Genomic DNA, 288,358 nt, shown 5'->3' with positions numbered 1-288,358 from the left:
TTTACCTGTCTCTCCACAATTCTTCCTTTTCTCTGAACCATAACAAAGAAAATACCCTCGGATATCCCATCTTACAACTCAGAAAGATCACATTTCATTCACATTTGACCCTCATTTTTTTTAAATAAAAAGAAAACCCTTTCATGGCCAAGACCAAACCTGGGAAAAAGGACCTTGATTCCTACACTATCAAAGGCACCAACAAAGTTGTTCGACGTATGTTTCTCCCAGAACTCATCTCAAAATTTCTCTTTTTTCATTGGAAGAAAGGCCCAAAATCCTTTTTTTTTTTTTTCTAATCCAAAATTTGAATTCTCTGTTTATTTGGCTTTGGGTCTTAAAATCTAAAACCCAGAAACATTTTTGGCTGGGAAAGTTTTGACTTTTTTTTCTCTTGTTTGTTTTGCAGCTGGTGATTGTGTGTTGATGAGACCATCAGACTCAGATAAGCCACCATACGTGGCACGCGTGGAGAAGATCGAGGCCGATCATCGGAACAATGTGAAGGTTCGAGTTAGATGGTACTATCGGCCGGAAGAGTCTATTGGAGGGAGGAGACAATTTCATGGAGCTAAGGAGCTCTTTTTATCAGACCATTATGATGTGCAAAGTGCCCACACCATTGAAGGAAAGTGTATAGTTCACACTTTCAAAAACTATACTAAGCTTGAAAATGTTGGTGCTGAAGATTACTTTTGTAGGTTCGAATATAAGGCTGCCACTGGTGGCTTCACCCCGGACCGTGTGGCAGTGTGAGTTTTTGATTTCTCTTGTGTTTTTCGATTGAGTTTCGGTAGTTTTTCATGTGTTTTATGTGTAATTGGTTATTGATTAATGTGTTTTTTTTATTCTCGTTGGGTTCTGTTTTGAAGGTATTGTAAGTGTGAGATGCCATACAACCCGGATGACCTCATGGTGCAATGTGAGGGATGCAAGGATTGGTAAACTTGTTATACATTTTTTGTTTTCCTTATGTAATTAAAGTGGACTGTAAAATTTCCTTTTCTGTATGTATGTAGAACTGTAGATTGAATTCATTTATCTAGTGTCTTGTAAAGATTTGTGGTCTGAAAGAGTTTCAAATTAATGTTGTATTTAACTTTGCTCCAGGTTAATGGTTACGTATTTTCAATTATGATGTTTTTCATATTTAATTTTTAAGTGTTTCTATGTTGTTTAACTTGACTGCTTGTGCATCTTGTATATAATACATTAATCCTATTAGGTTGTTATCATTAAAAAGTTTCTTGTTTCTTTAGTATTATTTTTTTAATAATTCAGAGCTCTTGAAGGAAAAGGATAATGTATATTTTGTTTTGTTCCGTAGCTAATGCTTTTAATTCTGTGTTAGTATTCATGAAACATTCTATGATGGATGCATTGCTATTTAATTTTATTTTTTCCTTAATTGAACACTGGGTAGTGTACATTTGTTTAATGATTGTTGTCTTAATTGTTTCTAGTATTCCTTAACTTACTTTCCAATAATGACTTACTTGGATCCTATTTTATTTGGTATTTTATCTATGAAAATCTGCTTCCTACAAAGCTGTGCTTTTATAAAGACTGAAGGTAATTAATTTAAGGCGTTGCAAAGAGCTTCCATTGTAGATTTATTAAGACATGGATCAATATGAGCTAGAGCAGCTTCAGTTCTGATCCAAAAAAGAGAAAATTCTTTATTTTCCCTATTAGGAAACCTTAAGTAGTTCTGCTAATGCCATCTGATCTACCTTTTCTGCTTCGTTTTCTTCTAACATGGTTAATTTCCTTCCTAAGTCACTCTGTATTATGGTAGAACCCAATCTATGCGTTATTGTGTCTTACATATGCTCACTTGTCTAAGATACTTAACATGTTGGTAATATTCCAGCAGAGGCCAGTCTTTTGACGGATTTTCTTTTCTGGGGGCAGGGGTAACTTTGAGGCCGCTTTAATGTTTCCTATTTGGCTTTTTTTACTAGGATAGGTTTGGGAAAATTTAGCAATTTTATGGTTTAGAGATAGATAAAAAGTTTATGGCTAACGAATGAAATATTGGTTTTATTGATTGAAATTTATGGCAAAAGAGTGGCTGGAAGTTGCTGTTAATGTCTGTCAGCGGCAGAGTGTAGAAATTTTCTGGTGATTTGAAGGAAGGGTGGTGGGATGGCACTAAGTTGTTTTAGGGACTTATTGATCGGTGGAATAATATTCATTGTTTTTAGAAGTGGAAAGGTCAAATTTGCTGCAAATCTAAAAGAAAAGGATTGAGGGAGAAAATAGAGTGGAAAAGAACACTGGCAGAGAATTGTGAATAGTTTGACTCTTAACTATTGGAAGGGGGCCTAATGAACACATAAAAAACTACTTGAATCAGAGTAGTACACAGTTGGACTTCTAGATCTCCTTGAAACTTTAGACTTCACTAAGATTATTGAAATACTAAGTTATCTTTGACTGTTAAAAGTTTAATTCAATTAAGTTTATATATGTAACTAGACACATAGCATACTGTGCCTTAGTTGTGCCCATTAATGAAGGCAGAGCTGAAATATTTTGGTTGCACCTTTAGGACTGTTCTATATAACCTTTTAAACTTATACTGTGTAGCTTCAATTTTACATTTTGTGTTTGTGTTTTGTAGAAATAGGCCCTTCAGTGTTTCTCAGCATTGAGTTGTATTTCTAGCTACTTTTGGACGTACGTTGACATGGGCATGAAGTACTATTGGCTAATTGTTAAAGAGATTGTTTTGTCAAACAATCTATTTATCAATGTCTGACTTGAGGGGACTTTGCATGAATTAGTTGTCTCTTCTAGGACTTTACCTCAACTAATTTTGGAGCATACTCTTGCTAGAAATGAAAAACATTTGTTATTTGGAGGCATTTTACTTAGGTCTACTTGTATGTTTAGTATTGTTTCCTCTGTTCCTTGCAATGATCTCCATTGTCGTGTATATGGATATAATGAAATATAAGCAATTTGAAATTCGATGAATTAATAAGAATACCAATCATCATGATTTCCTGATTGCACATTAGTATGTTTCAGGTTTCATCCTTCCTGCATGGGTATGACCATTGAAGAAGCGAAAAAACTGGATCAGTTTTTATGTTCTGATTGTTCGTCAGAGGATGATGCCAAAAGATCTTTGAATGCATTCGCAGTGTCGCCGTCCCTTGAGGCAAAGGTTAGAGCATTTATGTTCACAGTTTGAATTTGTGCAAGAACTATATGTCTTGTTTCTTGTGCTTTGGTTACTCCATTTGCTTATTGGTGGATTTAGTTATACTTTGTGTTAGACCAGCTTTCATGATCTTTTGATGATGATCTTCCAATGCAGCTTTTAGTTCCAAGCTTTGCCTCATCAAGCTGTAACCAAGCATTTCCTGTTTGCGGTTTCCCCTTGGGGATAGTTGCCTGTCCTTTCCTTTTCTCTTTTCCCCTCTTACATAAGAATCTCAGTTTTTCCATTTTTAATTATGCTTCCTTCTTATGTTTCTACTAAAGATAGCATCTCTTTCCCTAAACTCTGTTCCTCCTTTCTAGCACCCCTCCCCCTGGTTTTTTTTTCCCTCTCCACTGGATTGGAATAAGCTTGCTCAACTGATCAAAGACAGTTTTCTTCAGCTAAGAAGCTTGGATAAGGATTCATGATGCAGACCCCAGGGATACATTCATTTTCAAAATATCGGGATGGATATACCTAACAATGAAATTTATATTTATATATATATTTGCAAATATTAATCACCAATGAAACATACATATTAGCAGTATTAATCACTGTAAACTACTTTAATATATTTGATAAAAGGTCTATTTCCACAATGTGCCTATTCTATTTATAATAGAATAGAGAATATGGAAGAGACTAAAACAGCCCTAAATCTACAATATATATCAGTCTTTAACACTGCCCCTCAAGCTGGAGCGTAGATATTGATCATGCCCATCTTGTTACAAATATAATCAATTCTAACTGGAGAAAGATTCTTAGTAAACAAATTTGCTAACTGCTCTCCCATTCTCACATAGGAAGTAGATATCAATTTCTATGAATCTTTTCTCGTACAAAATGACGGTCAACCTCAATGTGTTTTGTCCTTTCATGAAACATTGGATTAGAAGAAATATGCATAGCTGCCTGAACTAGAATTTTACCCAAAATAATTTGTCCAAGGACTGTCATTTTCAACCTAAACTACTTTTCCATATTAGAATGGGACTTGTGGTGCAAGGGCAAGGTATGTGATCTCTGGTATTTTACTTTCAATTGGAAAGTAGATACCGAACAGAGTGCATGTTGCTTGCTGAGAGAACTGTAGTTACTTTTAGCTGGTGACTCCCTAGCTTCCCAGCTGCTGCTCTCTTTTGTGAATATGGGTGTGGCAGTAGAGAAAGATGTACTAGGAGAAGAATTCATTTTCAAGTATAATAAAATATTAAAAAGGAATTATACAATTGCTTAGGGATATGGGTTAACATGCCGGCTGCAAAAACTTTGAAATACTTTAAACGTTGGCAAACTTGTGTTTTAGTATGTGTACATGCAGTCATGCTTTCACTTGTTGGTAGCGAAATTTTGAAGCTTTTTAAATGTTACTTTCAGATCATACTATTATTTGCAAGTGTAAAGTGCACACATCTTATGGAATATTGTTTTTCCTCTTTGTCAGTTATTTTCGTGCTCATAGTTTCATGTTTAGTGGAGAAGGTTTTGAGCACTATTCCCGTTGTCACAGTCTATGGCAGACTTATCTTTTTTGGGATCCTGGTTTCTTTATCTGTTGCTTATTCTTTTACATCAAACACTGCCAAAGTGTAATGTTAGATAAAGATCCAATTTCATTGATGTATATATGTATATAAGTTTCTCTTAGAACTGTGTACCAGGTCAACCTCATCAGTTATAAGGAGACAAATATAATATAATTGAAGAGATGCTGATGCTGGTTTGGCAGTTGTTCTAAGATAAAATTACTTGAACTGGACAAGGCTTAGGTGCTAATTTGACATCTATTTATAAGAAGAGCTTCCTTTTTGGACTTTAAAATAGATGTCTGCCAACCATCCAAAACTAGCATAATTGTGAGTTGGTTGCTTTTTACCTGTCCTTGTAGATATAGATCTAGTAGTTGCTCCTTCAATGTGAACAGATCCCATGCTACTTTTGTGATGCCTGTACAGGGCATTCATGTAAATTGACTATATCAATATGGTTTTACATATAAAATGATGATGAAAAATAGTAGGTTTATTTTTTAACCTCATTATTTTTTGTACAGATTAACCTCATTTTTAGGAAATAAAACTTTTTAGTACTTTCTTCTTTTCTTGAAGGCATGAAGTATAACGAAATACAATTTTTTAATATATTTAATTATTACAAGAGATTGAATTACCTTGATACTTTGTTATCTGGAAGGGAAGTGGGATTTCATGATAATAAATTAATTACAACTTTTTCTTTATTGATAAATAGAAGTTCCATACTTTTCGAAGAAAAGTTTTAAGTGTTTTTTATTGCTGCATCTAATGTTTTATTCAACAACAAACTATTCTTCTTTTTCCTTCATCCTCTTAGCACTGTAATATGGCCATGTATTTGATCTTATATTTTTTTCTTTTGGCTTAGGTGGAACCCAAGCGTAGGAAGAGATAACCGTTTTCACAACGCAGAATGAGGAGGTACTGATTTTCTTGCACATTAGCTCAAGTATTGTCGTTCTTGCTTGTGTTGTGGAATTGTACAGTGCAGAGAAGATACTAAGTTTGCACAAACCAGAGAGGCTTCTTTCATGATTTACCATGTTCTCATGTTTGTATGTGTGGTCGGACTTGGGAGATGATGTGCCTGTGCGTGCGCAATCTCTGCAAAATGTCATCTTAATATAAGCTGTGAACCATAACAATGGCACAAACTTAAAAATTGGGAAACTTTTGGTTTTTTTGTTAGGCCACAGTTTCTCTAGTCGCATATGATTGTGCCATTTTCTTCCATCACCTTTTGGGGCTTGAGAATGCTAACCTGTTGCTTGAGATTTATGGCCATCTGCTTCCAGAATATCATGGCACGCACTGATGAGAGCTGACATTTAACTAGAGAAAATGATCCAGAGACACAGGATCACTTTCTACTTCCTTGTTTTTGCCTCATGTTTGTTGAATTCAGAAGGTTAAGATTATCATGCTTCCCTTCAACCCTCTTCTGATACCTGTGCAAAAAGGCCCATTTTAGTTTTCCCGCATGAAGTCAGTGCAAAACTGGGTTTCTCATATTAAAAGTTCCATGAGGTTATTGAAGTCCCGAGGCAGTATCCGATTCCATTGCGGGGATGCCTCATCCCCCATGGACCTGAATCTGATAACTGAAATATCAGATGGCAAATTGTGCTTTCAGAGAGCTGTATTTTCAACAGATGATATTGGTAATTGATGCCATGCATCAGGACAGGGCTAGCCCAAGAGAAATAGCCCGTTCTTTCCATGTCTCACTCTAATGGTATTTTGGGGTTTTGTCCTTTTCTAAGGCTAATGCCAGCTCCTTATTATACATTTGATTAGGACCATTGCAAACGGACCTTCCAACGTTCTAATTTTGTGACTTTCTGAAAGAACAAATTTTCTCAAATGGGGGGAGTGGAGGAAGTGTTACTCGTATATGAAGAGTTTTTATTTCTCAGAATTGGCTACTTCTTTGCCATGTAGGTATGTAACCACAACATCAACCCTTCACTTTCTTATCCAAGCCGCCTACTTGCCCAGCAGCCACCCGGATGCCGCTAGATTGCTTTTATAGATATTGGCCCATAAAGGAGAGACATGAATATATTTATTCTATGAGACGAGCGTACGAGCTATATAGCATAATTTTTATAAATTAATATTTTAGAAATTATTAATTTTAATTAAATAATATTTTAAATCAATCTTGACATGAGATTAATGAGATAAATTAATAAGTTAGTAAATTTATAAATTGTTATATTTTAAAAAAAATACATAATTACATTTGATATATAAATTAATAATTTTTTATATATTAAAATTATATATATATATATATGCATGACTCAATTAAATTTTTTTTAAATATGATTTCAATGTTATTTGTTTTTACTTGAAATTGTTATCTCTTTGGATTTCATTTTTAATTTTTTTTAATACATTAATAAATTCTGGTGTAATGCTCCCGTATTGTAAAAGAAAATTATGCATAATTCATGAATATTAAGTTTAATGTTATAAAAAATATATATTTTGATAAATTAATAAATTATTAATTTATAGTTTAAATAATATTTCGATTATTTGTGATTTTTGAAGTCAAATCATGTGAAGAAATCAGGAAACTGAATTCTCAGTCACAAGTGAAGAACTGGGAAAAGAATAAAACTTTGAAAATGATTGTGCATATGGTATGGTGGGTGCTTCAGCTTATGTAGCGTCATGGCGATTTCTTTTATTACTGTTTCAGTTAGCTTCAGCTTGAGTTGGAATATGCTGCCCCTTTCATTGGTGACTCTGGCGAACAATGAGAGTAGGGAGAGAACAACAGGACCAAAGAAGAATGAAGGAAAGATGTCACGTGGCAAGTTTCCGTCACATGAATCATGACACGACACTGATGTGTTGGAAAGTACCTAGTTTTAAGAAATAAAGACTAAAATTGGGTCTGTTTGAAGGAAAAAACTCCATATCTGATATCCCTCCAGCATTAAATTTGAGTTGTAAGCTCCGCTTGGTTGACTGAACCGTAGGTTCGTTGTTTGTGTGCATTTTGTAAAGTTCGAAATAGATAGAAATGAAATGAAATAATTATTTTAAGCTTCGCTTGGTTGATTGAATCGTAAGTTCGTTGTTTTAATGTGCATTTTGTAAAGATCATGAATTAAATAGAAATAAAATAAAATAATTATTTTATAAAAATTAAATAGATAAAAATAAAATAAAATAATTATTATATAAATTGATATGATAAATAAAGTAAAGTAAGAATAGTTGTTATAATTTATTACAGTGTTTGGTTAATAAAAATAATTTTAAAATAAGAAAATAATAGAAGATAAAAAAATAAAAATATCCATTCAGATATATATTATTTTATTTATTTTTAAATATTAATATTTTATTTATAAATTAATCATTAACATTATAAAATATTAATATTTTATTTATAATTTAAATGTTATTATGATTATTTATTTTTATTTTATTTTTTAAATATTAATAATTTATAATTTATCTAAAATATTAATAATTGGTAATTTAATTATTAATATTTTATTTATAATTAAATCATTAACATTATAAAATAATAATATGTTATTTATAATTTAAATGTTATTATGATTATTTATTTTTAATTGTAAATATTGATATTTTATAATTTATTTATTATATTAATAATTATTATTTAAATAATAATATTTTATTTATAATTTAAATATTATTATGCTTATTTATTTTTATTTTATTTATTTTTTAGATATTAATATTTTATTTATAATTTAAATGTTATTATGATTATTTATTTTTATTTTATTTTGTTGTTTAAATATGAATAATTTAGTTAAAATATTAATAATATATAATTTAAATATTTAATATTTTATTAATAATTTAATCATTTTATAAAATATTAATATTTTATTTATAATTTAAATGTTGTTATAATTATTTATTTATATTTTATTTTTAAATAGTAATAATTTATAATTTATTTAAATATTAATAAGTAATAATTTAAACATTAATATTTAATTTAATTTAATCATTAATATTTTATTTATAATTTAAATATTATTATGATTATTTATTTTTATTTTATTTTAAGTATTAACAATTTATAATTTAATTATTAATATTTTTAAATATTAATATTTTATTTACAAATATTCATATGGGTAAGATTGTAAATTTCTAAACTTATGAGGGGTAATTTAATCTTAACAATTTTTGAAGTTATTCCATCAAATATGAAATGGCTAATACCAAACAAAGAAAAAGAGCCTTGGTGCTTAAAGTAGATTTGGAGAAAGCCTATGATCGAGTTAAGTGAAGTTTTATTGGTGAAGCAATGACAGAAATAGGAATTCCTTCTAATTGGATTTCTTTAATTATGAACATTGTGCGATCCCCTACTTTCGCCATTATTTGGAATGAGAATTCATCAACATTTTTCTCTCCATCAAGAGATATTAGACAGGGAGATCCTCTATCACCCTATCTCTTTGTATTATGCTTAGAAAAGCTATCTCACTTAATTGATCAAGAAGTTAAACAAGGAAATTGGAAGCCACTTTCTTTCACAAGAAGTGGACCCAATATATCACATGTTTGTTTTGCAGATGACCTCATGTTGTTTGGAGTGGCAACTTCACAACAAGTTAAAGTGATGTTAAAGACTCTTGATAAATTTTGCCAAGCATCTAGTCAAAATGTGAGCTTAAAAATATCCTCCATGTTATTTTCTGCTAATATTGACTCCACAAAGGCAAAAGTTTTGAGCCAGTTAGCTAAAGCTCCTTTAGTTAAGGATATTGGGAAGTACTTAGGGACTCCGATGATTCATGGAAGAGTGACAAAAGGCACTTATCAGGAGCTATGTAGTAGAATTAAAAAAAGATTAGAGAGCTGAAGCAATAAACATTTGTCGATGGCGAGAAGGATTTCTTTAGTTCAATCTGTCACTAGTTCAATGGCATCATACATAATACAAAGAGGAAATTGTGAGAAATACGCCTTGACATAAAGTGATTTAAAAAATAACCACCCATATAAAATTATATATTTCTAGCCAAAAAGAAGCATAAGTAGACGAAAATGCCCTTAAAAAATATCATGGCAAATTAAGCACTCGAAATCTCCCTCCCGCCATAGAGAAAATACAAATAAGAGAAAATTATGAGAAATAAATGCTCAACTGTTTGAGCTCGCTCATATTTCTCTCTCAGCTATCTGAACTGTATCAACTTTGTCAACTCTTTGTTAAGCAAATCATCAGTTCTCTCAGCTCTCTATACCGTATGAGCTCTGTGAACTCTTTGTTGAGCACCATCGTGATCGTACTGTGGTTTATCTCTCGGCATCTGGCCATATTGTCATCGATAAACAGACGCTATAGCGGAAATGACATCAAGATATGTTATTGGGTTTATTGCTGCAACACATAAATTTGTGAAACTTTTTGTGTAAATTAAAACACGGATTAGAAACATTACACAAAGCCTTTAAAAAAAAAAACATTGAACAGAGTTGTTACATGCCATGCATTTATAAAGCAGATGGCATGTAACAAATATACTGAAATAACATGTGTTAGCACATGGCATGTAACATTTTTATTTAATATAGTGTGTAACATGTTGTGAACATGGCGTGTAACAAATTTTGAACTTGCATGTAATATGTTGTGAACATGGTGTGTAACAAATTTTGAACTTGCGTGTAACATGTTGTGAAAATGGCGTGTAACAACATGACTGATAAATTTTTGAACACGACATGTATTGTGTAAAATGATTAACAAATTTTTTTTATTTTCAAAATTTCAGTGGGGTTCCAATTGTGCGACTTGTGATAAAACATGGTGGTCAGTGGGTGGATGGCATTAACAAGGGTGGTGAGTCACGAATGCCGGGGGTTAGGAGTGATTTGTCGTTTGCGAGCTTGATGAAGTTGGTTGAAGATGTTGTTGGGGTAAACTCAGAAATTGACGAGATTGAGTTACATGCATTAATCAATACATTTGGAGAGCTATCACGGCCAATTATCAAGGATGATGAGGATGTTGCATTAATTCTGCTAGAACAGAGGAATGTTCTGGTTGTGTATGTCAGCATTAAGGAATGCTAAACAAATGTTATGTCACATGAAGAAGTTGAACAACATGGTAATCAGGTCAATCAAAATGAGATTTACAATGCTTCACATATACCACAACATTTGGTCCGTAACCCACAACAATGGCAATTGAGGTATGCACAAGAGTTTGTGCAGCTCGGTAGACATACGACATTCACAGAACAGTTGGCTGCACAATTTCGATCAGGATGTGCATCAAACCAATTACTTGCTTTTGTCCAATAAATGCAACGATTGGGTGAAACTGTAGAGTGTGTAATGCCATTGTCAAATGAGAATATGACACTTGAGGACAACACTATGAGGTTGGAGGGTGACACTGCGACGCTGGAGGATAATACTACATTTGATGAGGGAAATGAGGATTTGTTCGCTATCGGTAAAGATAGATTTGATGACAATTCAGATGATGGGCTTGAACAATGGCATGATGACAGTTCAGACTATGACTGGCTTTATGATAGTGACATTCTAATTTGCAATACTGTTGAAGGCGAAACGGAACCTGTTAAAGGTATTAATGTAGGAGATGTTCAGTGTGATGACCCCATATACAATAACCCCATTGCTGGTGAGAAAGGGATTCGTTCCCTTGATACATTGCTTGATGACAGTTATCAGGAAAGGGGAAATATAGAGATATCTCGTACGTGGCTAATTGCAAGTGCAGAAAGGTTTTCCTTCCAAACAATTACCATTGAGGAATCAACATGTGCCAATGATCGCTTATACAAAGGAAGAATGTTTTCCTCGAAGGTCGAGTTAAAATGAGCTTTGAACATGTTGGTTCTGAAAGAGTAGTTTGGGATAAGAGTAAAAAGGTCATGTAAAGCTCGTTATGAGGTTGGTTGTAAGGACAAGGCATGCAAGTTCAGTGTGCGTGCAACGAAGTTACCTGACAGAGGAGAATATTGGCAAGTTTGGATGTTCCACAAAGTACACACCTATATTATTGATGGTTTGCAAGGGCGATTTCCAACTGCGAGTGTGAAGATAATTGGTGAACTTATGTCACACAAGCTTTAGGCTAATGGAGTAGCATTAAGACCTAAGGACATAATTTGTGAGATGAGGGTTCAGTGGGGATTGGAATGCTTGTATGGTAAGGCTTGGCAAGCGAAGGAGTATGCAGAGAGGCTTGTTTTCGGTCCCTTGGAGGAGTTATTTCAACTACTACCCTTGTATTTTTATATGTTGGAACAAGAAAATCTTGGCACAGTGACTGCAGTGGCTACTGATGAGGCAGAAAGATTCAAATATTGTTTCTAGTCATACAAGGCTTGTATTCGGGGGTTTAGGGATGTAATGCGTCTTACAGTTGTAATTGATGTGACACATATGAAAGGCAGGTTCAAGGGTGTTCTGTTTGTCGCTGTATGCAAAGATGCGAATGAGTGCGTATATCTAGTTACGTTTGGCATCAGCCATGTTGAGGATGAAGACTCGTGGACGTGATTTCTTAACAACCTGCGTGATGCGGTTGGTTGTCCTGAAAATACTATGTTCATTTTTTATCAGCATCTTGACATTAAGAAAGCAATCTAAAATGCATACCCAGAAGCGCACCACGATTTATACTGTTACCACTTGAAAAAAAACTTTAAAAACAAGTTCAAGTGGGATGACGTTTCTATGATTTTCACCCTTGCTTGAGATTGCTATAAGGTTTTCGATTTCAACAGACATATGAACCAGCTCAAGCAGATTCACGCGGGAACCCACTTTGATCTTATGAGAATAGGGCACGTGCATGTTCACCGGCAAGGCGATACCAAATGATGACATCTAACATTGTGAAATGTGTTAACTCATGCTTGAAGCATGCAAGACAAATGCCAATCACTGTTTTGATTGAGTTCATCAAAGACATGTTTCGATGTTGGTTCCATGACCAGTATGAGGAGGCCGTCAAGGTGACCACACCCCTCAGCCCTTAGGTTGCCAGGCAGTTGAGCAAATGGTTCAATGATGCACATCGTTTTGTAGTTAAGCCTATCAATCGAGTGGAGTTCAAAATTAAAGACGAGAAGATGGACGGACTTGTAAACAGATTTACTACCATGCAACCATGCCATTGCAACAATAAGGTCAGAATATCTTTATTTCTTATTTGAACCCTACTTGAAAAAACATTTACATTGTGCTTGAAGATTGAGTTCATTGTATTTTTCAGTAAATGCAAACGTGAAGCCATTGAATTCTGCGCTGACTACTGCAAGACAACCATTTTGGTGGAGGGTTATTCGGGGTCAATTCATCCTATAGGGCATCTTAGTGAGTGGGACATCCCCCTTCATGTGAAACAAATTGTCGTTTTGCCACAATCTTGGCGAGGCCAAGCGAAAAGACCTAAGACGATAAGGATTCCATCAGCTGGTGAAGGCAGTCGAGCATGGAGATGTTCACAATGCAAGAGGTACGAGCATAACAAATAGAATTACCCATCCCCATTTGCAGTTCCATCCACAAATCCAACACCATCTCCAAGTTAAGCGGCACCTCCACGAGTGCGCCAATCGAAAGCATGTTTAAGTTGCAGATAAATTGGTCACACACGTAACAACTGTCCAATACGAAGGACAATGTCTGAAAACGTAGGGTGTGTTATGGATGAAGACAACTTGTCGACCTAACTAAATGTGTATCCCATGTGCAATACCTTTCTCACAATTTCCTCTTGCAGTATCTTACATTCATTCATATTTTTTAATATTTGTTAGTTTCCTCTTGTAGATGAGTCTTTATTTTGTAAATATATTGTTTGAGTATTCTTTTCATTTTGTCCATAGTTTTGAACACTGAATAGACTTGCGAAGTCCTTATACTGTTACCCATTTTCTCACATTTTATTACCACTTGTATTAAATAATTAATAATTTGATTTAATTCCTTTCTATTTCATTTGATTTAACTTTTTATGTTCTTACAATCAAATCTCCTAAGAGATATAAAATTAAATTAATTCATCTAAATTTAGTAGCTTTTTAAATCCCAATATTCAATTTCTTTTTACAATTTTTTAATTACAACGTTTATTTTATTCTTTATCTTATTAATACTGCCATATAAAACTTTAAGCCAATCACTTAACAAATTTAAATTAAAATATATTATGCTAAGCTAATAAAAAAATGCCACGTGGTAGTTTTGATAATCTAGTGTGGGGGTTGAGATTAGGCTATAATTGGTAGATGTCAATGACATCTTGTGGTGACACGCTGAGTGGAAACAGATGCTTGTGGTGACACGATGAGTCCATGCAGACTTTTGGCGTGACACGCTGACTTGTTGCAGTATTGTGGGGTGACAGGCCACGCCCCAATTATGGTGACACGCTGAGTGCATGCAGACTTCTGGCGTGACATGTTGACTTGTTGCAGTCTTGTGGGTGACACTGCATGGGCCGATTGTGGTGACACGCCGAGTGCATGCAGACTTCTAGCGTGACACGCTGACTTGTTGCAGTCTTGTGGGGTGACACGGCATGGGCCAATTGTGTTGACACGCTGAGTGTGTGCAGACTTCTGGTGTGACACGCTGCCTTGTTGCAATCTTGTTGGGTGACACGCCACGCCCTAATTGTGGAGACACGCTGAGTGCATGCAGACTTCTGGCATGACATGCTGACTTGTTGCAATCTTGTGGGGTGACACGTCACGCCCTAATTGTGGTGACATGATGAGTGCATGCAGACTTCTAGCGTGACACGCTAACTTGTTGTAGTCTTGTGAGGTGACACGCCATGCCCCAATTGTGGTGACAAGCTGAGTGCATGCAGATTTCTAGCGTGACACGTTGACTTATTGTAGTATTATGGGGTGACACGCCATGCCCCAATGGGCTGACACGCCACGTGGTTGCAGTATTAATTTAAAAATTTACCTCAGCTTTTAATATTTATAAGCACCGTGTTTGAATTGATAAAGAAAAAGTAATGGGAAAGTAATGTATAAAATGTACGAATATTAAAATTAATTATATATACAAAAAAAATGATGTACATACAACGATCGATATGTTCAGGGTTCGTTCTCACAACGGTTGGAAAAAATTTCTAGAGCGTATTGGCGACGCATATTTGCAATCATATTCTGTTTAACTCTGATATTTTTCGATTGCAAAATATCGTCATGTACCCTATCATAAACATATCGCAACTGACACTATTGTTCTGCCGATGCACTTTAGCTTTTGGCAAATGGATTTTCAATGGCATTAGCATTAAATCACGTGTCTTTCGGTGTGTTTTGTTGAAATAACTAGCTTGGTCGCAGATGATTGGCATAATTGTCGTAAGTAGTGTCATCTGAGCCGCACACACTCCGTTATTCTTAGCATTCAAAGTTATTGCGGAGTCCACCACCTTGATCGTCCACCTCACCAAGTCGATCTTCGCTACCACCCAATGCCCGCCCACATTGCAAGGTGCGAGGATGAAATCGACATGTTCGTATTTTTTACCGTATGTCAGCCTCTCACCCTTCAGGTACCCCTATAACTCATTTGAAATTTCTATTGTGGACCGGGCATCTTCAGTTGGAAATGCGGTGTGTAGCAGATGGATGATGTCCTGTGAAGCATGTATACATTAGCTTACACTTAATGCAATAAAAAACTTAGTATTTTCAAAATTGAAAAATTTTCAAGTAAACTTACAAAGAATATCGTGTCAACCACGCACGTACAGGTAATGTACAGCTTCGACTTCGGCCCTATCATTCGCTTACAGAGTACGTTAAGGCATACGTCTATATGTTCACTACTCATTCCTTCTTTAGGATCTTCTAATGTTGTGAAAAATTCAGCACCTTGATCCCCTAAGATCCCGACGTTACACTTGCATATGTAACAGAATGGATTTCAAAGCCTTGTGGATTAATGTTTCATAAAAAAAAAAATATTTGTAATGTTATTTTTAAGCTTACCTTGCACACTTGTCTTTCTAGAAAGCTTTGTATGCTTCCACCATTGCGTCTTTCATATCTTGACGGCTCACTGAGGGGTTGACGTACGGGCTTGACATGTATTTGCTCACCATTTTGACCCGTACTTGCTTAGTTAGGTCTGAAATTTATGCGACATTATCATGGACATCAAGCTCTGCTGACAATAACCGTGTCCCGTTGGCTTCAAGAGTGCTCTTAGAAAGATGGTCCCCTTCAGCCTGAAGTGATGCAAGGTTCCCATCCCCTCCTGCTGCTGCCTTGACTACTGCATAGGCCTCAAGAAGATGCTCTCTTTTAACCACGAGCGAGTGAAGGTCCTTTTCCCATCCCATAGATGCATCGATAATTGAATTAGCCTAGGAACATGGAATCCTTCAGCCACAAGGGAGTGAAGGTCCCCCTCATCTCCCGTAGATGCATCGATAATCGAATCAGCCTTAGGAACATGGACTCCTTCAACCACGAGCGAGCGAAGATCCCCCTCTCCTCTCACAGATGCATTGATAACAGAATCAACCTGATGAACATGGACTCCTTTAGCATCATCTGATTGAAGGGTCACATCCCCTACCACAACATCATCTCCGTCACGACCAACAACATCATCGTGAATTTGAACAACAACTTCATCATGCTGCCCATCATCTACATCATCATCGTCCTCACCAGCATTATGAGATGAAGGACCGCCCTATAGAACAAGACAAATGGGAAAATCTGTTAGCTCATAAAATACCACAAACCATAAATCGAGAACAGAAAATAGAACTACACCTACTAAACATAAATGACCAATATATGAGCCAAGATAGAATATTGTACTTGTGATTTCAGGCCCTCTAGAATACTAGCAACGACAAGGTCCTTAAACATCTGCATGGCCCGAGTCAATGACTGAATTGAAACCTTCAACTCTGACATGTCTTTTTTATGCTTGGTGCATGATCCATCGCAGTTGACGCTTCGTGTTTACTCCGTCATTGACTCTTGTCGAATGGGTCAACTACAATAACATATATTATTGTGTTATTTAATAATCATATATGAAATTGTTGAACATTAATCGTTAGTACTTTAAAATCCATACCGACGACTCGTTATCACTGTGCGATTGAGCAGGACCGATCTGTGGTTGAGGAGCTGCTGTCGCCTCTTTCAATTGTAATGACAGAAATTACTGTGTTACTCAAAAAACATATGCAGAAATGTTGAACACAAACCGTTACAACCGATCTTACTGATGGCTTGTTAGCAATATGCGTCTGAAGAGGACCTATCGGTGGTTGAGAAGCTGTAGTTGCATAGTCCAACTACAAACACAAGTATGTTATTCAATAATCACATATGAAATTGTTGAATACAAACCGTTAGAATCGTCCTTACTGGCTGTTCACTGCCATTGCCATGTCGTCCCCTTCCTCTATCAACTCAGGGCCCGACAGCTCATCCACTAAAGCAGCGACAGTGTGCCTCCGCTTCATGCCACCAATGGCTCTTTTCTCTTTTATTTTTCTCCTCTTTTCTCGAGCACCTAAGCCTCAGTTTGTCCGATCCTCGATATGCCCTATTGGCACGTATTGGTGGCCCTTAGATAACGGGACATCAATGTCCACAAAATACTTCCAGCTAGCTTCATATGAGGTGGGCTCCAAGGTCTCGACTGCCCACAACTGCAAAATAAGGATTGTGATTAAATTTTAGAGAAAATTATTATACAAATGCATAGCAGAAATTAGTTGTTGTTCACTCACCTACTCAGATGACTTCAACTTCTCAACTGTTTTGTATAAGTCTTTTGGCTTCTGATTACATTGTCATCTGCACATACGTGGGTAGATGTCTTTCGGAGCAGAGGGGGCAACTATTTTTTAGAAGGCCAAAATTGCCTCAATTGCCCATAACTGCAAGTTAAATGTAACATTATCAGACCGTATATGATAAACGAGTGCAACCATAAATTTTTATGTCAAAAGGAAACAGATAAATGTTTAGTGACAGTACATGTGTCACCCACGCGAATCTGTAAATGTTGTACCGTAAACGAGTAGCTTTCTGCGAGTTTAAGGCAAACACTTCAAACCCTTTCAAAACGTAGTCCTTCATCAGCCTCCAAACATAGTGACCCCATGGGAAGGCATTCCAGGTGTTGATGTCCTCCACCAATGACAATAACCAAGGTGTCACCCGTCTACAGTAGTCTTGACCAAATAAAATGTTATTTGTGATCAAGACAAGTGCCATCTTGGTCGCGTTGCCTGGTCGCTGAAAGTTGCCTCTGTCGAAAGTATCTGTCATGCATTCCATCCGCAACAACCTAGTATGGTCATTTGAACACACCGGGCATTAGACCAAACTTCAGTCCGATGATAAGGCAGAACTCCTTACTTTGATATCCGCCCCTTGCTCTTACCAATGGCAAACCATAGCTCGAGCTTCATTGCCTCTGTCTCATTAATTCGACGAATCATGATGTTATGCAGGAGACCAACACAGAAGTAGCCTTACGGATATACGTCCAGCAGCATTTCGAAACATGTATGCTTCACTGCATCGTACTCCCTTTTCTTTTGGAGAGTCTTGTTGATGTAATGCAGTTGCGACCACTTATAGTGGGTGTTGATAGAGATATTGAACGCCCACTTCTCCCTGGGCATAAAAATCAAACTATCAAGATCCTCATACTGACTGGACTGCACCTGCAAAACATGGCACACATGCACGATTGAGTTAACCCATAATGTGGAAACAAGGTATACTAAAGAAAGAAATAAATGTTGTTACACGCCATCCATATCAAGTAAAATGTTGTAACATGCCATGCATATCAAGTCAAATGTAGTGACACGCCATGTATATCAAGTTAAATGTCGTGACACGCCATGCATATCAGTGTCGTGACATGTCAATACTGTAATTACTGACTCGTTACACCAACAACCTTGACACGCTAAAAACTCAAAAAATCAATTAACCCACAACACGTCAAGAACAACCGTGACACGTTAAAAACCTAAAAAATCAATCAACCTACAACACGCCAAGAACAGTCGTGACACGCTAAAAACCCAAAAATCAGTTAACCCACAACAAGTGAGGAACAACTGTGACACGTTAAAAACTCCAAAAAAACAGTTAACCCACAACAGGCCATGAACAGCCGTGACACGTTAAAAAAACAAAAAACAATTAACCCACAACATGCCAGGAATAGCCGTGACACGTTAAAAACACAAAAAACAATTAACCCACAACACGCCAGGAACAGTTATGACATGCTAAAAAAAAAAAACCAATTAACCAACAACACGCTAAGAACAGTCGTGACACGCTAAAAACTCAAAAAACCAGTTAACCCATAACACGCCATATGCAGATGCGAACCCCATTCAACACTTTGGTACGACCATAAAATCAGGAAAAAAAACAATTTAAGCAAAGCATAACAATTGCAAAAAACACCAACATATCAAACCAACCTCGCAAAAAATTAATGAACAGAAGAAAGTTTTAATTTTAGACTGACTCACCTCTTCACTGATAACCGACATTGTTGTTGTGATGTAGTAAAGAATGAAGTCGAACTCTCTGCTATCTTTCGAAATGAAGAATGAATGCAACTCTCTTACTTCCTTTACACAGACGTTTACGATTTCAGAAAAATATTTAATTAAAATGAAATGGCCTTTTATATTTATTTCATTCATTCAGTAGAAGTCTAAACGCATTCCTCGTTATTTGCTTGCCTTCTTTCACACCATGGCGTGTCACATATTCAACCCATGGCATGTCACACTTTCAAGCCATGCCGTGTCACACGTCTGATTATGGCGTGTCACACACTCTAAACCCTACCGTGTCACACCCGTCTCACATATTCTCACCGTGTCGTCTCACACATTATCACACTAGCGTGTCACAAATTCCCTCCATGGTGTGTCACACACTCTAAACCCTGCCTGTCACACCCGTGTCACACATTATCATTGTGTTGTTTCACACATTATGACCCTGTCGTGTCACACACTCTAAATGCTACCGTGTCACACCCGTTTCACATATTCTCACTGTGTTGTCTCACACATTATCACCCTACCGTGTCACACACACTAAACTCTGTCGTGTCACACATTATCACAGTGTCGTTTCACACATTATAACCCTGTCGTGTCACACGTCTGACCATGACGTGTCACACACTATAACCCTGTCGTGTCACATGTCTGACCATGGCGTGTCACACACTTTAAACCCTATCGTGTCACACCCTTGTCACATTCTCACCATGTCGTCACACACATTATCACCATGACGTGTCACATATTCCCTTCATGGTGTGTCACACACTCTAAATCCTGTTGTGTCACATATTCTCATTATAACGTGTCACACATTCTCACCATGCTGTGTCACAAACTCTATACCCTGCCGTGTCATATTCTCACCATGACGTGTCACACATTCCTACCATGCCGTGTCACACATTCCCACCTTGCCGTTTCACAAACTCTAAACCCTGCCGTCACACAAACGTGTCACATATGGCCTGCTGTAGCACGACCATTTCCTGCTTCGGATTCACATCTTTCTCCTTTCGATACACCATCGTATCAGGGATTTTTGATTTCACATCATTGTCGAAGCTTTTGATTCATCATGACCAGTTCCTCGTTCAGTTTAATATCACCCTTCTCGTATTATCTGAATGACATGTCCGAAATATCTGAAAAAACATCTCATGCAACATTATTTTGTTTTACACAAGCTTTTGGGGAAAAAATTGGATGTTTTTCACAAAAATAGATGTTTGGAAATTTTTCGCATATTTATTTTCCTATTTTTCACCTGTTTGAGAGTATGCGTCACCGAAGATGTCTCATTAAGGGTATTTTTGTCCCAAAATCTCTTCTGGTGGCTAAAAACAGTTAAATTTATTTGGAAGGTTATTTTCAAAAACACTTTATTTTCAAGGGCCAAAAAAAATTTCCCCCTAATGCAAACTATTCTCATCCCAAATAATGTAGCATTGGAAATTGATAAACTTAATAGGGATTTTATTTGGAGTCACTTGGGTGGGGTGCAGAAGCTCTATGCATTCAGTTGGAAAACAATTTGCCTTGCAAAGGAACTAGGTGAGCTATAGATTGGGGAGACTAAGAAGTTTAATTTGGCTTTACTAGTTAAGTTAGGGTGGCAGTTATGGATAAATAAAGACTCCCTTTGGGTTGATATACTGAAAAACAAATATTTAAAAAATCAAGACTTTTTATCAGTTAAAGCTAAGACTACAGACTCCTATACTTGGTGAACCATATTGAAGAGTAGAGAAATTTTGCTTAAAGGCCTAGGTATGATCCCAAATAATGGACACTCGACTTTATTTTGGATGGACTCTTGGCTAGCTTGTGGACCTCTATTGAAATTTGCCAATAGAGAAATTTCTGTAATGGAAGTTGCTTTACCTGTGGCAAGCTATTGTGATGAATATGGAAATTGGTACTTTCATTCATTACAACACTTACTTCCTGCTCAGATAATAAGGATGATAGCAGTTATAGTTGTATATCCCAACAGTAGTGTAACTGATAAAGGGTATTGGACCTTGACAAATAATGGAGTCTTTTCTACGAAGTCAAGATATGACTATCAAAGTGATGCTTCATTATTAACACCTATACATTAAGAGCAGATTTGGAAGATTATAAGTCCTAGGAAAGTTAAAGTTTTTCTTTGGAGAGCTTTACATGAATCCTTACCAACAACGGATTAGTTGTTTAAAAGGAATGTGGTTTCTTCGAGTTTATGTTTTAGATGCAGTAATACTACTAAAAATTTAATACATGCTTTAAGAGACTACAACTGCTCGAGAAATATGTGGCTTAATAGACGACCTGATTTGAGCTCAAATACTTTCTTTATTATGGACTTACAACAATGGATTCAGGAGAATATATCTGTATCAAAGCTTTGTGATGGAGTTCCACAGGGAGTCATCTTCTCTCATGCAATATGGATGTTGTGGCATTGGGGAAATAAAAATATGTTTGATTGCTCTTTTCATTGGCCAGATAATGTGGCACAGTATATATGGTGTAAGGTGAAAGAAGCTTGGGATAATATGGGGAAAACAGAGCATCAATCTAAAATAGCAACTCCAATATCCTGGATAAGAGCAAATCACTCACATGTAAAGCTTAATGTGGGTGGCAGCTCAAAAGGTATTTATGGGAAATTTACTGCAAGGGGTTGTAAGAGATGATGAAGGGAATTAGCTTTTTGGTTTTGTTCATAAGGTGGGTGTAACATATCCACTTGTCGCAAAACTTTGGGCCATTCTTCAAGGCCTTAAATTATGTTGGGAGAGAAGTTTCAACAAGGTGCAAGTAAAAGCAGATTCAATGGTGGCTATTCAGAAGATCTCAAGCTTGAACTCTTCACTGGATCCATGTGCAAATTTACTGAGGCAGATTAAGGAGCTGTTACAATAGGATTGAGACTACACTATTACTCACATATATCGTGAGGCCAATCGAGGAGCCGATTAGATGGCTACAGACTATGAAGACTTAGAGATAGGTTTACACATCTTTAATGTTCCACCTCCAAATATTTCCTCTATTTTATTAGCAGATAAACTAGGCATATCATGGATTAGAATAATGTAAGTTAATGCTTTAATTAATTAAATTTTCCTTTTACAAAAAAAAAAGAGAGTATGGGTTTAGTTAAACTTTACTTTTAACTTATTTTAAAAAATAACTATTTCTTAATACAATTATCAACCAAACACGAAAAACAATATTATATGGAGATAGAGAGGGAATAACTTATCTATTATCCTACCAAACATGCAGGTACTGTGTAAATGGGTTTCAGACAAGAAACAAAAAGTTAATAGTACAATCTCTTTACTGCACGTTTGGTTCGCGAAATAGACAATAATGGAATAAAATTGTTATTTTGTGGAAATAGAATAAAGTGAGAATAGAATAGAATAGTTATTACTTTTTTTGGTATTATGAATGGAATAGAGCAAGAATTGCTATTATGATTTATTGTAGTGTTTGGTTGGTAGAAATAAGAGTGGAATAAGAAAGGAATAGGTGATAAAAAGACAAAAATACCCTTGACCATATTAACATTTATTTTCATAAAAAAATAAAATTATCCTTATTATCATTTAAATACACATTTATTCCAACAGACAATTATCCATCATAATTATATTTTATCCCAATTACTAAAAATAATTATAATTTACTCACATATTTTTATAAATGGATAATTATTTTAAAATATAATTTAATTATATTATATTTTGTCCATCATAATCAATTAAATTTGTGTATAGATGTTTATTTTTAGCCAATTCTTCACGTATTATGAATCATTTACACTTGTGTTTAGAAAAAATATTGGAGAAGAAATATTTGGGAAAAAAATGAAAAAACCTGTAGAAATAGAAAATCATGTTTTTTGATATATTAAATGGATGCTTGTCTTTGAAATTAAAAAGATAGTCTTCCATTTTTTTTCTAAAAAAAAAAGGTAAGTTATGTCTTTTGATATATTAAATAGAAAATCATATCTTTGAAAATAGAAAGGTGGCCTTCAATTTTTTCCTAAAAAAAATGTAAATTAGGTCTTTTGATAGATTAAATACAAATTCATATTACCTTTTAAAAAAAGAAGAAAATCATTTCTTTGAACCCAACATGTGGTGCTGAGGAAACATAAATGGCAAAGAGAGAAATAACGTGTCTTTCAATTTAAATAACCATTCCATCTCTAGGAAGAAAATGACAATTTACAAGCATAATTAGTGCATATTAGCATGGAAAGCAATAAATAATAAAAGAGCCTTATAATACTATAAATATCTTTTAGATGAAAATATTATTACATATAATCAAAAGATAAGGTCTAGTTTACAAAAATACACTGACCTTGAAAGTAATGGATGAATATTCATCCTATTACACTTCACAACACCACTAATACAATCAGCATTACAGATTCATTAACAAAATAGACAAAGAAAGCAAAGTCACAACTTAAATTGGGCTATTACTCGCCTAAGGGGCACCAACTTTTGCTTAAACTGAGTTTGGATGAAACTGCACAACGTATTCACAACACAATTAAATTAAGGATGCACAGTTAAAAACAATGTCAAGGCTTGACAATGTTGTGCTTAATTTTACAGTGACAAACATCATTGCCAGAATCAGTAGCTTGATGATAATTCTAGATTATTATTTTCATAACAAAAATCTTCGAATAAGCCAGAGCATTGACTTAAAAATTTAGTATTAACACTATTTCTAGATTTTGTCTCTATTTTTTTAGATATGAATCTATATTTATTCAAATCAAGCACAAGACCAACTTAAGGCGGTAATTAACCCAATAATAAACAAATTTTACCAAAATCGACCAAAATTTCCAATTATTTTCTACCACTAAAATCCCCAATCAACAAAAATAAAATAAAATTCAAACCACAATTTTTTTTTCCATAAATTTCAACAACTAATAATCAAAATTCATAAAATTCACACCCCAAATTCACAAGTAAATCAGATTTACTAAATCCCATGATCAACAATAACAATAAAAACCCTTAAATTAAAATTTGGTTGTCGGAAGGATTTGAAGCAAGTACCTGGACTATGGATGGTTGAGAAAGAGGGGAAGACGAGTGAGAGAGAGGGGAAGACGGACGAGTGAGAGAGCGACTGGGAGAGAGGAAGGGTAGATGGGGGAAGACGGGCTGAGAGAGGAGAAAGAGAGAAAAAATTAGAACTTTTTATATAGAATAGAGTTGTGATTTTGTAAATCTATTGAGAGTATTTTAGTTATTAAACATTTCAAACTTATCCCATGGGTCACGGAATAGATAAAATCAAGAGGCACGAGTATTATCCATTTCAAACTTAAACTCATAGTTGACAAAATTATTATTCCTGAAGAATTTCTATTTCTCATTTTATTTGATAATTAAATAAAAAAAATAGAATCTGCATGAGAATAAAAGAGGAATAGCATACCAAATGCGCCATTAGATTCTTTTATTTATTTTTAGAAGGGGGAATGGGATGGTGCGTGGGGTTGAGAGGTGGCGCGCCAGTGCTTAAGTAGGAGTATGGCATGGAACGAAATGGACCATAAATTTGAGTGGAGCGTGGAGAGTGGCATTGTGGCTGTGGTTCTTTACCCGTGACTTGTGTCTCACACTCGCTCGCAGTCACAGGAAAACGAACCTCTGTGGAGGACTGAAAGTCTGCATTCTGCAACGTATCTGCGTGCACGTGTACCGCCTCTTAATTTCCTGACTGTGATGTGACTGACATCATCACTACCCTTTTGCCCTCTGCTGGCTGCCGCTGCTGCTGCCGCTGCTTTCCAACCTTACGCTACGTTGCCACAACTTTTGACAGGTCAGAATGTGAGAGTTTCATTGTGTGGTCTTGAAATCTTTTCTCATAGTTCAAATCTATTTCAGATTTTTTGGGTTAATTTCCTTCCCTCCGTATGTCTGCTCGTTTCCATCCGCTGCATTGGTGGTCCAACCCTTTCTGTACGGCATGCCGTGCATGATTTTTTCATGTGAATGAGTGTTGGCCGAACTTGATCGGACCGACTGATGAATCAGAATCGGTGGTCTGTCTGATCTAATAAGAGGGTTAAATTGTTGGGAATTCCGACTGGTCCATTTTCGTAATACTACATGCTGTCGGATAAGGGGAATTTTTGTTGGTTTCCTTGTCGTATGCAATTTGATGTGATGCTTATTGCTTTCTTTTTCGTTTTTGTCAGTAGGTATACTAAGTAATTACATAGGCAAGAGATATTGTGAAAATAATCATCGAATATATATATATCACCACAATCATTTCTATGTACAAATGAATTGTTGGCTATTGGTGTAATTAGAGGTATGAGGTATCATAGTTGGGCCAGGGTTTAATACATTAATTAAATTAAATGACAAAATGTTGAAGAGGGATTCAACCTTAATTTTGATGAATCATGAATTGATTCTCCTATTTTACCAACTCCATTTATTAAAGCAATGTGCTCCAACAATTACCCCAACATGGTAAAAGAACAGATACATGCTGGGGTAATAGCCAACGTATAGCCAACGTGCTTGACCCGACTGGATTCGGGCTTAGATAGTAACATATTATATTGATAATGTCTTTAGTGTTGAAAATGACAAAAAAAAGAAAAGCACCACGTGTCAAACATTGGTTGAGCTAATTGTTAGCTAAACCATGTCAAATATTATAGTTTCATATAGATGTTATTATAGTTATAAACTAGCATAATATATAGAAAAGTTTCTAAACTATTTAAGAAAATTTAAATAAGATTTAATATTTTTATTGGGTTCAATCAAGTCTTTGTATTTTTATTTTGAGTCAGTCTTTGTATTTTTTAGTTTAAGTCAAATAAGTCGGTAAAATACCCTTATCTTTTAAATTTTGATTGAAATTACACGAAAGTTTATTAATTTTTAAAATAGACACTTCACTCCAAAAAAAAATTTTTCATTAGATATTTAAGTTTAACTGTTAGTCAATTGTTAATATTTCTGTCAATTTGATGACGTGACAAGAGTAAAAATATAATTTTACTCTTAATTAATTTTTAAAATTACTATTGTATAATTTTATTAATTAAAAAAAAACTCTCCCCATATGGGGGGCTCGATCAGGACTCCCTAAGGGAGCATCAGGCTCCCCAAGGGGAGCACCGGTGCTCCCCTCCCTTGGGAGCATCGATCTAGTGCTTTTTTCCCTTAGTAGCATTGGTCGATGCTCCCCTTTCTTAGAGAGTTGGAGAGCACCGATCAGTGTTTTTTTTTCTTTAAATATAATAATAATTTTTTAAATTAATAAAAAAAATGGTATTTTAGTTTTTTTCTAATCTCTGTTAACGATGTTTGTATTTTTATGATGAAGTGTCCATTTCGAAAACTAATGGATCTGCTTGAAATTTCAACTAAAATTTAGAGGGTGAGGGTATATTTACCTTATGACTAATGATTAATTTAGTCAAAATGCTATTTATTATTTTATATCGCATGACGTTGATGTGGCATGTTAAAATATTATAATTGATTATGATATGACATATTAACATATCATAATTAATGATGACACGACATGCTAATTTGATATTATAACATGATCATTTAGCATTTTTCACTCTCCATATTAATATCATGTGAGTGTCATGTGGATATAAAATGATAAGTGACAATTTTACTGATGGTAATTAATCAATCATTAGTTATAAGAGCTTATTTGAGTCCAAATAAAAATACGAAAACTTCATTAAACACAATAAAAGAATAAAAACTTATTTAAATATTTTTAAATAGTTTAGAAGTTTATTTGAACATTATACCTTATAAATTCTCTCATTGATCTCTCTTCCCTCTTCCTATCTCCTACATCTTCTTCTTTACCCTATTCTAATTAGGTGCCAAAAGACATTTGAAAAAAAATTGAAAGTGTCCTTAATGTTGAAAAAATGAATAGAAAAGATAAAAAAAAAAAAAAACCAAAGATATCAAGTGTCAATATATTAGTTAGTGTTAGTGTTAAGTAAACACGTCTTATGTTATAGTCTCGTGTAGTCATAATTTTTTGTTGTTCACAAAAATAAATTGCTCGAAAAGAAGATAAGATATATCATATTTTATACAAGTTATATACGTTGGATATTAATGTCAATAAAGAGTAATTGATAAGATTCAAATTTATTATCATTATTATAAAAATGAAATCCACGTACCACAATGACAACCGATTTTGATTTCCGCCGGCCAGCTAGAAGTGAACCCTTCAAACAATGTTGAAACAATTATTAGCTGTATGAGATCAATGACGTAGTCAAACTTTTTTTTTTTTTTTACAATTTGTCGAGTTATATAAATTATATTTTCCATAAATAATAATAATAATAATTACTGTGCAAAAATTTGGATAAATCTCTGGTACATTGTACATGATACATTGTTAAAGTGGTATATAAATGTTCAACTTGACTTGATGGTGATAATAAGGATCAAGTGATGTTGCGTGGAAAATATTTTCCTAATTCAATACGAATTTTGTCTTTTACCAAATAATTAAGGCATCTTATCCTTTATCTTAGATTTTTTAATTTGTATATTCTTAAAAAAAATTCAAAATTTATTATTTAAACAAGAAATTATATACGATTATTAAATTTAATATTCCAATATTTTTTCTTCCAAAAAAAATCTGTTTCCTAAATATTTATTTTTGAATTATTTTAGCTGGTGCTTATACTTATGAGCAAAAGGTAAGAAGTTATTTTGAGATTTTTTATTTAATATATTATTTTAATCACCTTTAAAATAAATTATTCTACTTTTTTTTTAAAAAATAAGTTAATATGTTGGTTACAAAATTGATATTTTTTTTTTACTTGGTTGGGATGTAAAATGGATTCATCCCATGATCGCACATGCATTAATAAGCAGTTATATGGATAAATATATAAGCAATTTAATCGATAAATAAAAAGCAAAAACATTGGGTGTGTTAAACGGAAGGAAAAAATATCCCCGAAAATAAAATTGGAAAAAAATTCTTCAAACGAAAATATCTGATAAAGGGGCAGGAGGAAATGAGGCATCAAAGTCAAAACCCAATCCACAAGACATTAGATAAATGGGACCAATCCCCACCTCCCAAATATGTGATGCTATTGGGTCCATTTGCATCATAATCACTGGTCAAGCATAAATCAAATTCAGGGTCGTTATTGTAAATTCACATTTATTTTTTTCTTTTATTGATGCCTCAGTTTTGAGGTTTTTTGCCCCTCCATTTCCCCTTGACTTTTAATGCTTTTATTTTCCCTTCATCCAAACAGACAACTAAATTCCAGAGAGAGAGAGAGGGAAGAATCTTAATTCTTTACTATTTTTGTTTTGTATCCCTGGACGTTTTCTACTTTCTCTTTTTTTTTTTGTATCTATTTTTGCCGTGTAGTTTTTAATTCCTCTTTCTCTCTCCCTCTCCCTTGAATCGAACTGATTTTTAGGGTTTATCTGATCGGAGATCGATTTTGGGGCTTTTGTTTTCTCGTGTTTTACTTTTTTTTTTTCTCTCTCGTTTTTACGTGCTTTTTTTTTTTTTTTTATGGATCTCTTCAATCATTTCATCAATGTTAGTTAAAAAAAAACTTATATCTTTTTCGATTCCTTCGTCTCAGTAACCTGTTAATTTTATTAATGAAAATAAGAAATCGTAATTTTGAATTAGAGGGCATTAGATTCTGAATCGAGTTTTCTTTTTGTTCTTCTTTCTTTTTAGGTTTAAATTTGTTTCTTTTTTTATGTACAAATCTTCGCTTTCCATTGCTTGAACCGTAAATTATATAATAAAATGTCTATTATCTTTTTTTTTGGAATTTTTATTATTGTGGATTAGGGTTAGGGTTAGGGTTTTTGTAGATATGATCAAGCAGATATTAGGAAAGCTACCTCGAAAACCATCGAAATCATCCCAAAATGATTCAAATGGTGATGGAGGAGTCAATGGTAATTCCTCTTTGAACTCTTCTCTAGGACCCAATTCTTTAAACAACTCAAAACCGGGTTTCGCTTCTTCAAAATCTTCGAATTCAGGTTCACGTTTGAACAATGGGACTCTTATTTCATATTCATCGAGTTCGAATAAATCGAATCAAGGGAAGAACACATCCCCACTTGCAAGCCAAGCGGGTCATACGTTAGCTTCAGGGGCTTATGAAGCTTTGCCTAGTTTCCGGGATGTTCCAAGCTCGGAAAAGCAGAGTCTTTTTCTTAGGAAGTTGAGTATGTGTTGTGTGGTTTTTGATTTTAGTGATCCATCAAAGAACCTTAAGGAAAAGGACATAAAGAGGCAGACTTTGCTGGAGCTTGTTGATTATATTTCTTCTGTTACATCGAAGTTCAATGAGGTCACAATGCAAGAGATTACTAGGATGGTGGCTGCTAATCTGTTTCGAACGTTTCCATCTCCGAGTCATGATAGCAAGCTTCTAGAAATGTATGATTTGGAAGAAGAGGAACCGGCCATGGATCCTGCTTGGCCTCATCTTCAGATTGTATATGAGTTTTTACTTAGATTCGTGGCCTCACCAGAGACTGACGCCAAGCTTGCTAAAAGATATATTGACCATTCATTCGTGTTGAAATTGTTGGATTTGTTTGATTCAGATGACCAAAGGGAAAGGGATTATCTAAAGACAATTCTCCATCGGATTTATGGAAAGTTCATGGTGCATCGGCCATTTATTAGGAAAGCCATCAATAATATCTTCTATAGGTTTATTTTTGAGACAGAGAAACACAATGGTATTGCTGAGTTGCTTGAAATATTGGGGAGCATAATAAATGGGTTTGCTTTGCCTTTGAAGGAAGAGCACAAGCTCTTCTTGGTCCGAGCTTTGATTCCTCTTCACAAGCCCAAGTGTGTGTCAACGTACCATCAACAACTTTCTTATTGCATTACTCAGTTTGTTGAGAAAGACTTCAAGCTGGCTGATACAGTCATTCGAGGCCTTCTAAAGTATTGGCCTGTAACTAATAGTTCAAAGGAGGTGATGTTCCTTGGCGAGTTGGAAGAAGTTCTAGAAGCTACTCAGGCAGCAGAATTCCAACGCTGCATGGTTCCACTTTTCCGTCAGATTGGTCGCTGCCTCAACAGCTCACACTTTCAGGTACTTTTAGATTTTCCTTGTCGTTCCTTTTACTGACTTCTTTATCACGTACTTCATAACTGTAGCAATTTTCTTCATTTCTGGCATCTCTTTTTGTTTTGTTTTTTTCCCTTCCCCAAACGTTGCTGTTTGTTGGAGATTTTTCCACACCTCAACGGAATGATACTTCCCCCCCAACCCCCAAAGAGTTATTACACATATTTCCTTCATTGCTATGGTAGGATTTCTACACTGTTTTTTACTGATGATATTTTGGCATTGGACAGACTGAGAAATCTGCCCATTTGACCTGTGGTCGGCTGAGGCTTAAGAAAATAATGATTTATGGTGTTTGCATTAGATGACAAAAAGGTTTGGGGCTTTAAGACTTGAATAGGGGAAGAAAATGTGCTGTTTGGGTTGCTGGCATTGATGAAACACTAGAGGGTTTGGGCTGCAGCCAAGTTAATAAGATTGGGGCCTAATATTTGAAGGTTTAAAATAATCTTCAAGTTTACTGAGGGTGGGAATGAAATAAAATTAGATCAGTTATAGACTGTTACACTTATTCTGATACAAGCATCTCAGACAACTATTTGTCTAGAATACTCTCGATGCTTAACTTGCCTCTTGAAATGTTCTACCTGCAAAGTTGAAACAAAAAAAAAGCATGTTTTATACTAATGTCACGAAGAGTGTACATCTTGTGATCAATTGACCAAGCAGTCAAATTTTGAAGGAACCATGGTAGTAGGGCCTGAATATGGCCAACATTTAAACTTGTTTGTGGATACATGCCTACGTCACTTAAAGCAATTTTATACCTACTTAATGAGATGCATCCTTACTTTATCTTTTTTTTTTTTAGTATTATTTTTCCTCTTCTGAAAACCTACCTCTGACCTCAATCATGACATTCTCATCTCTTGCATCTCACCCATTTTGTTCTCCCTCTCACTCCCCATGATTGTCCTTAATCACCTACCTTATACTTTATCTAATCTACTTTAGCTTTTTTTGAATCAATATTTTTTGAAATCTATTGTTTGAATCATTTTGAGTATGAAGAAGCAGAGTCCAATTTCAATGTGGTGTTAGATGTGCATTCTGCACCCACGTTTGTTTCTTCTTCTCTTTTTGTAACTTTACCTAAATATTTTTATTTTTAAATGTTGAACAAGCTCCTGAGGCAGTTTATGTGTGGTCATGAATGATCAAGCCTTGTTTTAGTTTTATCTTGCACCCACAGAGAGGGAGAGGGAGAGGGAGAGAGAGAGAGAGAGAGAGAGAGAGAGAGAGAGAGAGAGAGAGAGAGAGAGAGAGAGAGCCTCTGTTTCATTTAAGGTTGCCCAATTTGTTTTGCTTAGGTATAAGGAGCTTGAAATATTAGACCACGTGACCATCACTTGGGCGTTGTTTCATATTTATTTGGATTGCATATATTAGTGTGATTGTTATACATGTGAATAGTGGTCTCTGACCCATTCTTTGTACACAAATGATCATTCAGTCAATTTTTAATGCAATATTTCTCCAAAATGTTTTTCTATCGATCAGCATACTTTCTTTGGACTTTGATCATGATGAGGCATCCACTCATAGAAAACTGGTCTCATTCATCTATTGCAAAGCATGGGAACCTGTTCAATTTATTTAGGCACTTTGGTTGGAATTGAGGATGTCAAGAAATTGATGATTTGAACATCTTGTATGTGAAGTGTATAAAACATGGTTTTGGGAATTGAGCAGTTATGGAGGATAAGTCATACACATAACAACTTCATGTTTAAAGTTTAGTGTCTATGTGCTCCTGGAAAGCTTTCTACACAAACAATTGCTTTTTGTCAATGTCCACCCTTCCATATGTATAATTGTTAAACTTAAGCTCCCATAGTAAGTGCAACTGTTGCAAGAATTTGGGCCTTTTTTTTTTTATTTTGGGGGGGGGGGGGGGGGGGGGGGGGGGGTGTGGTGTGCTGTTGCTGTGTTTGATGAACAAAAAGTTGGCTGTAATGTAGAACAAGCCACAAGAGATTTCTGGCATAAATAATAGAACTTAGGATCTTTTGGTGAGGGAAGGATGTTGGATTGTTGTAAATTGATCTGTGGTGATCTGAGATTCTTGGTTAAGGAAAGGATTGAATTCGATGTGGTTGTGATTGGGAATTTTATAGATATAAGAAGAATATGGAATTGTCAAGAGAAATGAAAAGCACATGAGCCAATAAATTAAAGTAAGCACAAGGTATGCAGTAGGCATTCATGCCTCAATGGCCCAGATAAACTGGTAATTTTCCATAAATAGTCTGTAAGCAACTGCTTTTTTTTTTTGGTCCCTGCTCAATGCTTAACCAGTAGTTGATTATATTTTGAGTCAAAGAGGATGGTAGTGATTTTGCAGGTTCTTTATTCCAAAAGGTTGATCTTGTTCTAATAGCTTTAAATTAATTGAACACATTTAAAAGGCTATGTATGTCACTGCAATGAGAGCTTTTTTGAACTCTCATAGATTAAGGCATCTCACTTGAAAATGGACGTTCTATGTTGGTGGATTTGGGTCCGTAGCACTGGTTTTATTTTTGCAAAACATAGAAATGGATCACTAATTCAATATGATTAAATAAGCAAGAAACTTTAATGGCCCACACATGTAGTGTTAAGTAGTTCCTTTTATGTTGGGTTTGAAGTGAAAACTAAAGGAGAAGAGTAATGCTCTGTGTGAAAATTACATGCTTTAGTCATTTTAGCCGCCTGGTATCTGATTTGATCCCAAGCAGAGTTTTGTACTCTCAATTTTTCACTGTTGTATAACTTGGTATTTTGGCAGGTAGCTGAACGTGCTTTGTTTTTGTGGAACAATGATCACATAAGAAATCTGATCACCCAGAACCGCAAAGTAATACTCCCTATAATCTTCCCAGCATTGGAGAGAAACACACGTGGTCATTGGAACCAGGCAGTTCAGAGTCTTACACTGAATGTCAGGAAGATATTCTCAGATGCTGATCAATCACTTTTTGATGAGTGCTTGGCCAGATTCCAAGAAGATGAAGCGAAGGAAAAAGAGATGCTGAAGAAGCGGGAACTAACGTGGAAGAGGTTGGAAGATGTGGCTGCATCTACTGCAGTAAGCAATGAGGCTGTACTGGTTTCAAGATTTGTCTCTTCCATTGCCATTGCCACCAGCACAAGTCCGAAGGCAACGGCGGGTAGTTGAGAGATGCAATGAATGCAATTTGTAAGAAATCATTCACATCCATCGTAGTGGAATGATCCAGGGTGTAACTGGACTGGCACAGCATGGGAATTGGTTGATCTCACTTGGGTTTTTATCAGCGAGTCTCTACCCCCTGCCTGACAAGTGAAGGTGGGGTTCTGTGGATATTAAGGTTGCTTCTTTTTTGGTTCTGGGCTCATTCATTTTTTTATCTTCCTTCTTTGCGTTTATTACTTTCGCCCCTTTCCTTCCTCTAACATGATGGAAGTGCAAGTGTGTATCATAAGGGATTTAGTTTATAAAGGCAGTTCGTTGGATTTACTATCAGATACTATTTATCATTGTCATTATTTTTTGTAATGATGCAAGGAGATAATTTTTCCCCGGTTCCCTGCTAAGCTGTGCACACCCCAGCCCTCGTATTTATTTCTGGGACGAATTGGTTGCACCGTTCTGCTGCTTGGGTTTCCAATGATGTTTTTCTTAATACATGCCAAGTAAATCCATTATGAACATGGTCTGATTTCAACGGATGGAGTCCTCTCAACCACATTTGTGTTTTGCGCTTCATAATTCCTCCATTAGGATGATTGTGGCTTAATGTCTCCACTCAGATGTAACAATATGGGAGCTCTAGCAGGAAGGGTAGAAATGAAAAGAAACCAAGAAACCAACCACTGAAACAGTGAAACCTGCCAATGCCTTACAACCATCTTCCTCCCAACCTAAGAAATCATCGTTCTAGCATTATCGGTGTCAATGGTCTATCTCCCAACTTACTCATCCTAATATTCGACCCAGTAGTCATTTACATTCACTCCTGGTCCCCTTATTGCTTCTTTGATTGTGCCCACATCTTCCCACCTCCCCGGCACCGCCAGGGATTCCCATTTCTGCACTCCTTAGTTGCAACAGATCTTACAGTCCACCAAGGGGCACCCACAATCACTAACACAATCCTCCAGTAACCTCATTGCCAAAGTCACCTTCATATTATACATTATTTGTGCTAATAATAAGTATCTAGTCTAGGAACATTCACTTTCTACTGATCTTCATCGGGTTAGGCAGTGACTGCTAACAAGGACAAATGCTGTCCAATGTGAATGGTCGGTCCATTATCAATGCAAAAATAAAAAAAAAAAAGAAAAAGAAAAAAAAAGTAATAAATGAACAACGTAATTAAATTTCTTAATCAGCACAATGAGATTAAATGAAAGCAGATGGTTGTAGCAATTTCAACTACTGATATTTCAGCTTCTAAATACTTTATAGATTTAGTGAACAAATGCAAAACAAAAAAAGCCAAAGTATGCAACATGAAAAGCTATTACTAGTCATCCCCATATGCTCGGAAACTATAACGCTCTTGGTATGGACCATTGAAGAAAAGATCTGCCTCGAACCACTTAGGGTAACGAACAAGGTCCCCAGCAACAAATCGCATAAAGCGTTCACTGCCTTCAGGCACAACCCTCACTTCACCTTCCTCAATGTAAACCAGCTGGTCAACTTGCCAGTCCCAGGGTAATTTGCACTTGCCAGTCTTCCATACTGACCATCTTGAGACCCCAAGCTGTGTTAGTCGCTCCGGTGACACTTTCCTTTCCACCCTCACGTTGTACAATTCCTCTAAAGGTTTCTCCACCCGCATTGCCTTCACACCACAACATGAAGATGCCCCAACACTGTTGTTAGACCCGCTGCTTCTCTTGAAAGAGAAGTAGCCAAGAGTTGGAGTAGATATCATGCTTGCCATTTTCTCAATTTCCTACCCTAACCTTACTGTTGCCTACCTGCAAATTTGAAGCATAGTCAATGCGCAGTCATAGAGAAATTACCAACAATAACAATTGACAATAAATCCCAACTTGTTATTGTACATCAAGACTCTGTAAGCTGATTCTTGTCCGAAATGTGAAAATGCTAACAAAAGTCCGAAATTTTAACAGAGGAAATTATTTCAAACATGCTTGAAATGATTATATCACTTTCGCCAGCATTTTATAAATATATGAGCGACTTCCAAATTCTCAAAGCCCAACTTCTTTCAAAGAAGAAAAAGAAATGATTTCAAAGTACATTTGTGGGTTTTAAGTTTCATAATCTATAAACAATATTGATGAAAGCCAAAAGGTCTTTTGCCTACCCACTCTCCCCAGATTTCCTTAGCCACCAAAAAGAGGAATACACAGGCGCAGATAAGAGAGAAAAAAAGAAAGAACAGAAGAACCACAAAATCAAAAGAGAACAATAAATTGAAAAAATAAAAGCAGAGCCAGATTCTCTTACCTGTTGATATATCCAAAACTTGTATAGTTCAAGACAAAGGCCGAGATGAAGACTAAGAAGCACAATGAATTCGTTCCTAAAACCCCTTTTGGTCTTCAGCTGGGGTTTATCTGATTATCCACGAAGACACAACTTATTTCTTGTCAACTGGCCTGCGTGTGACCCTTTAGTTGTCACCCACAACTCTCGCTTTCTTATTTACCTGGTACCGGTTCTCTCGGTTATTTCTTTGTTTGCTTTTTCCCTTTCGATGTTTTTTCAATTCAACCGGACAAAGACAATTGTAAACGTGTCCAGTTCTCTTTCACACAGCTTTTCCGTTTGAAAGATTTGATGATATAAAATGGAGAGGCTTAGAATTTAGTGTGGTTTCAGCATGTTTTCTGGAACCACGATGATCGTACCGCTGAGACCCTGTAATGGGGTCTCTCAGTATTTATCAAAAAGCCCAATGGTTCACACAAAGAGGCAGACAACTGTAGGGAATATTTACATGAAAGCACAAACACAAGCAGTTCCCTCCCGAACCCAGGTTAGTACACTCTTCTCTATTTCCTGTTGTTTCGGGAGAAAATCACACTCCCTCCTCAACAAAGGAATTTCCGGTTGAAAAAGTATATTATAAAAGCTATGGTTGTCTATGTTTGTATAGCATATGGTTCGTTAGTCTCTTCGGCCCAGCATTTTTTTATAATGGTTTAATTGTTTGTATAGAGAAAGTTTGATATGTTGATTCAATGGAATAATGTGTCTCATGAATGTGCAGTTAAATAATAAGGAAAAATACCAGGATCCCTTAAGTTTTGTTCAAAACTGTATAAAAGTTTATTAATTTTCTAAGTAGATGCTTCGTTTTAAAAAAATATTTTTTATTAGAAATGTACATCCAGCTGTTAATCAAACGTTAGCATTCTTGTCAACTTGCTAATGTAACGAAAGTGAAAAGATAATTTTATTTTTGATTAATTTTTATAATTATAATTATATAATTTAATTATTTTTTATTAATTGAAGAAAAAAGGGCTCCCCTTTGGAGCCTTCCCTCGAGAGAATCGGTCGATGCTTTCCTTTCTTGGGAAAGATCGGTGCTTTTTATTTTTTTTTAAATATAATAATAATTTTTTAAATTAAAAAAAAAATATTTTAGTTTTGTCATTGTTTCTGTTAATGTATTTGTAGTCTTGGATGGAGTGTTTATTTCAAAAATTAATAAATTTTCATGTAATTTCAATCAAAACTTAAAAGGTTAGGGTATTTTATCCTAAATAATACTATTACTTCTTTGTCCAGCTTTATTATTTTCAATATTTTGTTAAATTAAATTTTAATAAATATATTTGAAAACCACTTGATTGGAAGTGAGTATTCTTTCAATTTTAAATCAATTACTAAATAAAAACAAAATTTTCAATATTGTAAAATTGAGTAAAAGAGTGAAATTAAAAGGTATTTATGGAACACGGGAGTGTTACATTTGTATGCCAATCGATTCTGAACCATTAGTGTTTCAATCTTGCAGAGGATAATGGAGAGCATTTCAGTCGGTGGTGAGGTTGGCGGTGCTGGTGGAGCATACTCCTACAGTGCCTTGAAGAGGTTGGACAAAATTTGGTCGAGCATCTGCTCTGCTGAGACTGGTACAGTTTATGTCACTTGTTATGCTGCCTGGTTAAAAGTGTCATGCTGTGTTTTCAAAATGGTACCTAACTTTCATTTCTCTTTGCAGTTCAGCAAGAACCTCAGCAGGTAGTTTCAGACTTTCCTGGTGTGTTTAGCCATTCTGCTCTTGCTGAAAAAGCAGTCCATAAATTCGACGTGGTAGTTTGTGGGGGTACTTTGGGAATCTTCATTGCCACTGCCTTGAGTGTCAAAGGTCTTAAAGTCAGTGTTGTGGAAAGAAATTTACTAAAAGGGGTATATTTCCCCATAGAGTTCATTCTAGAGATTCTTTATAGCATGAGGATTTTGCTTCAAAATGCTTAATTTTAACAATTTTAATGATATTTTGATCTTAGAGGGAACAAGAATGGAACATCTCAAGGAAAGAGCTAATGGAACTTGTAGAAGCTGGCATTTTGAATGAAAATGACATTGAAGAAGCTACTGCTGTATCATTCAATCCTGTAAGTTTCTGAACATCATGAATTGATTAGTGTTTTTTAGGTTATCCAGATTTATGTTGGCTCCATCTTTTGGTTCTGTAGCCATTCAATTCCCACATGTTCATTGACAAAGTTGAAGTGCATCAAAGGACTTATCCAATTCCCATTTTGCCGCTGCAATTAACCATCCAAGGACCTCACAAAGATTCACAGTGATTTCTACTTATGATTGAGAGCATTTAAGAGTTAGGTAGTCCACATGATATGCTGTAAACTTCAGGCATTTACGAAAAAGGACTTCTGATTTTATTTTGATATTATATAAGAATGTGATGCTGTGCCTTCTTTGTTTAAACACACTTACAATATTGTGATATGATTCACCATCATACCAATTTGAACATATATGAATGTTAATTCTTTGATTACAAACCCAGATAAAAGCACATATATAGAGACATCCTGCCAAGAGTTGATGTGCCTATCAAATCTCCAAGCTGGACTGCATGTATTCATTTTAATTTGTCACAGTAACCTAGTGCGCTTATGACTGAATGAAAGGAATGATTGTTCGAGGCTGTGTTATAGAAGTTAAAGTTTCATTTACAGGAATATGAACGTTTAGGCTTTGCTCAAACATGCTCTCAAATAACTTACTGAACCACTGCGGTGAAGCTTGATTTTTCGCTACCAAGCACTTTCCTTTTTTGAACAGTTATACTTGAAAGTTCCTTCAGCACCCCGCAGCCTACATCTCTTACAACCCTTTAGTCTCAATGCTATTATACTTATGTTTATCTTTTCTTTTTCATATCATAAACTGCTCAGAACAGATGTGGATTTGAGAATAAGGGCGAGATCTGGGTAGAAGACATTCTTAACCTGGGTGTCTCGTGAGTAATTTTACTTTTTGAATCTACATTATATATGAATAATCAAAAAGGAGATATTTTCATTGAATTTTACCTATTTATGGATTAAAGATTTTTACCATGTTGTAAATGAAGTTCATTGTGACATTAAATAAAAATGTTACAACTAAATTCTGCTAACAGCTTCTCTCTGCACCAAAATTTGTGTTCAATAAATAAAGAAATAACTCTTTATTAATTATGTTGCCACTAGCTACAGATACATCAAGTGCACTGGTCATGTTATTTATGTTTCGTTTCTAGCATTGCACGAATTTATGTAGAAGTTTGTACCATTACTTGTGATTGAAAACTTACTTTCTACTTCTAATCAAAAGCTTGACTTATATTATTATTATTATTACTACTGTTGTATCTTGCCTTTTTTATTTTCATATGAGTTGGGCAGAAACTTCTGTTATTCATTTATGTTGCTTTTTCAATAAGTAAATGAATTTCTTTCATAAAAAAAAAATACATCTAATGTTTTTAGAAGTTGTAATTTAGTGGAAAACAAACAGCTATTGAAAATGGGAAATCTGGAACATTATGTAGGTTGGATATAAAAACCTCCTAGGTGCAACATAATATTTGGGAAATCTTTATGAGAAGTGTAATAAACAGAGGCAGAAGTTAATGCATGCTTCAGTTTTACTTTCAATTTTCGTCCATATTTGAGTGTTAGGAGGCTTCTTTTTCTGCAGACAAAAGCATGCTCCATTCTTGTGATAATAGTTAATCTGCAGTTTGGTTTTTGTGAAAACCAAGGTCACTAGAGTTATTCTTCAGCAATTTGATATTATATATATATATGTGTGTGTGTGTGTGTGTGTGTGTATATATTTGGATAATTAATATGCCATTATATGATAAAGGTTCGATTCATGAAATTTCAGAAGCTTATTTTCCATTTTTTCCAAAAAGCTTGGGTCAAAGTTGTTAATATATATTTTGCTCATTGTATTTAGAAACTTCATTACGGCATTCATCAACTGATATTTTTCTCCATTATTCCAGGCCTGTAAAGCTTATAGAGATTGTGAAAAAACGTTTTATTGCCCTTGGTGGAGTTATCTTTGAGGGTTGCAGCGTGTCTGGCATAAGCATTTATGATGATGCAGCTGTGAGTTTACTGATATGTACGAAGTTGTACAGTTGATATTCCATATGGTTGATACTTGATATTGTCATCTGTCAACGAGGTTGATGAATAACTTAATCCTGCTATCTTTCTTAAGTTTGATGGTACACATCAGTGATATTCCTCATAATAAAGACTCAAAACTCATAACACTCCAGTGAGAAAATAGGGTACCATGCTTTATATCATGCTCCAATTAGACCAAAGGGATAATATTGTGAAAGAATTCTCAGACCAACTTTGGTTAAGCAGCAACACGGTTGCACACTTGACAGGACAGACCAATAGTAAGATAGAAGACTGGAAGAGAGGAAATGATTAATCAGGATTTGGGATTTTATCAAAAAGTTATGGCGTTTATGTAGATAAAGAATGAAATATTACTGGTTAAGGATTTTTTTTGTCATTCAGTTTTGAGTAAGAGTGTGATGGAGAAATGTTTGGATGAGATTTTTATTTCTCTCCCTTTTCTTTATGGGAAAATGTCTTTCAACTAGATAAAACATTTAAATTTCATAACTTGCAAATGGGATTAGATTTCTCTGTTAATAAACTACTTGATGATTACATCTTGCCACCTATTCTATATAGGTCTTGCAACTTGCTGAAGGAAACATTCTTTCATCTCGTCTCATCATTGATGCCATGGGAAATTTTTCTCCTGTGGTAAAACAGGTTAGGTTCTATTTCTTATATATAGATGTATATTGCATATAGTGGTTGAATATGCTTCTACTATTTGGACCAGGAGGATTAATTTATACATAACATCAACTAAATTTTACATTATACATTCGTTTATAAATTTATGTGCATGTTTGTGCTTTTATATGAATAGTTGAACTTTTGAGTTGTAAAGAATTGGTGCATATGAATTTGTCCTACAAACTTTTTCCATTGCTAACTTACCAGTGAATGAAAGAAAATCAAGTCCCTTTATGTAGAATATGCTCAAGCTGGCTTATGGCATCTGTTTTAACAGATAAGAGGTGGGAGGAAACCAGATGGTGTTTGCCTTGTTGTTGGGTCCTGTGCTCACGGATTTAAGGATAACTCTACTAGTGATGTCATATATAGTAGTTCATCAGTGAAGAAAGTTGGCAATGCAGAAGTACAATACTTTTGGGAGGTAAATTGGCTCTTTGCGGTATTATCTACATTAAATGGAAATAGTATGCCTTTGATAATTGTATATTTTCCATATTTTTAGGCATTTCCGGCTGGGTCTGGTCCCTTAGATCGCACAACTTATATGTTCACTTATGTTAATCCTCAACCAGATTCCCCAAAACTGGAAGAATTATTGGAAGACTATTGGGATTTGATGCCTAAATATCAGGTTGGTTTTCTTATCTGCAGCCCAGTCTATTGGATTGTTAATTCATTTCTTAAGGGCTGCATCTTGGTGGTGTTGGATCTTTTATTTAGTCTTGCTGTGATATGCTTTTCTCCTATCCAGCAACACCATACTAGTAGGCATGTTAAATTTGTGATGTTCGCAATAACAGGTTCCTGTCATCAAGCCAGTTGATTCATTATGGAATCTTTTTATCTTACATCTTCAAACTGCATAATTAAGCAGGTTGAAGGCAGTTTAGCTGGTGCCTCTATAACTCAGTAATTATATGCTCTTCTGGCCATATTAACAAATTATTTACCTTCACTCACCCAGCCAATTGATCCGCTGCCAAGTTGTCAGGCTTGCAGTTCTAGTAGTCAACTTGCTACATTTCTAAATATAACATAATATGTATTCTGGAATAATTATTCTTTGACAAATGTTAATGAGTGCATATAGGGGCTATTAAAAGCAATGACTCCCCTTCAATTGAATGAAAACGAAAAAATCTCTAAATGGTTCCCCTTCTTAGCAAAGTTTTTTGCAAATGCATGTGATGATTCAGGCTACAACAATAAAAGAAAAAAGAGAAACAAGAGAGAAAGAAAAAGTAAATGCTGTATGCTGGTTGCCATAAAAGGTGGTTCTTGATTCGATGAGTTTATCCTTCATTTATAACCAGTTCCCTAAAATTTATGTTCACCTTCAGAATATGCTTTCTACTGTCTCTTGCACCAATCTATATTGCAATATGATGCTGCTAATAACCTTGCTTTCAATATACTAGTGTGTTTATATCTTGCACCAATCTATATTGCAATATGATGCTGTTAACAATCTTGCTTTCAATATACTAGTGTGTTTATATCTCCTCCTCCGGTTTCTGCAAAGGATTCATAGGGATCACCAATCTGCGACTTATAATTTTTGTAGGGAGTTTCTATTGATAATCTGGAGATACTGAGAGTTATATATGGCATTTTCCCCACATATTGTGAAAGGTAATGATTCCATGAATTGCTAAATCTACTTTAATGAGGTTAAAAATGTTTTGTGTTATTTATTCAAAGCAATATCATTCATACGTTCATGATGAGATTGAGAAACCGCTCTTGAGAATTTTCAACTTAAGCTATAGGTGTTCTTGAAAGAAAATGATTGGCTATGTTATGTTTGATCAAACTTGAAGTTTGTTAAGAGTGTGACTTGATAATAGATTTTTTCTCCTGTTGTATTTTGAAATAAAAAATCAGTTAGTACTTAAGTCAGTCACCCATACTGTTATCATGTATTCTTGGTGTGAGGCATTTATCTTATTCACTTTCCAGTTGAATAAATGTTCTCTTAGTAAATCTTAACAGTTCTATTTTTACACATCAAGCTTGTTAGTTGTTCTGTACTTTTAATTTACTGTTCTCATGGTTTTCACTTGAGTTGAATATGCTGAGTATTTATGTTCTTCCAATTCTTAATCGGGGAGGATCGACTTGACAGTCCATTGCCAGCAGCATTTAATCGTGTTTTACAGGTTCTTTTTTCTGTCAACTTTGAAATCTTCCAATGGATTATTGGTCATCTGAAATAGAATGCACGTGTCATGAATTTATCTTTTGCAGTTTGGTGATGCTAGCGGCATACAGTCACCTGTCTCTTTCGGTGGTTTTGGGAGCTTGACTAGGCACATTGGAAGATTGTCAAATGGTACATTCTTGGTGCCATCCTTTGCTAATTTGCACAGCCAATGATTTTTTGAGAGTTTCCACTGATAAACTAAACTGTTCCAGAAAGTGATATACTTTTAAGATGGGTGTAAACTATATCACATTGCATAAGCTTCTATTAATGGATATTAAACAGCATCTTATTTTTAACTCTTTCCCATTAGTTTCTTTTTTTCTCACCATTTTTTCCTTTGTCCTCCTGGGTGCACCCTGGTAGGGGTGGTTGGGGGGGAGAACCAGAAACGTGTATTCATAATAATTTTAAAAAGGAAGGTGTACATGGTAACCAGCAACTTGGGGAAAGAAAAAGATGAATTATATTCTTCAACATGGTGAAACATATGAATTTGTAGACATGATACAGCTTAAAAATTTGTGCCTTCTTCAAGAGCAGGGATTTATGAAGCAATCAATGGAGATTTTCTTGACTCATACAGCTTGTCCCTGCTGAATCCTTACATGGTCAGTAACCTGTGTTCTGCTACTATAAGGTTAAGCAGCTTGCCCTTATGATTTTCTGAATCTAGATCTGTTTGCTGCAGCCGAACTTGAGTGCTTCATGGCTATTTCAAAGGGCGATGTCTGCAAAGAAAAAGACCAATGTTTCATCAGAGTTTATTAATGAGCTTCTTGACATAAACTTCAAGAGCATGCAGGTAAGACTGGTTTTGTATGCCGAGACTTTTCTACCCTGCTTCATGCACATATTTGGTTTGTCATTTCCTAATGAACGTCTGTTCCTCTTCTCTAGAGGCTAGGGGACCCAGTGCTAAGACCATTTCTTCAGGTTAGTGCCTACTTTTTCATTTTTCCAATTTTCACCTCTTGGGTGGTGCTCATATATCAAGAATTTCAGCCCATAGCAATGCCGTTAATTTTTCTGGTGATCTTTATGTTGTGACAGGATGTCATACAGTTTGGGCCCCTTGCCAAGACATTGGGCCTTGTAATGCTAACTAAACCCCAAATTCTTCCATCAATATTCAAGCAGGTAATTACTAACACAGAAGGGTCCTCTAGCCCTTTTCTTCACGCAAGTGGTACATACCTTTTAACTGTGTAAGTTGAAGATTTTAAAAAAAGAGTTCATATAGCTTTGATAGAACTTGGCCCTTTTAGCCTCTACGATATTTTTCAATTTTAATGGCAACAGCAATTTCTAAGACAGTTTGTACTTTTTTTTTGTTTCCATAATCTGAGTAAATTTAAGAAAACCACTGCTGGAAAAATGCAACTAACAAGTCTTATGCTGTGGCATCTCAAATCTATGTATTTCATAAGGATATTTAACAAAGATCAGCAAGTGATTTTGCTTGGAACTGAAACTGTAACAATTGCTTTCGAAATTGAATCTTGTTTAGTTTTGTAGATGAATGTGCAGATTGCCAGAAACTAAGTTGATATCTTGATATTGTTTGTAATCCATATAAAACATTGAGAAACTCAAGTACATTAGTGAATCAATTTGCGTGTCTGTCTTAACTATATTTGGCTTCTCATGGTGAAATCCATTTGTTCATCTGCAGGTTGATATACCTGTTCTTTTTGACTGGTCTGGACATTTTTTCATGCTGGGTTATTATACATTTCTCTCATCCTTCATGGACCCCGTCATAAGGTAATATTTTGGTCTTGTTTTCACTGAGTTATGTTGAAGCCCGACAAATTCAATGACACTTGGAAGATTTAGGACAAGCAGTTTCTTTGACTTGTGCTTTTCACTTGTACCATCTGGATATAGCTCAATTTGTTTTGCCTTTTGCAAGGTCATGGTTAAATGCTTTTCCATCCAAGATGAAGTATGAATGGAAGCGGCGCCTTGAGGCTTGGAAATATGGATCTGGTTTAGATTACAGGCTATGAATAGTTAGTCAAAGAGGGCTGACACATAATAGACTAGTAGAGGAAATGGAAGCTTAACTAGTTGCTCTTGCTACTATCAGCTTTCCCCCAAGATTATGAGTGGTTTGTAAGGAAAATTCATTGAACAATTTGTAGTTCTTGCACAGATTGTTGGGACTATTTTATCTTCTTTCCTTTAGAGCATGGTAATGCTCATTCATCATTATCTTTCTGTACATACAATTTATTAAATTGATTTTATAAAATAAAATCGTACATATATTTGAGGCATATTTGGCACCGACGACATATATTGTCCAACACTGTTGTAAGCTATATCAGTGTGTCTACTAAGGCACAATATTAGACAACAAATGTAGGACAAATTAACATTTTTCTATTAAATTTGTAAGAATGATATTGTTTGACATGATAAAAAGATCTAAAATAACAAATTCCATGTGGATAGAGTGATGGTCTTTAAGAAACAAAGGTACAGAGCTGTTGTTGGGCTGCCCATTCCAACACAAGCCACTTTGAGTGCAGCAAGACCTAGATCATGGAATATTCCCTCTTTCTACCCCTTCTACTTAGGGATCATAAGGTGTTTCTCTGGTGAAATACCTGCTTAGCTAAATAACCCCCAAGGTATAGCCCATCCTTTTGCATGTTTTAAAACAGAAAGTCCTCTAAAACAAGGTCCAAGTGGCTTAACAAAACTCATCAATGTTCTTGCATCTAGCCATCTAATAATTTACTAGACATTAAGATTTCATTTGGTTCAGTTAGTTCTCATAATTAAATGCTGCAAATGAACAAAAGTTCATGATGTCACCGAAATTTTGTTTTAAGTGCAAAGTTGAAACAACGGAATGACCTAATAATTTACCAAAGAAAGATTGTGTAATTTACATGGAGTGATGCTGTACATATTATAGACAAGAAGACAAAAATTATTTCAAATATAACTTCATAGAGGAAAACTTACAAGGAAACTTTTCTGGCCTTTTGATTTATTGAGATGCGGTCTGATTTGTATTGATTCCAAATTTACATACACACACAAGTCAATTAGATGTTTTTGCCCCTAAAATTTTAGAAAGCTCCTTTATGATAGGTTTTTCTTTAATCGCTTCCTCCCTTTCTAGGTTCCATTTCTTTGACATGTTTTCAGCCTGAAATTAGAATCTCTGAGTTAGTGCCATCACAGTTAGACTAGTTAAAACTACTATTAGAAACAAAAGAAAGTATTGAACTTCTGATTCACATACCCAAGTTCTTATGGGGGAAAGTTGTTCTCTGATCATCTCCAATTTAGGCTGAACCAGGTCTTTCCCTTTTGTTCTGATGTCATCACTCTGTCAAAAGCAGAAGAAAACAAAATAACAAAAAGAGAAGGATATAAGGAAAGTATTTCACCATTATCAGTGCATTACCTAACTTATGACACATGAGAAAAGACTAGCAAACAAGAACAGAACATGCCATGGAGCAGAAAAATCACTTACCCCTAAATGCAGGGCAGTTTCAGTGCATTTCCTAACTTGGAACACATGAGAAAAGACTAGCAAACAAGAACAGAACATGTCATGGAGCAGAAAAATCACTTACCCCTAAATGCAAGGCAGCTTCAGAGCATTTCCTAACTTATAACACAGCAGAAAAGGCTAGCAAACAAGAACCGGAACATGATATGTCATGGAGCAGAAAAATCACCTACCCCTAAAGGCAAGGCAGTTAAATGAAATTGCCTCTTGCTAGGGCAGGAAGACAGAATAACATGAATGAGTAAAAGTTAACCTCTCATTTGGTTTGGAAGCAAGTGTTTGTATTGGTATATTAATTTGATAAGCATGCCATCATCATCAGAATAACACATAACAGCATCATGTGTGATGGGATCAAATGTGCTGTCCTTATGTTTCTGAACAAGTGTGATAGACAACAAGTCAATTACCATGCAGAATTCGATGATGAGTAAGTTCAATCCACAACAAAACCATTGCAGAATTTGTTATACATTATTAGGACCAAGTTCTGAACTACTGTACATTTTATACTTCAACTGATTCATACCGTCAGAAATCCTAAATATGTTAGAAAACTAGATATCCAAATGAAACATATGGAAGAGAATTGCTCAATTGATGATCTATCTGATAGATAACAAAACTCTATTCTCCTAGAATACGACCAGAAAGGCATTAAAAAACTATGGGAAAGTGGTGATAAACATTCTATCTGATAGATATGCAGTATTTTTAGCATTTTTATCTTTTCAAAGCTTGCACAGTGCACGTTGGGGGACATCAATCCCCTATTATTACAGGCAATTACAGGATTATCTGGTGCGCGCAATACTCACATTGTGCAGCTCCAATTTGGAGGCTGCCATCCCAAACAACAAGGTCGCCCCGCCAAATACAATTGCAGTTGCAACCGCAAAAGCTTTTCCAACTACATAAATAAACACAAATGCCAAGTATTAGAAGTATTATGCAAAAATCTTACAGGTAAAAAAGCAACCAAAAGACCGAATTAAAAAGTTCTCTAATTCGAACTAGATAAGATTAAAAATTATCATACCAAATTAGATAAGCTACAAAAACATCAAGAAGAAAAACGAATTAACATACTTTGTTGAAGTCCTTCAGCAGCCACCTTCAACTTCTCCGGATTGATAGGGATAAATTTGTCCTTCCGCATTTCATTAGCCGTCGATGCCATAACCGAATGCTCCGTACTTGGCAACGCCCACCTGCAAATCCCCCATTTAGACACAGTGAAAAACTAAAACACAAGAGAAAAAAAAAACAAAAACAAAAACAAAATCGAATTTGGTTAGAAAGATGAGGCGCAGAACTGACCTTTTGGGGCCAAAGGTTACCTGGGGCAGAGAAAGGTAAGCCCTGAGAGGGTTCATGGCATCGGGGGAGGAAATGGAGGCATTGTTTGGATCAGAATGGAGGGCCCACTTGGAGCCCTTCGAGAGAGATGAAGGATCAGACCGTTGGCCCAAGATCCTGGAAGGCAAAGAATGTTTCAGGACCTCTGGAAGGACGTCAGCTTGAGCTTCTTGCTCGAGTGATGGTGGGGTGGATGGGAGGCTCTTGGGGTTTTTCTCGGCCAGACGGTTAACGGCGTGTTTGGATTCTTGGAAAAAGAAGGCTGCTTCTTTTCCTGCTAATCTGCCCGCAAGAAAACTCATTCCTTTTGCAGAATTGTACAAAAATGAGGATTTGCGCTTAAGGTTTTTTATTGGGTTTTGGAACTGTATCTTGCTCGACTTCCAAGTTGTCGGAGTATTTATAGCTTCAGCTTCTTGTCTGAATTTCAAGGTCGTCTTTTCTAATTCCAAGTATCCAAAACAAAACGGTTTTTTTTTTTTATTTGTTTGGTCAAAATGAATGTATTATATCTTAAGGTAAATTTGTAAATATGAAAAAAAAAATTCCATTTCATTTTCGCATGTATAGTGTGTGTGTATATATCGTATATTAAAAGTAATTACACTCTTAAGTTATAATTATTCAACTCCTCTCATAATTAGTTTTCGAATTTAATTTTTTACAGTTAAATTTATTCACATTTGATTCTTTATTATTAACTAAAATCTTTGAAAAAAATTAGAACAAAGTAATTTTTAAATACATAGTTTCAAAATTTAAATAAATAAAATATTAAAATAATTAAGATCAAAATTTTTAGAAGCTAACCCAAAGAGGTGAAACTAAAATAATATATATAAATTTGGTTTCATTAAAAGAAAACATGATTCAAATTTATCAATGTAATCTAGAACAGTAAGGGAGTCAAGCATAACGGCTGTTGTTTTCATTATTTAATTAATGGTAAAAGGACTAATTCGTTGGAGTTGGGAGCAATCTATATATTTCTTGAGGAACAAGTACCTCAAACACGTCCAATTCTCTTTTCCTTGGGAAACAAGATCTTAACAAACATTGAGAGCTAGCTCTCCACACAGTTAATTTGCATGGTGAGGGAGATACACTTTTGTCTTCATATAGTGTTTGTATCACATGTGTACCATCTTCAAAATAGTTGATTTGACACTATGACTAAATAGAAATAATTCCATAATTTTTACTATACTCATACATTGTATCAGATAATATTGTCTTTTATTTTCACATTTTCCTTATATATATATATATATAGATAATAATATCTTTTATTTTCACATTTTCCTTATATATATATATATATAAAACTTGATTATCTCAATTTGTAGTATGAAGTTTTCTTATCGGATTATACCATTTTCTAATCCATGACGTTAACTTATTCTTTGAAATATATGTGAGTAAATTAATTAAGACATAATATTTAAAAAAATTTATAAATTATTTAGTAAAAATCAAATAAATATTTAGACTTTTATTATGTTCAATCAATTCTTTATATTTTTTTATTTTGAGCTAAATAAATTCTTATATATTTATTTTGAGTCAAACAAACTATTATGACTAAAAATTGATTTAGTTAAAATATTTTTTTTATTCTATATGTCGTGACGTTGACGTATTATATTAATATATCATAATTGATGATGTGACATATTTACATATCATAATTAATGATGACATGATACACTAATTCAACATAATAATATAATCAGGTGATATTTTTCACTTTTCACATTAACGTCATGTGAATATAAAATGACAAATGATATTAATTTTAACTAATGATAATTAGTTATAAAAATTTATTTGATTCAAAAATAAAAATATAGAGAGTTGATTGAATATAATAAAAGAATAAGAGTTTATTTAAATTTTTTTAAATAATTTAAGAACTTATTTCAGCATTATACCATTAATTAATAACTATTATTTTTGTTTCTAAAAAAATCTTAATGATTAAGGTTTAAGATTTTATTTTGGACAGTTCGAATTTAAAGGTTGAGATAAGATTTAAGAGAGAGAAAAAAATTAACTCATTATATAATCTCCTATCAACTGCGCTAATAGTTTCTATTTATGAATCATTCTAAAATTTAAAGGTTTATTCGAATATTGGTTTTTGTCAATCAAGGGCACACACGTTAAAGTTTCAAAAAGTTCCCAACTGACTCGCAGTAAATATTGGGCCCCCCACCCCCCACAAACACACACAAAATAAAGTGGACTCTTTTGTTATCTTGATCAACCATTAGACTATCATGAAATGCTGTTCTCACCTTTTATCATAAAACTATACGAGTCCATGTCGACCAGCATCGTACTGGGTCGTAATGGTGAGGATAAGCTGGTATGGAAAGGGGCCTCCAGTGGAGATTACTCTGAAATTCATTTTGTAGAGTTGTACTTGGAATAAGGGATGGTAACCTAGGTGTGTGGAAGCAAGTGCGGTTGGGAATTGCTCCTCCTTCTGAATTGGAGGTCTTCGTCTGCATAGTGTTAAGAGGGAGAGCGAAGGTGAGAGCAAAGCTGCTCAGGAGAGAAATAATTGGGAGAGACTCGTGCGAATGAGATGAAAACAGTGAATAACTTGTTCTTTTCATGCGAATGCAGATTTGATTAAGGCTTAAGCTTAAGTTATATATGTATTTGGAAGAAGATGAGTCTGCAATAAAAAAAGGGGGTTGGAAACGGGTGTTTGACAATAAACAAGTATAAGAGAAGAGGTGCTTTAATTTATGCTTAGGCATTGCGCGTGAGAGGTAATTAGACCCACAGGCCACAGGAGAGGAGCGCTGCGATAATGGGGCCATGTTCCGTTCCCACGAGCCTTGACTGATGGACGGGGGCGTGCCAATTTCTAGTAGGCTTAGATAGCATTGCCATTTGGGGGTGAGAATTGTTTGTTTCAACGATGTAATAATTTGCTCAACTAAATTCAAAGTATTTACATTTCATGCGCATACACATAAAAAGGCCGATGGGATGTGGATGTGGATGTGGATGTGGATGTGGATGTGGATGTGGTATTCCCTGCATTTGCACTTAGACGCTGTGGACCACACCCCACCTTCACAATCTCCACCTCATTTATGCCCCGCTGTCTACTGCATGGTCTCTTCCCACCTTTTATGCCTGTACGTCTATGACTTAATAAATTGTCCCTCAGATTTAGGTCAATTTAATGTTACAATTGGACGGTATTTAATTTGTTTGACTTTAAATGGGAGGTGAACTGCGTTTCAAAAAAATAAAAAAAAAAATGGGAGGTGAATTATTACTTTTTTTTTCTCATGTTATATTGATTTTTTAATCTTCTCGGAAAGTTGTCCGCTGTATTTCATAAAGATAGTACATTCAACCACTTATTATTAAGCAGACCGATTTATCAATTGAACAAACTCTTTGTTGGTTAATTAATAACTTACATTTACTCCTTTCCGAGTCCTTTAAAGTTCGAGGGGATACTCACTCGTGGCTAATAGATTTCATGTATCGTGCCCAGATCGTGCATTCTTTGGTAAAATAAGGGTAAAAACAAAATTAAGAAAAAAAAAAGTTTAACAAATAAAAAGGTCCAGCTACGACAATAATAAGCTTGGTTCTGTACCCAAAAAAAAAAAAAAAACCCCCAATAATAATAAGCTGTAGGGCAAGCTGTAAATCTGAAGGGTGGCAGCATCTGATTGTGTATACTATGTGACTGTAGGCCCAATGGCTTACAAAATATTCCATTCTGTACACATGTTATCCACCCTTAATTGCATGGTTGTTGTATGAAATAATGGGCAATTAAACTGCCATTAAAATCTGGGTCTTTGAGTCAGGAGGTGAGTGGACTAGCTAACACTCTCCATCTAAATCACTGAACATAACTTTCAAACTAGAAAGAAAGAGTGGGTCATTTAAAACTGGTAATTTGAGTTTTTGCCAGTTGCAATCTGTTAAAATCTTGGGCTCTGTGTGGTAGCTTTGAATTGCAAATCAGAATTGCATTCAGTGCCAAGAAAAAAGATGATGATGGTTCAGAAAGCTGCAATAGTCCCTCTTGGTGCAGTTACCTAGAAAACCCATGAAAGGGGAAGGGTTCCCAAATTTGGTTTCATACAAGTGAAACCTTCCAAGTTCCAACTACATTCTTAGGAAGTTCTGGTTTTTTCTTCCTTGTCATTAGAATTCTAGGCAAGCAAAGGGAAGGCTACAAGCAAGCTTCTCAGCCCTATTAAATTCTGTTAGAAACTTACTTCCACATAATACAATTCTATATATTCATGTCATTTCTCAAAAGCACATAAAGACGCTGAGAAAAATGAAATACTAATACATATAAAAATATCGGTAAAGCTTTCACATACGATCATTATTGACCCATTTCTGTATGGGATACAAAGCCTAGAAACAAATAAATATAAAATAATGCCTTGTGATAATCAATCTAACACATGCAAGAGTTCTAAGAAAAACGTTCATCTTTACCTCCTGTACAATATCTCTACATAGCTAAACTAGGTATATAATTTGTGATATGGTCACAGAGATCAACCAAAAATATGCTTATAGCATAAGAGAAACGATGCTGAAATTGCAAAGCCTATGCAACAGGAAACGAAGAAGAATAAGAAAAGAGAGAGATATATTATCTGGTCTTTGAGTTCTTTTTGTAACTGGTCTTCACTATCATCGTCTGTTGTGTAATGGGTTTGACCCTGTTGGAACTCTTCGCTTCTCCTCGAACTGCCTGGATTGGCCTGTAAAGGGAGCAGCACTCGACCCTGGATGAAAAACCTGTTGGCCAGGGTGTGTGGGGCTCTCGGCCGACGTGCCAGATGCAAGGTTCCTCCGGATTGCTTGAATCCTGGGAGTAAACAGAAGGATAATAACAACAAGGGAGCAAAGCTGAAACTGAAAGCGATTCATCTTTTCTTTGAGAGAGATGGAGAGATGCAAAGGCAGTCGCAGCCTAGCCAGGTTGTTAAGTATTATATATGGGCAGGCGTTGGTGGTCCATTTCATAAGTTATGTATGCAGATTCCTGTTGACCCCATTTGCCCTGGGATCTTACTGGGATTGTGTTACATGGTGGTGGGCCGTGGCCTTGCCACCGTTGGATCTTGATCAAATGGTGAATGAAGATCTTGGAATGTGGAATTTTTAGCAAGGTCAAACATATGTGATAACTGGCCTTATAATGACGGTTGGGGTGCGGTGGTGGAAGTCTCCATTCAATTAGGGACAATGACACGAGATATGCACACACTCATATATGTGAAAACTTGGAGGAGAAGGGAAGCGTTCGCTGTGACTTTGAAATGTTATTTGGAAAGACCAAAATGCCTATTCACTTTTCATACTAAATTTACCACAAGTATATGCATACGCCTTGCATGACAAAGGGCAATTTGGTCCACGTAATAAAGTCAAAATATTACACCGACGCACTTGATTATTTTGTAGAAAGCTAAAGCTTGACCATTAATAAGAGCCGCGTAATTGCATTAATACATTAATCACATACACATATCATAAAACCAGTATAGACACGTATGGAAAAGGTCGGCCATGGATATTGGAATTTTCGGCCTTTCTCGTTTCAAAAAGTTGACACGTGGAATTATACGATTGTACGATCTTTCCGACCACAGTCTTCCCCAATACAATATATATGCTTTTGGAAGAGCAAATTTGAGCTGCCAAACCAATTGAAATCCCCTGTTATACTCACCAAAACCAACCATATATTTGGTATGAGATTTAGTGGTTCTTTATTGCAAAGCTAAGGAATTTTTCATGTCCCGAATGATGCAAATGTTGAATATTGTAACATAACTCTTCTGAAATGTAGGGAGAAAAGGGGTTAGACTTGGACCTTTTTGGTGCACGGGTAGCAAAAGTTTCCAACTTTTCCTTAATTCTCCTTTTTACTTTATATATTTGATGACTATGATGTATGATATCATAGCCCCCTCCCTCTATCTGTATTCCCGTTTCCATTTTCAGTAATGAGTTGTGCAAACTGTTTCAGAAGAGCAAAGTCAAGAGTAAGGAATCAGTCAACAGTGATGATCAAAAGATAATTATACTCATTTCAACGTTTTATAAATCATCAAGGGAGGGAAAAGTCCAATTTCAGTTCTTGGGAAGATGCAAATGCTTGTTGAAAACCTTGTGTCGATGGAAAGTGTAAAACTAGTTTTTATCATTGCACGTGAGAAGTGCGGAAACCTACAATGAGTTAAATAATAAAAGGTCAAGGTGCCCACTTTCAGGGCTCGTACGGCTAAAACTTTGAGGTAATTAGGTTTCTAATCAGACCAAAATCAGTTCAGACAAGATTTTCCGCGGTCCGCCCACATGTATAGAGAGATCTTCAGTTTTTGAGTGCTGTGTTCATAGGCCAAATCATGGTTCACCGACTCTAGGAATAGGGTTTCTAGGAACAAATTTTGTAAAGTAATTAATTCTAATTAGCTATGGCTGCTTTGCCTTTTAAATGGACCAATTCCTTCTCTCTCCCTCTCTTGTCTGAAACGGCAGGGTGGTTGATCATCAAACAACTAGGTTGGTGCAGCTGTCATGTCGAATATTCACTCAAATTCAAAGTCCTAAATGGCATCAAATGATCTTTTGAATATCAAAATCTTAGTTAACATCAAATGAAACCTTGAATTCCAGGGACATTTGTCTACTGCTACAACTTCCCTGGTTATCATCGGGATTACCGTCAGTGTTTTTGACTTCATTCCCTTCTTTTTGCCTTTAATCATATTCATAATTAATCATTCATTACTAAAAAAAGTCTTTTGGTATAATTGCTGGTAGAATTAAGGTCCGACAGATTGAAAATATTGATTGCAACATGTGTAAAAGGCAAAGTGAAATTAGTTAATGTGCTCAAAACATACATTAATCGCTGTTTTTGCCTCCATTGCTGTCCTAAAACCCAAGATCAACTATCCACCGCATTAATGTCTAGAAAAAACAGCACCCAGCAACGCCACCACTCTCACCACATGACATGCACTTAGTTCCAACAGTTCATATGGAAATGGTTTCTCTCAATTGCCTGAATTGACTAGAATTAATTAAATGAAAGTGTGAATAGATTTTCTAGGTAGCATGCGTTGACCCAAAAATAATTAATATTCCATTTAATTTGTACGCACTGGGTTTGGTATGGAACAATATATATTGGCCTTCATTATCCCATGAAATCATTATATATGCACGAAGGTTTTGAGCCAGGTCTTCCTCGTGCCCATTTGCAGCCACCACAACTCACACTGACTTCTTTTCCACGGATGTTGCCTCCCAGTTAATTAGACGACTTCCCTCGTTCTTGATCTAGTATTTTTTTTTTTCCCACTTTGTTCATGGAAAGTGCTTAACATTTTGACTTTTACATGGGTCGAAATTGTCCAATTCATGAAAGATGACAGTGAAAAGTACTCTTGACTTTCAAAAAATTGCCTCTCGTTTTGTCTCTATTCAACCTAAAATATGTATCGGCCTAATGTTTTTGAACAGATTTAATGCTTTAAAAAGGTTGGGTTCCGTTTGGTTGATAATTTTATATTTACTATCTAAATCGTTTATCATAAACTAAGCATTTCTCCTTCAGAAAAATCTGCCCATGAAGTTTGAGCAAGTGCAAAAGAAATAGAGGAATAGAGTGGCACGCAGCTAGGCTTGTGGAATTAGGCAAAGAGGAATGAGCATCCAGATCAGCATAACAACACCCTTAAATTTCTAATGTGACAATCAAAATTGGACATTCTTTCCATTTTTGCAACCCACCTTACGAACAATTTTGCCTGCACTCCATTCTTGTTGTCAATATTCCTCTAACTTTACATACACATGAGACATTTTTGTTCAGTGCAGCAGCTATACGGACTATCATAGAATATACATTTAACTTCCCCATTGTTCGTTTCCTCATCCACACAGCCTATAATTGAAGTGGTGGCGACAAATGAGCCAAGCCATATCAATCAATCAACATTTCAGGTGGGGGCGCAAATGATGGGAAATTTCATGCCATTTTCATTCAATAAAAGTGTAGTAAACCCTTTTGGTGACTATGGTGGAGGATCAGCTAGTAATTAAATGTCAAAATCTGATTAAGGATGAATCAAATGCCTAATTATTTCACTAGACTGACCAGGGTCCAGCATTGGGAATCTCTTATTATTAAGTCAATATGTACTAACTTTCTTCAATCTTAGTAATTTTTCATACCTAATTCCAGCTACAGTTTCAAGTTGAAAACCCTTCTTCAAGATGCATTATCTTGAGCACCTTGTTCTAAATTTGTAGGCTATTTTGCATATGCTAAGCTACCATAAGGTCCATATCGCGAGGGGTGATATTTGACAAATTAGGAGAAGAGGGGGAGGGAGGTTTTCAAGAAAGACTTTGAAGAAACTTTGATAAGATACGTGAAGAAAAGTATTCAATTTCTCCGTAGTAAGGTTAGTTGCGGCATCTAGTCCATTAGATCTGAAAGGCATCTTTTACTTTATATGGTGCTTGTCTACAAAATCACTTGAGTGAGAGGTTGAATAAATTCAATATTTGTCCCTTTTAATAAATATAATAACTACTACAACTTTTTGGGTTTTGCTCGAATCCCACTTGCAATACCTTTTCTAAGATTTTATCTATACTTGTTCTAATGGGCGGAAATTAAAATATATTTTGTTGGACAGTAAACTAATATAATTGGGGAAAAGGTTAAGTAAAATTCCTTCTTGATTCTTCAATTAAATCATGACATGCGTTATAATTGTTGATTTTATGATTGATTTCACCTTCATCCTTTACTTTTTAACTCTTCATTAATATAATGTTCTGTACAAGAAAAATAATTGTCTTAATAATAAAGTAGACATGTATCTTTATATTCAATGAGTTACATTAAAATTCTTCCTTCTCCAAATCAAAAATAAAAACCCTTCGTTGAAACTGAGAGAACAATTTTAACAGCGAAGGTATGTTAATCAATAATCACCAATACCTTAATCTTATACAATATAATTAGGCTATAACCATGGATTTTATTTATTTAGTATCCATATATCAAAATTTGGATATCCATGAATATTAAATAACATAATATATGTGAGTACTTTTTTATATATCCAATTGTTAATTTTTTTTCTTTAATTTGCCTTATAAAGCATGTTCCGCATATAAGGGGTTGGTCCGTGTAGGCGGTCCCAATCAATGTCGGGATCAGAGACCATTCATATTGGTTTGGTCCTACAAATTTTAGATCGCAGATTGATCCATGTCTTTATAGGACAAACCCTGGGACCAACCCTACAGTCAGTGTAGGTTAGGATGACCGTAAATCTTATATTTTTTAAAAAATAATAATTAAAGTAATAATATTTTATTATGATAAATGTAAAGTATACTCAAATGCTGTATCAATTTATTTATTTATTGTTCGGTGTTAATACTTCGAGGGTCTTAATGTTTTGTTTTATATCGTCAGTCGCTTATTTATTTATTCATTTATTTTATTGTTTGTATTGAATATGATTTTTTTAAGTAGCTCTAGCTTAATAGTTAAGTTTTAAAAAAAAAGTTCTCTTTTTATGGGTTCAACTCTTATAATTTGTAAAAACTTAACCTACTTTTTTATATAATTTTTAATAATCATTAGTTTATTAATAAGAATCCGTCTAAAACTTGATCTTTCGATCCAAGGCGGTGGTCTGGTCCTTCAATCCAAAATCTGAACCGTAAATTCACTTGTCAAGTTAAGGGAAACAATTACTTCAGTATCATAGTCAAGAAACTAATTACTTCTTAGATAAAAATATATGTGAAAATGAAATTACAATTACAATCATAAACAATCCTTAAATATAAGGCACAGTAACTCTAGGAAATTTTTTAAAAATTAACCCAATTTGTATATAATTGAAGAAAATTTAACTCTTAACAAAAAAAAATGAAGTGCTATATTTTTTTTAGATACATACATATATAAAAGGTTATGTTTGAACGTGTGAGACTTAATTGTCTCAAGCCCTCCCTCTTTACAATTGGTGCAAAACCTCACTAGCCAAACCCAAAAGTTCAATTATCATTTGTCATCATAGCCATAAAATAGAAGTCATCATCACCTCTATGTAAATCATTGGCAATGCTTTACTTAATAATAATATTTTGGCTATGATCTGTTGCAAAAGGTTATTATTTATTTTAAAATGATATCTGTGTTTTTTCAAATTAAATCATTAATTAGAAAATGCTCGTTATTACTAAACTTATCAAATTATACTTGCTATAGCTTTATGTACATACATATGATAACACAAATTATACAACATAGAAAATATTTCTAAAAAAATATATATGTAATTGATTTAACAGTGTTACATAATATATAAATTGATTTACATAAAATGGTTTTTTTTTAATTTGACGAGGTTACATATATATTGCATTTAAAATTAAATTTACAATTAAATACTTTAAATATATTTCAAATAATAAATTCACGAAAGGGATTAATAAACAAACCAAATAAAACCATAATAAAGTTGTACTAAACTCCGATTGGTAGAATTTGAACTAGAAACCTAAAGATTTTCACAACTTTCTCCTCACCATTGAAATAAGGCCTCATAGACAGTAGTATTATTGTTACACCCTTAGTTCTCAAATTTTGAGTCACATATTAGTTTGATTCTTACTATTCAAAAAGTCACTAATTACTCTCTATACTTCCAATGTTATAATGAAAAATCCTTTCCGTTAGTGTTTCCATCTGCCTAGCCGTTAAGTGATTGTTAGAAACATGTGGCAACTCACATATGATGTGTACAAAATTATTTTGTTGAAAAGTATAAGGCATAATATTTAAAAAAACTTTTTAATTATTGAAGAAAATTTAAATAAGTCTTTATTACTTAATTGTATTCAATCAAATTTTGTATTTTTATTTTATGTCAAATGAGCTCTTATATTTTTATTTTAAATTAAATAAACTATTATGACTAATTATATGTTTTAATCAAAATTTCATTTATCATTTTATGTCATGTGACGCTGACGTGACATGTTGACATGTCATAATAGATGATACTATGACATATTGATGTGGCATAATAACATGACTATGTTATAATTTTCACCTTCCACATTAACAAGATATCTCATGAATATAAAATAACAAGTGATATTTTAATTAATTATAATTAATCAACTATTAATTATAAAGATTTCTTTAACTCAAAATAAAAGTATATGAGTTTGATAGAATGTAATAAACGAATAAAAAATTATTTGAATATTCTTCAATAATTTAAGTACTTTTTCGAGCATTATGTCAAAATATAATTTATTTAAGAGTTCTTTTTTCAAATGGGCCTCATGCATAAGGCGTTTCTAACAATATGTCTTTTCATAATTTTAATTGTTTTTAGTCAAGAGAATTAAAATTTGGACAAAATTACCCTTAATGAAACTGACCCATTTATTTGACTTCACGTCTCAATCCAAAACCTATTAACGAATCAAGTATGTTTAGGTTTGTATCTCAAACCAACTCATATTCTTTGAGCTTTCCTCGTCAGACTATTCATTTCTGGAGTATTCCTTACCAGAAAGAAAAATGTTTAAGCATTTTGAGTATTTTGGAATAGTTTTTGATATACGAAGAAAACCTTTAAACGTTTTGAGTATTTTTAAGCATTTTTGAATGATTTTTGATATATGAAGAAAAACTTTTGAACGTTTTGAGTATTTTTAAGCATTTTTGAGCATTCTTTGTCAAGTAGGCATATTCGTTAATTATGTTGTTAAATGGAATATAGTGTATCGTCTGAAGTTGTTGATTTTGTTAAATGGACTTCAGTAATTTTTGTGATTTTTGGACATTGCGTGATTAATTTTTAGGCATTAGGTGACTAACTTTGGACATTGCGTGACTAACTTTGACCATTGCGTGATTAGTTTTTAAGTATTATGTGACTGGTTGATATGACATTACGTAACTAATTGATAAGTATTGCGTGACTTGTTAGTAAGGCATTGAGTGACTTGCTAGTAAAGCATTGCGTGACTAGTTAGTAAGGTATTATGTGACTTAGGTATTGCTTAAAAATCAGTCACACAACGTCTAAAACTAGTTACGCAATGCCTAAAACTAATCACGTAATACCTAAAAATCTAGTCACACAGTGATTAAGTCACACAATACTTAAAAATCAATCTTGCAATACTTAAAAATCAGTCTAATCAATTTCAACTCCTCAACTTTAGGGTTTTATGAATAAACTAATAAATTCAAGAACCTAAAACACATCTTTTTTTTTTCTAAGCCATGAAATTGTGCATTTCATAAAAGATAGGTTACAAAACTCCATAACCCTCCAAAGTAAGACAAAATATATCCCTATTAGGAGGGCCTTGCTCACTCTCATTTTACAGAAACAAAATATACCCCATTTACAAAATATTCACTGAACAATTTCAACTCAAAATCTCATAAAAAAATCAAAATCTCCAACAAACATGCTTAACAATCATCCCAATCCCAAACACAACAAAACCGTGAACCACTATAAAACCCATCAAACATGCTTTACTGTTCCTTCTCCCTGAGCAAAATCGCTACTTGCAAAGAGCAAAATCGTTGTTCATCGCCCTTGAGAACCTTAAGATCCACCATTCAAAAAAATAAAACAAAATAAAAAAGAGTTTGATGTCATCTCTGCGCTTTGGATGGCAAGATAGATAGTATTTGATTAGAGAGTGAAATCGAGATTTAATTTTGAAATTTTTATCTAGATGGCAGGATAGAGAAAACTGAAACCATTTTAATTTGTCTGAAATTGTTTAGAGGGTATTATTGTCAAGTCATGCCAAAAATTGACCAAAAATGATTAAAATTATAAAAAATGATATTTTTGAATTGAGCTTACGAGAAAGGTTGTTTCTCATAATTTTCTCTTTATTTAATATCATTGCATTCATAATCCCTAAAGTTCAGGTTGCATATCAAATGAGTCCCCATAATTCAAAAAAGAATATATATATATATATATATATATATATATATATATATATATATATATATATTTTAACATTTGAGTTTATTTATTGTTTAATAGCTTTTCAACTTTTAATTTTAATCCCTCATATTGAATTTCATTGTTTAAAATTTTTAATGTTTTTTTATATTTTATACACACACATAATAACATAAATTTTACAAAATATTAACCTGATTCAATAAAAATCAAATGTTGAAAAAATCTGTATCTTTTATGAATTATGAGTATTAATTTGATATGAGACTGAAACTTTAAGGACTAGGGTGCAATAAAATAAAATAAAAATTTTAACATTGCAATATTCTATACATGAGTTGACATGTCAACTGCTACATGTGGCCAATTGTCAATTAATGGCTGGGTTCACTGAAACACTAATGGAAGAACCTCATCGTTGTAACATTGGAAGCATAAGAGTCAATAATTCAACAAACAATGTAAAAAAATTCAACAAACAATGCAATTATATATATATATATATATGTGGGTCAAAATCACATTGTGAACTTAAGATGAAATTAAGGGAAAATTAATTATACTACAAAGTCATAATTCAACAAACACAAAAAGTAATTTATCTTTCTTTTCAACAATCGTGCAAGAAAATAAAGAAAAGATAGACCTTTGGATGTATATAATTAATTATTGTAAAATAGGAATCGTAAAATAGCGGTAAAAATTGCTGCAAATACAAACAATGTCAAGACAAGAGCAATTCAAGCAGCAAGCTTCCAAAATAACAAACAAGAAGTTGATCAAACGTAGAACTATTCAGTCCCCAAGTTGTGCGAAGGTCCCTACTAAGAGAATCAGGAGCAAAATTCTTCAGGCCATAAAAGTCCCGAGCGAACACAATCTGCAATGTTGTCATAAATCTGGGAACTGGTTTTTGCATTAAGCGTGTATACTGTCGTTTCTTCCCCTCCCAAGATGATAAACATAAGCACTTGAAGCAATCCGCAGGATGACCGATAAGAGTGTTGTTCCTTCGAACCTTCTAACTGCCCATTGCAGCTCTTCCCTCCAAATTTTACAGGCTTGCAGCACCTGTCTAAGTTGATTTTGTTTTTTTCCAACTCCAAAGTGACACAGTGAATTGAATGAAACAGATAGCAGCCCTCAGCTCCAAAACAAGGTGCCCAAGGAGCAACGCAATTGTAAGAAGCAGCCTTGAGAATCTTAAGAGCATTCCACCAAGAACCTTGAAAGCGTAAGCAGATAAGTTATCAAGTTTATAATGTTTACATCACATTTCATAACCAAAGCAACAAATTGTATAGGATATGAACCCAGCAAACTTGTTTTGCTACTTGGGAGCAAATTAAGTAGCACCCCTGAGATACTCGTCTAGAACCAAGATCCCAAGTATTTTAACCTCTCCTTCCTTCCTTTCCCCTTCCTTTGTTTGGTAAGAGGGAAAAAGGACAGGGAAAAAGGATAGATTTGCAAATTCTTTTCTCATCAAATCTAATCTTTCTAAATTGAGAGCAAAACATATACTCTCTTTACTTAATTATTTGATTTATATTTTTACCCTTAGTCTCTTTCTTTTCTTTTATTTTTCATCTTTCAAGTCGAATGCAAGGGAAGAAAAATAGCTTTCCTTCCTCTCTTCCATTTTTTTTCTTTTCTTACCTTTTTTTTTTGGGTAAAATACCCTTATATCCTAAGTTTTGATTGAAATTACATGAAAATTTATTAATTTTTAAAATAAATAATCTGTCTCAAAAAAATATTTTTTGCTAGACACTAAGTCCAACTGTTAGTCAGCTATTAATATTTCCTTTAACTTGCTGACAAAACAAGGGTAAAAAGATAATTTTACTCTTAATTAATTTTTATAATTATTATTATTTTTATTAATTGAAAAAAAACTCCCCATGTGGGAGCATCAGAGCTTCTTTGGGGAACCTCGATCAAGCTCTCAAGGGGAGCATCGGTGCTCCCCTTTCTTGGTGAGTTGGGGAACATTGATAGGTGCTCTATATTTTTTTCATTCTTTTAAATATATAATAATACTTTTAAAATTAATATAAAAAAAAAGTATTTTAGTTTTTTCATAACTTCTGTTAATGGTATTTGTATTCTTAGGGTAGAGTGTTTATTTTGAAAACTAATAAATTTTGTGTAATTTCGATTAAAATTTTAAAAAATAAAAGTATTTTACACTTTTGTTTTTTCTATATTTTCCTTTTTTTTCCTACCAAACATGGTGTAAATGGTTTCAGCCTTTTAGCTTCTTAATTGGTAGTTATGGAAAATGCCCACACCTTTGTTTGAAATGTAATTTACATATGGACCTATCCACAGGTCAGATAGCTCGCCAGGCTCGTGGGCTTGGCCCGATTCAAGTCGAGCCTTGGATAAGATTTTTAACGATTAAGCCCGACTTGGTTCATAAACTTTTGTTTTTATCTTGTTTATTGGAATAATAGTTCATAAACTTTTTTCCATAAATTCTCATCAAATCCTTGGTTATTTTCTTATATACTTTCTATAATTTTTTATGGTATACTTCTACTTCTAACTGATAGTATGTTGATAGTTAGTATATACACTAAAGGCGCAATCAGAGCTAAATATTGTGTTAATAATTTTAATAATTATACAATGCTGGTAAATTTGTTTTTTCATATATTTGAGTTAATGTATCCACAATTTGACTTGAGTTATCCATTTAGAAAACAAGCAAGTCATATGCAAATAAATAATGCGATTTAATAATCAAATTGAAATTAGTTTGTGAATATAGAAGGTCAATATTGTAGTACCCATAAACTTTAGGAATCTATGCACTATTTAAGTAGATCATAAATTTAATCCTTCCATAAAACTCGAGATGCTCAGGAGCTGAGTTACTCGCCTAGCTCAACCTAATTCATGTCAAGCCTGCACCTGAATTTTTAGGCCTGCGCTAGATCAATGATATTATTGTGTTATAATTATTTTTTATTTAATTTTAATTTTAAAATATTAATATAACAATATTTTTTATATTTCAATAAAAATTTAATTTAAATGGACAGACTAAGCATAGGCTTGAGCATGAGCTCAGGCCTTAGACGTATCAACCCAGCTTGATTAATGAATACCTGTAATTGAAACTCGCATTAAGGATAATTCTAGGTGGGAGTGATTACATGAATAGCACTTGCATGTCAATAGATGGTGAGAGAAATTGTCGAAATCTCAAATCTGGAGTGGCGGTGTGACTTGTGACTTTGTTACCTCAATTCATTACGTGATTATGTATTCATAAATTTGTATTAGTCTCTGTATGCTTAAAGTTAGATGTAAAAATTCCTCTTTTTTTTCATTTAAATAATTAGGTCTTTTAGCATAAAAAAAATTCATTTTCTTATTATATTTTAAAAAATAAATAAATTATAATTAATATTTCAAGAATTTCAATTTTGATCACCTAATTTTAAAAATCATGTCTTGATTATCGATGTTTATAAAAGTTGATATTTAAGTTATATAGTTATTTTTTAAAAAAAGGAAAGGTTATATAGTTGTTAAAATGTCTTTACGTGTTAATTAATTGCGATTGTGACAAATAAGTTAATATGACCATATCATGTGATCAAAATGAGTTAATGTGAAAAAGTCAAATATCAACTAGTAATTTTTAACGAGCAAGTGATTCAAATAATAATGTTTATAAACGTTAATATCAAAACATTATTTTTAAAATTAATTAATAAAAATAGGTTTTTTTTTAAATATAAAGTTAAATGAATAATTTATTAAGAAGTACTAAGTGAGTCTTCAAGTGAATTATGTGAGAACTTTTTTTCAAGTATTGTCCTCTTTCTCCAAGTGCTTATACCTTGTTTCTTTCCCCTTTTCTTCCTTTCTTAGACAAAATAATCAAGATCCAGTTAAGCAAATAAATATTGTCAACATGAATTAATTTCTCAGCATTCAACAATGAATAAATTTAGTTAGATATATACATCATACAAGGCTAAAAGAATAAAACAAAAGAATAGAAAAGAAGAAGAAGAAGAAGAAAGCAAAAGTGAGATAATTTATGGAGCTAACTTGACAATGGATAATAATATCAAAATAAATGAGAAAAGAACCTGATCCCCTGATGGAGCTATGAAGACAAAAAGCCAAATTGATGTCCAATTCTTAAACTTCGTGATCATGTATGGAAGACAGAAATATTATAAAATATATATTTTTCTCATTATAAAATACTAGTATCTAAATGTTTATATCTTCATAATTTTATTTTTATTATATTTTGATTCAAATCCTCAATAATAGGGCACCTGATTGCAGCTGCCAGCCATTAGCAACCAACAGAAAAAAATAAAAAGCGTACCGAAAGTTCTGCCGCAGGCGGAAGAAGAACGGACCCAGTCAAGGCGTCAAACCCATCCTACCCAAACGACGTCGGAGCCACCTTCTGTTGTCAACCGAATCCTGTTCGTTAAGAGTTATACCCACTTACATCAGTACGAAAGTAAGCCATACTCGCGGTCTGTCATGACCCCTAATTAAGGAAGTGTAATTGACCGGTTCGATCTGTTGTAATCAAGGATTATATAGATTAAATTTTTTGGAAAACTTGATCAAATTAATCAAATTTAAAAAGAAGATCGAAACCAATCAAGGGTCAATTTGATTCAATCGATTCAATTTTCAATTAAAAAAATTAAAATTTTGTCATTTTTGTTTTTTTATAAATTATAATATTAAAATTTATAAATTTCATTTATAATTATAAAATATACAAGTAATCTAAATATATAAAAAAATAACATTTATTTTATTCAAATAAATTATAACATTTAATATTAACAACATCAATATTCTTTAAATTAACATTCATAACAACAAGAATCAAGACAAACATTTTGTCCTTTTATATAAGTCATTAAATTAACATTTAAAAATTTTAACTTTTAAATTTTAACATTTAAGGCTCAACATAACAAAAGTAATAAAATTAATTTTGACAGTTATTTAGTAAGTAGTAAATAGAAAATATTATATATATATATAATATCAAGTTGATTTTTTAATTAATTCTGTCTAAGATTTTTAAAATCGAAAACTGATCAAATAAATCAATTGAATCAAATTTTTTAGATCGATGAACAGAAAAAACTAATAAGATCAAATTATTTTACTCAAATTACATTCCATTTGATCATATCATTGATCTAATCCAATTTTGCTTACCCTATCTACAACCATAGTTTGCACATTTTGATGATTAAAATTCAATTTAGATGATAATTTCTTCTTTTTCTTTTTGCGGTTTATTACTTTTAAAAAGTGCAAAGTTCTTACCATTTCTTTAAAACCACATCATTGACCTTTTGATATGTTTGCTACTATAATAATTTAATAAATGGTACCGAAATAATTAAATAAGAAAAAAATTAAATAATGAAATAAAAAAAATTTAATCTTATAAACGGCAGCCATTTCTTTCAAAATGAAGCTGTAATCAATAATTCAGGAATTTTTCCATTAAATAATACTAATACAGATCCTTTCAAGTGACTATTTGTTTATATTTGTTGACCAGTTATTACCATCCGTGTCCGCAACACAGCAACCTTGACCGAGCCAGCGGGCGTCGCGGCCTCCAATGCTCTCCCCAAGCGCGTACATATACTTGACACACTTCCGAGCGTGTCGCCAACATCCCCAAAGACAAAAAACCGCGGGAATTTACTATAGGTATGACACGCTCAACCCTAACCAATACGACAATGACAATTCAATCAAACGATGAACAAATTAAGAGCCAAGAATACCCCACTAATCATTTGCCACGTCCTCATCACTTTCTTCTTCAAATATTTCTTTATCACCGAAATTTCAAACATCTCCAGTCAACGGTCTCCAATATCTTCCAACCTCCTCCAACTCTCTCCCTCTCTCCGATTCTTAAACCCCAAAAATCCCAATCTTAGGGTTTTCAATTCCCGAAATGTTACTAAAATTGATCTCATTTTTATTCTTTTTTATCTCAGTTTCCTTAATTTCAGTAGAATCAAGATGCACCAAAGGCTGCGATGAAGCCTTAGCATCGTACTACGTTTGGGACAATGCAAACTTGACCTTCATATCCGAGGTTCTTAACTCAAACATTGTACCTTCCTCGACAATTAATTTCGACACAATCCTCGCTTACAACAAACAAGTTGCCAACAAAGACAGCGTCGAGGCTTTTTCCAGACTCAACATTCCGTTCCCTTGCGATTGCATCAACGGCGAATTCCTCGGCCATGTGTTCCAATTCAATGTTAGGCCACGCGACACTTACGACAGGATAGCCACTGAGTATTATTCGAATTTGACGACGGTTGAATGGTTGCAGCAGTTTAATAGCTATCCGCCGACTAATATACCGGATACTGGGATGGTTAATGTGACGGTGAATTGTTCTTGTGGTGATGCTGCGATTTCGAAGGACTACGGATTGTTTATTACGTACCCGCTCCGACCCGGGGAGACTTTAAATACTGTGTTGACTCAGACGAATCTATCATCTGATTTATCGGGGTTGGTGCAGAGTTACAACCCCGAGGCGAATTTCAGCGCAGGGACCGGCTTGGTGTTTATTCCGGGCAAAGGTGATTTCTTAAGCATTTTTGTTTGATTTTTTGTTTTTTTTTTATTTTATAGGTAAGTGGAAATGGGATAATTTCTTGTAGGATTTTAGTGTCAAACGTGGAAATTTAGATATTGTAAGAGACTTAAAAGAAAAAGAAAAGTGGCAATTAGATGATTATTTGAACAAGCAATTTGATGCTAACTTGGGAATGGAGTTTAATAATTTTAGATTTGATTTTAGTGTCTAGCTTGTAATTCCAGATGATTATTTGCTTATGTAATTTAACAAAGTAGAGCTGTTTATGCCCATTTTTTTCCTATTACATGTGAAAGTCCAGTGGGCTCGAGTTATAAATGAAATGTAGTTTTCTTCCTTTTCAGAAAACCCAATCCCTCTCCTGATTTCCAAACTAAAAGTTTCAATTTCTGACAATTGGGTGGTTCCCTAGGAGATAGAGGGAAGATTAATAGAGTAGAAATTAAGCTTAGGCAGTTCATCTTGGTATCTTGATCATAGGCTTGTTAACGTTAATACTCTTCAGAGATTCACCCTATAGGAGTTGGGTTGATCAAAAAGAAAGTAGGAGTTGGGTTGATCAAAAGGAAGTTTAGTTGCAAACTTGCAGTCAGTGACTTTTTAAGTACCAAATTGGTAATTTTTATGTCACTGTATAAAGTGATGGGGAGTTTACACATTTTCTAAATGATGTCAACATTTGTTTTCACTGTCATCTAACTCATTTGGCTCACTATAATCATTCAGGTGATGTTTGGGTGTACTATGTATAAAAATGTTGTCAAATACATGAAATTATTTCATTTCTAGGTTGTTCTTCAAAGTACTCTGCGCAATTTATGCAATACGGTCAACTTATAGGTTTTTAAAGACCAAGAAGGGTATGGCATTGTGGTTTTTTATCCTGGTTATTATGAATAATTGTTAACTTACCTCACTAAAGCATTTTTTTTTTTTTTTTTATTATTTGCAGATGCCAATAATAGTTTTCGACCCCTGAAATCAAGGTAGCTTCTACAACTTTAAACTTCAAACTAAAATATCTTAATACTTAATTATCATTTGTTTTGCATTTGAATCCTTCATAAATTTTCTAAACATGTTTCTTCTTTCTTTCTGTTTTGCAGCACAGGTGGTTTGGCCTTCTCTGCATGTTGCTTTTGTGATTATTATGATATTGGGATGCTGATTGACTGGATTTTTTTTTTAATATTTTGAGCTTATAGCTTGCCTTTATATGAGCAGGAATTTCTGCTGGAGTTATTGCTGGGATATCTGTAGCAGCAATAGCAGTATTGCTGTTGCTGGCTGTTGGTCTATATATTGGATTTTTCCGAAAGAAGGTAAAGGGAGCAGCATTACTTTCAGCAGCCTCCCAAGATCCATCTGTTCAAGCTGGGAATGGTAACCCCCCTGCTTCTCTGTCCCCTTTCCCTTTTTGTTTGTTTATGAGATTTGGCGAACTAAAGATCACTTCACAAATTTATTGCTCCTTACAAGTCTTTTTAGACTGCATTGCCAGTTGAATCTCTGCAAACGCTATTCAAATAGGTGTTAAATTAGCAAAACCACTTGGCAAACTGCTCTTTATTGCAGAATGCTGTGTACAATAACATGCTACTAGTCTTCTTTCTTTTTTTTTAAAGTTCTTTGTTCAAGAGTTTGCACTTTACATCCTTGCTGAGAGCCAGGGCTATCATCTGTACTGTTCTTGAATAACTGCTTCAAAATTATCTCACACCTTTTATTTTTTTATCTATTTGTTTGTTTTTAGAACAAAATCACTAATCATGATTATAATTGTCTCTATTACTGATTGGCCCTTGCTCTTTGTTTCTTTTCTTCTCTATATTTCTTTTGTTGGTGTGAACTGTTTAGTTTCTGGAAGTAAAGAAGCACAATCAACTGGGGTCATTGCCTCTTCTCCTGGCCTTGCTGGCATTACTGTAGACAAATCAGTTGAGTTCTCATATGAAGAACTTGCCCAGGCGACTGATAATTTCAGTATGGCTAACAAGATTGGTGAAGGTGGCTTTGGGGCTGTTTTCTATGCAAACTTGAGAGGCGAGGTCTGTATGTAGTTTCATACTTTGTAGTTTTTATTGGTAAACTCTAGAAGAAAATTTTCTATTTGGTGCTTTGGTTATTGTATGTTTAGTCAAGTTATTAGCTTTACTTCTTGACTAAGTTTCAGAGACAGACTCAACATCTGGCATGTTAATGTAAAACAACTACGTTGCTAACCAGAACTGTGTGCCTAGGGGGAAAAATTGTAGATCGGAGAAGAGATCACTTGGACTTTTTGCTAATTAACGATATTTTATTGAGGGGAAAAAGAAACCTTTTCTAGCCATGTTCAGAGTTTAAGAGGATTGAAATTCAGAATGTCACTTAGTTTGAAGGATGTTCGTTTGCCTTTATAATTTGCTTGCAATTTTGGCCAATGTATCATGTGGATAATTGGATTTGGAGCTCAAGTCTGATGAGTAGAGTTAAGCATCTAAACAAGATGAGGGAAGAGCATAAAAAGATTCATATGTAAGAAAGAATGAATGACTCTGTTAACCATAGGTTTTTTTGCTTGGTTTATAGGTAAAATGGTGGTGCAGATACATGAATATGCTGTTTCCCATTTTAAGAGAAACACAACTCTGGTCTTCCTTGCATTTAAAAAAGATATCTGAATAACTATGCACACATGCATTTTTGTGAACTTGCAACTTACTCTGTTAAATACTTTCGATGGCTAAATAAACCTGCATCAATGACACATTGCCATGCCATGTTGGTTCCAATTGTCAGTTATTCTGTTTATTACCCACTGTGCAGGAAGCCGCAATCAAGAAGATGGATATGCAAGCATCAAAAGAATTTCTAGCTGAATTAAAGGTTTTAACACATGTTCATCACCTGAACCTGGTAATTCACTTTCTTTTTCTCCACCTTGGAAAAGGTTAACAGATTGAAATTGTGTTCAGTTTCCGTGAGTCGTTGTCTAACTGACATTTAAAGGGTGACATATCTTTGAGTGATTGTTTGGAATTAACTAGAAAACATTCTTGAATCTGTTCCTATCTCTGAATCTGGAGAACATTTTGTTAATATTATGCGTGTGGCATCATAGGCCAACAGCCAAAGGCCAAAATTAAGTTGTCTGTGGTAGAATGAGTCAGAGGATTCGTCTGTATCCACCTATGGCACAGTTAATTCATGCATTACTGCTCCTGTAACCCTTCTGTTACCTTTATGTAAGGTATATGATACAAATAATTGAATGAAGTTTAATGCATCTAGTTGAAGTGGATTAACCCTTGATTGCAGTTGTGGCTATGTAGGGATAATGAAACTTATTAGATTTTCTCAATCATTGTAACTCAATTTAGTGGCCTTTCTTTTTATTTATTAGTTTTTCTTCCTTTCTAAACATTCTTTTGCAATTATGACCACCTAAAGTTTTTATTTTGTTATTTATGTTTGAAGTGAATATTAATATTGACATCCAATGCAGGTGCGCTTAATCGGATACTGTGTTGAAGGCTCTCTTTTCCTAGTTTATGAATACATTGAGAATGGCAATCTTAGTCAGCATTTGCGAGGCTCAAGTGAGATCTCTTATGCAGAAATAATTTGTAATGGCATTGACTCAGAACAGTACTGATAGATTTATGTTGCTTATTTCCAGGCAGGGAGCCACTTCCTTGGTCTACTCGAGTGCAAATTGCGCTTGACTCAGCCAGAGGTCTTGAATATATCCATGAGCATACTGTCCCTGTTTACATTCACCGTGACATTAAATCAGCTAATATATTGATAGACAAAAAATTCCGTGGAAAGGTGACCTCTTTTTGTTCTCTCATCAGGTGGACTGTTTGAAAGCTTCTTGTAATTTCTGCACTGAATTGTTTTTAACTTTAATGAAGGTTGCAGATTTTGGATTAACAAAATTGACTGAAGTTGGAAGTGCATCGCTACCTACACGTCTTGTTGGAACGTTTGGATACATGCCACCGGAGTAAGATAAATTTCATTCTATCTAATTTGAGGCACTTGCTAACTCATCTGCTATTGTTGTTATAGACCAAACTTAAGCTCAAGAATGGATACTCTAGACTAAGTGTCCCATTGTCAGTAGATTTATAACTAAAGAGACCAATGATCCCATATACAAGTTAGCAAACACCATGATATATCTGATGTTAGCATCTTAAGTACATATCTGTTGGGCTTTCATAAATTTCTGTTTTGTCTAACTTAATGATAGCGACTCAACAGCAATTGCTGTTAAGGACCGTGTATCTGGTAATGGCCCCTCGTCAATGAATTTGTGACCGGGGGGCATCATATAGGGTGTGCAGGGCTTGGTTTGGATAATTCAATTCATAATTTTATAAATAAACTTAAACAAAATTAGGTATAGAAACCGAAATATACCATATCACTTTTGCTAGGTTTGATTTCTTATTCAGTTTGGTTCTTATTGGTTTTCTGAAAAACAAAGCCCTAAAAAACCTATCTACTCGAATTTAAATTTCATATTAATTCAGTTTAGAAGGCAAACCAATGTACTTATAACTGATTGTGAACATACCTGGTAGACACAGGCACATACATAAGAATGTCTTTCTTTTTCTGCAAAAACTAATTTGTGTTTATTATGGGGTGTAGGATGTGTGTGTATATGAATTTTGGATTTTGGTTTTGTTGATTTTGTAGCTAAGCAAACCAAAGTAATTATCTTTGAATTAGTTTTAAACCAAACTAAACCTTCTACAAATATGGCTTTTCTGTTTGAATGAAATAGTGAATGTCCCTGAAATTGTCCCTGACAAACTCCTAAGCAGTGCAATATTCAATCTTAATTGGGTGTGATTGTTTGCCTGCTTGTTTAGATATTGGAGAGGTTATAGTAATAACTGGGTGGAGGCCATTCAAATTGTTGGCATGAAATCCTGTAAAATTTGACCTGGTGCCATAAAACGTAATTGTCATGGAAGCCTTTAAATTTGTCTTGGTTATCACTTGTGAGAAGAAATAATTGAGTTCTTGCATGATGATGAGAACTCCGTATTATTGTTGTGGGAACTGGAAAACTTACCAGTGTATGGCTGCTTACTTGGTTTTACTTTCAATGAGCAATATTGACAGTAGATTTACCCTTCAAAGTTTATGGTGCTTTTTTTTTTTTTAAAGATTTTTACTTAAGGGACTCTTCTTAGGTCCTTACTATTGGAGGTTATGCTTCTCTATAAAAAAATTTCCTTGCTCATTCAAGCATCTCCTCAAAACTAACACCTGAACTTTTTCTATCTTATTTGGCTTGAATTTGCTCAATGCATGTGATTTAGACATGGGAGGAGAGGGTATGGAACATAATTCTGTGATCATATAGACATGATATTAACATGCTTTTAAATGTGAGATTTTGTTAACACAAAACATTATATCCTTCTTTTTGTAGTTTGGAAAATAAAAAAGAGTAAATAATGAAAAAATTAAAATGTGGTATGATGCAGAATAAATTTGTCCCCTTAGGTTTAAATTATGACACATATCTGCTCTGTGTTTTTTTTTTTTGTTAGAATTTTTCTTGACACCGTTAGCAATAAAAAATCTAGAATCTCTTTTTGTTAAATTAATATAATAATAAAATAAAAACCTATAAATTCTTGAAAGTAAAGTTAATGGTGTTAAGTAGACAAGGAATAGAAATAAACACAGGGTTGTTAAGTGTCAAATTTTAAACCTGAGCAACTTTAATTTACCTCAAACCAAATGGTATTTTTCTGTAATTTACCCATAAAAATATAATATCAATATTTGTTAACCTTTAAGTCTTAGGTTGCACTGCTGGTTTTTTTTTTTTTTTGGGTACATCATTGCATGGCTGGTATTATGGTATACTGGATTCAAAGCTAAATATGCCTTTTTAGTAGGAATTTAGGTGCAAAGATGCTAAAATCAGAATATATTAGCTCTGGGATAAACAACAAATTAGTTTTTTTAATTAGCCCCATGTGCCTTCCTTGCAAGTGGGTATTCCAGTAAGGAATTTTGCCATTTGCCTAACAGTTTGTGTTCATGTGAAAATGGACTAACTTTATTCATGCTTGTGTGCAGATATGCTCAATATGGTGATGTTTCTCCTAAAGTAGATGTATATGCCTTTGGGGTTGTGCTCTATGAACTTATCTCTGCTAAAGAAGCTATTGTCAAGGAAAATGGCTCTGTTGCTGAATCGAAGGGCCTTGTCGCTCTGGTTAATATTCTTTCAATCACTCTACTCCAATTAATAATAAGTGGTGACAGACAGGCTAAATCCCACAGATATTATGTTTGTTATAATTGGAATCTGATTTGAGTAAGAACAGGCAGAGCTAAAATGTGATGATGCAATTTTTTGGGTAATTTTATGAGCAAATCAGTTTATCACACATTGAGCCACTGTGGGGTTTGCCTGTCTGAAAAGAACTGCTCATTAGAGCCCTAAAGTACCCATGAGCATAGTTTAATAAGTGTTTCTCCTTCTGCAGTTCGAGGATGCTCTGAATGAGCCTGATCCTAAAGAAGGGCTTTGCAAACTTATTGATCCGAGGCTTGGAGATAATTACCCACTTGACTCTGTGTTCAAGGTGAGAGCAGTCTCCGAGAAATAATATGCTAGGATTTTCATTTTATGATTTCAATTTGACGAAGCTTTGGTGGCTGTTTTGATTTGCAGATGGCTCAGCTTGCCAAAGCGTGTACACAAGAAAATCCTCAACTACGACCGAGTATGAGGTCCATAGTGGTTGCCCTCATGACTCTCTCGTCGTCAACAGAGGATTGGGATGTTGGTTCTTTCTATGAAAATCATGCTCTTGTCAACCTTATGTCAGGACGATAGAGAGAATGCGTTGCAAAGGTATTTTTGTACGAGTAACACTACAGCCATTTCCAGATGTTTGTAAATGTAATCGTTGAGATTACTTCTTGATATGTCGCATGAAATCATTATTTTTTTTTTAAAAAAATACATATAAGACCCTTTTTTTTGCTAGGTGTTCTTCAAATATCCGATGAAAATAAAATCAATGTAAATGTAGGAAAATGGATACATTTACTACTGATTAAAAGTATGGAATTACTTTTATTATAGACCAAAAGCTTCTATTTCCCTTTATGTAGTTGAACTTGCTTTTGTTCACAAGAGAAGTAATACAATCAATGACGCTAAAGCAGCATGCCCCAGGAAATTATTATACTAGATACAATCTAAAATCATTTTAGAACCCTAACCAAGCTTCGGAGCTTAAAGACTTTTGATAAACTCAGCTGAACTATGCCAATTGTCAAGGAAGATTCTTATTCTAGATTCTAGTGAAGTCTTCAGCTTCAGAAACTCTTCAACACCTATTTTGAGCTTTGTTAATTAAAAATCCAACCCATTGCCAAAAGCAGAAATTCAGAATCTACAGAATATGAGATTCATAAGGCTATCATACATATAACCAGATGAAACCCGTCGTTCCAGTTTTATCTCTACTCGGAAACTTCTCGCCGGTTTCCAGGGTCTCTTTCAAATACTGGTCTTACCTCTTCCATCCAGAAGACTTCATCATCAGTCCAGTTATTAGTCGACTGAGTTGCACTTTCTGACTTCCATTTCTCAAATTTGGGCGTCTGTTTGGGGCTAGAGCGGACCCTACACGACTTTCCTCAATGTGGAAGAGCTGGAACAGAAACCAATCAATGATAAGAAACTTGGTGGAAGTAAACGCTTATCACAAACCAAAGCACAGAAATTCGTTTAAACTTTTAAACGAAGATCAAAGAACCAAGGTTACTTCACCACTAACAGAGAAGAAAAGATGACTCTACTAAGATTTAGCTTGCCTTTTCAATGTTTGTTCTTCGTCTCGCTTTCCATTACCGTAATAGAATCAAAATGCAAGAAAGGGTGTGACTTAGCATTAGCGTCCTACTACGCTTGGGAAAACACAAACGTAACCTTCATATCCGAGGTTTTGCATTCCCAACTTGTACCAAAAGGCGTGGCCGATGCCATCCTGGATTTCAACAAGCAAGTGGAAGGCGAAGATAGGCTCAAAGCTTTTACCAGGGTCAACGTGCCCTTCCCTTGTGACTGCATCAACGGTGAATTCCTTGGCCACGTGTTCGAGTACGAGGTTAAGTCCGGCGACACCTACGAGAAAATCGCCAGTTTGTACTACTCCAACTTGACCACGGTTGAGTGGTTGCAGCGGTCTAACACGTATGAAGCCGATGAGATGGCTGAAAATGATAAGATGAATGTGACTGTGAATTGTTCATGCGGTGATACTTCTGTTTCAAAGAATTACGGGTTGTTTATCACCTACCCGCTTCTACCCGGCGAGACTTTGGAAGCTGTGCTGACTCAGACCAATCTTTCCCAGGATGTTGGAGTGTTGGTGCAGAGTTACAACGAGGGGGTGAATCTTAGCGGAGGGGATGGTTTGATTTTTGTTCCAGGCAAAGGTGACTTTCTTCTGTTGCAAGCAAGGTTTTTAAGTTGATTTGGTGTTTTTTGTTACTTAATGTTATATAATTAATTAATAATTTTAATAATTATTTAATAGTTTAATTATTAAAGATATAATATTTAAAAATCATTAATAATTAAATATTTATATAATTTAATTATGTAATAATTATTCAATGGATTCCATTATTTAATAATTTAATAATTTATTAATATTAATAATGTTCTAATAATATAATATTTCACTGTTATTTATTAATATTGTTATAATGATGATTAAATAATATTATTGAACACTAGTAAAAAATTTTAATATTATTTATTAATATAATTTTTTACTCTAAACTAATTATTTTTCGTCATATGAAACAATTTAATATTAAAATTTTTTTATTAAATAATATAACTATAAAATAAATAAAAATAATCACTATTGTAATTACATAATAAAATTTAATATACTAAATAATATTGCATGTTTTACATAATTATAGCATTTAATAATAAATTATTTAATATTTTATATATATTCTAATATTAATATTTAAATGATGTAAATGATCATATAATTAAATAACAACATTAGATGATAGTAAATAGTATTATTTTAATACTACTATTTAAATAATGTAAATTTTAATTATTTCATACATTGTATGTTTATTTAATTCTTAAAATTTTTTTCGTATATTGAATTATTATGTTTGCAACTATTTTCAATTTTTATTTCTAGCGTATATTGCTATTATTGAATTATTAGCCTAATCTTGTTTCTAATATTCTAGATCTTGAGTGTTTATGTATTGCTCTCAACTTGTTTCACCAAAGTTTTACTTCTATTTACAGATGCAAGTGGTAATTATCGACCCCTGAGGTCAAGGTAGCATCCATTATTCTAGTCTTCAAGTGGTTAAATTTATTAGTATGTCTTATTCTTGCATCTAAGCACCCTCATAAATTTCCTAAGTATATTTTCCGTTCCTTCAATTTTGCAGCGCAGGTGGTTGCCTTCTCTCTGAATGTTGGTTTTCTGAGGATTATCTGTACTTGTATATTGGCATGCTGAAGCTCTAAACTCAAACCTCGATCGTATACTTTGAGCTCATAGCTTCCTTTATATGTATGTTCAGTAGGACTATCTGGTATGGTTGTTGCTGGGATATCTTCGGCAGTAGTAGCTGGATTCCTACTACTGGCTACAGGTGTTCTATATTTTGGCTTTTATCAGAAGAAGAAGCTGAAGTGGGCAATGTTTCCCTCTACATCACCCAAAATTCTACCTGCTCAAGCTGGGGATGGTACATTTTCTCTGTCCCCCTCACCCAGTTTTCTCTGTCCACTTTCCCCTTATGTTTGTTTGATGAGTTAGGAATTGAAGAACGCTACACAAATTTACTGCTTTTTACAAGTATTGAATCACTTGTTATCCATTTTGAATGAATAGATGATTAATTATCACAAGGACTGGTTTTTAGTACCCATTGGGGCAGAGCAATATATCATGCTTTTAGTAGGTCCTCATTCCTAAAGTTCTCCTTCCAGAAGGTCGCAAGTCGCAACTTCACATCCTCACTGAGTGCCAGGACTATCATCTCTACCTGCTCTAGGCTAAATGGTTCAACTTGTTCCCACAATGAAGAATGCTCTTATAGAATCATTGTGTTCTTAGCATCTTTTTTCTTTGGTTCTTTTTCCTTTTCAAGAACAGAATCATTAGATGTCTCCAGTAGATGATAATTTTTTTTTTGGAAAGATCAAGTAGATGATTATTGACATAATTTCAATTACTGATTCGTTCCTCTTCCCTTTTTTCTTCTTTAACCCCTTTGGGGTGGTTGGGGGCGTTTAGCTCCTAGCAGTAAAGCAAATGGCCATAAAGACAATATCATAGACACATCAGTTGAGTTCTCGCATGAAGAACTTGCCCAAGCTACTAACAGTTTCAGTCTGACACACAAGGTTGGTGAAGGGGGCTTTGGGGCTGTTTACTATGCAGAGCTAAGAGGCCAGGTCGGTAGTTGCAAGCATTTGTTATTTGTTATTCGTAAATTGTTGAAGAATGTTCTGTATATGATGTTTTGGGTTATTGTACATGAGTTATAATTGCTTCTTGGCTGAGTTCCAGAAAAAGACAGTACATGTCACCAGCATTAGTCATGTTTGGAGAAAATTCGTGAAAGAATGAGTTCCATCCTTTTAAATTGGGATGGTAAATACTTGAATATCTTACCATTTGAGGATCATAGCTTTCCTTTCTTTTGTGAAACATGAAACATGTTTGCTTTCATTTTCCCTATGCCCTTACTTGTTAATGCTGACTGTGGATGAGACATGAGCATACTAGTTCTGAACCATCACCGGAACTTGGACTTGGACCCAATTTTTTCACAGACCTCTTTAACTGGTGGCAGCACCTAGCTTGAACTCCTCAAAAGCCAAAATTTTTTCCCCTATAAAAAACTCGTTTCTCAGCCAAAAAAACAAAATGTTTTCGACTTTTTCCAATTCAACAATATCCAACATCGTCAAGCCAAAGAAGAAAAACAAATGGTATGTTCCTTTCATATGTCAGTTACATGTGTTCTTTTCCATAACCATAATACTCCTTTATTACTTGCTATGCAGAAAGTGGCAATCAAGAAGATGGGTATGCAAGCATCAAAGGAATTTCTAGCTGAACTTAAGGTTTTGACACGTGTTCATCATCTGAACCTGGTAATACACTTTCCTGAATGCAGTTGTCTTCGGCTTTTGGAAGCTTATAGCAAACTGAAATCTTGAAAGGGGACCTATTTTTAAGACTAATTGTTTGGTATTTAACTAAAACGCATATCTTTAAATACTTGTACCAGAAAATTAATAAATGCTGTCATTTCTATCTTCCAATCTGGAGAAAATTTTTGTCATATTATATGCGGAGACCTCATTGATCTGCTAGAGATCAATTCTACTGTTCTCTGCTGTCTTGATGAGGATAGGAAAAATCTGCATTCATCAATGGCACGACATATAAATGTGTCACTGCATTACGTTAGTTTAACAGGGCTAATTTAATAGAAATAATCGAATGAAGTTCCAGTTATCTTGGTGAGTGGATTCTCAATGAGTTAACTGCCTTTTGCATATGTCGCAGCATTCCACAAGTCGTGGAGTACTAGACCTTAGACCATTTTAAATGAAACTTCATAGCCTTACCTTTCTTACTTTCTAGAAATTCTTTTGCATTAACAATAACCTTTGAAAGGTTTTATATATGTTAATTATCAAGGAAGTATATATTATTCAGTGATATTTCCAATGTATGTTCGTTTAATTGGATACTGTGTTGAAGGTTCTCTTTTCCTTGTCTACGAGTACATTGAGAATGGCAATCTAAGCCAACATTTGCATGGCTCAGGTGAGGATGATTCTGCCTAAATCATTGCTAAATTGCTAATGGTAATAGCAGTGACTTAGAACAGCACTGATGGTTATGATTGTCCATTTCCAGGGAAAGACCCACTTCCTTGGTCCACTCGTGTGCAAATTGCACTTGACTCAGCAAGAGGTCTCGAGTATGTTCATGAGCATACTGTTCCTGTTTATATTCACCGTGACATTAAATCAGCCAATATATTGATAGACAAAAAATTCCATGGAAAGGTTAGAGTTTTCTATCTATCATCCGGTAGACCATCCTGAAGTTTCTTCTGATCATGGTGCTGTATCCCTTTGACTGCAGGTTGCAGACTTTGGATTGGCAAAAATGTTCCCTAAAGCTGGAAGAGCAGCATTGTTACCCACTCGCCTAGTAGGAACATTTGGATACATGGCACCAGAGTAAGATAACTGTGATTTTCACTAACCTAAGGCAACGGCAAATGAATTAATAATAATAGTTAAGGACCATACATATTTGGCATCCAACAGGTCTTCCCTGATGAAATAGATTTACATGGCTAACAAGGCAGCTTGGTTATTAAGTGAGCATACAAACACATGCACGTTGTCATACACGGATGCGCAGGCACACACATATACTATCTTATTTAAATTCCATTCCTAGCACACATTCAATCTGACACCAAATAGTACGTGTATGCATTCTGGTTAATTATAACATGAACTGAGCTTTTACCATGGGTGCAGGTATGCTCGATTTGGTGAAGTTTCGCCTGAAGTGGATGTCTATGCCTTTGGCGTTGTCGTCTATGAGCTCATTTCTGCCAAAGCAGCTATAGTCAAGACAAATGATTCTGCTGTCGGATCAAAGGGCCTTGTTGCTCTGGTTAATGTTCTTTCAATCCCTATGCTCCAATTGATAAAAATAGTGAAAAGAAGATAAAATATTAAGAAATTTCAGATGTGTTCAAGCTCTAATGTGATTTTAACTAGAAGGGAAAATTGAAAATGCAAGTCTACACTATCCTGAAAGGAATTCCATAAGCATTGGGATAATTCGATTTTTTTTTTTTTTTTGTTTTTGGTTCTTCTGGTTCTGCAGTTTGAGAATGTTCTTAACCAACCTGATCCTATGCAAGATCTTTGCAAACTCATTGATCCAAGGCTTGGGGATAATTATCCAGTTGACTCAGTCCTCAAGGTCAGAACAATTAATTGCTAAAGAAGTGTTAGATAATTAAGTTTATAGATTTGTATGATTGTGATGGCAGATGGCTCAGCTTGCAAAAGCGTGCACAGAGGAGAATCCTAAGTTACGACCAAGTATGAGATCAATTGTGATTGCCTTAACCATTCTTTCATCTTCAACACAATAATGGAATGTTGATTCTTTCTATGAAGATCAAGCTCTTCTAAACCTTACAACTGCACAATGACAAAAAAAAGTGTTGCTTATCATCAATAATTCATTGTATGAGGTGAATTTCATGTGTTAAAAGGTGGTTGATAACTAAATATTTCAATAGAATTAGAATTAACCAGTTGTAACCAATCTCTCTTTATCGACACAATGGGTTTACTTTTTTATATGCTGCAGTGCCATAAATTTCTTAGGCCCATGGGACAAAATTTGTGAAAGAATGAGTTACATCCTTTCAGATTGCGATGATAAGCACTTGAACATGGATATTTTGCTAACTAATAATTTCACTAGTGTGGAACTGCAGCCACCATAACTTTTCAGTTAATGTTTGACATTAGTCTGCCAATTATTAATTAGCTTGCAAATGTGGCTACTGTGTGAAACTCAGGCACGATGTTAGACTAGTTAAGATGACTGTATAAGGCTTACTTCAGTAGAGTTAAGCAATGAGCAGCAACATTGGAGAAGTGAATGGCAAAATCAATAAGAAATTAAATAATTACTGTGATAAAAAGGTTGAATCAAAGGGTGAATTTTACAGTAAAGCTAATTTTACTGTAAAGTTAATTAATATAATTTTTTAAAAAATAAAAACCTGTTTAATAAGTTAACAATATAACTAATTTATAAACTTATCTATTTTATGTTAACAGCATAAACAATTTTTAAATTTATCGATTTTATTTTTATTCTATTTTTCACATTAAAATATAAAAATATTATTTTTTTTGATATTAACATTTTTTCTGATTGGGAGAAAGGGGCCTTCAACTCTACTCTTTAAGTAGAGGATCATACACCAACTAAATAGCTAACTGCTCGGGTGTTTTTTTAATATTAACATTATGTCTAACTAATTTAATTCAATTAAACTTATTATTATAACTTGTTACGTTAATTCTTATAAAATTATATTTATTCAACTTAATTAATTTGTTATGTTAAATTTTACACGTTTACGTTAATATTTTAATAATCCTTATTCCACTTTTATAATTTTTTACGTTAATTCTTATAGGTTTACATTAAGGTTTATTAACTACTAATTTTCATTATAATTTTTTATCCTTACTATTATTCACTTATAAATTAAAATTTATAAACTGTTAAATATTTTAAACTCAAGACATTAAACTTAAATGTTTATTTTTCAAAAAAAATATATTTGACTTAATTGACTTGTTACATTAAATGTCATACGTTTACGTAAATATTTTGACAATGCTTATTCCGCTTTTATAATTTTTTACGTTAATTCTTACAGGTTTATGCCAAGATTTTTAACTACTTATTTTCACTATAATTTTTTTATCTTTACTATTATTTATTTATAAATTAAAATTTATAAATCGTTAAATATTTTAAACTCGAAAATATAAATTTAAATGTTTAATTTTTCAAAAAATTATGCTTATTTTGACTTAATTGGCTTATAACGTTAGATCTCATACATTTATGTCAATATTTTGACAATACTTGTTTCACTATTATAATTTTTTATGTTAATTTTTACAAGTTTAAGTCAAGGTTTTTCAACTATTAATTTTTACTCTATTTTTTTATCCTTACTATTATTCATTTATAAATTAAAATTTATAAATCGTTAAATTCTTTAAATTTGAGAATATAAATTTAAATGTTTAATTTTAAAAAAAAATTATATTTATTTAACTTAATTGACTTATTACGTTATATCTCATTTATTTATGTTAATATTTTGATAATATTTGTTCCACCTTTATAATTTTTTACATCAATTCTTATAATTTTACGTTAAGGTATTTCAACTACTAATTTTCACTATAATTATTTTTATCCTTTCTATTATACATTTATAAATTAAAATTATAAACAGTTAAATACTTTAAACTTGAGAATATAAATTTAAATGTTTAATTTTTTTAAAAAAATTATGTTTATTTTGACTTAATTGACTTGTTACAGTAAATCCTACACATTTACATTAATATTTTGATAATTTTTGTTCCACCTTTATAATTTTTTATGTTAATTCTTATAGGTTTATGTCAAAGTTTATACACTACTAATTTTCACTACAATTTTTTATCTTTACTCTTATTCATTTATAAATTAAAAATTACAAACCGTTAAATACTTTAAATTGGAGAATATAAATTTAAATATTTAATTTTCTAAAAAATTATATTTATTTTAACTTAATCAACTTGTTACGTTAAGTCTCAAACGATTACGTTAATATTTTGACAATACTTATTCCATCTTTATAATTTTTTAAGTTAAATCTTATAACTTTACGTTAAGGTTTTCAATTACTAATTTTCACTATATTTTTTTTATCCTTACTATTATTTATTTATAAATTAAAATTTATAACCTGTTAAATACTTTAAACTTGAGAATATAAATTTAAATGTTTAATTTTCTAAAAAATTATTATTTTGACTTAATTGACTTGTTATATTAAAAATTAGTAGTTAAAATACTTTAATGTAAACCTGCAAGAATAAACATAAAAGATTATAAAAGCGGAACAAGCATTGTCAAAATATTGATGTAATCTTGTGAGATTTAACGTAATAAGTCAATTAAGTTAAATAAACATAATGTTTTAAACAATTAAAAATTTATATTTATATTTTCGAGTTTAAAGTATTTACGGTTTACAAATTTTAATTTATAAATGAATAATAGCAATGTTAAGAATAATTATCTTGAAAATTAGTAGTTGAAAAACTTTATCATAAACATGTAAGAATTAACGTATTTGACGATTGAATTTTTTTAAAAATTAAATATTTAAATTTATATTCTTGAGTTTAAAGTATTTAATAGCTTACAAATTTTAATTTATAAATGAATACTAGTAAGGATAAAAGTAAATATAGTGAAAACTAGTAGTTAAAAAATTTTGACATAAACTTGCAAAAATTAATGTAAAACATTACAAAAGTGAAATAAACATTGACAAAATATTGACGTAAATGTGTGAAATTTAAAATAATAAGTCAATTAAGTTAAAATAAATATAATTTTTGAAAAACTAAACATTTAAATTTATATACTCGAATTTAAAGTATTTAGCGATTACAAATTTTAATTTATAAATGAAAAATAGTAAGGTTAATAATAATTATCATGAAAATCAGTAGTTGAAACACTTTGATATAAACCTGTAAGAATTAACATAAAAAATTATAAAGGTGAAACAAATATTGTCAAAATAGTAACGTAAACGTGTGAGATTTAATGTAACAAGTTAATTATGTCAAATAAATATAATTTTTTAGAAAATTAAATATTTAAATTTATATTCTCAAGTTTAAAATATTTAATGGTTTACAAATTTTAATTTATAAAGGAATGATAGATAGGATAAAAATAATTATAATGGAAACTAGTAGTTGAAAAATCTTAATATAAACTTGTAAGAATTACTATAAAAAATTATAAATATGGAACAAATATGGTTAAAATATTGACGTAAATGTTAAATATTGAATGTAATAAGTCAATTAAGTCAAAAAATGTCACGACCCAGAACTCCCATCGAGCCCGTGACAACCGCCGCGACGTCCCGATAGGCACTCATTACCCCGAATGCCGATCGAAACCCCGCAAGGCTTAGCATCAGCTTTTGCATCTCCCGAGTGAGCGACAGTTATTAAATCTCACATTTCAAAAAAAATCATAAGTCATTTCCAAATCAAAACAATAAAATATTACTTTCTGGCTCACAGGGGCATTTTCGTCATTTTTCTTTGAAAATACCAAAACTCGTCAAAAACATGGTGTAAAAGCTAAATATATTCATACATATTTTAAATTAAAAAACTGAAGAATAAAATTACTTTTACAGTGACACGTGGACCCCCAACTGACTAAGAAGATGTAGGGCAACGAACCCTTACTTTCTAAGATGCAACTTCGAGATTAATTTTCGTCTTAATCAACTATCAACAAATTGTCCTGAGCCTGAAAAATGGATAGGAAGAAGGGTGAGATTATGATTACATAATCCCAGTGAGTAGACAGACATCATCAAAATAATCTAAAGCCGAGTAATATGAGACAATTAAAATAATTCATCCCAACCCATATAAATAATTGGATTTCATCCAATTACTCAACATAGCTTATGTACTTTTCAAAAACTTGGCCCTTGCCAAAAATTCATTCTCGAGAATACCTCGCGAAGGCATCTTATCGAGACCGCCAAGGCTGTTTATTATCACACACACAAACACATTTCACCTCTAACAATACAGCCGTTCCTCGGCGTTGGCTGAGTCACAGTTTCACGTGGTGGCCAGCGTGAAGTGTACTCAAATCCTACCTCGGGAGTTATCCTACGCGCCTCTCCAATCGAGGTAAGCTCAATAATTAGGAACCGTGCCCCTCTAATTAGGCTGGCCCACGGAACCCACGTCACTACAGTGCCCACTTTATAATCCACCAACCAATAAAATCACAATAGTATGACATGGCTCACTTAACACATTCAAGGCAAATCAAAGCAGTTCACATATTCTTTAAATCATAAAAATAACCAGTCATACCCACATTTATCATAAGCCATTTAATGTAAAATCATGGATAAACAACATAATCATATTATAGGTCTCCAATTACTCTATTTTTGAAATCATTATTAAATTTGTAAAAATTTTATAAAATTATTTTATAAAATCTCATTTTCCCATAAAACACAATAATTTTACAATTAAACCATTTTTCCATAAAATCACACAATTAAATAAATCTACTCTAGATAATTAAGACGATAGTAAGTTTACTCACTGTTTTAGGAGTCGATATACTCCTATTTTCAGTCCGCGGGTACAGTCCTTTACCCATATCTAATGGCTCACCACCTAGCCATAATCCATGGCACATATTTCAATTAAATTGTGTCTAATAGTCATAAGCTATTTCAGGCTCGATATATATGCATGATATGAAATGAAAAATGCACAGGTAGCCATCTAGACCCGGTATTGACCTAAGTCGATTTTTCATCCAATAAATTGGCTAATGCATCCAATTTCACTCCAACTTTCTCCATTTCTTTTTTAATCCCTCAATTCACCAAGCACAACTAATTAACATACAATTAGGCAAATTTATCTTCACTTTTCTTCTTGGAACTTTCGGCCATTGAAGGTTCATGGGGAAAATGGATTCTTTTCTTGTTGTTTTGTTTCTAAACATGTTTAACTAACTCTAAACACCAACATAACTCAAAATCAAACAATTCCAACATCTTTCTCTCTCCATACCCATTTTGACCAGCCATAATTTCATCATGAAAACATGTAATTTAACCATGAAAATTAAGGAAAAATGCATGGGTAAGGTAAATTACTAGCAAAATCAAAGAAATTTTACCTTTGCTTGATCAAATCCTTGAATTCCAACACTTTCTCTTTGATTTTTCCCACCTAGGGTTTGTTTTTCCTTGGTTTCTCTTCTCTTCTGGTTTGGCTGATCACTATGGGAGAAATGAGCTGATTTTTTACCTTTTTATAAAGAAATAATAAAATAATAAAAATATGACACATGGCATTTCTTTATTGGCTCAAATTTTAAATATTTGACTTTTAATTCTTTAATTCTCCACCACACATTTCTCATGTTTATCCATTTCCATGATGAATAAAATTCCTTGGTCTTGACAAGTGTTGGGGGTGAAAATTTACCGATTTGCCCCCGAGGTGGTAAAATTACCATTTCACCCTTATACTCCAAATTATACCGAAATTAAAATTTTTCACTTCTAAACTTCAAATCATACTCCAATACTTAAATCATACTCCAATAAGTCAAATGGACCAAAAAAAATCTTTTCTAAAAATTTCCATTTTGTCCCCAAGTGGCAAATGACCATTTTGCCCCTAGATAGTGAAAATTCCGGTTTGACTCCAAATTGATCCTCGAACTCCGAATTACCATTTTGAGTCATCCCTAAACTGTGAAACTCTTAATTTCACCTTAAAATTCCTATTTGAACTAGTTCAAGGCTTAATCGACTTAATGATACCATTAGGGGCAATATCGTCTTTTAACGATTTTTCAAACTTCCTAAATATGTAACCATTCTATTGAGCATGTAAATGACGTCGTAATTATTTTATAGAATAGGGTTTGACAAAAAAAATATAATTTTTTTTGAAATTAAACATTTACATTTATATTTTTGAGTTTAAAGTATTTAACGGTTTACAAATTTTAATTTATAAATGAATAATAGAAAGGTTAAGAATAATTATTATGAAAATTAATAGTTGAAAAATCTTGACATAAACATGTAAGAATTAACGTAAAAATTTATAAAAGTAGAATAAATATTATCAAAATATTAATGTAAACATGTGAGATTGAACGTAATAAATCAAGTAAGTAAAATATTTTTTAAAAATTAAACATTTAAATTTATATTCTCAAGTTTAAAGTATTTAATGATTTACGAATTTTAATTTATAAATAAATAATAGTAAGGTTGGAATAATTATCATAAAAATTAGTAGTTGAAAAACCTTGAAATAAATGTATAAGAATTAACGTAAAAAATTATAAAGGTGGAATAAGTATTTTCAAAATATTAATGTAAACATGTGAGATGTATCGTAACAAGTCAATTATGTCAAATAAATATAATTTTCTAAAAAAATTAAACATTTAAATTTATATTCTCGAGTTTAAAGCATTTAACAGTTTACAAATTTTAATTTATAAAGGAATAATAGTAAGGATAAAATTAATTATAATGAAAACTAATAGTTGAAAATTGTTGACATAAACCTATAAGAATTAACGTAAAAAATTATAAAGGCAGAACAAGTATTGCCAAAATATTGATGTAAATGTGTGAGATTTAATACAATAAGTCAATTAAGTTGAAACAAATATAATTCTTGAAAAATTAAATATTTAAATTTATATTCTCAATTTTAAAGTATTTAAGCCTTATGTTATAAATTCTCATAACCATCTGACAACAAAAGGTAAAATTTTCGTTTTACCTCTTATGTCAAATTTTGTTCCTTAGTTGTAGATTCATCTTATTGGTGATCCAATACTCTAGATTAAATCTATTAAGTATCAAGATATGATAAGTAGCTAATTCATCAACCATTGGATCTAGTTTTATCACCAATCTTTTTGAAATCACTAGAAGTGATGTTTATGCTATGAATTTCATATCTGAGGTATATGTTCCTTGATGCTAACCTCAATTATAATTCCAACATATGGAGTGTAGATCAACATAAGATGATGATCATGCCCATGGCATATCAAAGATTATAAGAAGATGAACACGAGTTCATATTCTATCAAGATTTCTGGTTCTATCATAAACTGATGCATAGGCGTGAGATTAACTGTAAGTAACGGTTAACCTTAAACTAGATTTTCACATGATTCCAGTTCAAATAATAGTGTCATTATTTGAAGTCAACTACTTCGATGATTTGAGATTATCGTTCTATTAAAGGAAAATCACATTTGTTACATTGGAAATAATCTGGACAATATAACCTTAATAAAATAAAGTGACCAACTTTATGATATGGCTATAAACAAAGTATTTAGATTCAATTAAAATACCTATATCTTATGTATGACTTTTCATAAAAATGTATTTTTAATGTTTCAACAGAATCATGGTACCTTGATATTTAGAAAACAAATGCTTGATCAAAAGAAACTCTTCATTTTATTATCAAAATGTACTTTCGTTACATGTCAAGTAAATGGAAATAATCAACATGGGAATATACTTGTTTTCGAGGGCACTATATTCCCAACAGTAATTTCAAGAGAGATGATTGAAAATGCAAATAAGTAAGGCAAAATTGGAGAGAACAATGTCAATAGCATGGAAAAATATAATGCATTGAAGAAAAGAAAACATGAGGCACAAGTTCTCACGTGTGAGGGGCAACACCCACGGGGCATCAATCCATACCATCTTCATCTCACATTCCAAGATTCCTACCTCACTCTGAATCATATTTCCTATAACTTATATCCATATCAACTAGTTCCACAACCAACGTTTCATCCAAAAGCACCCATACCTCCACTTGTACCTTGATTATTTCCATAGCCCAATACTCGCTAATTGCCAATGTCGATCCCTAATCTTTTACCTCTACTAATTGAAAATCAATATGTCAATCTTGTGCCAGTAAAGACAGTTCCAAACTCATTGGCAAGGAATTATGATTCTAATGTTAAATGTGACTATCATTTGGGGGCAATTGGACACTCAATGAAAAAGTGTAAACATCTGAAGAAGAATATTGAAAACTCATCAAGGATGACACTTCGACTCTTGTGCTTATGGAATATTGGAAATTGGTTTTATCATAGATTGAACTCTTGTTGGGGAGTTAAAGTTGGAAAATTACAAAGAATAGTCTCAAAGTCTCAAACAAATTGCTTGTAAGAAAAGTGGATGATTTGAAGTTTTTATTTTTGTATTCATGAGCATGGCATGAGTAGGATTTTGTTAAGAAATATAAACTTCAAAATTTGTAATTGAAGCTTTAATGTTTTTGTTGGATTGAAATTTTTGAAGTTTTATACTTAATTTGCAAAGTTGTGTGATGCAATTGATTTAATGAAAGTTCCTATAACCTGTTTCCAACATAAAAAAATTGATAAAAAAGTAATAAAAAAAAGAGGTCTTGAGAAGAAAAATGTTTTTTACAATAAAGTGTGAAATGATCTTGAAAGAATTGATTGTTACTATTTGGAACAAACCTATCCTTGACAACATTCTTAAACTATTTCTTCAAACACCACTAACACCGATCATTTGATTAAAGGTCACTCAAGAGCTTGAATCAAAATGGAAACAAAGGTCTCGAACTTTTATCAACCTTATACTAGATGACGATAGTCTTCGTCTAGGAAATGATCAATGTCATAAGTAGTTGACTTGTAAAATTTCTTTGTTTTATATTTTGGGAAAAAAACAAGCAAATCAAACACTTTCATAAAGAATCTGAGTCTAGCAATTTCATAAGTGTCAAGATTATGCTAAAGCTTCAAAGCCTTAAATATGTTAAAACCACTCAAATTCTTTCAATTGGATACCAAATGTGAACTTGTCAATCTATTTTCCTAAATATTTCACCTATATTCTAGGACATGATGATTAAAAGAACAAGGTTACCTAATACCTCCAAGACACCCTAGCTTAGAAAATTGTCCTTTATTTCTCTTAGTTGGCAAAGATAATATAAACAATTCTTGATAAGAAAAAAGTTGATAATGGTAAAGGATTCTGATGTGAGATCTTTGAAGGATTCGAAAGAGTTTTTGTTGTTCAGAATTGTCACTTGAGTTTTCATTCGAGTGGTTGATTAACAAAAAGCATTCTCAATGAGTTCTTTCATTTTGAAAAGTGTGATTCAAGCTTGAGTTGTGAAGGAGAAAAACCAAAAAAAATGAAAAAGAAACCTAAGAAAAATGATGAAAGAAATTTGATAATAACATCATGCACTTAAGATTTTCAAATGATGCTAACCCAAAAAAAAAAAAAGAACACAAAAAAAAAAAAAGAAAAACAAAGAAAAATCAACCTTTGCTCTTAAATTCTTTCTAAGGATTGCTCTTCAATGTAAGTAATTATATTTGAGAGGAGTAATGACCATTTTCATTTTCCCTTCATAAACAAGAAATTATCTGCTTGCTACCACCTTTGAGCTTATTGAATTTTCTCTAAAATGCATCTCAATCAAGAATCACCTCCCACTTTGGAGGGTAATTATATAGGAAAATTTTTGTCAAAAGCATGGATAATAGAAGATTCATTTCGAGGGAAAAATGAATATCCTTTATATTATGGGGATAGATGCAAAATTTGAGTTTTTAAAAATTTCGAACTCAATCCATCAAAATGAAAATTGCAAGAAAAAATACAAAAAAGGAAAAAAAAAAAGGAGAAATGAAATGATGGAATAAGCATGTTGTGAAAAAGGACAAATGTATTAAAAAAAAGTCCTTTACATGACAAGAAATGGTCTTTGGTTTAATTACTCTTAAATACTTGTTTTAGGCCTTTGTATCTATTTTTCAGAACCCTTAACCATAACCTACATCACGTGTTTGAAAAAGTCCATTTTGATCAAGTGTGGATACTTAAATTGAAGAGTTTTCTTATAGAAAGAGATCATCATATAGGAAACAAGACCTTGACTTCTTTTCTTTGTCAAAATTACCTTTTTGAATCCTTCAATCCATTTTAAACTGAATTTGAATTTTTCAAAGCATAATGGAACGATCAATGAAATAAAATGAATGAGAGAAGCAATGAAAAAAAAAAAAGAATGAGAGAGAAATGAAGCTATAGGCGAAAACCTAAAAGGGAAATTTAAAGCTAAAATGGGAGCTCATGAAGCCACTCGTGATTTCGATCAAGGCTGTAACAAAAAGTACAAGATTAAGGTCGTTTTAAAGCAACTAGAATGCATCGGAGATATCTAAAATGTCCAAGAATGTCAAACACTAATGAAGATTCAAGATTTGTTAGAAAATTAATGTTGAACTTTGAACCTTTCTTTTCCAATATAGCTTTGCAAATCTTGAGCCTTTAATGGCTAGTCTTGACATATACGAAAATGCCACACCTCTTGAGACTAAGAGAGTGTTAGAATTGATTGTGATTTGAAATAAATCTTTTTTATGGAAAATTTTATTCTCAAACAATACAAGTTTTGAGGAAAAAAATCATATTTCATTTGTGAGCGTAGACAAAAAAAACGTCAATGTCAAGTGATGAAAGCTTTGTTGTTAATCAAGACCATGATGTGCCATCCAATCCATTTGAAAGGAACTGTGATCCAACCCAACCAAGGTCATTTCAAGTAGTAATCAGTAATTCTCAAGAGATCAAAATATCACATATTTTTCCACACTTGGATATTTTATCACTTCAATAAGAAAAGTGTAGAATCAATATATTTCTGTTCTAAGGTTTAACTATGTTTTATCATGAAAAAAGTTAATTGTGGCAATTTTTGTTGTCATTTTGTCAAATTCAAGATGTTTTTTTGAAAGCAAAGGAAAAAAGCTATTTTTTTATTTTGTTATCATTTCATTCTGATAGAACAAGCATATTTGAGAAAGACAAAATCATTTCTTAAGGAAAATGAGAAAGATGCTCTGCAAGGCAAAGTTCTTATGATCGGGAATTATGGAATCAGTGAAATCAAATTTGAATTGATATAGAAGCCTTTGGTGATATCTATTACTAAAATATGATTTCAAGATTCCTAAAACAATATAACAAGATTGGCATGAGAATCATTTTCTTCCATCAGTCAATCATGCATACGTGTCGAATCATGCACATGACATGCAACATCAAAACGAAAAATTTTCTAGCAAAAGTCAAAACTAATGCATGTTTTTTAAGCTTTAAAAGTTTAAACTCATCCAACTCAAAGTTTTGCAGGTTGTGAAACCTTGATTAAGGTGAAGAAGGATTTGAGTCTTTCATTAAATTTCATAAACAACCAATGAAGAGAGAGTCCAAGCCCAATCTAGTTGGTACCAAGATGAATTAAGCCCAATTACATTAGCATGAGAGATTTTAAGTCCAATTTAACTGACACCAATATGAACTAAGCCTAGTTAAGTTGGCAGAAAGATTCCAAGCGCAATCTAATTGGCATAAAAATGAATTAAACCCAGTTAAGTTGGAAAGGGAGATTTTAAGCCCAATCTAGCTGACACCCAGATGAATTAATCCCATTTAAGTTGGCAAAGAGATTTTAAGCCAAATCTAGTTGGCACCAAGATGAATTAAGCCTAAAGAGCGAAGGAAGAAGACAAAGTTATGGATTTGGGCACTGACTTATTTAAGCAAGAGAAGGCAAGCATGGGCAAAAAGAGCGAAACGACGAAGCAAGGGAAAAAAAGAAGTGAAAAATCAAAATACCTTTCAGAAATATTAAAATACTAAATATAGATGTCAGGTGTAAAAAGAATATGTAGGTAGGATTCATTATAACTAGTTATTGACCCGCGTTATATCGCGGGTGTTATTAATTGATAATAAATGAATCTATGCTAAGTTAGGTATTGCTTGAATTTGCTAAGAAATACGATTGATTTTGCTTCAATTTACTAAGAAATGATTCTCTGGTATTCTCTGGGTTCGTGCCTATGTCAACAGCTAATGTTACTTAGAGCTTCTTATTTAATTGGTTGGCAAGGTAGCAGTCATATTTTATTGACAGCTTGTTCTGTGCAACATGATCTACATGCTGTTCAATGTTCTTGTAATCGCAAACCAGGTAGTTTTTGTTTATGTGAGCAATCCTTTCATGAAGAATCATTTTGCAGTTGCTAGTCTAAATTTGCCTGTTACTTCGATGAAGCCATAATCACTTGGAAGAATTCTAGTGACAATTCCACATTCAATTCTTCGCATTCTTGGTACTGTACTTGGAAGTATTAGATGAGCAACATATATCATTGTTATTATATGATAAAAGAGTTGTTCAAGAGCAGTTTTTGCTGTTTCTAATGCATTCGTGGTAACATTGGGTATTACACATATGATTATGAAGTTTACTATAATAATATCATACATTACAAAATATATAAAAGTTGTTTTATGTTCAGTGATGAACAACTGAACATTTTGTTGTCGAAAAAAAGGACAAAGTTTGATCAGTACAAATTCTTTCAAAATATGCAGCGTCAATTTTTGGACAACATCAGAGAAGTAAGATGGTGTTTATAAAGCAACAAAAACTTATGTTACAGCAGTGATTATAGATTTTCAACCATGTTTATCTTGTTTCTGTTCAGCACTGTAACAAATATTAAATAAGAGATGGTTAGTTTAAGATAACAGCAATATTGTCACTGAGAAGACATGTTAGATGTATATTATTAAATACAGAAATCTAAAATAATATATGAAAATGTAAAGTAGTTGTTTATTACCTCAATTTGACTTTTTTGATTGGAGATTCTTCAGGAAAAAGGTCTTGCTGTATTTGGTTTTCTGGTGAGGAAGGAGGGCATTCTTGGACTTCGAGGTTGCTCTTTTTTTTATTCAAATGTAAAGTAGATTCACAGCTAGATGATTGTCCAAGCATCATTGTTGGTTTATGGGCTTCATTAACAGCTTTGCAACTATTGATTCTGAAGGTAAGATTTCCAGTGTCCAATGATTTTGTGACCAAGCTTATGCTAAATAGCTTTTCTTGATCAATGAGTTTGGTGATTGGTTCAGGAAGGATATATTTGTGTAAGTGGTTTAGCAATGCAAGTTTAGGAATTGATGCACCAACGACTTTTTCACCATCATCACCAAATACCACAAATGTTGCGTTTCCAGTATTGTCTTCAACAGTGATGATTAATTTGTAGCTAATTTGGAAGAAAGAAAAGATGATTTTGTTAAAGAATGATAGGAGTGATGAAAAATCAAGTTCTGTGAATGACTATTATGATTTATGATGATAAATGTACCATAAATGAGGCAGTTGTTCTCCATGTTTTGCATCTGGACACCAAAAAGTATCACTTATTTGTTGCAATGTTTTCATGCATATTTTGCAACCGATGTAATACCATCCTTCTGTGCAATCAAATTCTTTGATTTTTGCAATGCAAGTGTATGTCTCTATCTGTAATGAGATGTTCAAAAAAAAAATAAGTGATGATGACAAATAGAATGAATATGATTTTTGTTTTCATAATTAATTATTGGAAGATATTCTTACTTGTGTTTTGGAGTGATCAATTTGCAGCAATTGCTTAATCGTCACACGATTATGATTTTCTTGTTGATCAGGTGGTATTTGTGGTCGTTGGCGGACATCAAGCAGTAATACTGGTGCATTTTTTTCATCGAATCTGAGTGTGAATTGAACATGAAAGCAAGAAATAATAAATTCAATACTAATGCATGGTGGTTAAAGAAACAATAACAAAATGAAAAAAAAAAGTACGATAGATCATAATTTTTATTCAATGTTTACCTAGCTTTCATGTCTGCCACAATTGGAATATTTAAGTCAACATAAATTTTGGATGCAGAGCATGAAGCAACAGATGGTTGTCCTATAAATTTATGTATAGAATGGATTAAATTATGAGTATGTTCATGTCAAACATTATAATCATTGAAGATAGCATAATGGTTGAAGATTTAATTCATTTACCTTGGTATTCTCCAACTGTCATAGCAGCCAAAATAATGATTGGTTTGCTTTTTAGTCCTATAATATCATCATCAACACAATATGCAAGATCTCCCCAGAGGGTTGCGTTAATTATTGTGCCTCTAGATAGAAACAAAAGGAATATAATAGTCAACTTATATTAATCATTTATAGAAACGTAATATTTGTTAAGAAAGTATAGTTCGATGTAGCAAACTTGATGTTCTGCAATTGCAAGTTCCGTTTAGGAACTTTAGTTGATTTGTTGCTGACATATATGGCAGTAACTTTGCTCATTGAAATGATCAGACCGATGATATCTACATTTAACAATAAATGAATTATTGACATTATATATAGAATTACTAAGAGGAAAATGTGATAATGAACTAATTAAAACAAACAGTTATACAGTATGCTTATATTTACAAGGTATGGTGCAATAAAAAAAATGTTGCATTCTGAAGAATAATGATTTAAACATACCAGTGAGAGTTTCGTTGATCTTATATCTATGTGGCAGATGTTCAAATTCCAAAAACTGAAAGTAGTGGCGTTGAAATGATAAAGCAGATGATGATGCCTTGACAATCTTCGTTTTTGAAGTGATTGTGATCGCAGAAGGAGCTGAAATTACATTGTAGCTTTTTTTTGGTTTAGACACCTTGAAATCAGAGATGCAGTAAACATGTCCTTCTTTTAGGATGGATTCAAATTCTTTCATATGTATTTTATGGATGATAGCTTGAATTGCATTGCCCTGGATGCAAAGAAGATTATTAATTGTTTGATAAGATTTGGAGCATTACTATTTTAAGATCACAACCTTATCAAAAGTTAACGAACCTTATCATCGGTGGCAAGGAAATCAAGGCTGATAATGTCATTTGCCTGTTTGTAGTTGATGCTGTGCCAAATGCGTGCAACACAAATTTGAATTGTACCTCCTTCTTTTCCAATTTGTAATTCAGACAGAGGTTGATATGACATGATTTCCTGTGAAAGCATGGAATAATAAGTTTAGATAATTTTGGCAGTAAAAAAATTATCATGATTTTAGATATATTGATGGAAAATAAATATAAACAAAAGTATTACCATATAATAGCAAAAATTTTGTAAAATGAAGAAAAACATCTAGTGTTAGATGTTGGGAATAGTAATGGAAAAAGATTCAATTAATATCTACTATAATTCACAAAAATCTTGTATGATACAATAATTCATAATATGCATCAAGTTAATCAATAGAAACATTTATATTATAAATAGGATAGAATAGGATACCGCAAAATATAATAATATCAAGAAAGAATGGAATATGTCTAATGTAAAGCATGTAGAATTTCTTCATAAACAATATTTTTAGTAGTTCCTATATTAGAATCATTTTCAGATTGGATTAATATTTTTAATCCTTCTCTACTTGTTGCTCTTGAAAGAGCAACATATAACTGGCCATGAGTGAAAACTGGCTTAGGCAAAAATAGGCCAACTATGTCAAGTGTTTGTCCTTGACTCTTATTTATTGTCATCCCATAACACAATCTGATCGGAAATTGTTTTCTGGTCAAAACAAATGGCCACTTTGAATTTTTTACTGTCATGTTTATTCTAGGAACAAATACTTTTTCACCTATATGGTTTCCAGAGATGATTTCAGCTTGGATCACACGGGATGCTAAATGAGTCACCATCAATCTAGTGCCATTGCATAATCCTAAGCTTTGGTTTATGTTCCTCAATAACATGATTGTAGCACCAACTTTTAGTTGAAGTTTATGGTTCGGAATCCCATTAAAAGATAGAGAATTGAGAAACTCAGTAGGATACAAAAAATCTTCATCTCTGGTGCTCGACGAACTCTTTGAAATTGTGTCACAGCTCAAGTAAGTTTTGATATCACCAGGTAGTTCGGAAAGCATGAACTCGTTGATGAGGGTGACTGTATCATTGTACGGAGTTACTATCGCTCTATGTTGCAAATATGATATATCTGCAAAATTTTGAGCAAAGTCAGGATAGATAGTAGAACATATTGTTTGAATTGGATTATTTCCTGGACTAACCAACAAATCATTTGGAATTTTGATGATTGTTGTATCGTCATCAACATTAGGACCAATTCCTTGTGCACAACCATCACCAACATTCAGAATCCATGTAGCAAAGTCTTTGATTTCACCAGTTGCAGTTTGATCAAGCGATCGACTCAATAATCTCATGTTTGTTTGTAGAGTAAAGATTTTGCAATGTTCCCATAGAGGAGATTTACATATCGAAGCATTGATCACATCATGCTTAGATCCAGATGGAATGACAGGCAAAATTTGTCTGAAATCACCTCCGAGGAGGACTGTTTTTCCGCCAGAGGTTTTATTGTTTTCATGTCGGGTATCATCAAGCATAATATCTTGGAGACTTCTATGCAATGCTTCCAGACAATTCCTATGTATCATTGGTGCTTCATCCCAAAGAATAAGAGCAGTTTTTTGAAGCAATCTTGCTAATTGTGTTCCTTTTTTTATTTCACAAGTAGACAGATCATCAACATCAATAGGTATCTTGAATCTTGAATGAGCAGTTCTACCTCGAGGAAGTAATAAAGAAGCTATGCCAGATGAAGCAACAGCTAAAACAACTTGACCAATTCCTCTGAGGGCACATATGATGGTTTTCCAAAGAAAAGTTTTTCCTGTACCACCATGACCATACACGAAAAAAAAAGTTCCTTCATCATGAGCAACAGATTGCAAAACAGCATGGTATATCTCTTTTTGCTCATTGTTTAATTTAGCAAATAATGTCGCATGTTCAACACGAAGTTCTTCAGTGTTGTAATCTAATTCTTCCATCAACAACTTGTCAATCGACTGGCTGTTCATGTTAACCATCGGAGTTGGAAGACCGTACTCTGCTAATGAGGTGGAGTTGTTGCTAAATAGTAATTCTAAAGCAGTCAATGTATAATCTTTGATATGTTCATCTGGTATTACATAATTTTGTAATTGATATAAACTTTGGAATCGGTGTCGAATATCTTCTGACATTGCTTCCCAATGTTTTTCCCAAAGCTGTCTTGCATCTGTGACTTGGCAAAAGAGCACTATTGTTGTGAAAAGTTGCCTCAATTGATAAGGCATAGTCCACCCAGATGCTTGTGCCAAAGCATCATCCCATTCTTTATCATCACCCAACAAACCCAATGCATTACAGGCAGCTTGAAATGATTCATATAAGATTCCATCAACTGTACGTAAATCTTTGAAACCAGATGGTCCCTTAACAACATTAATTAACATCCTTAAATAGAATAGTTCTCCTGCTGCTGGATGAATGTAGCTAATTCTACCAATAGATCTGCCTCCTTCTCTTCTTTTCCATTCTTTTAAGTTGTCTTTCCAAACCCATTTTGTAGGAAACTCTACGTAAGTTAAACATCGTGCATCTTCATGTAGTGCATTAGCTTCCATCCATTTTGTGAATTTTGTATCACGAATTCCAGGTCTAGAAAGAACACGTAATAAGCAGTCATTATCACAGAAAGATACCCTCTGTTGATTAGGAAGATGAATGGGCAAACGTTCCACTGATGGATCTCTATAATGCAATTCAAAACTAAACAACCTCCAGCATGCTTCATGTGCCGAAACATATCTACAATCTAAGTAGTTTTTTATTTCATCAACTGCTGTAGAAGTCATGTGAATATTGGATGCATTTGCTGTAGCACTCTGTTCGATAGCAACTCTAATTCTGTCAGGACCTTTGCTTAGATATTTGAAAAGGTATTTGATGGATCTTGCTTTATTACAGATTTCAACATTGATGTGGGATTGGTATTTGACCAACAAATTCCGATTGTGAGGAACAATGTACCGATTATCAATTTCGAATCCAGATTTGACATCCAACAGAATAGCTTTTGATTGATTTCTTCTTCTATAAAGTGGAACTCCATCTTCTGGTAAAAGTGTTCGAGGTTGGAACTTTTTCGGATAATGTTTGCTGCACTGGTTTTTGATCATGCATATAGCATTTGGCTTCATTGTTCCACATGGTCCGTGCACCATAAAGTCTATGACAGCCTTATAGCCCAAAGGATCAATGTTCGGATCAGGTATTTCAGCAGAAATAATGCAATCAATATCTTCCGGACTGAGACACCTATTATCAGGATGTAACCACAGTAATATATGTGCATGAGGAAGCCCTCTCTTCTGAAATTCTATCGTGTAGATTACTGATGAAACAGGAGAGTAAAAACATCATGATTATTTTATTTTATGATGATGGGAATACAAACACTAAGCAAGTTTGTTGAAAAGAACAATCTCTGGGAACTAACATCAACAACAATAGATTATACCCATTATTTTGAGATTAGTAGGTTCAAAACAGAAGATTGTTCCAAGGTGCTTGACTATCCAAATACAAAACACAATTAACTATGAAAACCATTGTCTAAACAGATAATGATACAAAAAAAATCAAAAATAAAATCATACTATTTTTCTGTACTACTCTTCTACTAACGATTGTTTTTAAGGAACTTGATGAAATTCAAAGCTATAAGCTTATAGCTTAAGCTGTTCTGTCTAGATTTTACTTTTGTCCTACAAAACACAGAACCATCATTCCAAACTGTCCTCAGAGGAGAATATTTAGGCTGTGAAAGAAGTGCTAACGATTGTTTCTAAGGAAGTTGATGAAATTGAAAGCTATAAGCTTATAGCTTAAGCTGTTCTGTTTAGATTTTACTTTTGTCCTACAAAACACAGAACCATCATTCCAAACTGTCCTAAGATCCCAACACTTCCAAAGATTGGTTGAAATTCTATCATGTAGATAACTAATGAAACAGAAGAATGAAAAGATGCTGATAATTTTTTTTTATGATGATGAGAATACAAGCGCTAAGCAACTATGCTGCAGAAGTTACTGTTTGATATGTATAGTTTAAAAATTAGTTTAAATAGTTAAATAATTTGATAATATATTTTATCTTTGAATTGAGTAATAAAATAATAGTTAGCAACAATGCATAAATAAATGTTGTTAGTGATATTAACAATATTTAATGGGAAAAAACAGTAAATATACAATATTATGTTAAAACATATAATGAACTTGTCAACAAATCATTTAAAAATTGAAATAGAAATATATATGCCAATATCAACCTTAATAGTTTACAATTTAGTAACATAAATAAATATAAAAAGTTGTATCCAGTAAAGAAAAGAAGAAATTATAGCATAAAATGAGTAGAAAAAATAACCAACAAATTATGAACAAAATACCTATCCTTAAGAAAAAAATGTATAACCAACAAAACACACATGCAATCTCACACTTTAATTCTTGATAAAAAAAAATAAAGGGCTATGAGAACAAATTGAGAATTTAAAAAAATAAGCAAATACTAATAGTATTAATGCTTTGTTTGTTTATTGAAAAATTGCAGCAACATGATAAATACTAATAAATTAATTTTGAAGACTAACCTGCTCGGACTTTTCCAAAATGTTGATCATCTACCAACTCTTTGATGAAACATCGAAGTCTAATCTTGAAAACCCGACAAACAATATCTGGTCTATCTTCCACTCGTTGTCCATCAATGAACTTCAATGCTGCAATTATTTCTGGCCATCTACTATTACATGTAAAGGTGATAAAGAGATCCGGGTATCCATAATATGTACATATTGCCATGGCATCCTGATAATTTTGCATGTAATAACGTGGCCCTCCAGTAAAGCTTGCTGGCAAAATTATTCGTTTCCCAATCATGTTTCCATCTGTATCACCTCTTGTGAAAGCATCGACTACTCCCTGAAAAATTTCAGTTCTGAACTTCTTTTGATTCCTCAAATTATAATCCAATCTCATTCCTTCAACGCTTGTAAATGCATCAGTTATATATTGGTGAAAAAGTTTTCCACCCAAGAACAATGTGAAACCTTGATTCAAGCGAAATTGAAGCATGTAAACATAAAACTCTCTTGCAGTCACAGTCCCTCGCTTCGTTTTGGTTGTGTGATTCCACTTTTGGTATGGAATATTAAGATGAAAGCCATCTTCTCCGTAAGGAAATAACAGTGGATATTGCATAGGCATAAATGCTGGATGCAAATCACTTATCCTTCGCAAACCATTAGATCTATGTTCAATGATTATGTCACGCTTGTCAATCAATTGATCTACATCTCCCACAATAAGTGCAGCAACTTCTGAAGAGATAAGATTTGTATATTGCTGACCATCATTCATTCGTGCACCAATCAATCTCAATTTAACTGGTATGTAATCAGGTTCTTTAAACCGTTCCTTGGCCATTCGAAAAGCTTTGACAATTTGATTAGTTTGGTCAAGCATTTCCATTAATTCCTTCACAATATTCTCTTCGACACCAGATTGTTGAACATCATATCCCAATGCATTAATTCTGTTAGACACTTCATTCTCAGTATCATAAATGTATAATTGCGCAAATTTCGGTCTTTCACCATCAACAGGTAGCAAAGAACCTATCTTGTGATGATTTTGCCCATTGATCTTAAAGACATATGGGCCTGGCCTTCTATTAATTTCACTGTCTATTTTACCACCTATAGATGTGAACTGAAACATCGAATTGTAAACCCGTATGTTGTGTCTAAATTTATAAGCAGTTCGACCACCTTTGTAATTGAGCAATGTAGCCAATAATGAAGGTGTTTGCTTGAAAGGTGGCACAGACACTTTGCCCTCCATACAACACATGGTAAATCTCGGATTCCGCTCATTCCTTGACTTATTTTTTCTTTCTTCATACCACATCTGTGCACCGCAAAAACAACACACATATCTTGGCCCACCTAGATTTAGAGGAATATTATATTGATCTGCATATAATGAACATAAAATCGTTAGGAAAACGAAGAATAAATAATCATGAAAATAAGAAATATTACATATAAAATGGGAATTCATAAAAATACTCACTTGAATCAAAATGCGTAGAAGTTGAATTATCTCCAACAAAACTGGTCCCAATGTGAGCAGTTTGCTGATTAAATGTTGAGATATCATCTTCATCATTCAGAATAGGAAGCATTTGAGAAGCATCAGAAGCAAGAGATAGCTCTTGTTCGAAAAAGTTGTCATCATCTCTATGATCAATCTCAAAACTCACAATATTTCTCCTTTGAGAATTTCGACAATCTTGTTCAACATTTTGAATATAGGATGACGATTCAACAGTGTTATAACCAAGCTTTCGTTTGGAGTTTCTAAATGCAACAGAATTTTGTATTTGACTGGTGCTTGCCAACGATGTGTAATATCCGTTTGTGTTCGGATTCAAGAAGCGTAAATTATAAAAATCAGAAGGAATGAAAACATCAACAGATTTTTGAGACACAGTCTTTAGTTCACCATCAAACCCAACAACTGAATACAGGAAAACATCTCGATGACAGACAAAAGCAGGACAATTAGAATAAAATTTGGCACATTCCATAGTCTAACCGTAGCTTTGTCTCTGTTTATCAACATGTGAATAAAGGAAAACTTACTTAAGAGAATACTCTAGCTTTGATGGTGATATAGTCTGGAAAAAAAAAGAATGGTTTCAATATTAGATATTTGACAATTTAAAATACTATAAAATATCCTTACATTAGGAAAAACATGGCAATTTATTTATATCGATACATAAAAAGAAACAAAGAATGAGTAAACATAAATTTAACACTACCTAAATAACAACAGTAAGTAACATAAGTAATTTCATCATATGATCATGAGGAATTAAATATTCACAGGAAAAAATTATAAAGGTTTGAACAATATGTTAAATATTCAAAGGAATTTTTATAATCATGATTATTTAATTATAAAAACATAAAGATGGAGATATTTTAATTAAGATACTTTAAACTTACCCAAGAGAATATCCTAGCTTTGATGGTGATATAGCCTGGAAAAAAAGTATGGTTTCAAGATTAGATATTTGACAATTTAAAATACTATAAAAGATGCTTACATTAGCAAAAACATGGTAATTTATTTATATCGATACATACAAAGAAACAAAGAATAAGTAATCTAATGAAATAAAAATCAAAACACGTAAGAAACATAAATTTAACACTACCTAAATAAAAATAGTAAGTAACAACAACATGCTGCCAAAATGAGTAAAAGAAAAAAAGAATCGAAAAATAAGAAGCTTAAACCTCTTCTACAAAGTTTTCAAATATTTTCTTGAAGAAGAGATTAAGCCCTCCCGCCTACTCTGCTTATGAAAACAACCCTTGTTTTATGATTTAGTTTTCTTTTCTACATTCTCTACTTCCTCTTCCCTCATTCTTAGGCCTTGGAAAGGCAATTAAAAAACATCAAGATAAATGGCTTTTAAACTTTTAATTACACCTTGTACCACATATATATATATATATATATATATATATATATATATAAATTTGCTCACAGTACTCGAAGCTGTTGCAGCAGAAAGAAGCACCTATTTAAGACCATTTAATATTGTTAATACTCTTATAAAACTATGGCTTCACACATAAGAAACCAAATATACTATCCAACGATCAATACAATAGTGAAAAATGCTGAATACTGCTCAATGTTTATTCATAAAAAATAAGGTTAGAAATACTGCAGGGGCACGGGCAAGAACTACCTATATATACTGATATAGATTTCAGTCATTTTCAGGACCAAACAAACACGCTTGCAATTCTTGGTTCGGGTTTTATTACATAATCAGCTATTATACCAAAAGAACCGCTCTTTTGAGCTGCTTAACTTTGCTGTGACTACTCACTAAATAGCCCACGATTTTTTTAATCTTCCATAAATCGTGGATTAACAAATACTACCGGGCCTCAAACAGAAAACAGCCTCCACCCTTTTTTGTTCCTTCTATTTGTAGCATCCTCAAAGGCCGACGTATGCAACATGTCATTAAGTGATTAAAGCCAATTTGACATGTTAAAGGAATAACAAACAGTAACTACACTTTAAAGAGTTAAAGAAGATACAAGGTAAACAGCAAAGAACACAATTTAACTTAGGATATAAAGACAAACCAAAAGTTCATGCTGAAAATAATTGATACAACTGCAGTCAACAACATGTAATATTTACACAATTAAAAGCACAATAATGTTCCAAATTCAAGCACAATAATTTATAATTCAACTACATTACCTTCGAAAGCTATAATTATACACCTTTCTGAACAGCTACCCTTCCAAATGTGAAAGCTTAAAAAATAAGACCACAAGCAAGATAGTGTAAGTTACTTTTCACATGTTGCGGAAAAACCGAAGTAAACAAAGAGAAGAAAAAGTAAAGAACAAAAACAAAAAAATAAAGCAAATAAAGTAAGAAATAAAAATAAGAGACAAACACTGCACTGAAAAAAAAGACAAAAAGGTAAAAAAAATTACCTAATATTCGACATCCTCATCTCAATTTGAATTCCACATCAACAATTATCCTTGCATGTCACCCACGTGTACAAAGCACTGGCATAGTAAACCATATTCACACGGCTAATAGCACCGGAATGAAGTGGCAAATGATGAGAGTGAAAACTCAACAATGTTCCTCAGAATAAAAAAATGATAAACCCAGGTGTGGCTTAATAAGAGGCGAATGGGTGAAAAGAGAAGGAGAGAAAGAGAAAAAGTTCAAAATACCCTTTAAATATCATGAAATTCCAAATACAGGTGTTGAGGGTAAAGAGCTTATGTAGCTTAGAATCATGAAGTGGGAAAGAGAACAAAAATGCCATAAGCGACAGTTGTGGAAGGCAAAAGAACAAAAAAAGAAAAAGAAAAAAAAAACGAAATGGGAGTGAAAACTCAACAATGTTCCTTAGAATTAAAAAATGACAAATCCAAGTGTGACAAATAAATACCAAGAAAAAATTTCTGGTTGATCCAAGCTCTCCTCCTCTCCCGTTTCAACTCTTTTTTAACAACATGGACGGAAGAAGCTAGGTGAGGAAGTCAAAAACGCCCTCCAAATATGTTGAAATACCAAGGACAGATGTCAAGTATAGGGAAGATATGTAGGTAGGATTCATTATACTTTAGATGTAGACATAGTTGCATTCTAAGGAATATGGTCTTTAACTATATTTACTTTTCCTAATATATATATCCTAGCAGTGGAGGCTTATTTTTAATTAAGCGAAAAATGAAATTTGTACTCTACTTTTTTAAGAGATATATGTGTTTGCCATTGAGCCTAATGAAAAATTAAACTTCATAAATTGATTTCATATTAATAAATTAATAGGAAAATTACTAAATTAACATAATCAATTAAGGGGTACCACCCCTTGGGTATCCTATACCTGAACCCAATTTTTTTTTTAATTTCATGTAATTAAAGACAAATACATATTGTTAATTAAATTAATTCATAAAACTATGATTATTAATTAACTTGTAATATCTTTTAATATATATACTCTATATATTATGTTAATTTATAAGAAAGATACTTACTATTATATATATGCTTTTAATATATACTTTAAATATAAACATATTTACTTTCTATTTTGTGTTAAAGTTACAAAAGTTATAATTTATAAAATTATTAATTATAATATATATCTTTATTTATATAAACTTACAAAATATATACCTAAAAAGAAATTGTGAGATTAAAATAGTTTTGAAACTTGGCTATTTTTTTTTAATTTCATGGACAAATCCATATAGTTAATTAAACTTGTAATGTTTAAGTTGTTGTTTGCATATTTGTTTTTAGTTATTTAAGTTGATATTTGAGATATTTGTTTTTGATTATCTAAATTTAAATTTTATTATTTGTGTGCTTTTTTAAATTTAATTATTCATGAATTATATGAAATATGGATGAAAATATTATTGCATATAAAAATGGGTACGGATACAAGTTCTGATAATTGGATATCCATGAAGAGCATTTTAATAATTTTTTTATATAATCGGGTTTTTAAATGAATTCGAGTAATTATCGAGTAGTAGATATGTATTAGGGTTTTGATTAGAGTAGAAACTTTAACAATATTAGGATAACTATAGGGTTCGGGTACCCTATTTATTAATCAGGTTCAAATTCAAGAACCTCAAATTAACGATACTCTTCCTGTTGACATTCCTTCTCCGTAGGCCTTTAAGGCTATCTCCCCTGTTTCTATTAAGGGCATTGTAATGTTCTTATGTTTAGAACGTTATAATGTTTTCTTGCATATAATAAAATACCAGCACTGATTGAGCAAAAAAAAAACATCACCATCTTCTTCCCTAAACTAAAAATAAAAAAAATGGTCGAAAGAATGTCAACATTTTGTTTGAATTTTACCAATCTAAGATAATGGGAGAGCTTTGAATTTTCTTCTTAATAGTTGTTATGTCGACATTCTTCCAACACCTCTAGCTGTTCTCAAGATCCCAAACTCTTCGGGCATGCTCATCTCTTAGATTTGCAAATACTCGTATTTTTAATTTAGGAAATCCTTTCAAATTACAGCTAATATATTGAAAGATGAGCTCATTATTTTCCATAATTTACAATTTAAATGCCACAGAGGGTTTATTCTTCACTATGAGTTGACCATATCTTCCCTGCCTCTCATCAATTCATTAGACTTTTGCCTAGTTCTTGTACATAAATTACACTTCCTTATTCACTCTCTCTTCAAAACTTTCTTTTACTTAAGATTTTGTTGTCAGTTCCAGCCATGATCAACTTTAAGCAAACCCAGCTCTTGACATTCCTTTGTTTTCTTCTCATCCTACTCCCTTCCACAGCACGAGGGGAGTGTACTTGTGAACCTGAAGATGAAGATCGCAATAAGCCTCTAGCGCTCAAATACAAGATGGCTGCTATAGCTTCGATTCTTGTTGCTGGAGCAATAGGAGTTTGCTTTCCCCTGCTTGGAAAAACTATCAACGCTTTACGTCCCGAGAAGAATTTATTCTTCACAATCAAAGCCTTTGCAGCCGGTGTGATATTGTCGACAGGATTTATCCACGTTCTTCCTGATGCTACTGGGAGCTTGACATCTCCTTGCCTCGATGAAAATCCTTGGGGGAAGTTTCCGTTCGCTGGATTGGTGGCTATGACTTCTGCGATTGCTACATTGATGGTTGATGTATTTGCTACTTCTCATTATACCAAGTCTCACTTTAATAAGACCCAACACATTAACGGCGATGAAGAGAAAACTGGGGAGCATGAAAATCACGTACATGTTCATACTCACGCAACTCATGGCCATGCTCATGGCTCTGTTTCTTTGGTTGATCGCTCCGGTTCATCTGAGCTTCTTCGACATCGAGTAGTGTCTCAGGTAATTTTTGTATAAACTAACAATGACGAAGCTTTGCCTTTTTAAATAATCATATTGGAGGAAATTGGTGGAAGTAATTTTAAATTTTTTTCTTTGGCTTAAGCCTTAAGAAATGAATAATCATCAAACTGATATTTGATCAAATTTCAATATATAGAAATTAATCTGAGATTATTAGTACTAATTTTGATAATATATATGTTTTGTAGGTTTTGGAGTTGGGAATTGTGGTGCACTCTGCGATAGTAGGGACATCTTTGGGTGCTTCTGAAAGTCCAAAGACTATAAAGCCTTTGGTGGCTGCACTGACCTTTCACCAGTTCTTTGAGGGTATGGGACTTGGTGGATGTATTTCACAGGCAATATATCTTAATCCTACGTTTTAAGATTTGAAGGGAACCTTAGTCAATTTCTATCAAACTTTGTTGTACATGATTGATGATGATTTACTAAAACAGTAGGATTTCGTAGTTATCAAGCGGTCAAATTCATATTTGGTTTTTCTAACTCTTCTTCCTTGGGTCTCTTTCCGTAAAAAAGTGAATTGCAGCCTCCCTTACCTAATTTTTGGGGCAGTATTTATTATTCTAAGTGATAATCAAATAGTTTGCTGGAACACTTTCAATCAAATTGTTCTGTTGCTTCTTTTGTAAATGAATGACCCGTCACATGTTGGAGAGTGTATAGGGTTTTTGATCAGTTCTGTATAGATGATAGGATCACAGGAGCATACGGTTGCCATGAGATGTGGATAAGAATGGAATAGGGTTCTCCTGATCTCACAGGCAACCTGATGTGGCAGTGCTTCTGTCATGCCACTGCAGGTCCAGTGTCTGTTACAATTACCATGAAATGGTAGTTTTTTGCAAAGCTGCTATTTAATTATGAAATGAAAATGCCCTTCAAAAACAAAATAGAAGCTTATTTTGAATGGAGCACAAGGCATTGAATCAACCCTGAGGTGTTTATTCTTTCTTTCTTGTGTGTCTATGATGCATATTTTAAGTTGCTGAATTAATTTTCATGGTGTTAATTATGTAAGTAGACAAAATGATAGGTGTATGAGTTTGTTTTAATTACTCTGTAATGTTTTTGTAGGCACAATTCAAGTCTCGGGCTGTTGCAATCATGGCACTCTTTTTCTCTCTTACAACCCCAGTTGGCATTGCCATAGGAATAGGGATATCAAATATATACGATGAGAGTAGCCCAACAGCTCTTATTGTTGAAGGGATCTTCAACGCGGCGTCAGCTGGGATCTTAATATATATGGCGCTGGTCGATCTTCTTGCTGCAGATTTCATGAACCCAAAATTGCAAAACAATGGAATACTTCAAGCAGGAGCAAGTGTTGCTCTTCTTCTTGGGGCTGGTCTTATGTCTCTCCTGGCTGTATGGGCTTAAAGCTGTGATATGCAAATTCTCCTTTTTGTTTCTTTTAATTTCAATTTTTCCTTAATAAAGTTCAATCAATCACAAAGTCAAATGGTATATATATCATGACATGAATTTTTTTATACAAGTTTGCCCAAGACATTTTGCTCAAAACACACAGTTGCATCTCATCTTTTTGCATATAAAGTTGTACTTAAATTACAAAGCTGACAAATTTATTAAAGGAGTTACAAAATTTACAAGCAGAGGAAGTACCTTAGCTATCATCATTATCATAGGATAATGACAATGGCGGGTTCAATATTTTGTACTACTAAGCAAAATTGCATATAAGAATTATTGTTTGAATCTGGTGAAAAAGAAAAAGGGTATGTATAATAAGAACACAAGGAAAAATGTTGGTAGATGTCTAAGGGATGAGATTAGATACTAAATATTGATAGGTTAACATTTTAATTGTTATTAAAATAAAAAAACCGATTATATATGTTAAATTTTCCAATTTAAAGTTGGCTTTGACTTTGAATCTAATTCTTAATGAATGTTATGTTGACATCCTTTCAACATTGCTTATATATATTGACAGATTAAGTCATTAACTTCCCTTATTCATGAGCTACCAAAAACGGAATGAAAGTCCAAAGACCATAAAGCCTTGGGTTGCTGCACTGACCTTTCATCAGTTCTTTGAGGGCATGTGGCTTAGTGGATGCATTTCGCAGGTAATATGTTAGTCCCATTAAGTGCAAAATTTTCTGTTATGTGATAGACCTTCTATACACATGAATGCCACTTTCCAAAAATATTACCAGCATGTAAAAAGTTCAATTCCAAACAGCTTTGTTGCACTTAAGCAATTAAAATGCGATTGACCTTTTTCTAAAGCTGCACCACTACAAGCTAATTTATAGTTCTCAAACTGTCAAGGGTAAAGTCATCATAGCTTTCAGGGGCTTATGACTTTCCTCTTAATCTTAAATGCACCTCTTCATCTGCGGGTCTGTGAGTAGTTTGCAGCATTAAAAAGGCTAACAACTTGCTACTTTCCTTTAATTCTAATTCGGAGCGCAGAAGGAAATCTCATGCGCTGCATAAGCTAATTACTTGTTCATCTGAGTTGTATGGTCCTGTTAAACGGTGATAAAATGGGTTGGTGGAAGCACTTTGGATAGAAGCTAATTACTCAATTGTCAAGGGTTTTGGTGTTTTTCTAGGTTGTCTCCGGGATTTCAATTCACATAATCAAGTTTAATAGTAGTATTGAGTATGAATTCATGGATTATTGGTGTTGTAGGCACAATTGGAGTGTGGGGCAGTTGCAGTGATGGCACTCTTTTTCTGTCTGACAACTCCATGCCAGTTGGAATTGCTATCGGAGTAAGGATATCAAACACATAGAATCAGAGCTTATTGGTGAAGGATCAACGGGGCATCAGCTGGGATCTTGATATATATGGCGCTCGTCGATCTTTTTGCTGCTGAGTTCATGAATCCAAAGCTCTCCTAGCTGTTTGGGCTCAACTGGCCTCCTACTTTTCTTTTTTTTTTTTGGGCCTCTGCTGAAGTTTAGGTAGAATATCAAATGAGTTAAATACATCATATCATGTTCTCTCTTTTCTAATTCTAAGGAAGATTCAACCACTCAAGAAAGAATGACAATATTTTAACGATTTTAGAATTAGAAAAAGAGCAACACAAGTTTAAACCCAAACAGCCAAGAGAGACATAAGACCAGCTCCAAGAAGAGATACGTTAGCTCCTATTCCAAGCATTCCGGTGTGCTGTACATAATTCAAATTTCTATTCATTTATTTGTCAAATTTATCAGTATAGGAACAAATCATGCATAGATGATATTTGTATGGATTTTAAACTATCAAACTTAAAACCAAAAATAGATTAATAGAAAAGAAAAGTTAAATGTGACTCAAAATATTTAATGGCAGATAATTTCATATTTACCTCTAGTTTTAATCCTTATGCATTGGGATGGTTATTTTTTTCATGGAAATGAACAAAGGAAAATTTTCATAAGAAAAAAAAATTCGTGCAAAAGAGAAAAAAAGTAATTAGAAGTTGATTACGATGATTCAATTTATAAAATCTATAGTCATCTTAAACTTAAGTTTTGTGACTGATTAAATAATTTATTTTTTAAAACAAGTGACACCGTAATTACAAATAGCAAAGTATTAATTGTTATATTTCTAAACTTTATGGCATATTGCGAATTACGTCGTCGATGAAACGACATAACGTGGAGTGTGAAGATCCACCCTCCATCAAAGCCTTCCTACTTTGTTTACTCATTTCCTTTGCTCTGTTCCTAACATCGCTATCCTGCTCCATCAAACACTTGATTCCTCTCTCTATATTCTCAGCACTCACAATTTCTACTGTCGCATCAGTCCACGTAATCTCCACCCCTAATCCCAGCTCCATCACCATTTGAAACGCATTCAGCTGTTGCTCTGCGTAAAGAGGCCACGTGGCCATTGGTACTCCGAACCATATGCTCTCCAGCGTAGAATTCCACCCGCAGTGAGACACAAACCCTCCAATCGCAGGGTGGCCCAAGATCGCCACTTGCGGGGCCCATCCAATGATCTTACCAATCGTGGCCGTTCGTTTTGAGAACCCTTCAGGCAACACCTCTTCCACGTTCTCGTAATCAGTTGAGCTTAACATCATAACTTCGACAGGGGGTTGGCGTAGGGACCACAAAAATCGGTGTCCACTTTGCTCTAGTGCGCGGGCAATCTCTTTCACCTGATCCCCACCAAAGCTCCCCATGCTCCCGAAGCAGAGAAACACGACAGATGAAAGAGGTTGTTCATCAAGCCATTTCATGATATTAGAATTCTGATGGACCCTACTTTCACTCTTGAGATTCAAAATTGGTCCCACAGGAAAAACAGCCGGGTATTCACCATTAGAAAAGGAGTCGACCGCATGGGATTCAAGCTCCAAAAATGAATTTACCATGATACCCTTGACCTCCCTAAGCTCCCTTGCCACATCGAGGAGCACAATCAAAGTTTCGAGCTTGAACATTAGTGGGGGAAAGAATTTAGCAGCAATTGGGTTGACATAGGAGGGTATGGTGAACTCAGCGTCCGAGCCTTTTAACTTGGTGATGTCAACGTTTTGCTCATCACGAAGAGCTTGCATATAAAATTGGAAGCCAAGAAAAGCTGCACTCGAGGTGTAAAAAATATAGCTAGCAACACCAAATTCGTTAGCCAAATCTACCAAAGCAGTAAAAAACATGTCGAGAACGAACCCGACGAGTCGAGGTGAGTTTGGTACAGAGTTGGAGTACTGAACTATTTTGGCAATAGCCTCTTTTATGTGGGGCCTCTGGATTTGTATTATAGTGGTCATGAACTTGTTGGGAGGAATACCTTTTTGGGCTTCATCTTGAGGGAGGTTGATTAATATGATGCGAGTGGAGATGGTAACAGTATCAGCAATAAGAGAGTCGATGTAGGCTGTTAAATTTGGGTCGTAAGGTGTCTTGATGATGAGGACGGTGATGGAGAGATTGGAATTGAGATCCACCAAAAGCTTAGCCAATTCCACTGTAGATACCAAATGGCCCATTCCAGGCATTGGGACGAATACTAGCTCTGCCTTCTTCATTGTTTGCACAAAAAGTTATGTAAAAGCGATGATGAGATAAATATGGTCCTCTTGGTTTTTGGTTGAATGTAGTTTTGAAGGCAACAAATATAAGAGTGGTAGACTGTGATGTCATTTCTTTGCTGGGTTAAATGGATGTGGGATTTGCACGTTATCCATCCATTCTTGTAGTTTAGATAAGCCTTGGAAGTTGGAAGTGTGAGACTTTTCAAGACTTAACCCATAAGTAAAAAGGAATCCTTTTTAGTGGGGAACTGGAGGCTAAAGTCAATGCTAGTCTAAATAGGAGATTGTTTGTCTTCCAGTTTGCATTTTCTATTATTATGGCAACTTGTTTATTACTCCAAAGAATTAAAGTGGGATAGCTAAACTTTTAAAAAATTGAAAAACGAAATCCCCTATTATCAGTGACGTCAAGTTGAAATTACAAAATTTAAACTTAAGCTTTGATTGCAAACGTAAAACTTGTTATGGCACAATAGTATAGGTATAGTCATTGAAGAAGGTGGCCTTTGGGGTAAATAACTAGATGCATGCGGTACTTCTGCATTTTGAACAAATTTATATAGAGAAAAAGCTATCAAATAGGAAACACTTCTTTACCCAATGAAAACTAGTAAGAAAAAGAAAACAAAACATGCCTTTCCTGCGCATTACTTTCCCTAACAAATGATTTGTAATCCGACCATAATAACAATAAAAAGACATGCTCTTAGATCTAGTGTTTAAACGTTTTAACTATGTATATTAGTTCAAGTTACTCCATTCATAATAAATTTTTACCAAGTATATATTCAATCTTTAGTCAACTTCCACAATGTCCACCTACACTTATTTTCATTATTGCGTAAAAAGAAATCAATTTCAAAATTATTATTGCAAATTCATATTTCAAAGGAAGTGTTAATTATTTTGAATGTGGTGTTCTGTGTCCCCACCGTAGAAAACGGAGAAAGAGCCACCAATGGAAGGATAGGAATCCGTAACCATTAAAAGTCCTTGGGACTTTGGCTCAACTTGCCATGTTTTCCATTGTATACGCAAAACGTGATGTGATATCAATATAATGATGTGACAAGTGTCATATGGTACTAATGTTGCAAGGACCTCTCCCCGGTCGTTGCCGGCATCCAAGACTTTCGAAAAAGACTTGCCAAGTCTCGAACAAGCCTGTCTAGAATTTGCTCGTTAATCCACTACATTCAATCATCATATAATATTGATACTTTCATATACTAAATTGAACCATAAATATAAAAATCAATACAAACTTTTTCCTTTTATTCGTAAGTATATGCATTAAAATCTATAATCTCCAAATTAATGCTTATATAAAAATTTAGAATTCGTTTACAACTTACTAAATAAAATGCTACGACTTGACCTCTAACAGCGGAGCCACTTGAAATAAATTGCTAGGAGATGCCTTTACCTATTCACGATGGACGGAACGCGTCACTGACTACACGCTAGGCTGATCTCTATCTGCAAAAGGGAAAATGAAGGAGTGTGAGTCTCATAGACTTAGTGATAATCATCGACTCAGAGAGTAAAACGTAGATGGACAACAAGCAAACGGCAGATCAGTTGAATATAAAAATGCAAGATTATAAAAACAACTCGTTTCAAACGAGGGTTTGTGTCTTATATAAAAATCAAGAATTTCTTATAAAGTATAAATACTCGAGGTAATAAAATTTTTCACATCAAAATATATTAATAATCATTTTCAAATCAAATCAATAAAATTTAGCAAGCTCCCGCAAAACCAAATAATATTTAAAATCATGCCCAAATCATAACTCGTCTCATATGTGAGGAATTACAGATTCATTTCACAGATAAACAAATAAGGGAGTTGCGAAAAACCGTTTAATTCCTTTTTCACTATGTAGAGAAATATAATTCATAATATTAAAACTTATTTCAACTCATATAAAACCATTACATTTTTGTCAAAAATAAACAACATGGCTTATGACTTTCTTAAAAACCTGGCTTGTGCCAAAATCATTCTCATACTCGGTTGTCAGGGATATCTTGGCCTGGGGCTATCCCAACCGAATCCGCCAAAACTGTTAAAAAGTTATGTACGCATAAATTATATTTTATTTTGAAAACATAGCCGTTCCTTGGCGTTGGCTGAGTTCTCCTTCACGTGGTGGTTTGGCGTGAAGTGAACTCTAAAGTTGTACCTCGGGAGTTACCTTACACGCCTCTCCAACCAAGGTAAGAATATACTTGGATTCTGTGCCCCTCAAAAAGGCTGGTTCACAGAACCCGCCCACTGCAGCAAGCTAAACCCACCATACAATAAAATTTGCAATAGCATGACATGACAATTATTTTACAACCCAGCCTATCAAGGCAAACAACAGTTTATACATTTTTAACACATATACCAATCCAGCCAATCATGCCCACATTATCATAAGCCATTCGATTCAAAATACAATTTATAACACAACAAGTAGCAGTTTCCAATTACTCTTGAATTTCTTGGTTAAAATGAAATCACCTTTTAAAAGAATTCAAATTTGTTCTTCAAGAGGATATTTTAAATCTTTCTCAAAATATCGATCCCCACATCACGTTAAAACTCTCTTTTCGTAAAATGTTCATTGTAAATATTTGCATGATATTTTGTATTAAAATAGCATGGTGAATATGTAATAAATTTCATGAATGCACACCACACAAACAATAAGGTACAATTTCCTTTGATGTAAATCTTTTCGAAAAGCTTGTTACCCGGTTTAAAACACTTTACGTCTAATATATATATATATTCCAAATGATTTCTAAAAATAACTTACACCCACAATTCCTTAAAATTCTATCAACGCATGCTTTTTATAAATTTTGCACTTCACATAAAAAATACGTACATGTATATATATATATATATATATATATATATATATATATATATATACGAAATTTTTAAAATTGACACTCTTTACTCACCTCATAATAGTAGGATATTACTTTACTATTGATTCGCATGTGTATATAATTATTTCTATTTGTCGATCACATACTTCGTTCGGCACGCCTCCACGATAAACTTTCCTAGCAACAATTTAAACTCAGTATACTTAATCACACACTTGTATGAGTAGCAGCTTAATTAAAAATTTCTTAAGCAACTTGCATATTTTTCATCCAAAATATGCACAATATTAAATTACCCATAAACCTTAAAATATAACATTAACTTACCATTTGGCATTTTTCATTTCTTTATGACCTTTGGGCCTTTTTCATTTCTTTATGACCTTTGGGCCTTCTCCATGGGCTTCTCCATTTTTCTTATTTGGGCTAAGCCCATTTATTTTTATTTCCTATTGGGCCATGCCCACTTATTTTCTATTGGGTCATGCCCATTTATTTTCTATTTCTTTTTCTTTTTCTTTCTTTTTCGCTCTTCCACGTTTCTTCTTTTTTTTCTTTTTTTTCTTTCTAGCCATCACTCCCTTCACCACCGTGGCTTCCTCTCTTCACCATCGTGGCTTTCTCTCTTCCTTTCCCCTTAAAATTGGTCACAAAAAGCCTCATTTTCTCACCCTTTTTGCTGTCATTTTCTGCTCTAAAATCAGCAGATTTTCAGCTCAAATTTCCAGCAACAAAACTTCTCAATTTTGGCAGCACAAAGCTGTCCAATTTTCCTACACAAACTACCAACAAACAACTCCAATTTTTTTGTACAAATTGGCAGTAAATAGCTCAAACTTTTTTGCACAAATTGATAGCAAACAGCTCAAATTTTTTTGCACAAATTGGCAGCAAACAGTTTAAATTTTCAGCAGACAAGGTTGTCCTTCAATGGCAGCAAAAACCTCCAAGCATTTTCAGCAACAAATTCACACAATTTCAGTAGCAAAAATCTTGAATTTTCAACACCAAAATCAGCCATAAAAATCTCAAAAATTCCAGCAATTAACCTAAAAAAAATTAACTTTCTTACCTCAAAATTTTCAGCTTTTTTTTTCTTCCTCCAAAAATTACAGCAAAAAGCTCTCTTTTTCCTTCCTCAAAATGCAGCAAAACCGTTCTCTTTTCTCTTCCTCTCCCACGGTTCTTTCTTTCCCTTTTTCTCTTCATTTCTTTCTTCCTCTCCCACTCTCAACCAACTTCCTTTCCTTTTTCTCTTTTATCATTTCTTTCATCTCACATGGTCGGCTCCACCATCATTCTACATTCTTCTATTTTGTTTCCTTTGTTTTTTTTTTCTTTTGTGTCTTTCTTCCTTTGATTTTTGTGTGGCTGGCCGTTCACCTTAGAATTCTTTGGTTTGACTTTTCAACATCTTTTCTTTACTTTCTTTATTCTTTTGTTCAGCTGACCCCCACCTTACATTTCTTCTTACTTTTTTCTTTTTATTTTCTTTTCATTACTTTGCTCCATCTCACTTGGCCGGCTACCCACTCCACTTGGTTCCAAATTTATGATAATTCCAAATGACTTTGACTTTTCTTCATTCCCATCCAAACCACATCATTCCCATCCTTTTTATTTCCTTATTATTTTATTATTTATTTGTTTTATTCTCTCCAAATAATGCAATTTACATGTAATTCCTCAACTTCATTTTATTTGATACACCTCCCTTAAATTTTCATATTTTAAAATTAATTCTTTCGACACGTGTAAAAATTCTAATTTCCTTCTATCTTCATTTTCTTACACGTGTATAATTAAAATATCGAGATTGCATTTCAACGCGGTATCACCATAATATTTAAATATTTACTTACCCTCGTTAGCTCGATTTAATAAAATCACGCTGACACAGTTATCGTCGTTTTCCGTCAAAAAAAATTTTTTACTTCTTCTCCCCCACTTAAATTAGTCATATTCCATTTTTCATGACTAATTCCGACAATATATAAAATTTTAATATTTTAATATTATTTTATTGAATAAAATATTATTTTATTTCAAAATTTTTCACTTGCCTTCTTTGGTCCCGAAACACATCATTACATCTCGGTTTACTTACGAATCATCCTTTAGCTTACTAATTCCTCTCCAACAAAAATATTATTATTTAATTGTTGTTTCTGCACGCGCGAAGTATTTTATTCTTGAACGTTCCTTTCATCCTTTGTCGCTCTTTAACACATCAATTCACATCAAACGATCATTCGTTTGATCAAGAAGGTCTTATTTGTGTCCAACGAGGGTGCGGGGTATTACAGATGTGATGATATAATAGTGTCACATGCATTAATATAATGACATGATAATATTGATGTGAAATTGACATGTTGACGTGTCAACGTCATATGACAATGTTGATGTGGCAGATTAAGAAAAAATTTTCAAAAAAAAATTTGTGTCATGTCATATGGATAAAATTGAACAAAAATCTATAATATAAGAACTAAATTGAATAAATTTGAAGTGTTTAAAGACTAAATTGAAAAAAATATTTAAAAAATACAAATCTTTAAATAGATGATACATATACTTATTAATAAGCCTAATGTTTAAGTGTAAAAAATTTATGATTTTAAGAAATATATATAAATATTTTTTTACTTAATCATTTGATTCCATAATAAGTATATCAATTTATCTATTTTATAAAAATTAAGTTTGAATTCTCTTTTTACAAAAAAAATTAATATTTTATCTTAAATATATATTTATAGAAAGACAGTATTGTCATTTACACAAACTTTAAAAATGCTTAGAATTAGGGTTTCATTTTCACAATTATAAAAAGACAATAGTTACACTTCTTCTTAGCCACCCCTTAGTCTTCTTCTCAATTCTTTGTTTTTTTCATTAGAAGTTTAATTCATCAATTAATTCTTATGAAATTCAACCAATGATGACAGACTTACATTTTTGGTTTCTGATTTAAATTTAAATTTACTCAAAATTTCTTATAAAATGATTTTATTTAAGTTCAAAAACATCAATCAAATTCTGCTAAATTTAAATTTAAATTATTAATTTGGATCTACAAAAAATTTATAAATATAAAATAAAATGGTACAAAATATTTACAATTATATTTAACACTATCAGCCATAAATGCAGTCTTTAATCTAAGAAATTTCAATCTCAAAAATATAACTTGAAATATTAAACAAAATAAAAACATAAAAAATAACAAAAAATTGAAAGGGTGGAGTAGCTCAAATTTTAAAAGTGTAATAAGAAGTTTGTCATGTCCAAATTAAGCAAGTCAAAACAAAGAATTATTTTATAATTATTGCTCCATATCTCCCTTTTTTCATTTTTTTTAAAAGAAAAAATAAAAAACAATAAAGCTCAAACACACATAAACGCTGTCATTAGAGAACTATTTGGTCCTTAAATTAAAAGAATTTAAGAAAAAAATTGAAATCAAAAACATAAATTCGTCATCAATGCCTTCATCTCGTAACAATTAATCAATGAATTAGACTGAGAAAAACAAAGAAACGAGAAGAAGATTAAAGGGTGGCCAAAGAGAAGAGTAGCTATTATTTTTTATAATTGCAAAAACGAAACCTTAATTTTAAGGGCTTTTAAGGTTTGTGTAAAATGACGATACTGTCTTTTTATAAGTATATATCCAAGATAAAATATTTAAATTTTTTTTTATAAAAAGGGAATTCAAACTTAATTTTTACAAAATAGATAAATTAATATACCTATTATGGGATCAAATGATCAAGTAAGAAAATATTTATATATTTCTTAACGCCATAAATCTTTCACACTTAAACATTTGGCTTATTAATAAGTATATATATCATCTACTTAAAGATTTGTATTTTTCAAATATTTTTTTCAATTTAGTCCCTAAACATTTCAATTTTGTTAATTTAATCCTCATGCTATAGATTTTTATTCAATTTAATCCCTATGATGTGACACAAATTTTTTTTCTTGATATGCCACATCAGCATTGCCATATAGCACCGACACATCATCATATCAGTGTCACATCATCATATTAGTGCCATGTGGGATCACCATGTCATCACATCGATGCCATATGGCATTGCCATGTCATCATGGTAGTACCATGTCAATGCCACATCAACATTAACGTCATCCCCTTTAACGACAAAATTGGATGTTGTTAGAAAGATCGACTAAATTAAAGCAATTTCCAAAATCTAAGGACTAAATTACTTCAATTTTGAGTATAAGGGCTAAATTGAACAAAATGCATAAATATAAGGACTTGGTGGGTATTTTGACCTTCACAAAATATAAAGTTATATAATAACTTTAAGATATAGAGTTTTTTGGACTTAATTTTAATAATAATTTAGCTTAATTCTTGTAGTAATGCATAAAAATTAATTAGGTTTTATCTAATTATTTTAAGTTAGTTAATTAAGTGAGTCAATTTAATCTTAGTTAAATTTGTGCTTAAATTGGTGTTAATGTACCTAAGATAAGTTATTATTGATTTATTTGTGCCTTTGTAGGTATTTATTGAAGGACTTTTAATGGAAGAAAAAGAGAAATTTTGAGGTGCAGACTTTTACTGCATGTATCTTAGTATTTCGACCATAATTCTCTCTATAGAATTTCAAATGAGGTGATTTGACCATTGAAAATCTAAGAGAAAAAGATACAACTTTCATGTTATCCACTTTGCCTAGTTCAACCAAAAAGGTAGTCAAAAACTTGGTCAAAGTTGATGCTCTGTAGCAGTCCTAAAAATAACCCGTGGCTCACGTAGTCTGATAAAGAAATCTTAGTTACAATTGACTTTTTTTCACCTAATTTGGCCTAATTTCAAAGCCCTATAAAAATAATATTTTGAAAAACTTTAGGAGGCACAAAACACCAAATTTAGAGCTGAGAATTAACTACAAAGTCATTGAAAAAAGTCTCATTGAAGTTGAGAAGAAATTAAGGGATTCAAGAAGATTTAGAGATCAAGATTACAATTCTTAGGTTTCTTTATCTTTTTGTTATTCTTTTATTTTCTTAATTTGGTTTCAATGTTTAAACTTAATTTGATGATGATGTGCGACTTTATGGAGAGCTAAATTATTTATCTCAAATTATGATTGAACCCAATACATAGTTTGAATTATTTATGTCTAAATTGACCTAGAAACCTAAGTTAAACCTTAACGAATGAGATTTAGGTAGACCTTGAATAAAATAACGTATGATTGAATACACTTAGTTGATTACGTGGTTTGATTTGCATATAGGGTAGACATACACCTTTAAGTCATATGTAGTCAGGATTAGAGCACGAACTTAATGAATATTTCTTCAATTTAATTTGCATAGACATAGAATAAGTTAATCAAGAAGATATTTTTATGAAAACATTAATAGAGACTTGTAAATAAATTAAGACTCTAGGTTAGTAACTTAATTCATTAAACGAAGTTAAGAGAGAGAGACACAACATTCAAATGAAATATTGAGAAATATCATAAACTTAGGTCTGGTAGTCAATCAAGTTTAATAAAATAATTTTGCTGAATAATTTTATATTAGTTTTAGTTTTTAAGTTTGCTAAATTTAATTTTTTTAATAATTTAATTTTTATTGTTTGGATAAAATTAGGATGTGTCAATTTTAGTACTTAACAATAGAAATTAAAACAATTCTCTACGAGAACGATACTCTACTTCATTATTATATTACTTATTTATGATACATGCACTTGCTTGAGAAATCAACAGCAAGTTTTTGGCGTTGTTGTCAAGGAATTGATTTTTAATTCTTTCTTGTTAATATTAATACCAATCATTCTTAATCTTAATTAAAACTTTTCTTTTCTTTAATTTTTCATGTACTTTTGATCATTGTATGCGAAGAACTCGAAATTTAGAAATAGTTCCTTTTGATCTAGAAATTGAAATGACTTTTCATAGACTTTAGAGGAAAAATCAACAAGTTTCTACTCCAAGTAAAACAATGGTTGATCAACAAGGGGAAGAGACCAAATCTTTGAGGGAATATATTGTCCCACTTATACAAGGTCTCCACTCTAGTATCCAAAGACCTACTATTCAAGTCAACAACTTTGAAATTAAATCAACAATCATTCAGATGATTTAAATTTCTGTTCAGTTTGGGAGTTTGTATAATGATAATCTTAATGTTCATATTGTAAATTTTCTAAAAATTTGTGACACATTCAATGCTAATGGTGTTATTAATGATACCATAAGGTTGAGGCTTTCCCCTTTTTCATTGAGAGATAAAAAAAAAAAGCTAGTTAAATTCGCTTCTTGCTAGTTCTATTAGTACTTTGGATGATTTGACTCAAAAATTCTTAGCAAAATTTTTTCCACCTACCAAGACAACAATGATATGAAATGATATCACTTCTCTCATGCAATTTGATTTTGAATCATTATATTAAGCTTGGAAGAGGTATAAGGATTTGTTAATTCCATAATCAGCAAAAATAATCATTGATATATATAATTTTTACCACGTATATATTCAATCTTTAGTAAACTTCCACAATGTCCATGTACATTTATTTTCATTATTGTATAAAAAGAAATTAATTTCGAAATTACTGTTCTAAATTCATATTTTAGAAGGAAGTATTAATAATTTTGAATAAGGTTTTTTGGGTTCCCACCATGGAAACGGAGAAAGTGTAGTACTCCGGCTCAAATGACATTTGAGCTAATGTATCTACATTGTATCAGAGTGTGACAAATAAGCATTTCAAGTTAATTAAAAATAATTGGATCCAAACCATAGTCTTATACTTAGGGTTTATTAGAATATAAGCTAGAATTAATATAAATAGCTCACTTAAGTTTAACAGTCACTTTTCATTTGGTTGAGAAAACAAATGTTTTAAAGTGAATTTTACAAAAATATATGTACGGTAAGATTTGGGAATTTTCAAGAACAAGTTTGGAAAATAAAAATTAAAGGTCATTGCTAAATTCACCATTACAAGGTAAGTAAAAAAAACTCTCTTTCTAAATAGCAGAAAAATACTTGATTGATTTAGAAAGATTTGGATAAAAATTGAGAAGGAAATCTACTAGAAGAATCGAGCTTCATATACTGTACCGTCACTTTAAGTCTGGTTCTATATTGATTTATGAAAGTTTTGCTATTTGAGTTGTATATGGTTCAAAAGCTACATGAGTTTACTTTCTGATGAACTAAATGGAAGTGGATTTTGAGTTTACTACGTAAAGATATGAATTTTTCTTTTGTAAAGAGAATGCAAATTGCCTAATAGCAACACCAGAGGCACTTTTGAAAGTGTTTTGCACTTTTCCTATAGTGAACTAAGTGTTACGATTTATATAGTTAGAAAGCTTATTAAGTATAGTTTCCAATGCATTAAACCAATCTCGATTTCAAGTTTCATAGCTTAAGATATAGTCATTTTAGTGAATGATGTGCAAGTTGTCCAAATTTCTGATTTAAAAGAATTTGGTTATGTTATATAATTTCAAGTGATAAATAGATTTTAGAGAATTAGATTACTGTTAATATGTTTAAATTATTATTATTATTAGGCTTTTGATTATTTTGAGAGGAAGTGAGTTTGTTAGAACGAAAGGAGGTAAGTATATCCTCACACACTTTACTTTCAAGGGAGGTAAGGTATATATATATTTTTTAAAAGAATTGAGTATTTTATTTTATTATTTTTAATATATAAAAATAGGATCAAGCATATGATTATTTTCTATTTTGAACTTATTCAAATAATGAACATTGATTTATGAATACTTTGATTTATTCATATGATGAACAATATTTTATGAATGTTTTAGTTTATTGACGAGCATTGATTTATCAATGAAATGAAATTTTGATTACTTTTAAAAATGTTTTAAGAGTTATGAAATAACTTTTGAAAAGTGAAATGATTGACCCTGAAACTAGTTCTACAGCTTTGCTAATAGATTATAGTATTTAACACACGATTCTTCTAACAAGTTATAGTAATTAGCATACGACCTACTAATGGGTACAGTAATCAGCATAGAGTGTTACTAATTAATTATAATAGGTAATAATGATCATGAAAATGATTTATTAATAATTAATAATTCCAAATTCATATTCAAGAAGTGTTTATAATTCTGAACAGGGGATTTTGTGTTCCCACCATGGGAATCTGAGAAAGAGCCACCAATGGAAGGGCAGGAATCCATAATCATTAAAAGTCCTTAGGACTCTAGCTCAACTTGCCATGTATATGCATAACGACTTCCACTACTACGTTTTATCCGCTAGCTATTAACCACTGCGCGAAAAGAATGGGAAAAAAAAACGAAAGCTCACTGAGGAAAGTCAAGTCGACACCCAGGGAATTATTCAAGTGATGACAATTGAAGCCACCATATTTAACGAAGCATAAAGTTATACATGACTGCAGTAGCTGTGCAAGTGCAAGTAGCTGACAGGTACAAAAAGAATAGTGCGTGGGCACTTGTCAAAATTGTCTACATCCAATCTTATCTCTACATTCATCCCACTCTTGCATTCGTCCATGGTATCCAAAGTTGGTCGTTGGGTTAATGAGAAGTGAAAAAAGAAGGGTTCATGCTAACTCCTGCGCTTTATAGCTTGTCTTGAGATAGTTTTCGATACTTCTAAGTCTCACTTGAAGGTGGAAGTATTGGAAGATGCCAAGAAAGCTTGAGTTAGGAATAGGTGGAAAAGAAATTAAATATACTATATTCATCCTTTTTAATATATGTTGCGTTAGTGGTTGCAAAATGTGATAGCTTAATTATTAGGTAGCATACATGAATGAAAATGCAAAGGAATCATTTGTTCTCTTACTGGTTAACAGGAGATGGAAGTGAACCCAGTTGCTTTGTCATCAACAATTAAGTATAAAAGACATTTCGCTTATTGGTGCCCCACTAAATCTTTAGAATATGAATTTGAGATTAAGGTCAAAGTATTAAAATCGACGCAACATTCTTCTTAAAAGAAAAACTCTAGAACAATTAAAGATTTTCAGTTGCTTTACTAGTTACTTAAATTTGGCTTGTCCACTATCAACTTCAACTTTAAATATTTAACTAGATTTTTTATAAAAAATATACGTAATTTTATTACTTTGAATCATATAATTCAAATAACTCTGAACTTTAAAAAGTACATAAAGAGCCTGTTTGGCTTAAATTTTTTCTAATTTAAAAATTATTATGAAGCTCTTATGAAAAATAATAATTTTTAAAATTAAGTTAAAATTATTTGATAAATTTTTTTTATAAATTCTTTTTTATAAGTTATAATTTTGATTAAAATTATCATAAAGGGTATTTTTTTAGAAAGTAATATTGTAATTATATTTAACAGATGAAGATATTTTTGAAACAAAAATAAAAATTTTTTTATATTTTTAAAAGAAGAGAAGAAAAAGCTCCTCACAGGAGCTTTTTCAAAAACTCTTTTTTTAAAAAAAATTTATTATTTAAAAAAATATTAAATAGATTAAAAAAAAGTAAGACCAAACAAGTACAAAGTAAAACACAAAAAAAAAACCCAATACCAATAGGGCCCAATTTGGAGATAATTGGGACAAGTTGGAGTCATAAACAAAGCTCAGCCCAAGCTCGCAATTGTAGAACCAGCCGAGAGAATCAATGACATCCCTACAGCTCTTGTCAAGACATCTAATTCAATACGGAATTCCTGTCGGAATGAAAACAAATTAATCTTGTGAGGACACTAAAGCAAACTAAACACCCCCCTAACCGCTAAAACTGCTCACACCTTATACCTTGATTCACCAAAGCAAACTAAACACTGCCTAACTGCTCACACGCTAAATCCAATACCACCTCCCTCACTCCTATCTCATCATTTCTTTCACGCCAAACGTGTTTGTTTTTCCAAGCAGTTGAGCTTAATGGAATTTTTGCTTAATATTATTTATGAAGAACCTTCCTGAATTGCCAGAAGATGAAGAAGAATCTCACTCTGAAGAGCATTCATCCCTCCTGCGTTTCCTTGCAAAATTCCTAACCTTTCTAGCCACCCTATCTACATTATATTGCTCATGACACATTAAACACACATCACAGAGAGAAGAACCTCACAAAATCTCATGAGCCACCTAATTCCCCACTTCCCCTCTCCTCAAACCCGCCAGACCTTGGGGACGAATGCTGCCTAAAGATAAAAACAACAGCCCCTTAACAGTAGTTCGTTCCCAAATACTGATCCGAGGCTAGAGCAAAAATCACGCACACGAACCCAAGCCCCTCACCATAATCTGTCTGATTAAATCCCTATCCCCTCTCCAAATTTTCTTTCAGTCCAGTTTCCACCTAGATTCCCAAGGGGATTCATGAAAAAGAAAACAGATTAACATTTCCTTGTCTCAATGAAAATCCTTGAGGGAACTTTACGTTCTCCGGATTGGTGGCTATGGCTTCTGCGATTGCTACATTGATGGTTGATGTATTTACTACTTCTCACTATACCAAGTCTCACTCTAGTAAGAACCAACAGATTGACGGCGATGGAGAGAAAACAGGGGAACATGAAAGGCACGTGCATATTCATACTCATGCAACTCATGGCCATGCTCAGGGCTCAGTTTCTTTGGTTGATCACTCCGGTTCATTTGAGCTTCTTCGACACCGAGTAGTCTCTCAGGTAATTTTTGTATAAACTAAGGATGTCTAAGTTTTTCCTGTTTAGTAAATCATATTGCAGAAAATTGGTGGAAGTAATTTTAAATTCTTTTCTTTAGCTTAAGGCTTAAGATATGAATGGTCATCAGACTGATATTTGATCAAATTTCAATACATAGAAATTAATTTGACATTATTAGTATTAATTTTGATAATTTATATGTTTTGTAGGTTTTGGAGTTGCGAATTTTGGTTCACTCTGTGATAGCCACAGAGCTGCATTTCTTGCTGTATGTTGATGTAGGCATGGAATCCACCATTAAAGTCACTGTCGCAAGTCAGTATTGCAGATAACATTGCCAGAAACTCTGTGAAGGAAACTTGTGCCATGGGTTCTCTTTCAAGCAACTAGACGAATAACATGTCGAAGGAAGCCCGTAGGATGTGCCTAAAACCTGTTGCTAGAATGATACCAGCAGCAAAGCACTTGACGATTACAAACAATTTTCCATTGTCGTGAAGAGCTGGGATTGAACGTGTGAATAGCTAGTTCTAATAGTAGTTGCTTGTTTCCTATTATTCTTTTGTCATTCAACTTTTCCGTATTAGTCTATATCTCTCTATATATATAAAACTACCACCACAGTCCATAGACGTTATTGCTGGCAGTTTATTTCACCAATCTCTCTCGTTATCAACACAAAATTTCTATTGCTTAGCCCCATGGGTCAAAAATCCCAAACCATTATCTTCATTCTCTGAAATGGTTCGAAATCTGAGAAGGGAGGACAAAAATAATGATAATTGCGAATATGAATTTAAAAAAAAATTATGTGTCATGTTTTTAATTAAAAATATTATTTATTAATATAACATGTTCTTTGAACCAGATTGAATCGGATATTCTAGGCTTTTAATATCCTATCCAAAGCCTAACTCTTTATTTATTAAATTTGTTTTTTTAGTTTTTTTTTAATTAGAAAACACACATACATCCATTTTATTTTTATTATTTTAATCATAATCCCCTTATTATTAGACTCTTTTTAAAGTAAATAATCAGTTCTTATCCATTTCCTTTCCATAGATCTTTGAACTCTTTTTAAGATCAATTTTAATGTTTAGTAACTAGCTAAAACCTTAATTAATTTCAATCCAAGTAGCAAAGCTATTCTTAATTGAAATGTGGAATTGTTTTTTAATGTTCAAGGTTGAACTATATTTGTTCTTAGAATAAAAAACCCACCATTAGTCAATGACTTTAAGTAAACTATTTAGAATTGTTAAAGAAATGAATTTTTTTCTTAAGTTTTTAATTTCTACGAACATTTTTTATTTATTTTAAACTCAAAATGAGACATATTTTTTGTTTTAAAATAATCTCCTTTTTTATTATTTTTTTTGAAATTTCAGAAATCTGTCAAACAAATATATAACACTTAATTATGCTAATTTAACACTAAAAAAAAGTTAAACTGATGCACTATAATAAAACTCCCTTAAGTTTGAATTACTCAAGAAATACGAGTTTCAAATATCGATCGCAACACTCCTAGCCAATTAAATACACAATAATAATATTTCCTTAAATGGAATTCAAAAATTTATTAATTTGTTTCATTAACAAACATCTTAGCTCCTTCAAATTATAATCCACGTCTTGGTACTAAAAGTCCAACAAAAGGCCCAAGAAACGAAACCCTAAAATCCTTCTAAGCTCTTTCTCTCTTCAAAGGTTTAACTCCTCAGCTTCAAGACCCTAGCGGCGCATCTCCTCTCCACTGCGACCATGGTAATCTCAAAGCCGCTCATCTTTTCCTCTTACACTCCACGTTCGATATCAGCGATTCAGTTCGCGTTACTTCATTTTCAGGCTTTGTTCGTATTTTTTCTTGTTATGTTTAACCGTTATAATCTTATTTGGGCTGTTGTTTAGGTTCTCCAAAACGACATTGATTTGTTGAATCCTCCAGTGGAGCTTGAGAAGAAGAAGCACAAGCTCAAGCGTCTCGTTCAGTCTCCCAATTCCTTCTTCATGGTAATATATATTGGTATTTAACCTTTTTTTCCTTATTTTCGTATCATGATTTGTTGTACATGGTGGATTAAGTTGGTTTGGTTTTGCTCTCTTTGAAGGATGTTAAATGTCAAGGCTGCTTCAACATGTAAGTTTAAATTGGATTTTAGATTTATAGTTTTAAATATATAATTATTAATATATTTCATTTTTTAATTTGTGTGTTTGTACTCTTTTTGCAGAACGACCGTATTTAGCCACTCTCAAACTGTGGTGGTGTGTGGTAACTGCCAGACGGTTCTATGCCAGCCTACTGGTGGTAGAGCTAGACTCACCGAGGGATGCTCTTTTAGGAAAAAGGGTGATTAAATCTGATGGCTATGATTGGAAGAAGAGTTTTGTATGTTCCCATTCTGGGTATCTTTTTGATGTGTTAAAATGTCTTAATTTTAGTAGCAACATCAAGGATTTAGAAAGACTATTTGTTATTGTTCCTAATTTAGTGGATGGTTTTGTTTTAATGAATGTTTTGAGTTGATTTTGATTGGTTTTCTGGTCTTGATATAAATATAAGTATCTTTGTTGGCTCTGGTTAGAATTTACTTGTTCCGATTTGATGCTTCTAATTATAAAGACTTTGGATTGGAATAACTAATTTTGATGTTGTATCGAAGCTGTGATTGTTTGGGCAGTTTGTATGATTGATAGGTGGTGGAGATATGGGATGGTTAAGAGAATAAAGTTACTGATTGTGTAGATTGCATCATTGTTTTAGTTTAAATTCACATGCCATTCAAGTGTGATACACTGGAGCGCAAAATTTATTTGGCCATAGTGATAGCTTAGTACGTCTTTGAACCTTGTTTGTATTAGCTGATTGCTGTATGATAAAAAGCGTACAGAAAAAACTCCACATTTAGATAGATTTTGTAATTCTTTGTCACTGCAGTTTACATCACGATCTCTATGCCATTAATAAAGCCTGCTTCTGTTTTTCCTATTTAATATGCGGGCACTACATAGTTCATGCTAGAAGTTACTAATGATTTATACTGCAAATCTGAGGGTGTTTTTGCATTTTATATTATTCTATTTGACTCCGTTTAGTGAGATGACATGAGTTATTGGTAACTGGGAGAGTTGTAGTGGAGCATGAATGTAGTAGCAAACTGCATGTATCTCCGCCATGTTTGTTATGAGTTTTTCCATGGGAGGGGTCGTGTTATGCTAGTTGTTGATGTTTGATTGCATTTGATGTAATTTATAATAACTCTAATGGATGCCTCGGTTATATGTAATTAGTGAACTGTTTAAGCAAGTTTTTAGTGTTTCTGGTTATCGCACATTAGTTGCAGAATTGCGTCAGGGCTGAGCTTCTAAAATGACGGTGCAGTCCACCAGCTGCACTGTATCATGTTGAGACAAATTTTGTAAAAGAATGGGTTACATCCTTTTAGATTGCGATGATGAATAAGTTGCTAACTAATAATTTCACTGGTGTGGAACTGAAGTCACCATAACTTTATAGTTAATGTTTGACATGAGTCCGCCAATTATTAATTTGCCTGCAAATGTGGCTACCGTGTGAAACTCAGGGCACGATACTAGGACTAGTTAAGATGATTGCAAATGGCTTACTTGGGTAGAGTTAAGCTGTTGCGAGTATGTAGCTTTGTTATCTACACCAGCTCTTTGTCCGGAAGTTAAGCTAAAGTAGCTGCAACATGAACTAGATTTGATGAACAAAGAACAACCTCGGGAACATGATGAACTTTGAGGAGCCTGAACAGAAGTTTTGCAGATGCGCTAGAGGATTAGGACTCCATAACTAATCTATTCTTAGAAGGCTTCTCAGTGTAATTTTAGAAATGAAGAGATGTAGAATGTGGCCTTTTCGAGCTGGCTGGCTGAAGACTTTCAAGCAAGATCTGAGATGGCCTCCTGAAATTTTTTTTTTCAAAAAAAGTGGAACTACTGTTATAAAAAGAGTGAGCAAGTTTTAAGTAAATCTGACGGTGGGCTCTCTGGGGCGGTCCAAATCTGTCAATGGACTTGTCATTTTTAATTATAAAACAAAAAAAAATTAAATTAATATTTTAGATATTGTACTTTACAACCAAGCTAGAACAACAGCCCTGTGGGAATCGAGATTTAAGAGTTATATATATCCATTAAGCTCTAATAATAAGTTAAGCAGGAAATTTTTGACAGATTCTTTTTCATTTTTATTGTCAATAGAAGAAATATATTACACTAAGTTTTTTTATCTACATCAGGAAACCAAAAATCAAGTAGTTGGTGTAATCGAGGCATAGATAACACATCTCATGGATATATGACTTTTTTAATCTTGGTATTATGCACAAGCATTTATATATAATGCATTAATAATATATAATTTTTATATATTATCAGATCATTATAAAATGACATCTAACTATGGAAGCAAAGTTGGCACGTAAAATATTACTTAAGTTTTGTTATTACAGAATAAGGGTGCGGGTCTATGTGTTTCATTTTTCCTTTTCAGTTGATTATAAAGAATTGTAAGTTACAGTAATTGTCATTTTCCGTCATCCAATTGAGTTGATTGCTTTCCACATGTGATGAACAAGAAAAAAAAGAAAGAAAAGGCAATAAAGGCTGCAATTCAGCGCTGTACCACCATAGGCATATAGTAGTAATTCTTGGGGCGCAAGAACGAATGTTGTTGGTAGTTTGGTACATTGAACACATCAGCCTGCCAAAGCCTAAGGATGGATCCAACTAACTTGCCGACCCCCCCTGCTATGTGTGTTCATCGTGATGGGCCCTTTCCATGTAAGTTCATATCAGATCATTTCTTTCTTTCAGACAAATAATTTTAAAAGCAGATGAAATCCAGAACAAGCACCAAAGGTCTCACGACTCTCTTGTTTTTAAGGGAAAAAAGGTGACTTTTTTGTCCTTGGATTCTTGGCCTTCATACTCCGTCCAAAACTTTTAAGGCGTGTCAAAACTCTAACAAACCCACTTTTGCTCTTTGTCTTTTTTTTTTTTTAATTAAAGGGATACTAAAGTCCATACATTTTTGTGAAGTTTTCCAAATCTATGAGCATGCTATGTTTTTCTTTATCTACTAAGGGTTTTAATTCAAAATTTTAAAGTATTTAAAAAAATTCAAATAAACTCTATTTTTTTACTTTATTCAACAAAATTTTTATATTTTTATTTTGTATCAAATAAATTTTAAAAATTAATGATTGACTAATTATTATTAAAATAAAATAAAAGAATAAGAATTTATATGAAATTTCTTGAATAGTTGAAGGACTTTTTAAAACATTATACCTTGATTATGCATTATATTCCCAAGTTACGCCCCTTACAAAATTAAAAGAGATATTAATAAAGGGTTAATCATATATATAATATTAAATTATTGGCTTGATGAAACAATTTCTTAGTGTTGTATATATGACTATTTTTATGTGATTTTTTTTCATTAAATAGATACACGAATCTATCATTAAATTAAGTATTTAAATATTATTTCAACTTTCAAATAAAAAAATTCCACTAGCTAGCCTTTTTTTAACTTAAATTGTTAAAAGCAAGAAACGAAAACAAAAATTGTACAAACCATTTTGTCCACCCATGCTTAGTTTGCTATAAATTTAGACGGAGTAGGATAAATTGTGAAGGATGGGAATTACAATGATTAATATAATTTATGGTGGAAGTGGTGATGAGAAAAAATTAAGAAGATAAAATAATAATAAAATACATATATATATATATATATAGATACTTTCTTTTTTTTTTATGCAAGGCATAAGTAATGCCTTGGAAATATTTTTGTAATTTTGGATAAGTTTATATGAATACAGTTGGGTAATCGGAATGTGCCAAACTTTCCATCATCTTTCTGATCTCAAAAGCAACTTTCAAGGCTCCAATGAACCCATTGTTTTGCCCACCCACATGGAAATAAAGCGGTCTTCTCCTCACTGGCTGACTTGTATTGCGCCAATGCTTGTACCGCACGAACAAGGCGTTTTGACCTCATTATTAAATTCGGGGTTCCTTGTAGGCTATAGCTCTTGGCTTTGCTAAAAGCCCTAACAAAACGTAACCAATTTGTATTGAGGTATGCTTTTGGCAGCATTTTTCATGCATTACTACCTTTTTTTTATGATTGCTTACCACACAAAATGAAATATATAAAATAATCAAATAAGACTTTATTTAATTGTAAATAAGGAAAGTTATAGTTTATTATGAATTTAGCATATTAATTGTCTAAAACTAAATATGCTAACTTAATAATTCAATATAGATTTATTATTATTATTATTATTTACAATACATGGAAGTATACTAAGATAAATACGTTGATTCACTTGAGAAATATTTGAACAACATCGTGAAAATAGTTACATAAAAGTTACCATGTAAAAAATTTTCTAATTTTATCCTCAGTATATAAAAAGATCAATTCTGAAGTTTATTATTAGTTTACAAGTTATTATATATCTTATAAACAATTAAACACATATCTAATAACAACATTCAAGACTTGACTTATTGGTAATTAAATTAAAGGAGGGATAACATTATCCAAGACCAAAAACCATTTTTTTTAATCTTACTTTAGATTTTTTTCATGTACACCAAAAAGTAAAAATATATATATATATATTTTAAGAAAAATAATAATAGTATAAGATTAAACGGAAATGAAGGCGGTGCAAAATGTTGAAAAGGAAAAGGGTCAACCTTTTGTTTCTCTTTTCACAGACGTTTTGCCAACGGTATCTTTCCATAAACTTTGCTTTTCATAAACTGAAAACCCCGAAACCCTCGTTATGACCTCTATCTTCTTTTTCTAACATGTACTGTACGGCAATTAAAAAATATTTATCAACCAAAAAACGAGAATATTATCTTTTAGAACTCTCCTGTCCTAGTCCCAGTGCTAGTTGCTTGTTTTCTATTATTCTCTTCTCATTCAACTTCTCCGAATTAGTCTATGTATATCTCTCTCTATATATAATACTTCTACCATAGTTCATAGCCATTATGTTTTTGGTACATGCAGTCCATAGACATTATTATTAGCAGTTTTATTTCTCCAAACCCCTCCCCTTTGTATTTTACCATGACCGCCATGGATACCCTAGAGGAGGAAGCACTCGACCGACTACAAATGGAGTCAGCGGTCGAGTCAGCCCAGATAGACTCGTTGCCGAGTCTGGATGAGGTGGAGGACATTCTGGGCTACCAGTTTAACAACAAAGGCTTGTTAGAGGAAGCTTTCACACATGCTTCTCTAGGAAAGAGCTTCTCCAGCGAGCGGCTAGAGTACGTGGGTGACTCTGTGCTTAACCTGCTCTTCACCAAACAGCAGTACTTCGAGTACCCTGATTTGCCACCGGGGGCTTTGACCAGGCTCCGAGCCGCTAATGTCGACACCGAAAAACTCGCGCGCGTTGCCTATAAGCATGGACTGCACCGTTATTTACGCCACAAGAAACCTCTTCTTGCGGAACAAGTAAGCGACAAAAAGACATTTTTTTTGTTTATTTTTTCTTTTTTAATGAAGAGATAATACACTCTTATAGAGATAATTTTTTAAGAGATATATCATCTAAGAATTCAGACTTTTTTTTTTTTTTGGCTCTTGAGTTTGATTAATCAAAAGGGGTAATGAATGGTTGGGTAAGGTCAATGCTGAACGGTTAGACGGTGATGATTCTGGTGGCGTAATAATGTTTTAGTTGTTGAAATCTTCTTGGACAGTGATGTTTCTAGTTTTTAGATTTGGTGTGAGTTGACTTCTTCCAATCTAATAGAAAACTTGAGAGATTCACATTTTTCACTTGAATTCAGTTTCAATGGTTTGTCCAACTTGGGTTAAACTTCCCAAAAGAATCACTGCCAGTAGAAAAGAGTTTCAGTTTTGATCAAGCAAGGATTAGACAGACTCTAAATTTTTTATTCTCTCCTCAATCTTAAATCTTCACTTTGAATTAACAATCATAATAACGGTTAAACCAAATTTAATTAAGCTAATCTCTTCTGTTGAAGCCTTTTTTAATATATTTTTACTAATGCATTTATCATTACTATTTATATGCACATATATAAGGCTGAATATTAGTTGGAAAAACAATGAAGGGAAATTGAACTAAATAACTTTCCTGGACAACAAAAAGGGGCCTTTTGTTGAAATATTGAATCTGTAATTTTCATTGCCTGTGGAATATTGTAGAATAAAAGGTAGCTTTTGTTTATTACAAGTTGGAGCATAGTTGGCCAAAGACTAGGTCTAGGTCTATGTTTGATATATACACTAAATACTAGACCTGCCAGGATACAAGATCATCGATCGATTTGTTGTCTTTATGCTGAAAAGGTTTTGTGCCTTAGCTCTAAACGATGATAATTAGAATTTGTCAGTAGAGGCATTCGTTACTGGTTTGTCTTCAACTCCCCAAAAGGCATCTTCTCCTTTTTGGGTCATTTGCCAGAAATATTGTATAATAGTGTATGATGCCATGCTTCCTTTTTTCTCAAGCTCTCAATCTAACGACGTTTGCAACATCTTAACACGTACAGATTCGACAATTTTCTAAAGAAATACAGCGCTATCCCCTGCGTTCTAATGGACTCGTTGACGTGCCAAAGGCGTTAGCCGATCTTGTCGAAGCCTCGATTGGGGCCGTTTTCATTGACAGCAATTCCTCCATTGATACTGTTCGGACGGTAACCATACATTTCTCCGCAACTTCTCCTCGCTTTTAATATAATATCTCTTTAACTCCAAGGTTCTAAAAACTACAAACAAACGACGACCACAATGTTAAAGGTGAAACGATCCCATAGTCCAACTATTCAATTACTTGTAAATAATAATAAATCTTCTCTTTTTGGACCTTGTATTATGCAGTCAAATGCAACAATTAAGATCAAACATAGTTACCGTAGCAATGTGTAATGGGACGAACAATTTTCATTAGAACACCGTACCATGAAAAAAATTGTTTTGGATAGGTATTCAAGGATTTGCTGGAGCCCGTAATCAGGCGTGAAAACCTCGAGATACACCCTGTGACGCAGCTGTATGAAGTGTGCCAGAAGAGGAATTTGAAAGTGAAGTTTGTAGATTTATGGCAAGAAAGCACTGCTTTTGATGTCTTCGTAGATGACCGACTTGTGGGAAGAGGCTCATGTAGTCTCAAGAAGGAAATTGCACATAACAGGGCTGCCAAAGATGCTTTGGACAACATTCGCAGGATCTTGGATGAAAAGGATAATTCTCGGAATTTGGGGGTATGCTCTGCCCATCGTTGATGGGGATCCCACCTCGAGTTTTTTTTTATTCTTCTTCTCAAGGCACAGTCAAGTGCCATTCTACTGTTGGGTGGTGCTGTGTCTAAGGCTGACGCTGTGATGTTGTTTTTATGCCGGTTAGAGTCTGCAGCTTATTTGTTCACGGCCGTAGATTTATTTCGGCATTTTTGTAATTGGCGTTTCAAAATAATAAAAAAAAAGGATAATGCTGAAGAAAAACAAACTCTATGACTTGATATATATTAATTTTTAATTGATGGAATTATAATGTAAATTCACACATTTTGTGGATTTCTGAAAGGAGCATGTCACTATGAGGAAAAGCTTACTAGTACTCTTAATTTGTTCTCTCTTTGTTTCTTTGTTCTTTTATTAAATAGATATGCCGGCAGGATCGGCATGGATTTTTTTGAAATCTTATCAAACATAATATAAAAGTAAGCTACATGGGATTCAGTAGCTGGAAAGTAAGCTAATGCTATTATGATCCAACATATCACTATGTAATAGATAAAGGATAATGTTTTTTTTTTAAAGAAAAGATAAAGGATAATGCTGTGTATATACAGTAATTAGTACTGATACTAGACCTATTTACCTTCTTAGTTTTTAACAAACGAATTGGCCTTACTCCTGCAATTTTTTTTTTATCTTAACTAAATTTGAACCTTGGAAATCCTTAACCAAGCATTTGATTAAATTAGCTAATAACTGGCTGGGGATTTTAAGTGGTACTAAGCTTTTGAGTTACACTATAAGATGGGTTGAAAGTTGAAACTAAGAAGGAACCACAACAATATTCTTACAAACTATTCAGCGAAAAGAAAGGGAAGAAAAGCATAGAAAGATGGAAATGAGATTGAATATGTTGGCTCTGTCATTGTTACAACTTGTAACGTCTAATGCTGAAGCACAGTCCGATGGTGTTTTTGATGTACTGAAGGACGGTGCGAAGGTAGATGGAAATGCAGATATCAATCAGGCATTGGTGAGTGCTTGGAAAGAGGCCTGTTCTCTAGGAACTCCGAGTATGGTCGTGATTCCAGAAGGGGCATATGTGTTGAGCCAGGTGGCACTGGAAGGCCCTTGTAAAGCTCCCAGGAAGTTCAAGTGAGAGGAAACTTGAAGGCCCCAGCAGATCCTACCAAATTTACAGAGCCTAGTTGGGCTACTTTCCAACGCATTGATCAGAGTGTGAATCATTGCAAGAATCTCTGGTCCGATAACCAAGAGTCTCTTTTCTTGATGATTGTCCTTTCAATGTTGGAAAATTTGCTAAAAATTCAGCGAACCAGAGTCAGCGGACAAAAAAATTCCTAGCTTTTGAGCTTTACAGTTTTGTAGTACCGCTGCTATTGTTGAAATCCACGGTATGGATCACCGCCATTGTTGAAAAAAATCAGATCTTGCTTTCCTTCTTTCATTGTAGGACGATATGGTGTCGGCCAAATTGTTGAAAAACCACTAGCAGGTGAAACTACTGGCACAAGGCACACAGAGATTAGCAATTTTAAGCACGGGCAACAGCAACAGCAAGTCAGCAACTGCCAAAGGAAGATGCACCGGTCAAACAGGAGGGAGCTATCAAGAAGAATGTAGCAGATGTGTCGATCCCTTCGGCTGAAAATTTTAGTGCTGAACAACCTGGCAAGATAGTATGGGAGAACAATCGCTCCGTGCATGCCCTAAGACCAAAGAAGAGAGAGACATAGAGGCACCCTTTGATCTCAATGAGGGTGGTTCACTGGCCGAAGCAAATTCCAAGAGTACAGGAGGGCGTAGCTCGGATTTGGTTCAGGGACAAGCCAGTTCATATGACAAAGTAGTGAATTTAGATTTGACTCTGGCGCAGCCCATTGACTATACTCGCTTTGATCGCTGTGGAAGTGGTTCACTGGCTGCCTTTGGCACTAATCAAGTCACTGGAGAAGCGGATTCCAAGAGCACAGTAAGGAGTCGCTTGAACTTTGTTCAGGGACAACCCAGTCCAATTGGCGAAGCGGTGAATATAGATTTGACTTTGGCATGAAGCACCGTTCTCTTCTATTCTTCTTCTTTTTTTTTTTGTTAATAACCAGAGCATGTTTGGTGTAGAGCCTTTTGTTGGTGCTACTGCTGTTCTCTTTTATAGAAGCTGGCTTGGTGCAGAATTGTTATGTATTAACTCTTTAAGCTGGCTTCTATGCCAAAGGAGTCTTTTACTACTAAGGTATAAGACTCTATATGGCATTCTAACTCTTGCTTTTAATTGTCGAGTTTACAGAGAGTATTATATTAAAAAAAAAAAAACAAAAACAAAACTTCCTCTTGTAAGATCCTAGCTTTCAAAATTCTTTAGCATTTCAAATTTACAACTAACAAACATTACTAGTGCTGCTAACAATTTCATTGCTTCAAATTAATGGACATAACCAAAGATTCAACTTCATCACCTATGCATTGGTCAGGGATATAACGTCACTGGACAGCAAACAATTTCACATTAACCTTTGGTGTGCAAGAACGTTGCTTTCACAAATATCAGTATTTACTCACCTGATGAAAGCCCCAACACGTATGTAATCCATATCCGTCGTTCTAGTGGGATCAATATTACTGACTCAAAAATTGCTACCGACAATGATTGTTGGTGTATTTTAAAATGAAAGGTTATGTTTTTCCAAGGGAGATGCAATCAGTGTTGGTGTAAATGGGGTTATTTGAAATTCAAAAACAACCAGTAAATTTGATTATCTTAAAAAGTATCGTCTTTAACACTTATTTCACCCATATAATTTGATATGCAAAAAGAAAATTATACGAATAATTTTAAAATATTTAACTACGCCTTGTACATACAAGATTAAACCGCTAAACACATATGAAGGTTGTAAAATTATTTGGTCTTAGAGTTTATTTTTTGCAATAAGTAGAATATTATAAGAAATTTGAATACATGTGAGAACTCAAAGTGTTTTGATATTTTTTTTTTGCTAAATTTTCATTCAGTACATAATACTTTTCACCTTCTTTTAGATACAATCTTTTCATTAAAGTATCTTTTTATCCTAAACACATCTTTACATGTTGTAAGATATAACTTTTTGAATAAAGGTATTTTTCAGTAGTTACTTTAAGAAAAAATAACTTTTCATATGATAAAACATAATCTTTGAATCATAATATGAAAATTTTAATTGTTTTATAACTTTTAAATTTAAAAGTGTTTTTTAAATATTATTTTATCAAGAGATATAAGTTTTGATATGAAAAACCATCAAGTCATATTATGTGATATAACTTTTCAATCGAAGTGGTTTGACTGGTGGCGGTAGCCAGCAGATTACCATATGATATAACATGCGGACCCGGTCATGACATCAGTGTTGGAAGTCTTGGAAATTATAAGGACGAATCAGTTGCTAGAATCACTAGTGCAAACTGCACTCTCATCAATACAATGAATGGAGTGAGGGTCAAAACTTGGCCAAACTTCTTTGGAAGGCATTGTCTCTCATATGCATTTTGAGGACATTATTATAATGATTAATTTCAGCAATCCAATTCTTACAGATAAGGATGTTGCCCACACAAGAAGTGCAATGCAAAGGTAAAACATGTCCAGCTCATTAGCACAATAATATTAGTATTATTTGCTTGTATAGTAAATCAAATTAATATATAGTCACTCACATCACATGTCTATGGTGGTTATTTGTCTCATTCTTCAGGCTCCATCGCGTGTCAAGATCAGCGATGTAAGCTTCAAAAACATTCGGGGAACTTCAACAACAACACTTGCAGTGAAACTTGTCTGTGGCAGCGGTTTCCCTTGTGAAAAAGTTATGATTGGTGACATTGATCTTTCTTACACCTACTACACTCGAGTGTTCTAACGTGAGGCCTGTTGTTACTGGCAAACAAAATCCACATCTTGTTAAGATAATTAGACAAATTATTTAGTTGAAGTTATCATATAGTACTATTATCTACTTAGAATATATTATTTTATTAAAGTTATATTCTAAACGGTTAGTTAGTTAGAATTCGATTATAAATAAGATTAGGATTAGTTGTATATAGTACATCTATAATTTTACTTTCTCAAATATAGACTTCAAGTTTTTCTATAACCGATAAAGTTTTGGTCTAGGCCACAAAATGGTAGCCTTAAGTTCAATATGGATGGAGCATCTAGAGGCTACCCTAGTGAATTGGGCATTGAGGGTGTTTTAAAGAATGAGCTAGGAGACACTTTTACCTACTTATTTAAAGATCGGCATTTGTGATTCCAACAAAGTTGAACTAATGGCAGTTAGAGAAATGGCACTCATTTATGTTGCCTTTAGGTGGAATGAAGCTTTCCCCCTTATCCTTGAATGTGACAATAGTAATGTTGTTAAGTGGATATTTACCTCAAATGAAACCTCATGGAGATTGAGACACCTGGTTATCCAAGTTAGCAAATTGCTTGGCAAGATCAAGGAGTGGCAAATTAAGCATGTTTTACAATCAACTTATGGAGCTATTGACACACTTGCAAAAGACAATGTGTAATGTCCAAGCAACCCTCTTTGGATATGCAGTGAGGTTCCTGCTAGTACACATCATGGTGAGACTTTTGGGGTTGATGACCAATAATGAAGGCTCCCATTTTGCTGTTTGTTTTTGAATTATTTGTTTTTTTCTCCCCTATGCCTTGTGTTTTGCCATCTTCAGGTCTGATTCCTTTTAAGCATTGCCATTGTTGTTTTCTAACTATTGTGTTAGCTTCTCTCTTGTGTTCATCTGAGTCATAGGAATTTGTTGTCAACTTGAGTGTTGTTATGTGCATTGATTTTTGCTTTCATCTTGTGTATAGAAGGATTATGACTTTCTTGTATAGAATTGGTTTTGTACAGATGCATTTTTTATCTAATGGGATTTGGTTTGTGGATTCCCTTACTCTAGGAAACTTATGGCTTCCTTAGGTTGGAAGTCCCTTTTGTATGACTTCAAGCCCTTGTACAAAGCATCTTTTTATCTTCAAACTTATAAAGTTTCATTTTCTCTTCTTTTATCTTAACACATCCGCTTGTGGCACCTCTACTTAAAGGAATATCCAAATTGATTTCATCTTAAAATAATGTATATAATTCTATTTTGAGGAAATTGTGAGAAAAATGACCTCGTGATAAGGTGATTTCAGAAATAACCACCCATATAAAGTTATGTTTTTAACCAAAAATAAGCATGAGTAGACCAAAATGCCCTTAAAAACATCGTTTCAAATAAATACTCAGTTGTTTGAGCTATTTGCCTCCCTCCAGAGATAAAATAGAAAAACATAAAAATAAATGCGCTCAGCTGTTTGAGCTCGGTCATATTTCTCTCTCAACTCTGGCAAGTCTCTGTTGAGCACCATCGTCCTCAGCTCTCTCAGATCTTTGAATTATATGAGTTTTGTCAACTCTTTGTTGAGCACCATCGTCATCGAGCTATGGTCTATCTCTCGACATTTGGCCATATTGTTGTAGATTAACAGACCCTATAGTAGATATGACATCAAGGTACCTGTTATTGGGTTTTTTCTGCAACACACTTAAATTTCTAAAACATTTGGTGCAAATTAGAAGATGGATTAGAAACATTGACCAGGGTTGTTACACGTCATGCATCTATAACATGTGTTAGCATTATTTTAGCATGTCACGACTGTTTCTAGTGTATTGTGGGTTAACTAGTTTTTTGGATTGTTAGCGTGTCACGGCTGTTCCTAGCGTGTCGTGGGTTAACTGGATTTATGAGTTTTTGGCTTGTCACTACTGTTCCTGGTGTGTAATGGGTTAACTAGTTTTTTAGGTTTTGAGCGTGTCACGACTGTTCCTGATGTGTTGTGGGTAAATTGGTTTTTAGGGTTTTTAGCGTGTCACGACTGTTGGTGTAACGAGTTAGTAATTACAGTGATTGGCATGTCACGACAATGATGCATGGCGTGTCAAGACATTTGACTTGATATGCATGGCGTGTTACAACATTTTACGTTATATGCATGGCATGTAACAACATGACTGACAAATTTTTTATCACGACATGTATTGTGTAAAATGATTGATAATATTTTTTTTTCAAAATTTCAATGGGATTCCAATTGTGCGACTTGTGATAAGACACGGTGGTCAGTGGGTGGATGGCATTTACAAGGGTGGTGAGTCACGAATGCGGGGGGTTATGAGTGATTTGTCGTTTGCGGGCTTGATAAAGTTGGTTGAAGATGTTGTTAGGGTAAACTCATAAATTGACGAGATTCAGTTACATGCATTGATCAGTACACCCGGAGAGCTATCACGGCCAATTATCAAGGACAATGAGGATGTTGCATTAATTCTGCTAGAACAGAGGAATGTTTCGGCTGTGTATGTCAGCATTAAGGGACGCCAAACAAATGTTATGTCACATGAAAAAGTTGGACAACATGGTAATTAGCTCAATCAAAATGAGATTTACAATGCTTCACATATACCACACCATTCGATTCAAAACCCACAACAATGACAATTGAGATATGCACAAGAGTTTATGCAGTCCGATAGACAGATGACACTTACAGAACAATTGGCTGCACAATTTTGATCAAGATGTGCATCAAACCAATTTCTTATTTCTCTTGAACAAATGCAACGATCGGGTGAAACTATAGAGTGTGTAATGTCATTGTCAAATGAGAATACAACACTTGAGGACAACAATGTGAGGTTAGAGGGTGACATTGTGACCCTAGAGGATAATACTGCATTTGATGAGGGAAATGAGGATTTGTTCGTTGCCGGTGAAGATAGATTTGATGACACTTCAGATGATGGGCTTGAACAATGGCAAGATGATAGTTCAGATGATGACTACCTTTATGATAGTAACATTCCAATTTGCAATAATTTTGAAGGCGAAACGAAACCTGTTGGAGGTGTTGATGTAGGAAATGTTTAGTGTGATGACCCCATATACAATAACCCCATCGCTGGTGAGAACAGGATTCGTTCCCTTGATACATTGCTCGATGACAATGATCAAGAATGGGGAAATGCAAGGATATCTCATACGTGAGCAATTACAGGTGCAGAAAGGTTTTCTTTCCAAACAATTACCACTGAGGAGTCGAAATGTGCCAAAGATCGCTTATACAAAGGAAGAATGTTTTCGTCAAAGGCCGAGTTGAAACAAGCTTTGAACATGTTGGTTATAAAAGATAAGTTTTCGATAAAAGTAAAAAGGTCATGTAAAGCTCGTTATGAGGTTGGTTGCAAGGATAACGCATGCAAGTTCAGTGTGCATGCAATGAAGTTACCTGATAGAAGAGAATATTGGCAAGTTCGGACATTTCATAAAGTACACACCTATACCGTTGATGGTTTGCAAGGGCGATTTCCAACTACGAGTGCGAAGATGATTTGTGAACTTATGTCACACAAGCTTCAGACTAATGGAGTAACATTGAGACCTAAGGACATAATTTGTGAGATGAGGGTTCAATGGGGATTGGAATGCTTGTATGGTAAGGCTTGGCAAGCGAATGAGCATGTGGAGAGGCTTGTTTTTTATCCACCAGAGGAGTCATTTCAATTACTACCCTCGTATTTTTATATGTTAGATCAAGAAAATCCTGGCACAGTGACTGCAGTGGCTACTGATGAGGAAGAAAGATTCAAATATTGTTTATGGTCATACGGGGCTTGTATTTTGGGTTTAGGGATGTAATGTGTCCTACGGTTGTAATTGATGCGACACATCTGAAATGCAGGTTTAAGGGTGTTCTGTTTGTCGCTGTATGCAAAGATGCGAACGAGTGCGTGTATCCAGTTGCGTTTGGCATCGGCCATGTTGAGAACAAAGACTCGTGAATGTGGTTTCTTAGCAAGCTGCGTGATGCGGTTGGTTGTCTTGAAAACACTATGTTTATTTCTAATCAGCATCTCGACATTAAAAAAGTAATCCAAAATGCATACCCAGATGTGCACCATGGTTTATGCGGTTACCACTTGAAAAAAAAAACTTTAAAAACAAGTTCAAGTGCGACGACGTTTCTATGATTTTCACCTTTGCTCGAGATTGCTATAAGGTTTCTGATTTCAACAGTCATATGAACCAGCTCAAGCATATTCACGCGGGAGCCTACGCTGACCTTATGACAATAAGGCCTGAGAAATGGGCACGTGCATGTTCACCGACAAGGCGATACTAAATGATGACATCCAATATAACGGAATGTGTTAACTCATGCTTGAAGCATGCAAGACAAATGTCAATCACTATTTTGATCGAGTTCATCAGAGACATGTTCCAGCATTAGTTCCATGATCGGTATGAGGAGGCCGTCAAGGTGACCACGCCCCTCAGCCCTTGGGTTACCAGGCAATTGAGCAAACAGTTCAATGATGCACATCGCTTTGTAGTTAAGCCTATCAATCGAGTGGAGTTCAAAGTTAAAGACGAGAAGATGGACGGACTTATAAACCTGTCCAAGAAGACGTGTTCATGTTGTGAGTTCTAAACAGATTTACTGCCATGCAGCCATGCCATTGCAGCAATAAGGTCAGAATATCTTTATTTCTTATTTGAACCATAATTGACATAGCATTTACATTGTGCTTGAAGATTGAGTTTATTGTATTTTTCAGTAAATGCAATCATGAAGCCATTGAATTCTGTGCTGACTACTACAAGACAACCGTGTTGGTGGAAGGTTGTTCGGGATCCATTAGACCAGTAGGGCATCCTAGTGAGTGGGACATCCCCCCTTATGTGAAAGAAATTATCGTCTTACCCTCACCTTGGCGAGGCCAAGTGGGAAGACCTAGGAGGAGAAGGATTCCATCAGCTGGTGAAGGTAGTCAAGCACGGAGATGTTCATAATACAAGAAGTTCCGGCATAATAGACAGAACTGCCCATCCCTATTTGCAGTTCCATCCACAAATCTGGCACCATCTCCAAGTCCATCGGTGCCTCCACTAGTGCACCGACCCAAAGCATGTTCAAGTTACAAACAAATCGGTCACACACACAACAACTATCCAATACGAAGGACAATGTTTGAAAATGTAGGGTGTGTTGTGGATGAAGACAGCTTGTCTGCCTAACTAAATGTGTCTGAAAATTTTAGTTGAATTGGTTTTGCTTTACGGATTTGTCTGCTCGGTCATTCTATGAGCCATTTTTAGTTACAGACTTTGTTGCCAAACATTTTAGGCAGATAAGCCTATCAAGGCCTCTGTCTGATCAAGATCGTGTTAAAGTATATTCTCACATTGCTTGTAAGAATGTTTTCGATTGCAATCTCCATCAGATAAGAGCCTTGACAAGCTTATCTGCTTGAAATGTTTAGCAACAAATTCCATAACTAAAAGTGGCTCATAGAATGACCCAGCAGACAAATACGTAAAGCAAAACCAGTTCAACTACAATTGCAACATTAAGTATAAGTGGCTACACAAATCTTATGAAGGAACAACAAGCATGGAATGGCTACCAATATTAAGAGATAAAGTCCCTATACTGTTACCCCATTTGTCACATTTTATTACCATTTGTATTAAACAATTAATGATTTGATTTAATTCCTTTCTATTTCATTTGATTTAACCGTTTATGTTCTTACAATGAAATTCCTTTCTATTTCATGAGTAATTAAATTTCACCAATATCGGTTAGTCAACTAAGAGCATTCTGCTTGCAATTTTCGTGGTGACACGTTGAGTGAATGCAGACTTATGACGTGACACGCTGACCTGTTGCAGTCTTGACGGGTGACACGGCAGGGGCTAATTATGGTGACACGCTGAGTGCAAGCAGACTTATAGCGTGACACACCAAGTTAATTCAAACTTACGGCATGACACGTTGACTTAATGCAGACTTATGGCATTACACGCTAACTTCTTGCAGTCTTGACGGGTGACACGGCAGGGCCCAATTGTGGTGACATGCTGAGTGCATGCAAACTTGGCTTGAAACACAAAATTGTTGCAGTCTTGTTGGTGACATGGTAAAAAATTAATAAAATTAAGAAAAGTTTTAAAAAAGTAACACCTGTTATAAGAAAAATCAACTAACTTGATATTTTAATTGTTATTTGAGGGATTCCAGCTCTCAGATGCTTATCCATACTCAATATTAGAACCCACTGTAAGTGGTCACAGCTGCATTACATCATAAAGACTCTCGAAGAGATAAGGGAGTTCAATGCAATGAAGCCTACGTGATTCAAGATGCTCCTAGATGTTTATCCACAAGCTTCGTCTATCAAACTTTGACCTTGCTTGCATGATCGAGTTTATTGTAGCCCGGTACAATTTTTCTAGTACCCCAAGGGAAGCATACATGGGTTTGTCAACCCTCTGCATGAAGTTTAGAAACTCCCTTGGTTTCAAGGATCGAGGCATCTCAGTTGGTGCTCTTGTCTTTGCAAAATCAACAGCCATATAGTGAAGAGTTGCCAATTTTAGGTCCATGATTTAAGGTCTCGATCCAGCCTAGAATTGGCAACTCTTCACTCTATGGCTGTTGATTTTGCAAAGATATGAGCACCAATTAAGATGCCTCAATCCCTAAAACCAAGGGAGTTTTTAGACTTTATGCAGAGGGTTGACAAACCCATGTATGCTTATCTTGGGGTACTAAGAAAACTGTATTGGGCTACAATCAACTCAACCATGCAAGCAAAGTCAAAGTTTGATAGACGAAGCTTGTGGATTGACCTTTAGGAGCATCCTGAACACGTAGGCTTCACTGGATGAACTCCCCCGTCTCTTGGAGAGGCAAAATGTCAAGATCCTCATACTGTTTGCATTGGATCTGCAAAACATGGCACACATGCACCAGTGAGTTAAGCCATAATGTGCAACAAGGTATAGTGAAGAAATAAATAAGGAATAAATGTTGTGATACGCCATGCATAACAAGTAAAATGTTGTGACACGTCGTGCATATCAAGTAAAATATTGTGACACGCCATGCATAACAAGCAAAATTTTCTGACACGCCATGCATAACAAGTTAAACGTTGTGACACGCCATGTATAACAAGTAAAATGTTGTCACAAGCTAACGCTGACACGCCAATAACTAACTATAATACAAAAATGTCCTGACCTGCTAATCACTAAAAACTAGTTAAATAACTACCACTTAACCCCAAAAACCATCCATCCAATTAGTGAGAAAACCCAGTCTAAACATTTGCAAAACAAAACATACAAAAGACACGAACATATCAAAACAAACCCAATAAAAAAGTAAAAAATTAACGAACACAAGAATGTTTTAATTTGAGACTCACTTACCACGTCACTCATAACCGACATTGTTGTTGTTGTTATGGTGTCGTTACACTTGCAAAGAGCCTTCTCGAACACTCCTGTACAGGCGAGAATGAGAAATGAATCACACAGACGTTAGGAATTCTGAGAAATAAGTGTTTAAAATGAAAAATGACCTTAGAATATTCTCATTTATTCATTTAGCGTTTAGGAATTAATTCAGTGGAAGTCCAAACAGTTACCATGGCGTGTTAGCTGTTCAAGCAATGGTGTGTCACAGTCTTATCACATATTCTAACTTTGACGTGTCGTAAATTCTAAACCTTGCTGTTTCACAGTCGTGACAAACTGAGTGAAAGCAAATTTATGGCATGACACAGCTGACTTGGTGCAGTATCGTGGGGTCACACGCGACGGCCCAATTGTTATGACACGTCTAGTGGAAGCAGATTTATGGCGTCACACGCTGAGTATTTGCATATTTATGGCATGATATGGCACGACCCAATTGTTCTGACACGCTGAGTGGAAGTAGATTTATGGGCTGACACACTAAGTATTAGAGGATTTACGGTGTGACACGCTGACTTCTTACAGATTTATGGGGTGACACTCTAAGTGCAAGCAGATGTATGTGGGGACAAGCTGACTGGTAGCAGATTTATTACGTCACACGCTGACTTCTTGCGACTGTGTATCTAATTAAATATATTTTGTATACAAAAGAAAAAAAATTCTTTGTATAAAATTAATTGTGTATAGGCAAAAAAATTAATTGTGTATAAAATTAATTGTATAAAATATATTGTGTATACAAAAAGAATTAATTATGTATACAATGAATTGTATTAAAATAATTCTATATACAAAAAAAAATGTACAAACAAAGGTCGTTATGTTCAAGGTTTGCTCTCACAACTACTGGAAAAAATTTCTAGAGCGTATTGTCGACGCATTTTTGCAATCATATTCTACTTAACTCCGATCTATTCCGATTGCAAAATATCGTCCATGTACCCTATCATGAACATACCGCAGCTGACACTATCATTCTGCCGATGCACTTTAGCTTTTGGCAAATGAATATCCAATGGTATCGATGTCAAATCTCGTCTCTTTCGACGTGCTCTGTTGAAATAACCGGCTTAGTGGCAGATGATTGGCATCATTGTCGTTAAGGGTGTCATTTGAGCCGCATGAACTCCGTTATCCTTAGCATATGAAGTTCTTGCATAGTTCATCACCTTGATCGTCCACCTCACTAAGTCGATCTCCGCAACCACTCAATGCCCACCAACATTGCAAGGCGCGATGATGAAATCCACATCTTCTCATTTTTTGCCGTATATCGACCTTTCACCCTTCACGTACCCCCGCAACTCATCTAGAATTTGCATTATGGCCCGGACATCTTTTGTTGGAAATTTCGTGTGTAGCATACGAATGGCGTCCTGTGAAACATGTAAACATTAGCTTACACTTCATGCAATCAAAAACTTAGTATTTATAGAATTGAACAATTTTCAAATAAACTTACGAAGAATGTCGTGTCAACCATGCATGCACGGGTAGTGTACAGCTTTGACTTTAGCCCTATCATTCACTTGCAAAGTATGCTAAGGCATGCGTCAATATGTTTACTTGTCATTTCCTCATTAGGATCCTCTAAGGTTATGAAAAAGTCAGCCCCTTGATCCCCTAAGATGCCGACGTCACGCCTGCATATGTAACATAATGAATTTCATAAGTCTTGGTGGATTAATGTTTTATTTAAAAACAATATTTGCAATGTTGTTAATGAGCTTACCTCTCAGACTCGTCTTTCTTAAAAGCTTCATAGGCTTCTACGATTGTATCCTTCACATCTCGACGGCTCACTAAGGGGTCGACATACAGGCTTGACATGTATTTGCTCACCAATTTCAGCCGTGCCCGCTCAGTTTGGTCTGAAATTTTTGCTGCACCATGATGGACAGCATATGACTCTGGTGACGACGACCGTGTCTCAACTGCATTAAGAGTGCTTTGATAAAGCACCATAGCTCCTGCTGCTGCCTCGACGAATGCATCGACCGGAGGAAGATGCTCTCCTTCAGCCACCACTGAGTCAGGGTCCCCCTCATTTCTAGCAGATGCATCGATAATGGACTTGGGCAGATGAACATGATCTCCTTCAGCATCATCTGATTGAAAGGTGATATCCCCTACCACAGCTTCATCGACTACGTCATCGACATAAGTTACGTGCTCTCCATCAACACCAAGAACGTCATCGTGAATGTGAACACCAGGTTCATGATACTGCCCATTATCAACATCATCGTACTCCAGACTAGCATCGTGAGATGAAGGACTGCCCTACAAAATGGGAAAAACAGTTAATTATCTCATAAAATACCACAAATCATAACAAGTAAAATGTTATGACACGCCATGCATAACAAGCAAAATGTTCTCACATGCCATGCATAACAAGTTAAACGTTGTGACACGCCATGCATAATAAGCAAAATGTTCTAACACGCCATGTATAACAAGCAAAATGTTTTGACATGCCATGGATGTCCTACAAAATGTTCTGACATTTCATGCATAACAAGTTAAACGTTGTGACACACCATGCATAACAAGTAAATTGTTCTGACACGCCATGCATAACAAGTAAAATGTTGTCACACGCTAACACTGACACGCCAATAACTAACTATAATACAAATGTCCTGACCCGGTAATCACCAAAAATCAGTTAAACCACTACCACTTAACCCCAAAAACCATCAAACTAGCAAGAAAACACAGTCTAAACAGTTGCTAAACGTAAACCATCAAAATACAAGCAAAGATAGAATAGCGTACTTGTGATTTAAGATCGTCAAGAATCCGAGCAATGATACGGTTCTCAAGCATCTGCATTGCTAGAGTCAATGACTGAATTGAAGCCTTCAGCTCCAACATCTCTTTTTCATGCTTGCGCATGATCCGTCGGAGCTGGTGGGTAATGACTGCTCCGTCATTGACTCTTCTCGACTAGGTCAACTGCAATAACATATATAACTATGTTATTCAATAATCATATATAGAATTGTTGAGCATTAACCGTTACAACTTTAATATCCTTACCAACGGCTCGTTAGTAGTCTGCGGTGGAGCCGGACCCATCGGTGCTTGAGGACCTATCGTCGCTTTCGTAAACTGCAATAACAGAAATTATTGTGTTACTCGAAAAACATATGTGAGAATGTAGAATACAAACCGTTAGAACCCATCTTAACGACTGGTCGTTTCCACTATGCGTCTGAGGAAGACTAGTGGGTGGTTCTAGAGCTGTCGGCGTATGGTCCAACTACAAATATAGATATGTTATTCGATAATCACATATAAAATTGGAGAACAAAAAACCGTTAGAACTGTCCTTACCGGTTGTTCACTGCCTTGACCATGGTCGCCCCTTCATCCATCAACTAAACCAGCGGTGGTGCGCGTTCGATTCGTGCCACTAGAGGCTCTTTTCTCCTTCAAGCTTCTCTTTTTTGGCGTCGCACCTCAACCCTAATTCGACCGATTCTCCATGTACCCTATTGGCACTTACTCATGGCCCTCTGATAACGAGACATCAAGGTCCACAAAATACTCCCGAATGACCTCATCTGCGATAAGTTCTAACGTCTCCAATGCCTTCAACTGTAAATAAACAAATAAAATGTTGTGATTATCAAATAGGGAAAATTATTATACAAATATGAAGCAAAAATTAGTAGCTGTTCATTCACATGCTCAGATGAATCTAACTTCTGAAATGCCATGTAGAAGTCTTTTGACTTCTGATTGTAATCCCATTTGCACATTCATGGGTAGACATTGTCCTTTGGATCAGAGGGGGTAACTATTTTTCGTAAGGCTGAAATTACCTTCATTGCCTAGAACTGCAAGTCAAATGTAACCATTATCAGATCGTAAATCATAAACGAGTGTAGCCATAAATTATTAAAGTAAAAAGGAAACTGAAAAATGTTACGTGATAGTACCTGTATCACCCATGCGAATCTGTAAATGTTATAGCATAACCGAGTTTCCTTTGTCACTCTTGAGTTAGGCACTTCGAACCCCTTCAAAAGGTAGTCCAAGGTCAGCTTCCAAACATAGTGCCCCCATGGGAAGACATTCCAAGCGTCGATGTCCTCCACCAATGACAGCAATCAAGGCGTCACCCGTCTACGGTAGTCTTGACCAAATAAAATGTTATTCGCGATCAAGACGAGTGCCATCTTGATCGCATCTCTTGGTCGTTGGAAGTTGCCCTAGCGAAACGTATCAAGCAAAGCTTACAGCTTAACGCTCTTCTATCCATTCCAGTTTCTGGCATGAATTCCGTCCACAGCAACCTTGTACGATCGTATGAACACATCAGGCATTGGACTAAACTTCAACCCGATGATGAGGCAGAACTCCTATTTTGATAGTCGTGCCTTGTTTTTGCTAATGGCAAACCATAACTCGTGGTCCATTGACTGGCTCTTAGTGATCCAGCGAAGCATGATGCTGTGCAAGAGACCGACGTAAAATTACCTTTGTGGATAAACGTCCAAGATCCTTCTGAAGCACGTACGCTTCACTGCATCATGCTCCCCCTTCTGTTTGAGAGTCTTTGTGATGTAATGCAGCTGCGACCACTTATAGTGGGTGTTAATTGCGACATTGAACGCCCATTTCTCCCTCGGCACGATCAGTAAACTATCATGATCCTCATACTGTCTGTGTTGGATCTATAAAATATGGCACACATGCACCAGTGAGTTAAGCTGTAATGTGCAACAAGGTATACTGAAGACATAAATAAGGAATAAATATTATGAAACACCATGCATAACAAACAAAATGTTGTGACACGCCATGCATAGCGAGCAAAATGTTGTGACACACCATGCATAACAAGTAAAATGTTGTGACACGCCATGCATATCAAGTCAAATATTGTAACATGCCATGCATATCGAGTCAAATGTTGTTACACGCCATGCATATCGAGTCAAATATTGTTAAACGCCATGCATATCGAGTCAAATGTTGTCACACGCTAATAATGCCGTGACACGGTAAACACAAAAAAACCCCTAAAACCACTACGACTTAACCCCAAAAACTATCAAAACAGCAAGAAAACACAGTGTACACATTTGCAAAACAAAACAAAAAACAAGAACATATCAAACAAACCCAGCAAAAAAGTAAAAAATTAACGAACAGAAGAATATTTTAATTTGAGACTCCCTGACCTCTTCACTCATAGCCGACATTGTTGCTGGTGCTGTGCTATCGTTACGCTTGCAAAGAGCCTTCTCAAACTCTCAAGTACCAGCGAAAGTGAGAAATGAATCACACAGATGTTAGGAATTTTGAAAAATAAATGTTTAAAATGAAAAATGACCTTATAATATTATTATTTATTCATTTCACTAAGGGGAACTAATTCAATGGAAGTTCAAACGATTACGACATTAACTGCTCACTTTTTCTTTTCTCTCTCTATTTCAAACCATGATGTGTCAGCTGTTCAAGCAATGTCGTGTCATTAACTCTAAACCAAGCAATGTCGTGTCACACACTCTAAATCATGGCGTGTCAGCTTGACAAACAATGTTGTGTCACACACTCTAAACATGGCGTGTCACTAACTCTAAACTCTGGCTTGTCACAACTTCCTTCCATGGCGTGTCACCAACTCTGAACTTTGGCGTGTCACAGATTCCCTCCATGGCGTCTCACCAACTTTGAACGTTAACGTGTCACAGATTCCCACCATGCCGTGTCACCAACTCTGAACTCTGACGTGTCACAGATTCCCTCCATGGCGTCTCACCAACTTTGAACGTTAACGTGTCACAGATTCCCACCATGCCGTGTCACCAACTCTGAACTCTGACGTGTCACAGATTCCTTCCATGGCGTCTCACCAACTCTAAACGTTGGCGTGTCACAAATTCCCACCATGGCATGTCACCAACTCTTAACTCTGTTGTGTCACAGATTTCCTCCATGATGTATCACCAACTCTAAATGCTGGCATGTCACACATTCCCAACATGACGTTTCACGAACTCTCTAAACCCTGCCCTACCACAGCCGTCTCACATATGGTCTGCTATAGCAGGACCATTTCCTGCTTTAGATTCACATCTTTCTCCTTTCAATTCATCACCGTATCAAGGATTTCTAGTTTCACATCATTAGCCAAGCTTTCCATTCATCACGACCGATTCCTTGTTCGGTTTAATATCACCCTTCTCCTCTTATCTGAATGCCATGACCCAAATCTCTAAAAAATCATCTCATGCAACATTATTTTGTTTTGCACAACCTTCGCAAAAAAAAATGGATGTTTTGCACAAAATTAGATGTTTGCAAAATTTTTTGCATATTTATTTATTTATTTCCATTTTTTGCCTGTTTGAAAGTGCACACTAAAGAAGATGGCTCATTAAGGGCATTTTTTGTCCCAAAATCTATTCTGGTGACTAAAAACAGTTAAAATTATCCTGAAAGTTATTTACAAAAACACATTATTTTTAAGGGTTAAAAAAAATTCCCCTTCTATTTTCTTATGACAGTAGAATTGGATATTTTCTTATGACGTTATTTTTAAGGGCTAAAAAAATTTTTCTTTCTATTTTTAAGGGCTAAAAATAAATTCCCTTTTGATGGCTCCCATTTTGCTGTTTGTTTTTGAATTATTTGTTTTTTTCTCCCCTATGCCTTGTGTTTTGCGATCTTCAAGTCCGATTCCTTTTAAGCATTGCCATTGTTGTTTTCTAACTATTGTGTTAGCTTCTCTCTTGTGTTCATCTGAGTCACAGGAATTTGTTGCCAACTTGAGTGTTGTTATGTGCACTAATTTTTGCTTTCATCTTGTATAAAAAAATTATGACTTTCTTGAATAGAACTGATTTTGTACAGATGCATTTTTTATCTAATGGGATTTGATTTGTGGATTCCCTTGCTCTAGGAAACTTATGGCTTCCTTATATTGGAAGTCCCTTTTGTATGACTTCAAGCCCTTGTACAAAGCATCTTTTTATCTTAAAACTTATACAGCGCATTTGGTAGCTATTCCCCCTCTATTCCCATGCCATTATGTTTCCCTTGTTTGGTTGTCAAACAAAGTGCGGAATAGGTATTTCAGAGGAATAAAAATTCCTCAAATTTGGCTTTGGGGTGGGAATGGCTAATACCCGTCCCCCTTAGTATTATCTATTCCGTGATCGGGGGAATAACTATGAAATGTAATTTGACTAAAATACCCTCAACTGATTAAGAAAATCACCACTTTGTCCCATATAAAATGTAATTTTTTTCTCTCTCTTCTTCTTTCCCCCATCTTCCTCAACAGTTTCAGCCGCCCTTCCCCAAAAAAGCCTCTTCTCTCTCAATCGATCTTCGATCGTCTTCCTCTCCTCTGTCAGCCGACCTTCCTCCGTCTTCATCTCCTCTCTCAACTGGTCTTCTTCCTCTTTCTCAGTCGCGTTCTCAGCCATGGGTCTTCCCCTCTCTCTCAGCTGCTCTCACCCATGGGTCTGCCCCTCTCTCTCAGCCGCTTTCACTCGTCTTCCCCTCTCTCTCAATCGTCCATAGTTAAGGTAGTTGCTTCAAATCCTTCAGGAAACAACATTTTAATTTAATTGTTGTGATTTTGTGATTACTTGTGATTATTGTTAGTAGATCTAACTCTTGGGTTTTTACTGTTAGTATATTTGATTTACTTGTGATTTTGATGAATTTTGCTTCTAAGTTGTTGTAATTTTGGGCACTTGTTGTTTGAATTTTTTTTTGTTGATTAAAAACCAGTAAATTAAAATAGATATTGTCATTTTAAGAAAAAAGTGGGCTTTGATTCTTTGAACCAAATAGAGTCTTCTAGAGGGAGTAAGAGGGTGAAATTGGTAGATAAGTATTCGATGAAAATGGAGAAGTATAAAAATGCACAAATTAAGTCAAGTATAAAAATTGGAAGTTTGAATCTAATAATTATGCTGTGAAAAAGCTTTTGTCCATTTGACATTACGCTTAGAAAGAGCTGTTGGTGACCGAATGATTTGAATGTTTTATATGTAGGTAAATATTGAAATTTATCACATTTCAGTTCAGGTATTGATTGTAAAATGAAAACATAAATGGAATCTTATGCAAGGTCATATTCATGATCTACTATAAGTGGGGCTGGTATCCGACTATCAAGCAAGTGCTGCTTTCTTTGACTTACTAATTTTAAATTGCTTTTGTAGCTTTGCTTTAACTTCCTTGACCAGCTTCCAACTGTATTCGTTGAGTTCAATAAACAGTTGATTATCTTTAGGAATAGTTTATTGAAAGAAGAATGAGAGTATAGAGTTATAAGGAATTAAAAATTAGACACTTCTCTTTGTGTAGCTCAAGCTCGATGGGCTTTCATAAATACCAAAAAAGAAAATAGAGGAATTAAAATTTAGACTAGGCCTAAATCATATAAATATATAAAATGGCTCTTAAGTGGTGTTGTCACATTGAATTCAATTGTATAGCTCGTGTAGATGTTGTTCGTAAGTTTGTGTGTACTCATGCATGGTGAGTTCTTTCTTTTTGCTTGGTTATCAACGTCATAACAGCTACTTTTCTGGACTTTGCAAAGATGAGTTTCAAAATGTCCATCAATCCTTTCAACAAACTCGGTTTCTTCATTACTTGGACAATTTGCATAAGTTGAAGATTTCTCGTTAATTGGTATTTATGCAAACTTTTTCTGGTGTGGTTCTTCCAAGACTGGTTCTATATGCTCTGCTAAATGACTGATGCTTTCTTATCAAATAAATTTAGCTACATTTTGCCTACTAGTTTTGACCAGTGTGTATTTTTGCAAGTGAAATTGCCTTACCCATGAATTACAGCGGAACAAAATTCAATGAACTTGATTATATTAAACAATATATATATATATATAACAAACAATAAATAAGGTTGATTAATTAATCATATTGTGTATTTTAAAATAATGATTTTTTTTTTTAAAGCAAGTCCATTCCTAGGTGAAAGTTTAAAGCAAGGGAGAATTTTTTGTAAGGCAATCTAAACAAGATAACCACACCAATCTGGCTAGTATCCTATGAAATGAAAAGAAAGTCTACAGCAGGACCATATTCCAATGTTGTTTGATCAAATTTTGAGCAATGGATGTATTATTATAGGACGGCTTCCATTGTCATTCTTCAACATGATTAATTATTATTAGTAACTTGGTGTGATGAAATAATAAAATTAAAATAAGAATATATATAGAGATTTGATAGATATCAGAGCTCAAATTGATTGCCTTGACGAAAACTTAATTTTAATTAATCAAACATTCAATGCCAGAGATAAATGCCTTCACAAGAAGATGGAATATGTGGCAACGAGAAGAATGAGAAGTTTAGCCAAGACCAGCCCTTCTTATAATATGAAATATGAAATGCTGAAAATTTAATGAAACGTTGAAATTTTAATGAAATTAAATTGTCATTTTCTTCCCAGATATGGAATGAAAATAATAAATTGAAAGACACGTTTCTTTATTTGCCATTTATGTTTCCTCAGCACCAAATGCTGGGTTCAAAAAAATGATTTTCTTCTTTTTTTAAAAGGTAATATGAATTTGTATTTAATCTATCAAAAGACATAATTTACATTTTTTTTGGAAAAAAATTGAAGGCCATCATTTAATTTTAACTAGATATGATTTTATATTTCATATATCAAAAGACATATCTTTTTTTTTTTTTAGAAAAAAATGAAAGACTATCTTTTTAATTTTAAAGATATGATTTTCTATTTAATATATCAAAAAACATGATTTTTTATTTCTACTAGTATTTTCATTTTTTTTCCCAAATATTTCTTCTTTGATATTTTTTCTAAACAATATTTCGAAAATGATTCATAATATATGAAGAATTGGCTAAAAAAAATCTATACACAAATTTAATTGATTATGATGGATAAAATATACTATAATTAAATTATATTTTTAAATAATTATCCATTTATAAAAATATGTGACTAAATTATAATTATTTTTAATAATTGGGAGAAAATATAAGTATGATGGATAATTGTCTTTTGGGAAAAATATGTATTTAAATGATAATAAGGATAATTTTATTTTTTTATGAAAATAATTGTTAATATGGTTAAGGGTATTCCTGTCTTTTTATCATCTATTTATTTCTTATTCCAATCTTATTTCTACCAACCAAACACTGTAATAAGTCATAATAATAATTTCTGCTCTATTCTATTCACAATACCAAATAAAGTAATAATTATTCTATTTTATTCCCACAGAATAACAATTCTATTTCATTCCTGCCTATTCCGCGAACCAAACGTGCAGATAAAGTTTCATTTTCTCTTCTTTCATCTTAACACATCCGCTTGTGGCACCTCTACTTAAAGGAATATCCAAATTGATTTCGTCTTAAAATAACTTATATAATTCTATTTTCTTATGACATTAGAATTGGATATATAGCTAATACTTAGAAAGTGAAAAATCACCGAACTGATAAATAAATGCTCGGCAAAATTGAACAATAATGAGCGAAATTGAGAGTTATAGAGAGTAATACAAAAAAAAAAAAAAAGGTAAGAAAATTAGAGCCAAGCAGAAAAACAACTCTTGTTTTCCCATTTCCAACTTTCGCTAATGAAGTGGTGTCATACACTACATGCAATATTTTTTCCAACGCTTTAGTTTAAACTAAAGCGGCTTTTCTATAGTGTAACAAGGAAAAATATATTATCCGTGGATTCCAGTTGTGCTACCAAGGAAAACACAAGTTCTTCGTATTCTCTGTTGATTTTGTACCAAGAAAATGGGATCTTATCCTTGATTTATTAGTGATCAAACATAGGAAAAGCAGGTTTTTCTCAAATATATTGACAGTGAATTTAAAAAAAATTGAGAAAAAAGAACTGATAACGTATGATTTATTAACTTGAAATTAGGTGTATTTATGTCTCTGAATAAGCAATAAACATTACAAAGTATAATTCAAATAAAACATCATTAGCTCTTCTGTGATACGCTAACACAACTAACACAAGACAGAAGGCATACATCATATCTGTACATGTATAAGCTACATGTTACTGTCTTAAAATAAACAAACAAGCAATTAATCCATAAAATGCCATACACAAATATTAAACATTTATATTAAATTTTTTTCCATATTTTAAAAAATAAATTTTTTTCTTTTTATTTTTACAATTAAAAAGGAAAAAACAATTTAAACGAGAAAGAGTTTTTTTTTTTTTTTAAAGATATAGAGATCAATATTTATGTCGGTTAACTTGGGCTTTGAAAAGATTAGTTCAATTCTGACCATTGGATCCGGCGGCCTTGATCTAGGACCAATTCGGAAAGGCCCCGACCCTTCTCGGATTCAGAAACCGAAAGCCAAAGCGTCCTCCTCTTTCCTGAAACCTTGACCAACACGGAGTCGAAGCCTGCCTGCAACACCTTTATTAAACATCACAAATTTTAATTTCAAACAATCTTTAAAAAGAAAACACAACAGACCAAAGCCGTCTCAATTCTCAAAATTTTCGATCCAACGTTGAAGAAGTAAAGGGAATTTTTTTCTATTTATGGATTTTGAGCTAAGGAGAGCGAGAGAGAAGCTTGAAAAAGAACAGAGGGAGAGGAAGGAAAGGGCCAAGTTGAAATTGGAGAAAGAGAGGAAAGCCAAAGAAGAGGCTAAGAAGCAGCGAGATGCCATCGAAGCTGCTCAGAGATCTAGAAGGCTTGATGCCATTGAAGCTCAGCTTAAGGTACTATTGTCTACCGATCTCAGCTTTTCGGTTCTCAAATCATTTATTGATATTTCAATTTGATTCATAACTATTTCTATTTAGTTCGTAATTATGATAATAAGCCACCAATTTTTTAGGTGGAAACTCTTTTCTTGGGCAATTAATTAATTAATTCAATGTGTAGCGTTATTGAGATTATATTACTATAACCCTTTGCGTCATATTTTTTATATGGGAAGCGATGCTTTACTTGAAATACTTAAAAACGTGGGTGTAATAAGAAGATCGTTGAGGAAATTATTGTATGAAAAAAATGATGTAATTGAATATGTTTTCCTTTTTAATAATGTGAAAGTCCATTAGTCTTCGGCTACACGTAAGAATTAGTCTTCTTCCCTTCTATAAAACCCAACCTCCCTTTTCCCAAGATTCTAACCTGAGACCCTAAATTTGAAAGTTTTAAGTTCTAATCAACAGACATACCCTTAGTTAACTTTTCTGTTTGGATACTGTAATCTGCTTGCGTTGGGTATTAGGTCTGCATCTTGTTAACACTTATGTAATGATTACGAAGAGTGGAGTCGAGTATAATGTATGTATAGAGAGGACTAGTGCTTACATAGATGTTTTACTAATGAGTTGAGTATTTTGTATATTTGGTAACGGGTGTTTCTAATCTTTTTTATTCCCTTGTCCTGCTCAGGCTGAACAGCAGATGGGAGAAAGTTTACTTGCAGGAAGCGGAATAGTTTTCTATAGAATCTTAGAAGCTGTACCTTTTCAGGGTAGTGGAGATAAGATTAAGTTGCCACCATCATGTTTCACAGAATTGTCTGATCAAGGTGCATTTGACAAGGGACCCATGTACTTTAAATTGTCAGTGATTCATCAAGAGGGTCCGTCGGAGATTAATGGTAGTGAAAAGGAAAATAATAGGACCACTCACTCAGGTGTTTTGGAATTCACTGCAGATGAAAATTCCATTGGCCTTCCTCCCCATGTATGGAGTAATCTGTTCCCTGTGGACACTCCAAAGGCTCCATTGGTTGAGGTTCGATATGTTCGACTTTCAAAAGGAACATATGCTAAACTTCAACCTGATGGAATTGGCTTTTCTGACTTACCCAATCACAAAGCTATTCTTGAAACAAGCCTTCGTCAGCATGCTACTCTTTCTGAAGATGATATTCTCACAGTTAAATATGGGGAGTTGACATACAGGTTACACGTTCTTGAGCTAAAACCCTCTTCAACCATATCTGTCTTGGAAACAGATATCGAGGTCGATATAGTCAACCCAGGTCTTGGTTCAGAGAGGACAAATCAGTACGTCTTGAAACCACTTGTGTTTGGTACATCAGACTCTGGATTTGTTGAGGAAGGAAATTACATGTATTATAAGTTCTCAATTGATGATAATATGTGGGAAAAAATTGTTTCCAGTGATGTCAAAATAGAGGTAAAGATCGACGCGGACATGAATGGTGGAGATACTGATCTTTATGTTTCCAAGCATCCTCTTATATTCCCAAATCGGCACCAACATGAATGGTCTTCTCATGATATTGGTTCGAAGACTTTGATCCTTAGCTCCAAAGATAGGAACTTGGGTGCTGGTACTTACAGCCTTGCTGTCTATGGTTTCAAGGGAACAACCAAGTACCAGGTATCAGTGCATGTTCAAGAGAACAGCAAGCAGAGGGTGTGTCAACAAGCTGTGTCCTCATCTTCAATGGAGGTGGATACTGTGGAGTGTCAGAATTGCAAGCATTTTATTCCCAGTAGGAGTATTGCCCTGCATGAAGCCTACTGTAGTAGGCACAATGTTGTTTGTTCACATGTTGGTTGTGGAATTGTTCTTAGGATTGAAGAGGCCAAAAACCATGTGCATTGCGACAAATGTGGGCAAGCTTTTCAACTGGGAGAGATGGAGAAGCACGTGAAAGTGTTCCATGAACCACTTAGGTGTCCTTGTGGACTAGTCTTTGAGAAGGAAGACATGGTAGGCCACACTCCTCCTTTCTACACACAATCTATTTCAATTTACTTTATTTGAATTAACTAGGGCATTATTACTGCCAATTTTTGATAATTTATTTCAGAAGTGGAACATAAGCTAATTTGCAAAACTGAAAACTATTGTTCTGGTTTATGAGAATGTTGCATAATGCATAACTTATATACTTGTGTGTCATTATGTGCCAATTCCAGTAAAAAGGATGGTATATCCACTAGCCCCCTTCTAAGCTGGCAGATGATGATAGGACTGAGCATCAATGGTTATTGTAAATTGCAGTTTTAGATTTTCTATTAGGTTGTAAATATGTTATTTAGACATTTACATCTCTGACAACTGCTGTCAACGTGTTGTGGATGTGGTCTAGCAAAATGAAAGGTTCGAAATAGTTGGAAGTGTTTATAGAAGACAACCACATGGCACCCCATTGTGGCATGTCTAAACTTATTTTGGTTCATCTTTTCAAAGCATGAGGTTCGGATATCATATGTTTGATGGGATCCATCACCTAAGCTAGTTAAAGGATCATGATTTTTAATGATCTTTTCGCTTAGCTTCTGGAGTGACCCAAATGATTGGAGTCTCAGATAAATTTCCTTCGGTAAATTTTGTAAATCTGATGTTAAGATGAGAAAATTGAGAACTGGCTGATTGGAAAGTGGAAACCTTGAGTGCATCTTTCTTTACTTGTTGATCTAGATATTCTTACTAACTTTCACTTATGTGGACAGGTGCAACACCAAGCCTCAGATTGCCCCCTGCGCTTAATTACATGTCGGTTTTGCGGTGACATGGTTCAAGCTGGAAGCTCTGCCATGGACGTTCGTGACAGATTAAGAGGACTCTCTGAGCATGAGAGCGTTTGTGGGTCAAGGACTGCTCCATGTGATTCTTGCGGACGATCTGTAATGTTGAAAGACATGGACATCCACCAGATAGCCGTTCACCAAAAGAACTAATGTCAGCGCAACCTCTCAATTCCAGTACAGTCGAAAGTCAGCACTATTTTGCATGGCTTATGCTATCGAAGATCCAAAGAGAAAATCAACACTGCAGCTGTTGGCATATGTGCAGTGAACGGAACAAACAGATGTGATTGTTTGTATTTATTTTAAGATTTGTGGGGCATTATTGTTTGTACTTGCAGAAAAGGCAGTATCTTATATAAGATATTTATGATGTGAATGCTTTCCTTTAGATGACTAGGAGAGGGGATTAAGTTCAAACAAAAGAAAATACCCTTAAAACATATATATAATCAAAAAGATTACTTTTGCTTGTTATGCACTATTTCATCTAAAGGGATATAACTCTCCATGATCTAAACTCTTAAAGAAGAATTGCTCAAACTCGACGGCAAGTTGGCAACTGCCGAGTACAGTCTATCCGATATGGTGGCCCTGTCAAAAGCAGATCTGTAGCATAGTTGCTTTCATTTGGCCGTGAAACCCTCCAAGCTTTGGTCGGGTTCAATGGCGGTGGCTGGTTGTTGAAACGTTTTTTTCACTGTCGTTTTATTTTGTTATGTCCTTTGATGTTTCTCTTCAGCTAACAAGTGGGGATAATGGATTTGGTGTTTGGATTTAAGTGAATAAAGTAATTTGCCATCCATTCCTTTTCATAAGTCAGTAGGAAAATTGTTAAGTCTTTGTCACACCAACTATAAACATAGCCACTAATATTACTAGTTTAATATTTAGTTTAATGATAAATATAATTTTTTTTAAAAAAAAGTCAAATTTAAATTAAAAGATGACATGCACTCGAGTATTTGTCTTATTAGTTTGTGCATAATTTCTCTATTTAAAAAATAAGATTCGAATCTCTTTTCCTTCAATTATAAAAAGAAAAAATTAAAATATGACACATAATTAATAATTACCATGTTTAACATATTTTACTTTTTGTTAATGTGATATAATAATAATTATTAAGATATGTACCCATAAATGTTTTACATTACAAATTTCAGTAACTTATATCATATTTTGATTCTTAAAGTTGATTGTTGAAGTCATAAAAAGAATCTATATAACATTTTCTTTAAACTACATTAATTAATTATTAATTGTACATTTTTTTTCTTGAATCATAATATGAACTGAAACCCTGTATCTAGGTTCCAATGTGTTTGTCTTTGAAAGTAAGAATCCCACATTTAAATGACAGATAAAAATTGAGATACGTCAAAATTCTTCGGAGCTAATCCGTTTTTCCAATTATAAAATTCAATGGGACAAAAAAAAAAATGGTTTTTTAACTGCTATTCCATCCCAAGCTTTAGTAAGCATTGCCAGCACATAAAGTTGCACACGTCTAATCAAATTGTCCTTAAGAATAATTAACCAAACCCATAACTCATTGCTTCATAAATTATGCACTAATATTATATTACTTGAAAATTATTTGCACCTGAGACACGTATTTTTATGAATTATTTGTTTTTCCCATAAATTATCAATAATAAGCGTCATTAATCATGACGACGTAGACTTTTGGGTAGTTGTATCGCATTTTTTGATAATAATAGTAGCCGTTAGAGATGTATTCTCTTCACTTTCTCCCACGTGCCACCGAATCACGCAGACAAACCTTTTGTTGTCACTTTTTATTACAATCTTTATGTAATAACAGTAATTTTTTATTAAAAAAAAGGGGGAGAAGACAAAAATACGAAAACCACTCCACCGGATGCCTCCGTTCGAAAAACATAAGTTCTTTGCCACCTCAGTTTCCTTTTATGTTTTGCACTTTGTTCCTGTCTTTCCTTCTTTCCTTTTAGAGCAGAGCACAAACAAAGAAGGAATGTGCGATCCCGTCAATAAATCTTACTTCTTCACTTGATTTGGTTTTGACAGAGTGTTGAAGAACTCCAGAGTTTCTCTCCTGTCTTATTTCCCTTTCGCCGCTTGCTTCACTCCAAAAAGAAAAAACTGAAAAAGAAGCGTTTTTAGCTTGCATTTAGGATGTAAGTTTTTTTTTTTTTTTTTTTGTCTTTCTGATCTGTTACGGCTGCTTCTGACGAGTGAGTTGAACTGCATTGGACTTCAAACGCTGCGTTTTCGGGTTTGATAGGTACCAACGTGGATCATCTTGTGTTTTCTTCGTTGTTATGAAGCTGGGAGGTGAAAGATAGTAACTGAATTGGGAAAAGTGTTTGTTCGCTTGCCTAGAAAATCTGAGCACAAAAAACAGTTCACATTGAGAGTTTGTTTCATCTAATAATTGTTTTAAAAATCTAAAAAAAAGGGTGAATTTAGCTTTTTTTAAATCTTACTCTGTTAATTGTTTTTCCTTTCATTTTCTTTGTTTTTTTTTTTTAATTTTTATAGTGGATGTCCCTACGTTCATTGTTTAGAAAAAGTTCTTGAATTTCGGATTTGATGGTGGGGGATGTTGCTTTACATGAGTTCCAAAGTAAAGAAAATAAAAAATAAAAAAACAAGAGATATTAGCTTCTGATATCGACATTTGCTGTTTTTGGTACAGGGCGACAGCTCTTGCAAATTAAGCACAAAATTCAAAAGTAGCTTACTTTTGCTTTCACTTTGCTACCAAAGTTTTTACTTTTTTTTCTTTAATCTAATATTTATTATTAATGAACAAGGCTGGTCCTTCCTGTAACTAAAAAGTAATAAAACTTGGCCCAAAATTAATTTTTTGCTGTTTGTTTGCTCATTGCATAAGTCAAAGCTTTACCCCCCCTTTTTTTTTAATTTTCCTTTCTATTTTCAGGAAAGTAGTAATTTTTCGTTGTTGAAGCAAACACATGGCTACTCTGAATGATATTGGAGTTGCAGCAGCTATCAATATTCTCAGTGCATTTGCTTTCTTTTTGGCATTTGCAATTCTTCGGATTCAACCTGTAAATGACAGAGTCTACTTCCCAAAATGGTATCTGAAGGGCTTAAGGAGCAGTCCTTTAGCAAATGGTGCATTTGTAAGCAAGTTCGTGAATTTAGACTTCAGGTCATATGTGAGGTTTCTGAACTGGATGCCTGCCGCACTGCAAATGCCGGAGCCTGAGCTGATTGACCATGCTGGATTGGATTCTGCTGTTTACTTGAGGATTTACATGTTGGGGTGTGTATGCTCTGGTTGTTCGATTTCTTTCTAGCTCTATTGTTGGCACCGTAGTGAATACATAAGTACAAGATTCTATTGGTTGGCAAGTTTCAAATTTTAGTATGTTTCAATTTGAAAAACTGGATTGATGGTACATTTGTAATCACATCAATTAAACGCGAAATGATAGCCCACATGTCTAAATGACCTTGTTGGGCTGAATTATTTGTGCTGTCATACAAGCTGCAGTAATATCTAGGCTACTTGGTGCATTAACCGGCACAGAGACAAGTGCAAATTATTAAGTTGAACTTTAGGCACACAAAGCATGAATCTGGGAATATACAAGCTTGCTCTTGTTTTAGCTGAACTGAGATTCAGTAATAATAGTTAAGGATTAAAAGAGTATGTTGGAGAACTGGCAATGTGGTAAGAGGGTTTGTCTATCAGTTGCATTTCTGGTTTACTGGGAAGCTTTTGGTGTTCAGTTTGGGAATTTTTTATCAGAATTCTGTTTAATTTGATTTGGCTCTTGGTATATATTTTCCTGATAACGTGAAGTTAGTCATCTTTTGGTGTGTATATGTGCGTGTAGATCACGTGTTTGTGTTATGTCAAAGTTGAAGTCATATTAGCAAAAAGGTAAATCCGCAAACAACGGAAAAACATCTTGCAGTTTATAAATTCGAGAATGAATCTTACATTTTTGACAATGTAAATGAAATGGTCTAAACTCTTATTAAACTCATAATGAGCAAACTTAGAGTAGGGTAATACTTTAGGAATTTTGTGTACTTTTTTCTGGTTTCATGTTGTTTAAGGACCTTAGTTTATTCCTGGCATGAAATCTATCTGCTGCAGAGTATATACACACACACACACACACACACACACACACTTGCATGCATGCATACATACATACATACATACATGGGTTCGTATCAACTGCTAGTTCTTTTTTACCTCTTTTCCCAAGAGAATTATACAAACTTGAATATCAACCATCCGCAACACCCAGGAATCCTGCAGTGCAGTCATGGATGGTTGAGATTCTTAATCTGTAATTTGTAGGTGATAATAATCACTTTTACATTGCAAAGACATAATTTATTACTTTTATCATCTTACACTAATGCCATCTTTTTTGCCTTTCTTCTTCTTTTTCACCCCCATTCAAGTGCAGGCTTAAAATTTTTGGTCCTATTGCATTCTTAGCATTTACGATCATGGTACCAGTTAATTGGACTAATAATACCCTGGAGCGTTCAAGTTTAACATACAGCGATATAGATAAGCTCTCTATATCAAATATTCCAACTGGATCACGTAGGTATGCAGAACTTTCTATTTTTCAAGCTTTATCTTTATCTTTTATCCTTTTGCTTTTGAAAGAACTCTTTGACATAGTTTACAATTTCTACAAATACCTGACATAGTTGAGAGTTAGGACAATTTTGTAACTTAAAGTTATATGTATTACGGCATACGTCTTTTCCTTTATGATTTCAAATAGGTGTTTCCAACGTACAATAATTAGCACTAATTTTTTTCACCATTTGAAATTTGCAAAAAGGCACATGGGCTTAGTTGGACTACATCTTGTATTGTTTCTAATTAATGGTCCCTAGTAGAGCTTTTGTAGTTTTTATCACTCTTGAAAGGGCATTACATGTGATGCATCATCAGTTTGGGATCTTGGGGATTAACACTTTGACAGTAAAACTTTTATCCCATGTAAGATGTCTGCAGAGCAATATTTCACTGTACAGATGTTTAAACCTCTTTTGCCAAATAGGTGATTTGAATGCTTTGGAGTGTAGATGTCCTGAATGATGACCTTGAATTTCCATTTTCTTCCCTTTTGGCTGTATCCTGGGATGTTATTGCTCTCTCATTTCTGAAAAACCCAAATCCATAATGGTGAATTGGGTTCTTTCCCAACTCCTCAGTGGAACTGAAATTGCTCAACAAGTTTGCTTTTTCTAGTATTGCTTCAATAGTATTAATGATAAATTAGAATATTTATAATACTTTTTTTCCAGATTCTGGACGCATTTGGTAATGGCTTATGTATTTACCATTTGGACATGCTACGTGTTGAAACGAGAGTATGAGATAGTGGCAGCAATGAGATTACATTTTCTAGCATCGGAGCAGCGGCGCCCAGACCAGTTCACAGTAAGCACAAGTCTACTATTTTATTGATCCTAAAGTGATACTGAAGCTACATGTCCTCTATTCAAGTTCTATGTTCTCTGAGCAATTATTGAGATTTATTATTGATTTCATTTTCCCCCTTGGCTTCTGAAGTTCTAAAGAAAAAGCCAGTCAGATAGTATTATAGTTTTGGTTTTTTTAGTAGCTGACTCCTGAAGATTTAAATTCTGTTTCAAAATCTTAAGCTTTTTCTTTTAATGGTTCAATTCTTGTTTCTGACATCGTTTTTCTTGGTGAAGGTACTGGTTAGAAATGTCCCACCTGATCCTGATGAATCAGTTAGTGAGCTTGTCCAACATTTTTTTCTTGTCAATCATCCAGATCACTATCTCAGTCATCAGGTTTGATATTATACATCAACATACAAATTATATGATCCTACATATCTTTTCAATCATCGGACATGTTTAGCTTAGTTCAACTCTTTTGACTGCTGTAAGTACATCATATTGTTAAATTTGAATTTGTTAGCTTAATTTTAACTCTTTGAATGCTGAAAATACATCTTTCTATGGTGTTTTCTCATAATTATTTGTTTGCAGGTTGTTTATAATGCTAACAACCTTTCCAAATTGGTCAATGAGAAGAAGCAAATTCAGAATTGGCTTGACTTCTATCAAAATAAATATGAAAGGAATCCATCTAGGAGACCTTCATTGAAGGTAATTTTTGCAAAGAATGTGCTTATATTATGTCTAGAAATATTCATTACCCTTTCCCTTTTTCTTTTTGGGTGCAATGCCTTCAACAATTAGTTTTATCTTTCAGCATTCAGCTCAAAATAAAGTTGATGAGATCATGCTAGTTTTAATTTTTGATTCCTGACATCTTTTGATGAGTTTCTTCTTCTATCAAGCAGACTGGTTTCCTTGGCCTTTGGGGTAACAGCGTAGATGCAATTGACTTTTATACATCCAAAATTGAGAGATTATCTAGAGATGTAAGTAGTATTTCTTTTGCTTCCTGTATTTTGTTATTTATTTCTGAGTCTCAGTAGATCAACTTTCCTTTCCTTAGAAGTTCCTTGATTTCCTACTGTGGGGGGAGGGGGTTGAAAAGCACCCATATACTATCTCTATTGACTGCATGTTTCTTTGCAAACATTTTCTTGTTTACACTTGAGAATCTCTTACGTGCAAATCAAACCTCAGTTTATTTGAATCTGGCCTATGTATTCATCACACTTCAATGATTATTTTCTGTTTTCCTTCTCCATTGATTGGCAGTTTGTTCATAACCTAAATACTCATCTAAAGCCCCAAACAGTTTGACCAATCCACTACCTACTCGTTCCTGAAGCTTATGACATTTGAATAATAAGCATGGTTTCAATTGCGAAAAAAGTGTGTATAGTTTTAAACTGCCTGCATGCATCATAAATGTCCAATCATTTGGTTTCAGTTTCTAAATCCAACTTTATTGCGGTTGAAATTACCATCTCTATAGGATATTTTGGTTTTTCCTTTCTTAATCTTCTAACTGATAAGCAATTTGTTTGTATCCAAGAGTGTAAACTGGAACTATGTGCTTAATTATCTGTTCCCTCCATGACTGTCAGATATCTGCCGAGAGAGAGAAGGTTGCTAACAACCCTAAATCAATCATGCCAGCAGCATTTGTTTCCTTTAAAACTCGATGGGGAGCTGCTGTTTGTGCACAAACTCAACAATCTAGGAACCCAACAATATGGTTGACTGAGTGGGCTCCAGAGCCACGAGATGTGTACTGGGAAAACCTGGCAATTCCATTTGTTTTTCTCACAATTCGGAGGCTCATTGTAGCTGTTGCATTTTTCTTCCTTACATTCTTTTTCATGATTCCTATAGCATTTGTACAATCCCTTGCTAACATAGAAGGCATTGAGAAGGCGCTTCCCTTCCTAAAACCTATCATTGAAATGTGAGTTTCTTTTTCTTTATCCTCTCCTTTCTGCAGATAGTAATATTCTCTATAATATTTTTGGCCTTGCACTGAAGAAAAAGGAAATTTTTATCAGCTTCTATTAATCTCCTTAATAATGATCTCAGTAAAGATTTCTTTTTTTTTTTTGGATAAAATTGAAGAATTTCAGGGGGAGAGGTAAAAACTGTTATTAGTGGACAAGTACCTAGGACCTTAACACGCCCATTGGAGGGTAACAACTTTTAGCTGTTAGGAAAAGCTTTTGGGTTATTAGTGTACAATTATTTTAGCTACAAAATTTTCTTTCCCTTAAGAGATTATTCTCCATTTTGTTCCCAGCATAAACTAACCTCATCTGTATTTCCTGCAGGAAAGGCATAAAGTCATTCATTCAAGGTTTCCTTCCTGGGATTGCTTTGAAGATATTTCTTTTATTTCTGCCCACTATATTGATGATAATGTCAAAGTTCGAAGGTTGTATTAGCCTATCGGTTTTGGAAAGGAGATCTGCGAGTAGATATTATTTCTTCCAATTTATTAATGTTTTTCTTGGGAGCATAATTGCCGGAACTGCATTTCAGCAACTAAATAATTTTATCCACCAGTCTACTAATCAGTATGTTCTCGTATATGCCTTCTGTATTTTATGCTTACTGGAAAAGCTTATGTGTGTGCATGCCATTCATTCTTAGTTTCTGTCATCATTTTCTTATCTTGCCTATTTTGTCCATGGTGGCTTTAAGAATTAGGATCTAATTTAGGAGTGAAAACGTTGCTAATGCAGCCTGATTTGCTCTAGTTAAGTATTGCTCTTTACCGCCATTCATCTCATCTGCTGGCTTCTAGTTTTTAATGTATATCACTTAATATGGATTTTGCATAAGACTAAATGATGGGACTGAAGTTAAACAATGTCCAGAAATTGTTTTCTGTTTTTAAGGAGAAGGAAAACCAAAATGTAGTGAAACCCAAAAATCGGTTCAAGGAGAATTCATCATCATGATCTCTCTGCATTTTTATTATTACCTTCATCTTTGTGCAATATATTTCTCTCCTAATGATGACATTCATAATACTCTCTCTTTCTTGCTGTGCACCTCAAAATTTTAACCATAATATGTTCATGTTTTTATTTGCAGAAAATAGATGAGCTCTTTCTCAGTTTCTGTTTCTTTTATTTTTTGTTTGTTTCACGTAGACTTGGTGGGAATCAACTTTAATTTGATGCTCATGCTTGAACCTTGAATATATCATAATAGACTGTTTGTCAAGAATATCCGATATGTCCAATAGCTTAATTCATCATGCAGTTTCTTTGCTCTTTCATTTCCTCATTACTATCACTAGTTTTTATACCATATAATCCAAAAACTTCTATATTGCTTGTGCGACCAATCCTCTGCTTGACTTGTCTGTTTTATTAATGATATTAAATTTGTATTCAAGTGTTTCTCTAATGTAACCTCACATGGTATTTTGTAGGATACCAAAGACAATTGGTGTCTCAATTCCAATGAAGGCAACATTCTTCATTACTTATATAATGGTTGATGGTTGGGCTGGAGTTGCTGGAGAGATACTGAGATTGAAACCCTTAATAATCTATCACTTAAAGAATTTCTTCTTGGTTAAGACTGAAAAGGACAGGGAAGAGGCAATGGATCCTGGAACCATTGGTTTCAATACAGGCGAACCTCAAATACAACTTTACTTCTTACTTGGTCTTGTTTATGCTGTGGTGACTCCTATCCTGCTTCCTTTCATAATAGTATTCTTTGGCTTGGCTTATGTCGTATATCGTCATCAGGTAACAACTGATATCTTCCAAAAGTAGGTTTATTACCTTTTGGAACTGTAGTGCATAGGCAGTGAGACTATATGCTTGGTCTAGTCTTCAGGAACTTGTTCTGTATACTTGGCTTAAAATTTACCAGTTATCAATTTTAAGATGCAGAACCTCAGTTAACATCAAGACATTGAAATTCTGAGATTGGGCGGATAGAATTAAAGTTCATTGGTTGTCATATCAGGTTGTTGAAGAGGGGAAAGAGGGAGATGAGCTGTGCTTGTTTTGTCATACAGATTGAACTAATTTGACTCTCTTAAAAGATTAGGAGGGGGAAACAACTCATCATTTTTAGGCCATGTTTGTTGCACCGGTGACTATAGCCTCATGTTGTAACTGCAATAATAACTAATAGTTTCCAGCTAGCATTGTAAAAATAATCCAGGTCTTTGTGAATTTAGGCTTTTCAATATTAGTTTTACCTGATCAATGTGCTTATTCCATTTTTCATTTTCTATTGGAAATCCTTGCTCTAATACATACTTAAATGAACTTGTAGATCATAAATGTCTACAATCAGGAATATGAAAGTGGAGCAGCATTCTGGCCTGATGTTCATGCACGTATCATTGTTGCATTAATAGTCTCACAGCTGCTGTTGATGGGATTATTGAGCACAAAAGAAGCTGCTCAGTCAACTCCATTGCTTATCACACTTCCTGTATTGACCATATGGTTCCACAGATTCTGTAAAGGGCGTTACGAACCAGCTTTTGTCAGATATCCATTACAGGTTGGTTGTATGTTACACATGTCTTATTTGATTCGAAGTAACTCAACAAAAGAAACCACAGTTGGAACTTTTGGCTTCCATCTGTATTACTGTCTTTGTGTGTGTTATCTCCTCTTGCAGCTTTGAATGGTTTTTAATATCTAGATTTTTTCAATGTTCTATTTTATGACAAGTTTCTATTTATCCTTGGTGTTGCCTTGCTTGAGTATTTATGCTGCTTCGTCCTATTTTTACCTAGGAACTAAAAAGGTAAAATTCTTATTTTGAGCTCCTTTTTGTGTGTTTTCAGGAAGCAATGATGAAGGATACATTGGAGCGTGCAAGGGAGCCAAACCTCAACTTGAAAGGATTCCTTCAGAGTGCGTATACCCACCCGGTTTTCAAAAGCGCAGATGATAGTGAAAGTGATATAACAATGGAAGAGTCGGAACAGGAACCCGCCCTCATCCCAACAAAGCGCACGTCTAGAAGGTGTACTCCGTTGCCTAGTAAACATAGTGGATCGTGGCGCTGCCCGCCTGAAGTTAAAGATGAATGTTCAAATCCTTAGAAAAAGCATTGTGGTTAGATGAGTGGTTGAATTCCCCTCACCCCCGGCCCCTAATGGAAAAAATCTGTGAAAATTCTGATACATTGTAAATGAGTAGAGCAAAGTAGAAACGCTTTGTTACGTAGAGAAGAACAAAGTGAAGGAAACAAGAATTAACGAAAGCAATGAATAGTGATTTCATAAGGTTGGGGTTTGGCGTTTTGATTTCAGCGTCACATTATCTTTAATTATATTATTCACACTTCAATGCGCCTCTGCCTCCTCTTAAGTGCTTTATGTTGCTGGCTGGCTGCGTCGTTTAAATCATGATAACTTCAAACTTGATGAGCCTTATTTTAACGTAAGCCTGGTGATTGATGCCAAATTTTGCTTCTCGGATCAACATTGTTGCCCCACTTCGTTCCTGCGAGATACAGGACTGAAAGAAGTTGGGAGCTATGTTCCCACGATTAAGTCAATAGTCAGTGATAGATAAAAAAAAAAAAATATATATATATATATATATATATATTTTTAAGTGGAGAAACAAAAAATTATGATTATAGTGAAATCACATAATATTTAAAATAAATTTTTAATTATTTATAAAAATTTAAATATTTTTTATTACATTCACATGGTTCTTCGTTAAGACCGTAACACCTTCCTTCACTTCAATAAAAGCTTTTTATTATGATTATAATGAAATCATATAATATTTAAAATAATCCTTGAATTATTTATAAAAATTTAAATATTTTTTATTACATTCACATGGTTTCACGTTAAGATCATAACATCTTCTTCTATTTCAACAAAAGGCTTATTATCCTTAGTCTGTGTGATACTGTTTACTTTAGACTACTGGCCTCACAGTTTTATGTTACAAAAAGCACCTCACAATTTGAAAATGGTATGAATCCTTAAATGCCCATTATCATTCTAGTACACAAATAATGTGGGATTCATGACTCCCCTTTAAGAGTTTCTTTTCAATATATGATCTATGGCTCCACCCACTAGGAGCATATCCTTTTTATGTGGGATTCACATGGTTTTATGATAGGATCGTGATATCAAAAAATGTCACGGATCTCACATTAATAATAAATAGAGTGAGTCTTGAGTATATAAATATAGATCTTTCACTACCTATCAAGCATATATTTTGAGATAGAAACGTGAGCTCGTAATAAGTGGTATCAGAGCAGACTCAGATCTTCATTGATGTGGGTCTCTATAAGAGATATAAGATTCGAAGTAGATTCAGACTAGTGTAAGAGTCCCTCTTTTCTATGAGTAAAATCGAATTAATGTAAGAGTCCCTCTTCTCTATAAGTAAAAAGCTAGTGTAGGTAAATCGAACTAGTATAAGAATCCTTTTTCTCTATGAGTAAAAAATCAATACATCGAGATGCACGATTAGATAGGTAAAAACACTAGTAAGAGATGGGTAAAATTAAATTAATGTAAGAGATGAGTAAAATCGGACTAGTGTAAAAGCTATTCTTCTTTATGAGTAAAGAGCCATCGAGATGCACAATTACATGAGTAAAAACATTAGTAAAAGATAGGTAAAATTGGACTAGTGTGAGAGATGAGTAAAATCGAACTAGTGTAGAAGCCCTTCTTCTCTATGAGTAAAGAGCCATCAAGATGCACAAAAAATCCTTCTCTATGAGTAAAGAGCAATCGAGATGCACAATTGAATGGGTAAAAATATTAGTAAGAGATGGGTAGAATTGGGTTAGTGTAAGAGATGGGTAATATTATACTAGTGTAAAAATCCTTCTTCTCTAGAAGTAAAATTAGTAAAAACATTAATAAGAGATGGGTAAAATCGAACTAGTGTAAGAGTTTGTATTCTCTATGAGTAAAGAGCCAGTGTATCGAGATGCACAATTGGATTGGTAAAATGGGTAAAAAGCCAGTGCATCAAGATGCACAATTGGATAGGGTAAAATATTACAAATTTAAAAAGCTAGTGCATCAAGATGCACAATTGAATGAGATAGAATGTCACAAATTAAAAGAGCTAGTACATCAAGATGCACAATTAGTGAAGTAGAATGTCACAAGTTCTACATTAAAAATATTAGTAAGAGATGGGTAAAATGAGTAAAGAGTCAGTACATTGATATGCACAATTGGGCGATGTGGAATGTCATAGATTTCATATTAATAAAAAATACATAAAAATAATAATATTCACAATTAAGTAAGGTAGAATGTCACAGATTCCATATTAATAAGAAATGAGTGATATAAGGATCGAAATAGACTTAAGTGAGTCCCATGAGAGACACAAGGGTCAAGATAGACTCAGATTAATATAGAATGTTACAGATTTCATATTAGTAAGAGATAAGTAAAAGACAAGTGCAGGAAACAGATTACATATGACTAAAAGATGAATGGATATTGGATATATAAACATAGACTTTCGTGATAAAGTATATGATTCAAAATAAAAATATAAAAAAATAAAAATTAATTTTAAATTTTTTAATAGTTTAAAAACTTTTTAAAGTATTATGCATAATTAAATAAATGTATATTCAATAGAAGAAATAAATAAACAAGTGCAAAAAATAATTAAAAATTCAAAATAAAATTAGATGAAATTTAAAAAAAAAAACACTTTTTAAGCAATTTACCAAAAGATCAGTCATTTGTGCATTTTTCTTTTTAAAATTTCTTGCCGAATAATTATCTGCACTTGCGCGCACTAGAATTAACAAAATTCCAAATTCTTTATTTCTTTCCTTCTCAACTAATCCACCCCCCCCCCCCCCCCCCCCCCCACCCCCCAATAATAATATAAACAATTCACTAAGCGCCAAAATTTACCAGTCCACTAGTGGGCCCATTCTAGTTGGAGGACCCAGCGCCTGCCTTCCGTGGGCCCTTCTCTTTTTCGTTTTTCCTCATTTTGTTATTTCTCTGAAGCGTGGTCGCCCGAGGCTGCTGGAGGGAGGCTTTGACGAATCGAGATCAAGCTCCTCATAGATCCAAAGCTTTTTTGGAAGGCACAAACAAGAAAGAAAAGCACATGGACGAGGTGATGACGGCAGCTGATGCGAGCTCATCCAGAGGCAGCGAAGCGACGTCTTTTGCGTCGTCTCCGTCGTCGAATCTGCTTCCTAACAACCTCCCTCTTATCACGGCCTTCCTCGCCTTCGCTCTCGCTCAGTTCCTCAAACTGTTCACCAATTGGTCCGTCCTTTCTTAATCTCAGTTTCATTTTTTTTGCTCATTTGCATGATTGCTTGCGCATTTGTTTAAACTTATTACCATATTCGAATTTCAGTTGCAATTTTTCGAATTTCGTTATTTTGTTGTTGTTTGATGAAAATGTTATAAACTCGAAACTTGGAATATTTTGGAATTTGGTTTAGTCCTCAAAAAAGATGCTTTGACTGTCAACTGCTCATAAAATACTTAACTGTTTGCCAATAAATAGAAATGTTGGCATATTTGTTAATTTAATGAAAACCCTGATTACTAAAAACTTGTTTACTTTAGCCTTGTCGGGGTAACCTGTGTTTCAGCTTTCCTGCGATTTGTTCAATTGAATGACTAGTAGACTCAATTTCAATGAGTGATCACTAAGTTTTAACCTGCATCAATATGGTAATCTAATAAGGACATTGGACTTTGAATAAGAGAAGTTATATTTTAGGTATGGAATTAGTTAGATGCAATGTATGAGTTCCTCATAGGAAAGGGAAATGCCGAATTAACTGAAAATGGAATGTCAGTTGGAAGTTTTTATGGGATTTTTTAGGGAATTTTGTCTTTTGTTAATGGTCTTGCAAAAGCTAGAGGGAAGACTGGTTCCCATATGCTTATCTGGTTTCCTTGTGTAAAAAGGATTGCGTGTATCTCATTCTTATGGGATTTCTTTTAGTGCCCCAGATCTAGTACTGTATTTCTAGGTGTTTAAGAGGCATGGTGGTTTTCTTTCTTTCTTTTTTTCTTTTTTTTTTTTAGGAAAAGTAAAAGTAGATTTGATAGAAATAGCCAAGAGTGAAATGCCTCCATTTTTCTTCAGAAATTGTGAAGAACTGAAAAGAAAATGCTTATTGATGTTAAAGGAAGCCTTAAAAACATTTGACATTTTCCTTTCAATCACCCTCTTTCTTAAAATTTGTTGAATGTAATATTCTAGATTCTCAATGGGCGATGGACTATTGAAAGCATATGCTAATGATTGCTTTTGGTCCTGGTTTCAGAGTCAAAACCACTTACGGTTTGAATTGAATTGTTGAGGCAGTTTATGTTCTATCTTTGTATCCAGTATCATTAGCTGATCGTGTAACCTTGTCTTGATAGTCTAGGCTTAGATCTTTTCTTTTCTTTACCCCTCCATTTTAGGGCTTATCTTTTCTTTTTGTAAAGGCATTTTAGGAGAGTTTCATATAGATGAATTTCATCGGCTCTCATCATTTAAAAAAAAAAAAAAAATTATTCACTAGGCTCTAAATAATTGTTTGTGCAAAACTTGTTCAATGCAGATGTTGTCTTACAATTCCACCATAAGGAAGACAATAATGACTTTACAACTTTATATGAGAAAGACTTCCTAATAGTTTAAAGCAATTACCAATCAAATAAGATCTAGGACTACATTCAAACTAAGACACTTGAGAGGATTGAAATATGGGAAATCACTTTCCTGCTTTTGGAGGTAAAAGTAGCAAATACATCCCTGGTAGTGGAAATTAAAAGGTTGTTCTTTGTAACCGTTTAACTCAAAGGTTTGGCTGTAATTAATTGTGTATCCATGGTTTTTCTTTGGGTTAAATTTTTGTCACTTGTATAGGTAGTTTATTTATTTACATTTTGACCAAGCATATGTAGTTAAATTAGGTTTTCAAGTTTCAGTTGATTATAATCACAGGCCCAATACTTTCAGAATAGTAGCTCAAATATTTGAACTTGTTTCTCCTAGATACTCAGGTTTAAAGAAGGGCGATGGGATTCTAAGAGAATGATTGATTCAGGTGGTATGCCATCATCTCATTCTGCAACTGTGACAGCTCTAGCAGTTGCTATAGGTCTACAGGATGGGACAGGAGGACCAGCTTTTGCAATTGCAGTGGTCTTGGCATGTGTCGTATGTGCTTCCTAACTTTTCATTTGTTGTGGTGACATTCTCACATATGACCTATCTTTTCATTGCATGGCCTCTTTTTTATTTTTCTTAAATCTAATTTTAGAATCTATATCAAATTTGCGTATCTCTGATATTTTCATCTTTCAAATTTGCCCTCAACTTGATGAGTTTCAATTTTTTTATATTTATTTTCTATTCTATTGCAAATTTTTAGTTAGAAATTGTTCAGGATGATGGCCAATTTTGCAACTAAACTTATACCCAATGTTTCAATTTGCCACTCTTAATTCTTTTCAATTAGCCTGCTGAATTTAATTTTTTGTGCAATTCTGCTTAAAAATTAATGAAAGCAGTCACATGCAAACATGTAGCTCTTATATCTTTTAAGTTGGTGTGTCAGCAGTAATGGTGATTAAGGAAAACAAGTGGCTGATAGGTCATGATGATAAAATTGATAGATAACTTAATCAGAATAAAGCCTTATTTAATCTAATTAAGAAAAATAATTTATTAAGATAGACAGAGACAGACCTCTCTCTCTCTCTGGACCCTCCTTGCTCCTACTGGCTTGGGAATGCTGCAGGCGAGCAGCCACCTGCTGGCCAGTGGCAAGCCCTCCTTTCCCTTTGCTTTTCTTTCTCATTCCTTTTCTCTCCTATCTCCATCCCATAGACCTGAACTACCTGTTCAGAATGTAGGCAGCATGTTCTTCAACAATGTTGATCTCTATGGTTTTTTGTAAATCTTCCACAGAATCTTCGCTAAGCTTCTCTCTCCTTCCCATAATCAACAGTCCTCTAGAAATTTTGCAGCAATTCTGTCCTACAATGCATATCATCTTGACAGGATTTAAGGCAATTGCGTTGATGCACTTGGTATGGTATGTGTTTCTTTTGTAACAATTTGTTATTATGTTGTTGTTTCCAAAAGAGTTTAAGTTTGGTTTGCTCCCAATTGTTTTGAGTGATACTGATGTGAAGAGATTTGGCTTTTATTGTCCAGATCAAGTTCAAAACTGATTAGTGACTTGATCTGGATAACAAATATTTGACAGAATGTTGCTCCCTGGTGAATTTTTGAATGAAACTGGATAAAGCTAAAGTTCAGTTGGTAACTGAATGACTTTGGAGTTTCAAAATTAAATATTGGTTACATAAGTTCATTGGTGAAGCCTTTATACCAATTTCCTATGGTTTTCTTGTTGCTTCCTATATAACACTTGGAATTCTTTTAGCTGCCAAGAGAGCATACTCTGTAAAAATTTGCTTAAGCTTTATCTAGGAGGACATATTTAGAGAAGTTTCCGCATGTGGTAGAATTACACCATAGTTCTGCGAGATCAAGTTATTGCTGCTACTTTAGACTTTTGCTTCCCTCATAGTTGACTCTACATTCTATACCAGAAAGCCAGATTGGCTGTTTCTTGCTTTCGACCTGGAGACCCACTTGCTTAACAACAGAGAATAGAAGGCATGAGGACTAAAACCTGAGAATTAGCTTTACGCATAGTGTTAGTAATAAGTACTTCAACTTTCATCCATGTTTGGAAGACAAAAGTGGCGGCCATAGTTCACGCTCTCCTGAATATGGATGGACGTAATCATGATTGTTACCAAAATCATTGCACTGTATTGACATTGATGCTCTTGCTATTTTTTTTATCTTAATAGTAGTTTTTAATGAGAAAGAATTCCACATGCTTGTTTTAGAGTGGTGAGTATGGTTGATGATTTTTTATATATGCAGGTGATGTATGATGCCTCAGGTGTCCGACTTCATGCTGGCCGTCAAGCTGAAGTAAGTCCCATTTTGCATGAAATGTAGATACAAAGTTTATTTGTCTTTGATACACCTATATTGTGAAGTCCTGATACACTCTTTTCATATTTTTCTTTCTATGTTGGCAGCTGCTGAATCAAATTGTGTGTGAGTTCCCTCCTGAACACCCATTATCTAGTGTGAGGCCTCTGCGTGAATTACTTGGGCATACTCCACTCCAGGTCTGCTTCTCTCTACACTGTACAAATAGCTAAGATAACTACTGCTTATTGCTTAATTAGTTCTTCCAAAAGCATTTGTTTCTCAGTATATCACTGTAGTTCTGTATTATTATAAAAATTTCAATCAGTTTGTAAGCCTGAAATCACAGAGGTATTCCACCCTTAGTGTGTAGCAAACTCAAAAAGTGAAATAATGATTTTAACACCAAAAGCAAAAGATAGGAGTAAGCAATGCCTTGAAGGCTTCAAAGTCTACAGTTGACATCTCCAAAACATAAAGGCTTTTTTAGCCTGCCAAACGTGAAATCCTTATGAATTGCTGATATCTGTTGGCAACCCTGCCCTCTCTCTATATCTTTAAGAACATAAGTCTGGATTTATGAGTCAATTATCACTTCCCAGCTGCAAAACAATAAGGTTTAACCTAGAGCACAGATTTTTGTTCTTTATTTTCTCTTAAAGAAATGGCTTGTTACTTAAGGACCATTTGGTTGATACTTTTTGATATTTTCTTTTTCCTTCTTTTTACAAAAGAAGAATGGATAGAGAAAAGCAAAAAATGAACAGAAAACAAAAGGCAAATAGCAAAAGTATCAACCAAATGGAGCCTTAGTAAGCCAGAAGAAGCACTTCATAGTTTATGAGATTATTGCGCCCCTCATAGTAGTGCTTACAACTTAGTATAGGTTCAAATTTTCTGTGTAATTGAGTCTACAAAGTAATGATATCAGCCTTCTCTCACATATATGAGATGGGATTAAGCATGCAAATGTATACAATCTACCAAGGTGAAAAAGAAAGGAGGGTAACATCCATTGTTGAGGGAGACATCTGTATTTTAAGCATTTTAACAATCTTACCAACGGGCATAAATAATTGATGTATATGATATGGTGCAGGTTGTTGCGGGTGCTTTGTTGGGATGCATAGTGGCTTTTCTGATGCGAAATTCCGGTTAGGATGTTACATAAACAACATTGATTCTTTTTCCATCTCAGTAATGGGATGGAGTATGCATCAATCTCAGCAAGGAATGGAAGAAAGAGTTGGTGTCACACTTTGAGTTTCTATTGTTGAAGCCTTGTAAAGTGGTTGGGGACAAATAGGAAATGATTTCTGTTTACTACTGACGTCACTTATATACTATGTCTGTCACTAAATGTTGGACTTTATAGCTTTGCCAATTCTTTTAGGATCAATTACATAGCATGAATACCCTTCCTCAATTCTATTTCATCATTCATATTTTTATATTGATTGTTGTTTGCTCCTGATATGCCTTCTGTAAAAACCTAAAATCAGAGGTTGCAGATACTCTTGAGACATCAAAGGACAACAATCAAGCTCTGGGAAACATAATGTATTGCATGGGAAACTGAGATAGATGATCATAAATTGTGCGTATATAATTGTGATGATCAGACTTAACCGGGAAGCACTTGGACGGTTGCTGCTGGTTTACCCGGAAATCCCTCGTAACAGCTCATTATTAATTAAGCAAACATGGGGGAAGAAGCTTGAACAGAAGTCTGACAAGTGGGAAATACAGTAAAACCCGCTAAAAACACATTTGACGTGCTTCTCCATAACAGCTTTTCTTAACAAACTCTAATGAGGAGCTTAACGCTTCATTCCACTCTAATGCACTTGAACCCCTTTATAAATGCTCTGCTCCATTCTTGAAACTGTCCCCCTTATACCCCTCCATGCCATTTACTTTGCGTGACAAAGCTTGCTTGCTCCTTAACTAAGCCATGAAGAAGAAGCGAGCAACTTCATCACTTGCACGCCCACCCTTCAAGTTTGGCTCAAAACTCGTCATCCTTGTCTGTGCCGTACTTTTTCTCCTGGCTTTCCTCAGACTTCACTTTCAGACCACGCTTCAGTCTGTCATCTCTTTCTATCAGGCATCTCGTGTTTTCGGTGATGATCACTTTAAATGTACTCCTAAGATCGCTTTTCTCTTTCTTGCTCGCAGAAACCTGCCTCTGGATTTTCTTTGGGGCACCTTCCTTAAGGTTTGTTGTTTAATTACTTCTGTTTTTTCTGTCACGTAATGGGGATGTAGGCTGTGAAACTTGAGCAGTAATATGTATTCATGGCTTGTCTTACTTTGCCAATTTGTGAAACTTACAGAATGTTGATACCTCAATGTTCTCAATTTATGTTCACTCGGAACCTGGTTTTGTTTTCAATGAATCCAACACGAGGTCTGCTTTCTTTTATGGTCAGCAGTTGAACAACAGCATCCAGGTACTTCCTTTATTTAATCCATGTTGATTTGTAAGCCTCAGTTTCCGAATATACCTCGTGCAAATACTTTGCATAGTTGCATTGCTTTACAAACAACAAGTATCTTGCTATGAGTCCGAATAGGCTGCAAGACGAAGAATCCCAGGAATTTAACCTAGGATGTGTATTGTTGATGACTTGATTTATAGTGTGATCAGGTGATAAGTTTCTTAAATTGAACAGCGTCTGGTCTGAAATCGGACAGTTCAATTTTGATCCAGCAATAACCCTCTGATGATTAAGTTGGTATCTGTGCATGAAGATGAGAGAAAACAAGAGGAATAAGAAAGTTTGAATGAGTTGCGGTCTTAGAGAAAGTACGGATACTTGTGATCTTATATATAGTTAAGGAAGATTCCTCCTGGCCATACCCCTTGGATCCACAAATCAAGCCATACTATGAGATCATGTTAACACAGGTGGTAGAATAACATTTATGCGCCCCTGCTCTCATTTGGTGTGAGCAAGATTTTCAAGACCATTACAGGTGTAATGCACATTAGGGCCTTGGCCATCCCATAAAATATATATTTATAGATCAAAACCTCTCCTCAGTTAATCCCTTTACCAGTAGTCTAGACTTGTGCTGAAGTCTTGGGATTTCTTTTCTTTCAAGTTAGCATGAACTTGAAGTCATAACAAACCAAAAAAGTTTACCATAGTTACAGTTGGATAGCATTCACCTGTTACAATATGTACAATAATTTATCTACTCTAAGTTCAGTAGCTTTCATCCATATCCTTTGGATCCAAAGTGCTTGGTTTTTCACAATATATATATATATATATACATACAATATTCATCTTCCAGGTAGAATGGGGAGAATCAAGTATGATAGAAGCAGAGAGATTACTATTTGAAGCTGCTCTAGATGATCCAGCAAATCAGAGATTCGTTCTTCTCTCTGATAGGTTAGTGATAGGAAGAGGGGGAATAGTAAAAGATAGATTCACTCGTGAAGTTTTTATCCTGCACTAGCTGCATATGTGTCAATAATCCTTAGATCTATCCTTTGTCTATTTTACAGCTGCATACCCTTGTACAGTTTTGGCTATGTTTACAGCTACTTAATGTCTTCTTCAAAAAGCTTTGTGGACAGGTATATGTAATGTTAGAGTAAATCAAAATGAATTTTCTTAGTGATGTATGTATGTAACAAATCTTCTAATTGAATTCATAGCTTATGCAGTAGGTAAGCTGAATGTTCAGTAGTCTGTTTTGTGTAGCTTTATTGATGTTAAAGAAAATCGCTACAGTCCTGAGATGTCTCCTGTCATACCAAAGGAAAAATGGAGGAAAGGATCGCAGGTTCCTCCTTTCTTTATCTATTCTACCTGTCCATTTTTCATCTTACTATTATAGGAAGCTATATTTCTCAAGTTAATGCATCTTGAAAAGCATCTTAAAATAAGTTTTAAGGAAAGGAGCACCTTTTTCCATTTCTAACGGAAAAACTTGTTGGATCCAATATAATCTACTAATATCTTAGTGAACAAAGCACTCACCATTGAACTTGGAGCTGACAGGTTGAGAGCAATCAGTTCTATACTCTCTTGCACTAATAACCTATTCATCCAAAATCTTCTGCAATTTAGAATATAGAACTGCATTTTGTCCAATCAGTCCATTTTAATTTGTCTATGATGAAAATTTTACTTAATGATTTCAGTGGATCGCGTTGATCAGAAGACATGCTGTAATTGTCGTAGATGATGATTTCGTTTTTCCGGTTTTCAGGAAATTTTGTAAGGTACAGAAAGCCTTATATTCCATGCTCCTCAATTTTCTTCTGATATGAGTACTAGTCTAGGATACTGTCTTGATGCTATGGCAGTTGAATGCAATTAATAATTGTATATTGTAATGTTGCTTATGTTCAGCGTTGGCCGCCTGCAGACCTAATAAAGAGAAGGCAGATACTGCAGGCTTTTGTAAGTTAACAAAGTCTTGCCATATATATATATATTCCTGATAAACAGGGCAAAATAACTGTGTATCCAACATTTATATTTGTATACAAATAATTTCTTTTTGGTTCAATCAAGTGATTGATGTTGTCAGCGATTGCCTAGTAGGTATTTCAGAATGGCCATAACTGTATACCTGATGAACACTACGTCCAGACGCTGCTCAAAGTAAGCAACCAACTGCCCTTGTATAGGTGATCTGTATCAAAGCTTGAATTTCTTCAGATGTATGAATTGTTCCTCTATATATGATCCTTAATTTTACTTTCTGGGCATTCCATTCTTCTACTTGTACAATTAGATGAGTGGGCTTGAAAACGAGCTTGAAAGAAGGACATTGACTTACTCATTATGGAATCAATCTGCTGAAGCAGGGGAAAGGAGGTCTTGGCACCCTTTTAGGTTCAATCATGCTGATGCAAGTCCCCAACTAATCCAAGAAATAAAGGTGAGTGATTGAACCTCGGCTAGCTTTATGCCAAGTATATATTTCGGAATTGTCATTTTTGCTATCAGTCTCTAGATTTGAGAATGCTGCCCAAATTGGCACAGGTCATCAACCATGTTTACTATGACTCTGAGAACCGCAAAGAGTTGTGCCATGTTAATATTACGATTGCACCTTGTTTTCTATTTGCAAGGAAGTTCACACCATTGGCAGCCGTGCGCCTGTTGACTGAGCGCTCCGTCGATCTTCAGGATGCTGCTTCTGTATTTCATGCAGCACCTTGACCACCATTTATTTGGGAAGAAAAACACAGATAGCATACAAGTAGAAAAAGCACAAGATACCATTTTGTTCTTCATTAAAGCTTTCAGATAAGAGGAAGATGGTTTCCCCCTTCTTCTTCTTCTTCTTTTTTTTTTTAATTAATGTTTAAGTTAATATGAAAAAATTAATATAGGTTTAGGTGCTTCGATATTAAGCTTACGGCCACGAGCATATGCCACGCTGTGTTTCTACTCTAATTGAAAGTAAGAAGATTACGACAAGTTTGAACTAAAACAGGATACATCACTAATCTATTGACAATCATATGATAATGACATGATTAATTAATATCCATCATATTACAAGTGAGGTAAGTACAAAATCGTGATAATAGTATTTTTCAGCTTCCAAAGATTTTAATATGGTATTATATATTATTAATCTTTTACACTTCATAATATTTGATATTATTGGAAATCAATATTTTACAAATTTATTCAATTTATTTCTATTTGCATCATATAAATTATACTACAATATATTAATCTGGATTATTTATATTTTTGATAATATAAATATTTATCAACATATTATACGTAATGTTTTAGTATTCTATAATTTTTAAATTAAGATTCTTAAATATGTATAATTACATAAATAAACATACGTTGAAATGATACTCCATATATTACAATGATTGATGTAGAAATAGATGTTATATTGATAAATCTTACCATAATAATATTCACATGTAATTTTTGAATTCAAAATAAGTCATTTTAAAATATATTCAGCATATACCAAGATTATTTCATATTAAAAAGAGTTAATATTCCTCCTCAATATTATGCAGTGAAGTTCAAACTTCCGATGATACATTTAAGCGAGTCAAACTCTCATAAAAGCTGCTATCAACTGACCACAAGTCCATATAACATATTCTTCATCCGTGTATTGGATGGATCCAAACTCCGACCAACAAATTGATTTGCTATGTACTGCTAAATTTTCATGATTTGTTATGTACTTTTAAAATTTTTAATTAAAAGCTAGACGTTTTAGAATTTCCAATCTCACATTTAACTAGCTCAATTTCTATAAGATTTAAGTAACTCAATTTATAAGGTATAAAAACCTCAATTTCTAGAAGATTGTATCTAGTGTAAAGTTTGGGTTATCACATTCTCCTCACATACCTATGTAGCAAGGGGAGAGTGAAAAAGCTGTCAACAACTAAATTTGAGACTAGGTACTTGTTTGGCATGGCTTATTTTTAGTTTATTTACTTTTTAAAAGCAAAAGTTGAGTTAAACAGTATTTTGTGACAAGTTTTTTTAAAAAAATAACATGTTTTAAAGAATAAAATAAAAAAAAAGCTTCAAATAAATTTTTTTTTTAAAAAAAACACGCCTTCATCTTAGAACAAATTTTTTTCCCAAAAAGATTCTCTTTTAAAAAAAAGCCCCTCCCTATCAATCTCGCTCTCCTTTCCTCTTTTCTACAAATCATCCTTTTAGGGTTTTTTTATTCTTACAAAAAATTAAAAAAAAAAATTAAAATTTAAAACTGCATTAAGGTATTATTTTTTTTATTTTGTTTTTTATTTTATTTTTTATCATTTTTTTTACTTTGAAAACTCTTTTTATTATTTGATATTTTTCAATTTATTGTTTGATATAACAATTATGTGATGTTTATTTGTTCTTAACCTCTTTGTGGTGTGTATATTATTTATTGATTATGATTGAAATAATTAGTCAAATAGTTCAATAATTGTTGAGATAAATTAGATGAAAATTGAGAAGTTAATATTTGTATTAATTTGTGGTAACTCAATTTTGAAGAATTTTTTCTTTTATGTATAACACTAGGCAGCATTTTTTTGTTCGTAGAGGAAAACTTTGTTAGTGAAGACATCAAGACCTTAATAGACTTGCATAGAATTAACGTTTCAATAGGAAAATGGGTTGCCAAATGAATGGCTAAATGTGATTTTCTTAATGAGTTGGATCCATTATTAACATTACCTTAGGCTTTTTTTTTCCCTTTTTGGGTTCTCTTTCTTATATGTAACATTAGTTTTGTTCAACTTCAAAGGTCATAAATTTCAAATCAATTTCTAAAAAATAACAATAAATATTTTTATATATTCTTTTTTTATCTTTCAACAATTCATAATATTATAAGAGAAATTATATTTTTTCACACTCATCTTTTTTTATTTGATTTAATTTTTTTCTCATGATTTATTAAATACAATTTATAATAATTTTAATCAAAATTAGAGTTTATATAAGTTGTTTTGTCAAACAGCTTATCTATAAAAAAGAGCTCATAAAAAATAAATTTATCATACAATTTTAATTTAATTTTGAAAATTATTATTTTTTATAAAAATTTTATAATAATTTTTAAACTAAAAAAAAACAAGCCAAATATGCTCTTGATGGCTATATATGTGGCTTGCTAAGCGTCATAGGTTGGCCAGTGAAGGCCAGTTCGGTGGTTGGATAGTCGCGCATTTCAGTATTGATAGAAGCAAGGTAGTGATAAGAAGATGAAATTGATGATAAATAAAAAAAAATGAAAGAAAAAGTGTGAAAAAAGTAAAAAAAAAAGATATACTTGTAAAATAAAAATAATGTAAGGACAATTATAAAAATGTCAAAGATTAACAATTATTTTTCCAATAAAATTAAAAAAATTATTCAAAAAAATCCACATTAGGATAAAAATAATATATAAATTACACTTATTGATTTGTTCACAAAATATTATCAATGTTAACAATTATCCTAAATTATTCTCAATGTGAAAGTACAAGAATTAACTTATTCAAATTTGGATTACAAGAATTAAATACACTTTTTGTAATAAAAGCGTTTGATATTTAGAAAGTGTCAATTTTTTGAAAAATTAATTAATGATAAAGATCTTACTGTACTTTAATTCACAAAATGAAATAAAAAATAAAATAATTATTTCGTGACATTACAATAAAGTAAAATTATTATTATATAATATAGTTCATGAAATGAAATTATTATCTTAATATTATTTAAATATTTAATTGGCATTTAGTGTTGCATCGAAATACAGTTTTTACTCTTTTATATTTTTAATTTCTTAAAAATATGCTTTCGAAAACAAAATACATATAATGATTTGGAAAACAAATACAGTTATTAAAAGCAAAAGAAAATGGCATCTTAAATATTTTTGCAAAACAAATTGGAGGGTCAAAACGTGGTGAGAGCTAAAAGTAAAATAAACAAACGGTCTTGATTCACAAATCTCTTTACCCTGCACGCAACACAGAGTCACACCGTAAAATTGCTCCTCACTCATCCAGATTCAAAAGCATAAATTGGAGGGAAAAGAAGGGATGAAACCATTTTTTTTACTTTGAAGCGAAAGACAACTTTTCTTTCTTTTTTTGCTTCACCTCATTTCAAAATACACAGGCTCAGAACCAGGCTCTATCAATCCGTTGAAGAAGAAAGCCTAAACCCCTAAGCCAATGGCCGAAGCTCTAAGCCCTAACCCTAGACAGAGGATCCCTATGGCCTCTCGCATACAATCCCCCACAAGCCCCTTCTTCTTGGGCTCTAACGACGACAGACTCGAGCGTGCCCAGGCTCGCGCTGCACGAGCCGCCGCCGTCCGCCGAAAATCCGTCGCTCCCCATGTGCGGCCGCCTACTGATCCCGATCCTTGCCTCGCCAAGGACCAAATTCTTGAATTGTTCCACAATTGCATCAAATTGGCCAGTGAAAATGTATCTAATTCCCCTTTTTCTCTCCCTCAATTATTTATATTATAGAAAGAGGAGGAATTCTCTTTTTAGGTTTAAGTAAACGCTTTTAAAATTTGGTGAATTTCTTTTTTAATTAAGAAAACTTAGGTTTAAGTGATAGCATTGTAGTTTTGGTGGTTAGTTTGTTCTAATGTCATTTTCTTTGTACTTAATTTTGAGTTTTTCTTTTTTGGGTGCAGAAAATAAATCAAAAGAATACTTGGGAGCTGAATTTGATAGACCATCTTCGTGAAATTATTAAGGTTGAAGAGGAAAATGATGTGGAGACAAATTTTCAAAAGGTATGTTTATCTTTTTTCTTATGTGTAAAATGGTAGAAACTATATCGCCCCAGAAATCGAATTCGAAACAAATTCATAAGAAAAGATTGGGGCTATAATCGGTAGTTTAGAGTGCAGAATTTTACACGTTTTATTGCTTATTTAATGGGAAAGGCATTTCCTTTTAGTTACTGGTGTTGTTGCAATTTTAAACTCCAGTGAGTAAATTGGTGATTAGACTGAAACAAGAAGTTACTAGAATGATGTTGTTCTGAATCAGTGCATGTGCATTTCAAGGGAACATTTCTCAGAATATGAATAACTGCTGTGCATATGTTCAGCTGAAGCCATTGGTTACAACAGTGAATGCAAAACCTCTTAGATACGTCTGGAGAAAAAATGCCAAAGAAATTATGGAGTTGATAATTGATAACACCAACACCCTTTTCTACATGTTTAGAGAATGAGTTACATTTCATTTCATACAGGCCAGTTGTACTTTGGAAGCTGGTGTTAAGATTTACTCATTGAGGGTGGATTCAGTTCATTCAGAGGCATACAAGGTTCTTGGTGGGATAAATAGAGCAGGTCATGAAAATGAGCAAGGTTAGGTTTCATGGTGGTACCTAGCTTCTCTCTCTCTCACTCCAGCTTGTACCTTTGATTTGTTATTTATCAATGAAGCTCTCTGTTGCATTTGCTTTTCTTCAGATTAGATTCGTGTTTTTGCAAAACTGTTAAATTAAGAACTAAACAATGGCTAAGAGCATCATATGCACTATTTGATGGCATTAAATGCAAGAGGCAATTAAAAGGCATGCTAACAATAAGGATTTTACAAATTTTACAGGGAATTGAGGATAAACCCATGGAATCTACAAACTAATCATATTCTATGAAATATACATATACATATACATAGATACAAAGACAGTCACTCCACATATGAAGTCTAAAAGATACATTTACTTTGTGGTTTGTGATCTGTTTCATTTACTTGGGTATAACATACAATGATGCTAAGTTATTTAATCATTACATAAGAACCTCAATTGATGCATACTTATCACTAAAATTTATCATGGAAAAGTGAGAATAGGTTATGGTCTGAATTTTCTATATCTGTTGATTTGCTCAACTTTATCCTGCCAGAGTTTTGCTAAATGTGATATCATGTTACAATGCCAGACTCTGCAGTGGAGGATGCCAATGTTGATACTGCACAGGAAGGCAATTCAAAGAAAGAGACAGAGAAAAAGGTTTGTTGTCTCTAAATTTACATAAATTACCAATTCAAGAAACTAATCTATTAATAAATGTCTATATATGCAGATGTCACCTTTGTCAACGTTGGAATCATCTTTTGAGGCTCTTAATGTAAAGAAGTTTGATGGTAATTGCGCATCCCAACAATCTTGATTCCAGTGTGAGATTCAAGCTTTGATTATGATGCCATCTTTTGGCTTTTCCAGTTGCATTTGCAGTGGATCCACTCTATCATCAAACATCTGCCCAATTTGATGAAGGTGGAGCCAAGGGTCTGTTGTTGAATAATCTTGGTGTTTATGCTGGATGTCGGGTTCTCTTTGATTCGTTTGAAGTGCCAGGGAAGGAAATGCCTTGTTCAAATCAACACGATATATCAGAAACAATTGATCTATCTTTTGCTGGAGGTTTGTTTTTGGTTGCAATACATTCTTTGGACTTTGGTGTGTTTTGACATCTTTATCTGAGAACTTAGGTTTTTGAATTATGTCGTTTGTTGATCTATTTTACAGAATACATTGAGCATATGGTATTAAACATGCGAGCAAAGGATGAGATTTCACCGACTCTCAAGAATATAGTCAATCAATTCACTGAAGGTAACAGAAGGCCACTGGAGAACTTCTGCAGCCAGAGATCAACTGACCAAGCTGATACTATAAACAATGAAACTGAGTTTGATGGTGTTGCATATGAGAGTTTTGAAACTGATGCTTTGGATCATGATGACCAATCAGGCTTTGTTGATGACGAATATAATGGGGCAGAGCCAACTTTTATGGGTTATCAGGAGGTTTAGCATGTTTCCATCTCTTAAGTGTTTGAAGAGGTTAATAATGGAATTGTATGCTTCTTATCAATTAATCATAATTGAATTCCACAGGTTACTGAGCAATTTTCTTTCACCAATCCTGATGTGGACGACAGATTTGAAAAAGTTGATGAATTTTTGTTTTTGAGCTTGGGATTTTCTTCGAAACAAAATGCTTGGGCTGGTCCTGATCATTGGAAATATCGAAAAGCTAAAGGTACATGTTATGGGTTCATTGGCAGGTGCTATCTTCAATCAACCTTTTTCTCTTTGGTAGTTAATTAACATGATTTTGAGTAGGAAATATCACAGGTTCAGAGGATGTCTCTGCTGAAGAAAATACAGCAGTGTTAACAACAAAGAAAGCCAGAAATAAGAAACAAGTTGAGCCTGATATTGATTTCACAAAAGCCTTGGATAATGAAATGCCGGACATCTTTGCTCCTCCAAAAAATCCGAAGTCATTACTTCTACCTTCAAACAGAGCACCTTGTAATACAAAACTTCCTGAAGATTGTCACTATCAACCAGAGGATCTTGTCAAATTGTTTCTTTTGCCCAATGTGATGGTAATGTGTGCCAGGAGTTTGATAATAAACTATGACTTTTTTTTGAAAGGTTTTTCTCCCCATTTTGGCTTCTTTTCATAAGAAACATGTTCTTTTGCAGTGCCTTGGTAGAAGGAGGAAAAAGTTGCCAGGTAATCTTTCTTCTCAAGTAGATACTTTTTAGATTGTAGTATTTTTTCTGAATGTCTGTGAACTGCCAATCATTCGAGTCCATCTATTCCATGTTGCTAGGATTATGTAGTTCTTGTATCGCGCTAGTTGTTTCTTTAATTTTTATTCTCATATCATGGATGATGCAGCTCTCTCTTTTGTTTTCAATTATTATGAAGTTATGTGGAGAGGAGAGGAGAGGATAAGAGTTAGGCTGCTCTTGTCTTCCCTGTTTGGAATATTTTCAAGGGGGAAGGGGCATATACATTCCTTGCAAGTCTGGTTTTTTAGTTCACCTAAGAGAAGGTATTTATATTTTTTGTTGTACTCCAAACTATTTGAACTAAAACTAAAAGTTTCCTCTAATAAAACGACTGTGTATGATGGTAAAAATTTTGAAGCTAGTGTAAACTGTGCTTTCCAATCTCCAACCAAATGAAGATGATTAAGCACTCTCCCTTGTTTCATCTCGCACTGAATCCTGCTTAATTGGGTTAGATGGGCTTGGGAATATTATTCCTGTAAAAATATTTCAGGAATAATGTTAAATAATTTTACTTGATTGCCAAGAATAATACTGTTTTTTTTAATTAAATCAGTATGCATCAGGAATTACTTTCGTTATATCATTTTGTTTTATATCGTACAACGTCAGTTCTTTGAATAAGTTTTAGTTAAAAGCTGGTTTTTACTTGCTACTTAGCTTTGTGAATTTAATGTAAATGTTTATTCATTTGCCTGAATATTTTAAATATCTCAATTTGGTTATGATTTCTGATGGAAACTTTTTCTTCCCGACTCACGAATGCATATCTGGAACTTCTTTGATGCATTCTTTGAAGCGTTCATCTTAATGGTTTCTTCCTGTTGTAAAAGTTCATCGATTGAATCTTTTATTTTCAATGTTTCTATTGATGATAAAATGCTAAACATTTACTGATATACTATGATATAGTTTTTAGCTTCACATGTTACTTGATTTCTCAGATGAATCAAGGGAGCAGTGTGATGATTATGAACCACAGCCATCCTGGGACGAGCAAAGCATATTTGGCGATCAATTTGACAATGAAATTGATCATAGGGATGTTGATAACTCCGACATGCTTGTTTCTCAACCTCGTCAGGTTGGTCTTTTAGCCTTTATTTCCATGTTAGCCCCTTCATGTTGCCCACTAGAGTGACAAGGAGTTACAGGGACTACATTTTGGATTTATTGTAAATTAAAACCTCAACTACTGCCTTGAGGAGTTGAGGGTTTAGGTAATAGGCCTGGGTGGGTTATTTGTAATTTAAGATTTATCTCAGATCTTGAATATATAGTTAATAGCTAGTTCCTTTCTGGTCTTCTTTCTGATCTCATTTTCAGGTTAGTAAAATTGAAGTTAAGTATGACAAGACCTCTAAACAAGTTGATGTCCAAAATTTGAAAGAAACTATTTGGGACCATATGCAACGTTCTCCAGAAACATCTTTTCAGTGTCAGGTAAACCATTTTTCCTGGCTTTTTGTAACTTTCTTTTAATCAGAGAGGATAGTTTGTTTTTTTTTTTGAGAAGCAAGCATAGTTATCTTATTATCATCATATTGCTTCATATTAAGTGTGGTAAAGTCTCCATGAATGTGCTTTGCCCGCACATGGAGGCACCCAAATGCATCTTTGCTTATTGGCAGTGCAACTACAGGAAAACTGAAGCAGTGAAACTCATTTTCTAAAATAATAAGATAAAAAAGAGTATATCAGAGAGCTGAATCCTAGAGAATGTAGCTTAAAAGCATGTCATGTTTGATAAAGAAAAAAAATTGAAGCAGCATAATGAAATGAGAACTTGATTTGGTTAGCTAGAAGTTTGATTTCCTTCATTGACTGATAATTTTAATGTTTCCATAGGCAATTAATTGTTGATCATTGGTAGCTTGATTAAGTGTCTGCTATATGAAGATTTTGATAGTAACTTACTTCTTGCAGCTATATTTCCTATCTATAAACAAAAGAGAGCTCAGTTCCAAACCTTCATCAATAAGAACTTGTCTATTTATCATGGGCCTAGAGAACAAGGAATCATGGAAGCAACATCTTAATTACTTCAACCCAAATGCTTGACTAAGTAAATTATAAAAAACATTTGATTTGGGCTTTACTAATTGAATATTTTTAGTATTTTTTTTTGTTTCATGCTGAAATTAATAGTTTTGCTGCTAAAGAGTTGTAAAATACGTCAATACTTCAGAATATAAAGAAGCAAGAATTTAGGGTGTCTGAAAAGGCCAAAAAAAAAAAACCCCATTATGTTGAAATGTTCCAAAGCAAGAACCATAACGTGATATGGAACATGGTACTTTGTTTTTGGCGGTGGTCATTTTTTTCTTAGTTGTGACGTTGTGAGTTCTAACTTTGGACTAGTTCCTTTTGCACAGGGCTCCGAAGAGATGGTATCTTTCAAGCATCTCTTAGCTAGCTTCCCTGTTGATTGCATAGCTGCGACAACAATTGAGGAAATCTCTCCTCATCTATGTTTCATATGCCTACTACATTTGGCCAATGAGCATGGACTGAGCATCCACGGCTGTCCCAATATGGATGACCTTGGTATACAACTTCCTCACAACGGTAAGCGCACAAGTGAAGCGATTTAGATCTTCACTAAACTCATACCGCTTGCTTGTAAAGATGTTTGTCAACAACTGGGGTGCTGACTGTGAGATACTAATAGTAGTGTTGTAAGCCTAATTTTGATCACACTTCCAAGTAGGTTGCTTTTAAAGACTGTAGAGCTCAAGACTTAAGGAATTGCTGCTCCGTACCTCGGAAGCCTACATCCTTTCCAAACAATGTCGGTTTTTGTTGACAGCATATTGTTTAAATCCAGCTGATGCACATTTTACGAAACAGAATTGGGCTAATGTTACTTGAAATCTTATTTATGAGAATAAGAATATCAGAAAAGAATGTACCTGAGATGCTGTTCACTGATATCTTACAATTTTTGTTAACGTGCAACTATTTGGGATTTGTCAGAAAATTTTCATCTTGATAACTAACGGAGGGTCGTGATAAGTGGCTCAAATCTGAGATTTAGTCAGCAATATCTTTGCTAACCCGTGGCCCAACGGACATTATGAAAGATGAGTGCTTGGAGATACACTGATCCCATATTGATTAAAGCATATTAAGGTGACGTGACAGGATTATATTAGTAATTTAAATTATGATGTTAAATATAAAAATTAAAATTAAAAAAAAGTCAACAACTTTTCATATACGTTAACCCTCGCATATTACAGCAGTTCAGTTCAAACTTGTCAACTATTAAATGTTGGAAAGAGATTTTGTCTTGGAAAATTTGGAAGGATGCGGGGACGGTTCCCATGTGAACAGATACATCATCAACATTGTGAACAATTGCTCCTGTTTTTGAGAGAGAAAAAGGGGGAGAACACGAGTTAAATGCGGATGTTACAGTCATGTCATGCGTCAGTTAATATGTCTTTTTTTGTGAGATATTTGCTCAAGGGAGTGGTGGAGATTGAGAAGGAATACCTCACACTCGTACAATGGGATTGCATTTAACACCTTGCAAATTTACCAAGACAATGATTCATGACTCTTGCACAGCGGCTTTTAAAAGTATATTTACTTTTGTCTTCAAGGGTGTGTGGGAAATAATAGGTCAATTCAAAGTAGAACGATTTTTTATTTCCTTACGTTACTTTTCCTGCAGCTCATACTGTCTCTTTTGTAAGGACTTGAACCTCCAGACTCCAGAACTATTGGTCCCAATTGTGATAGAAAGAAAAAAAATTTAAGAGTTTTCTGGGTATACTCAAGAGTTAAAAGATGGATTTTGAGATTGCTGAGTTTGGAGAATGAAAATTGGGTTAGCAATAAAAGTAGACGAACAGTTGTTCTCGCAATGTACAAACCTAACCTATCTTTTTACTTTTGTTTTTCCCTGGGCAATTATGATCATCTTTATACTGACTTGTTTGGAATGCTGGTAGTGTATGAGTGAGTGATGTTTCTGTTTTGTTTTGGCTTTTTAGTGTCAGGTCTTTCTATTTTTCTGTGGTGATTCGCATTCAAAAATATTCTATTCTATGAATTATTTAAAATATTTTAAATAAGATTTTAGTTTTTTTATTATATTTAATTAATATTTTATATTTTTATTTTAAATTAAATAATTTTTATATGTAACTATTGAATCAAAACGTTATTTATTATTTTATGTCACATAGTATTGATATGTCACAGTGATGATAATGTAATATGTTAATATAATATTATAATATGATTGCATAACATTTTTATTATGTCAATGCACATGTCATAACAATTGATAAGGGACACTTAAAGAAATAACAATTAATTAACCATTATTCATAAAAAATTATTTAATTTAAAATAAAAATATAATAAATTAATTAAATATAATTAAATAATAAAAATTTATTTAAAAAATTTAAATAATTTAAATTTTTTTAAAAATATTATGCTAAAAAACCAAAAATTAAATACTATGCCTATGATAGAAAAATAATATATAAATTGTGAACAATCAAATTGTAATGATACGGGTACGAGATTTCATTAAAAAAAAAAAAAGAGTTTTGAGAGGAGTTAGAACAGAAATTAAGATAGAGCAAGCATATTCTCTCTCAGGATTAGAAAATTTATTTAGTCCAAAATTTGGTGAGAAATCAAGAGAATTTCACCACTTATTAAATGAAAACTTGAAAGGGATAGTTGGATTAATATGCAGTAAGGGGATGTGTGCTTTCTTTTTCGCCCTTTTAAGAGGTAACGTTTGAGACACATGATTTTGATGAGGGAACAGTAATGTGCATCCTACCGAACGAAAGAACATATCAGCGTCATAGGACCGATACTAACACACTGCCTAAAACACGTTTACAATAAAAATCAGTTTGCAATTAATTAAATACATGATTAAAATCAATTGCACATTAACATGACTTTCTTTTTTTGGCTCTTTTCCTCCATTTATCCAAAAAAATCTTAATTCTTTTCCCGACTTTTCTCTGGCAACGAATGCCTCCTGAGTACGCAATCCAAACTTGTTTGATAATTGCACATCAGCCCTCTTTCCTCTCAAACGAAAAGTTCTCAAAAGGCAAATAGGGGAGACAAGAAAGTGAGACAGTGTCTAAGTCTCACACTCTAGCTAGACCTCCATGGCCATGGCCACGATGATGATAAGCAGAATGATGGGCATGTCCCCACCGCCAGTACCACCACCACCGCCGCCGCCATCATCATCATCTTCACCGTTGGCAACTCAGCCACTGTCAGCACCATCATCAAGGCCACCAACCAACCTCCCAACCCGTACAATCCCAGGATCCTACGGCTGGCCTTTGCTAGGACCAATATCGGATCGTCTAGACTACTTCTGGTTCCAGGGCCCGGACACATTCTTCAGGTCAAGAATGGAGAAGCACAAGAGCACCGTTTTCCGTACCAATGTTCCTCCAAGTTTCCCTTTCTTTGTGGGAGTGAACCCCAACGTTATAGCTGTTGTCGACTGCAGGTCTTTTGCTCATCTTTTCGACATGGAAATAGTGGAGAAAAAAGATGTTTTGGTAGGGGACTTCATGCCTAGCGTCAAGTTCACTGGAAATACCAGGGTTTGTGCTTATCTTGATACCTCTGAGCCAAAACATGCCCAGGTATGCATTTTTTTTCCCTTTCTCTGTTCCTTGTGAATTTCCCTGATTGCAATTTTCTGGCTACATGTTCGATATTTTCCTCATTCCCCCCCCCCACCAATTAGAAAGATCTCAGCAAGCCAAGGATAGATTGACAAATTAAAACCTGCTTGAAGACTTAGGTAATAAAAATTTTTGTACACGCTTTCAGGGTTTGTTTCTTATTATTTTTTCCATTACCTTCTCCCTTTTGCTGCTTGTTAGTGGCTATGGGGTAAGATCATGTTGTGGGCGAAATTGAAGAAAGATTTTGTGAAACTATAAAGTGGAAACCGGAAAGTAAGAATTGGTGAAGAAGTGACATCTTTCATCTTTTGATAAGGTTTTGGCTCTGTTAAATATATTTTTTAATAATTTAATAATTAAAGAAAAGGAAGGAAGAGTCGGTTTTACTCTCACTTCAAAAGTGTGGGCCGTACTTTTGGTTTGTCTGGCTATGAACAAAATAAATTAAAATTTTTTTTCTACTATATATGTATTTTATTGTATTTAAATATTTGGTTTATTGAATAGTTCTTACTTAAAGAATGTGAATTCATATATATATATATTACAACAATCTTGTCGCCGAATTGGTAGTATAGGTTAAGGGACCACAAATTCATGGGTGGTCCTTCCTTTCTTGGCCATGAGCACTTGGGGATCAAGATATATAGATTCTCTATCTCATCTTTGGATCTTAGAAAATGGAGAGGAAAAAAGTTCAAAAGGAAATTGGAAAAAGAAGGAAAATGAAAATATTACTTGTCATAGAGTTGAAATATATTATATTATCCTATCGTAATCATAGGAATTAAAATAAAATATATAATATAAAAGATTATATTAAAAAATAAAAAATAAAAATTTATAATAAAAAATAAAATTAAAAAATGTGACATTAAAAATATATTTAAAAAAAATATTATATAAAAATTAGCAATAAAAAAATAAATATATTAAATTTATATTTTAATAAATAGAGATAATTTTAAAAATTAACATTACATTCTTAATAAAATAATTGTAAATCAAACATTACAATGTTATCTTTCTTGTATTTTAATCATTATTTTGTTTATAAACTAAATACTGTAATATTATTTTTTCTACAATCACATTACTTACAATCACATTATCTGTACTCATATTATATTGTAAAGTACCAAACATCATCTAAGAGTGAACAAAGAAATACTAGCTTCTATTTATCATCTTCTCTTCTCTAAAACATGACTAAACTTACGAATTAAGAGTGAGATCATCCATTTTCATGCATATATAGTATATTTCTTTTAATGCAACTTATATAATATAAACAAATGAAAATGTTATATGTGTTTGTAATTAACCAAAAAAATTTTACACTTCACATTGGAAAAGTTAAAAATATGTTCGAAAGTAGGCTACTTTAAATATTTACTCAAGAACGTAAAAGGGAAAAACTTAGGACTTCCAAAACATAAATCATTGACTTCCAAAACATTAATCATTATCGTAGTTGTTTGCAACTATGTTAATAATAATAATAATAATAATTCTAGTGTTAATAATATTGTTTTTTTTTTTAAAAAAGAGTATATGATGTTAATGCATATATGGACTAAAGCTTTAAAGCTTTGATTCGTCATACTCACATGCAATTTGTAATGTTTAGAATATTAGGAATATATAGAAAGCTAACATGCAAAACTTTTTCCAGAGAGTTGTAAAATGAAATCAGTTATATTTCTTTTTTTTTTTTCGTTTGAATAGCAGCAATATTTCTATTAGTAGCATATTTTAATCAATTAATTAACCGACACTGTTTCTTCTCATGGGGCGCTGCACCTGTTAGGCTGTTTAGAAGAATGATATGGGGATTCAATGAATACTTAATTACTACGTTGTGAATAGAGGAGTTTATGAGTTGGATTTGGGTGGTCGAGTCCGACTTGGCTCAGTTCCATCAATTTTTATTTATTAAAATTTGATTTTTAAATATTTTTAAAAAATATGAATGTTGGGAAAGGCTATACAAAAACAATTTACATTTTTAGTGGATTTTAAAACCCTTTTTTTTAAAGCAAAATTATTTTCGGCTGTTTAATATAAATTAATCCTAACTAATTGATAGAAGTTATTATACTTTTGCTATTTTTGATGTTGAAATCAAGAGGTTACTTCAGCAAGAATATCAAAGATTTCTTAATTCCCATAGAGCTTTAGATTGTAACAATCCTAAAGCTACTCAAGTATTCAATCTCTAATGGCGATCCACACGGACTCTAAGAAGAAAACATTTCTGGTGGTATGGGGTATATTGACACTGCGAAACTTAGTGCAAGCTAGGAAGAGGTAATCTTGATTCTCATTTCTTTAAGGGCATGCTTGGTTGGAGAGAATGGAATAGTCATTCCTCTTCTATTTTCATTCTTGAGATAAAGCTGCATTTGATTCGATGGAATGATTATTTTTCAGAATAACCATTTTAAGAGAAGCCTGAATAGCCATTATCAAGGTCCTCATTGGTAATAACTATTCTAAATTGTTGGGAATAAGAAAAAAAAATTGATTAGACAAATATACCCTTTTATAATTTAAAAAATTACCTTATAAAAAATACTAAACTTATTGTTTTCTCTCTCTTCCTCACTCCTCTCTCTAAAGCACAAAAGACACAATTATTTACTTCATTTTCAAAAAAAGGGAAATGAAAATATTTAAATATTATTTAATATATTAATATTATTTCACTATAATAAATATTATAAAATATATTTTTTAATATTATTATTTGAATATAATAAATGTAACAAAGAATATTATTTAGTATTATTTAAATTTAATGAAGAATATATTTTATTTTTTAATATTAAATATTATTTAATTATAATAAAAGGTTTAATTATCTTTTAATACAAAATATTATTAAATTATAATAAAAATATGTTTGTATTTTGGTGAAAATATTATTTAATTATAGTAAAAGTTATTTTGATTTTATTGTTCAGAATATTTTTATCTTTGAACAAAATAAATTTTTTAATTTTAATAAAAAATATTTATTTTTCATCATAGTTTTTTTTTATTTTTTAATTAAAAATTTTTTAAATTTTAATAAAGGGTATTTTTATCATTTATTCATTATTCCTTAACCATTCTTAAAATTATTCCTGCCAATCAAATAATGGAATAAGTAATAATAGCAATTTCTATCCTATTTTATTCCCATGAATCAATCTATGTTATAGCTATTCTTCATTTATTCTATTCTCTTGGAATGACTATTCTATTCTTATTCTATTCTTTCCAGTGAACCAAGCATGCCATAAGGAAATAAAAGACACAAAGAAGAGGAGGAATTAGAGGAAAAAGTGTTGATATTTAGGGTTAAGGGTTCAAAATTGATACCTAGGGATTGCTTCTAGGGGATTGTCGATTCTCAAGGTTTTTGGGGTTCTGTTGGTTATCGAAATCTCTCCTCCCACTTCTCTTACTTGCCCTTCGAGTGTTTGGCAGCTTTGAAGTGCAACATAAAAACTTATTTAAGCAAAACCATAAATCCTAACCCCAATAGGATTTGCAAAATTGTCTTGACAAAATTGAACTCTTTCAATTTAGTTCTTTAAAGTTAATAGTTCTTTTCAATTAGGTCCAATTAAATCTCAATTTTATATTTTTACTTGTAATCTTTTAATGTATGTGATCCATTAAGTTCTTAATATGTTGACAATAAATATGATCAAAAATTCAAATATAATAAGAATTAAATAAATCAAACAATTTGCATTTATCATCAATTTCTTTATTGATTAGTTTATATTAATAAGTCAAAATTGATATCTAGATATATGTTATGACTACTCAAATATTAAGAAGAGTTAAAAAGATTTGATTTAATCTTTCCATATTCAGTCTACTAGTGTAATTCAATCCTTCATAATCCAATAGCTTGATAAGACATTGAACATGATGGAGTGTCTGCTTAATAATGTCTTTATCATTTTAGTTCTTAAAGCTTACTCTTAATACCTTAATGGAATTTGAAAAACTCATTTTTTGAATCTTCATTCTACCTTAGCTAAGGATTCTCTTGGGTTGCAAGACATGCTAACAAGCTATGAGATATCTCCCTTAAATCACTTTATGTATGTTTTATTGATCATTCATTTCTCTGCATGTGATTCATCTTATACCCACCGTATATCCCGTTGTACATAATTGATTATGACTACTTGGGGTAATATCAAAATATAGCAATCTCTACTTAAGGGAACCTAATGATCTCAAGACTAAAGATCACTTACACGATTGCGACATGAGAATATTTTCATAGACATTTTAATAAAATACAAAAATGTAATTATTGAGCAAAGATTAAAAAAATTAGATGGAATTCTCATGGTGAGTCATATATTTGTTTCAAGTATCTTAATATTTTAATTTATGAAATTGATTGCTTATTTTATAACTAAGAAACATAACATATGCTAATATTTTGACTTATATCATTGTTCTATCTTGATAAAGCATCGTCTAAAAGCATTTTAGGAATGATGCTTTGATATAGTGAGGATTTCATAATTATAACAACTTATAATTCTTTTGAATTTACTAAAAAAACTTTTTTCAAGTAATAAACATATAAAAATATATAAATTCATAAATAAAGAAAACATTTTATTATTTTAATATACAAAATCAATATTAATGTTTTCAATAAAACATGTTGATAGACTTGGAGGGTATATATCGAATTTATCAATGAAAAGATCAATTTAAATATAGTTAAATAGATGAGTTAGACCAGGCTCAAGCTTAGCTTTAAAAAAGAGAGCCTCCTCCATAGGTTGATCCAAAGTTAGTCCGGGTTATGAATAGACTTGGTAATTTTGGACACGACACATTAACATGACATGAGAAGACACGGGTTAAACAGGTTTTGGGTTTACCTTTAACGTGTTTCGTGTTTTAACGTGTCAGACACGACAAACACGTTTAAACACGTTTATTTAATCATGTTATCGTGTTTAAACGTGTATACATGACACGTTTATTAACTTATTAAACATTAATAGTTAAAAACTATTTTAACCTTATATAAATAATTTTTAATAATTATTTAATGTGTATTTTAACCTTATATATGATAATGAATTTTATGTATGTTATTTATATTAAATTTTATTATATTTGATGTTATTATTATTATTATTTTGTTATAATTATTTTTATAATTATAGATTTTAAATTTAAATAATAAAATTATATTTAATTATAAATATTTTTATTTAATCGTGTTAAACGTGTTAAACATGTTATTAATCGTGTCGTGTTGTATATTGACACGTTTAATAAACGTGTAAAACGTGTTACTCGTGTCGTGTCGTGTCGTGTTACACGTGTATTAAACGTGTACGTGTACGTGTTTCAAATTTAAGACACGAATATTAAACGTGTCGTGTTCGTGTTTAGTCTTAACATGTTTCGTGTCTAATCGTGTTTGACACGTTAAAGACACGAAAACACGAATTGCCAGGTCTAATTATGAACACCTCAATCGATAAATGCAGGAGTGTTGTTGTCCGAGTAAAATTCCTCTTTTTCCTTTCGGAGCAAGTATATGATTATGATTCAAGGTACTTCATTTGTATTCCATTTTAAAAGATGCATGACTTTGGTAAAATTTTAGGGAGGTGCATCTTTGATAGGCGTATATTAGAAAGTACTATTATTTGCCTTCATAGAACTATTAGTTTTTTAATTTTATGATTGATTTAAGTTTCACTTTTTTTATATTTTTATATATAATTATCAATATTGTATAATACATAATACGTATAACACAATATGATATGGATGATTAAATCATATATATTATATTATATTCGATTAAGTATCAAAAGTATATAGTTAGATATGTGATATGTATAGTAAGATATAATACAGTACACTTTGACAAACATATTAATTTTATGCTGCCTAATAATTAAAAAAATATATTTTTAATTTATTTTCTTTTAAAGTGAAACATGAAAAAGTTTTTAATATGAGTTTTAACTTTAAAGGTTTAGACACTAGGCAAATATTAACGAAAAAAGAATTCAACATGTCAAAATTTTTACTTTTAATTAATAAATTAATATGAAAAATATATGTATTTAAAAATATATACTATTAAGGAACATGTTAAGAGGTTGAATTAAAAACCGACCATTTTTTCAATTTATAACACTGTTAAAACTTTTTTTTTTCATTTTATATGTGTACATGTTATTTATTAATTTTAAATTTTTTATCATATCTTATGATATAATATGATATTATATTTATATAAGATTTTGATATATAATACATATTTTGATTGAACAAGTATGTTTTTATTTGTTAGAAAAAAATAAATAAAATATAAATAACAAAAAAAAATCAACTAAACGGGACATGTATATATAAATAGCTGTCAATAAGTTGAAGTCTTTGTGGCCAAAAGAGAAAAAATATGTAAGTGGGAAACTTCAGAATAAATAAGTAATACATCATTGTATGAGACTGTACGGGGGAGAAAATTTGTTATGCTTTGGACTATAATTTTGAGATTATATCTGTAAATCAGCAGTTTTTAATGCACTGAATTACATAGGAAAAGTATATTTTTAGATGGGATTAAATAATGGTTAGTAAGAGCTTTGATTTCATTTTCCCCTAAAGAATTATGTTGCTCATATTTCACGTCTTCATGGAAAGTCATGATACAACGTCCTTTGATCTTGGGCAGCTCAAGAACTTTGCCATGGACATTCTCAAGCGGAGCTCCAAGGTGTGGGTGACAGAGCTCCTTGGCAACCTCGACAAATTCTTGGACACCATCGAATCCGAAATCTCTACAAACGGCAGCTCATCCTACATCCCACATCTCCAAAGCATGCTCTTCAACTTCCTCGCCAAGTCTATCCTTGGAGCTGACCCTACCATCGACCCTGACATAGCCAATTCCGCTCCCTTCACCCTCAACTTATGGCTCGGCCTCCAACTCCTCCCCACCATTTCCGTCCGAGTCATTCAGCCCCTGGAAGAAATCTTTCTTCACTCATACACTTATCCTCACGCCCTCGTCAGCGGAGGCTACCAAAAACTCTATCACTTCATTGAACGGCACGGTCAAGAAGTTGTACAGCGCGGTGAAATAGACTTCGGCCTTTCCGCAGCCGATGCCATCCACAACTTGATCTTTGTTCTTGGCTTCAATGCCTTTGGTGGTTTCTCTATATTTTTACCAACATTGTTCGCCGCTATAGCTAGTGATAAAACTGGGTTACAAGCCAGGTTAAGGGAAGAAGTGAGGAAAATGAATGGGTCATCAACAAGGTTGAGTTTTGATTCGTTGAAAGAGATGGAGCTGGTGAACTCAGTTGTTTACGAAACGTTGCGTTTGAACCCGCCTGTTGCACTTCAATATGCACGAGCTAGGAAGGATTTTCAACTCGCTTCTCATGACTCGGTTTTCGACATAAAAGAAGGTGAGTTGTTGTGTGGGTATCAACCTTTGGCAATGAGAGATGGCAAAGTTTTCGATGAACCGGAGAGTTTTAAGCCGGACCGGTTCGTGGGGAAAGGGAAAGAGTTGCTGAGTAACTTGTTCTGGTCGAATGGGCCACAGACGGGGTCACCGAGCGAGTCGAATAAGCAGTGTGCGGGAAAGGATTATGTGACTCTGTCGGCCTCGCTAATAGTGGCTCACATGTTTCAAAGGTATGATTCATTCAGTGGGGACTCTAGTAAAATCACAGCCGTTGAAAAGGCAAAGTGATGACAGATAGGAGTAGAGTATTTTATTTTGTGAAGAAAATTTTGATGGACCGATGTTTATTATATCTTCAGATAAATTGAAAGTAAAGATATGGAGGTCCCATGGATTCATTAACGAATGGCGATGATGATCGTCCATTTCTTCTTTCTTTTCTTATGTTTTTGTTCGACGAACCCCTAATTTAATTAACTTGTGGGAATGAATGATGAGAGAGGTGTATAAAAGCCTGGGCCCTGAAGAGGATGGGCATTGGGCAGTGGTAATTGACATTGTCTTGTCCTTTCTAGGAGGGCCAAGACAAAATTCGTTTTCCCTGACATGACAACAATGAAACAGCTGCTTGGTTAACACTTGTGGTCACAAGCACTCTTGTTTAAGATGCCACGTTGCCACTCCTATCCTATGTCTTTTCTCGACGTATCAATCAAAATAATGCTTTAGATTTTTCGAGTCTTTAAAGTTGTCGCTTATATGTGTTATCAAATTAACTATTAAATATAATTATCGCCCTAAATGATCAATTATTCATGACGCTTTTTACGTAGTAATTTAAAAAAAAAAGAAAAGGAGATGACTAGTTCATCCAAAACTAACTTAAAAGGAAGGAGAGATCAACAGACTGTTGCGAAGATGAAAAGAAAATTAAAGCCCACAAAAGGTCCAAATTCAAATGATGTAAAACCTCAAAGAAGCCCACCTGGCCTGCCTGCCATTGCCGAGTGCACCAAGAGTAAGGACAAACAGGGAAAAATCTTCGTACAATTGCCACTGTCAAGATAATCAATATACCTCCTAATGATCGAAAATTAAGAAAGATTAATCATAAATTCCAGTCCATAGTTTACATTTACAGGTCAATTATAGATGATAATTCCTAACTCGTTCTAGTTGAGCTCCTTTACTTTTGAAATTTATAAATATGAGTTTCATATAATATTTTGATAAATCTTAAGCAACGCATGATATTGTGACTAAACAATTGTATACAATGATTGTAGATGATATACTCTCTTGTTACACACCCATGGAAGAGGATTCAATTTCAAAAGTATAGATCAAAATTCTCAAAGTTTAAATGCTATTTTTCAACATACACTCGAACATTTGATTTATTGATTGATACATAATCTATCTAAAAAAAAAAAAAAATCAAATTTGTTTCTCCAAATATATATATAAAAAAGCTGTTCTTCAACGTAATATAATTATAATAACAAAGCCGAGTTTACCAGCATCTTACTAAAGTCACTTGCAGAGTCCACCCAACGCGTTGGAATGAAGTACCAGTGCTTGAGAAAATTCTCACAGCTCAAAAGGACTAGGAAACAACGGCAAGTACTAAATAACAAAGTTTTCACTAGCAAACAAGTTTCATAGTCCAACTTTTCTTTGTTCTCTCCTGAATTATAATCACTTTTAAGAGTCTTACAAGAGTGCCTACGATTTAAAATGGTCTTACAAGAGCAATTTTCACCAGAATGCCAACATGCAGGGAAATTCGGGCTTTACAAACAAGGTGGTTGTTTTAAGTGGCTACATAAAAATAAGAATAACTATACTTGCGATCATTCATAAGAACTAAATTGGGACTGCCTATAGGATAAACTCTGGAATTTATGACTGTAAGGCCCGCCTTTGCGGTAATGCAATAAGATACACCAGAATCAACATGCAGAGCAATGAGCAGTGTTTAAAAAGTAATACATTTTCTAATAATTTTCTGTGAGGCCATGGTGGATCATTTAGACAGCTTGAACATTACCCTGTGATTGCGTACGAGAGTTGGTAACCCCTTCTCTCCATCCTTTTTGACGAGCTCTCAATTCCCACATTGTTGTCAGTTTCTTTTGAGCTGCAAGTGCAGCTTCAGCTTTCTCCCTTGCTTCTTCACATGTTTCCATACCCGAATTGCATTTGTCTGCTTCCTTTTGATACTGTGATGCTATCTTCTTAGCCTCAAGTAGTGCCATGTCAGCACGTTGCTGACTTTCCAAAGTTTCAGCTTCTCTTAGCTTCAATTCTTCTGTCAAAAGATCTGCAAAGTTCTTTTCAGTATCCTCACTCACCTCTGGATCATGCTTCGTGCAATCTGCAGAATATTCAAATTTAACCATCAAGACACTGTCCATATAAAACATAAAACCAAAAAGGTAATATCATCATGGAATAAAATCATCTACTCTGCAATTAGTACAAATCTTTAAACGAAGGCAGTGGCTTTTGTCAATGCGATACGAGAGGATTACTTCCTTTAATAACACATCCATATGCAAATTATCTTATAGATCACATATTACCACAATATCAATTATCAAGTAGTTTCAATTGAAATTAAGAGTGAATATAGCAGTACCATCCGAACAAAATCTAAGTCCAAGAAACGTTCTTAATTCTTTCTTAAGCTTCAATAGGAACTTTTATTTATAAAATACATACTCTCACCTCCAATTCCTTTAGCTTATATTGCTCACGGTTCCTTAAGATTAATAACACATAGTACATTTCTCTAAGCACCCTACTGTCAACCTGCAATTTAGTCTCCTTCTTTAGACAACATAAGAAGGTAAAAGAAGAAAGCAGAAAGTGGGATTGCGTTTGTCTAATCATTTCTGTAGAAAAGCATTTTCTTTTTCTGCCAGACTTACCACTTGATCTTATTTAGGTGCTATAGCAACAAAGTTCAATTTTCACAACATTATTCATTTGCAATCAATCACATAGAAACATGGCTTGGACATGCCACTGTTACATAGCAGCACTCAGAATCAATCATATAGAAACATTGTTACATTTGCATAAACATCATGTTCAGCACTTTTCATGTGGCTTGAGAGCAATAAGTGCACAAAGACAGAAGGATAAGAGAAATTATGGAAAATTACTGATCTCAGTTCATGATATATATAAGGCATAAAACATCTTAAAGCAAATATGACACCTGAAAGAAAGTCATGGGAGAAATATGGTCACACAGTAACCAAGAAATCATGAATCAGTCTGCTGTCATAATAAAGTTAGAGCTGATCCAAAAGTCATAACATTTAAAGAAACAAGTGTTTTACCCAGTGATACCCTCATTCTCTAATTTTCCTAACAAACTTTTGCATTTGTTCTCTCACTAAGATGGTGTTGAGCTGAGGACCAAAGATGAATTTTACCAAAAGACAAGGAAAAGGAAAGCTTAACCTGATGTATCTCTCGCTCCATCTCTCTCTCTCTCTCTCTCTCTCTCCCCTTTGATCAATACTAATACATGACAGTTAGATAGACCAGTAGAAATGGGAAGAAAAGCAAACATTGGACAGCTCTAAGTATTACATGCTCATGCTTATGCAGACCAAAAATCACCAATTTTTTCTTGATTTACGTTACTTATTCCCATATTCCAATAAATATATCCTTAATATAGAAACTGGAAACTGACCTGCAAAGGAAGCATTGCTCAGTCCTGCACAAATTAAAGACAGAATCACAAAATTAGCATAAATTTTAGAGAGAACAAAATATGAAAGATCATACACTCAGCACCTAAGAGCCAATTGCAAATTTTTGAAAAAACCAAAATAACAACGGAAACTTGGAATCTCACAGGGCAAATAGGGCACAAAATGCTAGTAATTGAAACCAATAAACATAAAAAAACCCATCCAGAAAGAAAAAAAAAGAAAAACGTGAAGAACAACATCAAAGTCATGTGAACACGCATAAAACAGGCATAAGTTTCAACAATTATACGCATCATTACCGACCAATACCCATATAGCCAAAGGTATCGTGCTTTACTAATTAAAATCTCATTTATTTATAACAGAAGCAACATAGAATAAATGTAGTAAGTAAAAGATTGTGACGTTGGGGCAAATGCCACAGTTACTTTAACAAATGTTATCCAGACTAGGCAGGAAAATTGGATTGTTATATAAATGTCAAACTCATCCAGCACAAATTAGACATTGGCATTAAGCAATTGTGGATTCGCTGAATAAGAAGGAAATTCCAGGATCTCCATTCACCAATTGTAGATAAATGTGGCATGAATAGGACGCACATAAACACACTTTGAAACAACAAAAATAAATTTAAATTTCAGATCGATATACAAATGAAAAGAAGAAAAGCGAGAGAAATGCGATCTAGCCCAGATCTGGAAATACCTTCAGGAATTGTGAGGAGAGGCTGAGAAGAGCAATCGCAAAGGCAAGGAGGGCAAGTGTTGGAGGAATGGCTGACGGCTGCTAAGCCTTCCATGAAATGCCAGTACAGAGGTGGACCCACTATGTAGCCGAACAAACACAGACCCATTAGACCCAACCCCACCTTCAACGCCGCCGCTTGGTTCACTGCCATTTCTTATTTCCGAGAAGTCACTTTTTTGGGCTTACTGGAAATCAGACGAAGAAAGATTTGGTCCAGTTGTATGGATTCGGAGATCAATTGATGCGGTAGTCGGCAAATGTCAAATCCTAGCTCTGCTTCTTCTTGCTGGACACTGATTTATGTAGTGTTTTTTTTTTATTCAAACGGTTTTTGACAGTCGTAAATTTGTGAGAGGGTTGTCAATCACTATATGGATGTTGTAATGTAAGGAATGTCAATGTGAGCAAACTGTTCCAGCTAGTGGCCACAACGCGTAGGACCATGCCTACATGGGCCCAGTCTTGTTCAAGTAAAAAGATTTAATAAATTTCACGATCCCCATCCCCGTGGCACCATGAAATCCGCCAACATTCCAAACTTTTGGGCCGCGCACCGACTTAAGCCTACCTTACTAACCAAAATAAAGCCACTATATACACAGTTACGCGTAATATGATGTTTGAGATATAATTATACAATTTTATTAGCTTTATTATTTTTTTATTAAAATATAGCTAACTTGTTTTTGAAAAATTGTAATTTAAAATTAATTATTGAAAAAAATCTTATTTTATCAGTAACTATTTCGTTTAGTCACATATTGCATGGTTTATTCGATAGTTGCTTTCAATATTTATTTTGAAATAATGTATCAATATGCTCAATAGTTTAATAAAAGGTGTGATAGTAAAACACATTTGTATTTGTTACTAAACCTGATGCGCTGTTTTACTAGCGAGGGAAACGGTGCGTTTCCAAAAGACCCGGAAGCGAAGCTAGATACAAAACGACGCCGTTTACAAGGAACCCAAAGAGCCCCCTCCGCCCCTCACCCTCTTGCAAATGCAAAACGATGAGATGGATGAAAGCGTAAAGCAAAAAATGGCGGTTGAAATCCCGAAGGATCTAATAACCCAACTCCAGATCGCACTCCGCAAACAAGCCAACGTCCCTTCCTACGATCCAAACGACTCATCGCTCCCCAATCTCCCTTCCCTCCCTCACTTAATCTCCGACTCTCCCCACTTCCGCTGCCTCCACTGCAAAGCCCATCTCCTCCGAGGCCCCGACTCCCTCTTTTGCATTTTCTGCGGAAAATGCCAGTCCAATAGTGAGACGCCCCCTCAGCCCATCAAATTCAAGTCCACTTCCGGTTACCGCTGGTTCCTCCGCTCTCTCAACTTAGATGGATCTGTAAGTCACTCTCTTTCTTGTTTATCTGTTCAAGTTTTATATTATTATAAATCAAAATTAGGGCCGTTAGTTGCTGTTTGAAAAGTCTTAACAAAATAGAAACTGGGTGTTGTAGGAAACGGTGGGAGAGTCTTTAGAAGGGAATGAATGGAACAGAGGACCGCGACAGGAGTTTCGATTATCTGATCTTTTAGATTTAGAGATCAGGTGGAATGATGCCGAACCGGAGAGTTTTGAATCTAGTTTGGGAAAGAATAATCATTTGAATTTGGCTGGACTTGATCTTGATGATGATTTTTTAGCTGAAAGGAAAGGAGATTCTGTTTCAATACCAACCCAAGGGACATTGCCCCTAAAGGAAGAGATTGATTCTACTGGTAGTGAGTTTCAATCTCGTCAAAACCTTAGTTTGTTTGAGAATCAGGTTTCTAAGAGTAGTGGTTCTGTTTCTGGTTGGCAGGCTGACTTTCAGTCTGCTGATTCTAGAACAGATCATTATGCTATTAGCTCCCAATCGTCTGATCCTTTTGTGGGTTCCTCAAAAGATCTTTCTGCCCATGTGGACATGGTCTCTGGACAGGTTAACAATTTGTTTGATGGAAAAGAAGATGATAATCAATCTTCTTCCAAATCCCAAACAAACAACTCGTTTCGTGATGATATGCAGAGTAATTCCACTTCAGGGGTGAGAATAGACCAAGCAAATATTTCTTCTTCTGCGAATGTTGACTGGGTTCAAGGTGATCAAGGACAAATCATTGGCAACAATACCCCCAATAAAAGAACTCCTGATGATGATGATGATGATTCCTTTGATGCTTGGAATGATTTTAAGGGTTCCGCCAGTGCACCAGATGCTGCTAAAACTTATTGGGACCAGACTACTGATGGTATGAAGTCGATGAATGAAAAAGTTCATGATTCTTTTTCTGGATGGGGGCCTGGCTCTGAATCTACTGCTTTTGAAACTCAGCATGAGGTATCCAAATCTTTTGATAATTTTGCTGGCTCTTCTGCTGACCTTTCTACTCACACGGACAGTGTCTTTGGAACAGGAAAAGACTCATTTCATGGAAAAGCAGTAGATAACAGAACTTCATCCCACACTAATTGGTTTCAAGATGATCTATGGAGTAATTCCACCTCAGGGACTGTTCATCATGCTGAGCAATCTGATTTGAATGTAGGTAATAAGGATGATGGGATGTTAGGAAATACAAAATCTCCCGTGAGTGTAAATGGAATTGAAGATGATCAATGGCCAACAAGTAGCAACAAGGCAGTGGATGATGGAACCAATGATGAAGATGATGATTCATTTGGGGCTTGGAATGATTTTAAAGGCTCAAATGCCTGGGGTTCTTCGATAAGTTCTTGGAAAGAACCAGCTAACTGTTCCAGTTCTACTGAAGAGAAGAGCAGTGACCCTTTTTCAGGATGGGACACTGACTTTCAATCTGCTAGTTCTACAAATCATAATGACAGTTCCAAATCATTTGATCCTTTAGTGGGTTCTTCAATTGATCTTTCTGATCACATGGATACTGTCTTTGCATCAGGAAAAGATTTTGTTGATGGAAAAGTGAAAGATGGCTCCAATGTTTCCAGCACAAACAATTGGTTTCAGGATGATCTATGGAGTAATTCTACCTCAAAGGTAACTTGTCAAGCTGAAAATTTTGATGCAACTATTGATGTTATGGATTCTGGAGCAGCTCAGAGTATGCATAATTCTCCTTCAATGAACGTTGATTGGTTTCCAGATGATCAATGGCTAACTGGCAACAACAAGGCACCTGATAGAAAAAATGTTGACAAATCAGACAATTCTTTTCGTGAGTGGAATGATTTTAAAAGCTCAACTACTATGCAAGATGCTTTTAGTGATCCTTCAAAACAAGCTGCTAGACCTGATAAAATAACAATTGATGATAATGATGACTTGTCTGCTGCTTGGAATGATTTTACTAGCTCAATTAGTGCAAATGATCCTTCAAGTATTTCTTTCAAACATACTGTCAATCATGAGAAGCCTTCTATTGGAACTTCAGAAATACATTTCTTCAGTATGGATAGCAATTCACATGATAATAATTCTGGTAATTTATCTCAACCTGATCTCTTTTCAAGGTCATTCAGCAATCAAAATGGCTCTACGGAAGCTCCCGTTTCAAACAGGTGTGTGTGCTTGTTCTGTCAATTTCCTTCTAACTGAACTGAAATTTTAAAGCATCGTGCTAACCGTATCCCAATTCTTGTCTATTACCTTTTTTATGACTTGGTGCTTAGATATTCTACTTCATTACCGTATTTGCATTTTTCAGTTTTTAGTCAATTATTTTGTTGTTATTGGAATTACTTGAGAGAATATAGTGGGAAGATCAAACAAAGATAAAACAGGTGGAGCTCCAGAGATCAAGTTGAATGATAGCTGAATTAGGAAAAGACTTACCACTTATTACTGCTTTCTGAGTTTCTTGCTAATAGACTGATGTCAGTAACCATTTTTAATTTGTGAAAGTAGAGTAGGGTTAGAGTGCATATTTATTAATGCTATCTGATAGCTTGGATGAGGGGCTTCTTTACAAGGCTGTTATACTCCTCTGTGTATTGTACAATGCATTTTTTGAAAAGAAAAATAATTGCACCTATGCAACTTGGAGATGCTTGCAGGGCTTAGGACATTAGGGAAAATTTGTTTGCTCATATGGAGGGATACTGGTCTGGTGTTCTGGCTTAGGATGGAGGATACTTGTTTCATATGAAATAAATAAATCTAATTTATTTTTGGAGGATAGTCGCAGCTATTGCCCCTGTCAGGGTGGAGTTCTTAAAATATCATAGTATTGCTGCAAATAAGGAGGCTTAATTGAATGCAAGCAATTGTGTTTAAAGTCATCTATATTCATAAGTTGGTTGAACTTGGTTGCCTGTAATAGGCACACTAGTATGTCTGATTTATGCTAACGAGTGGATGATATTTTACATCCAAGATTTTACATTTGATCAAGACTTATTTTAAAACAAAGAAAAACTGTGCTGAAACCTAATTTGTAGTCCATCCCCATCCAAAAAGAGGTACTTTTTGATTAGCAGAATTTGGATGAAAAAGATTAGTTAGGTTAAGACTAAACTTTATGGGTATCTTGTTATTTGTGACTTCATCCATACGGGGGATATAAGTGGCCATATCATCTATGCTTATTGCCAAGATGCTTTTTCACTTTTGCCGGAAGAATTTTCAAATTGTAGATTGACTATTCTGTGCTATGCCAGATCTCTCCAGAGTACTTTTGTTGTTTTGACCTTGGGAATTTATTTATATTTTTCATCCAATTTTTGAGATTGAGAACCTCTTGGGCTTCTTTTGTGAAAAACCTGTTTTGGATCTGTGGGGATAGTCTTAAATGCTTCTGTTCTACTGCTTGCATATTAGTCCATAGAAACTACTCGATCTTGTTTTCTTCCTGGCTAAGGTCATGTAAAATCCAAGCTCCCCTCTCACATGAGAGACAGACAGAACCTAGGGAGAAATTTCTTATATTTGCTTTCGCATGTTTCAGGATGGCAGATGCAAGTGTAAGAGGTGGTAGTAATGCTGAAGTTGCAAAAAATGGAGGTTTTTCCAGTGCAACAACAGGGTCAAAAACAGATGATATAGAGATACTGATGTCACAAATGCATGATTTATCCTTTATGTTGGAAAGGAATCTTTCAATACCTCCAAAAGTAGATGAGTATAATTAACTTTGTAAAGATTGAGAGCCATTTTTTTTCCCTCTCAAGTTTGTATTGTTTTGTTGGTTCTTGTCTGCACTGTATCCTAGTTTTGATTGGTCCATGCATCTGAAATTCTTTCCTGCATCCAGTGGTCGTATGGCTTTGTTCTTCCTCTTATATTAGAAGAATGTATTATGAAATGATTAACGAACTTATCTTAATAAACGTGGTTTGTAGATGTTGTTTTTAGTTCAATAATACGAGAAAAGTTGCTTCTGCTATATCACGAGTGTTGTAATTTTTCTTTAAAACTTTTGAAAGATACAAATAGATTGGTCAAATACCAAAAATAAAATTTCTTTGAGAAAATATTTACGGGAAAACAGAAGGAAAAAGCATTTTGCTTTGTGGGGAAAATGTCTAGACAACCACAAACCGCATTTTAGAAGACATTAGTCTGAGGTCTAACCTCAACGATGCCTGCAATGTATATAAAATGTGAGTAACGAATGTACACAAAGGGGTCATGGAAAGAGCGAGGTCGAGCAAATTGGCATGTAATACTCTAGACTGATAATTATCGGGGTACTTATGTAGATATGCCTAGCATCTCTCCAGATTGGGCATTTGAGAAGCAACGCCCATAGCCTATGGAGGTGAGGTACAAGCAGCCGGTACGGGCTTATATTTAGTCTACATTCATGCAAAGGTGCATGTCTATGCAACACAGTAAATCTAAAACTTGTGTCGTATGCTCCCAATGATGCCTTGGCCAGCCTGAACAAGGTAACTGCATTCTCCATCATAAAGGCCCCGATAAGTGGCCGGTTGGTTGTGTTCTAGACCTCTGGCTGGCTTTTAATTTGGAAATCAATTTTTGTAGATTACTATGGGCTACCTGGTCACGCTGGAAAGGAAATTAGCATGAGGAATTAATTAATTATGTAAAGGCAAATTTTTTCTGGCTTAATTGCAATTAAAGATTTTAATTAAGAACAAGTTTGGATAAAAATCTGATTCAATTGTAAGACTTGTGTTGGAAATTTCACGATACGTTTCTAAAGGACTTACTTCAAGGATACCAATATATGTGTCATCTACTAACTTGGGAGGAATGTAACCTGAGAAATAGGCACGTGCCCTACATTTTGAAACAAAAAAAAGTTTCAAACCATTAGAGGCTGGACAGGTAAATTATTGAAAGATAGTTAACAAGGACAATGTATTTAGCTAACCTGTCGTTGTCTGACAGCCTGAGATAACAAGAAATGATGTTTCTTAGCAGTCGTGGGCGATGCCCTTCTTCTTCTTCACCAAGCCTTTCAACCATTATTGCCAATGCATTGTTTAGCGCGAAAAATCGATCCGCAGGAACCAAACAATAGTGCAGCCCTTGCTCATTTAGTAAAATCCTGTGAATTATAAATGTGGCAACCTGTCGAGTCCGCTACATTAGCAGCTAGCATGAGGAGTATAGCTAAGAAGCATGCATGCCAAGGTGTAGTAATGCCATACCAAGTGAGGTCCTTAACTCTTTGGTTTTATTCCGAAGGTCCTTCTTAAGCTCATTGTCATGGCTAAGGTATCCTGGCGCTTCTTATAGAAAAATTTACTGTTCTGATTTTTACAGTGAAAGTGTGGCATAATAATGCACACAGTAAACAGAAATTTCAAAGGTCCCTAGTAAATTTTTGTGAGATTTCAACAAATGTGCTACGTATTTTAACCATACATGATCATAGGAGAACAATAAAGAGTCCTAATGACTTTTCAAACTGCTCAGAGGTTTTCCCTCTCAATAATTGTCATGCCAGAAAGTACTTTTTTCCGAAGGGGCCTGAAAATAATGTCAAAATTAATGTAACTCTCTCAATCAAAAATATTTCTTTCTTAAAACTTAAGCCACTAGGTATGTTGTTTGATTCATTTTTGCCATTTTCCCAGTTTTCTTGGCCATGCTTTCAAACTCTAAAATTTTTACTTGCCTCATATCCTATGTTCTTGATATTTTGATCAAGATATATAATGCATATAACTAAATTCTAGGAAATGTATTTACTTTAAATCTATTAAAAGATGAAAAACTTATTAGAACCCAAAGACAAAATCTTATGTAAAATAATTTAGGATGGAAATATTGAAGATTAATTGTAATTAATAATAATGTAAACAAATAAATCTAGTTGTGGAAAGTCCAGTCACTCACTGTTTTTGATAATGTGCTGCCAACCTCCATGCAGCGCAGGCAACTAGGAAATGTTTGAGAAACAAGAAGGAAATCAACCACTTCTGCATCATCAACCTGCATAAATTGAAAGCCTGATAAACATAAATCTGAAGAAAGTAAAATAATGCCAACTAAGGAAAATTTAATTAAACTCCATGAGCTCTAAAGATCATGTACTTATCCTGGGTGCTGTAAATATATTCAAAATTTCAAACCAAAGATAAGAGTTGTGCCAGAAATGGAACCATATAAGAGAACAGCAGATGATATGAGGTAAGATTACCTTCACTAGGGAACCGATGACAACTAAGCTGCTAAGCCTTAGAGAATCATAGGGCTTTTCACGGTTCATAGTGTTCAGGAAGGCCTGAAGATAGACTGGTATGTAAGCTGCCAAGGATATTTAAATTAGAACAGTTTTTTATACACCCAAAATGCAACCAACAAAATTATATATGGTATTTGTACTCCTATTGCATCAAAAGAAAATTTCCTAATTATTGGATCACAACAAGGCACGCTGGTACAAAGAGCTTCTTTTAGAAAAGTCACCCTCACTCTTTCTGATTATACGGTTGGAGCAAAAACCTACTGAATTTGAAGATTTGCTAGATGAAGTTCATAATGTATTCGCATATTTGGATAATTATAATAAAGTTACCTTTGACAAATGGCATCCTTGTTTCGGGGTGAGCAGCTACAGCCTGGAAAGAGATCAATTAACATAATTGAGGTCATTAAGATTTTCAAAGAAATGAAAATTGACATAATCTAAAAATTTATAGGTATATCGATCGATACAGGCCAAACCAAAAAAAAAAAAAAAAACCTGTCTGGCATGTGATTCTTTCCTTTAAAATGAATACTGAGACTAAGCACTCAAAATCTCTCAGCAATATATATTTGCATCTAGATGTCTCAAGAAATATGCCCCCTCAAATTGTCCATAACAGATATGAATGAAGAATATCCGATTCATGACAAGAAGGTTTGTTATCACCTCAGAATCACCTTTGAGATTCTTAGCTCCAGTCTTTGCTTAAAAATATATAAAATGCTTAACATTATCGTATATATATATGATAACTTTACTATGAACCGGAAAAGAACATATATAAGAAACCTAAATAACATCTGAAACCGAAAAGGATATGTATTGGTGAAATTTTAAACGTTAGCCTTTGAATTTCCTTGACAAAAACTATTGAAGAGTCGAGGTTAATAATCAAAGTGACATAGGAGAGACATGAGCAAGGAGAATAAAAGGGGACCAATAATAAACAAAACTAGAAGAGGTCAGTATAATGATCTACACCTGAAGAAGCGCAATAGCATTGCAAACTTGAGCTGCTACCCTTTCTGAAAGGCTGGTGGATGATAGTGGACGGTAAACTGAAGTTACTTCCTGAATCATAGAAAGGTAAATAATCATATAGTATTGAATAGGTGTGGGCATTGTATCTATCAATAAACCTTTCAAATCCATGAATACTGATTAGTACAATGGGTAAAATAACAGCACGAAAATTTTAAAGAGACACATGAAACGTCCTAACTGAGAGACACTAGAGAAATGAAATAGCAAGACCTACCTCTACAAGTGCTCTCATGGTACCGAAAGAATTCCATAACAAGATTGCCAAATCGTCACAAACTTTCAAATAATTCTGGGGAGAAAAGAAAAAATTAAAAATGATTGATGAATTAGTTACGTTCCAAAATCATCTGACAAAGTGTTTTCATTGTTAAATACAAAAAAAATGGTGGCATTTTATATATAAAAAAAAATTCTAAACTTATGTACTAAAAATGAGCCAATCCAGCAAATTCAATGCTCATTACTAGAAAGGCTTATATCTAATAGATATGAGATCTACTTTTGACAGAATAAGACATTAGAAGAAATATTCAACTCAATTTATCCAAAGGAAAAAGGAAATATCCAAATCGACCAGCTTCATTGGAACTAATCTCTCTCAAATTTCAAGTTTTCGAGAACCCAATACAGGCATGGTGGTACCTTGTAAGATGTTCATTAAGCGTCCAAAAGAAAGTCGGACTATAATATGTATTTGTCTGTATGTCCGCATCTATGTGGGTATAATCTCATAATTACATTGAGAATTTAGAATGTCATTTTATTCGTCCAATTGCTATATATCTGTGCATGCCAGTTTGTTTATGTCCTTTGGATCCCTTGAATAAGTTTTCTAGCTCTACCCCTTTTCAATCTTCACAATGTTTACATTGAATTTTCTTAAATTATTCTCTAATAAGTAATATTTTATAGAATTTTAGACCATGGCTTATTACTTTTATCAATTATTTTCTTGGAAAAACCCTTCAAAAACATAACATTGATTGAAAGCAACATGTTATCTTCTAGAATATCTGCAATATGCTTAAAATTTTATCTTGAAATTGAGGTTTAACGAAAGGCTTTATCTAGGAGCAACTTAATTATCACACTAACATGCTTCTAAAATCTAATATTAAACCAGTGTCTTTGTGATAACTACAAATTTCGAAGTCAAGAGTCAAAAAATGATCTATTTGCAATTTTGTGTTTTCCTTTTAAAAGATTTTACGTATAAGAAACATGGTTAATAATAAGCAATAATAACAATATCTAATTCCCCTGCTGCATGACAATAAAAAATCCTTACATTGTACATAGCAATACTGTGTTAGTTCAAATTCAAAACATAATCAGGATGTTTCAACTCTTTCTCCTAGCTTTCTACTTAATACCACCTTAACCTGAAAGCCCGATGATTCACTTCATAGTTGATCGACTTCAATAATTTCACTATAAAATCTTGTCAAACAAAATTTAAAAACAATTACCATCAATCCATCATTGCTTTTTTACTTTGAAGTTTATAGTAGTTTAATTTTCAACTTATAGCAGGAGGTGTAAAAACATAAGGTAAAACTTATGATCTGCTGAGAACCCCATTACCTTTCATTCTCTATAAACACAGAAAATATAAAAGAAAACAATAAAGCCTTTGCTATGGATCAGATTCTTTCATAAAATGAGGATCTACATTAATAGTATTAAACAAAAACTGCTCCCGACATAATACTGGCCCCAAATTAAGCAGATTATAAAGAATATATCAAAACAGTAAAATAAAACAATTGTATACTCTTTTAAGATTTTTTCTTTCATGGTTGAAAAAGCAGACACGTTCTAACTTTTTCTATGGTTTTTGTCGTATTTGATCATGTCTCTTATTCCCCGTAGCCAAACAGATAATTGCAAAGGATAAGAAAAAGAAAGAAAGCTGATAATACCTTGCAAAGAAGGTCAAGAGACTCCTTTCGGGTTTTTTCAGAATTAAGCCCTCGAATCAAACGAGTGATCTCAGAGAGGTTTCCATCATGAGGAGCAGAAGAAGGGTTGTTGGTTGGAGCCGCCGCACTCGAACCCGCTCCTCTAGCTGATGGGCCTCCCAATGGGGATTCTTCTGGGACGTTGGCCATTTCTTCAGAGAGGGAGAGAGATAGAAAGAGAGAGAGACTTGACAGAAAGAAATAGTGACATTGAAATCTCTCGGTGATATGTTTCTCTTATGACTCTGATACTGCTTTTAAGAGTTTGAGTTGTAAAAGGAGAGTGTTCAGAGCAATGACAAAGCGGGATTGTCGTACGTTATTTTGCACTGCCGCTCTCATGTCTCAGACTCAATTTGTCTTTTTCTTCCAACGTTTGGTGATTAGGACATGCCCTAGCCTTCTACGCGACTATCTTTAGGTTTTTAAAAGACTTGTTTATTGCATGCGGTTTATTATTGATTTTAGTAGAATATGTTTGAATTTATTCTTATTTTGTTTTGTGTCTTAATGGTATCTACATGATTAACACATTTATGGCACGTTTAATTAATTATATTATCATATTTAAACGTATATAAGTGACACGTTTATCTACCAATAATATTAGTAGTAAAAGATTATTTTATCTTTATTTAAATAATCTTAAATAACTATTTAAAAGGTTTTTTTTTTTTAACTTGATAAGTATAATAAGGTAATAATACCCAAACCTAATTGTTTTGTCTCTTAATTCTATTGGACCAAGTCAAAGGGCTTAAATTGGCGGTCTGACTTTTGGACACCTCTAATTAAAATCTAATGAATTTTTAATCTAGAATTAGTTGTCCAATTCTTTCCTTAGTTAATGTGATGCAAGTGTAATGACGGAATTTAATGCATTTTAAGGAAGAAATGGCAAATTTCTACAAAGGAGTGTAATGAATTCAATGCATTTTAAGGAAGAAATGGCGTGTCTCTATTCTGCCGAACCAAGTCAAAGGACTTGAGTTGGCGATCTGACTTTTGGATAGCTCTAATTAGAATCTATTAATTGTTAATCTAGAATTAGTTGTCAAATTACTTCCTTAATGAATGTGAGCAAGTGTAATGATGGAATTCAATGCATTTTAATGAAGAAAATATGTGCTTTACAACCAATATATAAGGTAAAAGAATAGATCCCTGCTTTTTCATTGTGAGTCCTAAAGAGGTTAATAAAATTTGTAGTGTGCCTTTTGTGACTTTTAATTATATGTCATAATGTAAGGAATGGATGCTACATTGGTATGTTACCTACGACTATGGATATTATAGTTATACCAGACATTAATGGGGAAATGACATTTTCTAAACTAAATAGCGTTAGGGTGTTGAGCAAAAAAAGAAATGTAGCATTAGGGTGAAGGAAAGACTATTTGACATTATATCAATGCATTATATTAAAGGTTGACTTATTGTGTTGCTTTTGGCTATGACATAATTGTGTATATAAGTTTCAATGTGAAAAAATGTTGAAGTATGATCATTGAGAGATTTAAGATACTCAATATGATGTGATCAAATATATGTGTGTGTATGTGAAACGCCGACATTTATAGATACATAACCTTGATGTAAGAATGGTGATGTGGATGATAATTCTATTTTATAGAATTATTTTGCTTATATTTGTTATTAAAAGCTAGCTAAGTTCTTGAGTTTAGATTAAGATTTAGTTATTTTTTTACTAGTTTTTCTAATTAGTTTATTTTAACGAGTTATTTTTATTTTGTGCTACTTTTATGTTTACTTGCTTTAGTTTAGTTAGTATATCAAGCCCAGCTCTACAATATATTTATTATGCCATTCTTACATAAGAATACATATTTGTTTACTTGGGTACCTTGAAAATCGTTAAAGGACGGCAATGTACCAAATGGTACAATTAAGTTGAATTAAGCCTCGAACTAGTCTAAATAGAGATTTTAAGATGAAATTGAGAATTTTAAAATCCCAAAATGACTTACAATGGTGATTCGGAGTTCGAGGACTGATTTACAGTCAAATTGAAATTTTCATGACCTAGGGGCAAAATGGTCATTTTGCCACCCGAGGTTAAGATGTGAGTGTTGGATGAAATTTTTGACTAAGATCGATCATTTGGAGTATAATTTGAGTTTGAGCAGTGAAGAAATTTAATTTCGATATTTTTTCGAGCATAAGGGTAAAATAGTCATTTTGTCACCCTAAGGGCAAAATTATAATTTTACACCACCCCACACTTGTCCAGCACATGGATTTTACCCAATATTATTATGAATAATTGAAGGATTTTATGTGGTGGAGAAAGAAAGCTTAATAGTTAAGAATTTAAAAATGGACCAATGGTAAGGTGACAAGTGTCAAGCTTTTATTTCTTTATTATTTTCCTTATAAATTAGCACAAAATCAGCCCATTTCTCATTCTTATGGCCGGCCAAAACAAGAACAAAGGAAGAAAAGGAAGAACAAAACCCTAGGTGGAAAAATTTAAGGAAAAAGTGTGAAAATTCAAGGAAACAAGTGAAAAAAAAGGTAAGATTTCTCAATTAAGCTTGAGATCTCTCTTTCTTAAACATTTTTTCTTATTTTCCATGGTTGAATCACATGATGTCATGATAAATCCCATGCTGGCCGAACACTTAGACGGAGGTTTTGATGCTTGATTTGGTTAGATTTCAATATATTTTAGTATTTTTAGTTAGTTAGTGATGTGTAGTATGAAAAGCTAACGAGAAAAATTCACTTCCTCCCATCACCCATCATTGGCCGAATTCTCCATGTAGAATATTGATGATGATTTTGATTTTATTTCAAGTGATTTGGTTCGAAATTAGTGATTTATGGTGTGAGAATCAAGCTTGAAAAATTATAGTGTTGATGCACCCACCATGGTCGAAATTCCCAAGAGAAAATGTGAAGATGATTTTGCTAAATTTTATGCTATTTGAGTTGTGTTTGATGGTTTGGAGAATTGAAAGAAAAATGGAGTTAATTGGAGTTAAATTGGACATATTAGCCAATTAATTGGGTGATAGATCGAATTAGGCCAATACCGTTTTATTTAGGTACACAATTGAATTTGTGTAGAACACCATGTTTAGACGATAATCCGAACAATTTGCATTCCATTTCATGCATTAGTATAAAGCCTGAATTGGTTTTATAACAATTTAGCACAAATGTAGTAAATGGCTTATTGTGCATTATGTCTAAGTAGTGAGCATTCTGGCAAAAGTAAAGAGATAGTATCCGAGGATCAAAAATCGGAGTACTTAAAGTTTGACTCATGAAATAGTGAGTAACCTTATCATCATCTTGATTATCTGAAGTGAATTTTAATTCATTTTTGTGATTTTATGAAAAATGAGTTTAAATGGAAAATCTTTATGTTTTATAAGCAAAATGTGATTAAATGAAATGATTTTATAAATTATCTTAAAATTGAATGATGGTTTTGAAAATGGAGTAATTGGAGACTAATTGCTGTGTTATAAATCATGATTTGAATTGAATGGCTTATGATAATGCGGGCATCAATGGCTAGATGGGTATTTGTGTTGAAAATGTATAAACTGTTGTTTGCCTTGATAGGCTAGACAATGATAAAATTGCCATGTCATGTTGTTGAATTTTTATTGAAATGGTGGGTTTAGCTTGCTGCAGTGGGCGAGTTTTGTGGACCAGCCTTTTTGAAGGGCACGAAATCCCGTTATATCGTACCTCGATCGGAGAGGCGAGTAGGGTAACTCCCGAGGTAGAACTTTAGAGTTCACTTTACGCCAAACCACCACGTGAGTGTGAACTCGGCCAACGTCAAGGAACGCTATGTTTTTAAAATAAACATATGATTTATGCATATATGACTTTTTAACAGCCTTGGCGGACTCGATTGGGATAGCCCTAGGCCAAAGTATCCTTGATAATTGAGTACGAGAATGATTTTGGCATGAGCCAAAGTTTTAAGAAATTCATAAGCCATGTTGATTACTCGATTTTTATGAATTGATTTTATTTAGTTGAAATGAGTTGAAAGGTGATGAATTACAGTATGATGATCTATTTTAATCTATCTCTATTTACTTAGCTCTAGATATTTTAGATGGTATTTGTTTACTCACTGGGATTATATAATCTTACCACCCTCATTTTCACTCATTTCAGGCTCAAGATAGTCGGTAGATAGCTAATTTCATTGAGGGCTACAGTTGGACTTGCATCCTCAAAAACTGTATGTTTACAGTTTTTGATACTTTTGGTCGTTCATGGATCCACGTGTCACTGTAAATTAAATTTTATACTTTGGTTATCTGTATTACAGTATGTATGAATTTATTTAGCTTTTACGCTACAAAAATTATTTACCGGTAACTCTATAAATATTGTTTTATAAGAAAATAAAATATTTTATTGAATATTTTTTTTATATTCAAATAGTCATAATTTCATTTTAAATGAAGGTTTTAGACGTTTAAACTTATTTTTGATTATGAATTATGTGTTTTATACTCGCATACTATATTTTTAGCTGGTTTCAAAATTTTTGAGAAAAAATGACCAAAATAGCCCTGTGAGACAGAAATCATTTTTTTTTATTGATTTAAGTTGGAAATAGCTTCAAATCTTTTAGAACATGATATTTGGTAACGGTTACTCACAGGGGAAATGAGAAACTGATATTAAAGCCTTACGGGGTTCCAATTGACATTCCAGGTAATGAGTGTCGATCGGGACACCGCGGTGATTTTCATAGGCTCGAGGGGAGTACCGGGTCGTGACATAGTAATTATTTGTTTTTATGTTTTTGTAGGCCCTGTTTGTACATGCTGAAGTATTTTGATTATAACTCTCACTCCAGAAGTCCAAATGAAGTGAATCTTAAGCCATTGGAACACTAAGAGATAGAGCTACAACTTTCATGAGTCACTTTATGTAGTTTTGCCTTGAAGATGGAGAAGATTACATTGGAAGTTGATGGTGTGTAGTAGTCAACAAGAGAAGACTTGAAGCCAAGTGAGTGTCGCAGTGTCAAGAAGAAAATTTTAAACCCTAAGAGAGATTCAATAAGTTAGAAGTTAAGGCTGAAAATTGAAAATTAAGGCTGCCAATATTTGTTTTTCTTCTTCCTTAGCTTTATTATTTTTGTTACTTTTGAATGCTAAACTTCATATGTTTTTATCTATTTTTGCAATTATGAATAGCTAATTTCTTTTCTCTAGGATTACAATTGAACTCACATGTAGTTTAAATTTTTAATCTTTTTCTAGCTTATTTTCAATGGAATTGGATTGTTTATTCCAATTTGTTCTTAATGCTTTTAATTGTCTAGCCACCAATTAAATTGATTTAGAAACCTAAACATAACTTGAGAAAGGGAGTTTAGAGTAGGCTAAAATTGGAATAACATATGATCATATTTATTTGCTTGGATGAATAAATTGATTTGTGTATAAGATAGAGATATACCTATATGCCATATGTAGCTAGTATTAGAGCTTGAACTTAATGAATCTATTTTAATTTAAATTCACATAGAGATATAGTGTTTTGATTAAAATAGATATTTTTATAAGAGTATCAAGAGGACTTTATAAATAATTAAGAACTCTAGGTTAACAATTCAACTCATTGGAATAAGTTAAGGAAGAGAGGTAAGATTTAAATGAAGTGTGAGGGATATTGTAATCCTAGGCTTGTTTGATTTACTTTTATCCAATTATATTCTTGCTTTGATTATTTTTAATTAGTTTTTATTAATGAATTTCTAATTTAATTGGTTATCTATTTTCGATTATTTGGATAAGATTAAATTATGTTAATTTTAATAATTAGTAAAATTTTAGATCAATTCTTTGTGGGATCGACACTCTACTTGTCATTATATTATCGATTAGATATGTATACTTGCGTGGGTAGAAAATTAAATAATAGTAGACTAAGGGGTAGTCTCGGCCTTACCTTGGTGAGCAACACTAAATATTTGGTAACTAAATATTTTAAGTTTATGCTTTCAGAGAATATTTTAAATTTTGTGAAATAGGTTTTGAAGAGTAACCGATTAATTACCCATAAATAATAAAAAGTAGTTAATTACCCTTAAATAACACAAAAACATCTTTGACTTTTTCAAAGATAAAAAAATGAAGTTTCCCATAGAAGCCTTATATATTTTTTCTTTTTCTTTCTTGAAGGCCAACCACCTAAGTGTCTCTTAGAAAGTTCTTTTTCTTTCTTTTCTTCCCATACGCTATTTTCTTTCTTCATTTCTTTTCTTTTTTCTATTAGGAAGACCTTAAACTTCAAACTTCTAATTTTAAGGCTAAATCAAGGTAAGAATTTTCATATTCTAGCTCTTTTGTTCATGGGTTTTAACTTTCAAATATTTTCTCTAGTTTTCAGATTTTATTCTTTTCAAGGTTTGGGTTTTTAGTTGATTTCCCACTCCAAGATCAGTGCATTGAGGTTTTGTGGATTTTTGAACCTCCAAGCTCTTCAAGGTAAGGAAACCTTAGATTTGAGCAATTAGTTTAATGATTTTGTGAATTAGACTAAAATTCTAGATTAAATGTTAGGTAAGGATATAATTTAGTTAGTGTATAATTATTAGAATTACTAATTTTGAATTTTAATGATATATTTGTGGTTATTATTATTTATTGGCAATTATAGGTTCAATTGGTACTTCAAGACTCAACTTGAATTGAGGTCTTAGGGGTGTTGGATTACTAGTTGGAGTTATGCTTAAACAATGTTGATTTAGAGTTGATTTTTATGTGTTAAATTGTTTAGACTTTCTTGAAGCTCCAAAGTTCAAGTTAGGTTAGCTAAGCTAGTTGGTATTGGCTTTGGCAAGGTAGCATAAGAGGTGAAGGATATGCATTTAAATTGTTTTTGATAAATGCATACAACATTTTTTTCACTATGTTATGATCAATGCTTTAAAAATGTGCATGGGAAATAAGCCCTATGTATTGTATGTTTTGCCTTTAACTATGTTTATATTGGAAGTATTATTAACTTGTTTGAGAACTATTAAATGTTGACAGCATATATGGTGTGATCAATTTTTTTATGAAATATTATATGTGGTATAATTATACTTTCTTTGTTCATGTTGGATGTGGAACTTTGTGGGAAAAATGTTTTCAATGTGGAGTACTTCAGTGAGGACCTGGGATAGCAATAGTTCTGCTACCTATTGTGCATAATAGGACCACTTATCTAATGAGGGGAAGTGGAGTAAATGGCACTAGCTTTGTGGCCGGAAGATGGCATAAGTGATATTGGAGTCAATAGGTTAGAGTGCATTGACTATATGGGTTGACCACCCATCATGTGTGATGTGTTTGTATTCTGTGCTTTTTAAATTGTTTTATTAGTGTATTAAATTTTAATCATGATGCTTGGACGATTGGATATATATTATTATAAGCTTTCACTACTTTAAATGAAATACCCCATACTTTGATATGGTGATAAATAAAGTTGATTGAATGCAAATTGAGGTCAATTAAAATGTTTAGAAGTGATAAAAGACGAAAGGAGTAGTTTAGGATAAAATATTTCGCAAGTGAGAAAATAATAATAAAATAATAATAATTTTTTTGGAGGAGAATTTGTGAGATAAAAGGCGATTTGGAAGTCAAGTGAGGCATAATAAGGTATTTTGGGTACCAAGGAGACAAGATAAAATTTTTAAAATAAAATAATATTTTATTAATAAAATAATATTAAAATATTAATATTTAGCCTGATGTCGAAGTCAATCAAGAAGAAGGATCATATGGTTGATCCAAGTGGGGGAGAAGATGACAAGCCCGACTCTATAAAAATATTTACCATGACATACATGTGAGGGATAACATGTTTGCATGCTAGGAGAGTCCCGAAAAAAATACAAAAGTCGGTATTGTACCTAAAGGTACAATAAAGTTGATTTAAGCCTCGAACTAGATCAAATAGAGAATTTACGATGAAATTAAGAATTTTAAAGTTCCAGAATGGTTTAATATGGTGATTCGGAGTTCGAGGATCAATTTGGAGTCAAATCAAAATTTTCGCTATCTAGGGACAAAATGGTCATTTACCACCTGGGGACAAAATGGGAATTTTTAGAAAATATTTTTGGCCCCATTTGACTTATTGGAGTATGATTTGAGGTTTAGAAGTGAAAAATTTTAATTTCGGTATAATTTAGAGTATAGGGGTAAAATGGTAATTTTACCACCTTAGGGGCAAAACAGTAATTTTCCACCACCAGGACATTTTTCCAGCACATGATCATCTCTTATCTTCATTTTGACCATTGACTAATTGTGTGGTGGAGATAAAAAGGATTAAAATTTTTAAAGTTTTAAAAACGGGCCAATGACATGATGCCACGTGTCATGCCTTTATTAATTTATTAATTTTCTTTTTAAAAGGCACAAAAATCAGCCCATCTTCCACCCCATGGCTGGCCAAACCAGCAAGAAGAGAGAGAAAATAAAAACAAAACCCTAGAGAGAGAAAATCAAAGAAAAAGTGTGAATTTTCAAGGAAATTAAGTCAAAAAGGTGAGATTTTTTCGATTAAGCTTGAGTTTTCTTATTCCCAAGCATTTCTCTTTATTTTCCATGATTAAATTACATGTTTTCATGATGAATTGATGGCTGATCAAATGGGTTAGGAGAGAGAAAGTTGTTAGATTAATTTGATTTTAAGTTATGTTAGTGTTTTTAGTTAGTTTAGCATATTTAGGAACAAAACAACAAGAAAAGAATTTATTTTCCTCCATTACCATTAGTGGATGAATTTTTTAGGAGAATATTGGCTGATGATCTTGATGTTTATTTGAGGAATTATGATGGATAATGATGAATTATGAGCTTAGAAAAATAATGAGAATTTTGGAAGCAACAATATGAATTTTTACCCACTAGAGGTATTTTCGTAATTTGCTATCCAGACTGGTAAATTGAATCTCATTCACAGTCACTAAGGTAATTTAAGTAAAATTGGAGTGTAGAAAGTGAGAAGAATTGATTTGGAGTTAAATTGGAGATAATAGGCCGAATTAGGTCAGCATTGCATATAAGCGATAATCGGATAAGTTGTATATCATATCATGCATATATACCAAGCCTAAATTGATTTTATAATGCTCAAGCATTGATGTGGTGAATTATGTATTGTACATTCTGGATAGGTGGTGAGCAAAGTACACTGGTAAAAGTACAGAGATTATGATTGGAGACTGAGATTAGGAGTACATTGACTCCTAGAACTGTGAGTGAACTTATTATCGTCTTAATTATCTAGAGTAGTTTTATACAATTATGTGATTTTATGGAAAATGGGTTTAAATGGTAAATTGCTATGTTTTAAGAGAAATTATGATTTTATAAAATGATTTTATAAATTTTCTAGAAAATCGAATACTGGTTTTGAAAATAGAGTAATTTGAGACTGTTTGCTTGTGTTGTAAATTTATGGTTTTAAATTGAATGGCTTATGACAATATATGAGCATGAATGGCTAAACTGATTTTGGTGTTAGAATTATTTGTACTGAGTATTCAGCCTTGAGAGGCTAGGTTGCGATAAATTACCATGTCATGCTAGAATGAATTTTATTGATTGGTGGAGTATATATTAATTATTCACTGCAGAGGGGGTTCCGTGGACCAGCCTATTAGAGGGGCAAGGTAAACTCCATTATATTCTTACCTTGAACGGAGAGGCGCGTAGGGTATCTTCTGGGGTAAAGCTTAGGGTTCACTTCACGCCAAACCACCACGTGAAGGGGAACTCAGCCAAAGCCAAGGAACAGTTGTATTTTTCTCAAACTAATATATCTTAAGTGTGTACAAGAATTTTAACAGCCTTGGCAGACTCGGTTGGATGCCTTGCGCAAGGTATCACCGAGTATGAGTTTTGACACAAGCCAAAGTTTTAAGAAATTCATAAGCCAAGTTGATTACTCGATTTATATGGATTGATTTTATTTGGTTGAAATGAGTTGAAAGGTAATGAAATTACAGTATGATGACTTATTTCAATTGTCTCCATTTACTCGACTTTAGATAGTTTAGATGGTATCTGTTTACTCACTGGGATTTTATAATCTCACCACCCTCATTTCCTCACATTTCAAGCTCGGGGAATTCCATAGTTAGCTGACTTTGACAAGGACCTTCATTTGGACTCGAATCGGTAAAAGTTGTAGGTTTCCAGCTTCCGATGCATTTTGGATAGATGTGGGCCCACGTGTCACTGTAAAAGAAATTTTATGCTTTGGTTATTTGCTTTATAGTATATATGAATATAATTATCTTTTATGCTATAAGAATTATGTATCGATAGTTTTATGAAAATTATTTTACAAGAAAATAGTTTATTTTATTGAATATTTTTATTATATTCAAGTGGTCAAATTTTCACTTCAAATGAACGTTTTAGATACTTAATATTTTTTTAAATCATTAAATATATGTTTTCGACTTACCTACTACATTTTTAGCAAGTTTCGAGATTTTCGACAAAAATGACGAAAATGCCCCTGTGAGCAAAAAAAAAATATGTTATGTTATGATTTGGAAATGATTTGTAATCCTTCGTATTTTGATTATTTGATAACTATTACTCACCGGGGAAGTGCGAAAGCTGATACGAGAGCCTTGTGAGGTTTTGATCGACATTCGGGGTGAAGAATGTTTGTCGAGGCTTCGCGGTGGTTGTCACGGGCTCGATGGGGAGTTATGGGTCGTGACATTAAAGTTGTATGAACATGTTGGAAATTGAAATATTTACTAAGTTGTGTGATTAGATCAGGTGTGGTAAAGTTTTGAAATGAGAAAAACACCAAAGTATACAGATTTTGAATGAAATACCAAGATTTGTTTCTTGTGTATTGATACTTATCCCTTGTTTTCAATGAAAATGGTTCTTTTTATGTGATTTGAGATATAAAGACTTTGGTTTTCCAAAATATGATTATATTAATGTTTTATAAATAAAATATGATTGATTTAGAGTATGTGCATTTATAGTTTTATGTTTTCAAACAAAAATTGTATGGTTTCAAACTAAAATAGCATGGTTTATTAATGACTCTTTTGTTAATGCTCGTTTTTTTCCTTATCCCTCACTGAGCATTATGTACTCACCTTTTTTAAAATTTTATGTTTTTGTTTTAAAATCCCAAGTTAGATGGAGCTTAGGTTTGAGGTGGATCCTTCTTTGGCAACCTTGGTAGGTATTTAAAGGCATTTATTAGCTGCACCAACACCATACCAAACGAGCTCTTTTGTCTTGTTCTGTTTTATCTAATTACAGTGTCCCCTTTTGTTGTTTATAGATATGGACACCACTATGTTTAGATGCGTTGAAAGGTTATAAAGTTATAGTGTGGTTATGTTGAATATTAATGTGATACATGGTTGTGATGAATGAAATATAAAACATGTGTTTAAGATATGAGTGTTAAATTTGTACAAATAAGTAGAAATGAATTTCATGTGAAATACGTACAAGTTTAAAGGTTTATAAGGGCTTAGTGGGCTATGTCCATTAGGCCTTTGAGTCGGTCGCAGTTTAGTAACGAGATGTGACAAAGTTGGCATCACAGTCTCGGTTTAGAAGAGTTATAAGTTTCCTTTTGAGTCCAACAGAGTGTGACAAAGTGCTAACGGGAGACTACTTAGATTCTAGCATTCTTAGAAACCATAATTTTAGCTTGAATATGATATTTATATGTGATAATAATTGGTGTTGTTATTATCTTCTAGGTAAGGTATATCGCCCGAAAGAAGAACCATTACTCGAGGTATAGATGATCAAAAGCTCTTGGAGAAAATATGACGATTAGGCCATGAGCCTCCATTTCCAGAGGTAGTGGTAGTGGAGGTAGTAAAGCTAGATCCATGAAGGTAGAAGCATCTAGAGATAGTGAGACTGAGATACAATCTTAAAAGGAGAAGAACAAACAACTAGTAGAAGGATTGACTTTAAAGGAGTTAATAAATCTGCGGAAAGATTAGCTATTGGTTTAAAAGAGTCACAAAGGATGGGTGATGAGTGCCTTGTGAAGCACGTGGCTAGTACTACCTAGAGCTTAGAGGATCAACAACAAACTAATTTAGCACTAGGGACCGGAGAAGTACCCTTATCTAAGTTCATGAAACTTAAACCCTCGATGTTTTTAGGATCTGATGCAACAGAGGACCCTAAAAGGTTCTTAGATAGTATGAAACGGATTTATAGTGCCTTTGATGCCTTTAGTACTAGATTAGTAGAGTTAGTTTTTGACTAGTGGATGTAGCATAACTATGGGTGGAATTATATAAGAGGGGGAGAACAACTAGGTTAGATTCGATAATGTGGGAGGAATTTAGGACAGTCTTTATGGATAGATTTCTACCAGCGAGTGTGAGAGATGCTAGAGCTTATGAGTTTGAGGCATTAGTGCAGACTCTAAACATGACAATTTTGGAGTATGAGATCATGTTTATGTAGTTATTGAGGTATGCCCCATATCTCGTCTCCACAGAAGAAATGAAGATTAAGAGGTTGTAAATGGATTAGTGGGACCATTATTCATGGTTGTAGCATCTCAAAGGTTTACTAGCAATTCATCAGCTATAGATTGTGCTCGATTGATAGAGATGAAAGGTATGGAGATAAGGGCAAATAAAAAGAGGGCTAGCAGGGCCGTACGAGAGCCAATTCTAGTAAAGGTATTACCTTTTCCAATAGGCAGGGCCCACAGTGAGATGTACGGGCATCCCAACAGGCGAGTGCCCAATCTAGTGCTTATGTTAAGCCTGAACAAGGGGCATCCAATTTTTAAATGCAGCAAACCTCCAGATCCAGTGGTCAAATTATTCCCATATGTGCTACATGTGGGAAGAGACATAGAGGACAATGTTATTGTGTTATGGGGGCTTGTTTCACTTGTGGCCAATAAGGGCATAAGATGAAAGATTGTCTGAGATCTCGCCAGACCCCAAGGATGTCCTGTGGTATTTGAGAGCATGTATCAATTACCTCAACTCCTACATTGCAGTCAAGTTGAGATATTAATACAATTAGAGATGGAAGAGCAACCTCCACTTCTCAAGGTAGGCTAGTAGGTTCAGTGCGGTAGTGTACCGTAGGTAGAGGTAAGGTTCGATTATTTGCCTTGACACCTCAAGAGGCACAAACATCCAATGTAATGGTTACAGATACACTTTTTATTTATGGTTATTATGTTAGAGTTTTGTTTGACCTTGGATCCATATATTTGTTTATATCTCATCGATTTTTATTGAGGTTGGCTAGGGAGTGTACTAGTATGGAGGAAGCATTAGTGATGTCCACTCCTCTTAAAGAAGTATATGTGGCAGAGTATGAGTATAGGTCTAATGTGGTACGAATCAAGGACAAGGATACTATGGCAAATATGGTGTTGTTAGACACCTTGGATTTTGATGTGATCCTTGGATTTAACTATTTATCGTCCACTTATGCTAGTGTGGATTGCTACAACAAGTTAGTCAAGTTTGATTTTTCGGGGGAATCTCCATTCTATATATATGTCGGTTGTAGTATTGTTCCACCAAGTGTAATATCAATGATGGCCATTAGGAAATTGTTAAGGCAGGGTTGTTAAGGATACCTAGCATTAGTCAAAGATACGGAGGTAGAGGTCAAGAGTGTGAATAATGTGTTAGTAGTTTCTCGATGTGTTTTCGAATTAATTGCCAAGTCTACCTTTAGAATGGGAGATTGAGTTTTGTATAGATTTGTTATCGGATACAAGACCTATATCGTTATCTCCATATCAAATGGCACTGATCGAGTTAAGGAGTTGAAGCAGTAGTTGGAAGATTTATTGGATAAGGGCTTTATTCGCCCTAGTGTTTCACTGGGGGAGCATTGGTGCTATTTGTGGAGAAGAAAGATAAGTCACTCAAGCTATGAATATATTATCGATAACTTAGCAAAGTGACAATTAAAAATATATACCCACTTCCAAGGATTGATGATTTATTTGATAAATTGCAGTGAGCACATATTTTCTCTAAGATAGACTTGCAATCTAGGTATTATCAATTGAGAATCAGGGAGGAAGACATACTTGAGATAAAATTTCGTTCAAGATATGGGCATTATGAGTTCATAGTAATGTCTTTTGGACTTACTAATGCCCCTACAGTGTTTTTGGATTTGATGAATAGGGTGTTTCAAGCCTATTTGGATAAGTTTGTGGTGGTATTCATCGATGATATTTTGGTGTATCTGAGGAGACAAGAGGAGCATGGGCAGCACTTGAGGATAGTGCTCCAAACAATAAGGGAACATCGGTTGTATGCTAAGTTTTCTAAATGCGAATTCTAGTTGGAGAGTGTTAGTTTTTTGGATCACGTAGTATCGAAAGATGGAGTGCAGGTTAACCTTAAGAAGTGTTAGTATAGCCCTACAAGCCAATTTGTGGTGGTATGGGAATTTCAATTTTGAGATATTCATGTATGGCATATTGTTATTCATAATAACATTGAGATAGTTCTTTATCCATAAGTTTGTGATTTAATTACTTTTTGTACTTATGTTGATAAAGCCCATGGAATTATATATGCCTTGCAAAGAAATTATATTGGGATACAATTATGAGATCTTTATGTATCAAAGCATTATTTCTAAAAGTTCTTGATCATTGTATTATTGATAGGGTATCAATAATGCTCAAAGATCGGCACATGTTATGTTCCTTACTTGTGAAGTAAGCAATCGCTCTCATAGGTTGGAGTATAGAAATACTTGAAACTAGCATGTGGGTGCGTACCATGTGAGAACGAGTTCGCTGAACATGACCCACCATGAGAAGTGCATTTGGTACCTCACTCAAGTGTCAATGCAATACTTCTCATGTGTCAATTGTGTAACTACTCCCTAGACTTCAGACACGAGGTTGTCTTGTATGTGGAGTACTATGCTTTGGTTTCATCCCTACAGGTGCCTAACCAAGGATACCAAAACATGATATTTTTGGGTATAGTATGAAGCATATGAAGGTAAATGAGTGGTCAAGATAGGATTCATCACTCCAAGTGATTCAAGGGGAAATATCTCATTAGTTCTTGGTTTACATTAGCTTAATCAAATCTTTGGCCAAGGTAATTAGGAGATTATGAAATGAGTTTCATAAGTCTCCATAAAGCTAATGATCTAATTGTAGGAACAAATATAACAGTCAATAAGTGTAGGCACTGCACCAAACTCTTATCATCTCCGAGATATATGGTGAGGAATAAATTACACTAAAAAACTGTTCGCTAAAAGGTTGTCAAAGAATCCTTTGACTTTCTTAATAATTGGGTGGCCATGATGCATTGCTAGATGCCAATCATAGTATATGGAATTGAATTAGTTAATTTGAAATTGAATATGATTCATTTAAGTTAATTAATTAATAATATTATAATTCAATTCCATTGCCAACATGTTAAGAACCCAATGGGTCACATACAAAGGTTGCAATTTGGATTAAATTGAGAGTGTGATGATTTAAGTTAGACTTAAATTAAATTCTAGGTTTTAACTACTACGGATCTTATTAAAAGACTTTAATTAGATATTGGTTAAAAATTATAATTTTTATAATATTAAAGACTTATGTTGTAAATTTTAATAAGTTTAACCTAGATATAAATATTACATTATAGCCACTCTTTTCTATATAAAGAAAAAAAAAAGGAAAAAAAAAAGAAAAAAAAAGGTTTTTCTCTTTAGTGCAACCACTCTTGAGAAGTTTTTTTTTTGAAAACTTTTCCTTTGATTCTTTGTTGGAAATCAAAGAAGAAAAGAGGACAAATCATTGTCCACTTGCTATGTCACGACCCGGTACTCTCCTCGAGCCCGTAACAACCGTCGCGATGTCCTGATAGACATTCATTACTCGAAATGCCAACCAAAATCTCGTAAGGCTTTAATATCAGTTTTCTCACCTCCCCTGCGAGCAACAGTTACTAATATCATATTTTAAAAGATTATAAGCTATTTCCAAACCAAAATAATAAAAAAATAATTTTCGTCTCTCGGGTGTATTTTGGTAATTTTTTCTTAAAAATTTTGAAACCAGCTAATAATGTAGTATGCGAGTGCAAAACATATATTTCATAATCAAAAATAAGTTTAAATGTCTAAAACATTCATTTAAGGTAAAATTATGACTATTTGAATATAATAAAAATATTCAATAAAATATTTTATTTTTTTATAAAATAATTTTTATAGAGTTATCTGTAAGAAATTTTTGTAGCGTAAAAGCTAAATAAATCATACATACTGTAATATAGATAGGCAAGGTATGTAATTTAATTTACAATGACACGTGGGCCCCCAAATGATAAAAGTGAACGAAGGTTGTGAACCTACAATTTTTAAGGAAGTAAAACCAACTGTAACCTTCCACGATATCAGCTATTTACAAACTATCCTGAGCCTGAAATGGGTGAAAAGGAGGTTGGTGAGATTATATAATCCCAGTGAGTAAACAAATATCATCTAAAATATCTAAAGTTGAGTAAATGGAGACAGATAAAATAGATTAGCATAAAAATGATTCACAGCATTTCGAACTCATTTTAATAAGATAAAATAGATTCATTTCACCCAAATAAACAACGAGGCTTATGATTTCTTGAAAAGCTTGGCTCGTGCCAAAATCATTCTCATACTCGGTTGTCAGGGAGACCTTGGCCTGGGGCTATCCCAACTGAATCCGTCAAGATTGTTAAAAAGTTATGTACGCATAAATCATGTTTTTATTTTGAAAACATAGCCGTTCCTTGGCGTTGGCTGAGTTCACCCTCATGTGGTGATTTGGTGTGAAGTGAACTCTAAAGTTTTGCCTTGGGAGTTAGCCTACGCGCCTCTTTGGTCGAGGTACGTATATAACCGGATTTCGTACCCCTCTAATAGGTTGGTTCACAGAACCTGCCCACTGCAGTAAGCTAATCGATATCCCACCAAATCAATAAAATTCCAACAGCATGGCGTGGCAATTATTTTACAACACAGCATGTCAAGGCAAAACAACAGTTCACATATGTTTAGCACAATTACCAATCCAGCCACTCATGCCCACATTATCATAAGCCATTCTATTCAAATCATAATTTACAACACAGCAATTAGTCTCTAATTACTCCATTTTCAAAACCATCATTCAATTTCAAGACAATTTTATAAAATCATTTCATTTAATCACATTTTGCTTATAAAACATAAAGATTTACCATTTAAACTCATTTTTCATAAAATCACAAAAACGAATTAAAATTCACTTCAGATAATCAAGATGATGATAAGGTTACTCACTGTAATGGAAATCGAGTTCCGAGTACTCCGATTCTTGATCCTCGGGTACTATCTCTTTACTTTTGCCAGAAAGCTCACCACCTAGACATAATGCACAGTAAGCCATTTACTACATTTATGCTAAATCGTTGTAAAACCAATTCAGGCTTTATACTAATGCATGAAATGGGATGTGAAATGCTCGGGTAAGTATCTAAATACGATGTTCAATATAAATTCAATTATGTACCTAAATAAAATGGTATTGGCCTAATTCAATCTATCATCTGATTAATTGGCCAATATGTCCAATTCAACTCCAAACAATTCCATTTCTCTCCAATACTCCAAATCATTAAACACAATTTAAATAACTTGAAATGTGACAAAATCATCCTCACATTTTCTCTTGAAAAAATCGGCCATGGTGAGTTCACTAACAATATAATTTTTCATGCTTGATTCTCACACCATAAATCATTCATTCCTAATCAAATCACTTGAAATAAAATCAAGCCTACCATCAACACACCATAGAGAAGATTCAGCCAATGGAGGGTGATGGGAGAAAATGAATTTTTCTTGTTTGTTTTTCATGCTACACATCACTAACTAACTAAAAACACTAGAATATATTGAAATCTATCCAAATCCAAGTTCAAAACTCCTCCCCCCATGTCCGGCCAGCAAGGGTATCCTCATGCAAGCTTGATTCTCAACCATGGAAAATGAAAAAGAATGCATAGGAAAGGTAGATCATAAGCTAGAAGTGAAAAATCTTACCTTTTGTCACTTAATTCTTTGAAATTTTATGAATTTCTCTTGAATTTCTTAGCTAGGTTTTTGTTCTTCTTCTTTTCTTCCCTTTTCTTCCTTTGGCCGGCCAAGAGAAATGAGTTGGGAGGGTTATGGGCTGATTTTTAAAGCCAAAGAATAAATGGATGAAAATATGACACATGTCACCATTCCATTAGCCCATGTGTCATACTTACCCATTAAGCAATCTCTCTCCACCATTTAAATTCCTCAATTATCCATAATAATAATGGGTGAAATTCATGTGCTGGACAAGTGTTGGGTGGTGAAAAATTACAATTTTCCCCCTAAGGTGGCAAAATGACTATTTTACCCCTTATGCTCGAAAAAATACCGAAATTAGAATTCTTCACTTCTCAAACTCAAACTATACTCCAAATGATCAATCTTAGTCAAAATTTTCATCCAACACTCACATCTTAACCTCGAGTAGCAAAATGACCATTTTGCCCTTAGGTCATGAAAATTTCAATTTGACTCCAAATCGGTCCTCGAACTTCGAATCACCATTTTAAGTCATTCTGGAGTTTTAAAATTCTCAATTTCATCTTAAAATCTCTATTTGGACTAGTTCGAGGCTTAATTCAACTTAATTGTACCATTTGGTACATTACCGTCCTTGAACGATTTTCGAGGTACCCAAGTAAGCAAACATGCATTCTTATGTAAGAATGGCATAATAAACATATTGTAGAGCCGGGCTTGACATGATAGCACAAGCCTGTGGCATGAAGCTTTCTCCTTGAGAAGGATCCGTTGCAATCGTGTGTGTGATATTGGAGGCCAAGCGATTGAGTGGCTGAGATTCTTTCACACAAAAGGTGTTCACGTTTTGTCACCAAAAGGAATTAATTTAATTACGATATCACTTGGAAAGGTAAAACTTTTTTTGATTTTATGTGGTGCTTTACTTTGTATTAAACAACCATGGTGATCCAAAGGTAGGAGGCATGGTTTTTATTTTATTTCAATTTTTTTTGTTATTCCGCTGTATTGATGCTTTAATCATGCCATTTCTAACATTGGTATCAGAGGCTCCCTTGGCTCATTTTAATGCAAAGGTATGTCTTGTTATTGTTTAATTTCAATTCTGATTGGATGTTAGGTATTTGGAAGAGAGCAAGTAAGTGTTAAATTTCGATTATGTTTTACAGTAGTTTATCACATATTCAAGTTTTGAATTTTAATACTTATTTGTTTCAGCAATTAATCTTGTTTAAGTGTCTCAATTTTGCAGAACAATATGTGCATGAGATGCACAAAAGAGTTTGGCAAGAAAAGAATTCAAATTCATGGGAAACAATATGCGTTTGGTGATAGAATTCGATTTTGTCTAGATTTTCATATGGTTCTATTTTCAGTTTTTAACAGGGGGTAAAAGCATCTAAAAATTTTGAAAAAATTTGGAAGTAATCTACATTGAAAGTGTTTCAATATGATTACTTACCAGCTGAAAACAGTGAAGGAAAGGCCCTGAAATTGTGGTTGAAACCATTACTGCCAGTAATAGTTTCAGGTCACGATTTTGCTGAGAAAGTCATCTTCAAAGAGTCCTAAAATTGTGCAATTGTTGTACCCTTTTGGATAAATTTTGAAGTTTGAATTTGTTCAAAAGATGTCTAGAAAGATTACTAAAATTAAGGGATTTAATCCCTTGATTTATGCCACTGTAATGCCACATATGCAACCCAAAAACTGCAGCTATATGCAGAATACATAGGCTATGTTTTTTGGGATTTTGACCAGCTAAATCAAGTCCAAAAATTATGAAATTTTAATATAGAAAATTTCCATATGTTATCCGACCATGGTCAAAATTTGGGAATTAAATTCATAGATTTGGTTCCACATCAAGCCACAAAACCATGATTGGTACAATGCTGCCAGAATTTTGTAAAGTCATAGTTTTTGGAATTTTAGTGTCCATCTGTGCAGCCTAAATTGGTGCAATTAAAAATACTAATTCACTAAACAATAGCTTATGGAAAAGTTCCAGAAAGAGAAATTTTGATATATTTAAATTAGGGAATTTGATTTCTTAAAATAAAGATATCAGAATTTAATTAATCACATCCATATATTTAGGAATTTGATTCCTACAAATATGGGAGTGTGATAAATATGGACAAGGTAAATATCATGAATTAATTTCCTTCTTTTAAGAAGTGAAATTCGACTAAGATGCTTAAATATAATTAAAGATAATTTTGTCTTAAATATTTTATTTAAATTATCAAATGAGATTAGATAATTGAAGACACATAATCTTTAATTTAAAAAGATTAGTAAAAGTTACTTAAAACGTTTAAAGATTACAAATTAAAAATGTTTTAATTTGTAATAATATTTTAATTCTAATCCTAATGAGATTAAGAATGGATAATATTACTAATACTGATTAGTAAAGACTTTTCATATATGAAAAATTGTTTCCATACATGGAATTAAAAGATGAACTCGAAATTAGTTGCACACTAAATTCGGATGCCTCATATGATTAGCAATTAGAATAAGACAATTTTAATTTTATGTTCACGTGGATGGATGAATGTGGATGATTATGGACTAGGCCCAATATGATTGTGGATGTATGGTTAAATTTTATCATGGCATTTATTTATTAAATAGGGTCTACACACCCTACCTTTCTTTTGATTTTCAGGGATTGTAAAATTCTTTCCTCACTTAACTCCCCTCGGATATTCCATGAGGTTTCTTTACTAAAATGTAATTAGTTACATATAAGTGTAGAATTAGGATTAGTTTAGGAGTTATTTTACAATTCGAAGATAAAGACCTAAAGGCGCCATGAAGATACAAGGAGGAATATTACAATATGTTGTATGTTACTCTCTAGGTTTGACCAAGCTAATTTCCTTCGATGGCTTAAGAAAATTAGTATAGATAAAGTCCATAATCATCCAAAGTAGAATGCATGCGATAGATTTATTTTATGCCATTTAATAAATGCTATGTGATGCAAAGTAGTATGCATAAGATAGATTTATTTATGCAATTAATAAATACTTATAGATTTTTTATGCAATTAATAAATACTATGCATGCAAAGATGAGACCTTAAATAAGTAAAAAATAAGAAAATCCCTAAGCAAATATTGAGTCACATGCCAAGCATGATTAAGTCACCTTCCACCATATAGCAAGATAACCTAGTTGCTTTTTTAATCGGAGACTTGTTGAGCACACTCAAGGTCACACTTTTACATGAGTATGTTTGAGCTATTGGTGGGTCTTACTCAACTAGTTTCATAAAATCTGGATGCTTGGAAACTTGATTATTATGGAAACTAGAGGTAATGGCTAGGCGAAACATATATGATATGTTTAGGCAATGTGTTGTCACCTAGTTGATCTAGGAGTTGTATAGAGATATAATTGGTAAGCTTAGTTGCTTACCTAATTTACCTATCATGGTTTGTTGAGCACACTCAAGGTCATGATTAGAATGGATAACGATCCTAGCCCACTAAGAGAATCCTTGTAGAGATCTCCCGAGGTGATATGGAGGGTTCTCATCTTGAAGAAAATAGTGGGAGCAATCAATTTAAGATTTATTATCTCATCTTAGTTGATTATAATGCATGATTACTCATAAACGTTCTTTAAATGTCTAGGTTGTTAGAATGTGAATACACATTACTTTATGTGGCATACTTGATGTCATCATGAAATTCAGGCCAAAATGTTTGGACTGGTATATCAAGTTGAGAAACATTCTCAAATGTTTATTAAGAATAGATGTCATGAAGGAAGATATCCTTGCCTTCTTGACAAGTTCAAAAAATGGGAAACTTGTAGAAGTTTCACCTTTGACCATGTATAAGATTAAAGTAAATCTATCTACTATTGATCTGTCATCATGGGTATTAGATATTGGATGTGGGTCACACTTATGCAATGACATGAAGGTGCTAGAACCGAGTAGAAGATTAACAAAGGGAGAGGTGGTCTTAAGAGTAGGAAATGGAGCAAAGGTTGCTGCATCGGCTGTAGGGATAGTTACCATACCTTTACCTTCTGGGTTGATCTTGAAATTAAGAGACTGCTACTATGTTCCTTCCATATCTTGAAATATCATATCTGTGTCATACTTGGCATTATATGATGATATTGAATTTTGCGCTAAGGGCAATTGTTGTTCTTTCTCAAAGAGAGAGATGCATTATGGTGTAAGGACACATTCGAATGGTCTTTATATTCTTGATCTTAAGAGACCCATACTCAATATAGAGGTTAAAAAAGCAAAGAAAGGTGATCCAAAACTATCCTACATCTAGCATTGTAGGCTTGGACACATCAATGAGACTCACTTAACCAAATTACACAAACAAGGTTATATCAATCCATTTAATTATGAATCTTATGGAACGTGTGAATGTTGTCTCCTTAGTAAGATGACCAAGCTGTCTTTCACCAAGAAGGGTGAATGAGCTGAGGTGTTACTAGGACTTGTACATTCGGATGTATGTGGTCCCATGAATATTAGTGCTAGAGAAGGATACTCTTACTTCATCACCTTCATAGATGACCATTCTTGCTATGGTTATGTATATTTGATGAAATATAAATCTGAATCTTTTGACAAATGCAAAGAATGCAGAGCGGAGGTTGAGAAACAAATTAGCAAGAATATTCTCACTTTTAGATCTGATCAAGGACGAGAATATCTTAGCCAAGAGTTTCAAGATTATCTAAAAGAGAATGGGATTCTAGCACAATGGACTTCTCTAGGGACTCCACAGCACAATAGGGTGTCTGAGAGAAGGAGTCGAACATTATTGGACATGGTTTGATCCATGATGAGTCGTGTAGATCTTCTTATATCTTTCTGGGGATATGCCTTAAATATTGTTACTTGCATACTAAACCAGGTTCCTACCAAATCAATTGATAAGACACCATATGAGATATGGAGTGGGAAAAGGCCTAACTTATCTTATGCCAAGATTTGGGGATGTATTGCTTATGTGAAGCGTATAATGTCTAATAAGCTAAAAACGAGATCAAACAAATGTAAATTTATAGGATATCTTAAAGAAACACACAGATATTATTTCTATAATCCCACGAAAAAAAAGGTGATTGTCTTAAGGCATGCCACTTTCCTTGAGAAAGAGTTATTGCATGAAAGGGTTAGTGGGAGTAAAGTTGTACTTGAAGAACTTCGAGACCCACAAATTGACATTCCATTAAAAATTGAGCTTGAGATTGTGACATCTAATGTACAACCACAATCTCAAGAGGCACAATTGCTCAAAAGGTCTAGTAGAATACATCAAGCTCTAGAGAGATTGAATTTCTTAAAAAGAGACGCATTGTCGATAAATGATGAGCCTACAACCCATGAAGAAGCGATGTTGGACATCGATTATGAGAAATGGCTAGAAGCCATGAAATCTGAAATAGATGCCATGGATACCAACTAAGTATGGACTTTGATGGATTCACCTGAAGGGATAAAACCCATTGGGTGCAAGTGGGTCTTTAAGAGAAAGATCGATGTAGATGGCAAGGTGCAAATCTTTAAAGCTAAATTGGTAGCAAAAGGTTATAAGCAAAGACAAGCTATTGACTTTGAATAAACCTTTTCACCAATTGCTATGCTTAAATCCATTAGGACTTTGCTTGCAATTGCTGCATACCATGATTATAAAATATGGCAAATGGATGTAAAAACTACATTCCTTAATGGAAACTTGCAAGAGAAAGTGTACATGACACAACCTAAAGGTTTTATATCCAATGCTAATGCTAATAATGTGTGCAAGCTTCAAAAGTCAATTTATGGACTTAAGCAAGCTTATCGGAGTTGGAACATCCATTTTGATGAAGTTATAAAAAGGTTTGACTTCATAAAAAATGAGGATGAACCACGTGTCTATAAAAAGGCTAGTGAGAGTGCCATAATTTTTCTAGTGTTCTATGTTGATGACATATTGCTTATAGGATATGATATACCATTGCTGCAATCTACGAAAATTTGGTTGTCCAAACAATTCTCTATGAAGGATTTGGGAGAAGCAACCTACATTTTAGGAATAAAGATCTATAAAGATAGATTTAAAAGGTTCTAGGTCTCTCCCAATTCACATACATAAACAAGGTGATAAAAAGGTTTAGCATGATGGAGTCTAAGAGGGGACAGTTACCTATGTCACAAGGCATCTATCTCTCTACGGACATGTGTCCAAAGAATAGAGAAGAGAAAAATACCTTGGAGAAGATCCCATATGCTTCAGCAATAGGATATATCATGTATGCAATGTTTTGCACTAGACCAGATGCATCTTATACTCTAAATGTCACTAGTAGATACCAAGCTAATCTTGGTAAATGTCACTAAGTAGTTGTGAAAAACATCTTGAAGTACTTACGAAGAACTTAAGATATATTTCTGGTTTATAGAAGAAGTGAACTCCAAGTTAGGGGTCAAACGGATGCAAGTTTTCAAACTGACAAAGATGATAGCAAGTCACAAAGTGGATATGTGTTCACACTCAATGGAGGTGCTGTGAGTTGGAGGAGTTCCAAACAAGAGACAACTACGAATTTTTCAATCGAGGTCGAATACATCTCTATGTCTTAGGCAGCGAAAAAGAAAGTTTAGATTAATAAGTTCATTACTAAGCTAAATGTGGTTCCCATCATTGTTGATCCAATACCTTTGTATTGTGATAACAATGGAGCCATTGCACAAGTAAAGGAACCAAAGTCTCATTATAAATCCAAACATGTATTGCGGCGTTACTATGTGATCAAGGAGATCATTGAAAGATGAGACATTTGCATAAAGCGTATACCCACTAAGGATAATATTGCTGATCTTCTCACTAAAACACTGTCCCAATAGAAGCGTAATCGTCATGTTAAGAACATTGGTATTAGGTACATAGGCGATTGGCTTTAGTGCTAGTGGAAAATTATTAGTATAAGCCCTGCAAGCCAATCTGTGGTGGTATGGGAATTGTAATTTTGAGATATTCATGTATGACATTTTGTTATTCATGATAACATTGAGGTAGTTTTTATCCATAAGTTTGTGATTTAATTACTTTTTGTACTTATGTAGATAAAGCCCGTGGAACTATATATGCCTTGCAAAAGAATTGTATTGGGATACAATTATGAGATCCTTATGCATCAAAGCATTGTTCTTAAAAGTTCTTGATCATTGTATTATTGAGGCAAGGCATCAATAATGCTAAAAGATCGGCACATGTTATGTTCCTTACTTGTGAAGTAAGCAATCACTCTCATGGGTTGAAGTATAGAAATTCTTGGAACTAGCATGTGGGTTCTTGCCATGGGAGAGTGAGTTCGCTAAACATGACCCGCCATGAGAAGTGCATTAGGTACCTCACTCAAGTGTTAATGCAATACTTCTCATGTGCCAGTTGTGTAACTACTCCCTAGACCTGAGACACCAAGTTATCTTGTATGTGGAGTACTATGCTTTGATTTCATCCCTACAGGAACCTAACTAAAGATGCCAAAACAAGATGTTTTTAGGTATAGTATGAAGCATATGAAGGCAAATGAGTGGTCAAGATAAGAATCATCGCCCTAAGTGATTCAAGGGGCAAAATCTCATTAGTTTTTGGTTGACATTAGCTTTATTAAATCCTTGGCCAAGGTGATTAGGAGATTATGAAATGAGTTTCATAAGTCTCCACAAAGCTAATGATCTAGTTGCAGGAACAAATATAACAGTCAACAAAAGTAGGCACTGCACCAAACTCTTTTCATCTCCGAGATAGATGATGAGGAAATAAATTACACTAAAAAACTGTACGCTGGAAGGTTGTCAAAGAATCCTTTGACTCTCTTAACAATTGGCTGGCCATGATGCATTGCTAGATGTCAATCATGGTCTATGGAATTGAATTACTTAATTTAAAATTGAATATGATTCATTTTAATTAATTAATTAATTAATAATATTATAATTCAATTCCATTGCCAACATGTTAGGAACCTAATGAGTCACACATAAAGGTTACAATTTGGATTAAATTGAAAGCATGATGATTTAAGTTAGACTTAAATCAAATTTTAGGTTTTAACTACTAAGGAAGCAATTAAAAGAGTTTAATTAGGTATTGGTTAAATATTATAATTTTTATATTATTAAAGACTTACTTTGGAAATTTTAATAAGTTTAACGTAGTTATAAGTATCACATTATAGCCACTCTTTTCTATATAGAGAAAAAAAAGTAAAAACAAAAGAAAAAAAGGTTTTTCTCTTGAGTGCCACCACCCTTAAGAAGTTTTTTTTTTTGAAAACTTCTCCTTTGATTCTTTGCTAGAAATAAAAAAAAAAAGAGGACAAATCGTTGTCCATTTGCTAACACAAGCCTATGGCATAAAGCTCTCTCATTGAGAGGGATCCGTTGCAATAGTGTGTGTGGCAATGGAGGCCAAGCAATTGAGTGGCTAGGATTCTTTCACATAAAAAGTGTTCATGTTTTATCACCAAAAGGAATCCATTTGATTATGATATCACTTGGAAAGGTAAAATTTTTTTTTATTTTATATGGTGCATAACTTTGCGTTAAACAACCAAGGTGATCCAAAGGTAGGAGGCATGGTTTTTATTTTATTTCAATTTTTTTTTGTTATTTCGCTGTATTGATGCTTTAATCATGCCGTTCTTAGCAAGAAGATCGAAGTGATGAAGAAAAGGCCAAGACCTACAATGGTGGCAAAGATTTGTAGTTTCCTAAGGTTATTTGGGTATTACAAATGATTTCTTAAGGACTTGTCCAAAATGTTAAACACTAAGTTGACATAAAAAGGAGTGAAGTTTTTGTGGTTTGATGCTTACAAGTAGAGATTCCAAATGTTAAACACTTGCTTCACGACTGCTTTGGTGCTAAGCTTACCTTATTGGTCAGGGATACACCGTATATTGTGATGCATCGAGAATTGGACTTGGTTGTGTATTGATGCAACACGGTAAGTAATAACTTATGTTTCATGGTAGTGGAAGAGGTATGAGTAGAATTATTCTACACATGATCTGTAGTTAGTAGCGATCATGTTTGCCATGAGGATATGGCAACATTACCTATATGGTGAGTCATGCAAAATATATACTGATCATAAGAGCTTATAGTATATATTTCAACAGAAGGATCTTAATCTCAAGTAGCGTAAATAGTTTGAGTTGTTCAAAGATGACAGCTGCACCATGCTCTACCATCTTAGGTAGGTGAACGTGGTAGTGGACGCCTTGAGTCAGAAATCTATGGGTTGTTTGGTTCACGTGTCAATATAAAGGAGAGCTTTGGTATAAGGCATGCACGATCTTGGCAATATGGGAGTTCATCTTGAGGTTTGTGACACTGATGGTTTAATGGCGCATTTCAAGTTAGACTGATGCTATTAAATCGGACTAAGGATGCCTTGAGTAGAGATGATTTTGTAGTCAAGACCTTGGGACATTTTCAGAGTGTAAGAAGAAGAGCTTTATTATAGGTACTGATAGTTTATTAGGGTATGGTACTCGAGTGCACGTATTGGATCTTCATGGATTGAGGAAAGAGATTTTAGAGAAGGCTCCCATGGTAGTTTATGTAATGCATTCTGGTGCTGCTAAGATGTATCATGATGTGAAGGAGGTGTACTGATGGAATAGACTCAAGAGAGATGCAGTTGAATATGTGGCTAAGTGTTTGGTGTGACAGTAAGTAAAAGCGAAACATCGAAAACCTATTGGAAAGTTACAATCATTGCCCTTACCTAAGTGGAAGCGGAACATATATCCATGGATTTTGTGATAGGTTAGCCTCGTATTAGTGGCGGTTATGATTCAAGTTGGGTTATAGTTGATTGGTTAACGAAGTCAGCACACTTTTTGTCGATCAAGGCCATATATGAGGTTGCGTAATATGCTAGAATCTATGTAGATGAGATTGTGAGACTACCTTGGTTCTGGTGACCATAATGTTTGATAAAGGTACATAATTCATGAGTCGATTTTGAGGAAAACTATAAGATGCGTTGGGAATTAGGTTGACCTTGAACACAATTTTCCACCATAAGATTGATAGACAATCTGAGAAAACTATACAAACTTTAGAGGATATGTTGACAGCTTGCGTTATTGATTTTGGGTCTACATGGGATAAACACTTACCCTTGGTAGAGTTCGCATATAATAATAATAATTAGGCTAGTATCCAAATGACACCTTATAAGGCTTTGTATAACCAAAAGTGTAGGTCAGCCCTTGGATGGTTTAAAGTGTGTGAAAGATAATTGTTAGACTTGAATATGGTCTAAGATGCTATGGACAAACTATGGATGGTACGAGAGAGGATGTTAGCAACTTAAAGTAGACAAAAGTCTTATGTGGACAGTGGACTAAAGCATTTAAAGTTCCAGGAAAGAGACCATGAGTTTTTAATGGTTTTGTTGACTAAGGGCATGATGAGGATTGGCAATAAAGGCAAGCTAAGCCTTAAGTACATTAGACCTTTTGAGATCTTTGAGAGGGTTGGTGGGGTAGTATATTGATTAGCACTTTCCCCAAACCTCTTCAGTATTCCATGTTTCTATGGTCCGAAAGTACCAACTAGATCCATCACATGTAATCTACCATGAGGCTATATAGTTCAAAGATGACTTGACATACAAGGAGCAACTAGTGATTATCTTTGATAGACAATTTAAGAAGTTATGCTCCAAAGAGATAACCTCGTGAAAGTGTTATGGAGGAAACACATTAACAAGGATGGTACTTGGTAGTTGGAGGATGAGATGCGAGCCAAGTATCCTCAATTATTTGAGTAATAAGATTAGTACACTTGATATAAATTTGATGACCAAATTTTTATAAGTGGAAGAGAATGTGAAACCTTGACATTTATAGATACATAACCCAATGTAGGAATGGTGATGTGGACTAAGAGGTAGTAGTGACCTTACCTTGGTGAGTGATGCAAAATATTTGGTAACTAAATATTTTAAGTTTTTGCTTTTAGAGAATATTTTAATTTTGTAAAATAGGTTTTGAAGATCAACCGGTTAATTACTCCTAAATAATTAAAAGTAGTTAATTGCCCCTAAATAACACAAAAACATCTTTGACTTTTCAAAAGTTAAAGAAATCAAGCTTTGTCGAGAAGCCTTATATTTTTTTTTCTTTCTTAAGGGTAGGCTACCTAAGTTTCTCCTGTGGAGTTCTTTTTCTTTCTTTTCTTCCCATATTTGATTTTCTTTCTTTATTTCTTTTCTTTTTCTATTAGCAAGACCTTAAACTTCGAACCTCGAATTTTAAGGCTAAATGAAGGTAAGAATTTTCATATTCTAGCTTTTTTTTTTCATGGGTTTTAACTTCCAAATAATTCCTCTAATTTTCAAATTTTATTCATTATCAAGGTTTGGGTCTTTTAGTTCATTTCCAACTCCAAGATCAGTTCACTGTGCTTTTGTGGATTTTTACACTTCTAAGGTCACCGAGGCAAAGAAACCTTAAATTTGGGTAGTAAGTTTAATGAGTTTGTGAATTAGACTTGGATTCTAGATTAAATGTTAGGTTAGGATATAATTTAGCTAGTGTATTAATTATAAATTTTTATGATATATTTGGGGTTATTGACAATTAAATGTATTAATTATTTATTGACAATTATAGTTTCAATTGGTACTTTAAGACTCAACTTAGATTGAGGCCTTAGAGGTGTTGGATTACTAGTTGGAGTTATAGTTTAAAAATGTTGATTTAGAGTTTATTTTTATGTGTTAAATTGTTTAGGCTTTATTGTAGATCAAAGGTTCAATTTAGGGGAATTAAGCTATTTGGTATTAGCTTTGGCAAGGTAGCATAAGAAGTGAGGAATATGCATTTAAATTGCTTTTATTTAATGCATACAACATTCATTATGTTATGATAAATGCTTTTAAAAATGTAAATGGTAAACGAACCCTTTGTATTATATGTTTTGCTTTCAACCATGTTTATATTGGAAGCATTTTTAAGTTGTTTGAGAGCTATTAAATGTTGACAGCATATATGGTGTAATTTGTTTTGTGAAATATTATGTGTGGTATGATTATATTCTCTTTGTTTATGTTGGATATGGAACTTTGTGGGAAAAATGTTTTCAATGTTAAGCACTTAAGTAAGGACTTGGGATAGCAACGGTTCTGTTAACTATTGTGCACAATAAGACCACCCTAGTTAGTGAGGGGAAGTGGGGTAAATGGCGCTAGCCTTGTGGCTGGAGGATGGCACAAGCGATAGTAGAGTTAGTATGCCAAAGTGCACTGATTATAGGGTTGGCCACTTATAATGTTTGATGTGTTTATCTTATGTATTTGTTAAGTTGCTCCATTAGTATATTAATTTTAATCATTATGCTTGAACGATTTGATATATATTGTTATAAGCTTTTCACTATTTTAAAGTTATATGAACGTACTTAAAATTTGAATATTTACTGAGTTGTGTGACTAGATCAAGTGTGGTAAAGTTTTGAAATGAGAAAAGCGTTAATGTATACAGATTTTGAATGAAGTACCAAGATTTGTTTCTTATGTATTGATATTTATCCCCTATTTTCAATACAAATGGTTCTTTTTCATGTGATTTGAGACATAAAGAGTTTGGTTTTCCAGAATATGATTATATCATGTTTTATAAATAAAATATGTTGGATTTTTAGTACGTTCATTCATAGTTTTATGTTTGCAAATAAAATTGCATGGTTTTAAGCTAAAATAGCATGATTTATTAAATACTTTTCTGTTAATGCTCGTTTCCTTCTTTATCCTTCACTGAATGTTATATACTCACCTTTTTTAAAATCTCATGTTTTTGTTTTCAGATCCCGAGTTAGATAGAGCTTAGCTTTGAGGTGTATCCTCTTTTGGCAACCTTGGTAAGTATTTAAAGGCATTCACTAGCTGCATCAACAACATACCAAATGGGCTCTATTGTCTTGTTCGGTTTTGTCTAATTGCAATGTCCCTTTTTGTTGTTTATAGATATGGGCACTACTATGTTCAGATGTGTTGAAAGGTTATACAGTTACAGTGTGGTTATGTTTATATATTGGTGTCATGCATGGTTGTGATGAATGGAATATAAAACATGTGTTTAAAATATGAATGTTGAATTTGTATAGATGAGTATAAATGAATTTCATGCGAAATACGTACAGGTTTGTAGGCTTATGTGGGCCTTGTGGGTTATATCAATTTGGCCTTCATGCTAGCGATGGTTTGATAATGGGGGGTGACAATATATATATATATATATATATTCCATTTATCTATGTAACATACCTAATTTAAATCTCTCAATATACAATTTAGATTTTTTTTGTATCTTATATAATTTTATACTATATAAGATTTTCTTTTCATTTCTAAGGAAGGAAGAAAATGGAGCTTTAGATATGAAATTTGGTTAATTGCAATGAATTTGGGTAAGGGAGGTTTGAGGGATGCTCACTTTTGGTGTTTAGGAGATCGGAACTGAAGTTTGTTGTCAACATTTGCTAAAGAATAATAATTACAAATATGATAAAAAGTTAAAAAATAAATAAAATCACTCAAAAAATAATTTGGATAAGAAAATCATTTAGATATTGAAAAGTTTTCAGAGACTTAAGGAACAAAGTGTTGGTCTCAAAAGGGATGCTAGAGGGGGAATGAATAGCACTTTAAAAATATTTTGAAAGTAAATCTAGAAATTTGAAAACCGTTTTAAGATGGATGGTTGAGAACTTGTGAAAGTTAGTGAACACCAAGTAAAGAAAGGTTAAGAGAAGTGGACAAAACACAATATTTATAGTGGTTCCATCCGCCTGATCTACATTTACTACCTTGATCTGTTGGTTCCATTAGTTTTTGATGATAATAAAACATTCCCATTTATTTGTGTCCAATACTTTTACTTGAGTGTGCAGAAAATTAATATATGAAATTAATTTATTAACTCTTCAAAGAATATTTTTGAAAGAAAAAGAAGGATAAAATCAACAAGATGCAACTAAATAACAAGGGGGAAGCTTATTGGTGAAACAAGAAAGAACATTGGTTGACCAAATTTCAAATTGGAGAAATAGCGGGCTGAAGAGTTTGAGAAACAGAATCAATTTAGTCAACTAAGTCAGTCGACTAAGTGCTCTCTGCCAGAATCTGCAAATCAGAAACGGAATCAACTTAGTCAACCAAGTTAGTCGACTAAGAGCTCTTTGTCTGCAATTTGAACTAGAGCACTACAAGACAAATTAACGACTAGAACTCATCCTTGATTGTTTCCAACGGATATAAACTGCCAAACTGCCATCAGACTTGCATCTCCAAGTATAAAAGGGTCTTCCAACAATTAGAAACAAGTTTTTTGAAGCCTTGAATGAGATTTGAGCTATAGAAAGTAGAAAAATCAGAAAAGCTTCACTACACTTGTCTGCACTTAAACGCATACTCTTTACATTTGTATTTAGCACTTAATCTTGTACCAATCAGATCAACTAGTGATCATAGGTACTTTCTTCTACTACTTCTCTTGTATTCTTAGAGTGAGGGAGTCACTCTAAGGGGTTGTTCAAGCTTGGGATAGCTTGATTGTTAAAGGTTGTGATTTAGCCTTGGAAAACTACTTTGGGTTTTAGTTTAGCCTGTGAAAAACTAGTGTAAAAGGTTTTTGGTTGAGCTTGGTAAAAGCCATTGTAAAGCTTGGTGAAAGCTTATGAATTTCACTGGTTGTTAGTGAGTTTGTGGGAAAATCCTTGGTTGGATAATCAAGGTAGTGGATGTAGGTCTTGGACCGACACACTCTAAATTGCTGTGCATTTTATACTCTATTTTTGTTTTCTTAAGTTCTGGAAATTAGTTTTCAATATTGTCAAGAGCCAAATTGTGCTATTCACCCCCCCTCTAACACATATTATAGGGACTAACATGATTTTCCCAATCAAGGATTTTCAACCTAACTTTACTAAAACCAGTGAAATTAATAGCTTCCACCATGCTTTTACAAGGTGAGTTTCTAACTTAAGCTCAAAACCCTTTTACAATAAATCCTAAGCTTTTCCTAGCTTAGACTACGCTTTAGAGTGTCTTGCACACTCTAAGTAAATAAGAAATAGAAGACAAAAAGAGGTACAAATGATCACCTAATAGATCTAAGTTGTACAAGCTTCAGCACAAACACTGTCACAAAGATAGTAGTGGAATACAAATGTAAAAAGAAGGTTTTTGGTTTTCTAAGCTCAAAATCACTCTTGGTAGCTTCTTTATCTCATTTTTGACTTTTAGAGAGCCTTTAAATACTTAGGAGACTTATTCTAGGCGTTAGAGATAGTTTCTAGTTGTTACTAGCCGTTATTTTATCTTCTAGCGGCTCTTTTCAAATAGGCAGATATTGTTTTGTTAACTAGTTATTGGTAGCTCTAATCGATTAGAGCTTCTTTACCTTGCACTGTCTTGTTGCTGTGTTCTTTACTCTAACCAATTACATGAGGCTCTAATCAATTAAGAGTTCTCTGTCTTCAGACTTCTTTTCTTTAGCAAACTTTCTCTAATTGGTAACGGTAGGCTTTATTTGATTACAAACTTTCTGTTTCACTTCTCTATGCAATAGTCTTCCTTTAATTGGTTATGTTATCCCCTAACTAATTGAAGCTTTACTCCTTTCAATCATAATCGATTAAAATCACCTTTAATCAACTAGAAGATTTTCGAATTTTGAACTTTTCCATTTTGGCTTCCTTCAACGGTTAACTATATTTTCAAACTTGTTTTTGGTGCTTGAAGATACTAGGACCTTGTGCTCTAACCAATTAACCATACCTCTTAACCGATTAGCATGTCTTTCATTTCAGCTTCCAGCACTTCCTTAATCAGTTAAGCCTGGTGTTAACTGATTAAGGTTCTTCTGTCTTGCTTTAAGTCAGCATCTAGTTCTGCTTTAATTGATTAAGGCTTTGTGTTAATCAGTTATCAACATGCTATCTTCATTAAGTCTTTTCTTCTTTGCTTTTTTAATTGATTAACTAATATTGTAATTAAGCAAGCTTCTTAACTTGCTTCCAAACAAAAAATGTTAAGGCTTTTAAACTTTGTCCTACACACTTAAATAATGTAATTAAACATCAATAAATGTGAATGTTTTGTTATCATAAAAAACACATGAGTCAACACAGATTTTAAATTTTCTTTATTTTTTCCAATAATGTTAGCAGTTGATGATAAACTATACTCAAATATGTTTTCATAAACAAATCATATAGCAATGAAAATAAATAGGAGTCAATACTAGCCTCCAGCCATAGTAATAATAAAAGAAGACTCTTTTTATGAGATCTTCTAACTCAATGCAATTCCCACTAAGGGATACAAGGCAAATGAATTGATGTGTCAGAAAACCCATAAGATATCTATTTATATACTTACTCCCATAAGGGAAATCTCAAATCTCCCAAAATTTAAGGGAAATCTTTATCTAGAATTTGAAATAAATTTTACTTATACCACTTAAACTAATACTATCACATACTTAAATGTAAGAGATAAATATTTAGTAGATTATAACAAATACGTGATAAGGACCACAATTGAATTTTAAAGTTAAATTAAATATAAAATTCCAACATTCTCCCATGTGGTCTAAACATTTGTTATTTTAATAGCTACACAATATATTAGTTTAATTACCGAAATGCTTAAAACAAAAAGAAAAAAAAATACACGAACCATGGTGGTAAGTCATCTGAGAACAAGAATTACCTTCCATGTATTATAATACAAAAATCCCTTTTGCAAAAAGCTAAATATGTGGTATACAACTTTATGGATAAACCTCAAATGTTTTTTCCAAGTTCTCAAAAACAATTGTTATTCTCATAATAACTATATACAATCCAAAAAGAGAAAACAATTAAAAAATTCATAGTTTCACAATAAAATAAACTAGCATTTTAATTCAAACTGTATGTGACAAGATGGAACTAAGTCCCATTCGTGAAACATGATCCTTAAACAACTTTGCTAGTGTGCCTTTTGTCAGAGGATCTACAATCATCAACTTAGTGTGAATGTGTTCAATGAGCACTTTATTTGTTTTTATGTGATCTCTAATAGCTAAGTATTTAATGTTGATGTGTTGACTTCAACTTCCATTCTTATTATTTTTAGCAAAGAACGCAACTGGTGAATTTTCACAATACAACTTTAATGGCTTTGAGATAAACTTAACAACTTGTCACCCAGATATGAAACTTTTCACCAAATACCCTGTAATGTTGCCTCAAAACAAGAAACAAACTCTGCTTCCTTGGTAAAAGTAGCAATTCGAGATTGATTTGTACTTTTCCAAGAAATAGCTCTTTCAACAAATATGAACATATATCCAGATGTTGATTTACTTGAGTCAACACAACCAACAAAATCTAAATTTAAGTATTTAACTACCTCCAGATTGTCAGATCTTCTATATGTAAGCATGAAATCCTTAGTTCCTTGAAGGTACTTCATAACCTTCTTTGCTGCTTTCCAATGGTCTAAACTTAGGGTTACTTTGATATCTTCCAAACATTCCAACTGTAAATGCAATGTTTAGTTTAGTATATACTTGAGCATACATTAGGCTTCTTACAGCTAGAGCATATGAAATATTTTTCATCTCTTCCCTCTAAAGGCCATTTTTGGGACATTGATTCAAATTGAACCTATCACCCTTCACAATGGGTGCAATGATGAGTGAACAATCTTTCATCTAAAATCTTTTAAGAACTTTATTGATATTGTCTTTCTAAGACAATCCCAAGGGGCCTCGAGATCTGTCCCTATGATCTTAATGCCAATGACATAAGAAACCTCACCTATATCTTTCATATCAAAATGTTCAGAGAGAAATTGTTACACTTCATGCAGCAGCCCTAAATCATTGGTGCATGTAAAATATCATCTATATATAAAACCAGAAAGATGATTTTACTCCCACTAACCTTGTGGTATATTCACTGATTCATAACATTCTCTATAAAACCAAAAGAAAAGATTATGTTATGGAATTTTAAGTACCACTACCAAGAGGCTTAAGTCCGTATATAGAGTTCTTAAGGGTGCAAACCGAAAGCTCAACATGATCAGAAATAAACCCTTCAGGTTGTTTCATGTATACCTCTTCCTTTAAATCTTCATTGAGGAATGTCGTTTTCACATCCATTTAATGTAAATTTAAGTCAAAATGGGCCACAAATGCCATGATCATACAGAATGAATCTTTTTTAAACACAAGAGAAAAAGTTTCTCGATAGTCAATTCCTTCCTTTTGTGTGAATCCTTAAGCAACAAGTCTTGCCTTGTATCTTTCAATGTTGCCTAATGAGTTTTTACAACTAATGGCCTTCACCTCATTAGGTAACTCTACAAGATCGCAGACTTGATTATTCACCATAGAATCCATTTCACCATTCATTGCATCATACCACAATGTAGATTTATTACATTCCATTGTCTGTGAAAATGTCTCAAGGTCATTAACAGCACCAATGTCATAGTCAAATTCTTGAATGTACACAATATAATCAATATATGTTGCTGACTTCTTTAGTTTGGTAGATTTTCTTAATGTTGGTTCAATAACCTTTTATGGAGGTTGTTGCACAACTGGAACCACCTCTTGTGGAGTTAATTGCTCGTACTCTTGTGGGGAAGCAGGATTTACTAAAACATTATTAACATGACATGGAATTTCAACAATTAGTTGATCAACATCCATAAGATTTTGATGGCTATTATTTACAATAACAAATTTGCAACTTGGTGTTCAAGTTGTATTAAAAATAGGATTTTTTTCAAAACCTAAGTTTCAAGGTCGATCACTCCTACTAACCATGTCATTTTAAATAAATTTTGCATTTCTTGACTGTACTATTTTATTAATATGGGAAAGACAATAAAATCGATAACACCTAGACTTTGCAGCATATCTAATGAAATATGCACTAATAGTCCTTGAGTCCAACTTATTTTCTTGTAATTCAACTGACAACCCTAGATATGTATATGTCGCAAACTCAGTTTCCAACCTTTCCATAACTTAAGTGGCGTTTTAAAAATTGCCTTAGTTGAAACTTTATTTAATATATACGTTGTTCTTTTAAAAGCCTCTATCCACAAATACAAAGGAAGTTTGGAGTTGCTAAGCATATTCTTAACCATGTCCATCAAAGCGTGATTTCTTCTTTCTACTACACCATTTTGGTCTAGTGAGCCAGGCAAGGTGCATTGAGCTATAATACCTTGCTTTTGAAGAAAATCAACAAATGGACCAGGTGCTTGCCCAATTTCCATGTACCTACCATAATATTCACCACATCTACCTGATCTTATAATTTTAATTTGTTTTGCACATTGTTTTTCTACCCCTGCTTTAAATATTTTAAAAGTATCCAATGCTTCGCTTTTATAATGAAGCAAGTAGATATACATGTATCATGAGTAATCATCTATAAAGGTAATAAAATATTTCTAAGCATTCAAACTCATATCAAGATAGTAAATATTAGTATGTATGATTTCTAATATTTCAGAACTTTTCCTAACACCGTTCTTGGTCTTGTTAGTCTATTTTCCTTTAATGCAGTCAACACAAGAATCAAAATCCCTAAAGTTAAGAGCTTCAAGAACTCCATCACTCACTAACCTTTTGATTCTCTTAATGGAGATATGTCTCAATCTTTAGTGCCAAAACATGGAAGATTTTTTCGTTTATAACATAACGTTTAATACCAACATCATTGTGTGAAGCCATTAAACTTAAAGGAACATTCTGATTGAATAAACTTAAACAAACTATCATCCATTGTACCTTTTCCAACAATAACTGAATTTTTAAATAAATTAAAAACTATTTCAGAAAAATTGAAGGAATATCCAAATGGTACAAGTTTGGAAACAGAAATTAAATTTCTAGAAAAACTTAGAATATAAAAGGTTCATTCCAAATCCAAAAGAAAACCAATACTTAAAACAAGTCTAAATGTTCCTATGGCTCCCACATGTGACCCATCTAGTTTCCAAAATAGATGCATTTTTCACTTTCATTTAGGTTCCTTAGGTTTAGAAAATCCTGCATGCTATTAAAACCATGGATTGTAGAACTAGAATAAATCCGCCAAGTGTTATAAGAAACACTAACTTTATTAGATTCATAACATACAAAAGAATTGAGATTAACTTTCTTTTCAAGCCAAGCCTTTTCGTTTCGGACAATCCTCCAGCTTATGTCTTTTCTTTTTACAAAAGAAACACTAGGATTTTTCCTTATTCACAGTATAGGCAAGTGTATATGCTTTCGCTTTCGCTTTCTTTCTCTTCCTATTGGCTTGATTTTTATCCTTTTCTTATGTGACCATATGTACACTTTCACCCATTTCTTAGAGCAATCTCTTTTCCTCTTGCACACATGACCAAGATTTCATTAATTGATCATATTTCTTTTTATGTTAGAGAATATTTTAAAAGGATTATATTGAGATAGGAGAGAGTTCAAGATAAAGTGTACTAGAAAGAATAGAAAATTTCAATCTTCAAAATCTTTAGCTGAGCAGCTATATCCCTCATTTACATAATGTGCTCGCGCACTCTTTTGATGTTAGTGAGCTTTGTTGATAGCAACTTAATTATAAGAGTGCTTGCTAGACCTTTCTCAAAAGACTTAAATTGCTCATCAATAGCCTTCTAAAGGTCCTTGACTTCTTGCGTTTAGGTATGGACCCATGAATACTAGTATTAATGTGAGATTTGATAAGCATCACACTCAAATGATCCCATCGTTCATATAAAATAATCTTAGTTGGTGTATTAGTAGCCATAATTCTAGCAATCTCATCCTTTTGAAGAGCATAGTCAAGGTTAATACACCCAAAATAAAGAAGAATTCTCTTTTTCCATACTTTATAGTTGTTGCCACTTAAATAGGGAATATCAGATTTTTCACTAGATAATATCAAAGATTGAATTGCAAATAAAAAAATAATCATGTTTATGTTACAAAATTGAGACACAACCATCAAAAAAATGATTTGCTTACCAATATAAGATATATCAAAATAATAAACATGAATCGACATGTCATAAAAAACTGTTTGTGGATATAAAGTTTAACACAAAATTGATTCACTTACTTTATGATGAAAATAACAAATCATCAATATTTCTTAATACATATGGGTTAATTAAGAAATAGAAATTATTTACTATTTCATCCTAATTAAATATGAATATATGATAATCTCCCTGTAGGATAAAATTAACATATTAACATATTCAATTACAATTTCATGTCATAAAATCTAGATGTGATCAACAATATATATATATATATATATATATATATATATATATATATATATATATATATATCAATACTTTATGTATGCATTGTCATAATTAAAGATGCTGTAGCTACTCCTTAATTAATCAAATGCACACTAATCATATGACATCAATACCATAAATTAAGATATTATTTTTACAAAAATAAGCATAACATAAATAATTTATTTTATTATGCTAATAATAGCTTAATTAAAAGTAGAATGAATTTGGACTAAGTAAACTTCCTTATGACTAATTAAATAGTCAAGCCTATTTACAAAAATTAAGATCTAGAAAACTAAATTAGGTCTAATTCATAATAGGCTTCAAAAACACGTTTATATTAATAACATAAATGTCCAAATTTTATAATCTATATTTTAAACAACCCAAACTTAAATCACATGCCCAAGTTATTTATTTACAACTAAAAATTCAAAACACAATAATTATAAAGGCCTACATGCAAATTAAAGCAAGCTCAATAATAATTATTTATTAAACAAACTAAGCTCTAAATTTAATTAAAAGACAACACACAATTAATTAAACAAGCAGCCCAAGTTAAGTTACAACAATCAACTTGTAAGTTTAACAAATTCACAGTGAAACATGTGACGAAGACGAATTAAAAGATAAAAAATTTCCAATCACACGCTAACCGTCCGCATAATTTTATTGAATCAATGCGAATAACTCAAGGCCACATATTTGCAATCTTCGTAAAACAATTAAAACACTCAAAAGATAATAACAATCAATTTGACTTAGTCAACAGTCATCCTATTATAAATTTACAATTGAAAAAAAATGAAAAGTCAGACAAAAGCGTCCAAAAATAATAACAAATATCCAAAACTAAGGTCCTTTCTTTCTTTAATAAGTTAAATAATTGAAACAATTTGACTAGTCAAAAGGTTGATGCAAAAAATACATGAACAGTGTCAATAATTACCAATTATGGCCCACCCACGCAAATTACCACCTGGAAAACGAACTTCATATCACCACAAGCTTTGGAGTTTGCAAGACTACTAGCACAAGGTAGAAGCAACTAGAAAATATCACAGCATAACATGCATAAATTTTACAAGAAAGGCCAATGAAAATTTTACACAAAATAATCATTGAGCATGGTAAAACAAATCTAGATCTAAAAATTTTATCAGTATCAATTCCATTATGGGTCATATTAATTCGTAATAAATCTTAATTTTTTTGAAATTATAATTTTATTTATAGGTAAAAAAAAAATATTACTATGATACCACGTGATAAACCATACTCAAATATGTTTATGTAAACAAATCATAGCAGCAAAAATAATAACAATCGTACTAATCTCCATCCATATCAATAATAAAATAAGAAACTAATATTCTGATTTAATGCAATTCCCAATGATGGATACAGGGCTAGTGGATTATTGAGTCAGTCAAGAGTAGAATATCTATTTATAGACTTCCTCCCATCAAAAACATCTCAAATCTCCCATAATTTAAAGAAAATTTTTCTGTAGAATTTCAAATACATTTTATTTATACAAGTTAAACTAATATTGTCACATAATAAAAATCCCAATTGAATTTTAAATCTAAATTAAATCTAAAATTTCAAGTAAGAGACTGCAATTCTATTCGGCAATAATTGATTCTTTTTAAAGATAAAACAGCTGTGAAATCTCAACCACTCCATTTTCAAAAAAAAAAAAAAAAATAGCCACCACCATCGATAATAATGGTGAAGGGGGAGCTAGTGTTCATTCCGACGCCAGCCATAGGCCACCTCGTCTCGCATGTCGAGTTTGCAAAGGGCTTGCTTGATCAGGATGAGCGTTTCTCAGTCACCTTTCTAATCATGGACACACCCTTTGCCCCCGAGCTTAAAACATACGCTGGATCACTTGCTTCCTCTGATGTTCCTCGACTTCGATTTATCAATCTTCCTCAGACACAAGTAGCTGTCTCGGTAAGCGTTTCCATTTGCCAAGGAGTACTTGGAGTTAAACTCTATAGAGTCACAAGTTGTGCGTCAAAGATTGCATCATCAATCACATTTTGCCTGAGTCTATCTCTGTTGTAGGCTTAGTTGTTGATACGTTTACTACTCCCATGATTGATGTAGCCAGTGAGCTTGGGCTCTCTTCCTATCTTTTCAACACTTCTGGTGTAGCCTGTCTTGGGTTCATGTTACACCTAATTACTCGCCATGATCTAGTTGGTCGGGAGTTTCAAGCCTCTGATACTGAGTTAGTTATTCCAGTTTATGTGAACCCGGTTCCTAATAATGTTTCACCTTCAGTTTTGTTTGACAAGAATGGTGGGTATATTTGCTTCTTAAATCTTGTGAGAAGATTCAAGCAGACCAAAGCCATCATTAGTAATTCATTCGAGGAGTTGGAATCTCATGCTGTCAAGTCTCTATTAGAGTTAGAGTATGATATACCCTTCTACGTGTTAGGGCCGCTGCTTCACCTTCATGGTCAGAGTAGTTCGCTCTGCGATCAGATCCAACTTGACAAGATTATGAAATGGCTTGACGATCAACCACCATCATCGGTGGTTTGCTTGTGTTTCGGAAGCTTGCAGGCCTTCGATGAAGCACAAGCCACGGAGATTGCTTAGGGGCTCGAGCAATCGGGGCACCAGATTCTTGTGGTCAATAAGAAGAAGAAGCCCAGAGAAGGATGGTATACGAAGGCCTAGTAGTTGCATCGAACTGAACGAGATTTTGCCCCAAGCTTTCTTGGAGCATACAGAAGGAAGAGGAGTGGTTTGTGGTTGGATTCCACAAGTTAAGGCCCTTGCCCACAAGTCCATCAGAGGATTTGTATCACACTGTGGATGGAGCTCGATTCTGGAGAGCTTATGGTAAGGGGTGCCCATTGTGACTTGGCCAATGCACGCAGAACAACAATTGAATGCGTTTCAGATGGTGAAGGATTTGGGATTAGCAGTGGAGATGAGATTGGATTATAAGCTGGGTGAGAGTGATACTGTGACGGCAGATGAAATAGAAAAAGCCATAAATTGCGTGATGGAGGCTGATAGCGAGGTGCGGAAAAGGGTGAAAAAGATGAGTAAACTTAGTAGGGAAGCTGTGAGCGACAGTAATAGGTCTTCATTCAACTCCTTTGCGCGGTTGATTGAGTTTATGATGAGCAACGCCAACAAGTCTTGGGAAACATCTATCTATGTTACTTAAACTCAACCACTATCTTAATATCTGTCTTGTAAAGAGGTGCATGTAATCCATCATTTTACTCGCAAAGATTTCTTTTGTCATTTAAATATGGTGGTGGGATGTTAATGTCTAATATACAATTTAAAGTCGAGGAAATTATATCACCTTTATTATCCTGACCTGATATATGTATGATACAACAAAATAGTAATTAAAGTATAGATAAGATAATATGTTAATAAAGGGATTAGTAGAAAATCTAATCTTAAAGAGTTAAGCTTAAGAGCTTAGTTTAAAATTCAAGATAATAAATATCCAGCATTAAATTGAGTTAAGTGAGTTTGTCACATCTAAAAGCGACAGCAGAAAACCTAATATTAAAGAGCTAAGCTTAGAGTTGATGAAATATTGAGCATTAAAGAGCTAAGTGTATTCATTCAAATCTAGTAATGCGATCCTGGATGTTGGAAGACATGGACTTGGATTGTTTTGGTGTTAATCAATTTAAGATTGTTGTGCCGATCGAGATGTTAAAAGTAACCTCTGTATTTCGCTTTGGCATATGGTTTTGGATGGAAAGCAGCCATAGCCATAGGCATCCAATCCATATGCCAAGATTGTTCTGCTCAGTGTTGTGTTGTTGGACTTCTTTTATATATCAGTCCAAGGTTTTCGTACAGCAAGTCCAGTTGTCAAAACAAAACCAACACGAGTTTTGCCACAGGTTTCCAATCCAGAATATTAAAAAAAAAAAATCCAACAACTCTTATATTAAAAAGTCAAAATAAATTTCTCAATTTATTTATTTTAATTGGGGAAGGAGGAATTTAACTTTACTTTTTAGATAAAAAATCATGTATCAATCAATGACTAAAATACTCAGGAGCATTTGTTAATTTATTTTATTGATTAAATTGTGACATGAATTGAAGGTCAATGAATGTAAGAAAGAATAGGTTTTTAGTCCATGTTCAAGCCATTTACTTGTGATTAAATATATTATATAAAAACCATTTTAAAGTTATTTGTACATAATTTTATATTTATTAATTACAATTTTTTTAACTAATCCTCAAGAGTCAATCCATTTTAAAGTTATTTGTACATAATTTTATATTTTTTTAACTAATCCTCAAGACACACGTTAAGCGAAGGAAATCGTGAAGCTGATCAACTAATAAAGGAGGGTGTAGGTAGAGAAGTTGATTTACTTGAATTTTTTCACCCAATGTGAGTTTTCTTTCTTTCCTTAGGGGGAATGGTTCACTGTGTTTATATTTTTTGGATTCTGCCCAGGGGGACTGCGTCCCTGTGTTCTCCTGTTTCTTGGTTTTTGTCCAGTTGTGCGATGATTTGTTCAAGATGAGTTTTTTGTGCTTTTGCTGGTTATGGGGTTATGCTGTGTTAATGACTTTGTTTAGAGTACAGCGTCTGTCCAAGATTGCTGTGTCCCGGGATGATTCTCTTTCTTTCAACTTTCTATGAGATTATTTGGCTAGGTACTTCCATATGTTTGCTATGGTTTGGGGGATTTGGATTGTGGGCTCAATAAGAGAACTAACTTGAATTTTATAAGTGTTCCTCTCTGGGGAAGACGATTGTTACATGTGCTGTTATTTCTGTCTGTTTTCTTGTGGTTTTTCATGGCCTGAGATCGAAAGGGTGTTTTTGTCCACTTGAGCTGATTTTATAGTGGAAGTCAAGCTTGCTGCAATTTTAGAAGGAGGCTCATCTTATGTTTTTTGGACTTTGTCAAGAGCCTATCTTCTTTTTGCTCTTTTTGAACGGGAATATTGGGACTGTATACTTGTATTGTCTAAGCATACATACCAATAGACTTGTTGTTTGGCCTGGCCTCTGGCCTGGCTTTTGTAAAGGGGAAAATTATTCCCAGCTTTTTAATGAATTTCTTTTTTACTTTAAAAAAAAAAAAGACAATGAATCTATATATTAGCAAAGCATTATTATTATATAAAATAACTAGCCATCATGGTATATTGAACTTATCTAAAATTATTATAAATTAAAAAAAATCTAAAATTAAATCTTTTAGTTGAGTTTTCTAAATGTTTTGAAACGCAAGAGATTAATCAAACATGAGCTGGTAGCAAGCAATCACAAATCATACTTAAAAAAATCTTAAACAATTCACTACTAATTGAACCAAGCCATCTCACATGTCACAAATTAAAGGAATATATAAAATAAAGGAAATTGTGAGAAAAGGACCTCGTGATAAGGTGATTTCAGAAATAACCACCCATATAAAATTATCTGTTTCTAACAAAAAATAAACATGAGTAGACTAAAATGCCATTAAAAACATTGTTTCAAATAAATGGTCAATTGTTTAACCTATTTGCCTCTCATCAGAGAGAAAATGAAAAAAATAAAAATAAATGCGCTCAGCTGTTTGGGCTCGGTCATCTTTCTCTCCCAACTCTCTGAACTGTCTCAACTCTGGCAAGTCTCTGTTGAGCACCGTCGTTGTCAGCTCTCTCAAATCTCTGAACTGTATGAGCTTTGTCAACTCTCTGTTGAGCACCATCGTCATCAGGCTGTGGTCTATCTCTCGGCATCTGGCCACATTGTCGTAGATTAACACACCCTATAACAGAGATGACATCAAGGTATCTGTTATTGGGTTTATTTCTGCAACACACTTAAATTTCTGAAACATTTGGTGTAAATGATAAGATGGATTAGAAATATTACCCAGAGTTGTTACACGCCATGCATCTATAACATGAGTTAGAGTTATTTTAGCGTGTCATGGTTGTTCCTGACATGTTGTGGGTTAACTAGTTTTTTGGGTTGTTAGCATGTCACGACTGTTCCTGGGGTGTGATGGGTTAATTGAATTTATGGGTTTTTGGCATGTTATGGTTGTTCTTGGCGTGTCGTGGGTTAACTAGTTTTTTGAGTTTTTAGCGTGTCACGGTTGTTGGTGTAACCAGTCAATAATTACAGTGATTGACGTGTCACGATAGTGATGCATGGCGTGTAATGATACTGATGCATGACGTGTCACGACATTTGACTTGATATGCATGGTGTGTTACAACATTTTACGTTATATGCATGGTGTGTAACAACACGACTGATAAATTTTTGATCATGACATGTATTGTGTAAAATGATTGACAATATTTTTTTTTTCAAAATTTCAGTGGGGTTCCAATTGTGCGACTTGTGATAAGACACGGTGGTCAGTGAGTGAATGGCATTTACAAGGGTGGTGAGTCACTAATGCGGGGGGTTAAGAGTGATTTGTCGTTTGTGGGCTTGATGAAGCTAGTTGAAGATGTTGTTGGGGTAAACTCAGAAATTGACGAGATTGAGTTACATGCATTGATCAGTACACCTGGAGAGCTATCACAACCAATTATCAAGGACGATGAGGATGTTGCATTAATTTTGCTAGAACAGAGGAATGTTTTGACTGTATATGTCAGCATTAAGGGACACCAAACAAATGTTATGTCATATGAAGAAGTTGGACAACATGGTAATCAGCTCAATCAAAATGAGATTTACAATGATTCACATATACCACAATATTCTGTCTGTAACCCACAACAATGGCAATTGAGGTATTCATAAGAGTTTGTGCAGCCCGATAGATAGACGACATTCACAGAACAGTTGGCTGCATAATTTCAATCAGGATGTGCATCAAACCAATTTCTTGCTTCTCTTGAACAAATGCAACGATCGGGTGAAACTGTAGAGTGTGTAATGCCATTATCAAATGAGAATATGACAATTAAGGACAACAATGTGAGGTTGAAGGGTGACACTGCGACGCTGGAGGATAATACTGCATTTGATGAGGGAAATGAGGATTTGTTCGCTGCCGGTGAAGATAGATTTGATGACACTTCAGATGATGGGCTTGAACAATCACAAGATGACAGTTTAAATGATGATTGCCTTTATGACAGTGACATTCCAATTTGCAATAATGTTGAAGGTGAAACAGAACTTGTTAGAGGTGTTGATGTAGGAGATGTTCAGTGTGATGACCCCATATATAATAACCCCATCGCTGGTGAGAATGGGATTCGTTCCCTTGATACATTGCTCGATGACAGTGATCAAGAAAGGGAAAATGCAGGGATATCTCGTACGTGGGTAATTGCAGGTGCAGAAAGGTTCTCCTTCCAAACAATTACCACTAAAGAGTCGACATGTGCCAAAGATCGCTTATACAAAGGAAGAATGTTTTCGTCAAAAGCCGAGTTGAAACGAGCTTTGAACATGTTGGTTATAAAAGAGAAGTTTGCGATAAGAGTAAAAAGGTCATGTAAAGCTCGTTATGAGGTTGGTTGCAAGGACAAGGCATGCACGTTCAGTGTTCGTGCAACGAAGTTACTTGATAAAGGAGAATATTGGAAAGTTCAGACATTCCACAAAGTACACACCTGTACCGTTGATGGTTTGCAAGGGCGGTTTCCAACTATGAGTGCGAAGATGATTGGTGAACTTATGTCACACAAGATTCAGGCTAATGGAGTAGCATTGAGACCTAAGGACATAATTTGTGAGGTTGGGGTTTAGTGGCGATTGGAATGCCTGTATGGTAAGGCTTGGCAAGCGAAGGAGTATGCGGAGAGGCTTGTTTTCGGTCCACCGGAGGAGTCATTTCAACTACTACCATCGTATTTTTATATGTTGGAATAAGAAAATCCTGGCACAGTGACTGTAATGGCCACTAATGAGGAAGAGATATTCAAATATTGTTTCTGGTCATACGAGGCTTGTATTCGAGGGTTTAGGGATGTAATGCGTCCTACGTTTACAATTGATGCAACACATTTGAAAAACAGGTTCAAGGGTGTTTTGTTTGTAGTTGTATGCAAAGATGCGAACGAGTGCGAATATCCAGTTACGTTTGGCATTGGCCATGTTGAGGACGAAGACTCATGGACGTGGTTTCTTAGCAAGCTGCGTGATGCGGTTGGTTGTCTTGAAAACACTATGTTTATTTCTGATCAGCATCTCGGCATTAAGAAAGCAATCCAAAATGCATACCTAAAAGCGCACCATGGTTTATGCGGATACCACTTGAAAAAAAAACTTAAAAAACAAGTTCAAGCGCGATGATGTTTGTATGCTTTTCACCCTTGCTCGAGATTGCTATAAGGTGGCCGATTTCAACAGACAAATGAACCAGATACAACAGATTAACCTGGGAGCCCACGTGGACCTTATGAGAATAGGGCTTGAGAAATGGGCACGTGTATGTTCACTGGCAAGGCGATCCCAAATAATGACATCCAACATTACGGAATGTGTTAACTTATGCTTGAAGCATACAAGACAAATGCCGATCACTGTATTGATCGAGTTCATCAGAGACGTTCCAGCGTTGGTTCCATGAACAGTACGAAGAGGCTGTCAAGGTGACTACGCCCTTCAGCCCTTGGGTTGCCAGGCAGTTGAGTAAAAGGTTCAATAATGCACATCACTTTCTAGTTAAGCCTATCAATCGAGTGAAGTTCGAAGTTAAAGATGGGAAGATGGACGGACTTGTAAACTTGTCGAAGAAGACATGTTCATGTTGTGAGTTCTAAACAGATTTACTGCCATGCAGCAATAGTCAGAATATCTTTATTTCTTATTTGAACCGTAATTGACATAGCATTTACATTGTGCTTGAAGATTGAGTTTATTGTGGTTTTTAGTAAATGTAGTCGTGAAGCCATTGAATTCTGCACTAACTACTACAAGACAACCATTTTCGTGGAGGGTTATTCAGGATCCATTAGGTCGGTAGGGCATCCTAGTGAGTGGGACATCCCCCCTCATGTGAAACAAATTGTCGTCTTACCCCCACCTTGACGAGGCCAAGCAAGAAGACCTAGGAGGAGAAGGATTCCATCAGCTGGTGAAGGCAGTCGAGCATGGAGATGTTCGCAATGCAAAAGGTACGGGTATAACAGACAAAACGTCCATCCCCATTTGTAGTTCCATCCATAAATCCGACACCATCTCCAAGTCAATCGGTGACTCCACGACTGCGCTAACCTAAAGCATGTTCAAGTTGCAGACAAATCGGTCACACATGCAACAACTGTCCAATACGAAGGACAATATCTAAAAATGTAGGTGTGTTGTGAATGAAGACAACCTGACCGTCTAACTAAATGTGTCTGAAAATTGTAGTTGAATTCGTTTTGCTTTACGGATTTGTCTGCTCGGTCATTCTATGAGCCATTTTTAGTTACGGACTTTGTTGCCAAACATTTCAAGTAGATAAGCCTGTCAAGGCTTGTGTCTGATCAAGATCGTGTTAAAGTACACTCTTACATTGTTTGTAAAATGTTTCTGATTACAATCTCCATCAGACTGGAGCCTTAACAAGCTTATCTGCCTGAAATGTTTGGCAACAAAGTCTGTAACTAAAAGTGGCTCATAGAATGACAGAGTAGACAAATCCGTAAAGCAAAACGAATTCAACTACAATTTTCAGACACATTTAGTACAAGTGGCTACACAAATCTTATGAAGGAACAACAAGCATGGAATGGCTACCAATATTAAGAGATAAAGTCCATATACTGTTACCCAATTTGTCACATTTTATTACCACTTGTATCAAATAATTAATGATTTGATTTAATTCCTTTCTATTTCATTTGATTTAACCGTTTATGTTCTTACTACAAGTCTTGTGGTGACATGTTGAGTGCATGCAGACTTGGCATCTCATGCAGACTAACCTGATATTTTAATTTGGGGGGTTTTTGGCTCTCATATGCTTATCCATACTCAATATTAAAATCCACTGTAAGTGGTGGCAGCTGCATTACATCATAAAGACTCTCAAAAAGATAGGGGAGTACAATGCACTGAAGGCTATGTGTTTCGTGATGCTCGTAGATGTTTATCTATAAGCTTGGTCTATCAAACTTTGACAAACCCATGTATGCTTCCCTTGGGGTACTAGGAAAACTGTATCGGGCTACAATCAACTCAACCGTGCAAGCAAGGTCAAAGTTTGATAGACCAAGCTTGTGGATTGACCTGAAAGAGCATCCCGAAAACATACGCTTCACTGCATGAACTCCCCCATCTCTTGGAAAGGCAAAATGTCAAGATCCTCATATTGTATGCGTTGAATTTGCAAAACATGGCACAGATGCACCAATGAGTTAAACCATAATGTGCAACAAGGTATACAGAAGAAATAAATAAGGAATAAATGTGAGAAACGCCATGCATAACAAGTTAAATATTGTGACACGTCGTGCATATCAAGTAATATATTGTGACACGCCATGCATAACAAGAAAAATTTTATGACACGCCATGCATAACAAGTTAATCGTTGTGACACGCCATGCATAACAATTAAATTGTTCTGACCCACCATGCATAACAAGTTAAACGTTTTGACACACCATGCATAACAATTAAATTGTTCTGACCCGCCATGCATAACAAGTAAATTGTACTGACACGCCATGCATAACAAGTTAAACGTTGTAACATGCCATGCATAACAATTAAATTGTTCTGACCCGCCATGCATAACAAGTTGTGGTGTGTAATTTTAGACATACTATTTTATAATGGCAGGATAGAATTTTGGCCTGGAAACAACTGGAAAAATAAGGGAGGATGGATACAGAACAATTTCATGTTGGAAGCAATTAGATGGATGGAAAAATCTATATATTCAATGTTAATCAATGTAATGTTGGGCTGGTGCAGCGGCGTGCCTGGAAGAGAAAGATGACGAACCTGGAAATTAATTAATGCCTACCTGGGTTGAGTGCAGAAACCACTGGAGTGAGCGGGGGATAATTACAAGTTACCAATTCTGATCAATGGAAATTATATATGTCTCCGTCAGAATCGAATTCGCGTAAAGTGATCATGTTGCCTCTATTTATGGTTTTTACAATATATAATAAGTGTTTAAAATGAAAAATGGCCTTAGCATATTCCCATTTAGTCGTTTAGGGTTTAGGAATTAATTTAGTTGAAGTTGAGATGGTTTTTTTTTTTAACTTCAGTGGAATTTTAAACGGTTACCATGGCGTGTCAACTGTTGAAGCAATAGCGTGTCACAGTCTTGTCACATATTCTAAACGTGGCGTGTCATAAATTCTTAACCCTACTGTTTCACAATCGTGACCCGATGAGTGCAAGCAGATTTATGGCGTTACACGACAGACTTGATGCAATATCGTGAGGTCACACTGGACGGCCCAATTCTTATGACACGTCGACTGAAAGCAGATTAATGGCATCACACGCTGAGTATCTAGAGATTTATGGCGTGACACGGCACGACCCAATCGTTTTGACACGTTGAGTGGAAGCAGATTTATCGGCTAACACGCTAAGTGTTAGTGGATTTACGACGTCACACTTTGACTTTTTATAGATTTTTTGGGTGACACGCTGAGTGCAAGTAGATGTATGTGGGGACACGCTGAGCGGTATCATGTTTATGGCGTTACACACTGACTTCTTGCAACTGTGTATCAAATTAAATATATTGTATATAGAAAAGGAAAAAAAATTCTTGGTATCAAATTAATTGTGTATAGGCAAAAAAATTGATTGTGTATAAAATAATTGTACAAAGTATATTGTGTATACAGAAAGAATTATTTCTGTTTACAATGAATTGTATAAAATAAATTGTGTATACAAAAAATGTGTATAAAATGAATTGTATAAAAAAAATTCTGTATACTAAAAAAATTGTACAGACAAGGGCCGATATGTTCAGGGTTTGCTCTCACAACTGTTGGAAAAAATTTCTAGAGCATATTGCCGATTCATTTTTGCAATAATATTCTGCTTAATTTCGATCTTTTTTTATTGCAAAATATGCTCAATGTACCCTATCATGAACATACCGCAGCTGACACTATCATTATGTCGATGCACTTTAGTTTTTGATTAATGAATATCTAATGGCATCGGTGTCAATCCCGTTTCTTTCGACGTATGTTGTTGAAATAATCGGCTTGGTGGCAGATGAATGGCATCATTGTCGTTAAGGGTGTCATCTGACCCGCACGAACTCCGTTATCCTTAGCATCCGAAGTTCTTGCTGAGTCCACCACCTTGATCATCCACCTCACCAAGTCGATCTTCGCAACCACCCAATGCCCACCAATGTTGTAAGGCGAGAGGATGAAATCCACATCTTCCCATTTTTTGGCATACATTGGCCTTTCACCTTCCACATACCCCCGCAACTCATCTAGAATTTGCATTGTGGCCTGGGCGTCTTCTGTTGAAAATTCTATGTGTAGCATACCAATGGTGTTCTGTGAAATATGTAAAGATTAGCTTACACTTCATGCAATCAAAAACTTAGTATTTATAGAATTGAACAATTTTCAAATAAACTTACGAAGAATATCGTGTCAACCACGCATGTATGGGTAGTGTACAGCTTCGACTTCGGCCCTATCATTCGCTTACAGAGTAGGCTGAGGCATGCGTCGATATGTTCACTTGTCATTTGCTCATTGGGATCCTCTAAGGTTATGAAAAAGTTAGCCCCTTGATCCCCTAAGATGCCGACGTTATGCCTACATATGTAACATAATGAATTTCATAAGTCTTGGTGGATTACTGTTTCATTGAAAAATAATATTTGCAATTTTATTTACGAGCTTACCTCGCGGACTCCTCTTTTTTGAAAGTTCCGTAGTCTTCTACGATTTTATCCTTCACATCTCGATGGGTCACTAAGGGGTCGACGAATGGGCTTGCCATGTATTTGCTCGCCATTTTCAACCGTGTCGCTCAGTTGGGTTTAAAATTTCTACTACACCAAGATGGACAGCAGATGACTCTAGTGACGACGACTGTATCTCAACTGCATCGAGAGTGCTCCCACGATAAAGAACGATAGCTCTTGCTGCTGCGTCAATGAATGCATCGACCGAAGGAAGATGCTCTCCTTCAGCATCATCTGATTGAAGGGTGACATCCACTTCCACAACTTCTTCGATGTCGTCATCGACATGAGTTATGTGCTCTCTGTCAGCACCAAGAACGTCATCGTCAATGTCAACACCAAGTTCATGATGCTGTCCATCATCAGCATCATCCTGCTCCAAACTAGCACCGTGAGATGGACCGCTCTACAAAATTGAAAAAATAGTTAGTTAGCTCATAAAATACCACAAACCATAAACAGTAAAATATTGTGACACACAGTGCATACCAAGTAAAATGTTGTCACACGCTATGCAAAACAAGTAAAATGTCATGACACACCATGCATAACAAGATAAACTTGGTGACACGCCAAAGATAACAAGCAAAATGTTGTGACACGTCATGCAAAACAAGTAAAATATTGTGACATGCCATGCATAACAAGATAAACTTGGTGACACACCGAGGATAACAAGCAAAATGTTGTGACACGCCATGCATATCAAATCAAACGTTGTGACACGCCATGAATAACAAGTAAAATTTTGTGACACGCTAAGGCAGACACGGCAATAACTAACTACAATACAAATGTCCTAACCCGCTAATGACTAAAAACTAGTTAAACCACTACCACTTAACCACAAAAACCATCAAACCAGCAAGAAAATATAGTCTAAATAGTTGCTAAACGTAAACCATCAAAATACAAGTGAAGATAGAATAACGTACTTGTGATTTAAGGCCGTCAAGAATCCGACCAATGATACGGTCCTCAAGCATCTGCATTGCTGCACTTAATGACTGAATTGAAGCCTTTAGCTACAACATCTCTTTTTCATGCTTGCGCATGATTCGTCGGAGCTTGCGGGTAGTGATTGCTCCGTCAATGATTGTTCTCGACTGGGTCAACTACAATAACATATATAATTGTGTTATTCAATAATCATATATGGAATTGTTGAACATTAACCGTTACAAACTTTAATATCCTAACCGGAGGCTCGTTAACAGTCTGCGGTGGAGCCAGATCGATCGATGCTTGAGGACCTATCGTCGCTTCTATAAACTGCAATTACATATATAACTGTGTTATTCATTAATCATGTATGGAATTGTTGAACATTAACTGTTACAACTTTAATATCCTAACCGGTGGCTCGTTAGCAGTCTGCGATAGAGCTGGATCGATCGGTGCTTGAGGATCTGTCGTCACTTTCGTAAACTACAATTACATATATAACTGTGTTATTCAATAATCATGTATGAAATTGTTGAACATTAACCGTTACAACTTTAATATCCTTACCGTCGGCTCGTTAGCTGTCTGCGGTTGAGCTGGACCGATCGGTGCTTGAGGACCTGTTGTCGCTTTCGTAAACTGCAATTACAGAAATTACTGTGTTACTCGATAAACATATGTGGGAATGTAGAACACAAATCGTTAGAACCGATCTTACCGATGGGTCATTTCCACTCTGCGTTTGAGGAAGACCGATGGGTGGTTCTGGAGCTGCCGACCCATTGTCCAATTGCAAACACAGAAATGTTATTCGATAATCACATATGGAATTGAAGAACACAAAATCGTTACAATTGTCCTTACTGGCTGTTCACTGCCTTGACCATAGTAATCCCCTTTGTCCATCAACTCATCAACTAAAGCAGTGGTGGTGCGCATCTGCTTTGTGCCACCAGAGGCTCTTTTCTCCTTCAAGCTTCTCCTTTTTTGCCTTGCACCTAAGCCTCAATCCAACCGATCCTCCATGTGCCCTATTGGCACGTACTCGTGGCCCTCCGATAACGGGACATCAAGGTCCACAAAATACTATCAGAGGGCCTCATCCGCGATGGGTTTCAAAGTCTCTAGTGTTCACAACTGCAAATAAACAAATAAAATGTTGTCATTATTGAATAGGGAAAATTATTATACAAATATAACGTAAAAATTAGTAGTTGTTCACTGACATGGTCAGATGACTCTAACTTCTGAATTGCCTTGTAGAAGTCTTTTAGCTTCTGATTGCAATCCCATCTGCACATTCATGGGTAGACGTTGTCCTTCGGACCAGAGAGGACAACTATTTTTCAGAGGGCCGAAATTACCTCCATTGCACATAACTGCATGTCAAATGTAACCATTATCAGACCGTAAATCATAAACGAGTGCACCCATAATTTTTTTTTTTCAAAAGAAAACTGAAAAATGTTACGTGATAGTACCTATATCACCCATGCGAATCCGTAAATGTTGTAACGTAACCGAGTTTCCTTTGTCACGCTTGAGTCAGGCACTTCTAACCCCTTCAAAAGGTAGTCTAAGGTCAGCTTCCAAACATAGTGCCCCCATGGGAAGACATTCCAAGTGTCAATATCCTCCACCAATGACAACAACTAAGGCGTCACCCGTCTACGGTAGTCTTGACCAAATAAAATGTTATTCGCGATCAAGACGAGTACCATCTTGGTCACGTCTCTTGGTCGCTGAAAGTTACCCCCGCGAAACGTATCAAGCAAAGCTTGCAGCTTAACGCTGTCTTGCCTATTCCAGTGTCTTGCATGAATTCCCTCCGCAGTAACTTTGTACAATCGTCTGAACACATCGGGCATTGGACCAAACTTCAGCCCAATGATGAGGCAGAACTCCTGCTTTAATAGTCGCGCCTTGCTCTTGCCAATGGCAAACCATAGCTCGTGGTCCATTAACTAGCTCTCAGTGATCTGACGAATCATGATACTGTGCAAGAGACAAGCGCCAAAGTACCCTTGTGGATAGACTTCCAGGAGCATTTCGAAGCAGGTACGCTTAACTGGATTGTACTCCTCTTTCTATTGGACAGTCTTTGTGATGTAATGCAGCTGCGACCACTTACAGTGGGTGTTAATTATGACGTTAAATGCCCACTTCTCCCTCGGCACGATCAGCAAACTGTCAAGATCCTCATACTGTCTATGCTGGATCTGCAAAACATGGCACACATGCACCAATGAGTTAAGCAATCATGTGCAACAAGGTACACTGAAGACATAAATAAGGAATAAATGTTGTGACATGCCATGCATTGCAATCAAAATGTTGTGACACGCTATGCATTGTAATCAAAATGTTGTGACACGCCATGCATAACAAGTAAAATTCTATGACATGCCGTGCATACCAAGTAAAATGCTGTCATACGCCATGCATATCAAGTAAAATTATGTCACACACTATGCATATCAAGTAAAATGCTGTCACACGTCAATAACTAAGTATAATAACAATGGCGTCACATGGTAAACACCCAAAACCCCTAAAACCACTACGGCTTAACCCCAACAACCATCAAACCAGTAAGAAAACACAGTCTAAATATTTGCAAAACAAAACAAAAAACCCGAACATATCAAACAAACCCAGGAAAAAACCAAAAAATTAACGAACACAAGAATGTTATCGAATTTGAGACTCATTGACCTCTTCATTCATGGCCGACATTTTTGCTGGTGCTGTGGTTTTGTTCCACTTGCAAAGAGCCTTCTCGAACACTCTAGTACCGACGAGAATGAGAAATGAATCACACAGACGTTACGAATTCTGAATAATAACTATTTAAAATGAAAATGGCCTTCTAATGTTCTTATTTATTCTGAAAAAGGGAAATTAATTCAGTGGAAGTCCAAACGATTACCACGTTAACTGCTCGTTTTTTTTTCCTCTCTCTATTTCAAACCATGACGTGTTAGCTGCTCAAACACTGCTGTGTCACACACTCTAAACCATGACTATGGCGTGTCAACTTTTCAAGTAATGTCGTGTCACACACTCTAAACATGACCATGGCGTGTCACCAACTATGAACTCTGGCATGTCACAACTTCCCTCCATGGCGTGTCACCAACTCTGAACTCTAGCGTGTCACAGATTCCCTCCATGGCGTCTCACCAACTCTGAACGCTGGCGTGTCACAGATTCCCTCCATGGTGTGTCACCAACTCTTAACTCTAGCGTCTCACAAATTCCATCCATGGCATCTCACTAACTCTAAACGTTGGTGTGTCATAGATTCCCTCCACGTCGTGTCACCAACTCTTAATCTAGCGTGTCACAGATTCCCTTCATGGCGTCTCACCAACTTTGAAAGCTGCCGTGTCACAGATTCTCACCATGGCGTGTCACTAACTCTTAACTCTGGCGTCTCACAAATTCCCTCCATGGCGTCTCACCAACTCTGAGCGGTGCCGTGTCACACATTCCCAACATGACGTTTCACAAACTCTAAACCCTGCCCTACGACAGCCATCTAACATATGGCTTGCTATAGCAGGACCATTTTCTGCTTTGGATTCACATCTTTCTCCTTTCAATTCACCACTGTATCAAGGATTTCTGATTTCACATCATTAGCCAAGCTTTCCATTCATGACGACCAGTTCTTCATTCGATTTAATATCTCTCTTCTCCTATTATCTGAATGCCATGTCTCAAATCTCTAAAAACCCATCTCATACAACGTTATTTTGTTTTGCACAACCTTAAAAAAAATGGGTATTTTGCACAACCAATCTTTGCATATTTATTTGTTTTCACCCATTTTCCGCCTGTTTAAGAGTGCACGCTAACGAAAACGGCTCATTAGGGGCATTTTTGTCCCAAAATCTTTTTTGGTGGCTAAAAACAGTTAAAATTATCCCGAGAGTTATTTACAAAAACATGTTATTTATAAGGGCTAAAAAAAATCCCCTATAAAATATATAGACAACCAAAATAAAGACATTTGTAGAAAAGAAGCAGGATTCAACTGAACCCACCCCAACCAAGATAGAATCCATAAATAGATGCAAATGACTCCATTTCAGTTTTTAACATACTATTCATTCAATCAAGCCTGTTTCTCTTCTACAGATTTAGGTGGCATAAATGGTGATGCTTCTCAAGACTTGTTATGGGCATTAACCATCATGAATTCAATCAAGTAGGCATATGAAGAGAATGAAGATCCATTACTATTCCTCACAGCTTCCCTACTCATTTGACTCATCTTTTTAACCTTGATTCACACCTCACTATCAGCCCCCATCAAGGATTTTATAGCTTTCTCTATATCATCTGCCATCACTAACTCACTCTCGCCAAGCTTATAATCTAATTTCATCTCCAATGTTAATCCCTAATCTTTCACCATCTGAAAAGCATTCAGTTGTTGTTCTGCGTTCAACGGCCAAGTCAAAATGGGCACCCCATACCATAAGCTCTCCGAAATTGAGTTCCATCCACAGAGTGATACAAAGCCTCCAATGGATTTATGGGCAAGGACCTCAACTTGTGGAGCCCAACCGCAAACCATTCCTCTTCCTTTTATCCATTCCAAAAATCTTTAGGGTAACATTTCCTTGAGATCAGTGTAATTATTAGGCTTGCATGATGTTGCATCGCTTATTGGCCTCTGTATTCGAACTGACCACAAGAATCGATGTCCGCATTTCTCCAGCTTCTGTGCAATTTCCATGGCTTGTGCTTCATCTATGGGTACTAGGCTTCCAAAACACAGGAAAACCACCGTCGACGATGGTTGATTGTCAAGCCATTTCATGATCTCATCCAGCTAGACCTCATCGTAGAGCGAACTACTCAGACTTTGAAGGTGGAGCGACCTCACCATGTCAAAGGGTATATTATGGTCTAACTCTAATAGGTACTTAACTGCGTGAGATTCCAACTCCGCAAAAGAATTAGTAATGATGACCTTGGTTTCCTTGAATCTTCTCACAAGGTTTAAGAAGTAAATGCACCCACCAGTCTTGTCAAACAATAATGCATATAAAACATTACTAGGAACCGGGTTTACATAACCTGGAATAACTAACCCAGTATCAGAGGCTTGAAACTCCCGACCAACTTGATCATGGCGAGTAATTAGGTGTAACATGAATAGAAGACTAGCTACAGCAGAAGTGTTGAAAAGATAAGAAGGGAGTCCAAGTTCATTGGCTACATCAATCATGGGAGTAGTAAACGTATCAACAATTAACCCTGCAAAAGATACTGAATCAAGTAAAACACGATTGATTATAGACTGTTTGACGTACAACTTGTGCATCTCAATGTAGTCTACTACACGTATTTCTTGGTGTTTAGAAAGGCTTGGCGGAGCAACCTCTATTTGTGGAAGATTAGTAAATCGTAGCCAATCATCAGAGGCAGTAAGTGATTCAGCGTATTTTTGGATCTTAGGGTCAAAATTTGTGTTTATGACTAGGATTGTGACTGAGATTTCACAATGAATTAGGGCTCTTTGTTAAAAAGTAAAGCTTTAATTACGTCTCAACAAACTCAACAGAATTTTAAAAGCAACTATTAATGACAAAACAGTGCATTGCATTTTATTAAGCCATTTCTTCTTGGCTACGTTGAAACGCTACATTCAATGCACTCTTCTTGACTTTATTGAAACCGTAAGTTTGGTCCACTTTTCTGCCCAAGTCTGCCTTTTTCTTCTTCAACCTCATGCTTATCAATTTGGTGCACAATCATTCGGTGCACAATCATTCGCATAGAACTTGGGTTTATTTAACTTCAATCTATCTAATACTCCCCTTCAAGAGGAAGTTTGAATATTGTGAACATTCATCTTGCTTAACAAATTGTGAAACTGTCTTGGTTGTAAAGCTTTGGCGAAGATGTTAGTTAATTGGAGATTAGTTGAAATATGCACCGGTTTAATTATCCCTGCTAATACCTTCTCTATAATGAAGTGGCAATCCATCTCATGGAAGACTGGATTTTTATTGATGTGAATTGCCAATTGGCTATCAAAATAAAGCACTATTGCACCCTCATGATTAACTCCAAAGTCTAACAGTAAATGCTTTAATCATATGATTTCACAACATGTTGAGGCCTTTAAGTGATATTTTGCTTTAGCTAAGCTTTGGCTACCATGATTGCTTCTTCAATTTTCAACTTATGTGTCACAGCCCAACTTTAGGGCCATGACCGGTGCAAGGGCCGAACGGGCACAACCCACTAAGCCTAAGTAAGCCTATTTATGAAATTCTATTTCATCATTCCCACCATCATTTCTAACCACAAATCTTTATTCTCAACTATACGTATTTCGATAACAAATAAGTCAACCAAATATTTATATTTGTACTAATCCAAAATACTGTCATTCATTGCCATCTCATAATGGCATCATCATATCACATATACATCTATTGTTTGTAGCCTAAATCTTAGCGATTTACATCAAGTGTAAATCCACATGTAAAATTCTTGATGACCAGCGAAGTGACTTGGGTGAGAGCACAGCTACCGAATGCCATATACCTACCAAGGGGTGAATACGAGTGGTTTCCTTAATCTCAGTCCCAACTAGCTATGGATCTGAAAACATGCAATTTAAAAGAGTGAGCATAAACTCAGTAAGTGAACATAAGAAGGGAACAAGCAACGATAAGGAATGCTTTAGAAAACATGATGCACTTACGATAAAACCATGCAATTTAGTCTAAGTTTTGGTTAAAACCCCTCATCTCAAAATTTGAATGTTTAATTCCTTACTATTACAAGATCCATGATAAGCCATGAAGTTGAATAGAATGAAAATTTTAGCAATGACCAAGCAAGACAAGCAAACAAAGGTTTTTCTCGCTGCAGTGAAGAGGCAGTCTTGGTTTGCATATGCTTTGATTTTTCAAGCATAACTTCCACTACAAAAGTCCAATTGACATGAATTTTAGTCATTAGAAAGCTAAGAGGTTGGGCTACAACATTTATGTTTACCACTTTGCCCAGTTCTGATCGGAAGGTGGTCAAAATCATTGTTGAAGTGAAAGCACTGTACCAGAATCTTATAACCACCTGAGAGTTTTTTACTGCAGCGATAATAAATCTCGCCACAGCGAGAAGCTTCAGCAAATTTCTTGCTGTAGCGAGAACCAGGCCAGTGTAACCCCCCAACCTGAGAGTTTCTCACTGCAACGAAAATGAATCTCACTGCAACGAGAAATAGAGCAACTTAGTTAAAAGGGGTCTTGTTACATCAAAAAGCCATTTTCTTGCTGAAATGAAAAGCAATTTGGGAGCAATTAACAATGCCAACATACAAAATAATCACAACTATTTTCATAAACTTTCTATAACATTTATATATATATATATATATACACATACATCATCATGCATACCATCCTGCCACACTCAGCTCATGTGCACTCCCTACTCGCACATAGCTGGGTCATCATAAGCTCATGTGCTTTCCCACACTGCACATAGTTGAGTCATCATTATCACACAAAAGGAGTATCCAAAGCATAATACACATATCAATATAATGTGATAACGCATGAACTATTCATATTGCACATTTCACTAGATAAAAACATTTCATCAAGGGCTTGTTCCCCAAGTATATTTTTAAAATAAAAACAAATGACATTTTCAAATGATTTATTTAAACATGTGGACACTTTTCAAAACATTTTGAAATACAAGTTCACTCACTAGTTTTTGTTGATGTTTTGGTGGGCTCTAACTTTGATTAATGTTCCGAATGGAGGTGTGGGGTTTCGTTGGAACCTATCACACACAACAACATTGCCATCAACCCAACTTGGCATTAATACCATTTCAAAAGCTATTTCCTAAATCAAGTTCTACTAGTCATCCTTAACTAACTTCCAACTACTACTAAATGGCTATTATTTGCACTACTCTAGTCACACTAAAAATGAATAAACAACCTCAACAATAAAATACTTACAAATCTAATTACTAGACATTATCAACAACTAAAGAGATTAACCCTAACTCATACTCACCTTGATGGTCTTTGTAGTTGAATTCTCTTTCAAAATTCTTTAAACTAATAAAGGAAATCACTCTCTCTCTCTACACGTCCAGCTAGTGAGTGAATGTACTAAAGAACGACTTTTGAAGGCTGTTGAGGTGTAAAAGTGAAAGAGCATGAAAAACCCTATGAAGGAGTGGGCAAAAGCATGAAACTTGGACTTTCTATGAGAGATTTATGGAGGATTCAAGGTTTTTTTCCCATTGAGGGTGAAGAAAACGTGAAATGGAGAGAAGAGATGGATGGAAGAAGAAGCTACTAGAAGTTGCTGGAACTTAGATATTTATATTTAAAGTTTATCCAATTCCTCATGTAAATTACCAAAATACCCTTAACAAGGTCACTTTGTCTTCTTCCCATCCTTTGTGCAACCTTTTTACTCTTTGACACTGAGACAAAGTCCATAATAGTCTAAAAATACTCAAGTTCACAAAAACCTAAAAATTTAGACCCAAGACGTAAAATGACCATTTTGCCCCTACTATGGAAATTATCAGTGTTTCTATCTTCTTCATTTATTTTACCATCATTCATTTATTCCGTAGGCTTACTTAGACTGTAATAACATTAAACAACTACCCTTGGTTCGTGTAATATCGTCTACTTCTAGTTACTAGTCTATGAAGGTCGAGGTTTCACAATACGAGGGTACTAGGTGTCACATTATAAATGAGTCTCCGATTAAAATGCTAAAGCTAGTGATTGACCTTCGAGAATCAAAACAACCTACCTAATCATTGTCACAATAAGATGATAATCTCAAGTTTGATATAGATTTCATTAAAATCCCTTGTCTTGATGCCTCTTTCAGATACTTAAATACCTTATGAGCTACTGTAAAATGTTGAAGACCAGGTTTATCCATGAATTGGGACAATACCTGAATTATATATGATATATCTGGCTTACTAAAAGTTAAATAAAGTAGTTTTCCAAATAATTATCTGTAAGTTACGAGATTAACTAATTCATCTTCACTTTGAACCTTATGCAACTTGTGCTTGTAATCAATAGGGGTAGAAACTGGTTTAGTTCTTAATAGTCCATGTTCTTTTAAGAGATCTGGCGTATATTTCCTCTGTCATATAGAAATAATTTCAAATGATTTAGCAATCTCTAGCCCTAAGAAATACTTAAGTATTCCAAGGTCTTTCGGTTTGAATTGTGAACTTATAAAATTGTGCCACTTCCATTGTTGCTTAAATAGATGTACTACCAATCGATATGTTATCTACATAAAGTAGTAAAGCGATAAAATCTCTATTATTTGTCCTCATGGTGAAAGAAAGTGATCTGTTGGTGATTGATGAAAACCATATTCTAAATTGATAAAGTAAACTTGGCATTCCATGGTTTGGATGTTTACTCGAGTCCATACAGAGATTTGTGTAATTTATAAGCTAAGTTGGATCCCTTAGGATACTCCCTTGGATGGAATACCCTCGTGGAATCTCCATGTAAACTTCTTCTTCCAAATCACCATTTAGGAATGCATTGTTCACATCAAGTTGTCATAATGACCAGTTACATGTTGTTGCTACGGTAAAGAACACTTTAACAATTGTTTGATTAGCAAGCGGACTAAAAGTTTCCTGGTAGTCAAACCCTACAATTTAATTGTATCCTTGGCAACTAATCATGCTTTATACCTATTTACATTTCCATTCTCATCCAGTTTCACCTTGTAGACCCATTTGCACCTTATGACATGAGAATTTAAAGGTCAAGGTATTATGCTCCATGTACCATTATCCTACAATGCTTTCAGTTCAACTACCATTACATCTCTCCAATGAGAATAGTTAACTACTTGATGATAAGTGCTTGGTTCATGTGTTTTTCGTAATGCAATGGTGAATGTTTTGTGTGCACATGAAAGTTGATTATTAGATAAATGCTTGGATATTCGGTGTGCAATGACAGTATTTGAATGTGATAGAAAATCAACATGATAAGCATTTAAGTACTTGAGAATGTGGTTAAGTCTTGTACTCTTCCTAATTGGTATCTCTATCATTGCTATATTGATCATTATTGTGATGCCCCACTCATAAGAGACAAAAGAGGAGAAAAGAAAGAAGAAAAGAGAAGAAGAAAAAGAGGGGTCGGCCAAAATGGAGAAGAAAGAAATGAGAGAGAAGAAGAAAAATTAATGCTGCCAAAAAAAAAGGAGAAAAGACAAGGGACAAAGAGAAAATGAAAGAGAAGAGGAAATATAAGGAAGAGAGTGGGGGGCTCGAGGGAGAGAAAGGAGAGAGGAAAAAGAGAAGAAAAAGAGAAAGAGAAGAAGAAATGAGAGAAAGAGCACGACAGAGCAGAAAAAGGAAAGAGAAAGAAAAGAAGAAATGAGAGAGAAAGAGCACGACAGAGCAGAAAAAGGAAAGAGAAAGAGAAGAAGAAATGAGAGAGAAAGAGCACGGCATAGCAGAAAAAGGAAAGAGATAGAGAAAAAAAAGAGAAAGAGAATAAGAAATGAGAGAGAGAGAAAGAGCACAGCAGAGCAAAAAAAAAAAGAAAGAAAAGAGAAGAAAATGAGAGAGGGAGCACGGCGACGAGGGAGAAGAAAGAAAGGGAAGAAAGAAGAGAAAGAAAAATAAGGAGAAAGAAAGAGGGAGCACGGCAACGAGGGGGAAGAAAAAAGAAAAAGAAAAAGAAGAAGAAGGAGAGAAGGAGTAGCGGCATAAAAAGAAAAAAAAAAAGAAAAACGAAAAGGAAGAGAGAATAGTTAAGTACACGTGCGAAATAATAACAAAGTAGCATCCCGATATTGTGAGGTGAGTGGGTGCTAGATTTTAAAATTATTTCTTTATAATATATTATATTGGTGACATCTGATAATTGACGAAATTGTGGACAGCATGAGTTGGTAGAAAGACTTAGGTTATTTGTGCTTGTGACAAGGATTTTATATCCGCTTTTCTTTAAAATATATAAATATATATATCTACATGTTTTTAAATATAGAGAAACAAACCTTTGACTAGCTTTCACTTCAAAAATCGTACCTTGCAAGTTTGTGTGATGTTTGGACCAATGGCCTTTGTATTGGTTCATAAAACTCGATAAATTATTTATTTCACGTGACAAGCTGATTTGGTAAAATACCATGTCACGACCCGATACTCCCCTCGAGCCCGTGACAACTGCCGTGGTGTCTCGATAGACACTCATCACCCGAAATGTCAACTGGAACCCCGCAAGGCTTCAATATCAATTTCTCATTTTCCCCTGTGAGTAATCATTGCCAAATATCACGTTCTAAAAGATTTTAAACTATTTTCAACTTAAAACAATAAAAAAATAATTTTCGTCTCACTAGGATATTTTGGTAATTTTCCTCAAAATTTCGATACCAACTAATAATGTAGTGTATAAGTGCAGAACACATATTTCAAAATCAAAAATAAATTTAGATGTCTAAAACATTCGTTTAAAGTAAAATTATGATTGTTGGAATAAAATAAAAATATTAAATAAAATATTCTATTTTCTTATAAACAATATTTTTAGAACACTGCGTAAATAATTTTTTTTTATAGCGTAAAAGCAAAATAAATTTCTACATACAGTAGTACAAATAACTAGAGTATGTAATTTAATTTACAGTGACATGTGGACCCCCAAATGACAAAAATAAACGAAGGCTGCAAACCTACATTTTTTGAGGAAGTAAAACTAACTGTAACCTTCGACGATATCAACTATCTACGACCTATACTGAGCCTGAAATGGGTGAAAAAGAGGGTGGTGAGATTATAAAATCCCAGTGAGTAAAAAAACATCATTCAAAATATCTAAAGTCGAGTAAAAAGAGACGATTAAAATATTTCATCTAAATATGTATTTCATAACATAAACATTCATTTCATTTAAATAGTCAACATGGCTTATGAGTATCTTAAAAGCTTGGCTCTTCCCAAAATCATTCTCGGGAATACCTTGGCCGAGGTATTTAACCGAGTCCGTCAAGGCTGTTAAAAATTTCGTATACACATAAACATATTTTTTTTATTTGAAAAACACAGTCGTTCTTTGACGTTGTGGAGTTCAACATCACGAGGTGGTTTGGCGTGACGTGAACTCTGACCATACCTCAGGAGATACCCTACGCGCCTTTCCATCTGAGGTACATATATAACCGAATTCTGTGCCCCTCTAATAGGCTAGTCCACAGAACCCGCCCACTGCAGCAAGCTAAACCCACCATACAATAAAATTTTGACAGCATGACATGACTAATATTATACTACCCAGCCTGTAAATGTAAAACAGAACAATTCATACAGTTCACAAACCATAATTCCAACCAGTCATGCCAACACATTATCATAAGCCATAAATTAGAACCATAAATTACAACACATCAAGTGGTCTCCAGTTACTCTATTTTCAAAGCCATCATTCAATTTCAAGACAATTTATAGAATCTTTTCATTTAAACACATATTGTTTATAAAATCTAAAAATTAACCATTTAAACTCATTTTCCATAAAATTCACAAAATGGGATAAAAAGACCACTTTAGATAATTAAAATGATGATAAGGTTACTCAATATTTCGGGAGTTGAATTTCTAGAGTACTCTGACTACCGATCCTCTGGTACAATTTCTTTGCCTTAGCGGAGGATTCACCACCTAGACATGATGCAAAATCGAGAAACTTACTACATTGGTACTAAATCAAAATTAAACTAATTTAGACTTTTAATGCATGATATGGAATGCAAAATGCACGGGTAACCATCTAAACCCGATATTGGCCTAATTCGTCTTATCACTTGATTAATTGGCCAACGCATCCAATTTAGCTCCAAATTGCTCCATTTCTTTTCCAATACCTTAATTCACCAAACATAAGTCAAATAACCTAAAATTTGGCAAAACCATCTTCACTTTTCTTCTTAGAATTTTTGGTCAATAATGGTGCATTAACACTGTGATTTTTCCTACTACTTTTTCACACCATAATTCATCATTTTCTAACCAATTCTCCTAAAATAAAAATCAAATTCATCCTCACTCAATACAAGGTAGGTTTGGCCATTGATGGGTGATGGGAAAAATGAATTCTTTTCTTATTGTTTTGCTTCTAGACATGGTAAACTAACTAAAAACACTAACATAACTTGAAATCAAATCAATCCAACATCATTCTCTCTCCATACCTATTCGACCAACCATGAATTCACCATGAAAACATGAAATTTAACCATGGAAAATAAGGAGAGATGCTTAAGGAAAATAGATTTCAAGTTTAAATTGAGAAATCCTACATTTTTCACTTGTTTTCCTTGATTTTTCACACTTTTTCTTTGAATTTTTCCACCAAGGGTTCTTGTTCTTTCTTTTTTTCCTTTGTTCTTCTTTGGTTCTTGTTTTGGCCGGCCATATGAATGAGAAATAGGCTGATTTTATGTTAATTTAAAGCTAAAAAATAAATGGATATAAACTTGACACATGTCACAATTCCATTGGTCCATGTGTCATACTTACCCATTAAGCAATCTCTCTCCACCACTTAAATTTTTTCAATTATCAATGATAATATTGGGTAAAATCCATATGCTGGACAAGTGTTGGGTGGTGTAAAATTATAATTTTGCCCTTGGGGTGGCAAAATGACTATTTTACCCTTATGCTCGGGAAAACACCGAAATTAAAATTCTTCACTTCTCAAACTCAAATTATACTCCAAATGATCAATCTTAGTCAAAAATTTCATCCAACACTCACATCTTAACCTCAGGTGGTAAAATGACCATTTTGCCCCTAGATCATGAAAATTCCAATTTGACTCCAAATCGGTCCTTGAACTCCGAATCACCTTTTTAAGTCATTCTAGAACTTTAAAATTTTTAATTTCATCTTAAAATCTCTCTTTGATCTAGTTCGAGGCTTAATTCAACTTAGTTGCACCACTAGGTACACTATCGAATTTTTTACGATTTTTCAGGGCTTTCCTAGTATGCAAGCATATTGTCAATCACATGAATGACATGGCAAGTATTTTATAGAGTCAGGCTTGACATACCATGCTTTGAGATAAAATAAGCACAACATTGATTTATGATTATATTGTTTACAAACTATTATGATTTGCAAATGCTTCAAATTGCAATGATTTTTTATATTTGATTTTAAAGGGGGACTTGAAGCCCCGATTCATATGGTGGTGTGGGTAGTTCCCACGAGTAGGCAAAAAGGGACCTAAAGCCCCGATTTATATTTGGTGACGTGGGTAGTTCCCACGAGTAGGTAAAAAGGGGACCTGAAGCCCCAATTTATATGGTGGCATGGACAGTTCCCACGAGTAGGTGATGATGTCTGAGATAGTAAGCCTAAGGGCTACATTAAACCTACCCGAGTATGATGCTCATTTGTAGATTTCTTATTTCACTATGCATGACATTAATATTTAAAAATTTTTATTTATTTAATGGCAAGCGAAATTTACCTATTCATTGGTGATCAATTAATTCGCCTTTTTATATTTCAGAATTTTCATTTCTCACTTGTTATTGAATTTAATGATGGCTGGATGTCGAGGTTGAAAGATTTTTTTTAGTATTCTACATACAACTATTTTCATACATGTTTATTTGGGGATTATTATTTTTAAGAATTACAAGGTATAAAACAAAATCTTTCATTTCTATGGAATGTATTTTCTACTCTTACTCTTGAGTTTATAAACATTCCACCTTTATGTTGTTTCCCCTCTTTGCCTACTCACAGGGTCGATGATTATCACTAAGTCTATGAGACTCACACCCCTCTTATTTTCCCTTTTTGCAGATAGCGATCAGTCTAACGTGTAACCATCGGTGCATTCTTTTAGTGCAGATTTCAAACTTGCAGGTAGAATGCTCTTAGTCAACTAACTAATATCTTAGTCGACTAAATCATCTCTGTTTTCTGCTCCCTGTCTCTAACAGTTTTGGCAGTGTGCACTTAGTCGACTAACCCATTTCTTGGTCGACTAAGTTGGTTCTATATCTTAATATTCTTTAGCTCGCCATTCTCCAATTTAAACTTTAGTCAACCAACATTTTTCATTATTCAGTCAAAGATCTTTTTTCTTGTTGATTAACCATTTTTCTTTTATTTTTTATGGTTTTTGATATACATATTTGAAGGGTTGATTCATTATTTCCATATGACTTTTTGTTCTGCACACTTAGGTAAAAATGTTAGACACAAATGAAATGGGAATGTTTTATTATCATCAAAAACTAATGGAGCCAACAGGTGGATCCATCCACCATCCCAGATCAAAAGGTTCGAAACAAAACAAAGTCAAAGTCTCCAAAGTCATTTCCAAACAAGTGATGAATTTAATCATCAATCTAAGGAGTTCGAAACAAATAAAAGATCAAAACAAAAACTAAGTCAAGTCATCAATCTAAAAGACAAATTGTCTCGATGCTAGGGTTTACGCAAAACTAATCATTATTTTTCATTCCAAATTTTCAAATCATCAATCATCTAATTAACCATAGACAAATATCAATTCTGAAGCATCAAACATTTGAAAGGCATGTTCCACTTGCTCAAAACTAAAAATGTAATAACATATTTACATAGTATACTTGGATTTCATAAACAAGGTTGAAACCATTGCGCACATCACAAAGTTCATCAAAATACGTCTTAATGTGAAGTTGTAGAATAGGCATGCTTAGTTATATCAAAATAATTAAAAACGTTGTACCTACCCACCTCTTAAAATGTGCCTTTT

General features: G+C 34.0%; 22 protein-coding genes, 3 long non-coding RNA genes, 1 other non-coding gene and 4 pseudogenes across 42 annotated transcripts in view; 18 read left to right on the top strand and 12 right to left on the bottom strand.

Annotated features, from left to right (window-relative positions):
* Nucleotides 1–5,965, top strand: part of LOC18612337 (chromatin remodeling protein EBS-like) — a 6,048-nt gene extending 83 nt beyond the window's left edge. The window contains exons 1-5 of the mRNA XM_018114110.2: nt 1–216; nt 410–752; nt 873–941; nt 3,037–3,175; nt 5,624–5,965. The exon at nt 1–216 is cut by the window's left edge and continues 83 nt beyond it. Coding sequence (XP_017969599.1) covers nt 144–216; nt 410–752; nt 873–941; nt 3,037–3,175; nt 5,624–5,650 — 651 coding nt within the window. The 5' untranslated portion in view covers nt 1–143 and the 3' untranslated portion in view covers nt 5,651–5,965. The remainder of the gene's footprint in view (nt 217–409; nt 753–872; nt 942–3,036; nt 3,176–5,623) is intronic.
* Nucleotides 5,966–23,683: 17,718 nt separating this feature from the next.
* LOC148764536 (uncharacterized) lies at nt 23,684–25,138 on the bottom strand. The gene is made up of 3 exons (XR_016024156.1): nt 24,848–25,138; nt 24,463–24,570; nt 23,684–23,914 (listed from the first exon to the last, which is right to left on the bottom strand). It is a non-coding gene; the product is annotated as an uncharacterized LOC148764536 (long non-coding RNA).
* A 3,518-nt stretch (nt 25,139–28,656) lies between these two features.
* Nucleotides 28,657–34,142, top strand: LOC18612335 (serine/threonine protein phosphatase 2A 59 kDa regulatory subunit B' gamma isoform-like). The gene is made up of 2 exons (XM_007049084.3): nt 28,657–30,548; nt 33,355–34,142. Exons 1-2 carry the CDS (start codon nt 29,301–29,303, stop codon nt 33,742–33,744), a joined length of 1,638 nt encoding a protein of 545 aa, XP_007049146.3. The 5' UTR covers nt 28,657–29,300; the 3' UTR covers nt 33,745–34,142.
* A 767-nt stretch (nt 34,143–34,909) lies between these two features.
* LOC18612334 (RmlC-like cupins superfamily protein) lies at nt 34,910–36,194 on the bottom strand. The gene is made up of 2 exons (XM_007049083.3): nt 36,037–36,194; nt 34,910–35,540 (listed from the first exon to the last, which is right to left on the bottom strand). Exon 2 carries the CDS (start codon nt 35,501–35,503, stop codon nt 35,078–35,080), a length of 426 nt encoding a protein of 141 aa, XP_007049145.2. The 5' UTR covers nt 35,504–35,540; nt 36,037–36,194; the 3' UTR covers nt 34,910–35,077.
* Nucleotides 36,195–36,359: 165 nt separating this feature from the next.
* On the top strand, nt 36,360–45,383 carry LOC18612333 (Lycopene beta/epsilon cyclase protein). Of its 2 annotated transcripts, none has more exons than XM_007049081.3 (18): nt 36,360–36,568; nt 37,556–37,673; nt 37,763–37,917; nt 38,052–38,159; nt 38,967–39,031; nt 40,067–40,172; nt 40,782–40,865; nt 41,173–41,319; nt 41,401–41,529; nt 42,463–42,530; nt 43,024–43,057; nt 43,146–43,230; nt 43,645–43,712; nt 43,793–43,906; nt 44,002–44,037; nt 44,155–44,241; nt 44,777–44,868; nt 45,017–45,383. In XM_007049081.3, the coding sequence occupies exons 1-18, from the start codon at nt 36,413–36,415 to the stop codon at nt 45,111–45,113; spliced, it is 1,749 nt and encodes a 582-aa protein (XP_007049143.3). In that variant the 5' UTR covers nt 36,360–36,412; the 3' UTR covers nt 45,114–45,383. The 2 variants fall into 2 exon arrangements, with proteins under 2 accessions (XP_007049143.3, XP_007049142.3); XM_007049080.3 differs by having other exon boundaries at nt 36,363–36,568; nt 37,763–37,950.
* Nucleotides 45,384–46,024: 641 nt separating this feature from the next.
* Nucleotides 46,025–48,451, bottom strand: LOC18612332 (coiled-coil protein). 2 transcript variants are annotated; one of them, XR_016025868.1, is made up of 6 exons: nt 47,960–48,451; nt 47,729–47,850; nt 47,458–47,549; nt 46,601–46,656; nt 46,364–46,450; nt 46,211–46,267 (listed from the first exon to the last, which is right to left on the bottom strand). XR_016025868.1 is itself a non-coding variant. In XM_007049078.3 (5 exons), the coding sequence occupies exons 1-5, from the start codon at nt 48,298–48,300 to the stop codon at nt 46,160–46,162; spliced, it is 750 nt and encodes a 249-aa protein (XP_007049140.3). In that variant the 5' UTR covers nt 48,301–48,447; the 3' UTR covers nt 46,025–46,159. The 2 variants fall into 2 exon arrangements, 1 of the variants encoding a protein (XP_007049140.3); XM_007049078.3 differs by lacking the exon at nt 46,601–46,656 and having other exon boundaries at nt 46,025–46,267; nt 47,960–48,447.
* An 18,481-nt stretch (nt 48,452–66,932) lies between these two features.
* On the top strand, nt 66,933–74,832 carry LOC18612328 (lysM domain receptor-like kinase 3). Its single transcript, XM_018113794.2, has 12 exons — nt 66,933–67,694; nt 68,664–68,697; nt 68,818–68,822; nt 68,936–69,094; nt 69,569–69,759; nt 70,520–70,609; nt 71,199–71,292; nt 71,373–71,524; nt 71,611–71,702; nt 73,808–73,946; nt 74,221–74,319; nt 74,409–74,832. The coding sequence occupies exons 1-12, from the start codon at nt 67,049–67,051 to the stop codon at nt 74,571–74,573; spliced, it is 1,866 nt and encodes a 621-aa protein (XP_017969283.2). The 5' UTR covers nt 66,933–67,048; the 3' UTR covers nt 74,574–74,832.
* Nucleotides 74,681–76,184, bottom strand: LOC148764535 (uncharacterized). The gene is made up of 3 exons (XR_016025678.1): nt 76,048–76,184; nt 75,563–75,961; nt 74,681–75,399 (listed from the first exon to the last, which is right to left on the bottom strand). It is a non-coding gene; the product is annotated as an uncharacterized LOC148764535 (long non-coding RNA).
* On the top strand, nt 75,393–81,319 carry LOC18612326 (lysM domain receptor-like kinase 3; annotated as a pseudogene). The gene is made up of 12 exons (XR_016025677.1): nt 75,393–76,186; nt 77,037–77,070; nt 77,186–77,193; nt 77,324–77,524; nt 78,070–78,200; nt 78,816–78,907; nt 79,496–79,587; nt 79,681–79,832; nt 79,912–80,009; nt 80,319–80,457; nt 80,674–80,772; nt 80,843–81,319. The product of XR_016025677.1 is annotated as a lysM domain receptor-like kinase 3 (transcript).
* A 12,547-nt stretch (nt 81,320–93,866) lies between these two features.
* On the bottom strand, nt 93,867–96,159 carry LOC18608436 (replication protein A 70 kDa DNA-binding subunit D-like). 2 transcript variants are annotated; one of them, XM_018129830.2, is made up of 8 exons: nt 96,015–96,159; nt 95,655–95,928; nt 95,386–95,488; nt 95,169–95,290; nt 94,986–95,067; nt 94,728–94,860; nt 94,474–94,631; nt 93,867–94,371 (listed from the first exon to the last, which is right to left on the bottom strand). In XM_018129830.2, exons 1-8 carry the CDS (start codon nt 96,156–96,158, stop codon nt 93,939–93,941), a joined length of 1,449 nt encoding a protein of 482 aa, XP_017985319.2. In that variant the 5' UTR covers nt 96,159; the 3' UTR covers nt 93,867–93,938. The 2 variants fall into 2 exon arrangements, with proteins under 2 accessions (XP_017985319.2, XP_088658999.1); XM_088802873.1 differs by lacking the exons at nt 94,986–95,067; nt 95,169–95,290.
* Nucleotides 96,160–96,493: 334 nt separating this feature from the next.
* On the bottom strand, nt 96,494–106,650 carry LOC148764534 (uncharacterized). The gene is made up of 4 exons (XM_088805356.1): nt 106,606–106,650; nt 106,465–106,485; nt 100,676–101,705; nt 96,494–99,411 (listed from the first exon to the last, which is right to left on the bottom strand). Exons 1-4 carry the CDS (start codon nt 106,648–106,650, stop codon nt 96,494–96,496), a joined length of 4,014 nt encoding a protein of 1,337 aa, XP_088661482.1.
* A 155-nt stretch (nt 106,651–106,805) lies between these two features.
* LOC18612325 (zinc transporter 1-like) lies at nt 106,806–109,646 on the top strand. Of its 2 annotated transcripts, XM_018120234.2 has the most exons (4): nt 106,806–107,529; nt 107,739–107,888; nt 108,628–108,921; nt 109,511–109,646. In XM_018120234.2, the coding sequence occupies exons 1-4, from the start codon at nt 106,918–106,920 to the stop codon at nt 109,556–109,558; spliced, it is 1,104 nt and encodes a 367-aa protein (XP_017975723.2). In that variant the 5' UTR covers nt 106,806–106,917; the 3' UTR covers nt 109,559–109,646. The 2 variants fall into 2 exon arrangements, with proteins under 2 accessions (XP_017975723.2, XP_007049130.3); XM_007049068.3 differs by lacking the exon at nt 109,511–109,646 and having other exon boundaries at nt 108,628–109,015.
* Nucleotides 109,647–111,004: 1,358 nt separating this feature from the next.
* Nucleotides 111,005–112,708, bottom strand: LOC18612324 (anthocyanidin 3-O-glucosyltransferase 6-like). Its single transcript, XM_018116450.2, has one exon. The coding sequence runs from the start codon at nt 112,564–112,566 to the stop codon at nt 111,139–111,141; it is 1,428 nt and encodes a 475-aa protein (XP_017971939.2). The 5' UTR covers nt 112,567–112,708; the 3' UTR covers nt 111,005–111,138.
* Nucleotides 112,709–113,818: 1,110 nt separating this feature from the next.
* Nucleotides 113,819–116,902, bottom strand: LOC148764533 (uncharacterized). 2 transcript variants are annotated; one of them, XR_016024673.1, is made up of 4 exons: nt 116,534–116,902; nt 115,789–116,453; nt 115,534–115,633; nt 113,819–114,051 (listed from the first exon to the last, which is right to left on the bottom strand). It is a non-coding gene; the product is annotated as an uncharacterized LOC148764533 (long non-coding RNA). The 2 variants fall into 2 exon arrangements; XR_016024672.1 differs by having other exon boundaries at nt 115,534–115,638; nt 116,534–116,901.
* A 1,807-nt stretch (nt 116,903–118,709) lies between these two features.
* Nucleotides 118,710–118,802, bottom strand: LOC148764532 (small nucleolar RNA snoR8a). The gene has a single exon (XR_016024350.1). It is a non-coding gene; the product is annotated as a small nucleolar RNA snoR8a (small nucleolar RNA).
* Nucleotides 118,803–125,210: 6,408 nt separating this feature from the next.
* On the top strand, nt 125,211–126,781 carry LOC18612323 (zinc transporter 3-like). Its single transcript, XM_007049066.3, has 2 exons — nt 125,211–126,156; nt 126,366–126,781. Exons 1-2 carry the CDS (start codon nt 125,926–125,928, stop codon nt 126,486–126,488), a joined length of 354 nt encoding a protein of 117 aa, XP_007049128.3. The 5' UTR covers nt 125,211–125,925; the 3' UTR covers nt 126,489–126,781.
* Nucleotides 126,782–127,787: 1,006 nt separating this feature from the next.
* Nucleotides 127,788–128,749, top strand: LOC18612322 (small ribosomal subunit protein eS27y-like). Its single transcript, XM_007049065.3, has 4 exons — nt 127,788–127,926; nt 128,071–128,172; nt 128,271–128,299; nt 128,394–128,749. Exons 1-4 carry the CDS (start codon nt 127,924–127,926, stop codon nt 128,518–128,520), a joined length of 261 nt encoding a protein of 86 aa, XP_007049127.1. The 5' UTR covers nt 127,788–127,923; the 3' UTR covers nt 128,521–128,749.
* Nucleotides 128,750–133,109: 4,360 nt separating this feature from the next.
* Nucleotides 133,110–135,709, top strand: LOC18612321 (RNAse II-like 1). Its single transcript, XM_007049064.3, has 3 exons — nt 133,110–133,684; nt 134,752–134,898; nt 135,187–135,709. The coding sequence occupies exons 1-3, from the start codon at nt 133,226–133,228 to the stop codon at nt 135,484–135,486; spliced, it is 906 nt and encodes a 301-aa protein (XP_007049126.3). The 5' UTR covers nt 133,110–133,225; the 3' UTR covers nt 135,487–135,709.
* Nucleotides 135,710–136,333: 624 nt separating this feature from the next.
* LOC18612320 (polygalacturonase-like) lies at nt 136,334–139,361 on the top strand (annotated as a pseudogene).
* An 18,829-nt stretch (nt 139,362–158,190) lies between these two features.
* On the top strand, nt 158,191–161,791 carry LOC18612317 (Ubiquitin fusion degradation UFD1 family protein). The gene is made up of 3 exons (XM_007049060.3): nt 158,191–158,595; nt 159,281–160,579; nt 161,326–161,791. Exons 1-3 carry the CDS (start codon nt 158,413–158,415, stop codon nt 161,551–161,553), a joined length of 1,710 nt encoding a protein of 569 aa, XP_007049122.3. The 5' UTR covers nt 158,191–158,412; the 3' UTR covers nt 161,554–161,791.
* Nucleotides 161,792–163,321: 1,530 nt separating this feature from the next.
* Nucleotides 163,322–172,092, top strand: LOC18612316 (ERD (early-responsive to dehydration stress) family protein). Of its 2 annotated transcripts, none has more exons than XM_018113997.2 (12): nt 163,322–163,562; nt 164,330–164,677; nt 165,843–165,989; nt 166,702–166,837; nt 167,116–167,217; nt 167,419–167,538; nt 167,736–167,816; nt 168,435–168,775; nt 169,149–169,394; nt 170,261–170,585; nt 171,124–171,357; nt 171,647–172,092. In XM_018113997.2, exons 2-12 carry the CDS (start codon nt 164,364–164,366, stop codon nt 171,905–171,907), a joined length of 2,307 nt encoding a protein of 768 aa, XP_017969486.1. In that variant the 5' UTR covers nt 163,322–163,562; nt 164,330–164,363; the 3' UTR covers nt 171,908–172,092. The 2 variants fall into 2 exon arrangements, with proteins under 2 accessions (XP_017969486.1, XP_017969481.1); XM_018113992.2 differs by having other exon boundaries at nt 163,322–163,669.
* Nucleotides 172,093–174,818: 2,726 nt separating this feature from the next.
* On the top strand, nt 174,819–180,256 carry LOC18612315 (Acid phosphatase/vanadium-dependent haloperoxidase-related protein). The gene is made up of 5 exons (XM_007049058.3): nt 174,819–175,102; nt 176,849–177,005; nt 178,752–178,802; nt 178,913–179,005; nt 179,905–180,256. The coding sequence occupies exons 1-5, from the start codon at nt 174,939–174,941 to the stop codon at nt 179,962–179,964; spliced, it is 525 nt and encodes a 174-aa protein (XP_007049120.1). The 5' UTR covers nt 174,819–174,938; the 3' UTR covers nt 179,965–180,256.
* A 143-nt stretch (nt 180,257–180,399) lies between these two features.
* Nucleotides 180,400–184,225, top strand: LOC18612314 (glycosyltransferase BC10-like). Of its 7 annotated transcripts, XM_018129043.2 has the most exons (11): nt 180,400–180,890; nt 180,984–181,023; nt 181,142–181,258; nt 182,109–182,209; nt 182,326–182,397; nt 182,525–182,606; nt 182,968–183,048; nt 183,179–183,229; nt 183,374–183,433; nt 183,567–183,713; nt 183,818–184,225. In XM_018129043.2, the coding sequence occupies exons 1-11, from the start codon at nt 180,760–180,762 to the stop codon at nt 183,995–183,997; spliced, it is 1,062 nt and encodes a 353-aa protein (XP_017984532.2). In that variant the 5' UTR covers nt 180,400–180,759; the 3' UTR covers nt 183,998–184,225. The 7 variants fall into 7 exon arrangements, with proteins under 7 accessions (XP_017984532.2, XP_088662147.1, XP_017984542.2 ...); XM_088806021.1 differs by having other exon boundaries at nt 180,400–181,023; nt 183,383–183,433; XM_018129053.2 differs by having other exon boundaries at nt 180,400–181,023; nt 183,640–183,713; nt 183,907–184,225.
* A 3,125-nt stretch (nt 184,226–187,350) lies between these two features.
* Nucleotides 187,351–193,809, top strand: EMB2795 (condensin complex subunit). 3 transcript variants are annotated; one of them, XM_018129036.2, is made up of 13 exons: nt 187,351–187,755; nt 187,974–188,075; nt 188,543–188,660; nt 189,243–189,313; nt 189,387–189,447; nt 189,527–189,727; nt 189,833–190,113; nt 190,204–190,348; nt 190,432–190,700; nt 190,801–190,831; nt 191,838–191,977; nt 192,220–192,336; nt 193,255–193,453. In XM_018129036.2, the coding sequence occupies exons 1-13, from the start codon at nt 187,498–187,500 to the stop codon at nt 193,303–193,305; spliced, it is 1,845 nt and encodes a 614-aa protein (XP_017984525.2). In that variant the 5' UTR covers nt 187,351–187,497; the 3' UTR covers nt 193,306–193,453. The 3 variants fall into 3 exon arrangements, with proteins under 3 accessions (XP_017984525.2, XP_007049115.3, XP_007049111.3); XM_007049053.3 differs by having other exon boundaries at nt 187,354–187,755; nt 193,269–193,809; XM_007049049.3 differs by having other exon boundaries at nt 187,357–187,755; nt 190,444–190,700; nt 193,269–193,809.
* A 2,049-nt stretch (nt 193,810–195,858) lies between these two features.
* On the top strand, nt 195,859–204,462 carry HPL1 (hydroperoxide lyase 1). The gene is made up of 2 exons (XM_007049044.3): nt 195,859–196,541; nt 203,317–204,462. The coding sequence occupies exons 1-2, from the start codon at nt 196,047–196,049 to the stop codon at nt 204,346–204,348; spliced, it is 1,527 nt and encodes a 508-aa protein (XP_007049106.3). The 5' UTR covers nt 195,859–196,046; the 3' UTR covers nt 204,349–204,462.
* Nucleotides 204,463–205,717: 1,255 nt separating this feature from the next.
* Nucleotides 205,718–208,834, bottom strand: LOC18612310 (uncharacterized). Its single transcript, XM_007049043.3, has 3 exons — nt 208,503–208,834; nt 207,773–207,796; nt 205,718–206,437 (listed from the first exon to the last, which is right to left on the bottom strand). The coding sequence occupies exons 1-3, from the start codon at nt 208,693–208,695 to the stop codon at nt 206,091–206,093; spliced, it is 564 nt and encodes a 187-aa protein (XP_007049105.1). The 5' UTR covers nt 208,696–208,834; the 3' UTR covers nt 205,718–206,090.
* Nucleotides 208,835–209,529: 695 nt separating this feature from the next.
* On the top strand, nt 209,530–213,856 carry LOC18612309 (uncharacterized). Its single transcript, XM_007049041.3, has 3 exons — nt 209,530–209,898; nt 210,014–212,076; nt 213,462–213,856. Exons 1-3 carry the CDS (start codon nt 209,548–209,550, stop codon nt 213,643–213,645), a joined length of 2,598 nt encoding a protein of 865 aa, XP_007049103.3. The 5' UTR covers nt 209,530–209,547; the 3' UTR covers nt 213,646–213,856.
* A 312-nt stretch (nt 213,857–214,168) lies between these two features.
* On the bottom strand, nt 214,169–219,489 carry LOC18612308 (uncharacterized). 2 transcript variants are annotated; one of them, XM_007049040.3, is made up of 9 exons: nt 219,146–219,488; nt 217,438–217,512; nt 217,161–217,250; nt 216,507–216,549; nt 216,129–216,235; nt 215,825–215,920; nt 214,854–215,053; nt 214,690–214,759; nt 214,169–214,525 (listed from the first exon to the last, which is right to left on the bottom strand). In XM_007049040.3, exons 1-9 carry the CDS (start codon nt 219,332–219,334, stop codon nt 214,421–214,423), a joined length of 975 nt encoding a protein of 324 aa, XP_007049102.1. In that variant the 5' UTR covers nt 219,335–219,488; the 3' UTR covers nt 214,169–214,420. The 2 variants fall into 2 exon arrangements, with proteins under 2 accessions (XP_007049102.1, XP_088666684.1); XM_088810558.1 differs by lacking the exon at nt 217,438–217,512 and having other exon boundaries at nt 219,146–219,489.
* Nucleotides 219,490–260,367: 40,878 nt separating this feature from the next.
* LOC18612306 (UDP-glycosyltransferase 71K1 pseudogene) lies at nt 260,368–261,973 on the top strand (annotated as a pseudogene).
* Nucleotides 261,974–276,697: 14,724 nt separating this feature from the next.
* LOC148764531 (UDP-glycosyltransferase 71K1-like) lies at nt 276,698–278,273 on the bottom strand (annotated as a pseudogene).
* Nucleotides 278,274–288,358: the final 10,085 nt, after the last annotated feature.

This window comes from Theobroma cacao, chromosome 1 (genome assembly GCF_053813885.1).
Source record: "Theobroma cacao isolate CCN51 chromosome 1, ASM5381388v1, whole genome shotgun sequence".
NCBI classification, from domain to species: Eukaryota; Viridiplantae; Streptophyta; class Magnoliopsida; order Malvales; family Malvaceae; genus Theobroma; species Theobroma cacao.
This window is presented reverse-complemented; position numbering and strand designations above follow the sequence as displayed.

Coding starts and splice junctions, on each gene's coding strand:
- LOC18612333 (XM_007049080.3), top strand. CDS start 36,413: ATGTTTTCTGGAACCACGATGATCGTACCGCTGAGACCCTGTAATGGG. Junction 37,674..37,762: donor CATCTGCTCTGCTGAGACTG/GTACAGTTTATG, acceptor TTCTCTTTGCAG/TTCAGCAAGAACCTCAGCAG. Junction 44,869..45,016: donor TTCATGGACCCCGTCATAAG/GTAATATTTTGG, acceptor GCCTTTTGCAAG/GTCATGGTTAAATGCTTTTC.
- LOC18612310 (XM_007049043.3), bottom strand. CDS start 208,695: ATGGCAGTGAACCAAGCGGCGGCGTTGAAGGTGGGGTTGGGTCTAATG. Junction 207,797..208,502: donor TCTCCTCACAATTCCTGAAG/GTATTTCCAGAT, acceptor TAATTTGTGCAG/GACTGAGCAATGCTTCCTTT. Junction 206,438..207,772: donor GAGCAATGCTTCCTTTGCAG/GTCAGTTTCCAG, acceptor AATATTCTGCAG/ATTGCACGAAGCATGATCCA.
- LOC18612314 (XM_018129039.2), top strand. CDS start 180,760: ATGAAGAAGAAGCGAGCAACTTCATCACTTGCACGCCCACCCTTCAAG. Junction 182,210..182,325: donor TTCGTTCTTCTCTCTGATAG/GTTAGTGATAGG, acceptor TCTATTTTACAG/CTGCATACCCTTGTACAGTT. Junction 182,607..182,967: donor AATGGAGGAAAGGATCGCAG/GTTCCTCCTTTC, acceptor TAATGATTTCAG/TGGATCGCGTTGATCAGAAG.
- LOC18612325 (XM_018120234.2), top strand. CDS start 106,918: ATGATCAACTTTAAGCAAACCCAGCTCTTGACATTCCTTTGTTTTCTT. Junction 107,530..107,738: donor GACATCGAGTAGTGTCTCAG/GTAATTTTTGTA, acceptor TATGTTTTGTAG/GTTTTGGAGTTGGGAATTGT. Junction 108,922..109,510: donor GTCTTATGTCTCTCCTGGCT/GTATGGGCTTAA, acceptor ATATATTGACAG/ATTAAGTCATTAACTTCCCT.
- LOC18612315 (XM_007049058.3), top strand. CDS start 174,939: ATGGACGAGGTGATGACGGCAGCTGATGCGAGCTCATCCAGAGGCAGC. Junction 175,103..176,848: donor CTCAAACTGTTCACCAATTG/GTCCGTCCTTTC, acceptor CTAGATACTCAG/GTTTAAAGAAGGGCGATGGG. Junction 177,006..178,751: donor CAGTGGTCTTGGCATGTGTC/GTATGTGCTTCC, acceptor TTATATATGCAG/GTGATGTATGATGCCTCAGG.
- LOC18608436 (XM_018129830.2), bottom strand. CDS start 96,158: ATGTCATATCAACCTCTGTCTGAATTACAAATTGGAAAAGAAGGAGGT. Junction 95,291..95,385: donor TTGCAATTGCAGAACATCAA/GTTTGCTACATC, acceptor GTTTCTATCTAG/AGGCACAATAATTAACGCAA. Junction 95,068..95,168: donor GACAGTTGGAGAATACCAAG/GTAAATGAATTA, acceptor ATAAATTTATAG/GACAACCATCTGTTGCTTCA.
- EMB2795 (XM_007049053.3), top strand. CDS start 187,498: ATGGCCGAAGCTCTAAGCCCTAACCCTAGACAGAGGATCCCTATGGCC. Junction 191,978..192,219: donor TTGTTTCTCAACCTCGTCAG/GTTGGTCTTTTA, acceptor TCTCATTTTCAG/GTTAGTAAAATTGAAGTTAA. Junction 192,337..193,268: donor AAACATCTTTTCAGTGTCAG/GTAAACCATTTT, acceptor CCTTTTGCACAG/GGCTCCGAAGAGATGGTATC.
- LOC148764534 (XM_088805356.1), bottom strand. CDS start 106,650: ATGAGCATGCCCGAAGAGTTTGGGATCTTGAGAACAGCTAGAGGT. Junction 106,486..106,605: donor TCTTGAGAACAGCTAGAGGT/GTTGGAAGAATG, acceptor TTTTATTTTTAG/TTTAGGGAAGAAGATGGTGA. Junction 99,412..100,675: donor TTTTGGAAAAGTCCGAGCAG/GTTAGTCTTCAA, acceptor CTGTTTCATCAG/TAATCTACACGATAGAATTT.
- LOC18612323 (XM_007049066.3), top strand. CDS start 125,926: ATGGCTTCTGCGATTGCTACATTGATGGTTGATGTATTTACTACTTCT. Junction 126,157..126,365: donor GACACCGAGTAGTCTCTCAG/GTAATTTTTGTA, acceptor TATGTTTTGTAG/GTTTTGGAGTTGCGAATTTT.
- LOC18612308 (XM_007049040.3), bottom strand. CDS start 219,334: ATGGCCAACGTCCCAGAAGAATCCCCATTGGGAGGCCCATCAGCTAGA. Junction 216,550..217,160: donor ATGCTATTGCGCTTCTTCAG/GTGTAGATCATT, acceptor ATCTCTTTCCAG/GCTGTAGCTGCTCACCCCGA. Junction 215,921..216,128: donor TCATCGGTTCCCTAGTGAAG/GTAATCTTACCT, acceptor CAATTTATGCAG/GTTGATGATGCAGAAGTGGT.
- LOC18612332 (XM_007049078.3), bottom strand. CDS start 48,300: ATGAGTTTTCTTGCGGGCAGATTAGCAGGAAAAGAAGCAGCCTTCTTT. Junction 47,851..47,959: donor GTAACCTTTGGCCCCAAAAG/GTCAGTTCTGCG, acceptor GGGGATTTGCAG/GTGGGCGTTGCCAAGTACGG. Junction 46,451..47,457: donor CCAAATTGGAGCTGCACAAT/GTGAGTATTGCG, acceptor TGCTTTTGACAG/AGTGATGACATCAGAACAAA.
- LOC18612322 (XM_007049065.3), top strand. Junction 128,173..128,270: donor CTCCCAATTCCTTCTTCATG/GTAATATATATT, acceptor CTCTCTTTGAAG/GATGTTAAATGTCAAGGCTG. Junction 128,300..128,393: donor TGTCAAGGCTGCTTCAACAT/GTAAGTTTAAAT, acceptor CTCTTTTTGCAG/AACGACCGTATTTAGCCACT.
- LOC18612317 (XM_007049060.3), top strand. CDS start 158,413: ATGGATTTTGAGCTAAGGAGAGCGAGAGAGAAGCTTGAAAAAGAACAG. Junction 158,596..159,280: donor CCATTGAAGCTCAGCTTAAG/GTACTATTGTCT, acceptor TGTCCTGCTCAG/GCTGAACAGCAGATGGGAGA. Junction 160,580..161,325: donor TCTTTGAGAAGGAAGACATG/GTAGGCCACACT, acceptor TTATGTGGACAG/GTGCAACACCAAGCCTCAGA.
- LOC18612334 (XM_007049083.3), bottom strand. CDS start 35,503: ATGGCAAGCATGATATCTACTCCAACTCTTGGCTACTTCTCTTTCAAG.
- LOC18612309 (XM_007049041.3), top strand. CDS start 209,548: ATGCAAAACGATGAGATGGATGAAAGCGTAAAGCAAAAAATGGCGGTT. Junction 209,899..210,013: donor CTCTCAACTTAGATGGATCT/GTAAGTCACTCT, acceptor TGGGTGTTGTAG/GAAACGGTGGGAGAGTCTTT. Junction 212,077..213,461: donor GAAGCTCCCGTTTCAAACAG/GTGTGTGTGCTT, acceptor CGCATGTTTCAG/GATGGCAGATGCAAGTGTAA.
- HPL1 (XM_007049044.3), top strand. CDS start 196,047: ATGGCCATGGCCACGATGATGATAAGCAGAATGATGGGCATGTCCCCA. Junction 196,542..203,316: donor CTGAGCCAAAACATGCCCAG/GTATGCATTTTT, acceptor GATCTTGGGCAG/CTCAAGAACTTTGCCATGGA.
- LOC18612328 (XM_018113794.2), top strand. CDS start 67,049: ATGTTACTAAAATTGATCTCATTTTTATTCTTTTTTATCTCAGTTTCC. Junction 71,293..71,372: donor TCAGCATTTGCGAGGCTCAA/GTGAGATCTCTT, acceptor GCTTATTTCCAG/GCAGGGAGCCACTTCCTTGG. Junction 71,703..73,807: donor TTTGGATACATGCCACCGGA/GTAAGATAAATT, acceptor GCTTGTGTGCAG/ATATGCTCAATATGGTGATG.
- LOC18612324 (XM_018116450.2), bottom strand. CDS start 112,566: ATGAAGAAGGCAGAGCTAGTATTCGTCCCAATGCCTGGAATGGGCCAT.
- LOC18612321 (XM_007049064.3), top strand. CDS start 133,226: ATGCAGTCCATAGACATTATTATTAGCAGTTTTATTTCTCCAAACCCC. Junction 133,685..134,751: donor AACCTCTTCTTGCGGAACAA/GTAAGCGACAAA, acceptor TAACACGTACAG/ATTCGACAATTTTCTAAAGA. Junction 134,899..135,186: donor CCATTGATACTGTTCGGACG/GTAACCATACAT, acceptor TGTTTTGGATAG/GTATTCAAGGATTTGCTGGA.
- LOC18612316 (XM_018113997.2), top strand. CDS start 164,364: ATGGCTACTCTGAATGATATTGGAGTTGCAGCAGCTATCAATATTCTC. Junction 166,838..167,115: donor GGCGCCCAGACCAGTTCACA/GTAAGCACAAGT, acceptor TTCTTGGTGAAG/GTACTGGTTAGAAATGTCCC. Junction 171,358..171,646: donor TTGTCAGATATCCATTACAG/GTTGGTTGTATG, acceptor GTGTGTTTTCAG/GAAGCAATGATGAAGGATAC.
- LOC18612335 (XM_007049084.3), top strand. CDS start 29,301: ATGATCAAGCAGATATTAGGAAAGCTACCTCGAAAACCATCGAAATCA. Junction 30,549..33,354: donor TCAACAGCTCACACTTTCAG/GTACTTTTAGAT, acceptor GTATTTTGGCAG/GTAGCTGAACGTGCTTTGTT.